Here is a 288,358-nt window from a genome sequence, read left to right as displayed (position 1 = left end):
AACTTCCATCTCCCAGGCTGATCGTCTTGTTGGAGAACTTATCGGCTCGGTTCTTCTCGAAGCTTAGAACTATGGAGGTGGTGAATATCTTCACTGGGGTCTCTCCCTCTACCAGAGTCTTCTGGAAGATCGTTCTCAGCTTCGAGTACACTGTGTCGGCTGTATGTTGCACTCCTTGTGTCTGCAGATAAAAAGATGTAAGTTTTTGAATTAAACTTTTCATATATTTTTCTTTTATACTCTGAATAATTGATATGATTTAGTAATGTTTACATTTTGATTGTATTTATCAAACAAGTGTACGTTCATATGGATGCTCAGAATTGTATTTTTTACTTGTACTTACAGTACTGGCTTGGAAATCTTCATTGGTAAAAGCTAACACTTTTTTATTCGCTCTATCACGATTAGTGATACTGGATGGAATAGCTTAAATAAACAAGTCAAAAATTTACCAATGCAAGAACACATTACAAAATATAGTTTGCGATCTTTTATTTATAATGTCTATTTTTCTTCCATAATACATTTATTCACCTTTTTCTACAGATTCTAAGTCTGTGTCGTAATGGGCGAATGGAACAACCGATTCCATATCACCGTTTGTAGGGTATTCAGTGTGAACGTTTCCAGCCTAGAAATAACGAAACGAGGAAAATTGTTACAGATGGTTCTTTGGAATACTTGCACGTCTATTGAAACCCGGTTTATTCCTAAATGTAGGTTAAGAGGTTTAATTCTGTTCTAAGTACAATCATCATCTTTATAGAAACAATTTGTTTCACGTTAACATATGAAAGAGAAGTACCTCAATGAGATTAGAGAGAGTGTTAATGATTCCTTTGGCTGCAAGTGTCAGCTCTTCTATAGGAATCTCGTCTGCTTGAGCTTCCAAAGTATTCATCATATTCAGTGTTACATTCTTAATACCTTCCTGTAAATATAGAAGACGATTTTTTGGATGATATTTGAACTGCGCAGGGAAAAAGCCTTTTTTTCAAAGATTGAAGGATTTCACTTTTTACCTGACAACTTCTTGCGCAGTTTTCAGTATATTTGGTCACCTCGGCGCATGTGCTGGCAGTCAGAGCGATAGATGAGGGAGTTGCTATTGTAACTCTTTGCAAAGCATCTGCTATCTGGTTTGTAATCTACGTGAATTTTTTATTTAAAAAATTAATCACTCTGACACTTTGTTATATTTTGTATTATCCTACGAGTTTTATGTGTAGATAAATACAATAATGAATTATAATCAAAAAACGAAATGTAAAAGAAAATAAAGATCAAAATTTTATTTATACTAAAGAAGAAGATCATGGACCACGATGATACGTTGAGTTATCTTTCTCAGCAGTACGTTTGGAAGGTGTTAACTAAAAAATTTGAAAATGTATGTGTCATTGTATTTATTTTTATTTTGTACCTGAGCATATACTTCTCTCTCAGCCTGATACTTTTCTTCTTTCTCATAAGTGGTTAATGACTAAAAATGAGAGAAATTCTCAAAAATTTTTATGTTGAAAAGAAAATATATTCTGAAATACTTATATTACAATAAACCTTTTTTAAAAAATTTCATAGAATTTATACATATCTCAAAGTCCGTATCGGATTCTATACTTTCAAAAGCTGATACCTTGTCAAATGCGTCTGTACGATTCATGTAATCCGGACCAAGTCCTGTCGCTGTCTGAGTTCCAGCAACTTCTACACCAGCATACTCTAAAATTACGGTAATTAGGGTTACAGAGTGCATTAAATTAGTAAATAATACTTTATTGTAATGTTTTTGAAAATTTGAACCCCGTTTGGTATATTTTGTTATTTCCTTAATTGAAACAAATGTTTCTCAACGTTCAGAATCCAATGCAAATAAAATATATTAAACATAAAGATAAAAGTCCATAGAATCTCTAAATGAAATCTATATAATGTGCATTCAACTAACAATATATATTTTTATTAATTACGGGGACATGCATGTGGTATTTTTGCACTTAGATAACTCTCCTATTTTGAAATGAGGGTGTTCGAATGATATTCTTAAATAACATATTAATGAACAATGCTCTATTTGTTGGTGAATACATTTTCATGCATTGGTCCACGATCAATTCATTTCGCAATCTGCACATGCAGTCAGTGTGAATATAATATCAATCCTTCTACTCATGCGTGAAGTCTAACGACCTTACCTTTGTTGAAACATCTGATAATATTCTTATTTGAAACACAATTTTATTTCGCACCTGAAATTCTTAGACACAAACATATTAAATAACATAAAGGTTTATATCGTTAAATGAATAGGATGCAAACTACTCATGCATATTAACCTGATGTTCCATTCTTACTCGCCATGTTGATTATACTGGCATACATTAATGCCACCTCATTAACTTGACTGAGATCCGCCCGTGCCAACGCAAGGTCGAGTTCATCTTTTAGTTGCACCTGCATTGTCCCAAGTTTTTCGACAACTTCATCTTTTGTCATTGGTGTAACCTAAATTATAGAAACACATGCATGTATAAAATAAGCTTTCTCTATTGCTATAATTTACATATATATGCTCAAGTAATTACATACATGGCAGGGACGTAGCAACCGGGGGGGCCGGGGGGGGGGGGGCTGCCCCCCCCCCCCCACTTTTTTTGCCAATAATACTTTTACTATTGAAAATGTTCATTGAAAGGCTGGTCGGCCCCCCCCCCCACCACTTTATATGAAAGTAAAATGAAGGAAATATAGTATTGTAAGCTTATATTGAAAGTAATTGGTAGTGAAAAAAGTTTGCCTCTACCCTCCCCCCCCCCACCCCCACGAAATAGGATTTTCGACTTTGGGAATTCAAAAAAAATTTCCCTTTTTTTTTTTTTTTTTGCTTGTCAACTTTTTCAGGTAAGTAAAAAAAAATTTCTGTGGCTGGCCCCCCCAATTTCAAAATCGATGCTACGTGCCTGCATGGTCCCTCTTACTTTAAAATGATTTTATTGCTTAAGTTGTTTTAAAGAAAACAATGAATTTTATTTCTCATTTGTTCTACAGCAGTAATGCAGAATTCTGTACCTGAACAATTCCTATGTTGTAGTCAACGGCTGCACCGTATACGTCAGCAATGCGGACAAAGACCTGCATTTTGTTTTCGTCATAATCTGGTCCTACCGGAAGTTGAACACTGTAGGAGGAGACGCTGCCGTATATGATCAGTCGCTCCTGGGGGTCGTCTTTGAAGCTAACTATTTGTAAAAAAATTCTTCAGTCATTAATTTAGCTTATTCTAACGTTAGACTAAAATAATTTGAAGAGCAATCGGAATTCTTGGTGTAAGGTAAAACTGTTGCAATTTTTGTAGAAAATTTGTTTATTGTTGAGAAACTCAGAAAGGGCCGTTTAATAAAATTTTACACGAAGAAAACAGGAATAAATTCTCAAGAACATAATTAATCACACATTATGCAAGTACAAGCTGCTTCTGTATTTTGCGAAACTAGCTAACATAAATATGCCATCATTAATTCAAAATGTTTATTTCAGATGATGAAAATTTACCGTAGATACGGTACGACTCTATGCCGTCCTCATCAATCCATCCGGAACACGTGACCTGGAAAGTGGCTACCGTCGCTACACCAGCGTTTGGCGAGATTGTACATGTTCCATTTCGCGGTGGGTCATTCAAGAATAGCTTCATGTACGCCTTGGCTTGCTGTCCATCCTCGGGCTTGGCGTAGAGTTCAACCAGATAAGTCTTTACAGTTTTGTCCAGTTCAAACATAGATGTTTTGATTGCAATGCTATTAGAGAACACCCCTATCAAGAGAGAAAATCACAGCAATTTAGTTTTTTTTATCGTTTATCAATTGTAATTCTTAACTTGCAAATAAAGAACATTTCGATTGCGAGGTTTGTGGAAGGGTAGATTTCAAATTTCCTTTAGATCAAATAAACACACAAAGAATTAAAATAATGCAAAGTTTAATGAAGGAACAAAAGTACTGTACATTACATTTAAAATATATATAAAGGTATAAAGACAAAATTCGATGTAATATTCTAAACACATGATGAATTCTAAGAGCTAATTTCGGTCCACACATAGAAAAATAATGAAAAGAAACTCTCAAGTGATGACAGCTACCTATATATTCAAAAATGAAATCACTTCTTGAGGAACAACAATGTAACACTGAAATATTAATGAAGTTTGTTGCTAGTCAATGTTTCTCTTTTTCATTCAGTGACTAGTGTATATTCGTTCGACATTATGAAACCAGCCGCAATACGGCGGTTATGAAACTACTGATATAGCACAAGACCATCTGTAAAGCCATTGCTTTTTTGCAAGCTATTTAATTCAATCAAAATAGAACATGACTGACTTTCTATAAATAATGAAAAGGGGCTTTATTCAAGTGTACATTGTTATGTTGATGTCTGCAGTTTCAGTTGAATTCAGAAATGTCTTTTCGTAGTTTTCACTCATTTTGTTTTTTTTATATAAAAAAAATAGAATACAATTTATATATCTTAAAAAGCTTCGACGTCAGATATACTAGTATTAATGATACAATAATAACACATTTCAGATAAATTTCAACTTGCAAATTTTTAAATCGTACTTCTGTCCTAAGTCAATTGCTTAAATTTGCTTGAATAATTTCACCAGTGAAGGATTATGTAGGGATCAAATAACTACATGGATCATTATAAAAAGTCAACAAGAATTCTCTAAATAACAACATATTACTCTGAGATAAGCTAATAATAGAAATTCAATGTGACTAAAAGTTGCTATAAAACGCATTTAAACATTAAAGAAAGTGATGTAAAGGACGAAAAATCTACAATCTTTCAAAATGTTTGGTAATGACAATTACAGTTGCTTACCAGTCACTCCTGAAAGTAGATTTTAAAGTGTTAATATTAGTAGCATAATGAAAGAAATATTTGGTTAGTAAATACAATATTGCATGCTGAAATAAGTTACATGAAAAAAATAAATTGCATCAAAAGAATGAAGAAATTATCACAATTTGTTTATAGTTAATCCATGCACAAAAAATATAAAAGTAAATCTGGCCATGATTGATAAATAAAAGAAAATATATAAAGACAGTGATTTGTGTTTGTGCAACAGGAAATGCAATTATATAAATTAAGATATTTCTTAGTTTTTTCTTGGTTCGTGTTTACAGGGATAAAAATTGTCTCCCTTACCCCCTTAAAAAGCCATTTTTCAACACAATGAACCATTCGTTTTTATGCTTTATCCTTAGGAAATATATTTTGTTCTTACTATTTTATGTTATATTAAAAGGCGCGTTTAACATTTTAGCAATATAAAAGTTATAAAAAATTAAGCCATAGCAAAGGTTGAGATCCTGAAAGTACGAAAAATTATGCTTCCATGTTTTTTTTTCAACAAAACGATAAAAAAATATCAATTTAATTATAATGCAGTGCATGACACTTCAAATGATGTTTGACATTTCATTTTGTACACGTGACATGCAACTAAAATTGCTCAGGAATACCCACCGTCAACATAAGTAGGAAGCTGTATAATTTCCTTCCAGGTCCACTGATAGTTACTTTGATAGACTTTCCACTCGAACTGGGCACCAGGCGTACATCCCGAACACTCACTAAGTAGACTTAATCGACTAGAAGGACGTACGAGTTGTCCTCCTGGTCGTGGGATACAGAGGGCGCTTCCACAACTTTAAAATACAAAATCCCTAATAAGATTTTGACTAATTATAATGTATTTATCAAACTGTAAAGGACTGTAAATATATGCTTCAGTGTTTCGATCAGTAAAAGCACATATTTTCGAGAGGTCAAATTTTCGTGGTTTGAGATATGATTCAAAAGGATTTGATTTCGTTGTTGAAGAATTGTTCAGTAGTAATATATGTGAAAATTTGCATTTCGTGGTCTAAATGAATTCGTGGCTTTCTTTATACCTTAAAACCATGAAAAAGTACCCCCCCCCCGCAAATAAGTGTTTTCACAGTATTTGGCTTTCAGATGGCATTAATATATTTAAAAAAAACTATTAAGCTGCCATAGAAAAATGTCTGTTTTATTATTATTTTAAACATTTGAAAACCATTGACATTGTCTTGATGTAAACAATTTCTGTCGCTTGTAATTTACAAGCAATGTATATATATTAGACATTAACCTTATAGTCAATTCTGGAGGATCCCCTGTCACTATTTCTAATTCTGCAGTCGTTTCAGCCATTCTATCGTCCTTTCGAACTTGAATTTTGAAAACATAGGTTTGGTTTATTTGCATGTTGGCAGTGTCAAAACTTAGTGTTCCGTTATTGGTATCGATTCTCCCTGGTCCTTGTTTGAAACAGCCGCCATTATCAGCAGGGTTACTCCCTAACTGTGTGGTAGTGTAAGGAACAACCAGAACATCTGGACTAGGAAAGGTCTCATCACTTCTTCTACACCACCAAGTGAAGTTTGAAAAAGTCTACAAGACAAAGTATTATTTTATCATTAAACTAGCGTACAGCTTTGCACCCATAGACGGTTCATTGTTCTTGGCTTATATAAATATAAGATGCATCAATGATAAGAAATAACCTAAGAATGACTTAAGTTGCTCAGATCAGTTGTAACTTCTCTGAATTTAAAAATATCTGTCGACTTCAATTGTAATTTTTGTAGAAGTGTTAATATTTCAGGTATTGCTATAGAAGAAAAGATGTCAATAAAAACATCCTCTGTAACCGTGGAAACATTTTTCAAGAAAAACATACCTGAGGCAACCCAGTAGCAACGTCTGGATCAAATGAATATGTCATGGGTTCAATTGTGATCATTTTAGAGAATCCTCTTTGAATTTTAGTCATACCACCAGGATACACTATAGCAACAAGATCGCTCTTGACAACTCTTATGTAATGATCGACATTTGCACTGAAGTTTTCGTTTTGGACAAAGTCCGTTGACACCATTTCCATCCTATAGTTTGCCCTGTATGAACCATACTCCAAGAAGCGAGGAGGTAACGCTAATTCTGCGGTCTGATGAGATGGCAAGTTTGTGATGTCTATTTCCTGTACATCTTCTCCTGTGTTTTCATCAATCATGTGGACCGTCCATGTTTTTACATTGTCTAGAGTTTGTGTACAATATATATCTGTGACACCGACGATCCGTACTTGAGCACTTCTCTTCACCTCTTCTGGGTTGTAAAATACCGGTCTCAAATCTTTGATACTAACCTTTGGCTGTGAACAATCTACATCTGATATCACGTGAGTAAAGTTAGCAGAGCAAGTGGAATACGCATTGAATCCTTTTACAAATACAATGAATGTGTCCATTGTCATATATTCGTGTTGTACTTCTGTTATATTTGATAAAGCGCCTATATAAGAGGCTGTTCCAGTTAAAGGACCGCACATCGTAGCATCTCCATACAGTTCGCCAGGAGTACCATCGCCAAAATCTACATGTATGCAGGTAGCAGTACCTTGCATTCCAAAGGTGATGTTAAACTTTTTCCACTGATAAGCAGAAGCCTGTTGGCCACCGTCATCTACTATTATATCTTTACATGGGTCTTGCATCTGGATGGTTTTAGTTATAGTAACCTGGTGTATCGGGTTAATTGGTTTTATAGAAAGTGTGTATGTCTCAGCCTGAAAAAGGAATGTATTAATGAGTAGTTTAAGCGTCAGTTGTAAAAAAAAAAGAAAATGTAATAAATCTCATTTTACTGACTGCTAGACTGGTGAAGTCCAACTCGAACAACGTCTTCTCCGTCTTGTTGCATGCCAAAAAGTTATTTATTCCTTGGGCAAACACATCATAGTAAACAAGAGTTCCTGTTGTGGGAATGTGAAATAAATATTTCAAGAAGCAAGTATCAGAGTGATTTTGTTTTTCTACTTATTATGGCCATAATTATTATAAGATCACAAATAATAAAATATATTTTAAAATAACATTTTTTATATTTTCTTTACACACAATTTATTCACGCGATAAATCTTCGGATTTGACATTACTAGAATTGGAGTTAAAGATAATGAATGTCACATAAAAGCAAGAAAATTAATGTACCTGCTGTGCATGTAATGTGTACCCTCAAAGGTCTGTCACGCGGAAAAATATTTTTGAGAGGTCCAAATCCATCCAAATCAGACCCATTTAATGGAACTATGGGCTTCCATTTTAGGACAGCATCACAACTGTCAAACTTTCTGTAGACGCCACTCTTAAAATAGGTAATGTGAAAAGATATTAAAAATACAAGCAAAGATCATTTAAAAAATCATGATTATCCAGGCTGAAAATGTCTCTTACCATAACTGTTTTTGTGACCGACGAGACTTTATTAAACACTGTGATTGTTGTGGAATAGTGACCAGCTGCACTGTACGTTTTGTCCCACTGGTTGCTGCCTCCCGGAGTAACAATAGGAAGAATTACATCACTCGTTGTTGTTCCGTCTCCATAATCAAAATTTATCTTGGCATTGGTTGGGATGGGATCGTTGTAGGTAAGCGTGTATGTTATCTTTGGCACTGTTAAATTTAACAGCATTTTTTTTTCAGTATAACAATATAATTTTTTTCAATATTTCTGATTTTTGTATTTAGCATAAAATATTCTTTGATTGAAACTTAATTTTTTTTAATTAATTATTGTGATCTTCGAACACATGTACATTAATGATTCATCTAATTATACTTTTAACTAACTTATAGCAAAATCCTGTGGAAAGGTTGATGTCAATTGAAAGTTGTCTGTGACTTTTTCCTCGCAAAAGATCGTGTAGGTGGCCGACTTAGTCTCCAAGACACTTTTGGCTTCCACTATGACTGTGGAAGAACCTAAGCTTGTATAGGTGTGTAGTTTTGAATCAAAGCCATCAGGACTATTTCCTGCAATGTTGATTTATAACAACTTGTTAATTCCTGATTATATACAAAGGAAGCATATTTAATAAACCACATACAACATAATAACCTGAATATAGTAGATGCAAAAAAATTTATGCTTCTAATTATGCCTTAAGTGGTACAAGGCATCAATAAAAAAATCTTCGGTTGCATCGCACATGAAGAGAGTCTTCTGCTTATCTTACCGATTCGATTTTGGTAGGTGGTCCAGGTTCCTTCAATTTGCCATCTTAGCTGCAGTTTAGAACCAGTTCCTCCTCTTTTCATTTTCACTCGTAGATCTACGGGATCATTAAGGGGTGCGTGAGGAGGTTCTGGTTCTATCACAAGATCAACGATCCTCTCCACTACTTCAACTGTTGTCGTAACAATCTGGTGACTTACGATGTTGGAAATATTGGCGGTAACTGTGAACGTTCCATCCTCTCTGTAGGAGTAAGGATAGCTATTTGTCAATAAAAATGGAAGAGTTGCCATCGGAGTTCCATCACCATAATCTATTTCTATTGTTGCTTCGTTTGGTGAGAGTCCAACTGGACTTTGGGAAAACGTGAAAACTACGTCAGCTGGTGGTAAAAACAAAACGGGGCTAATTGTATTGAACTGGATATCTTTGACTGGGGCGATTGCAAGGTAACTGAAAGTGGATATATTTGAAGAGTATGCATTGCTGACTGACACTTTCAATTCGTGATTTCCTAAAGTGGAGAGTGTGAACGATTTTGTTACAGTTCCGGTCCACGTTGGTATGTTTTGTGGCGTTACTGAGGGTGGAGAATTGCCAACTGTATGTTCCCATTGTATGTTGACATTAGTTCCTCCTGTTGCCATGATTGTAAGAGTCACAACATCATCCTTAGCAACTGTTCCAAATCCTAGTGTAGGATTGATAGTACTGTCGGACGTAATTGTCAAGTCAGTTATTTCCGATTCGATTCCAAAATTTGTCGTGATTTGTTCATTACTCACCAAGTTGTATGCTGTTAAATTTAGCGGAAAAGAGGTAACGGAGGCCTCCGCTGGAAAAACAGGAGATGTACCTTTTCTTGCAAATGTGTCAATAGAAAGGGTTTGTAAAACTCCATTAAATTCCAACAAAAACTGAGGATTAGATCCATCATCCCAGACGAAATCTACCGTGTACGGTGTGTTCAACAGGGCCCCTGTGCGAACAAGGGCGAGGCCTGTAATCTTCCTTTGGGCAGTCACAGTAACAGACCCTGATTGACTGTTAATGTTATTGCTGCATGTTACAGTTATTTCGTAAGTTCCATCTTCAGTGAAAATATGATCAAAGTTGCCGTTTGGTGGTGTAGTTACTGACGTTGTCGTCGCAAATGAGACACCATTCTTCTTCCACACACACGTGTAGTCAGATCCATTCGTCATTCCAAGAGTTATTGACGTCACTTCCGATGTAACTGCTGGAGAAGCTGATAAAGAAAGACCATTTATTCTTGTTTCTATCTTTATAGTAGAATAGTTCGATTTAGAACTAAGTGCATTTGAGCAGGTGACATTAACAGGGAACGTCCCAGGTGTCGAGTAGGTATAAGTGTGTTGTAAAGTTGTAACATTTGTTGTGGTAGAACTGTCGCCATAATCCCAAGTATAGATGATGCTAGTACCTGTAAAATAGAAAATATAGGTAATACATATGTAAAGCTTAGATAATAATGCAAAAATTTAACACTAATCACTTTAACTTTCCGGTCCTTACCTGTATGAGGTAACACTTGAAATTGAACAGGACTATATGTCTCTGCATACATTACTATGTCCAATGCACACATGTCAATGCCCTCTATTATATTCACCACCTCAGAAAGCGCCAGAGATGCTGCAAGATCATTATTTTTGACAAGTGCTCCAACAGTTTTTGAACCTGGCGTTGAAAATGTAAAGGGTAATTTTACGTCGATTCCAGCTGATACAACTGCTCTTAGTAGATGTCTTTTAGGAGATCCCAGAGAGGCTGCATTTGTTAGTAAAGTAAAGTCGACACTTTTCAAATCAGAGTCTGAAGAATTACTAGAAAAAGATTTTAAAACACCACCTAGGTTTTTATATGCTATTATATCGCCTGGCTTGACTTTTATTTTGTTTGCAGTTAGATCAATGGAAAAGTAGTCATATGAAGGGGACGCTAATAAAGTGTGAGGTATTGCTGCAACTTGTGCTAAATTTGTCCTTTGAGTTCCATTGTATCTTTGTGTTGGTGAAGCACATGTAGGAGAAACATAATTCCAGCAAGCACCAGAAGCAGGGCAGAACTGAAGACCAGACGAGCAGGTGCGCTGATAAAGATTTTCACAAGTTCCAGTACATTGGTTGCTATCAAAGCAATAATTTGCACAAGAAGGTCGTAAAATCTGTTAAAAACAAAGCATAAATTCATTTTATGATTACTGGCATTGCTGAAGTAAAACTCAAATAATATGTTTTCTATGTATTTGCGACATGAATATTTCATGAAAACGTTATGTTTGTTGAAGCTTACGTAGAATTCAACCGCTCCCACTGTATGTGTATAATACTCAAAACCAATCAGCGTTCCATCCTGCTGTATTTCTGATGCCGGCATAATTATATAATCACTTGTTGATTCCCCAGGCAATAAAGATGATGACATTGAAACAATTGCAGGTCCTGCAGTGTATATTGGTGGATCTGTTTTGCAAAGAATAAAATAAAAGCGATGCACAAGGGAAATGTTAAGAATCGAAGAAAAGTCCAAATGAGGGTAAATTTTTTTTTTTTACATTTTCATGCCTGATACCTCTTTTTTTCTACCATTTTTTTCTTTAACTACCTCTACTTCAGGAAGACACAAAACCCTAAGATGATTTTACACTTAACACCATATATTTAATTCTTTGAATTTATGGAAGACAATGTACGTTGATGTAAATACTCGAGATGCAATGAATATTTTCATTTTACCAGAAATGTAAAATTTAGAGTGCTGGACACCGTCTATATCTACTGTAAGTTCTAGGTTGCTTCCAGCCATCACCGTAAGAATACAAATAGTCTCCTCATGTGTGGCTGCATTGTCTGGACATGACAGTGATGCGTTGTGGGGACGAGCTTCCACCAGCACTGCAGTAGTCGCTTCCTTCTCCTACAATAGACTACGAAACTGTACAATGGCATATAAAAGGTATTTATTTTAAGTTTAAAATCAGAAACATCTCAATATGCAATCCTTGCTAAGAATCTTTCATTATGAAATGGTATACAAGTTTTATACAAACCACAATGGAGTTTTGGTTGTCATTTCCAAACAATGTTATCTGATACCGTCCTGGTGTGAAATATTTCGTCGTCCACATATCAGGCGCTGATTGGTTCTTGTCTGTTTTTCCTCCATCATCTCCATAATCTAACTGAAATGTCAAGTCTTCTCCTGCTGATTCGTAACTAGGAGTGAATGAAACGTCACTTCCGGTCTCAATGAGAGACACACTTGGTGTAACTTCCAGTCCAACGATAGGTGGAGATGTGCTGTATACATTAACATAGTCTGGTCCTCCACATTTTATAGAAGTATTACCGACACACATATCGGAACAGGATGCTTCTGAAACATCTTTTTCTGACAATGGAGGAAGCGAGTCGCCACAGAAACAAAACTGCCCTGAGTGTGAAAAGGAAATAGGATAAATATTTTTCGATCATTTGTTTAAATTGACGATTTTATTTACACTACCTCGGTCTTGAAGAAAAACATCCACAGCATTAAAGCAGCAATTTTCATTTTAAGATTTCAAAAATATGTATCTACAGTGTCTAAATGAAATTTAACAGTAACTTTGCTCATTGTCTATTTCTCAGTTGATACAAAGATTTCTTGCAGTTGTAAATTCCCCCGACATCAATGTTCATTTCCAGTCAGTAATTGGCACTTAACATACGATGTAACTTAAATTTTCATAGTTATCGGCGTCTCTCTCTTTTTCTGCTTTTAATTTAGTGTAAAAGCTTTAAAATGACAAATTTCATTTCACAGCATTCTTTTTTTTTTTTTTAGATATTGACATTTTCAATCCATTGGTGGGTAGGTTGTGGAGAGTAATAAGAATTTTTGTGGCAACACTCTGAGACAAAGGAACTGCAGTTCAAGAACAAATCGCAGTGAATAGTACTTTTTCTTAGATTTATTAATAATTAATGAAAAATTCCAAATTTATTTAAATATTTTCATATTAATATGATATATTTAATATAATTTCAATCATTGTGTTTACTGGGAACTATTCGTTACTGGTTCTTGTCCTTTAAGTACAAGTGCAGGTAGATTTAACATAGGTACAATACAAAAACGCCTGTTGTATTTTTGGCGGGAAAATTACCTTGGGTGACGGCAGCATAGTTAAAATTGAAGCTCCCACATTTTGTAGCACAGATGGCAGGGGTCATTAAAGACGGAACAAAGTCCCCGGGAGTGCTGCTAAAATATCGTTTTCTTTTGTTCTCCTTGTAGCACCCTTTTGGATCTGAAAATGACATTTATATTCAATCAATTCATTTTATATTAAACAAACATCCTAAAGTGATGTTTTTAATCTCCTTGTACAGAAAATAACTGATAATATATGATAAGCTTGAATTATAACATCTACTTATCAGTTTCAACTTTCAAGAAATGGCTAAAATAACATAAAGTGTTGAAGTAAGGAGTTGCTTACATAAATTTCATATATCTTTCGAAGAAAAGAAAGGATTAGGATCATTTATTTCTATTTTTACCAAATATTTTCTTTATATTTAGCATGCATATCAAACATTTGTTTATTATCCTCGAACTTTTAATGAATCCGATGCTTATTATGATCCTACGAATCGGTTTTACAAACATTTGGTTTTTCAGCAAATGAAAAAGTCTCAGTGGAATGAGAGGGGATGGTTTACAAGCTGAAGATACTAGTAGTTAATTTCTGAGTTTATTACTTGTGTAAAAAAAACATACAAAAGTAAGAGAGACGTTTTATCATAAAGATCATAAAGATACTTAGATATTTACAAACTTACTAGGATGGCATGCGTTATGACATTCTTAAACAAGAGGCCCATGGGCCACATCGCTCACCTGAGCATTGTGGCTGGGAAAAGAATAAATGGGTTCATTATTGAAAAGTTTAAATCCAAAAGCAGTCCCATGACCAATCATGGCTTTGCTATTCTTGAGAAGATGATTTTGTAAAGAATTTTCCTATATACTTGGATTGGCCATTTTGGTCCTGTCCTTCCCCCGGGGGTCATGATTTGAACAATCTTAAATCTACACTACCTGAAGAAGCTTCCATATAAATATGAGCAATTATGGCTTTGCTATTCTTGAGAAGAAGATTTTTAAAGAATTTTTCTATATATTTCAATGTAAAACTTGGATCGGCCATTTTGTCCCCGCCCTTCCATCGGGGGTCATGATTTGAACAAACTTGAATCTAGACTACCTGAGGATGCTTCCATATAAATATGAGCAATTATGGCTTTGCTATTCTTGAGAAGAAGATTTTTAAAAAATTTTCTTATATGTTTCTATGTAAAACTTGGATTGGCCATTTTGGCCCTGCTCTACCCCCTGGGGTCATGATTTGAACAAACTTGAATCTAGACTACCTGAGAATGCTTCCATATAAATATGAGCAATTATGGCTTTGTGATTCTTGAGAAGAAGATTTTTAAAGAATTTTTCTATATATTTCTATGTAAAACTTTGATCGGCCATTTTGGCCCCGCCCTAGCCCCAGGGGTCATGATTTGAACAAACTTGAACCTACACTACCTGAAAATGTTTCCACATAAGTTTCATCTTTCCTGGCACGGCGGTTCTTGAGAAGAAGATTTTTAAAACATGCCACCAAATTTTCACTAATTCCCAATTATCTCCCCTTGAATGAGGGCGTGGCCCTTCATTTGAACAATTTGAATCCCCTTCACCCAAGGATACTTTGCGGCAAGTTTGGTTGAAATTGGCCCAATGGTTCTTCAGAAGAAGTCGAAAATTTGAAAAGTTTACAGACAGACAGACAGACAGCTGGACAAACAGACGGACAGACAGACAGACAGCGGACGCCGGACAAAATGTGATCAGAAAAGCTCACTTGAGCCTTTGGCTCAGGTGAACTAAAAACGAGAAGTTGATGAACACTATCTTACATTCAAACCCGTGATATGAAATCATTCCACGGACCATCTTTATCAAGGAGTAAAGGTTAACAACAAGAGGAGTATGATCACGTTTATTATGATCACGTTTATTATTTCTACATTTTTTCTGATTTTCTACAGTAATTGGAACCTTGAAATGAGTAACAATAAACGCTCTTTAAATGATATTTTTGGCATTGTGAATAAAAATTATTACGCACAATTATATTTTCTTCACTCCTCCGAGGGCGATGTGCAAACATAGATTTTTCATTTCATATTTTAGTATCTCAAGTGGTGCTCAAAGTATAACAGGTGATCTTTTTTAGGGTTCAATTTTTGTCTTCAAAGAGGAAAGCCTCTAATTAATCAACAAGTCTTTGAAGCTGGATCAATGAACACAACCTTGAAAGGCCAGAGGAAATATAACACGGTTTAGGAACCATTTGTAATATAAAGAGGGAATCTGATATTTCAAATTGCCCAATTTAGAATGCTAATCAGTGAATAATTAGGATACTTTCACTGTGAATGTTTATTGACGATCCATCAAACATCAATAATCAATTAGGATTCTAAGAAAGAAATTGACAACAATGTCAGGCATTGGGCCCAATTTAGGTTCTTTAAAAAAATTTCAGAGGATAAAGACAAAATGGTGTCGTTCTTTTGCAATTCCCCTTCTCGTCAAAGATTTAACCGTTGTATTCTCCATTGAAATTGTCATCATGTTTTGTCATCAGTAAAATAGCAAAACTGTTTACACAAGATATTTCACCAAGAAAATTATGAATATGAATGCTTATTGCTTATCTGTTAATCAAAGGATCATTTTTAAAAAATAACGTTGCACTGATAGTTTGAGTTTACTGGTTTTGATGCAAATGAAATCAAAATGCAAAGAAAAATTTCAATCGTTTTGTAGTTATATAAACTCAAGATGAATTGCAACAAAACTGATAATGTTTGCAAGGCATTTGTCCTTGACCAGTTATGATTGTAAAATATTATGTTCACAATGATTTTCTAGCACCCGAGAGAGTTTTATCGTAAACTTTTGAATAATTGCTCTTCATGAAATGACACCAACCGCTAGATATTCTGTCTTCGCTCAGAAATGTAATTTTTTTTATCTCTCTATTGTTTGATCTGTGTAAAAAAGATATATTTTTGAAGAAAGAAGCCAATATGTCAGTGATAACAAAAACGTCACAACTGTGTATGGAAATGAGATTAGCTATCTCTCCCACGCGGCACTCTTATCTCAGACCGGAATAGTTCTGAATTCTAAATCATTTTCTGGGTGAATGGTTTGCTATTTATTAGCCACATTCGTAAGTGGTTTAAACGGTTTGTAGTTGATATATGACCTAGTTTGGCTTCCGAGTTCTTGACTGATGAAAATTGTACCAATAAATTATCGTTTGCTTGCCATAAATTTTGGATGAGTTAATGAATTGCAATTTAATTAAGAACTGATTTCTAACCATCAAAGAGACGACTGATGTTAAGAAAAACTAAGCAAAAGACTTGGAATTCAATACAGAATTTTTATTTATAATTTTGGACAATCAGCTAATTGCCAAACCATTTCATAACAATATTCCTAACAAATGAAATGAAACATTTCCTAATTACGAAATAGGAATACATGTTCCCGTGAGATTTCAACAGAAATAAAGTCTGAAAGCAAGATCCAAAAGCAAATACTTTATTAGGGATTTGTCTTTGTTTGTAAGATGATTCACTAAAATGTTTTTCTAATCATAGAAATAAATAAAAGGAAAACATAAAAAAAATGTGTATAGGTTAAACTAAAAATGGAATACATTATATCTTGGTGATGAACTGTACTGGGAATATGTTGTTTTACTGTAAAAGACGAGTGGTTTATCAGAAATTTAGAACTTCTTTACAATTAAGTTATTGCAACACTATTTTGTCCAATGGATATTGAAAATAGAAATAAAGCTTACCTGAAGCCTCTGTTAAGAAGATTTGCAATACCTGAAAATATATATTTAAAGTTCAGAATAAGAAAATGATAAAGATATGAATTTGTAATGGCGGCAGTCTTCTCCCGCCTGTGTCATATAGTAAACTTTCTCAAATGTTACTCCCCTCCCCTCCACACACACAGACAGACAGAAAAATTATTATACGGGGAAAGGTTTACAATGTAGCATTTCGTCCTTATGTTAAACTTCCAACCTAAAAAAAATGTTTCGGATTTTAGACAGTGCGGTCTTTAAGAGTTATTTTTCTTCTTTAAAATTCTTTCCCCCGGAAAACTAGATTACAAATCTCCAGGAAAATAGGCTATAGAGTAGGAAACGATTCCTACGGAAATTTTACATCAGACGCAGTTTCTCGGGGGAAATCCAGCTTTGTGTAATAGTTATAATTGCTTAGAATGCATTTTCCCCAGAGCCAATTCACCTAAATATTGAACTAATGTAGAGGGGGATGAGGCGACACACTGTAACAAGTGAACCTTCTTCCAACTGACAAGACCAGTTACACTGCAATGAGCGAACTGAAGCGAAGAATACAAATTATATAATTTAAATTTTATTTCTTTCATAAACTGTCAAACCGTCTCTTTTGAAGCATTAAAATCTTAATTTCTCATATCATTGAACTTATTTTTGAAAGAAATAGTACAAAGTTAAAGAATGGACAAATTTTACCGTATCCATAGAAACAAAAGAATGAATTTTATTTTAAATTTTTTCTCCAATTGCTTTTAAAACTACATGCAAATAAAACTTAAATGTGAGTGTCTGTCTTAGTCTTCTGTTTTTTTAAAGCTGCTGCCTAGGAATTAAAATAATTTATTTATTTCTAAAACTTTGAAAGAATTTATATATTCTTTCAAGCCCAATGTAAAACCACTGTGGTCGAGGTTTCGACCTGCAAAATCGTTGCCTCGTTTTGTTTGTTTTTAGTGTTGTCTTTTTTATATAGATCTTTTCTTTTGAGGAACTCAACTCACATATACTAACAAAATACCTTAGAACGTGAAACTTTTCAATAACATAAATTTTAAAACTTTCTTACACACCCACAAAGCAAAAAGGAGGATTTATAGACAAAATAGTGAGGTTTTTTTTTTATAGGTAAAGAAATTATCACTAAAAGTATACATATACATTTCAAAATTCTAGAACAAACAGATATACCGCTGCGTCGAAAGAGGATGTTGAATCATAGAATGTTATGATTTTTTGTGTTTTTTAGTTAAAATTTTGGGTTGTATATTTCTTTTTTATATAGATCTTTCAATTAAACCTATGTCCAAACTATTGTCTATATAATTTAGGAAATTATAAACTCAACTCACATATAATGTTGTCTTTAACAAAATACACAATTAACCAACAAATAGTGTACATTCCAAAAATGTGAATTTTGACTTTTCATATAAAAAATTTTAACATAAATTTTAAAACTTTCTCTACACACCCACAAAGCAAAAAGGAGGATTTATATGACAAAATAGTGAGGTTTTTTTTTAGATTCAGCATCTGAAGCAAAGAAATTAAGTTTGGTCAACATAAAAAATGTATACATATACATTTCAAAATTCTATCCATGCAAGTTTGGTCAACAAATAGTTACTTGGAAATGATATACCTGTTCTCAACCGGAAAATGTAGGTCAGATTCAGCATCCGAAGAGGATCTTGAATCATAGAATGTTATGATTTTTTGTGTGTGAGATTCAGCATCCGAAGCAAGCCCGGTTTTACAACTAGGGCTTATAGTTACCTTCAGTTAAAATTTCACATTCAGCATCCGGCAAGCCCGGTTGTATCCATCCTTAGATGTATCATCCATGCAAGTTTGGTCAACATAAGGCTTATAGTTACTTGCAAATGAAACATGCACCAAAAACTTTAACCTGTTCACTCAACCGGAAAATGTAGGTCAGATTCAGCATCCGAAGCAAGCCCGGTAGTATGCATCCTTAGATGTATCATCCATGCAAGTTTGGTCAACATAGGGCTTATAGTTACTTGGAAATGAAACCTGCACCAAAAACTTTAACCTGTTTACTCAACCGGAAAATGTAGGTCAGATTTAGCATCCGAAGCAAGCCCGGTTGTATCCATCCTTAGATGTATCATCCATGCAAGTTTGGTCAACATAGGGATTGTACTTACTTGGAAATGAAACCTACACCAAAAACTGCACCAAAAATGTTAACCTGCTCCAAAAACATTAACCTGGTCATTCCTCTGCTGAAATTGCAGCATCTGAAACTTTGACTGGTACAATATATAACCATCTTCCATGCATGTCTAATCAATATAGAAATTTAAAAAGAAAACTGCTCCAAAAAACTAAAAACTTCGGAATATCCTACTATAAGAAAGAAAAACGGAATTAAAAAGAGGGCCCTAATGTGAGATAATCCCTCGGAAAAATTTCATCTCTTACGTACAGAATCCAGAGGATATCTTACTATGGTGGAAACACCGATATTGTAAGTAAGATGTACCCCATATCCTGCTTTCCCCGGAGTCTGTAGAGATAAAATTCAACCAAGGGAAAAGCTCACACTAACCATCGACAACTGTTCCCCTTTTCTTCTTTTGGAGGAGGATAATCCCTATTTTATCAAATTATATATCGCCAGAACTTAGGTTAAAGTTTTTACGAAAGTCAACTGTTTCAAAAGGTAGATATCGCAGTGTTTTCTACTCAAAAAGTGTAAAAATAAAAGTATATAACATCTTAAAATATATAGTTGAAATCATTAAGTTTCAATTCAATATTTTAAATTGTTCAAAATTGTGAAAATAGTCAAAAATCTTAAGAACCGATGTCTAAACACTTCTTACGGCGCAATAGTTCCTGTCCATGAATTTAAAATGTATATCAGGCAAGAGAATTATTTGCTTTTGCCCTCCAGCGATAAAGCATTTTAACTATGGATTAATGCTTTACCAAAGAGGTTCCACATTGCATTTTTTGAGTATTTGAATCGAGTATTTCAGAGGAAAAAAAACAAAACTAAAAGAAAGAAAGAAAAATACTGGTTTAGCGAGCCAGCCGTTGCATAAGTATGATGCCTTGACAGCGGCAGATTTAAAAGCAGTGAACAAGTTTTTACAAAATTTCAAAAGGTTAGAAATTGACTAATTTGCAAATTTGCTATTATCTACAGTAAAAAATTCCCGATTTACGGTATATATTTTGAAAATTTTTGTTTCAGTGGCTCCAGTAAAAAAATTCAATCTGCCTTAAAAATTGTATCATAAAGATACTATTTTGCAAAAACCAGTGTGTCCAAACAGAAAGAATAAAACTCTATTGGTTAGGAAGTTGTTGAGAAAAACTGGATTTCAAATTTTAAAATTTTTAAATTGAACTAGTAACCATTCTGAAAATTATAAGAACTGAAAGTGCAACTACACTTTTTGTTTGTAAGTTTTTGTGAATTTTTCATAAAGATTGTCTACCGCAAGAGCACCTGCTGGCAAATTACAGAAGAGAACTTGAAGTGATTTAAAGTGTTGCACCCTTGCCCCTCATTGCTTAGTACAGACACGATACATGTATATACCCCCGGTATTTTAATGCCAGGAAATTGGTTTTTGAAAAATTCGCACTCGATAACTATTACACAGAGTAGCATTTTATGCACAAATATTTACAAAATATTTACAAAATATTTGCCAATTGTACTTGCCGAAAAAAAATGACAGCATTTCAAAACAACTTTTTGGTTAAAAAGTAATTCTAGTAGTTATTTAATTATTAAGAAAATGAAGCTGTTTTGTACCAAATCCTGGTATCGTTTTAAATATTCAAAATCAATAATGACTCAAACGTTGTAAGCTGCAAATCAATTGCTGAAACCTCGGAGACATCGGCGTTAGAACTTTGATTTCCGGCCATGTCTAAAGCCACCCTTCTTTATCTTGTATATATCAATATTCTGATCAATTAACAACAAACAACTAATGTACCCCGTGGCCTGTAATTGAAGTTTATTTACAAAGGTTTTATAGAAGAAAAATTTTAGTCTAAGACTTTCGCTACAATGAATTCTTTATTTCAATGAATATTTGTCTGACATATCTTAAAATGCAACACTATCGATTTTTGTTGCTTACTACGATATTCATGCAGCGCATAACCTTGATAAAATAATGTTAAATTTGGTATTTCTGAAATTTACAAAGATAATAGATGTACATGTATTAATTGCTCCGTCAACTTTTGGTTATTGTTACAATTAAAATATACACTGTACGTGGAAGCTTTGAAAAGAAAACCATATAGAACTTTACCTATAAGTAGAGTACTATAGAAGTTTATCATCGATTCAAGTAACAGGCTGATACGAAATAGGATTGATACGAGAGATAAATATAGGATCTCCCATGGTTTGTGGTTTGATATGATTTTTATCCAACGAGTTGTGTGTTTTCTATCCCCGAGCCTTGGCGAGGGGATAGAAAACACACGAGTTGGATAAAAATCATATTAAACCACAAACCATATGAGATTCTTTTTTCACATATTTTTGTTCACTATAAATGTGTATTTTGTCCTTATTTCTAATTCAAAGTTCCTTTTCGGTTACCTCGGACCAAATAACGTAATTAATAATATTACGCTGTATAAAATAGTTCGTACAAAAATAAAAGAAAGAAAATATTTCAGAGCTTATTTTTTTAAATTCATGAATGAAAACGTTAAAATATATCAAATAAAGTGAAATTTGACAAATTAAGTCATTATCTCCATCATACACATGTATTTGTTTATTCACATTACGTCACACGGCGTAGGTATACATAGTGTTGATACGAAAACGATATCACATGAGCTATATCAACGGGATAAAGGGGAAAATATGTGATAAACCATAATATCTAACGTTCTAACGTATCAGCCCTACGGTGAAACAAAACCTGTATAGATTTCATGGAGCATACCGTTACCATAAAACTATTGTCTAGAGCAATGAACTTTTACAGAAAAAAAAATCCAGAAAAAAAGAACGAAACCAAAATCACAATCGCATTTGTTTGTTTTGAGTCTTGTGGAATAAAAGTTAATATTTGTAAGGAGAATAGATTTTAGCTGTACGTTTTTGGTATATATCATTGGTTATATTCTAGAACTGGCATAATCTGAACCACACAGTCAATGAAAAAGAATAAGACTTCGAACAAAGAACCAGACAGAGTATCTGCAGTTAAGAAAGTCATATAGAAATTTGGTTTATCAGTAGTATCGGGGGGGGGGGGGGGGGGGCTTTTTCCATTATTTTATTAAAATTGAAATTGATCATTAAAGGCAGTTGTTGTTGTAGGATAGTTTAATCATGGAAACTTACCAAATTATAAAGAAATTGGGCTTTGAAAAGAATTTGACTCCCCAGATACTAGTAAGTTCTCATTTTTTCCCTCTGACCTCTTTCAAAAACGATACTACAGATACTAATTACTTTTTTCGTTTTAGCTTACTTTATATCTGTATTACATATTCATCAGGAAATTAAGCGCAGAGTGACATTATTGATATTTATATTGTTGACCTGCTTGAGTTTCTTGGGACGTAAATGTTCTCAGTTGTAAAGCAAATTTACTGCTGATCGATTCATTTGTATGTACATAATAGTAAGTATGTTAAAATTTTCAGGTAGACTTATCTATTGATTTATTAAAGGCCTCTTTTATTAGTTGATGATATAACGAAAAGTTAACCAGAATAAAAAAAAATCCTCATGACTGTATAGCAGAGAAGTTGTTTTTAAATATGAAAATTTATGTTTCTTTTAAAATTGGCCCTCGTGGCATTAAGCACAACCAGTAGACTTTTGAAAGCGATTTCTAGACGGGTGATAAGTAATCATAATTTTTACATGAACTAGAATACCAGTAAAAACTAGGAATGCTTAGCAGAATATTATTTATTAAACTGTCATATGCATTTTGATATTCATGGAATGTTCTTGTCTTAAGTTAATTTTCAAAAATTAAAAAAAGAGGAGTTTTATAAAGTTAAAACATATTTTATTGAAAACATTGGAACTAATGTAAGTCAGGTAAAAATCATTTTGATATGCTTCAAAAGGTGAATTGCTTTCGGGTCAGTGCAACATTTATGTAAGTGAACTATTGCAGTATTCATCAATTGTGTCCTTATGTTTGGAAAAGAGTTTGAATTCTCTACAAAGTTTTGCACCATCATTTTAAAACAACTTAAATGCATTTCTTGTTGCTTTTATTGCATTAGAAATTCAAAATCTTATTAGAGAAGTGACACTAGGAAAAATCTATCCAACTATTCATATATTGTCAATAAAGTAAACTGCAATTTACTTTCTTTAATTTGTTTCACGGAGATGTTGCTAACATGTCTACATAAGGAATTGTTAATATTTATTCTATTGAATTCAATACCAAGACACTTATTTACAAACGTTATATATCAAAGTTACAGAATCAATATTGATTGAAACAGTGCAATAGCTCACCACATTATTATCATCAAATTTCATGTCCTTGGGCCAATTCTATTCAGAACTTCTATTCTTTTTAGAGTAGAATAAATAGCAAACATGCACTATTTGTCTGCAGTAAACATATAAATTAACTGAAACATCTCGACCTGCGAAATAATTTTATTGTTCCAGTTCAAAGTTTTCACGCATAAAGATAATATTGCGTTTATATGATTTCCCTCATACTAGATTAATAGGTTGAGTCACGTTGTGAATCAATCATATACACATAACAGTAAATTAAGCTTAATTATAAAGGAAACCATTTCAAAAGGAAATGTTCAAAACGTTCGTTTTAAAGAAGATCTTTAATTAAAAATAAAAAAGGAACCCAAAAAAAATCTCATTTTTTGGGTCAATTCTGTTTGAAAAGTTGTTCATTACCGGCAGTTTGCTCCTTATCTATACCTGCTGCTTTGGTTCTATATTAAGTTAATTAATGGTTCTTTATTAAGTTTAAAATGTTCGAAGAAGATGTTTATTTTACAATTGCTGATACTGAACTAATCTGGTAAAGAAAATTGAAGATAACACACAGTGATCAAGCTCAAACTTCAGGTGAAACAATACAAATCGAGAATAGTGCAGACTTGGACCTTTAAATCATAAGAGGTGGGATCGGTTGTCGTTAAAGAGAAATATCCCCCGTCCATCCGCCATTTACTCCTTATCATGATCAGGCAAACAGGAAATAAATTGTAGACAATTTAGTAAGAAAAAATAGCTTAATAATTTGAATAAAAACCTCAGTCAACATTTGACGTAATGCTTAATTGAATTTGCTGATAAGGTCATTGTAAAAACTATATTACATGCGAAATTAACTTTCAACAGGAACGTTGATATACTGTTGCATCAACTTATTTGTCGATAACTTGCCTCGTCTTAGAAATTGATCGTATGTAGAGAATGTTTTTTATTTGCGTTTCAAATCAATCGGAGGAAATAAACACCTACATGTGAAGAGAATGTTTTTTTTTATTGCGTTTCATTTTGTAATCAATATATTGGCAGTATGCTTAGATTAAGGAATTTTGTCATTAAATATAAAAAATGGACACCAGTACATTGTAATAAATATATGTGTTGGTTACAGATGTCAGATGAAATAATGGTATTTTTATTGCATTGAAAATATTGCACATAAATACAGTTAAAAATATCGTGGACGATAGCAGATGATAATGGTATATTGCCACATAAATAAGAAAAGTGGACATCAAGTTGTATCAAGAAAGATTCGTTGTTAGGTTAACATAAACATCGCTTTCTAGCAAAATATCAAAATATGAAACGGAGATATCAGATTCTGAAGTATCTTTTATTTCGAGTTCAAAGGTATAAGGTAAAACGTATAATCAACGTAGGAATAAAAATGAATTTTGTTCATTGTTAATACGGCATCGATACATCTTAATATTGAGTTAAAGCCACAACATGAGACATTTTTTATGTCGAATTTTTAAAATAAACCCTGCTTCATATCAAAACAAATCAGGTCTGCTAATAACAGAGCACAATAAGTAGTCATTAGAATTGGAGTAATCCATATCCAAAAACTACACCGAAATATATTTTTATTCAGAAACTATACCGTCTTTTTAAAATATCAACTTAGGAGTATGTGTTCAATCAGAATGTTTCAAACAAGATATATTACAGATAACTAAAGACAAGGTATATAATTTAACTTGTGGAATTTAAAATTTGAGAATTTGATATAATTTGAATTCAAAAAATGAAAATACTTTGAATTACCTTGAAAACAGTTTTGAATCTTTAATTTAACTTTGCCATATTGAAAACATTGATACTGAGGTTGAGTATAGCAATGTACATTGCAAAAACGTGTATATTTTAATTTACTAAAGTAAACTATAGTCTACTTAAGCAAACAACATCTATATCATTTCGCTTATTTCAGTAAGACAAAGTTTGTTGTATTTTTATTGTTTGCTGAATGCTAAAATGGATTTTTAAAAAGAAAAGGATGAAGTATGTATTTATCTGTTTATACCTAAACAAGAGGCCCATGGGCCTTATAGGTCACCTGAGCATCATGCAACAACTTTACAACGATTGACTTTTAGGTTCATGTTTTAAACTAGACGCCATGGGATTCACAATTTTGAGAGAGGCACCATTGCTAATCATAACTATACACTTAGCATGTTTAGTTTGGTTACTTAATACCCATAGACAGAGTAAGGGAACAAAAAAATGCATTTCGACTAATCAGTAATATTCAGCAATAATCAGGCAGTATGTAGTGTCACTACAACACATGAACCCCTGACCCTTGGTCCATACATTTCACAATTTTAGAAAAGGCACCCTTGCTTATAAAAAAATGTTTGATTAATACAAAGGAGAAGATTTCAATCATTTAATTAATTTTCAGTATATAAGTAGAGCCCACCCCCCTCTATGGTACCCCTGACCCTGGTGCCTTGAAATTCACAATTTTTGCTCATCATAACTATATAGGTATAGTTCATCTGCTTAATACCCAGGAGCAGAGAGGAAGATTTTCAAACAATTTCTGCATTTTCTCTATATAACCAATAGAGCCCCGCCCTAAGAACAAAACCCCTGACCCTGGGGCCATAAAATTCACAAAGACATTCTTCCTCATCATAACTATGTACTAAGTTAGTTTATTAAATACCCAGGAACAGAGAAGAAGATTTTTAAAGAAATAATGTATTTTCACTACATACTAGTAATCAATAGAGCCCCACCCTAAGACCAGAACCCCTGACCCTGGGGCCATAAAATTCATAATTTTGGAAGAGGCATTCTTGCTCATCATAACTATATACTTAGTTAGTGTATTTATAATACTCAGGAGCAGAGAAGAAGATTTTCAAAGAATTAATGTATTTTCACTATATAATCAATAGAGCCCCACCCTAACACCAGAACCCTGACACTTGGGCCAAAAAATTCACAATTTTAGAAGAGGCATTCTTCCTTATCATAACTATATACTTAGTTAATTCGTTGAATACCCAGCAGCAGAGAAGATTTTCAAACAATTTCTGCATTTTCTCTATATAATCAAAAAAGCCCCACCCTAACACCAGAACCCCTGACCCTGGGGCCATAAAATTCACAATTTTGGTAGAGGCAGTCTTGCTTATCATAACTATGCACTTGGTTACTTTATTTAATACCTAGGAGCAGAAAAGAAGATTTTCAAAGAATTCATGTATTTTCACTATATAATCAACAGAGCCCCGCCCTCACACCAGAACCCCTGACCCTGGGGCCAAAAAATTTACAATTTTGCAAAAAGCATTCTTCCTCATCATAACTATGTACTTAGTTAGTTTATTTCATACCCAGGAGCAGAGAAGAAGATTTTCAAACAAATTCTGCATTTTCTCTATATAATCAATAGAGCCCCGCCCTAGCACTAGAACCCCTGACCCTGGGGCCATAAAATTCACAATTTTGCAAAAGGCATTCTTCCTCATCATATCTATGTACTTAATTAGTTTATTTAATACCCAGGAGCAGAGAAGAAGATTTTTAAAGAAATAATGCATTTTCACTATACAATCAATAGAGCCCCGCCCTAAGACTACAACCCCTGACCCTGGGGCCATGAATTTCACAATTTTGGTAGAGGACTCAATGGTCATTACATTCATGCTTACAGTTTGACTGCTTGATGTCCAGGAGTAAAGAAGAAGATTTTTAAAGATTGCACTAATTTTAGTGGTTTTGGCCCCACCCCTCAGGCCCCAGGGGGGCAGGGACCATGAAATTCAAAATTTTTGTTCAACTTCACCCATAGATGCTTTATGTAAAATTTGGTGGAAATTGGTTGAGAGGTTGCAGAGAAGAAGCTGAAAATGTTCAAATGTTAACACACGACGAACGACGACGGCCGAAAACGGATAGCAATAGGTCACCTGAGTTTACTCAGGTGACCTAAAAAGTACTTTATAGTTAACTTAAAAGTTTTTTCCCATGTCTACTTATTAATTATATTTAATTAAAAAAAATAATAAAAAAGACAGGATTTATCAAAACCTTCTTTGTCGAAAATTTTCAAAAAAATCTATGTAATATTATTTGTACGCAAGCAAACTATGTTGTAAATTAAACTCAAATTCGAGAAGATTTCTCAGATATTTATTGAAAATTAAGTATGTTTAATGTATTTTGAATCTTAATTATTTTGCAATATGTTTTGGTATATAAACACCATCCCTTTGCATACTTGGAATAATACTTGCGTTTTAACGAAATAATGACAAAAAATACATCTTTTTAAATTAATCTGTCCACATTTATTTGAATTGTATTCCAGGGGACCTCAGACTCAACTGTAAATATACGGTCAAGTAAGTGTCAACTTTTATCCTTCTTCCGACATAAAATTCGACATTTTGTCGTCAAATTCCGATAGTTTGTAATGCCTAGATTAAAAGCAGTGTTGCTTTTTAATCTAAGCATACACAAAGGTCACAAGAAGGTTAAACTTCTCCTCTTATTTCTTCACCTCTGATTAACTTTTATGAACATTTTACATACATATTCTTTTGTTTTAAAAAATATTCAGTGCACACAAGCTTATTACATTTTCATAATGAATTTAATGTATAAAGTATAAAAAGTTCGCAGGTAGGTAACACCGTTTTTTTTGTGTATTCGGAACACAAATATAACTCAAAATTGATTCAATATAACATTGAGAATGAGAAAATTCAAGAACCTTCGCTTGTAATCTTAATTGAGACATTTAAAAAAATTAAAAAGTACCATCTGTGTAGTTTATTCTTTCAGAAAAAGACAGTAAACAATATTTTTTCTGAAAATATATATTTTTGATTACCAAAATAATTAATTTTTCAATAAAAATTCAAAGATATCAAATTTTTCAAGCTTAACAATGGCGTACATTTGAAGGATTTCAAGAGATATGTAATGTAAAAAAATTATTGTCGGGAAATTATTACTAAATGATAAAAATGAGGCAAAAATCTTAAGTTAAAAATACACTACTTGCTGATTCAATTTTAATATGCATGGACTTAAAATCTTTTATTATATTTATGAAAGGGGATTTCATAAGCATTTTAGAATGCTTTGAAATTATAGTTAATTGGAAAATAAATATTTTAAATACACTTGACCCTTACCATATGTTATTTTCGAATTTCATTGTAACGTTACAATGAACTCTTAAAATAAAGATACTGATTTATTTTGCATAAAGGTTGAACATTTTTGTCCAAATGTAAATATATTCTGGACTGGAAAGAATTTTTATGTATACATGTAATTGTGTCTGTCTCGTTTTTCTCTTTTTCAAAAAAAATATATTCACTAATGTTAATAAGTTGTGAGTTATTAAAAACCATGACAAATAAAACTTGTATCAAGCATCAAGGTTTTCAAATCATCAAATGACCCGTTACGCAAGGCATCATAGATGTAGTGTCTAAAATAGCGTAAAGACAGGTTAGAAAACAATCCAGTATCATTATGATGCCAATTAATGAATCGTGATATATATACAAATCACGATGTAAAATTCCTTATAAATCAGTTAAGGATTGTAATCTACAGCATTTCTCTAATTTGATGGCTTGTTTATTCTTCACACTTTTGTTTTCAATGGTGGCGTTTTTCCAGTTGAAACGTTTACTATTTACATAGTTAAATCCTATAGTTCCCAAGTGTTAATGTCTTCTATATAGACGTGTGAGTTTCATTACGTTTATTCCTTCAGGGGGCCGATGGAATCGATGCTATTTATGATTACCTACAATTGCTTTAAAAGCTTGTAACATTTCTAAATGGGATATGGTAGATTTTTCAATGGCATTGATTTGAACTCATCCCACACAATACTGCAAAAGTATAACGGCTTGTATCTAACAGGTTAATCCTTGACAATCACATATTTTCAATTAGCCATGTTCCTTCGAACTTAGATGTCATCAAATTTGGGCATGCTTATTTCTTCTTTTTCAAAGACACATTAAAAGGCGTCTTTAATATTGGAACATTTGGTCTTGTATAATGATGAACAAATCACTGTTTTTTTTTAAATTAAATTGAACAAGAAAATTGCAATTGTCAAATCCCCTATATTGGGTAAAACAACTAATTTACTAAGAATATTCGTATTTATAAAAAAAAGGATACACTGTTTTCTTAATTATATTTAATCTAATCATTTTATTTTAATTTATCTAATTTCCATTCGATCAATTAAAAGATTTACCAAAGTCCTTTAATTGCGTAGATAGAATTTGGACACTGTTTAAAAATTATCCACACAAAAAGTTACAATTATATGTATTTATGTAAGTACACCAAAAAGCAAAACAATAAACCACTATATATAGTGAAAAATAGTTACTTACTAGTAAAAAATACGTAATACCAGATCGTACATCCATAACGAAAAAATAACAAATTTAAGACACACTATTCCATTTGTCTAGGTAGGTTCCAACACTTGACGCAGGTATTGCACGGTAGCCAATCAAAATGCTTTTGAAATCGATGTTTGGTTCATTTTGCACTGGAGTTGTCTGTTGTATACTCTACGAGAAGGTCTTCCTTCGCACACGTCCACAGTCGGTAAAATTACATTTACATTTCCTAATAAGCATGGATATCTGCCTTTATTTGCTCTAGAAATTGATATTTTCTAATTATATCGATTGTCAGTATTTGTTTCATATGCAAATTAACGTATTTCCATAATGCTTAGAGAAAAGTGTATTTTTTTCTAAAACATCGACAGAGAACTATACTGGCCGACCTTTTGAAAACAAATAAAGTTCTATATTTGCAGATATGTTTTTAAATTTACTTTATATAGATTCTATTTGGTTGATATTCAGATTCTACGAGCTGACTTTACATTTAAATAATGTCGTCATTATTTTTTTTCAACCAATGTTCAGAATAAATCAATTTTCAAGGTGATTGCTTTCAGGTTGAAAATATTACAGAATAATGTTTAGGATTCGGTGATCCATAGGCTCAAATGTTTATAAAGTCTTTTTCGGTGGTCGTTTTCCTTTAACTCGATGTTTCTTTTGGTATTGGCTAATGTACACCATAGCCCTTGAAAAATATTTTTTTGCCAAGACTTTCCTTTAACTCGATGTTTCTTTTGGTATTGGCTAATGTGCACCATAGCCCTTGAAAAATATTTTTTTTGCCAGGACTTTCCTCATATGTAAAACCAATATAAGATTTTATTAAGTATCTAAATATGTATACGTATAAAGTATAACATGAATTTTATTTTTTTATTTTTAATGACTAATCCGTCTACCTTCCATTCCATATAAATATATTTTCTAAGATAATTTAACAAATTTCAAAATTATTCCTTTTGTTAAGTTTGAATTTGTTGGGGAATAAAATAAAATCTTCATTTCTTAAAAAAAAAATAATTCTTTGTTTTGCTACAAATGACTGAAAGTTGCATTGTGGAAAATTCTTTCAAATGTGTTAATTTCATATTTTTACGCATTGTTTAATTTTGAGAAGATATTGTATAAATTGAGGAATTATAAACGTTTGCAAATAGAAAATTGACTTTCTTAAGGGCTTAAGCAATGAACGTTATTATATAAGGTTAGTTTCACATTACAAAAATTATATAATAAGATTAAATAAGAAATTGATTCTATTTGCCTGTACTGATATATTTCTTCCTTACATGTAAGATACCATGCAGACTGAATAATTCCATTGTATTTTATAACAACATCAATTATTTCACTATTGAATATCGCGTCGATCAAACATTTTAAGGACATTTCCATCTCTCTTTGGATTGAATTTTCCAATAATATTTGGTGTTAGGTAGACAGGACTGTAAGAGAAATATACTAATATTCAGGCTTATTTGGAATGGGCAATTAATTCTTTTCTTTGCTTTTTTTTTGGGGGGGGGGGTTATGAGGAAAGAGTCAAGCAAATATCTTCATCCCTCATTCTTCGACACCAATTATTTTACATACTGATTCTTTGTCAGATTGTCCTGTTTATCTGATCATAAAACAAACGTTGTGGGGAAGAAAGCTATCAAAGACATAATATTACGATACAAAGGAGCATGTTCTACGAACGAACAATTTCTAGAACGAGGAATGCTATTGACATTTAAGTTTATGAAACAAGAATTTGCACAGTTACGTTAAAAGTTAACATTTTTCAAGTTTATTGAACACAATGGCCTTGTAAACAAATACAATCTGTCGATAAGTCGAATGATGACTGCCGTTTTCATAAAACAAGAGGCCCACGGGCCTTATAGGTCACCTGAGTATTGTGTAACAACTTTCAAACAATTAAATTTGGTTCGTGATTTAAACCAGAGGCCATGAAATTCACAATTTACAATTTTGAAAGAGGCACCATTGCTTATCATAATTATTAACTTAGCATGCTTACTCAAATTACTTAATACCCAGAGGTAGATCAGAGTAACAAAGAGAAAATGCACTTCCACTTTATACCCAGTTGTGCACCTCACCCTAAAGGAACCACTGACCCATGGGCCACATACATGTTTTTCAAAATTTTGCAAATTTTATCATAAAATAGTTGATTAATACCAAAGAGCAGATTTCAAAGCATTAATTTATTTTCAGACTATGTAACCCCCCTCCCCCTCTGACCCTGGGGGCATAAAAAAACCAGTTTGCTAGATGCACCTTTCTTCATCATAAATATATATATACTTGGATCATTGGCATAAAACCCAGAAGCAAAGGAAAATATTTTAAAAGAATTAATGTATTTTTACTATATAATCAATAGAGCCCCGCAAACACACAAAATCAAAATACTAATAACACCAGAACCCCTAACCCTGGAACCATAGAATTCACAATTTTGTAGGAGGCACTCTTGCTTATCATAACTATGTACTTAGTTAGTTTATTTAATACACAGAAGCAGAGAAGAAGATTTTCAAGGAATAAATGCATTTTCACTATATAATCAATATAGCCCCGCCCTAACACCAGAACCCCTGACCCTGGGGCCATAAAATTCATAATTTTGTAGGAGGCACTCTTGCTCATCATAACTATGTACTTAGTTAGTTTATTTGATACCCAGGAGCAGAGAAGAAGATTTTCAAAGAAATAATGCATTTTCACTATATAATCTATAGAGCCCTGCCCTAACACCAGAACCCCTGACCCTGGGGCCATAAAATTCACAAATTTGGAAGAGGCACTTATGCTTATCATAACTATGTGCTTAGTTACTATATTTAATACCCAGGAGCAGTGTTGAAGTTTTTAAATTAATTAATGCATTTTCACTATATAATCTATAGAGCCCCGCCCTAGCACTAGAACCCCTGACCCTGGGGCCATGAATTTCACAATTTTGGTAGAGGACTCAATGCTCATTACATTCATGCCAACAGTTTGCCTGCTTGATGTCCATGAGTAAAGAAGAAGATTTTTAAAGATTGCAATAATTTTAGTGGTTTTGGCCCCACCCCTCAGGCCCCAGGGGGGCGGGGACCATGAAATTCATAATTTTTGTTCCCCTCCACCCATAGATGCTGTATACCAAATTTGGTTGAAATTGGTTCAGTGGTTTCAGAGAAGAAGCTGAAAATGTTCAAATGTTAACACACGACGCACGACACACAACGCACGACACACGACTGCACGACGACGGACGAAAACGGATAGCAATAGGTCACCTGAGTTACTCAGGTGACCTAAAAATGTTAAGGAATTACTTTCACGGTGAATTTTTAGCTGATTTTTCCATTTGCCCAATGATGCCAAGGAGTACACGGCAAGTATAACCGGTCGAGGGCTATGTTTACTTTCGCAAGTTGCATTTGATCCACCCTCTTGTTTTCTAGAGGTCTGTGTTTGCTCTGCACCAAACTTGTATTGTCCCAGACTTTTGAACTTGATTACTGTTAGTTATTTTCATTACTGTTATTTAGCAATCATTTCCAGAAGGAAGATTTGTAATATGTCACTCTTCCATTTCGGGAAGATTTGCTTTACAGCAAATATTATTTTTTTCATACATAGCAAATCTTCCCTTTGGAATTTCTGTAAAAAAAAAACAAAAAAAACCCAAAAAACAACACATTATTCAAATGATTTTATACTAAAACCGTCGCATTCTTCGGCTTTCTTAACTGGTGAGCCTTCCTATTAACAATTATTTTCCGTGGCTGCTTTGAATCATTATGTTTTTACAAGACTCCATCCAGTTGAAACCCTTTAGAAGCCTTTACGTTTTCTGTCTGCATGTCTATCTGTCAAGTTAGGCCTACTAGATTTTTCCCAAAGGCTTTACAGATATTAACTTTTTTGCTGTTGTTACACGTCAAATTTGCGCATCGTTCCACATTGATGATACTTTACGACTTTTTTCATTTGCAACCATTGTCTACTGATGTTAAATAACTTTTTGACGTAATTTTCAAAAGGACACACATTAAACATGCCGGTAGCAACTAGGATTACATTTGAAATGCTCTCTCAGAGTGCTCATTGAATTTGTTTTTACTCTCAGCTCGTGTCATCATGACAAAAGTTCATGAAATCATAAGTTGGATTTATAATTGGTTTAAAGTATATTTTCACATTTTTGCATAAATGACTAACAGAGCACAATCATGAAGCTAAGAACAAACATAGATTTTTGATTTCAGCTTTTGGCAATTGCAAAAATATAATAGTGTTTACAGGTCATTACTCTTTTTCTCTTGTATTGAGATGTGTCTTTAATGATGATGTATAGGGGAAAACAACATGATTTGACAATTAGGTGACAATTATCACCCCCGACAAACACACAAAATCAAAATACTACACCACAACAACCAATAGTGAGGGCTATTGAACATGTATTGCCTAGCTATAAAGTTAATGCAATAATTGGTGGCCAATTTTTTTCCTGGCTTAAATTGATTATTTTACGCCAAATGCATTTTGTTGAACCTTTGTTGGCATTTCATTTGGCAAGTTATCACCCAAAATCTGACGGAAGAATATCATCAAACATTCCTTTTCGGATTAACGGTGTACTTAGGTTGGGGTTTTGGGAATCGCAATCAGCTGAGATTTATTGATGAGTGTCCTTTGTCCTGTGATGATAATATGGGATGATTTGATTTTAATGTTCAGAAAACTACCTGGAAATCAATTATCCAGGTGATTTTGTGTCGTCTAGGAAAATTTTTATGACAGGATCGAACACATTCGGCATTCCGTAGCAATACACCCAGTGAATATAGAATATTCTATACCATAAACGCAAATTTCTAATTTATATTTCTACATAACAATAGTTAACGTTGTCAGAAGCTAATTTTACATCAAGGGAATTAATTGATTTTCGAACACTGTATCAAAGACCCCTTGAACTCTCGTGTAAAGGACGATGACAACGTGTTTCATTGAAAAAATAATTAAATTTCCCCATAAACTATATAAAAGTGAAGAGATTTTTTCTCCCATAAAGCTCACTGCAGGTCACAAAATTTGCAAAATCATTGTTAATTTGTCAATATTTAAATTGAAAAGTATAAGTATACTGGAAGAACTTATTCAAATTCCTCTCTATGTAAAATCAATTCAGATGTGACATCAAGTCTAATTTTAAGAATGCAACGACAGCCTGAAAATATGAACGAATTTGCAAAATCATCTAATAAAAATCAAGGTCAAAAACCATATAAGTGAAAATTTTTAGCGAGAGGCAGATTTAGCTAGAACTCCTTAAAAATTGGTATTTTATTCTTAGGAGAAGTAATTTTAGCGATATTCAAGAACTTTTGGACAATTTGAAATCACAAGATTTTACCAAAATCAACAGCTTAAAAACTAACGACTTTTCAACTTTATACATAACCATTCCCCACGATAAATTAAAATCCAGGCTTTTTGATTTCATTGACAGCTGCTTCTTCAATAAAAATGGAACTCGTTAATTTGCTTACCTGGTCATTGGGTCATTTGCAAAATTATTTTGTATAATAAGATTCTGATTGCACACACAAGTACTCTGAAGTTGACGTCAAGAAGATGCTTGAGATTCTGATTGACAATATCTATGTGGGTTTTGGAGACCAGGTCTACCAACAATCTACTGGAATTCCCATGGGAACCAATTGCGCTCCGTTATTAGCAGATCTATTTTTGTATTCATATGAAGCAAAATTTATGCAAAATCTTATGCGTGAATAGAAGAAAACACTTGCTGTGGCCTTCAACTCGAACTTCAGATATATCGACGACGTATTGTACATGACAAGGAACACACGGCGGGTGTGACCGGTCGGTGCTCACTCCTCCACGGCAGGGATGCTCACTCCTCCACGGCACCTGATCCCACCTCTGATGTTTCGGAGGTCCGCGTTTGCTCTGCTCCTATTTAGTATTGTTTTATGGACTTTGATATTGAATACTATTCGTTATCTCCATATCCTTTATCAAAGAAGCTATTATAAATAAAACGCGTCAGTTTCTACCGCAACACAGACCTCAGTCTATACGGATTCAGCCGAAGGACCAAATTGAATATCCACGTCCCACAGAGGGATTAGACAGTAGACTCTAGAGCAGACGTTCTATCACTGCGCCACGCAAGTGACTTCAAATTAATTATTATCTTGTAAACGGACATTCTGGTAATTTAAAACTGCAGTCATTGTTAGTCCCAAGCGATGAAAGGTAAAGGGGACTAAATAAATTGTATGGGTCCCCCCCCCCATCACCGCCTGTATCTGACTGCATGTCTGTCTGTGAATTTGATCTATACATAGTTTTCCTTTATGCTTGCAAAGCTAAATTTTGGATTTGGAGTCGTCTAACTTTATGAGGTGCAAATGAGGTACGTCAGCAAATACAGTTTGTCATTGAGTCTAATGCTGACTAACGTTTTTCATACTAACTGTTAGTCCATTATTTATACACTGGATTGACGACTGTTTTTTCCGTTGTTTCCCGATCGTGACAAGAAGCACACGGCGGATGTGGCCAGTCGGCGGGGGTGCTCGCTCCTCCGTGGCCCTGTTCCCGCCTCCGGTGTTTTGGGGGTCCGTGTTTGCTCTGCTCCTGTTTTGTATTGTTTTATGGACTTTTGATCTTAAATACCGTTCGTCATCTCTGTATGTTTCATAAAGCTCTATTTAAGCTCCACTTCGACAATCTTTAAGGGAATAATTGATTTTTTCAGTGGAACCCGACTACCCATGCCGTTTGGGAGTTTGGATTAAATTCTATTTTGATAAAATGGCTTAATCCATGTAGTACACCTTTTTAGTTAATTCTTGAACTTCTGTCTTGAAAACAAACCCTAGTTTTATCCCAAATATCATTAGACTACAAAGTATTATTTAACACTATTAACTGGAACCAAAATAAATGTGATGGACAAGTGCTTTTAAACTCCTCTTTCGATAAACACAGATCACATTCCCTTGGGCCTTTTTCAATGAACCGAGAAAACATAAACGCTTTGTTTTTCTATTTAGTCACAATTTATACCCCATTATTGTCAAGATAACTATTTTTTGTGATAGGCGATGCCTTTATCGGAAAACCATGAAAAATTGCACCTCAGGTCTTTAAAGACTTCTAAACTAATAAAGGGGTGGGTTCGTAGATAAATCATTAAGTACCGAAATCTGAAATGTACTGATCGAAAATAAAAATACCTTAATTGTGCCTAAAAATCGCTAAATTGCATTTATCATTGTCCGCTTGTTATGAGGTTTGATTATGACAAAAAGTTCCATGTACCAGTCTCGAGCATTTTCAAGGTAAATAAAGATTGATTTATTAGAAATCGAGATTTTTCATAAGAATTTATCGGTGTCGTGTAAAATCAGTCACAATAATTAAACAAAATCATTGTAAATGTCATTACTTTATCATTCTCTTTTATCTTCGCGATGTTATTCTTGAGAGATCCACTTCAAACTTCGATGCAAATGAAATTTAGGACCTGCTTCGAACCGTGCAATTTTAATTAATTATATTTCAAATATCAACAACACATTGTAGTTGCTATAATATTTTCGAAAGGTTACAATAGATAGGGTGTCTCTTGACTTACAAGAAGGAAATAGGTACAAATATTCATGCTGTTCATTAATCTAATTAGATTTTAATTTTTCATGAGTATAAAAGGAAAGAAATTGAAGGCAAAGAGATTGACCGATTGATTTTTCTATAATTAAGAAAGTTCTTTTGATTTGGCTTATATAGAATGTTCTGTTGTTGTTGGCTTTAGTAGAATGTTCTGTTAAATATCTTGCTTTAGTTGATTTATACCCTTTTCCCCCAGAAAACTGGCTCTATAGAGTAGGATCCCCCATCCTAGAAAATTAGCTGGAAAGCAGGATCTACTCCCTATACGTACGAAAAAATGGCTCTAAAGGAGGATTTCTCCTACGGATATCCCAAATTAGAATCAATTTTTCAAGGCAGATTCTACTCAACGCAATTAATTATATTTTGAGATTTTATTCCAATAAAATATTGTAGCTTTAAATACATATATGTATTAGTAGGAAGGAAGACAACACATTGTTACCAGTGTTCCGTCTTCAAAATGGCGCACAGTTACATTTATGAAGTATGAAATGGAATATTTTTTATTTTTTTTCTTCTATAACAATAAAATCTTATTCTTTTCATCTAGTCAAACTGGATCTGAAATGCTACAATGTAAATGGTTGGCATTTAAAAAAAATTGTATTTATTGGATTTTATTTGATATGGATATGGATCTTTTCTGTAATTATATTTCAAGCTACTTTTATATCATACTGATGTTATAGAGTCTTTCTGTTGCAATGAAACTAAAATTGGATAATTTATATCAAAAAATTGAATTTTGTAAAACATAAACAGAGTTTTTGCGCTCTCTTATTCAGTATTAAACTCCTGAAGTCGAGGTGACATACTAATGCTTCGGCTGGCAAATTATGCAGTGTTTATTGAATTTGGGGGGGGGGGGGGGGGGGGGGGGGGGCTTTTTTTTCTTTTGTCAGATTTTCGCTGGGAAAACCTACTACATCGTTCAGATTCTGGGGGTGGCTAGCTATGGGGGATCCTACTATTTGACTATTTTGAGAACTTTTTGACAGTTTTGTAAAGGAATATATAGAATAGAATCACCTCTGAACAATTATTTTCCCACTTCAATTTTGATCTATATAAAGGAAGAAGAGACGTGCAAAGTGCATATAGTTTCAAATGTGTAAGAGCCATATTCAGTTTGTGAGTTTCAATATTTCTCGGAAAATAGTAATGTTGAGTAGTTAAAGGGGTTTCTTGGTTTTGAGGGTCTTTGTGCCATGTTTTTGCAATTGAATTATGATCATTTTCCTCAACCTTTGAGCATACCAATATAATCTTGTTAAAAAAAAGGAACAAATACCCATTCATATGGCAAAACTGAAATATAAGACAAGTATTCAAAAAATGAATATTTTTTTTTCGTTTTGGTGTACATTTAATGGAAGATTCATTTCAATCTTTGAGAATATTGTGCGGAATTTTAAAGATTTTACCTAAAGTATACTTTAATGAAATATGTCACGAAAATTTGTCATAATTGAAATTTAATTTTTCACCGAATGTCACATGATTTTGCTCACCTTGAATTTGAGTTTTCACATCTAAATGTTATCACATTCAATTTCTTGATATTATGTTTTAAATACATCTTCACACTAAACGATTAAGGCAAGCAACAATGTTAAAAACTTTCTTATGATTTATTTCAAATATTTGCAGCATAATGTGTATACAGAAAATCTTATATCTATTATACATAGAGATTGACAAATATAACTGAAGCAATTCACACAATGCACAAAGTGAAAAACCCCATTTAACATTCATTCACTTCTAACAGATTTTCTGCTTTCAAGAAATGAGATCATCAAATGCCTATATCTATGAATAATAGGTTTATGTTTTCGCTACACATACAGGTTATAAATATTTAAAATATATCCACAAGATATAAAAGTAAAAACATGTCAAATATTATGTAAATACTACTGGAGAACTACATGACTAATTCAGAACTTCTGGTATTTCGTTCCTGATAATTTCATTATCAGATCTTGGTAGTAACGATGAAATGACGGAGGTGAGATTTAGTGGATTAACTTCCGGTGAGAAACGAACTACTGGTTTACCCTGTGGGTTGATGACGAACTGCTCGAAGTTCCATCTGATGTCACTGACACGGAGAGGTTTGTAAAACAGATCATCCTCAAATTCATCCGCTGTTGGACCGCAGTACTTCTGTAAATTTGAATGTCAAGCAATCGTATCAAAAAAAAAAAAAAAAAAAAGGAGAGGGCTACATTATTGCAGCTAGCAATCGTAATGTTATTGTGAAAACAAGCTTTTTCAATAGACCATTGTTTATTAGTTTTTATTTCACATGAACATATGGTGTATACAATTGCATATTTAATCTTGATAAACAATATGATGACATTGGTTTTGTTTTTGTTTAATAAAATATCGTTAAACTTTGTACATATACTTTTAATAAGTATACTTGCCTTTAAGTAAGTAAAAAGAGGGTGCTCATTCTCTCCGTTGACGTCCAGTTTGGCAAACATTTGAAAATTGGGAACGTATCCGTTTCCAGGGCGGACATACTTAATAGTATTTAAAATTTCTGTAGCAGTATCTCCCGGCTCTTGCTGAAAATAAACAAAATGGCTTCCCTGTTATATCATAACTGAATATTTCTACCCTTCTATCAGGCAAGATTCTATTTAACACATTGTATTATACATGCAAATGTCTTGTAAGGTAATAAAAAATCTATAAGACTTAAATCAACTTACCAAATTAAACTGATCGCATGGAAAGCCTAGAACTTCGAACTGTTTTCCTGCAAATGTCTTTTTAAGTGCATTGAAACCCATATAGTGCATGGGGGTTAAACCTCAGAAGGAGGCAAGATTTGTGATGACCAAAACTTTGCCACGGTACTCCGACAAAGAAATGTTCCTGCTCTGATAAATATCGGGAGCCATGAAATTGTAGACCGACTCGGGAGAAGATGCTGGCTGTAGACATTCTACCTCTTTTCCCTGGGCGTGGCAGACGACACCCAGCAATGCCAAAATGGCGAGGGAGTGTCGACACCCCGCCATCTTCAGCATTATTGAAGAAATTATCTTAAGTTAACGATTTATGATAACAGTGACTTTGCTCCCGACATACTAATCATATGAGGTATTGATATCACGAGACTCCATAATTATCTCAGTTTAGTGATATGGCCTTAATTTGGAACATTTCTGACATTTTATGATTATAGTTCATATATCTTTTAAATTTGACCTTCTCAAGAAAATCCCTACTCATATTAATACATGTTAAGACTCCATGTACTGGTATAAAACTATTACATGTTGATAAACAGATTTCAATGTTTATCTTTGAAGACTTTAACGTCAGATGACTATTGCTCGATATCTGTTTTAAATCCATTGTTAGTGAAGAACAATTTAATTTAAACTGTTTTCTAAATGAATAAAGACACCCAAAAAACTATTGTATTGTATTGGCATGCTATTGATTATTTGATAGGATTCTAATAAGATTGAATTTTTAAAAAAAAATTATAAATACTGCTTGCAGTTGAGGGTAACATCGAAAATTTTCACCCCATGAAAACCATTGTCAACCTTAGCGCATCCTCAACTATATGAGTTTTTATTATTGTATTAAACTGAATGTTTTATGCAGATAGATATTTACATAATACTTTCTTTACAATTTATTCTATACAATTTACTATTGTTGACGCTGCAGTTCTGCAGTGAGTGTCACGTGTTATCATTCTAAGGTAATTTGAACACAAATATTTAAGAAATCTTTCTTCAGAAACATACTTAACTAAATGTTATATATATTCGTTTACTAGCATCTCCATATTCTTATAAATTAGGTTTTTTCTTTAATTGTTAAGGTTTTTTTTTTTTTAAATCAAAAGACTTTACAAGTACTTTCCCTCAGACCCCTCATGAAAGATATGCAGTATTAGGGGCCACATTCTCAAGTTTTTTTTTTCTTTTCGAAAAATAGTCTTTTAAGTCTTTTTTAAGTAAAAACAAAAGAAATACGCATGACAGCTGCATAAACTCTTTTCCCCGTCGACAAGTAAAGTTAAAATTAACCGTCTTTAAATTTTTTTTATCTAAAAAAAAATTTGTTGTTACCTGACGTCACGGCGTCAGGCTGTATAAGGATTGATATTTTCATAATCCGAAACTATGCGATCATACCTAGATAGCTAGATTTTATGCAGGCTGACTTACATTGGAATTCTTTACCTGCATTTTAAAAGAAACAATTTTCAGAAAAGAGAATGATATTACTGATGCAAAATAATGCAGTGTTTACTTCCTTTACTCTTTTTGCATTGAACAGATTATTCCATGTGATTCACCGTTTCAACATGTCCGTGCATCCTTTTTTCTGCATTTCTATACTACTGAATCAGTCCATTTACATTCTACGAAAGGGGTGAATCGCTCTTTTCGCGCCAAATGTCACTGCTTTCCTCGCGCCTTTTCCTTGGATTGTTCTATTGTATGAATGGGTGTGCTAGCAACTTCCATGGACTTAAATAAAGTTTATTCTTTTAACCTCATTCTAATGCTTCAGAAATTCTCTCTAAAAGTTAATGTTTTATCTCATTCTTTTAAACAACATATCGTATAATACCGTATAAGTAGAAATTTTAGCGAGGATTTAATTTTGGCATTTTTAGCGAGGGCGCTGAGATCGCTAAAATTACATAGAGCTAAAAATTTATTGCGTTTTAATTGTAATAGGTTCTTAAATGAGCATTTTAAAATCGCTTAAATTACATCATTACCAGTTTTTAAGGACAAATCGCTTAATTTGCGTCTCGCTAAAATTTCCACTTATACGGTATATTAGTATGCGGACATGCAACACTAAAGAAATGATTTTTCCAATTTGTTTCCCGATCCCGCGGTTGGTTTATTCCATAAATGGACTAGTCCAATGATAATAAACAACGCAGTTCAACAAGTCATTGTCTCCAGATGCATCATCTATTACGCGTCTCTCTTCTGATGCACACAATATATAAGAAACAAGTGCAAATCTGGGATTTTTATTTCCACAAAGGCCTAAGTATTGAATTTACCTATTTCATTCTCAATATATGATAGTGGCTCTACCCCCCTCCTTTTTAAGAAAAAAATTAATGAACACACATTACTACTGTTTACTTCAGTGGAGAAAATACACTCCAACAAAATGTGTATTTCATTATATCCATCTTTTAAAATGTTGATAATGCATGATTTGGTAACAGATTTTACAACAGATGTTACAATGAAGCTCGAAATCAATTTAGATCGAAGGGCAGATCACTCTACTTTCAGAAAACCCCTACAGAATACCAACTCTTTAGTATGCAGTGTAGAGATGATTCTTCTAAAAGTTAAATAAAATCAAGATTCCATTTATATAAGGTTCTCAAAATATAAAGTAAGGAAATATTTTAAACCCACGGTATTTCTCAACAGGTTTATCACTCCTCATGCAGATATTGATTGATTAATTCAGGCAAGCTTCTTAAAAAGCTGTTACTTGTATTCAGTATTATTTTCTAAAATTCAAAATGATTACTTTGCATAACGAACAAACTAAATATATGACATAACATTATGTGCATTTGGCATTTTACTTTTGCACAACAATTAAATGGTAATCTAACAACCAAATTCTATTATAAACATGATATCTCGAACTTTTAAATCGTTAACTGCCTTACTTATACAACAATATACCTTCATTCCCTGCATACAGGGTTCATATACTGATATATGAAACAAGAATATAAACAGTCTCGTTTAAAGTAATCATTTTATATGTTTTCTGCTCGCTAAAATGACCAGGTACAATCTATTATTAAGTCAAATACTGACTAACGTTTTTCATACCAACTGTTCGCTCGTTATTTACACACTCAATTGTAGAAGGATTTTTCTTTACTTCCCGATCATGACAAGGAGCACACGGCGGGTGTAACAGGACGGCAGGGGATGCTCACTCCTCCACGGCACCTGATCCCACCTCTTATGGTTTAGAGTCCGCAGTTGTTCTGCTACAACATTTGTATTGTTAATGGACTTTTGAGCTTTAATATTTAAGGAATTTTTTTAAAAGTTTTGTGTGAGTTATTGGTGTGTAAATCACACAGACTTGTCACGTAGGCATATAAGCGCGCTAGACACAACATCGTCATTCAATAATTAAAACATATGGCATTTCTACCCTAACAATTAATAAAAGCACTTCTTGTGAAGTTCATAAATATATATTTTTGCAATTTTAATCTAACTTGAAGTGAAAGATCCAATTTTAAGTCAGAGGTTTTTGCACTAGGAATAGCATTCTGATTTTAAGTTACAATATATCCATTCGTTTAAAATAAAAAGACGATACTTTAGAATATCATGTATCAATAATGCTCCAATATTTTGATGAAAATGAAAAGAATCCAACCAATTGATTTGCAATTACTTTACTATCAAAACACAGAATATCAATTAAACTCTTTGCATATCAGAAATAAACGTGGCCTACATTTTTATTTATTGATAAAAAAAATTAAAATAGAATTTCTTTTTGAATTTTTCTTTGTCTTATTATCGAATGATCTTTAAATTGATTGATTCGTTCCACTGCTGAAATGTTTAGCCGTTTACTCGGGTAGGAAAACAAGAAGGGGAGAAAGAGGAGGCTTCATACAGAACTGGGAGAGCAAAGCGTGACAGACAACAGGACACCATAGCTTTAATTCCGAGATTGACTTCCCATCGTTTGTCTCCTTAATGTATCTGATAAAGGTAAATAATACAAGAGTGTCTATCCTTTAGGCTGATACTTTATACTGAGTCGCAAAATGACGCAAACGGTGTAAAATTCGATATTGAAAATCATTAGAGGTTGGCCTCTAAAATACCGAATGAATCTTGGGTACAAAAGCCAGCATGTTTGATTTGGAATCGCCTGTAACCTTTATTGGAGAAAATGACGATTTGATGATCAATAAAATACCCGCGGGGTTGTTCACAGTAGCTGGATCCAACAGGATCCAAGCATTGGTTACCATTAAAACAGAGAGTACCCGGATCAATAAACACAGAAATCGGCCATCAAACGAGAATTGGAAGCATCAAAGTTTTTATTCTGGCCTGATGCCGGATTCATTCCAAAGACACCAAAAGACATTCAATAAAACCAATGGACATAAAAAATGCTTTATTCTACAATCGACTGCGTAGAAGTATTCATCGCTCTCTCCTGATATTTTCCCTCAAGAAGAAAAAAAAAACTTAAATAATAAACACCCTTTATTTATGTCATGGAAATTATTATCTTGAATTCTATAACTTTTGGTATAACAAATTATGCCTCCTGTTTTTTCTATAGCAGTGCTTTGTGATTAGTACAATTAACATTAACATTGGTCATCAACCATTACATTTCATGATGCTCAACACGAATTTGCACAATAAAATTCGAATACAACTGCCTTAACCGTATTTTTGATGGTGATTTTTGAAAAATTGAGCCTGCGAACTACATAGTTTTTATTCTTAGTTCTTAACTTCACATTTGTATAAAAAAAAATTAATATACTTAAACATTCGTTACATAAGCAAACAGTTTGATCTTTAAAAGGGACTCCTTTAGATGGGCCACATGAAGAAACATTAATGGAAAAAATTAAATATCAAAATTATCTCTGGAATATTTGAGAACAAATAATTATATATTTAAGCACTAATGTTTCAGAAAAAACACAAACAACTATTATTTGTCAGCCCTTGCTACATGGCATCCTCAGGATGTAAAGGTTTTGTGATTTCAGAACTCCACAAAAACCCTTTACATAAGTCGCTACATGTATTTAACAGTTGAGCTAGAAAGCTACTATTTCATTTATTCCTGGTCTAGGATTGGAATCAATAAGAAAATAGCTTTCATTGTAAAAAAAAAATATAACTCGTCTTTAAAATGGAAAGTGTTTATAATATCGGATCTATGACTAGTTACTTTAAATAAGACGTCGAGAATTAATTTTTGGAAGATCAACCTCATTACAATCGTAAAATAATATGCTCTGTAACACAAAACTTTGACATTGTGAGGATGCATGGCCACATGGTATTTTCTTTTATAATTTTACATTTAAATATAAATACTAAGCACTACTGTAAGAGAAAAAAAAATAAACACAAACAACTTTTAATTGTCAGTCCTTGCCACATGGTTCTGGAAAAAAAAATTACAGTAGTATCAAATACCGGGGGTATGCATTGCTCTAGTTTCGCATCCCTAAAGGAAAAGATTTTGTTCCATCATTTCATAGAGGTATTTAACTATTTGTTCTCATTAACGGAAAGACAAATGGTTCTATCTTGGGAAAGTGAAAGGATGAAAATTAATTATCCAGATATATTTTTTAAAGAAAACTTAACTTGATGAAAAGAATTAAAATAAATTATCCAGATATATAGTTTTTTTTAAAGAAAATTTAACTTGTGGCCTACTTCTGATTAACTTACAAGCATTAAAACATTTCAATGGCACGGGAAACAAATAAAACCACTTTCAGATTTTTTTTCAATATACATGAATTTGAATTTAGTATATGTTACAATATGTCTTAGATTGAATACCGAGAAGCAAAGACGATAAAATTTTCAAAATTCAAGAATTTATTTGTATTTTCATGTGTTTTATCACAAATATGAAATACAATTGATTCTGACTCCTTGATACAGGTTCAAAGTACATGAAGGTCATTGAACTTGGACCATTATTCTGGTAAAAAGGGCTTTTACTTTAATCTTTGCAATGTCAATAGTAAACATTGATTAGGTGCCGTTTCTTTTCTCAAGTACAAGTTCAGAATATTTCATACAATACATATATAGAGAACATCTGACTTTTAAGAGGTTCAATAATACAAATATACATGTATCTGTTGGCACAGACTTGCTAAAAATCAATTCATAAACATGTCTTCTTTCTGACTTCTCTTCCGTGTGGTAGAGAGGTAAATATTTACACTTAACTCAATGACTAATGTGTTATATTGAGACTTTTTCAGTACATCATGCTAATGAAAGCCAGCTGCATTTGAATACAGAGTTAAAATGCAAAAAAAAAAAAAAAAAAAATTGAAGTACATTCTGCATATTTGGAAAACCAGAAGTGAAAAGAAAGCAAAACGGAAAAATGAGAAGACTCTGACCTACTTTTGCACTCTGTAGCACTCATTAAAGAAAAGCCTGATCAATTGTTTTTCTGAGTTTTTCATACTTAACTTAAATAAATTGGAACATTCATGAACACTCATAATTAATGTTCATTCAGTTTCAACTATTTTTCAAAGTCAACATAAGAGTGATATCTTCAAAATTATCAATTTCTGGTATGAATAATAATATATAGACAAATTTTACTTACTAATATTTATTGCAACTTTTTGTTCCCTCAGGTCACACTTTCAAAGAGTGAACATTTTGACAAATCTTCACAGATATTTTCACTTGACTCTTCAGATTGTGAATTTTCCTTTACCGAAAAAACTTTTTCCTTTTCATCACTTTGTCTGCTTTCCATTTTCTCACACTTCTTTCTTTTCTTTTTGATCATATTTGGTTTATTTACAACGTTTGCACTAATATGATCATGTTTTAATGTTTCTATCAGTGAAATGACATTCTGGTAGAATCTAAAAACCACAGAGAGGGAAAATAATTAAATAATTAAAAAAAAAAAAGAAAAGAAATAAAAGAACATTTTGGTTCACTTTTGTGTCATACTGATATTCTTACCTGTCTATTCTTAAGAAATTTTCTTGGATCTTTGTGTTGGCGATTTCAATGAGTTTTTCTATGTACTGTAATATAGTGTTAACATCGATAAAATACAAAGTCATTTCAGTCAGTATTCCAATTCCTTTTTTTTCTCAAATGTTTGAAACTTAGTTACCACTGACAAGGACACTGACAAAAAGAATTAAAATATTTTACCCTCTGTCAGTACAAATATTTTAAATTATATCTTTCTTTGCTTCTAACATGATTATTAAAATACCTATATGTTAAATTATTGATGTTGAATATAGTAAATCAAAGGCCTGAAAGGCCTGCGAGTTGACTCGCTCGAGTCAATTGAGCTTTTTCATACATCTGGGCACCATACCTTAATATATTCAGTTTATTTTGCATCTTAAGAGATTGAATATTATATGTCTGATCCATGTTCGGTTCATAAATAAAGTGTATATTGCTTTTCCTTTATATATACAGGTTGGCACTAATGGGCTTCCGTATTATTTTGGCTGGATTCTATAATGAATTTAAGCACACTAGCTGAAGTGGTCAGTGTTATGGAATAATTAGGTTAAAGATTCCCAATTTCCCACAGCAAATCTGGATTCTAAAAATAGATGTTCAACGACAACTAGTTGCAGCTAATGAGAGCAGCAGGTGTTTGTGTTAGGGAGTATTCTAGGTCAATTATAAATAAACTTCAGATGGGAAGATTAGATCCGCCTAACATGCTTGAACATATATTCATACGCAGTAATTGTACATCGTACAGGTATTTAATCAAAAATTTCTTTAAAAGCATGAAGGCATAAATAATGCTACAGCATGAAATTTTATACAGTTTTTACCTCTTAAGTTTATTCAATCACTCAAACCAAAGCATTTTTTGCTAGAACTATTACATTTGGCGTATGGATCACCTTGATGAATGCGTGAAAAAATTTACAGCTCTGAAACGGCTATGTCGACAGGGAGTAGCTCGCTACGCGAGCCAACTCAAAAAAATTATCAATATGACAGTTGTAACAAGCTAAAAATTTTCTGGGTAGGACTTGGTATTATATACTTAAAGTTGTTCTGTGGAAATTTAGCAATATCACCACAATTAATTTTAACATTCCCCATACTGTTTTAAAATAAATAATGATCTAAGTAACCTCTTTTCTTAACAATCATCAAAGAAAGCATAAAAAGAATATAGCTGAATAACCTTATTTGTAACGAGTAGTTCTCCATCTTGAGAGAGAGGAACTTCAAGTCCATGTGTACTTCTCACAGCCTGTAAAGATATCACCAAAATATTCAACAGACCATTGTCAATATAATACAATCTAAAATATCAAAATGAAGTCTTCAATTTCCACAAGCTGCTATTTGCAAATCTCAAATTGCCAATTATTAAAGTCTAAAATCTTAATTTCATATTATATCAGTAAATATGACATACCCATATAAATTCATATAAAATAATAAAATTACAAAAATTTTCATCTGCAAAACTAACCTTTCTCTCCATTTTTCAATTTACACAAGTTTTCCATTCAACACCCTTTTGTTGTCTGTACCTTGACTTACCACAATTATCTTTCCTTTGTTTCCAATACTTATACCAGAGTTCCTGAATCCCGATGCCACTGCACAACTTAGCTGTAACCAAGAAATTTATAGGTCAACATAAAAAATACTCTATAGGTGTCTCAAGTACGTTTTCACTTATTATGGGCTAATTAAAAGATTGAGGTAGAAATAAATTGCTGAAGACAAGATTGAATTGTCATACTTTTTTCACAAATTGGATACTTGCCATTGACTGAGCATTACTAAGAGATCTGCATTGGACATGTAACACAAATGGTTCAAACTTCAACACTGAATCGCCTGTCAAGTTCTGAAGGCTCTCCAACTGGAAATTGACAAATAATCAAATCCATAACAAAAAACAGAATTTGATGACTATAAACAAATATTTTGTATTTAATGTTTTTGATTAACAGTTGTAAAAAAAAAAAAAGAAAAGTTTTTCAACGTAAGGACAAATATTCAGTAAATGGGCCCTGTATGATAATGTGTACAACAAGTGATGAAAAATCAAAATTGTATTTTCTTTATATATACACATTTTGGTACATCTGTTTTGTTTTTTGATAAATTGTATGATTAACTGTCATATGTTTACATTTATGTATATTTATTATTTAACTTAAATAGAAAGTGCACTGTGTGAGTGTGTGTAATTGTGGTGGTGAGTGGGTGGAAATTGTTTGCTATGTGTTTTGTATATATAGATATGGAAAAAAGCTTCAAAATAAAGCAATAAAAAATCCAAAATATTATTACATTAATTTGATTTGATTTGAATATATTTTATTATGTAATGAAATGTAAACAGATTAAAATGTAGAGGCGGTCAATATGATACATTAATTAATTACAAAGTTTTTTTTCTTACAATGTTTAGAGAATGAAAATGTTCAGTTGCCAAGTTTGTAACAAACTTAATTTCTTTGTACAAGATGCCAATAAATACATGTAGTACTCACAGCTGCATTATATACTGCTTCATCATGTGTTGTGTACAACCACTGACAACCTTTCTTTTTCACAGACTTACTTCCTTCTTTATTCTAGAAGTAAAATACAAAATCTTGCATAATTGTGATGTTCTTTAAAATCCATATAAATGTAATATTAAGGAAGCTGGGGGGTCAACAAATTAACCACAAATTAACCACCAGATTTAACTTATTTTTTTTAGATACTATATCTTATGCTGTCAACTATCATTATTTTGGCAAAGAAAAAATTCATACATTGAAGTTTTAAAATTTGATCATTTTTGTATATATTTATATGGAGCTCTTCTTCTAAAGGAGGTCAAAATAGCCTGAAAATGGCCACAACCCCCCAGCCCCTTTAAACATGTTAAAGTAGCTTGCAGTGTTAAATTTTGTTTCCAAAATTACACGTGTTTGAACAAATACAGGAGAATTTTTCGAATTTAAAGTCATGTACCTAAATATTGGTATTTTTAGACTCTGTATCTCAAAACCTATTATGCAATCAAAAATCACAATAAACCGGTATTTCAATAAAATTGTACATCCCTAGTAAATACACATTAAATTCAGTTTCATAATTAACCCATACAGATGAGAGAGGGAGGAAAATATAAACAAAGTTAACCAACAAAAGGGTGGTGCTTATCCCTTTCAAAACTATTGAGAAAATATGTTGTTAAAAGGCAAACACAGCCTCAAAAAGGTTTGTTAAACATTAATTTGGTAGTTATTTCTAGTTGAAATCCTTTTGTGCTTTTCCAAATCTTGTTGGAGCGATTCTGTAATTTTTTGCTACATTGAGAGTATATATGGGAGGCACTCTAACTGTGGTGAGGCCTTGTCCCAAGACACATTTAAATCATTCTAAGTGGGGGGGGGGGGGGGTTGCTACTAGATAGAATGTTTTATCGTCAACTTCCCTTACTTATGCAGCAATATACCCTCATCACCTGATAAGGAGTTTATATTTCTCAGTATAACAATTTCTAAAATGAGATTTATTATTGACAAACAAGTAGATGAAACAAGAATATCAACAGTCTCTTTTAAAGTCATAATTTTTTAAGTTCTATTGGTCGATACAATGACTTTGTCAGCAAATACAATTTATCACTTAGTCAAATGCTGACCGATGTTTTTCATACTAATTGTTAGTCCATTATTTATGCACTGAATTGACGATGGATTTTTTCCGTTATTTCCAAATATTGACAAGGAGCACACGGCGGGTGTGACCGGTCGGCAGGGGATGCTCACTCCTCCATTACACCTGATCCCACCTCTGATATTTGCTCTGCTCCTATTTTTGTATTGTTTAATGGGCTTTGATATTGAATACTGTTCGTTAATTATCTCCATATCCTTCAACGTAAAAATGATATTGTCCTATGTACCCAGTTTAAAAATAGAATTTATTCTGTGTATTTGCAACGTACAAAATAAACATGAGTGATAACTTAGACTCAGTGCATTTACTACGAATAATCTAGAGAGGCCTGACTGTAAACATGGCAGGTAAATTTGAAGAGAGAAAAAAACGTAAAAAAAACAAGTTGAATTTTCTCTTTATATTGATTATTTTTTTAGATAAACATCTTAGCTAGCCAATGGTTTCTGATATGCTACTTTCCTCTTGAACCCTTGGCATACGGTGAAGTAAAAACACAGGATTGTTTTCTTCACGTGATCTTGAATCTATCAGGTACACACAGATTGCGTCATCGACAGAAATAATGTCGCGTGTTTTAAAAATTAAATCAAAGTTTTTTTCAAGAATAATTAAGAAGCAATGATTGAGTTATGTTTATTTATTATTTATACATGTAGTACAAATCTGAAGCTTCCATATAGATTCTTAATCATATATTTAGAAGATATTGGATGACACCATACCTATTCATAGAATTGCATGTTGTCTTACAGATCGTTGTTTACTTGCGTTTTTCATTTACGAGATTAAAAGAGTCAAGAAGTATCCCAAACTCAAATATCGTCATATACAAAAACAATTGCTGATTGGTCGACCGGGTGTACCAAATCCCAATCAGAACTCGAGAAAAAAAAAACAACTTCTATCAACACCGTATGCCAAGGGATTATGAGGAGAGTAGCATATCAGAAACCCTTGGCTAGCGAAGATGTGAGATAAAAGGCATATAAAATCTCCAAAAAGGTTTGTTTATGATTAATTTGGTGTATAGTTATTTTCGGCTTAATTTCTTTTGTTTTCTTCAAAGTCATTTTGGAGAGGATTCAAATCTGTATATAGGACGTATGGTATTCTAACTGTGGTGACACTGTTGAGGGCTTAATTGTCCAGAGACACAGATGATTCTAACTACTTCTAGGTTAAGCTATCTACAATTACCTGAATTAAGATTTATCTAGGAAAGAAAGTAAGAAGGAAAACAACTGCAGGCATGGCCGTGCCAAGAATTATGTAGTAGTTAGTAGCGAGCGCAGCGAGCGTCACAAAGCGATGCTCGCAAAGCGAGTTCAATAGACTAATGTGTATGAACAGAGGAAATTCGGATTTTTGTACATATGTCAGGCAAATTTCTCTGTGAAACATTCCCAGAATTCCTGCACTACCCAATGTCTTTAAATAATAACGTAAAGCATAAACGGCTTTCAGTTTGCAGAAATCTTTTAAAGAAACAATAAAGAACTCTGCAATGTTTTTCGACCAAAATTGCACTAGGTCTATCGTTGCAACCAGACGCTCGGCTATCTCTGTAAGCTCCGACGAGCTCTGTGACGTCGTGTGACGTCACAGCTAGTCGAGATGTCTCGTGCAGCTTGATGTTTGAAGTGGCTGATCTTTAGAGTGTTTTTCAACTGCGCTCGCCCCAACGGTCACACCGTAAAACATATTAGAACTAGTATTAGTACTCACTCACATCACCAAAAATAATTATTCTTCCAGAACATGAACTCGTTGTGAAGAAATCGGTTGATGCATTCAAGACTGAGACTAACGATTGGATTCTAGCGTCAATCGATCCTTTTCTGCTCAAATCTACACCTGTCAGTGCCCTTTCCTTGTCTCGATCAAAGTTACCAGCGATGTTCATTTTTTTGACATTCAATGTAGATTTCCAACTTCAGAAATACATTCAACACGGAATACAAGTAAAACGTCTTTGCGACGAAGACGAAACACAAAACTATCACTCTTATGTGTCACGAACAACTTATCGAAATCCGGAAAGATAAACGGGGCTTTTACATGTTTTCATAATATTTATACATTTAAAACGTAAATTAAATAAACAGGGTCAAAGGCACTAGATCAATATCACTCTCTTCTGGATTGTTAGAAATAAATCAAGTTTTATCTATATCACTTTAAAAAGTAGTTTAAGAAGGATGTTTACACCTAAAATCACAACACTCCTATATCATAAGCTCTTCGAAGAATTTAGAACATATAGGATTGGTGTATGTTTTAAATACGGTATCAATCACTTAATGAATGAAGCAACTTTCAACTATTATAGTATATAACTAATAATCATACAAATGGATAAACATTAAATAATGACGTTTGTGATGTTAACAATAAAACATTTTTTATTTACTTCATTAGAGAATTAAAAAAAAAAATTATTTGCCACCTTACGTATTCAAAACAACAACAACAACAACCAGTAACGAAACTATAATTACATGTAACTATCATTTACTTAAGGAATAACTGTCATGAAGTGATCAATCGATTGGCTTGCGTGATAATTTGCATAAACGCCGAAGGCGTTTATGCATAAAATTATCACGCAAGCCTATCGATTGATCATCTTCATGAAATTGAAAAATCTGACAGTTATTCCTTATATTTACATGCTTTGATTCCGCCAATCCACGTGCTCCAAGCCCTGCTTCTGTCTAGCTGTTTGTCCCACCCTGCACGTGGTTTTTTTTTTGGAACCGCGCCAATACATTGATGGAGAAATAAAGTACATTTACATTTGGTAATTTTATCTCGGACAAAGACATTGGAAATGTTAATATTATAGTATATAGGAAGTTATTAAATCAGAGCGTCGAAAAATTTTCACTAAAGTACATCTGTAGCGTTATGGTTTTATATCTAGTATATATAGTCTTTGATCATAACGCTACAGATCCCGTAATGCAAAAAAGGTGCAATTTAAGGCGCAATATTTCTTGCGCACTTTTGGGGAGAATTTCTCCACTTTCCAGCATCGGTCAATTAACTACCTTTCACTCCCTAGTTCTAGGCACATTATTTGACAAATCTGTATATTTTATCCATCTCCCAAGCCTTTATAGTAGTCTCTGCAAGTGATAAACTCGCTTGATAAAATATTATTTGTTAGATTGCTGAAAATTCACTTCAAGCGAGTTTATTGACTTTAGAGACAGCTATAAATGGTTGGGAGGTGGATAAAACATTCATATATTGCCTACAAAATGTGTCTAGAATTAGGGAGTGAGAGGTAGTTGATTGACAAATGCTAGAAAGTGGAGAAATTCTCCCCAAAATTGCGCAAAAAATATTGCGCCATAAATTGCACTTTTTTGCATTACGGGATCTGTAGCGTTATGGTCAAAGACAAAATTAATATATAAAACCATAACGCTACAGAACTGCAGCTACAGTACATGTAAATCAAAATTTCAAAATTATCACTTTAGTGAATCATTTTTTTGTTGTTGAAGTTATGAAATCAATTTGTCAAAGAGCAATGTTCTCTTATAAGGACCTATTTTAGGCTCTGTGAATGTCTGGAACGTACAATTGCTTCGCTTTATTTGAAAATACATTAAATTTCACTCAGACAATGCATAGGTGATAGATGGCATTTCTTTTAAAAATTATTTATTTTTCTCTCTAGTCCAAATGTATCATGACTTCATAATTTCATGATTATCATTAAATCCTAAGAATCTCTTTAAAATGACCCAGAATTTCAGGCTATATGTTCCCATTTCGCTTTAACTGTGAAATACAGGTAAGAAAAAGTTAAAAAGTACTAAGGCGAAATGGGAATTTTAGTATTTGTTAATATTATTACTGGGTTAATAAAAAAAATTAAAAGAGAGATTGAATTTAACAGTTAATGGGAATTTATGAAAACAGTGATTGAAATAATCCATGTAATTCCAAGTTTTGTTTTGTTTTTTTAATAAAAAAAAAATACCTCATGCTATATATATTGAATCTTCATCACCTTAATTCACATGAGAGCTTACTAAGGCGAAATAGGAATGCTAATTTTTACAGTTAAGGCGAGATGGAAACAAATCAATTTCAGCTGTTTTGTAAGAGCTAGTATTGCGGAAGCGCATTTAGGACATATCAAAAATATTTTTGAATTCGTTATAACGATTTTCAGAATTCGATATAACGAATTCAATTTGTTGTAACAGATTTTTAGAATTCGTTATAACAAATTTAATTTGTTATAACAGATTTTTAGAATTCGTTATAACGAATATTTAATTTGTTAAAACAGATTTATTGAATTCATTATAACGAATTTGATTTGTTATAACAGATTTATTGAATTCGTTATAACGAATCTAATTTGTTATTACAGATTTGTTGAATTCGTTATAACCAAATTCTTGAATTGGTTATAACGAATTCAACAAATCTGTAATAACAGAACGAATTCAATAAATCTGTAATAACAAATTAAATTCGTTATAACGAATTCAATGAATCTGTTATAACAAATTAAATTCATTATAACGAATTCAATAAATCTGTTTTAACAAATACCGAATTCTAAAAATCTGTTATAACGAATTCAAAAATATTTTTTGGTAGGTACTAATTAAATGGGCTTCCGTACTAGTATAGACCCCCAACCTCTGATCCAAAATATTTTATAAGATTATACACACTTCATGTCTTGTTTCTTGGATCATGGGGTTGAGTTGTATTTTAGTTAATTGCTGAAGGTACTTTAATATACACTCACATATATGCCATAGAATAATTTTATCACAAAACAGAACTGCATGGGCACTATGTAAAATCATATTTTAGTCCTGAAGTTACATTTGGTGGTGGTGGTGGTCTTAATCAAGTGTTAAAAGGCGGTGTTATAATGGACCATTTCTTCTGGTTGGCATTTGATTTGAATATATTTTATTGTCTAGATGGCATTTGGGGTAGGGGATGGTATATGACATTTTCATATCACACGAGAGGCGGGTTTCTCTTTATGACGGTCCAGTCTTTTATCTCCGAAATGTGTATATGTAAGCGGTTGAAACACAGTGGAATTTCTGAAATTAAGACATACATGTATTCACTGCTCAGACCACCAAGGAAGAATTACTAGACCTAAACAAAGCACCATGGGAGTCGGATCCTTTCATCATGTCTCAGTCGAACATTGTATGCATGTGAAGGATGTCACGTTATATACTGTACTGAAAGGTAGCAAGTTGTGATCCACTACCAAGAGAAACCATTTAGCTAAACTCTAAATATAGGGACCCAGAAGATATCAAACTAGGTATGGAGTCTTTGACAAACATGTTTACGAAAAATAATTTTACGTTAAATCAGTAAATCTTTTTGTCAAGAAGTTTGATATATTTACGAAAAATTTTTTAAAGTTGAATCAGTAAATCTTTTCTTCGAGGAGAAACTTCATATGTCAGGAAAATTAATGTTTGATTTAAATTTCTTAAAAATACAATTGGTTTGGTTTTTGTTACACGTTACAGATTTATTTTAATGTGTTTGACTGGAATATTATATATCATCATAATAATTTGAAGTTGCGAGAATTAATGCCAAAGATACAACGTATTATAATGGTAGAAGTGTTTTAATTTAGTTTTTTTTTTCAACAAAAACATAGTAAAGGAACAAATATACTCCACAAAATGCAAACATTTGCCAACGGAACACTACGCATATGGTTTGAAAGATTTATATTAAACTGCGAAGGAAACGCTCTTTTGAATGACATTTAATCCATACCCGCTTGTTTGATGTCAGTAACCTCAGACTAATTACAGGTCTAAAACGAAAATGATCTCAACGAACCAACGCGATTTTATTTAATCCTTAACAAGAAGTAACCATGTACATGACACAACGTACATAAAAATACTGCATAAAGTTTTTTGACTGTACATATTTCAAAGTTCTCTTGTCTCACTTAAATAGAAGTCCGAAACAAGCAAAGAGATCAAAGCTATGTACATTCATTAATGTATCCAGTTCCCCAAAACTTCTTGACTCCAGAACACGTATATTTTTACGTTGCATATGATAACACGTGTCGTGAAATAGTTATCACGCAGAAACAGGAAGTGGTTCATCTTTGGCACCATCAGGAACGGTTTCCGGGACTAGTTGATCGCTGGAGGGAGCAGATTGTGCCTCCTTCCGTTCATGTAAGGTTTTGGTTGTTCCAGTCAACATTTCATGGAACACCAATGTCTTCTCTGGGAACGTGACGTGCCTACCGAATGTAGACGTTTTTTTCGAACCGTCTGCCTCTAGAGAATCCCCAACAAAATGGCCGGCTACAGAAGTGCTTTTGAAACTGTAACTAAACAAAGGGTTTTGTCGGTCCTCCCGATCAAAGAGAGTCTTTCTTGTATGAAGTATTCTTGGATTCACAGAATTCGTAAAATTTCGACGGGATTGCCGACTCATCCCGTCCGAGGTACCCCGAGACAATCCTCTCCCTCTGCTAGAAACAAGACTTGTAGCTGACGTTTGTTCAATGCGTTCTCGGTCATTCTCGCGATCTTTTCCAACAATAAATTTCTGTTGTTCTTCAGTTAGGGCTGCTTTGGGAAAATATCTACCAGGGATTTGCTTACTTTGTTGTAAGGCGGGTCTAAGAATTAGCGAACCTTTTTTATCTTTGTCTCTCGTCAAATTTGCCCTGACGTCTGAGAAAACTGTAATGTTGACAGGAGTGCAAGACGCGGTGAGTGCAAAATCTCTTGCTTCTGGTCGTGGAGTAGGTCCCATGTTCTTTGTATAGGAGTCCACAAGTTTCGGAGGACCTTTGATTTTGACCAGTATAGACAATGGAAGTAATCTTTTGTCCTTATTATTGTTCTTTCGGAATTCACTATTCTGGGGTCTTTTTTGAAGAATATCCCAACTTCTCGGGGTTCGTAGCGGTAAACAATTACTAAGATCCAATACGGATGTCATATTTTTTTCACATGAAAATGTTCTTAAAAGTTCTTTGGCTTAGAGCAATACATTTTTGTTGACTTTAAAATCTGTCAAACGAAGTGCAATAGTGTAACAAAACTGGATTCTTCGACGAGGATTGTCGGAAAAAATCGCACCGTTTCCATGTTGTATAGGCTACTCTGCGCCAAGACGATCCGTTTGTATATGGCCTTCTAATCCTAATCCCCTGACCTCAAAAAGCGGTGAAACGATATTTCAACAGACGAAAATCACTAACAATTAATCCTATTGGAATAAAGAAAACCCAATTTGTACAATAAGTTGAGTTAAATAGAAAGTATCGATAGACATAATTATATGGCGATCTGCACCGAAAACTTTCATTAATCATCGATCGTAATAGCCTCTTCTAGTCGTATATATATCTTTATCTGTAAACTTGACAAAAATAAATTCAAAGTGACGTGTATTTCTTATATTTCATTTCCAGTCCGTCTATACATTTAATTATTACTGGAGATTTAAATTTACTTATTGCACGCGTGTCTCCATTGTTGCGCGCCCATTGAGCACCTTATTATCAAAAATTGCATTTAACATGTCATTAATGGTATTTCACGTTCGTCAATATTGTTCGACAGAAATCTTTTTCAAAAGGCGCTTTTCTCCTTACTTTTCTTTTGTCTGAATTGAACCTAGAATCAATGCTGCTATTTTTATTTTATTACAGTAAGGTTGCCGAATTAATGTTTCCTTAAAAAAATCTCATACGACGGTTATATCAGTTTCTCTGTTCAAAACTTCAAAATTAAGTTATGAATTTTACCTAGTTGTACGAATTTTATTTAAATCAAAGATATATAATTTTGTATTATCTAACCCATCCCCTACAAGAAATCGTATTATACCGGTATACATCCAAGTTCTCTAAGAAGGTTAATTTTTTGGTAGTCTCATGCAAAGGAAGCTCAAAGCTCTAAATGAAAGTGGTCTTTAGACATTCAGAAATCAAATCATATACAAATATACATGCTTCTGTTGCGTTTAACTTGTTAATTTTCCCCCTGCTTCGAATTCCTAAAGAAAAACGGTTTCAAACCTTGAAAATTACACTGGCGTTCCTTATTGAGAAATGATAATATCAAGATATTTTATGTGATCTTTGGATCAGAATGCAAACAATCTATCGCAATTCTGATGGACACTATTTTAAATGGTCTCACTTTATAAGCTGATCTATTTTTACATTTTGCCAGGCAAAATCCTAGGTGAGGGGTTGGGGGATTACTGCTTGTGGCATTTAATGCAAGATTTCGATTTTATTAAGTCTACTACATGCATGTACGCATCATATTTTGTTATTTCAAAGACTTTATATATGTAAATAGTTATTGGAATCATCTGGCTTTTTCCATCTTCACCTTCTAATATTTATGTACATGTAGTACTGTAATATCCCAATATATAACCTGAAACAGGGGTTTCTTGCAAGAACATTTTTTTTAAACAAGACAGGCTTTGAGAAATAAGTTGATGCTACTGGGCGTTCTGTCATCACTTTTAATGTCGATTTATCGCAAATTATGAGGATCGCTATTATGGTTTTGTTTGCAGCAACAACATATTTTGGGTCGCATTTTTATTGACATGTTTCATTCAAAATATGTCATTGTTTGATTTTCTTTTAATTCCAAATTTGATTGCGTATGGCATCATTTAATTTCAGAGGAATACCGTCAGAGCGCTCATAGCGGTTGTGACTAGCGGTTGACAGGGAATGTACAGTATTGTACTGTATATATTCGTCCTTCCAAGGCACTCTGTGGCATGACCTCAAGACCTGAAACTTAGAACAATTTACAGGTTTGTATATAATAATAATAATAAGGAAAAAACCCACTCGTAAACATGTTGACCATTTCATTGAACATTGAATTTCATACAAAATTATAAATTGATTTTCAAAACTTAAGGATGAATATTAAAGAAGTAAAACAGACTTATTTCCCCAGAAATCAGAAATATTTCTCATAGATTAATAATCTAATAGGTACCCTAAATTATATTTTCTAGGTAAAGTGGGAGAAGTTTGGAAGTACGTGTCACAATGTCAAAAATATCTGCAAACAATATGAATAGACCCTCCATTACAACTCTTTTTCAGTGCATCTTTGTTTTAATTACTCTAAATGCAATCATTTAAAAAATATTGCTTAAAAGTATAAAAGCTATCATGGAACATAGACTTTAATGGCTAGTTACATGTATTTGAAATGTTTTTGCATGAGATTAAGATTATGTTTTTCCGGATTTTTCATTTCATTTATATTGGTTTTTTAAATTGCCGCTCATGCAAGTTTTCCGGTTTGTGCTTGTAATGAATTTTATCGTGAAGCGGTTTTAAAAAAGTTATTTGGGGTTTATTAACGTTACCTGTCAGAAATCTATTTCTAAAATTATGTTTTTATCTCGTTTTAAAAATATTGCTAGCGAAAGAACAACACTGGAAGACAAATATAGCAGGCTCTTTAATCATGGAGCAGACGACATGATGAAATGTTACCGACAGTGACGTAAATCTCGAGGGAGTGTGCTTGTTATACATACAGGTATGATTTCCACGTGTATCAACGGGTAAAGATAGGAATTTTAATATAAACCTCTTTTTCTTTTTGTGGGTGAACTGATCCACCCAGCAATCTGGAGCCGCAGTAGTAGCTTTTCAATTTATATTTACAAGGTACCCAGTATTTACTACTTACTATTCAGAATTTTTAATTACTATTACGATAACGATATAAGATGTTGCTGTACAATATGGTATACAACTTAAAACAAAGCAAGGAACATATCCATGTAGATATGTGTACATGACTTCTGATCTCTTCTTTCAGAAAATGGACTCCTTACTGTTGCTTGGGATTTTTGTAGTAATTCTAGTCATAATATTCCTGCTGATGCAGATGTATAGACACTATAGACTACAGCATTATGAAGTACCAGCTAGGGACATAACAAAAGGGCACAAGTTCTACATGGTGGACGAGTTTCCCGAACAAACATACTGTAACATTGGTCACAATAAAATAAAGCATGGTGCTCGCTGTGATAGCTGCGGAATTTGTGTTGATGATCACAACATGAAAGAAGCCAATAAAAAAATTCCTTGTAAACCAGTGTCTGTGGAAGGTGATAGACTTGAACATTACTGGGTGCAGGGTAACCTGCCCTTATATAGTAAGTGCTCCACATGTAATGAGGATTGTGGAACTCTGCCACACATCTGTGATAGAAAATGTGCATGGTGTCAACAAACTGTGCATGAAGAGTGCTCTCCTAAGTCAGACTTTTGTGATTTAGGACCTAACAAAACTGCCATAATACCACCAACTAGTATTAAGTTGAAAAGTGTTGGAATGAAAGGTCGTAAACGTCTTGTAATTAAAGAAGCTTCTATTCCTGACATTAAGAATTGGAGTCCCTTACTTGTGATTGGAAATCGTAAAAGTGGCAATAATGATGGAGAGTATATTCTAAGATCTTTCAAAACATTGCTAAACCCCACACAGGTACTACAAATTATATTTTTTGTTATTTGAAAACAGTTTGCATGATATTTTTGCCAATCAGATGATGGTTATTTTAAAGTTTATAAAATTCTCCTAGCTCACTCCTACTTTGATAGATTATAGATTTGAATGATGATTCTCCAGAGCATGCGTTAGAATGGTGTCGATTACTGCCCACTGTCACATTCCGAGTATTAGTTTGTGGTGGGGATGGAACCATTGGCTGGGTACTGAATGCCATAGAATCCTTTAAACTACAGGTAATAATTCATTATTATTTTCAGTTTTGACTGTTCAGTTGAATAAAGATTATACTTTTTACATGGAAATTGAAAATGAAAGTAATTTGCTTTTATCTTCATTTTTGAAAGAGAACATACAGTATACAGTACATGCATGAAATCTTAATTTCTTTCTGTAATACTTGTACCTGTAACCAAAATTTGACAACTACTGTAAACAAAAATTGCTTCATATGGATGTGTATTCTATTTAGCATCTTTCTAAATCAAATACATGGCAAAATTTTTGTGCATGCATATACATTTGTATGTATTCATATAAAGTACATGTAGTACTAGATTCATAGAACACTAAATCAAATCTATGCTAACTTGTCGAAAAAACTCAAAATCAAATACATAAACACATTATTGAAGCAGAAGAACATGTAAAGTGTAGTTTATTTTGATTTCATTTTCAAAATGGAATTGTTGTCAAATACTTAAACCCTTTTATAAACTACTCATTTTATTTCTTTTTCAGAATCCCCCTCAAGTGGCTATTTTGCCCCTAGGAACAGGAAATGACTTATCTCGAGTCTTGGGCTGGGGGGAGGGATACACTCATGAAGATCTTGATGTTAATAGTTTTATGACACAACTTCAGGAGGCTAAGCCAGTAAAATTAGACAGGTAAACATATTTTGTACTCCTGTATTGCTTTTGTGTTACTTTCTCTTATTGTATACTGTAAAATCATTTAAAATTCTTGCCAGTTAGGGATTTTGCAGATTGTTTAAATTGAACAGGTTCATGTGGATATGATTTCTTGCATTCTCCCATACCCATGAAAGGAGAAATGGCTTTGAGACCCTAGTTATCAATTCATGGCAAATATTAATTTGTGGACAAAATAAATGTAGGGTTCTTGAGCCACCACAAAATGATTCCATAGTACATACATTAAAAGATATCCATAAACACTGAAATCTGGCAATTAATGGCAATTATCACTAATAAATTTTAAAGGTTAGTGAAAATTTAATACATTTATGTTTGTGTACAAAGGATGATTAAGGCACCTGATCCCACCTCTGATGTTTTAGAGGACTGTGTTTGCTCTGCTCCTATTTTGTATTATTTTATGGACTTTGATATTGAATACTGTTCGTTATCTCCTGGACTCCATATCCTTCATTTTACTTGAAGGTGGGCTGTTCGGATAATCAATACAAAGAAAGTGATTGGAAAAGTGAAGAAAGTGAGTAATGTTCTTTTTCATTTTATTCTTCTTTTTTAAATGCTCAATTTCAAATTTTAAGAAGTTGCTTATTTTTTTGTTGAGTTTTTGAAATAGAAACTATTACAAACTAGAATCCATATCACAGGTCATAATGGCTTGAGTGGACTCAATATTGGCTGACACTAACTTTGAAAGCAATATGTAGTCAGCAAGGATAACAATTTTGAATTCTTACAAGTCCTGTTCATGAATACTGAGTTAGTTGTTCAGCAGCCATTGGCTGCTGGCTGAGTTGCTAAACAACAAGGAGGGTAAGTGTGGGAAAGGGGTGTCTCTCTCCTCTGCTGGTAAGGGAAGGAGGAGGCTCTTCCAGAAATATTTTTTTTAAAAAATGCCACAAATGTATCCTACATTCTGACTATTTTGAGGCAAAATTATGTCATTATTTACATGTAAATAAAAGACATTCCCTATAATTTTCATTGTTGTTGTAGATAATCATGAACAACTACTGCTCTCTGGGTGTTGATGCACTAGTGACCTTGAATTTTCATCGTCAGAGGGAATCAAAACCTTGGTTGTTTGCCCACAGACTAATAAATAAGGTAAATGAGGCTTCCATATATTTTAAATGTAAGATCCCCACTTTTCATATGAAATATGTAAAAATGTTTTTATATAAGATAATGTAATAAAAAAAGTCTAAAATTTGTCAAAGTGTAGCTGACTTCATTTTTTTATACATTTTATCAAATGCTTTCTATAGCTGAATCGTTTCAATTTTTTTTTCATATTTTTGATGAATAACTGTTAAAATGAGGTGGCATATTATGTTGCAAAAAAGTTTAATCATATTAATTAGGCCATAATAAATAAATTGCTAGATTCTCATCCGAATTTTTTTAAAAATCGAGGCGGGCGGGCGGCTTTTATTTTATAATTTTTATTTTTTCAGTTTTGCAGATTTATTATTGACTGGTCAATCGGTGTAATTTTATCTACAATACCTGAATAAAAGTCATATAATAAAGGTTCTTTTATCTCTTACTTCACATCATCACCAATATTTTTCAACCAATGTCCCTTGTTTAAAATATATACGCATGTATTACAGCAATTACTATCTTTTAAACAGCTGTCAAAAGTCAAAATCATGTCAACTTTCGCGGGATTTAAAACGAAAGTAGAATGGTAGGTGAATGCCGATCCCGATCAGAATTAAGACGAAGAAAAACAGAAATAAAAAAAATCGAGGCGGGGGTATAAAATCGGGGCGGGCGGGGATGAGAATCTAGGAATATTTTTATTATGGCCTTATGATGTAATTTTTTTTCTTCTCTTTGTAGCTTTGTTATTTCTATTATGGGACCAAGGATGTTTTAGAAAATGAATGTAAAAATCTACATAAAAAAATTCAGGTACTTATTTTTTGGGTATGATAATTTTTGTATAACAAATGTCTATTATAGCTTCTCTGGCAAGATGTAGCATCTATATAAAGTATGTTTATTACCTAAATACGGTAATAAAAATTGTAAAATAACATCTGTATAAAGTATGTTTATTACCTACATGTAAATATGGTAATAAAAAATTATAAAATACAGTGGAACACAGTTACAACAATCATGTTCATAGTGAATTCCTAATAAATTCATGCTTATAATAAAGTAAATCGTTTTCTGCATTTTTAAGATATAATTTAGGTTTATAATGAATTTTAAACAAAATTGCAACCAACTTTCAGCTATAAACATGTTATATCATATATGCTCATTTAATTTACCATAAATTTGTAATGCCAACTATTTTAAATTTATTGAAGAACGTGTATATGATTGGTATGGTCTACATTGTAAATAAATAAATAAAAGAATGATTTTGGCCAGGTGGAATTGGATGGACAGTTGATAGACTTACCTGAGATAGAAGCCATTGTGATCTTGAATATCAGTAGCTGGGGAGGAGGATGTCAGCCCTGGGGAGCAGGACATGACGAGAGTAAACAGTTGAAAGCACCCAGGTGTGTAAATTTTAGAGCAGGGATTCTCTTAAGAAATTTTAAGGACAGAATTAAACTTGTATGTTGACATGGTGCAAATATGTTACGTACAAGAAATATTGTGATCTGTATTTAAGAAAAAATGTCATTTTCATTGCAGATACAATGATGGCATACTGGAGGTGATGGGAGTATATTCCTCCTTCCATATTGCCCAGCTTCAGGTGGGGATGGTTGATCCTATAAGGCTGGGCCAGGCAAAAGTTGTCAAGGTAAGAAGAGGTGATTCATAAAAATCAAGAAGTGTTATATAAAAATACAGACATAACGACAACAAAAAACCCTGTCATCAGAAATATTTTGTAAAAGTTAGATTTTGAAAATATTTTATGTCTTAATGTACATGCTAGACTTCTATTCAATAAAAACATATCTTCTCTTTTGGTGAATATATTTTTAAAAAATATATCTAAGCAAATAATCCACTTCATATGAGAGAATAAATTTTACCCTTTCCATAGAACTTAGTTTATGTGATCACATAATGTACAAGTAATGTTATACATTTTAACAGATAAGTTTGAGTGGAAGTAATGTACCGATGCAGGTGGATGGTGAACCGTGGGAGCAGTCTCATCCTGCTGAGATTATCATTACTCACCACAGCCAGGCCAACATGTTGTCTCTTTGATGAGGTTTTATTAGTCAAGCTTGGATGTTATTATTTATGCTTCATGCATCTCTTACTTGCATTTCTGAAATTAAGTCTCTCCACCTATATTCTTGTCATAAAAGTAAGGTCTAAAAATTACATTGAAAAAAAAGACACATTGCTTTTACCATTACAGTAAATGTAAAAAAATAATGAAATCCACATTGAAAATGTGTTTCATTTAAACATGTATGTTTTGTTCCTAAGGAATCAAATTTTTATGTTATTTATTTTGATAGCTGTAGACAATCAGTGATCATAAGCTATTTTTATGTTACCTGCATAGTATATCGGTACTAGAAACGGAGAGACCATTTGTCTGATGTTTGTCTGCATGTCTGTCTCTGGTAATCACACTTTCTTAGAAAACCCCAGAACTATCTCAGATCATGAAATTCCATAAAAAGATGTAACTTGATAAGATGAAAAAATCGCTAGGATATACTGTAGTCAGCTCAAAATAATGAAAAAAAAAATCAATGAATGTGTTTATATTAATTAGTGTCCTAATTATTTCATCGAACTGCTTTAGATCTATGCTTGTGTGTAGGTCAGACAAGTTTGGTTTTCACCAATGGTCAGAAAACTTTAGTCATTAAAGTTTTAGGAGGCCCAGAACTAAAACTTGGTGTACAAGGGTTGTCTGTATGAGGGTTGTCCCGAAATTCCATAGACAATAGTTTTGAAGAAACACGGTGTCAGAGGGTGTCATAAATTAATGAAACATCTTAAATTAGGTTCGTATGGAAATAAGTATGAGCATACATACATGTCAATGAGTCCAAAGAAATTATTTGGCAGAAAATTAGTTTGTATGCACAAATTAATTGAATATATGAAGCTTTTTTTAATCTCTTTATTGCAAACGTTCTTCTAAAGCCATTAAAAATATAGTTTCTGTTTAATATTTTTAAAAAAATCCTAAAAGATTGTGAGTTTAAAACTAAAATTAAATAATTTAAAAAGGCTTTTTGAATTACTGACCAGCAGGTAACACATGTTCTTTAAGGACTGATTTAATTGATGGCTTATTTAGGAAAAATCCAATATGGTTTTTCTTGTCACTGTTTTATGTTGTATTTCTAACACTATATTGATATAATGTTACTACAGTTTTGGAAGTTTGGATAAGTAAAGAATAGTCATGATGTCTGCTTATTCATACTTAGCATATTTAATGTATGCAGTATAAGAGATTTGAGAAAAAGGAAGACATTCTACTAACGAGAGTTTGTTGCATGTGATTAATAAAGTAAGCCCAAATGTAAGATATTTTGAATTTTAGCACCACATTTGTGTTTCTTATGATATCCATGCTTTTTATTGTTTTCAAATGGAAAACATTAATATTAGAATACTCTTATACATTTTACTGCAGTATATTGTATCTTGTTTGACTTGCACTGTTTTTTCAACCAAGATGTTGTAATTATGTATATTTTAAGTGAAGCAATTTTCCGCTATCTAGTGTTTATATATTTTGTTTTTAATTTATTTTCACACATTCCTATTTTATATTTTATTATATTATGATAGAGTTATGTTTCTTTAAGTACTTTTATTAATTTTTAGCTCACCTGAGCCGAAGGCTCAAGTGAGCTTTTCTGATCACATTGTGTCCGTCGTCCGTCCGTCCGTCTGTCCGTCCGTCTGTCCGTCCGTAAACTTTTCACATTTTCGACTTCTTCTCAAGAACCACTGGGCCAATTTTGACCAAACTTGGTACAAAGCATCCTTGGGTGAAGGGGAATTTAAATTATTAAAAGGAAGGGCCAAGTCCCTTCACAAGGGGAGATAATCAAGAAAAGACAAAAATAGGGTGGGGTCATTAAAAAATCTTCTTCTTAAGAACCACTGGGCCAGAAAAGCTGAAACTTATGTGGAAGCATCCTGGGGTAGTGTAGTTTCTAAATTGTTCAAATCATGACCCCCGGGGATTGGGCGGGGCCACAATGGGGAATCAAAGTTTTACATAGAAATATATAGGAAAAATCTTTGAAAATCTTCTTCTCAAGAACCACTGTGCCAGAAAAGCTGAAACTTATGTGGAAGCATCCTGGGATAGAGTAGATTTTAAATTGTACAAATCATGACCCCCGGGGGTTGGGCAGGGCCACAATGGGGAATCAAAGTTTTACATAGAAATATATAGGAAACATCTTTGAAAATCTTCTTCTCAAGAACCACTGTGCCAGAAAAGCTGAAACTCATGTGGAAGCATCCTGGGGTAGTGTAGATTCTAAATTGTTCAAATCATGACACCTGGGGATTGGGCGGGGCCACAATGGGGAATCAAAGTTTTACATAGAAATGTATAGGAAAAATCTTTGAAAATCTTCTTCTCAAGAACCACTGGGCCAGAAAAGCTGAAACTTATGTGGAAACATCCTGGGGTAGAGTAGATTCTGAATTGTTCAAATCATGACCCCCGGGGATTGGGCGGAGCCACAATGGGGAATCAAAGTTTTACATAGAAATATATAGGAAAAATCTTTGAAAATCTTCTTTTCAAGAACCACTGTGCCAGAAAAGCTGAAACTTATGTGGAAGCATCCTGGGATAGAGTAGATTGTAAATTATACAAATCATGACCCCCCGGGGTTGGGCGGGGCCACAATGGGGAATCAAAGTTTTACATAGAAATATATAGGAAACATCTTTGAAAATCTTCTTTTCAAGAACCACTGTGCCAGAAAAGCTGAAACTTATGTGGAAGCATCCTGGGGTAGTGTAGATTCTAAATTGTTCAAATCATGACACCTGGGGATTGGGCAGGGCCACAATGGGGAATCAAAGTTTTACATAGAAATATATAGGAAAAATCTTTGAAAATCTTCTTCTTAATAACAACTGGGCTAGAAAAGCTGAAACTTATATGGAAGCATCCTGGGGTAGTGTAGATTTCAAATTGTCTAAATTATGATCAGTGGGGTAGGGTGGGGTCACAATTTGTATTACAAGGGGGGAAATCTAGTAAAGGACAGAATTGTCAAAGCTTCTCAGGTGAGCGATGTGGCCCATGGGCCTCTTGTTCTGCCTTATTGGGATGATGCAAAACCTCTTAAATTTTACATGTACATAGGTATTTTAATGTAGAGTAAGTACTAGGGGGAAAGTGTGGTTGTGATTTCTATCTCAGTTGGTAGCAACATTACAAAAAATAATGGAATAAAAAAATACCCGAATATTAGCCCCCTTTTGTATCTTTCAATGTATGAAGTTCTACCAATTATTGAGGTACATTGTAATGATGACATATGATCTTGCTGTCCCATTCCTACTACAAAAAAGCATGGAGATTACATCAAAAGTCCTATTGATTCTAATGTCAAAGATAAGGCCAAGGTCAAAGACAGTAAAGGACAGAATCAATATAGATGACAGAAGATGGCTTAATCCTAATATTCCTATTTTAAAGGTGACTATTGCTAGAATCTGATATGAGTTTAAGTTCACAAACTTCAAGGCAAAGACAGTTATTTGGTTGTTCTACATGTATCAATAGATACTGGACAGTAGTTTTGAACTCCAAGACTATGTAATAACCTGATGAAATGCTATACAGTTTACAGTGCTTATCATTTTAGTTTCCTTGCTGTTATAAGAGTCCCTTTTACTTCTATAATAATAAAACTGGAAATCCACAACCTCCAGTACACTTATGTTTAATTATTAATTGCCTTAAATTATTTTTATAGCACAAGGAGCTTACAAGAAAGTTCTTTGTAAAAATAACTTGTAATGTTTACTATTCTAGTCATTATAAATGATCTCCTTTTAAGAGATTTGTGTTTAATTACATGAACATGATTGTATGAATGTATTGAAAGTAGCTGAAAGTGAAAAAATATCTTTATTTTTGAAATAAAAAATCTTTAACTTGAGGATAATTTATTTTTGTCTCTAAACGTCATAATTTACATGTAATTAATAATATTTAATTTTTTTTTACTATGATACTATTTGTCAATATTTAATATTTGATTGTAAATATGTGTCTTGGATAATTTAGATAATTTACATTTTCCAACAGCGTGATTATAATGCCCTGTTCACACGGAGAGTTTAATTCCAATTAAATGTAAGTTACTGCGAATTAGCTTCGCTTAGCGTTCACACGGAGAATTTCATGCGAATTAGTTTAATTCGAATTAATTGACTGCACATTAAATTACTCGCATTAGCTCCGTGTGAACGCGAAGCGAAGCTAATTCGAATTAAATTTTGACGCATGCATAATGGCAAAAATGTCATATATCACATGTCGGTGGCCAGCTATAGGTACTTGTGCTATTTTTGAGTGAAAAATGAAGGAAAATTGTGTTAATCACTAAAATGTGTGTACAGACACTTTAAATATTTCAAATGGATCAGCTTCTGCATAAGGCGACATGATTTGCAGATGATGTCATAATAGCCTTCTAAAGTCTGATGGTAGGAGTAAAAATTTTAATTCGCATTAGTTTACATGTACTTCGCTTTAGCTGTCGTGTGAACGCAATTTAATTTGCATTATTTTAATCCGCATTAGTTTACTTTGCATTAATTTATTACAAATTAAACTCTCCATGTGAACAGGGCCTAATTATTATATCTATCAAAATTATCCTTTTCCCCTTTTTATTATGGTTAAAGTGTTAATTTAAAAGTACTATTTTATGTTTTGTTTCCTAGTTAAAAAATTTGTTAGTATTTCTTTTTATTTTGTTCATATTTTTTTTTTATATCACTTCTGCAAATGCAATCTAATTATCAATTTGAGCAATACATTTATTTTACTTAGTTACCTAAATGTAAAATATTTTACAACTTTCCCCTTTTTCTTATAGCGATTAAAAGTGTTACAATTTTTAATAATTTATAATTATTGTGTAATAATTTTTAATCAATAAATATGAGAATTATTGTAAATTCTCTAATCACTTGAGTTTTACAGTGGTTATTAACCAGTACATTTTTTCCATAATTAAAATGATATTTAAGTTTATACATGTATTTAGAATTGTATATTAATATGGCAAAATTAAAAGTTGCTTTGGTGTTACAATATTGAGATAGATGATATAAAAGCTATCTAGATAGATTATATCCCACAGGGCTTGGACATAAATTTGAAGTTATCATTTTTGATATATTATGATACATGATATAGACGCTATTTAGAGATGTTTTATCTTAAAGGTTTGCAGTTAACATTTTCCAAAATTTTAAGAATAACGTAAAGAATTAAAAGCTGCTAGATTATTTCACACAGAAGTATTTTATATGAGTGCTCAGAAACTTCATTTATATGAAAATTATTATAACTACGAATTTCTGGACACATCTAATTGACACATATTCTTGCTATTTCGAGAAGTAAAATTTTCTATCCTTAACATTTTTAAAAAACTTAAGTCAGAAAATTTACTGTGTACATGTATAAACAATATGTACTTGAGAAAATTTAGAATAGAAATATGAAAAAGTAAAAGTGACCAACCATACCAGTAATATATATCTGCTCAGTGTTGTCCAATTATGCAGGTCTAGTAAACAAGTTGAACATACACGGGAAAATAAAAACATAGCTCTTGCCCATGTTTCAAATTTTGACTTGGTGTTATCTAAAGAATGTTGTTGAATTTTAAGAAGTTATATGTATATGTATAATGCTCAAATTTTGCAATCCTTGTCTCAAAATCCTGTAAAAAATGGGAAAAAAAATCAGAGGGTGTTCTATGGTAATAGAATTTATTTTTATCACTGTTTTTAAGGTTCTTCGTGTCCGCAACCATATACCTTTTCTTTATATACAGGAAATGGTTGTGTAACAACCGTCTAATCTAGTTTTCTTCCTCTTCAATTTTTGTCACTTTATACATAAGCTAATTTTTTATTAGCTTGTTCAATATAGTTTTTCAAAGAGCCTGGAACATCAATTGTTTCCTGTAAATAGCATAAATTAAACTTTACTAGACATTTTTATAGTCTGTTTCAAAGTGTGTTTGTTTATTAGAGAATGATGAAAATACGACGTTAAATTAAGGGAATTAATTGAAATGTAAGCATAAAAAAACCTTGATTTTTGACCTTGCTTTAGTATCAGCTTCATCACTTGTAACAACACTGTCTGATTCAGTATCACAAGTTCCCTTCATTGGCACATATTGATCAGATTCATATAGAAATTCATCTGTCTGATAAGGCTTTGGAACTAAAAAGAAAAAGAATACGCAATTTTGCCGAGTTTAATCCAAATTCTCACTCATATACTCATTTACCCTACCTCTGTCGATTTTTCCGTGAAATCCTCGCTTACGGTTGGTTGAAGTCTGTCACGTGAAGGCGGTGGATTACTTATACCCCGGTCAATTGTTAATCTATACCCGGTCGATGTATTACGTCACAAACACAAACGTGACGTCATAATAAGCACAGTATAAGCGTGATGAAGCATTTAGCAGAGAAAACCATTTATAAACTACAGATAAAACGTAAATGTTACATCGGTAGGGTAAATTCGTTACACAGTCTTTTAGTGACAGGGTATGGGATGATGCCTGGTTAGTAAATTTCATACCTGACTTAGCTCCGCCTCGCCAGGTATGAAATTTACTAACCAGGTATCATCCCATACCCTGTCACTAAAAGACTATGTAACTTATATTACCCCACCTCTGTCGATTTTTCCGTGAAATCCTGGCTTACGATTGGTTGAAGTCTGTCACGTGAAGGCGGTGGATTTCTTATACCCGGTCAGTTGTAAATCCATACCCGGTCAGTTGTAATCTATACCCGGTCGATGTATTACGTCACAAACACAAACGTGACGTCATAATGGGCACAGTATAAGCGTGATGAAGGATTTAGCAGAGAAAACCATTTAAAAACTACAGATAAAAGGTAAATGTTACATCGGTGGGGTAAATTCGTTACATAGTCTTTTAGTGACAGGGTACGGGATACCTGGTTAGTAAATGTCATACCTGACTCGGCTTTGCCTCGCCAGGTATGAAATTTACTAACCAGGTATCATCCCATACCCTGTCACTAAAAGACTATGTAACTAATAATACGAGGGTTGATCCAAAAGTAATGTCACAACCTCGATAAAGTCGCTACACGTAAAACAACAAAATTATTAATGATGAAAGCTACAGTTATTTCAAATCAGACCTGCTAATTTCAATTTAACATGATTTATACTCTTCAAAATATAGGATTATATATAACATGCGATTGTGGGTAGTCTCCGACCTAAATAACGTCATATAACGGATACGCGCCGTCATACATTAAAACGCTTCCCTTCGTTTCATTAAAAAAAATTTGAGATCAACGATTGCGTTCAAAAGTTTAAGAAAACTTGGTAACCATCGTACACCCACTTTTTCCATAATTAATTCGTCTGTCAAAATTCTTTGAGCGGTAGTAGACAAACTTAACATTTCACATATCGCTCTACCGACTGTCTTTTTTGAAAACGTCACACACCATTGAACGTTTCCGTCAGTCCTCTCATCTTTAAAATAATTCGGTCTTCTTGTCATCTGCTGAACATTCAATGACTCATCACCCACCCAAAATCACTGAAACCATCTAAACAAGTGTTTAATTTACATTCTTTTTTTCTGTCAGTCTGGTGAATTAATGTAATTGTCTCTACTGGCGATTTCTCAATTTTAAAGAAATGCACCGCAGTTTGTTTTGGCTTTTTTGTCCATTTCGACATTTCCTTTTTTCAATGCAGCGGAGTAAAACAACGATGTGTTTGATCAGAAATAGAAATTATGCCACATAATTTTCAACTTAAAACTAGGAAATAATGTAAATTTTTATCTTCTATCTAATATTTTGTGATTAGGCGCTTTTAAAAGATGCTTTGTGATGTGTTTGTCTATTTTATTCTAAAAAAAAGTACACTTAAATCTGTGATGTTCGGTTGTGACGCGGCGATACCCCTTATGTTCTATGTTTTAAACATCTATAAAATAAATTCATTTAAACATTATTGAATGAAAAATTCAAGTTTAATTAGATTTATATCTGTGCATCTTTTGGTATATTATATTTGATAATATGACGCCAATTATAAAAGATATGGACACTGTGACATTACTTTTGAATCGACCCTCGTAGTATTCTAATTTTGCTAGTTATGAGGATAGATCAGAAACTAAGGATAATTATTATTTCATATTTACTCATATTTTTCTTTCACGCCTTGTAAGCGAAAAATCCAATCTACAAATACAAAAGTAGGTATTTATCATGAAAAAGGTTAATAAAAATAATGCTAACTTGACTTGAATGTAAAGGCAGTATGTTTGAGTTTTATTAAGTACTTACAATGACCAAAATGGCTAGGCAGAGTAATAATGCAACTGCAATCACCACGGCTGTTACTATTGGATCCTCTGTTGAATTTTCTACCACTGTTTCATTGGTAGATTTTCTTGGAGTCACAATATCATGCAAAGTTTCGTTTTCTGAAACACTGGAATTCACAAACGGATGTTTAGAGCTGATATCAACTTCGACATCTGTTTCCGTTGGAGTCGCAGTGCTCAAACTGTTGAGACCAGTATCTTTGGTAGTTATTTCATCCCGAGTTTTGGTTTTTACAGTAAGTTGTGGATGTATACTGGTAGTTTCTTTATACCGAGTGTTGGTGTGGTCAGGAAGACGAGATGGAGCGTCAGTAGTAGTTTCATATTTTATTTCAGTGCTGACATCAAATCGACTAGAAACTTTTGATGTTACCTCAGATAGATTTTCAGAGCTGACAGTTATGTGCCTTGAAACATTGGTTGTTACTTCAAATGGAGGTTTTGAGCTGCCAGTAAAGTCAACCGAAACTTTATTAATCTCTGTTGTTGATATTTCAGAGCTTAAAACAAAGTTATCTGTTACATTGATAGCTTCAACAGAGCTTGAAGTTGTACGTTCAGCATTGCCTGTAGAATCTACTCCTAAATTAAAAAAAAAAACCGTTTATTATCGAAATTATTTTTAATATGCTTCTATATATCCTTTTTTAATTCAATATTTGTGCAAGAATGAAAAGACCCCTGATTTTAAGTTGTATATGTGTATTGGAACTAACGAGTATCTAATAAAAAAAAAACAACAATTATTATCATAATAATTGTATTTATGTATTTAATGCGATAATTTGTTTGGAGGTTTCCGGAAACATTTACGTTGGTACATTGTGAAAATTCTCAGATCCACGCCTTGCCTGATAGATTAATTGCAATAGAATGTGTAAGGTCACGTCATTCATACTTAACATGAGGCACGTCTATTTTGAAGACCCACCTCCACCCCAACATTCCTATCCCTTAATATGATGATTAATGTGTCTTGTAAAATTTATATTTTATTCTAGTTTTTACTCAATTGTTTTACTGCTTCTATGTATTTTGTTTTGATTACTATCTTTTTGCAAGCTTTTTCTTCTGAGGTTTTGATTGTCTTTTTGATGTACCATCCTTTTGCCAACTTTTTCTTGTGATGTTTGCCTATTTTGTTTTGATGTGCCATCTTTTTGCTAACTTTTTAATATGATGTTTTGATTGTCTTGTCTTACAGATACTTTTCTATAGTCATTTTTGGGGGATCAGACATTATCATATTTTACGTAACTGATAAGCAAAGCTTGTGAATCTGATCCCCTTCTTTTTTGTTAAATTGTTTACATTTATACCGTCATTTTAATAAATGACATTATTCATCAACATGAAAGTGTTTTATTTGACTTTTACAAAATTAGCAAAAACAAGCTGCGGTGATCTTGCCTACAAGCATTAGAAAACATCAAGGTTGATTATGGTGAGATTGAGTGCAATGTTGGTGTGTATTGGCTATTTATAAGACTTAATTAGTGTATTTTTTCAAAAAACAAATGTCGACAAACTTTACTTTACATACTATGACTGAACTTACTTTATTAAAAAGGCACGTTTTTACTAAATCATCCAACTGAACGTTTTCGTTAACTTTCTCTCGAATTCAGTGGGACTGCTTTTTCTTTTCTCATATTGTTAACGTTTTTTATTTGCTGAATTTAAGTAAAAGATCAAAAGCAGCGCGACAATGCGAATTTTCGTAGGTTCGTTTAATTGGTCATTCATATCAATCTGCAACGAAACATTGATCTCTCCCCTTCCACTTTCTTGCTTTTATAATTCGTAGAGCATAAATATAGAATGAGTGTTCAAAATGAAATATTTTTCCCTCTTTTTTATGATCACTTTTTTCATCAAAATATTTGGACTTGACTTTCTTATCCAAAACTCGCACAATTTGATTCTTGATTTCTCTTCTTCGTCTCTGAATTAAGCCAGGCCACTCTCCATCTATATCTTAGATCCACCTTTTCACATAGCAAAGACAAGTATATAGTATTTCAAAAACAAACAAAGCAAATTCGATAGTACGATATGCTATTTCTTACCCAAGGTTAGGAACTTCCTTTCAGAAATTGAAGGAATTGCAAGTTTCTGTTGTTGCATTTAAAAAATACAAAAATATAGTATGCAAATTTCTACACACCACTTTTACATTGTTTTCCAGATAGGATCATGTTGTTTGGACAAACACACGTGTACCCTTTAGTATTCAATGATACTGGGGCTGGTAGGCATAGATGGAACAGCCACCATTTGTTTTCCCACAGTTGTTAGAACCTGAATATGACAATATGATTTGAATCACAGTTATTTGTCTCAAGATATGTTATATTCTTTAATAATAAAACCATTCCTTTAAAAAAGAAACTTACTTCGCACCTGTCTTTGCTGATGATAGACCTTGATGTCCATAGGAGCCCTCAAACCTGCGACTAGTTGTGAATATCCCTGTCCAGTGTATTTGTTCACTTTTCGTATACCTTCAGCCCCCCAATCTGTCCAGTAAAGACTTTCCTACAAAACAAACCAAGGCTGTAATTTTGTTAGATTAGAAAGATGCATATTCAAACTAGTGACCCTTTACTGAGAAGACTTCATAAATTTCTTACCTCAAAAACAGTCAATGAAAATGGATGGCCGATTTGCTCGGCGTTGTGCAGAATTCTTCGAATATCACTACCATCTAGTTTGATTGTAAATATGCTTTTTAGTTTAGCATCAATCCAATATAATCTTTCATTAGCATAATCCAGTGTTAAACCATTTGGCCATACAATTTCTCTCTGCACCAGAACACTTCTGCTGGTGTGATTTCCATCCATTCCTATGCGCTCGATCTTGGGAATTGTTCCCCAGTCAGAGAAATACATCCACCTGATTTAGTATAAAATTTGTCCTTTTTTTAATAAATAGACCATTCAAAAGATCATGAGGTTTATGTTAAATTCTCAAATATTTATTGATATAAGAAATAAGACCCATTTTTTGGATCCAAAGCAATCGATCTTGGTTCATCCAGGTCTTCATCTACAAGCGTCTTTCTGATGAATCCATCAAGCGAGGCAACTTGTATAGTATCATAGCCAGTATCAGTCCAGTAAAGGTTATGATAGATCCAGTCCACAGCGATTCCATCAGGATTCTGGATACCACGGCTAATTACAGGTATGCTCGTCCTATTTGTTTCCCCTTTTTCAGTTATGTTTGTCCTGATGAAAATGACATACTATTCGTTTTAACCTAAAAAAATAAATTTGACAAATAAAAAAAAATTCATTTTCAGTATTTACTTTGAAATCATTTTACTTACTTCATAATTTTCTCTTGCACATTATCAGTCCAGTAAACAACTTTGCTGTAATAATCAAAATCAATAGCAACAGCACTATGAAGGCCACCGACAACAGGTCGTTGTTTTAGAGTGTCTATCTCCAATTTTCTGATGTCATTTCTGTTGGCAAAGAACAACCACGGTCTCTCACCTAATTGAAAGCAAGGTACTTTTAATAGCACATAGAGCTACAAGTTTTAATAAAAATGCCTACACGTGCAGACATCGGGGTCCGCGGAGAGGGACAGACATTTTGACGGGCAACCTGGACACTTATTGAAAAATAAAACAAAGAATAGCGTGTATATATTATCTGACAGCTCCCATGAGTACAGCATACACAAAATTAATGCCTTTTTCCTGTATAATCAAACAAATTCCATTTTGTGAAATGTGGTCATAGGGTATGGATTTTTAAAAAACGCAGCTAAGATGGTGAAGAGCAGAAATTATAAACAAACGTTGCCAATAAATTGCAGCTGTTCTGGTTTTAATTCATAGCCTAAGTTTATTCGGCATCATATTTTCTGAGTTATTATTTCTCTGTGTATTATTCGAAAGTAATTCTTGAAACCTGCAATGAAGTTTGCTTAACTGTGTGCAGTTTAAATAAAATAAGTTTATAATGTAAAAAAAAAAGCATATGAGTGTGTTTTTCTCAAATGCCTCGTAACTTCGTCAATGGCACACATATGATGAAAAATGAATAAAGGATCCTTGTTTACTCACCAGTAGCTTTACAAATATGTTGGCCATCCGAGAGTAATTCTGGGTAATATTCCGACATGCATTCACATTTATATGACCCTTTAAGCTCATGAACACATATCTGTGAGCAAACAGGGGGCCATTGGTCACATTCATTCACGTCTTCACAGGAAGTGTTGCCCACTAACCGGTAACCATCCAAACACTCACATCGCCGGTGTTGTGTGCCAATAGGAATGCATGTGTGCATACAACCACCATTGTTCAAGCTACATGGAATTGCTTTAGTTTTGAATAAGATTAAAAGTGATATATTAAATTTGTTATAATTGCATCAGTGGGATTCTTTTTACATGCACGAAGTCTATATGCATAAAGTCAGCTAACGACATAACAAATTGACCCTTCTCTTTGTGTCCTCTTCAACAATACTAGTATATGTATACTAAAATTTATGTCTGGAAAAAATCGGGGAATCAACCCCCTCCCCTCCCTCCCCGGGCCCATCTGATGCTATCCCAGGGATGTGCTTAATAAAACTGCTTTGTTTGTTAGCTCTTTAGCTCGGTGCACTGACGCCCGATAAGATCTCAACACTTATACTGTGAAGTAGGTGAAAAGTTTACAAGATGATGTATTAGTACCTACAAATTGCAGTGTCATCAGAAGTTTATGATAATACTTTACTTTCACAGAGTTTGTTATCCTCGTCTGCAGAGTTGACACAGTCCGTTGTGTTATCACAGAGTTTACTGGCCTCAATACATTGGGATCCATTTCCGTAGCAGTCAAAACTATCATTAGCACAAGGACCTTTCACTGTAGCTAAAAATATAAAGTATTCTATTAAGTATATAACTTTATCCTTGTATTTCTAGCACTTAGAACTGATATCCCCAACTCACGACAGTTATCTTCATCTGATCCGTCTACACAATCAACACGGCCATCACATTTCAGAGACTGAGAAATGCAGGCACTGGTATTGCATTGGAATTGATCTGGGCGACAATTGATTGTACCTATTTGAAAAAGAAATTTATTTTCTCATTAAATCTTTGATAATTCATAAAATCGAATGGGGATTTGGACCTGATTACAATCAGGCTACAGTGTCCTAAAACTTAAATGAGCTCACTTTGTACCTCAGCTCGGTTTTATATAAAGTGGAAAAGTGAGACTGACATAAAGTGAGCTCATTTAAGTTTTATAACCCTAAAGCCAGATCGTTTGTTCTCAAGTCTTATTTTTTAATAAAAATAAAAATTTTAAATACATCTTTTCTTCCGATGACCTATCTATTTTTCTTTTATTTTACACATAAACTATAATACTAAGCATTCTTTTTGAATTTACTCTTGCTTTTATTGCTAACTTTTATTTCGTGTAAAGGTGTAAAAGTATTTACAAACAGCAAGTAACAGTAAAATAACAAATCTTGCCCTTTATTTTTTTCTATTTTATGGAAGTTATGTAAGAAATTAAAATTTATTCTTTCTTAATTATTGAAATTTTATGCAGCAAGAACGTACAAATCATTTTTTCCAAAACGATCTCCTTAATTCTTGATGTGATGTCATGAACTTGTGCATTTCCCAGCAATTTATCAAAATGTTGCAGAAAACATCAACTTTAAAGGAATTTTCATTCACATAATACAGAACACATGCATCATCCACAAAGATTTTGAAAATATGATTTTTCAAAGGATTTTCTCAACATACCCCAGTATTTGAAATTAAAAAAGTGCCTCGGACGTTTTTTTTAACTTTAAATTGTATTAAATTCATGACGCCATATTTTTAGAATGGTCATACTTCATGGTACAATATTTCGTAATTTCTCGAAGACTTTTTATGTAAAAAGTTTTAGGGAACAAAAATGCACAAACCGTGACTTCTTCTTTATAGAAACAAAGCTATAAATCTTTTTCATACTGTATAATTATCATCAGCCAGCAATGTACAGTTTACTTTTTTTATGAGCTAAACTAAAAATCATAAATTATTTAGCAAAAAATGAAGAAAACTATATATGATCAGTACGTACTGGTCCCTGTCGACAATGCAGGTAACAACATTGTCTTCGTTTGTTACACTCATTATATAAATTGTATTTTAGAAGAACTTGGATTTAATTTTACAAGTGGTAATCCTACTTATGCTCATACTTTCCTTTCTAAGGAAGAAATTCTTTAAAGTCATCAGTTTCAAATATTTTTTATATCCCACAGAGCCAAAATGAATTTGAACTACCCTATATATATTGGATTCCTAAACTTCATAAAAATCCTTACAAACAAAGATACATTGCGGGTTCCAGTAAATGTTCAACCAAGCCTCTTTTGTTACTCACTAAGATATTAACAGTAGTGAAGGAAAAACTATATATTCAAGAAGTGGTGTGAATCAGATGTGGATACTCAAAAATTCCAAAGAACTTTTGGACAATTTGAAATCACATGATTTTACCAAAATCAACAGCTTAAAAACTTACCATTTTTCAACTTTATACACAACCATTCCCAACTATAAATTAAAATCCAGGCTTTTTGATATCATTGACAGCTGCTTTTTCAAAAAAAATTGGAACTCGTAAATTTACTTACTTGGTCATTGATGATTTGCAAAATTAATTTGTTAAAACACATTCTGATTGCACACACAAGTAATCTAAAGTTGATATCAAAGAGATGCTTGAGTTTCTGATTGACACTATCTATGTGGTATTTGGAGACCAAGTATTCCAACAATCTATTGGAATTCCCATGGGTACCAATTGCGCTCCGTTATTATCAGACCTATTTTTATATTCATATAAAGCAAAATTTGTGCAAAATCTTATGCCAGAAAAGTAGAAAACACTTGCTGTAGCCTTCAACTTGACATTTAGATATGTCCATGACGTATTGTCAATTAACAATGGTAATTTCCATTCCTACGTCGATACGATATATCCTGGTGAGCTTGAGAAAAAAGATACTACAGAGTCTTTCACATCTGTTTCAAACTTGGATATTTTACTTGAAAAAGACGTTAATGGTAATCTAACAACCAGGCTATATGATAAACGTGATTACTTTAACTTTTCTATCGTCAACTTCCCTTACTTATGCAGCAATATACTTTCATCAGCTGCATACGGAGTATATATATATATCTCAGTTGATTCGATGCGCAAGAGCATGCTCTACGTACGAACAATTTCTAAAACGAGGTAAATTATTGACAAGCAAGTTGGTGAAACAAGAATATCAACAGTCTCTTTGAAAGTCATCATTCCGTAAGTTCTATGGTCGATACAATGACCTTGTCAGCAAATACGCTTTATCATTGAGTCAAATGCTGACGGACGTTTTTCATACTAACTGTTAGTCCATTATTTATACACTGAATTGACGACAGATTTTTCCGTTATTTCCCGATCATAACAAGGAGCAAACGGCGGGTGTGACCGGTCAGCAGGGGATGCTAACTCCTCCATGACACCTGATACAACCTCTAATTTTTCGGAGGTCAGTGTTTGCCCTGCTCCTATTTTGTATTGCTTTATGGACTTTGATATTGAATACTGTTCGTTATCTCCTTATCCATCTCATTGTTCCTTCTCCTTTAAGACCAGAGACAATAGACACTAACAATTTAACTCATCTGATCCATCTGAACAGTCTTCAACCCCATCACATTTCCATGATTTGTGGATGCATTCACCGATGTGGCACTCCCATTCAGTTTCCAATGAACACTTTTTCACTTTTACAGGTGTGCAGTCTGCTTCATCACTTTGGTCTTTACAATCAGGATCGCCGTCACATTTCCAGGACAGTTCAATGCACTGCTTGTCCGAACACTGGAACTGAGCAGCAGTACACAGCGTTACATTTGCTGCAAAAGAATAAAATATGAAACATTAAAAATATACACAACCTATTAAATAAAAAAGAAAGGCTAAAACAAATTAACTCCTGTTTAAAAAGTGAAAAAAAGTACCTAAGCCATGTAAATGTATTAAATTGTATGGATTTAAAAGAATCCATTCAGTACATAAGATGTTATAATTTTACATGCACACGTAGATGTCAACACATAATACTGTATACAGGGGAATTTTCGCCCCCGTTTTATTTTCGCCCCTTTCGCCCTCTCCTTGTTTGGGCGAATTTTAAACGGGGCAAATTCAAATTACACCTAATAATTTCTTAAACAGAACTATGAATGGGCGAATTTAAAACGGCGCAAAATTGTTCACAGTTCAAGAGGGCGAAAATAACACGGGGCAAAAATAACCATGTTTATAGAAAACAAAGCAGTCCGTTGCTGGACATCTTAGATGGAATAAACTTTGATCGACCGATCACTCGCATACATACGACATTGTTTTTCATCACTGTTGTCACCGCAGTCATCGTCTCCATCACACTTCCATTTGTTTTTTACACACTTGGAGTTGTCACATCTGAATTCATCGCTAGCACAGGTAGGGGAATCACACGTCTCATCCTCACCATTCGAACAGTCGGGTGAACCATCACAACGCCAGCTAGCTGGAATACACTTTCCATTTCCACAACTGAACTGGTCGTTAGCACAGGTTTTATTTTCTGAAAAAAAAACATTATTGTAACTTTCCTTTTAAGTAAAAATAAAGTGTTTCGAAATCTTTTAGTAAGAACGGAATAAAACTTAAATACATACTACAGACATCTGTTTCGTCAGAACCATCAGGACAGTCGGGTTCTTTGTCACAGGTCCACCTTGTCGGAATACACTGACCCGAGGTACATGTGAACTCCTTATCTGAACATGCCTTCTTACTTGCTGAAAATTCAAATTAAGGGTATGTTCTAATTAAATTAGATAGACAAAATAATATCGTAGAAAGTACGAATCAGGGGAATTCAAGAGGTAAGAAAAATCATTCGTATTTGCAACTATAGTTCTGCTGATGACATCATTACTAGCAACGTAATAGTTAATAATGAGGACATTAAATAATTTACATATATCTAAGAGAAACAAAGTTTGGAAAAACCCGTTTTTTCAATACATATTATAATTTCATAAATAATTATATGGTGAATTTTAATGACGAATACTTTTAAAGATGCTTTTTTTTAAACGAAAACTTAACTCGTAAATTCATTTACCTAGTCATTGATCATTTGTAGATTTATTTTTTTAAAAAACATTCTGATCGGACATACAAGTAATCCTAAGTTGCTACACAAGATACCAGAAATTTTGATTGAAAACATTGTGTAATTTTTGCAGAAATTCTGTAAACCACATGTGTCGTGGACGTTCCATTAGTACTAAATGCTAGCAAACCTGTTTTTGTATTTACATGAAGAGAAATTATTCCAAAAAGGGTACATGAAAAAAAGAAAACACTTGTGACCTTGTTTGCAATTAAATATAGCGGCGGCGTATCATCAAGTACTTTTTTCAGACATTGTATTTCCATGCACTCGATATATCCCAGAGAACTTTAATATAAGATGCTACAGAAATTGACACACGCATATTCGAACATTTTACTATCAAAAAACGCTACTGGTAGCATAACAACAAAATCTAATGATATATGTGATCATTTCAACTTCCCTTATTTACGTAACAATATACCCTTACCAGCTGTATTTTATGACTCTCAGTTGATTCGATAAGGAAGAGCTTGCTCTACCTATGAACAATTTTGAAAACGAGGCAAACTATTGACAAACATGCTGATAACAGTAAGATATCAAGAGTCTAGTTAAACCCAAAATTTTGCATGTTCTAAGGTCTTTGGCTCAGGTTAGCTAAATAATATTATCTTAAAACACCCGATGTATAACAAACGTTCACGTCTCTTTTCTGCGAGACTAGGTTGAATACAAACAAGTTCTTTATATTGGATTAGTGAACTTACGGCAGTTTTCCTCGTCTGATTGATCACCGGGGCCTGGACAATCAGATTCTCCATCACATCTCCAGTTTACAGGAATACAACCTCTCATACATTTAAACTCATTCTCTTTACATGAAAGTTGCGTCTCAGGCTCAGCTGAAATAAATGATTATACCAGCTTTTTTAGTCCTTAAAAAAGTAATAACTTTAGATGATGTTTATTTTCTTGCATTTAGTATTCGCAAATGTTAGGTAAATGATGTAAATTATCTTACCTTCAGGTAACTGGCTTATAGTGATAAAGATAATTAGAATCAACAATTCTAACATATTCCCCATCGTAAAAAGTTAAAACCTAGAAAACTAGTGAGTAATAAAGTTATCAATTATATACAGTATTCTGAATGGTGAGTAGTGCACTTATGACACCATAATAATGGAGATTTTCATTAAGTGGGTCCCTTCTAACACCGATCCTTATATTCGTAAGAAGTTTCATGTGACATTCGTTTCTTCACTGAAAACTATTCGTAGTCATTGCAGAGGGTTTATTTATAACTCTTTACCTACTACATATGTCTGGTGATATCGCATGTAATTGCGAAATACAAATAAATCTAATAAAAACCGATGCATAATAAAAACATTTTTGCATGCTTGTATCCTTTAAAAAAGACGATGGCGTATTATTTCCTTTCTAGAAATTCTAAGAATGATAAATGCAAAATGTAACAGGAACATTTTGAAATCCAAAAAACCTTCACATGATATGAATCTGTACTTAAGTTGTTCTTCTGCAGAATATTATTTTATTATTTCATTATATTTTAATCATTGTAAGTCAACTTAGAATATATAACGAAATAGGTAAGATAATTAAGCAAAAATCCAAAATACATGTCTACATTAACAAAAACTAAAAGACCACAGTTACACTTTATTACACATAGAATGCAGAAATAATGAAGGCGTTATAATATTTTTCTCAATAAAAAGGGAAATGTTGTGCCACTCAACAAATGCCAAGAATTTGACTGATAAAGTTGAAAAACAAAACCAAGGTAACCAGTGGAAATAATCGCCATGGATCACACCGTTATATACAAAGCTTGTTAAAAACTGGGTGAAAATGATTAGCACTAGATATAGATAAATTTTCTCCTAAAAATTGAAATTAATGATTGTATAAATTATATGAGTGATTAATTGATATTAGGCCAATACACTACTTTAAATATTCATAACTTGGATCCGTTATTCTTAAGTGGATGAGTAAACGAGTAAACATTGGTTTCATCTGTAAGGAAATCATGGAATGACTTCCATGGACTGTTTTATCTGGGTATTCTTGAAGTATGCCGGACTTTGTTCCTCGTCACTTGATGCCAACTGTGACTTTCTGGTCGCGGGACAGGGTCCTCGTTGTCCTAAGGCTGAATCTTATCTGCTTAGCTAAATGCTGTATCATCACCTTCCTTTTTGGAATTCTCTGTTCTTGCATCGAAGATAAAGTGTCATGAAAAACCAATTAAAGAATTATGTAAGTACTATCGGAGGGTAGAGCATTACTTTAAATGTTGAGGAAGTTACATTACAATGTATATGAAACGACCATGATAATAAAATGATCAAATCTTACTTTTTAAATTTTACACACGTTGACTGCTGAAAATATCTTCATGGAGGCTGTGAGATCATAGCTTTCACGTAAGCTAGGACTGAAGGTTATATTCGGTGGAAAAAAAACGCTGATAGATTTTAGCTCAATTAACCGATTTAACTTCAATGGGAATAATACTTTTAATTATTCATTTTGAAGCTTTTGAAGTGCACATGCATATAAAATTTGCTGTTATATGGCACTCTCTATATTATCAGGAAGTGACTATACTATATATATATGCAGTATAGAAGAAGAAGAAGAAGAAGAGGTGAAATTGTTAAAAAGCACAGCTTAAAAAGAAACAAAACTCAAAATGAAGCAATTTCTATTCGAAATTTGAATAATTACTTTGACTTATGGTCCTTTTCACTTGTTCAAATAATTCTCTATCATTTGTTTATCACAAATCTCACCAAGAAAACTAAAAGAATTTCTGTTTGTACCGGTATTATTAGGGAAGCCTGTCTTAGATGGAGGAGTTGTTAATGTACTTGAGGTTGTTCTTTGTGCTGTGAATAGGAAATGGTTCATGCATAAATATTTAATATCTTGTTAAACTGTTACTGATACACGTAAAGACGAACTAGTCATATATTAGGTCTATAAATCTATTATCATGAAATATGGAGATAACGAATAGTGATTCAAAAGTCAAATTCTATAATACAAATTGGGAGCAGAGCAAACAAGGACTTCCAAAAAAATCTCTGCCAGAGGAGAAGCAACTTGATAGAAATGTCACCCGCTGTACTTTTGTCATGATCAGTGTGTGTTGATTCCACACACAACAACAAAAATATTTAAAAAGATCTTCTAAATCTATTCTTCTTAAAAATAAATGGAAGACTTCATTGTTTCTTGTGGCCTGTCATATTTTTATTGTGGTTTTTCACAAAGGCGCTGATAGAAATGTAACCTGGACTTTTGGATGTTACTACAGGTTTTTAAGTTATACCTTTAGGTTTGTAACTTGGCTGTGGTTAAATCATGATTTAAAAGTTATTCAAATCAATGAAATATTCATGTATTTCTCTTCAGATATCACAATATTCTGATTAAATAGCATCAAATATAAATTTCTGATTACGGACTATTTGTTATTAATCATATATTGTAGCGTTCTGTAAATATGCATATAAATTTTGCAAAAATGTGGCAGGGATTATCTTACATGTGCTTACTGTATACACATCAGAGAGAAGGAAAAAGTGGTCACTGTTAAAAGCATGGCGACATAGCACAAGATGAATCTTTTGTTTATAATAAATCTCACCATGAGAAGTAGAAAAAATTCTGTTTGTAAAACCTGTACTTACGAGAGAAAAACACTAAAGGTTGTTCTTTGTACTGTAAATAGGAAATCATAAAATTTACCAAAATCAATGACATCAAAAATTGACTTTTCAACACTTTATGAAACCATTCCTCACTTAAAATAAAGTAAAATGTCATAGAATGTAGCTGCTCATATTATAAAAATGAAACTCGTATATACTTACCTTGTCATTGGTCATTTGCAAAATTATTTTGCTAAAAAACTTCTGATTGCACAAAAAGTAACCCAAAATAATATTTAAAAGATGCTTGAGTTTCTAATTGAAATATCATTGTAATTTTTCATGATTAGGTCTTCCAACAATCTTTCAGAATTTCATTTCGCCCATTCCCAGTGTATCAATGTAAACCTGTTATTTGCAGACCTATTTTTGTAATCATATGAAGCAGAATTTATTCAAAAACTTGTACACGAGAAGAAAACACTTGCTGTAGCTTTAATTACATTTTATATAAACATTTGTCAGCTATATCTCAAAACGTTGAAATGAATAAAAAACCACAAACAGTATTGTCGTTGAATAGCTGTTTCATATTTGCAATTTTTCAAGTGACGTTAATGGTAATCTAACAACAAAACTTTGTGATAAATGTGATAACTTTTTTTTGGCATTATTCTCTTTGCTTGTGTAGCAAAATTTAACATGTCGTAAAAAATTAATTGCGTTTTATTTGTAATAGCTTCTTTAAATCATTTTAAAATCGCAGCTAAAAAACAAGTTGATAAAAATAACATTAACAGTTTTTAATTACATTTCGCAAGTTGTATGATCGATACATTGACCTAATCAGCAAGTACAATCTATAACATAATGAAGAAAGCTGACTGTTTTTCATTACAATTGTTAGACCAATATTTACACACTGAATTGTTTACGGATTTTCTTCTGTTTGCAAATCGTGACAAGGGGCATACAGAGGGTGTGAAACAAGGGATGCCATCTACTCCATGGCAGCTGATTCCCCTTTGATGTTAAGGAGGTCCGTGTTTGCTCTGCTCCCGATTTGTTTTGTTTCAATGGACTTTCATTCAGCAGATGTTCATTAGATCTTCCTTAGGTGTGAAGAATGTTTTGAAACAAATCAGCCTAAAATCACATTTCCTTTCAGCCGGAAATTTTTTGAAGTTATGTAAACTAAAACACAACTTTCGGCTTTATGTATATAAAGAACTTATAAAATAGTCTGATTATTCTCAGTAGTAATTCTATATGGATGCTTTAACAGATGATGAATGAAAGTATGGCGGAGACAGATAAGTAAAATTAATTGATACATGTAATATATGCTTACTTTCACAAAGTGTGCTGTCTTCGTCAGCAAAGTTTTCACAATCCTTTCTCTTGTCACAGAGCTTGCTGGCTTCAATACATAAAAACCCGTTTTTGTAGCAGTCAAATCTGTCAGCTGGACAGTGACTCACTGGTGGAGCTGAAAAAATTAAAATTTCTCATATACTTTTTGTTTTTGTTATGGAGGGGGTCTGTCCTTCATTCGTAATAAACTAAATTAAATTCGGCGCAAGCGCGGGAAATTTAATTCTTAACACTTCTGACAGAAAAATTCTGAAAACAAATATTGTAGTTTCGACTGACAGTTAATTAGAGCCTACAGGCTAATATCAGAGAGAAACAATTTGTTCAAAATCCTATCCTGCAATTCGTTTTTGAGCAGAAGTAGATCTACGAACCCCCCCCCCCCCCCCCCCCCTGTGAAAACTTGAAAAATATCTTTAAATTAAAATTTTTCCTTTGGTTGTTCGTAAGGGAGTAAACCTTGTAGCTGTCAAAGAAAAAATGCATAACTTGCGTAAGCCAGTAAATCATTTACTTGTATCAATTTATACACATTCTGTAATTGTAACAAGATTTGATGAAAAAATACATACGGCATTGTTTTTCATCGCTGTTGTCACCGCAGTCATCATCTCCATCACACTTCCATTTGTTGTTAACACACTTGGAGTTGTCACATCTGAATTCACCGCTAGCACAGGAAGGAGAGTCACATGTCTCATCCTCACCATTAGAACAGTCCGGGGAACCATCACAACGCCAGCTAGCTAGTATACACGCTCCATTTCCACAACTAAACTCGTCTAGATAACACGTTTTATTCTCTGAAAATAAGCATGACTTATCAAAATGGAACATTTTTCAATGGAAAAAACCATAGACTAAAACATTCTGATCAATGCACAGGTAAAATAATTCTAATTCAAAATAAAAAAAGGAATATACAAGATATTAACTTACTGCAAATGCCAGTTTCATCAGATCCATCAAGACAATCTCTTTCATTGTCACAAGCCCATCTTATTGGCACACATTGACCAGACCTACATGTAAATTCATCTTCTGGACACGTCTTAGGAGCTACATTTCAATTTTACAGACAATAAATTAAGAAAGCGTATCAAATATAATAAGTGCAGGGCTTTTAGGAATGAATTACAACCGGAAATATTTCAAAAATCAATAGCATCAAACGTAAAACTTTCCACTCTTTATAAAGCTTTCCTCACGATATTTCAAACATTTTGAATAACTGCTTTTGTGAGAAAAACATACCTAAAAAAAATCATATCTGAAAAAGTTACTTTATCAAAAATAATTCTGATGCTACACACAAGTACTCTGAAGTTGATTTTAATTAGATGCTAAAGTGACTCATGGTAAAGTGACCTAAGATGAAGTTATGTATAATGATAACGAACAGTGATTAAGCTAAAAAGTCTATTGAAGCAATACAAATAGAGCGTAGAGCAATTATGACGTCTAAGAGCAGATGGGGCCAGGTGCCATGGAGGAGTAAGAATTCTCTGTCGACCAGCCACAGCCGCCGTGTGCTCCTTATATATGATATATATATATATATATATATATATATATATATATATATATATATGAAATTATATATATATATATATTTTTTAAGGAAAACGTCAGTCTTAATGTTAATTTTATTTGCTGAGAAGGTCATTGTATTAACTATAAAATTTGCGCAATGTTCGAGACTGTTGGTGTCCATGTTCCTTGTTTTGACTTCTTTGTCAACAGCTTTCCTCCTTTCTAAAATTGTTCTTACGTAAAGTAAAGCATATTTCTACGTATCGAATCAAGTGGGAGACATATCTCTAACAGTTTTTCTTTTTTACGAAGAAAATTTTAAGCTTTTGGATTGCTCAGTCCGATGTATTTACAGCAGTATGCATTCACTGAAAGAATTTTTTAATCATATCATAAAAGTGACTAGATCATATAACTCATGTCTGATGATGTCTCAATTTTTTTTTATAAGATAAAACAAATTAAATTATCTTTCAAAGGATTTGAAATTCACGGGAAAAGATACAGGGAAAATATTCCAATAAGAAAACGGCTTACGGGTTTTACATTTTTGCTACAAACGCGTTGATTGGCTCTAATTAGATATTTTTTGTTTTCATTTTTAAATTACTTCAAGAAGCTGAACTTCCATTAAAGGGGAAAAAATAAAATTAAAGTATCGATGACATTTTACTTCCCCGTTCTTCCAATTTTGTGTCGAAAATATACCATTTGCACCTAAAAAAAGAAATCGCTTTGATCTTAATCTAATACTAGAGATTCTGATAGCACTGAGCTCACTAGGTGATACCCCGTGTCGCGGATAAGAGATAGGCACCCTTCGATAACATAGAAAGAATGGCAGTGTCCTTGTTTTGCTATGGGAAACCCAATATATGTGTCCTATCAAAAAGTAAAATCGAAGGTCACTACTAGTATGTAGGAAATATTCTGTGAATGTCTCATTAAATTTCTTTCAGTGGTATAAGAAAAGTTGCGGATAAGAGATGAGTACCCCAAAGCGTAACTGGCGGACGGACGTATTGACAGACGGGAAGAAGGATAAACGTAGAGACGAACATCTCGATCGTTATACCTTCCCCCTCCCCCGCTTTTAAAGCTGGGGTATAAAATTGCATCAAGTTGAATGAATTGATAAATCTGATTCGTGTACATATGTAAATGCATAGGCATTTGCCGTCAATATATCGCCAAAAGATTTGATTACTTATAAAGTTATAAAGATATCATCAATTCATTTGATGCGCGTAGTTACAACGAAAAAAAATCAGCAGAGCAGAGAAATGAAGTTTCACGTGCCAAGTACTGTGAGTAAATAAAAACATTAATGCAAATAGGGTTAATTAGTTCTGCAATAATAGGACCTACTACAAAATAATGGCAAAATTTACTAAATGGTCCGATTTCTTACACCAATCCTTATATTTTGAGCTCACCTGAGCCGAAGATCATTGTTCATATCAATTCAGTAGCATTCTAAGGTAGTATTGATTCAAATTTGTTCAAATCATGAATATTGGAGGTAGGATGGCCCAGAGCAGGGTAACAAAGTGTTACATTGAAATACACATGAATATATAGGAAATATCTGTAAAAGTGGATGAAAGTAATGGGTACGTCTTCATAGGTGCCACAACGACATTCATTGAACTCAAGGTAAAGGTGGAGGTGAAGGTTATCTTTTAAATAATTATCAATATTTTTATAGTTTTCAATAGAGGAACTTATTTACTACTCAGAAAAAAATCGGATGGAAAATTGTCAATGTTTGTAAGTTCAGACTGTAGGATTTGAATTTCATGCACAATTTTAATACCTCCTCCCCTATCTCCTTTCCCTTTATCGCTGTTCCACATCAAAAAGAGACAGAATACAACATTTCTACAATAGTTCACCCAAAAGCTAGACCGGAAAAATTTTATTGTCTTGTAGAAGAATAATCAAAACCACAAATTTTAATTTTTGTTTTATACTCCTCCAGAAGCAATATACTCACGACAATTTTCTTCGTCTGATTTATCATCTTCGTCTACACAATCATAGTCTCCATCACATCTCCAGCTTACATGGATACATCGTCTCATACATTTGAACTGCTTATCTTCACATACAACTTGTCCAGTCTGAGCTGTAAGGAACAAAATATCTTCTAAAACTTGCACTTGAATTGGATAAATTTACAATAAGCACTGCTTTATATAAAAAAAAATCTAAAATAAAAATGAAATAAATTAAATATATTTTTTAGTTATTTTCTTTTTTGTAAAAACCGAGGGTTTTTTGTCCAGTATGCTCCCCATAAAATGTTGCCGGTCTGCTTTCCATTAAAGGAGACTGGACTCAACTGCATTGCCGATTTTGATTATAATCGCTTATTTCTTCAAGCCCAATGACAACATTCTTCTGAACATTTGTTTAAAAAAAACACCTATGTTTATAAACATTGGCACGGGCGCTGTTATTACTCATGTTTACGATTTTTGGGTATGTTCAGTTTGCTAAATCAGCAAACTTCATTTACATAATGACAATGCCTATGTGTTTGTTTTCTTTTTAACATTTCTAGATTAGAGTTTTTTAAACCTTTTTTATACCCCCCGCTTGAAAAGCGGGAGGGTATATAGTAATCGTTATTTCCGTCCGTCCGTCCGTCTGTTACGCTTTAGGGTACCCATCTCTTATCCGCAACTCCTCTTATACCACTGAGTGAAATTTAATGAAACTTTCACAGAATCTTTATTACATAATGCCATTGTGCACCTCCTATTTTATTCTTTGATCCGACAGTATTTTAGGTTTGCATCTACATGATCAAGTTGAATAATTTGATAGCTGATCCGTACATGCATTTACGCATCAAATCAATTATACATAAATAAATAAATAAATAAACTAGAGGTACTGTGAGCAATGAGCTCACTAAATGATACCCCCCGCCTCCCATATGAATATAATGGCAGTGTCCATGTTTTGCTCTGGAAAATCAAAAATATATGTCAGATCAAGAAGTAAAATAAGAGGTGCACAATGGCAATATGTAATAAAGAATCTGTGAAAGTTTCATTAAATTTAATTTCCTTCAGTGGTATAAGAGTTGAGGATAAGAGATAGGTACCCCAAAGCGTAACAGACGGACGGACGTACAGACGGACGGACAGACGGACGGACGGACGGAAATACCGATTTCTATATACCCTCCCACTTTTCAAGCGGGGGGTATGATAAATAAATTAGCAATAAATGTAAAATTCCTTACCTCTTGGTACCAGGCAGATTGTCGTGTGGAATATGAAGATAAAATGTATAAAAACACTCCTCATCACGGGAAAATTGGTTTTAAAAAATTGACAAAATGACAATTTATTAATCAGGATTAGTGACACAGAGGGATAAACAGCAGTATAGAAAAATGAACTTTATACTTTATCAAAGAAGTACAAGTATTTATGCACATGGGTAAGAACTGCAATTCGGGGCACTTACACCACTATAATGGAGATTTTCACTAAAGTGGTCGACCTTTCTAACACCGATCCTTATATTTTTTTAAAAGAATATATTTGTGTCAAGTGGCATATTCCTCTTCTTCCATAAGAAGAAACCTGACCTAAATTTTAGAATTAAACTATCGAAGAGTTTATTTGTGTATCTTTTCAAAGTTCTTTTTTTTTACCAGTTATATGTACCTGATGTTATCATAGATAAAAAACTGAATAATAATGGAAAATACTTTTGTTTCTTTTTTAAACAATGAACTAATTTTGTTCCCTTTTCAAAACTTTTAAGTATGAAAACAACGGAAATTAGGCAATAAGACAGAAGGAAAATAATTTAAATACCTTAACATAAAGCCAGAAAAATAATTTAGAAGTGTCTATATACATTCAGTTCGGTAAAAATATCAAGGCCGTCGCGAGGTTTCTGGAGAAGGGGAGTGGCTGCGAGTCTGGAAGAGGTTACCTCTCCTCAGAACAATGATATTCATCAAGAGTTATCCCTCTTTCTCTAGAGGTGTAATCGGTACCAAGTTATGTTGTCCACAACCTTTTCTGATCACCGGTTGTCTTTCTCACAGGCACTTGTGATATGGACCCCCCCTTTCCATTTTTTTTCTTTTTAAATCTGTGTTCGAGACACCTTTTTCCTATTTTTCTTTTCTAATATGCACTATTATGTTATCAATAATGTAACTCTTTTGTCTCTATAAGCTGTTTTTAAATACATCGTTTTCCTCTGATACATAAAAAGAGATCTCTCTTAATTATTATGTATCAGTCGAAAATGATATATTTAAAAACAGCTTATAGAGATAAAAGAGTTACATTATTAATAACATAATAGTGCATATTAGAATAGAAAAATAGGAATAAGGTGACTCGAACCCAGATTTAAAAAGAAAAAAAATTGAAAAATGGGGGGTCCATTTCCCAAGTGCCTGTGGTCTTTCTGTCCATCTTTCTGTCTAGCTGTTTGTCCGTCTGCAAACGGTAAGAATCACTATGCAAAAAAGCATATAATTTAATGCGGTAGATTATAAATTGTTCAAATCTATTAGCCCTTGAGGATACGGTGACCCGACATGATATACTAGTATATCGATGTAGATTCTAAATTGTTGATATCGTGGCCTTCGGGATATCTTGTGGGGTCACGATATGCCAAAATAAAAAAAAATGACAAACATAATGTGTAGATTCTCAAGTTTAACTAATAGCCCCGCATGATAGGGTGGTACCACAACAAAGGTTCATAGTTTACCAGGGGAAATGTGTAGGGAAATACCTTCTCCTCAGCAGGGCCATGTTTTAGGGATTTTAAAAAGCATCCTCGGGTAGTGCAAGTTATAAATTGTTTACATTATGGACCCCTGATATAGGGGATCAAAGTATATAAGAAAATTCATGTATCTTTTAAAATCTTCTCCATATATAACCAATCGGTCCGAAAGATGACAATTAATCAAATTGTTCAAATCATGGCCCTTGAGGATGGGGTGCAATGGGTCACAATAGTGCATGGATAAAAGTTTGCCATTTGACCATACTAACTCATATTAATTGATATACAGTACATGCAATCCCAAGATATATAAAGTTTTTTTTATACCTCCCTTTCTTGTAAAGTGGGAGGGTATTTTATAGTGATCGGGATGCCCGTCTAGCTGTACATCCGTTCATCTGTCTTCGTCTGTCTGTCTGTCCGTCCGTCTGTCCATCTCTCACACATTGGTTATCCATCTCTTATTCGCAACTCCTCTTTTACCACTGATTGAAATTTAAAATGATTTTCACATAATCTTTGTTACATTGTGCCATTGTTTATCTCCTATTTTACTTTTCGATCAGACACATATTCCGGGTTCCCATTGCAAACATAAACACTACTATAATATTGAAGGGTTCTCATCTCTTATCCGCAACTCCTTCTATACCGCTGAATAAAATTTACTGATACTTTCACAGGTTCTTTATTGAAAGATATGGAGATAACGAACAGTATTCAATATCAAAGTCCATAAAACAATACAAAATAGGAGCAGAGCAAACACGGACCACTAAAACATCACAGGTGGGATCAGGTGCCATGGAGGAGTAAGGATCCCCTGCTGACCGGTCACATCCGCCGTGTGCTCCTTGTCATGGTAGGGAAATAACGGAAAAAATCCGTCGTCAATTCAGTGTATAAATAATGGACTAACAATTAGTATGAAAAACGTCAGTCAGCATTTAACTCAATGATAAATTGTATTTGCTGACAAGGTCATTGTATCGACCAAAAAACTTACGAAATGAAGATTTTAAACGAGACTGCTGATATTCTTGTTTCTTAAACTTATTTGTCAATAATTGACTTCGTTTTAGAAATTGTCCATACGTAAAGCATGCTCTTGCGTATCGAATCAACTGGATATATAAACGCCGTATGCAGGTGATGAAGGTATATTGCTGCATAAGTAAGGGAAGTTGACGAGGGAAAAGTTAAAGTCATCACGTTTATCAAAGAGCTTGGTTGTTCGATTACCATTAGTCTTTTTCAAGTAAAATATCCAAGTACGAAATAGATGTGTCAGACTCTGTGGTATCTTTTATCTCAAGCTCACAGGGTATATCATATCGACAAAGGAATGGAAAGCGCAAGGTATGGTTTCAATACAAACCTTGCCCTGTGGTTTTCGTAAAAATGAAACTTAAGTAAAAGATGAAAACTCATGCTTTCTAAATCATTGAAATTCCATGGAGAAATATCATACAAATAGCTTTTCTCACATGCATTTATAAATGCTAATTGTGACGTCATAAACATTTGCATTTTCGCGTATTTTCTTAAAAAGTAGCAGAAGACAACAATTTTCAATGGAATTTTCTTTCAGATGATATTGTCCACAGGCATCGCCTTCAAGATATGTGATATTTTATTGAATTTTACACATATATCCAAAATTGAAAGTAGGCGACGGCTGTGAACACTATTTTCTGAAGAAAAATTACCCTTGAAATGGATCATTTTGAGACTTTTTCTGAGTAAAACAGAGAAATGCTTCAAATTGATGACGTCATATTTTCAGAATGGTACTCTTTTATGTCATATTCTTTCCTGGTCTATCATAGTCATTAACTCGACTAATATTTAAGCCAGTTTCAAAACTTTATGAAAACTTTTAATTTTTAGGGCATGATAAAGCTAAAACCATACCGTCTTCTTACCAATGTTAATTGACAATACATGTACACGTCGTCGATATATTTAAATGTTGAGTTGAATTTAATAACATTTAGCACAAATTCTGCTTCCTTGTGCACCTTCTATTATACTTTTTGATCTGACACTTATTTGGGGTCTCTCGGAGCAAAAAAAGACTTTGTTATTATAATCATATGGGATGCCGGGGGTATCATTTAGTGAGCTTAGTGCTCACAGTACCTCTAGTTTTTAAATTATAGGTCAAGGGGGTAGGTTGTGCCTAAAATTGATTATCAAATTTTATATTTAATCCATGCGTACAGGGCAAAAAGTCTAATCGATTCAATTTTTATGTTCAGTGTTGGTTATGTTCAGGGCCTTTTGGGTTTTAGGGCTCTAATCTAGGGTGCAAGTTTTTAAGGCGACTAAGTGAGGAAAAGAAATCTTTTGAAATGTTTTTATAAACAATAACGTCAAATTTTATCACGTGAGCGTAGTGCCCAAATGGTCTCCTGTTCTGTTCAGGGTTATATAAACTTCTTGGAGGAAAAAAATTATTCACAAAGCATCAGCTACTTTTACTTTCTGATTCGTGTTAACACTTGATCAAACATTCAGTTCTTTTTTCCTTGTAAGAGAATCAATATATTGGAACACCAGATGCAAAAAAAGTGTGCAATCTAACTATTTAAAATTCATTTCTGCAGTCTCTATGCATTTTCTCCAAGCGTTTGTGTATACATATGGTTTATATAATAGTTTGCACAGACGTAAACATAGGCGCATGTTTTTGATGACACTGACAACCTTGACTGCAAATTCTCAAGAAAAAGATGATATGAAAATAGTTTTTTTTTTAAAGAAACTGTTCCCTAAGCGATTAGGTTGTCATCTATAAACCGTTCCCAGATCTGAGAATTCTTTGGAGTTGAACGACTTAAGGAACCGTTGACAGATGGGTTGTTTATGAAGGGTTCAGAAGTCATTAATAGTCAATCATATGCAGACAGTTAGTTAATAAGAAATCGACGGGGTTCCTCAATTTGATGCGAATAGCGGGCGACTATAATTTCTTTTTTCATCCCCTCTATATTTGTTCTTTTGTTTTAGAAACTCGGGACTTGATAGAAAGAATTTTTCTTTGGCGGGGTGGGGTGGAAGGGTTATGATTTATTCTATTGGGTTGAAGTTAAAAATAAAAATACAACACTTTAGTCTAGTCTAAAATTGTTAATTATAATTTTGAATTATTTGCACCTATAATCAATATTACGACAGAATCTCTTGTATTCGTGAACCCTCAATAACCAACATTGACCAGATGTATATTTTGAGTGCACACATGCATATTGACAATTATAGGAGTGTTTATTTTCTGTTCACAACAAAATTTGGAAATCTCTTTGATGTGACCCCGGTCTCGGAGATAGAGATCTCTACCCCCACGGAATCAAACAAAACCTCCCAGCTTCCCCCGATCCCGTTCCGAGGTCTACAAAATTCGTACTTTCTTCCCACAAGAAAATGTACCCTATTTTGGTTTACATAAACCATCAACGACAAAAACAGATTATACTGAAAGGAAAAAGAAACGCATAATAAACTTTTGAATAAAATTAAAACTTTTATTTCCAATATGTTTTCCAGTATTGTTATCAAACAATTTAATCCAACTTTAAACAACAAGTAACCGAAATCTTGTGTGACTTTGACTTATAATTCCTGAGTTATTGAAATTGATATGTCGATACCCCCAAAATTAAAATGAAAATTCTCATCATCTCCCTCGCGCATCAGTAACAGCCTTGATTTTCTTGTGCACTAAGTTCACCAGAGCATTTATCTTTCTCATAGGATTATCATTCAAGCCTTCCGACGATAGTCTTAATGGCTGAGAGTAGCTGTGTTATTCCAAAGCCAACAAATCCCCCCGCCCAATGAATCCCACGAATCGTACGTGCGCGTATGAGAGTAAAATCGACGTAAAGTTGCCAAGCTTGCGTACCAAATTAGAGCAGAGAGTTTCTGTCAGTATTAGGGTGAAAATATGAGTATGATTGTCTGCTGTAAAAATATCGGTTTCAGTGATAATGACTTGACAGTAACCGAGGTAGCATAATGAAAAGCCCTATCTTGATGTGACGTTGCTACGCGCCAACGTCACCGTCATGGTTGGTTGGAAACCTTTTAAGTTACTCTCTGATAACCGAAAAAACTTTTTTGGTTGAAAATTTAAAAACAAACTGCACAGCAACATGTTGTTGCCTTTTTATTCACTTATGAAACTCAATTACTAGACACAATGTAACTTCCGTCAGCCATACCATGATTGCAAGAAATTTATACTGACTGCAAATATCGGAAAACGATGTCTGCAACTCTAATGCATCTCTTGGCACTACAAATTGTGATCATAAAATTGTCATCATCAACATGCACGTGTATTTGGCTTTTTTTCACTTCCCCAACGTGATGCCATACATTTCATGGTTAAGTAATTTTGACCAGCGATTTTAGTGCACAGTAACCAAATTACACATCTGACCAATTTTCATAATTTTCGGCCACATAGTTAAATATTTTTCGCTATTATGCTATTATGCGTTTCTTTTTCCTTTCAGTATAGAACGAGAAAATATTTCGATCTTTAAATCAAAACAATCCTCCAGGTTCCCCAGACAGTTTAATCGAGACCTGTATATACTCTCGCCTTTAGAATGAGAAAAGCTGTACACTATAACACTGTCAATATAAAGCTACCGTTACTAACTGAAGCAAGAAAAACTTCTTCGTAAGTCATACAATTAATTTATTTAACATTGTTAATGAGTTAATTTTAGAAATGGAAATAAGTATTGTTAGAGTAGAAAGTGTCCCCCGCTTCTCACTCAATTTAATTTTTTTTTTTTAGAATTTAACAATGCAATCAATGAGTAGACGGCACACACCCTCACCCACCCAAATAATTGCAATGCATAAATGTACATGAATTTCTGCTATTGCGGTACCTCGATTTTGCTCTTTAACCACGAAGATGCATTTGCACACAACAGTGCGATTTCTAGATTTTTACTCTCTCTCTCTCTCTCTCTCTTGTGAGAAAGGTCTAGGATGTGAGGGTGTGTATGTGTGTGTGTGTGTGTGTGTGTGTGTGTGTGTGTGATATTTTCTTTTATTAATAGTTGCTATTAAAAGTTTCAAAATTTAATGAGACAAGAATCCTCAAAAATTACCATCGAGTATATGAACCAGTAAAGGCCATAATGCCTAAATCGGTATTTAATCATGTAAATGTATTAAATTGTATGCATTTAAAACAATCCATTCTGTACATAAAATGTTATAATTTTACATGCACACGTAGATGTCAACACAAAATACTGTATACAGGGGAATTTTCGCCCCTTTCGCCCTCTCCTTGATTGGGCGAATTTTAAACGGGGCAAATTCAAATTACACCTAATAATTTCTTACTATGAATTGGCGAACTTAAAACGGCACAAAAGTGTTCACAGTTCAAAAGGGTGAAAAGAACACGGGCGAAAATAACCCTGTTTATAGAAAACAAAGCAGTCCGTTGCTGGACATCTTAGATGGAATAAACTTTGATCGACCGATCACTCGCATTTTTCATCGCTGTTGTCACTGCAGTCATCGTCTCCATCACACTTCCATTTGTTGTTTACACACTTGGAGTTGTCACATCTGAATTCATCGCTAGCACAGGTAGGGGAGTCACAAGTCTCATCCTCACCATTAGAACAGTCCGGGGAACCATCACAACGCCAGCTAGCTGGAATACACTCTCCATTTCCACAACTGAACTGTTCGTTAGGACATGTTTTATTTTCTGAAAAATAAAAATACCATTATTGTAACTTTCCTTTTAAGTAAAAATAAAGTGTTTCGAAATCTTTTAGTAAGAACGGAATAAAACTTAAATACATACTACAGACATCTGTTTCGTCAGAACCATCAGGACAGTCGGGTTCTTTGTCACAAGTCCACCTTGTCGGAATATACTGACCAGAGGTACATGTGAACTCCTGATCTGAACATGCCTTCTTACCTGCTAAAATGTCAAATTAAGTATATGTTTTAATAGACAAAATGATAATAATTTTGTAGAAAGTACGAATCTAAAGAATTTAAGAGGTAAGAAAATTCATTCGTATTTGTAACTATAGTTCCGCTCATGACAACTTTACTAGGAACGTGAAAGTTAATAAGGAGGATTTTATATAACTTGCATGTATCTAAAAGGAACAAAGTTTGGAAAAACCCGATTTTTCAACACATAATAGTGTATTATAATTTCATAAATAACTATATGGTGAATTTTGATGACAAATACTAGTATCCCAGACCAGGGGTCAAACATAAAAAAGAAGATCTTTGCACTTCAAATGTCAGAAAAGATTAAAAGTATCAGCTGGATGTTAAAATCTCGCATTACGCGATAATGGGGCAATAAGAAAAGCATTTATACCATGCCTTCAACTGTTGAGAAATTCAAAAATTAGATAGATTGCACGAATAATATATACTAACCTCTTTCTTTACTCCTCTTTAAACAGGTCGAGACCATTACCTTATATGAAAGGCAATTTTCAACACGTGACGATGTCTTCGTCTCACCCGTTCTCCATTCAAGTGAATGAGTCACAAAGCATGACGGTCTATTACGTGTTTGCGATTCAATGGCGACACGTGGTTTTCGTCGGTTTACTGCACAATATTTACATCGTCACTGTAGAAACCATAGAGCTTCTTTATCACTTTATCCGTCTGAAATTGAAAGATTATATTCCAAAGACATTGCTCCATGCTCACATTTAATATTTGAATTGTTTTAGATGATTAATAGTTGCATCAAATACCGTACAAATGCTTTGACGTTTGCGTGTAGATAAAAAACCTTTTGATAAAATCAAGGGTTAAAATTATAATTGCGCACCTTGTATTGTAACAAGATCGTGAAAAAACCCTCGAAGCTTTATCGACACAATAGCACCTATGTCTCTTTGAACAATGTTGATATAGGCTTCATAAAGCAGAGAGATGAAAGATTATACATCATTCTGAATATCTCTTTCATAAATCTCCAAAAAAGGTTTGACAATAAGTTTCCAAGGGACAATTCAAGTTGCCCTTTATTTTCAACACAGCTGAGTACTTGTAGTAGCCCACAATGCATTGCGACTCATTCATCAGTAGGTAAAGTAAACAGATAGCTATATAATTTACATGCAAATTTATGCTGACGTCAGAAAATCTAGTGGCCTCGACCTTTTAACAGGTTGGGGGGAAACGTAAATTCCGCTATGATAGTGGTATCTCACTATTATAGTGAAATTACGCTATATTTCCTGCCGTAGATACCCTCAATTTCATCCGATACCATGCAAGGTGTTTGAACCGCAAGTCATGGTGGGTATTAAAATGATCAAAAACTGTCATGTTTGCATGTTTTGAATTTAATAAATTTTCTACCGTTGCGTTTAATAATGCGAGCACTCTTTTTTTAACGGAAGTTGCATTTTTAACATAGCAACCGATGATTACAGGGTATTTAAGCCTGTTTGAATCTCATTTATTCCTCATAAAAGTGCACAAATTGATGCTTGTTACAATTGTCAACTCGGACTGGAAAGGGTTTATGGAATTAAACAAGAAAAAGGCTACTTCTGTCTGCATGGTTACGGGTATGGAGGCCCGTTATAGTAAACGTAAACACCCAATATGGCAAACATAAAAAAGAGTATATTGATAAACTCGCTTATATCCTCTTAACAAAATCATTTTATAATAAACGATCCAAAGTTTACATATAAAAACGATCGTAGAAAACACATCTAATTCTTAATTTCGGCTGGTTAATTTTTTATTTCAGAAAAAAGACTCAATTTACTTTGGTGTTGGAAATTTTTTACAAGAGTGCCTGTAACATTATTTTAACACATGTTCAAATAATTATTAAGGTCAAGATCTAGTAAATGGAAGGTGCCTACAGATTTTTCAAATTTAAGAAAAGAATTCCTTTAATGATGCTCTATAATATTAGTTTGGTCAAATTAGATGTTTCGGGGCATAATTTGTAGAAAAACAAGATGAAAAACCATATTTAAAACTGTCATTTTCAATGAAAAATTAGGAAAACCAGTATATAAAATGGGAGTTTTTTTCCATATCAGGCAAAGAAAATGTATCAAGATTGCCTACAGTTTTTCAGAAAACGGTAATTTGTATCTTCTTAGTCTCTATTTTAAAATAATGTCAAATTTAAGATAGGTATCGGGACTACTTTTCGTGTGATTTCAAATTGAATCCCATGGAAATACTTTATTTTCTACATAATTCTATTAGAGCGGTAAAGTACGGGAAAAAGAAAGTTGAAAGTGATTATGACGTCATAATGGATTTAGCACTGAAAACTTATTCTAAAGTCATTTACTAGATCTTGACCTTAATTGACCATCATTTCAACTCCGCACAAACGTAACTTATTTATTGGCGCTTTATGTTTATGCACTTATGCAAGAATGATTTAACTTTAAAATCTGAGAGAAATAGCTTTAGATTTTTTCTTATTAATCGAAATAAATATAAATCTAATTATATTCATATGAAATGTAGTATATCGCAAAAAATCGCACTAAAAGTATCAATTTTACAGACTTCTAGATTTAAACCAAAGTGTTGTTGTTTAAACCACAAGGAAACATCAAATAACCAATAGCCACCGCTCAATATTCAGCAAAAAGTGTCTAAAATATCACTGACTTAATTCAAATTTTCAACAATTAAAAATTAATGCAAAGCATCAAAGCGGTCGCAAACAATGTAGCATTTGTTAAAAAAAGTACTTTCACAATTTTGAAAGCATATCCATGCAGTGGAAGCGCAAGATATTCAAAGCTGAACTAGAATCTTTAGAAGTGTATATTTTCATCTTCAATAAATTCTTAATATTATTCATCATTGACTTTATTACATCGATGAGTCCATCTGATGAGCAAATGCATTAAAATCTCAATTTACTTATTTTTTTTCAATTATATATTTATATTGCTTTGAAGACAGTCAAAAATTAAAAAGACTGAACAATGTGCATATACACTGGATCTTTATCACGTGATAATGCCCTTGGTTTCTGCAGAATAGGCTATGCTGCAAGGCGCTTTGCAAAATGTAGAAACAAAAGTATCTTTGTATCATTCGCAGCTGTAACATATTCAAAACAATTTTTACTAATTAAAGAGTTTTTCATTATTTTAACCATGCACTATGTACCACGCGTCATTACTATCCGGATAATCATAATTTTCTTTTATATCTATATAGTACCTTTTGTAATCTCTTTTTACATAGTCAAAATTATCAAATATCTTCATGAGAAATGACAATGAAATTGAAACATTATAACAACAATTAATATTTAGTTTAAAACAAATTTTACTTATGATTTTCTACATGTTATCAGTGAAGAATTATTTTACTGAACTATTACAAAAATAACTTCATTTCCCATGTGCACTATCTAACACAACCACAAGAAGACCGCCCGCAGCATCGGCGACCGATAATAATGGGTCTTTACGTTTACCATAACGGGCCTCCATACCCGTAACCATGCAAACAGAAATAGCCTTTTTCTTGTTTAATTCCATAAACCCTTTCCAGTCCGAGTTGACATTTGTAACAAGCATCAATTTGTGCACTTTAATGAAGAATAAATGAGATTCAAACAGGCTTAAATAACCTGTAATCATCGGTTGCTATGTTAAAAATGCAACTTCCGTTAAAAAAAGAGTGCTCGCATTTTCAAACGCAACGGTAGAAAATTTATTAAAATTCAAAACATGCAAACATGACAGTTTTTGATCATTTTAATACCCACCATGACTTGCGGTTCAAACACCTTGCATGGTATCGGATGAAATTGAGGGTATCTACGGCAGGAAATATAGCGTAATTTCACTATAATAGTGAGATACCACTATTATAGCGGAATTTCCGTTTCCACCCAACCTGTTTAATACTTAGAGGAACTCTGATCAAAATTTAAAAAATCACTTTATTCAACCATTCCCCACGATTAATTCTAGTCGACGCTTTTTGACACCATAGACAGGTGCTTTTTTTAAACGAAAAATTAACTCGTATAATTATTCATTTACCCAATCATTGGTCATTTGTAGAATTATTCTGTTAATGACATTCTGAATGAACATACAAGTAATCCAGAGTTGTTATATAAGATACCAGAAATTTGATTGAAAGTATCTATTTCCATTTGTACCAAATGCTAGCAAACCTGTATTTTGTATTCATATGAAGCAAAAATTATTCCAAAACATGTACCTGAAAAGAAGAAAAAACTTGTTGTGACCTTGTTTGTACTCGAATATAGCGACGTCGTATCATCAGTTACTTTTTTCAGACATTGTATTTCGACTCGATATATTCCGGAGAACTTTATAAGAAGATGCTACAGAGTCTGAAACATCTGTTGCATATTCGGACATTTTACTACCGAGAGACACTAATGGTTGCATAACAACAAAACTTAATAATAAACGCGATTATTTCAACTTTCCTTATATATGTAACAATATATCCTTTCCAACTGGATTTGAGTTTATGTCTCCCAGTTGATTCGATACGCAAGAACTTGCTCTACCTATGAACAATTTTGAAAACAAGGCAAACTATTGACAAACATGCTGTTAACACTAAGATATCAACAGTCTCGTTAAAGCCAACTAAGTTTTAAGTTCTTTGGCCCAGGTAAGCTAAATAAGATCATCTTAAAGCACCCGATGTATGACAAACGTTCACGTCTATTTTCGACGAGACTATCTTGAATATATATATGTCTTGTATATTGAATAAATGAACTTACGGCAGTTTTCCTCGTCTGATTGATCTCCTGAGCCTGGACAATCAGATTCTCCATCACATCTCCAGTTTACAGGAATGCAGCTCCTCATACATTTAAACTCATTCTCTTTACATGAAAGTGGCGTCTCAGGCTCAGCTAAAATATATGATTATAATAACTTTTTAAGTTGTTAAAAGGCATTAACATTAGATTTTTTTCTTGCATTTAGTATTAGAAAAATTTAATTGGTAAATGATGTAAACTATCTTACCTTCAGGTAACTGGCTTATAGTGATGAAGATAATTAGAATCAACAATTCTAAAACATTCCTCATCGTAAAAAAATGCAAACCTAGAAAACTAGTGAGTAATAATAAAAGTTATCAACAATATTATATACAGTGTTCTGAATGGTGAGTAGTGCACTTATGTCACCATTTAATGGAGATTTTCATGAAGTTGATCCCTTCTAACAATGATCCTTATATTCGAAAGAAGTATCAAGTGGCATTCGCTTCTTCACTGAAAACTATTTTTTGACTCTTAAGTTTAAAATGATAGAATCGTGGTCATTACAGAAGGTTTATTTATAACTCTTTTCCTGCTTCGCCTACAGTCTGGTGATATCGTATGTTAATTGCGAAATACACATGTATATAAAACAAATAAAAACTGGTGCATAATTTAGTATATTTTTGCATTTTTTAAACATTAAAAAATACGATGACGTATTATGTTTCCTTTTTTTGGATTATTTAATAATTATAAATGCAAAATGTGAAAAATTAGTATGAAAAAGAAAAAAAACATTGAAACCCACAAAAGCTACATATGATATAAAGCTGTACGTACGTTTTTCTTCTGTAGTTTCTTTTAATTTTTTTCATATTATAATGTAATAAAATAAAAAAGTTTAAAATTACGAACAAAGCTGGAAAATTAAACAACATAAAAATTTTATCATATACCAAACTTAAGTAATGCAAAAATGAGATGGGGCTATAATATTTTTTTTCCAAATAAAACAAAACAATGCTGTGCCACTCAAGCAATTGCAGGGGATTTGACTCAGTTGAAAAACAGAACCAAAGAAACCAATAGTAATAATCGCCATGGATCAAACCGTTATATGCAAGGCTTATTCTGGATTGGGTAAAAATATGTTTACCTGGAAATAAAAAGTTATGATAGCTAACATGTAAATTATTCATGCAGATACAATAATTTTAAATATGAAGAAATGACAACAATAAAATGAAATAATCAAACCTTACTTGTTGATTTTACCCATGCTGACTGCTGAAAATTCCGTCAGGGAGGCTATGACATCATAGCTTGAGCTATGACTGGCTTGTGCTCGAGGAAAAACCGCTGATAAATCTTAGCTTTATTAAACCGATTTTGACTTTATGTTTTATACTGTTAATCATTTATTTAGAAGCTTTGAGTTTATAGCCATATAAACTTTGCGTTTGTGTAACATTCGCTATATTAACCTGACTTGACTATATGCAATATAGAAGAAGAAGACGAAGAAGAAGAAGAAAGTAAAATTGTTTAAAATGCAAAGTTTAAAAACAAACAATATATAAACAAATTATTCATCATTTTATAATTGTTTGGAGTTAAAGTCCTTTTCATTTGTAGGTATAATTCTTAACCTTTTGTTTATAATAAATCTCACCATGAGAACTAGAAGAATTTCTGTTTGTATTATTGGGGGAGCCTGTCTTGTTTTCTTGAATTGATAAGGGACATGAAGTTGTTCTTTGTGCTGTGAATATGAATAATAAGTGCATAAATATTCAATAGCTTGTTTAACTGTTACTGATACACATAAAGTAAAGACAAATGTAAATATTTTTATTGTCAACTAAAATTCATTTTCTTTCGGGTCCATAATGTTTAAGAAGCGAAGTACTTATTAGTTTATAATTGTAATCTGAACCTTTAGATGTAACTACAGGTTTTGAAGTTGGATCCTTCGGTTTATCTATGGCCTCAATTGTTAAAGAAGGTGATGTAGCTTCTGAAATCAAAAGATTCATATGAATATTTCTCTTCCAAGTGTCGCCATATTCTGATTAGATAACAGCAATAAAATATACATTTTCGATTCGATTAATTTTGAAGCTTTCTTTAAATTTGCATACAAAGTTTTCCATTAAATACCCAGGAGCAAAGAAGAAGATTTTCAAAGAAATAATGCTTTTTCACTATATAATCTATATAGTCTTGCCCTAGCACCTAAGAACTCCTGACCCCGGGGTCATGAATTTCACAATTTTGGTAGAGGACTCAATGCTGATTACAATCATGCAAACAGTTTGACTGCTTGATGTCCAGTAGTAAAGAAAAAGATTTTTAAAGATTGCATTAAATTTAGTGGTTTTGGCCCCACCCCTCAGGCCCCAGGGGGGCAGAGACCATGAAATTCACAAATTTGAAAGAGGCACATTATTGTTTATCTAATGCCCAGGAGCAGAGAAGAAGATTTTCAAAGAAATAATGTATTTTCACTATATAATCTATATAGCCCCGCAGTAGTACTAGAACCCCTGACCCCAGGGCCATGAAATTCACAATTTTGGAAGAGGCTGCCTTATTCAACAAAACTATGTACTTGGTTTGTTTATCTAATGCCCAGGAGCAAAGAAGAAGATTTTCAAAGAAATAATGCTTTTTCGCTATATAATCTATATAGCCCCGCCCTAGCACCTATGAACCCCGGGGCCATGAATTTCACAATTTTGGTAGAGGACTCAATACTTATTACAATCATGCAAACAATTTGACTGCTTGATGTTCAGGAGTAAAGAAGAAGATTTTTAAAGATTGCATTAAATTTATTGGTTTTGGCCCCACCCCTCAGGCCCCAGGGGGTAGAGACCATGAAATTCACAAATTTGAAAGAGGCAGCATTATTCAACATTACTATGTATTTGGTTTGTTTATTAAATACCCAGAAGGAGAAAAGAAGATTTTCAAAGAAATAATGTATTTTCACTATATAATCTATATAGCCCCACCCTAGCGCCTAAGAACCCCTGACCCAAGGGCCATGAAATTCACAATTTTGGAAGAGGCTGTCTTATTCAACAAAACTATGTAATTGGTTTGTTTATCTAATGCCCAGGAGCAAAGAAGAAGATTTTCAAAGAAATAATGTTTTTTCACTATATAATCCATATGGCCCAGCCCTAGTACTAGAACCCCTGACTCCGGGGCCATGAAATTCACAATTTTGGTAGAGGACTCAATGCTCATTACAATCATGCAAACAGCTTGACTGCTTGATGTCCAGGAGTAAAGAAGAAGATTTTTAAAGATTGTATTAATTTTAGTGGTTTTGGCCCCACCCCTCAGGCCTCAGGGGGGCAGGGGCCATGAAATTCACAATTTTTGTTCCTCTTTACCCATAGATGCTTTTTGCCAAATTTAATTGAAATTGGTTGAGCGGTTGCAGAGAAGAAGCTTGTTCAAATGTTAACACACGGTGACCTAAAAAAACCTAAAAAAAAAGTGCTCATTGTTCAAAGCATGGCAACAAATCTCACCATGAGAACTAGAAGAATTTCTGTTTGAATTAATAGGGGAGTCTGTCTTAGATGGAGGAGTTGGTAAAGGACTTGAAGTTGTTCTTTGTGCTGTCAATAGGAAATGGTCCATGCATAATTATTCAGTAGCTTGTTAAACTGTCTACTTAAATCAAGCTCTAAATACCAGGTTATTATTTTATTATCATTAAATATGAATACAATGAACAATAATCAAGATAAAAGTCAATTTTTATCAAATAAATCAGGAGCAGAACACCACGGACTTCCAAAACATCAGAAGTGGAATCGAGTGCCCAGGGGAGTGAGTATCCCTTATCGATCGGTCACCCAACGCATGCTCCATGTCATTATTATGCAAATAATAAAACAAAGACAAGTCATTATGTAAAAAAGTGGCCTCACAATAAGTATGAAATCGTCAATCAGTTTTCGACTCAGAGGTAAATTATATGTGCTGTAATGGTATTTGTTAAAACACTAATGCATTTAATATCTGTTTGTTTTATTTGTTTGATTATTGTTTAGCGTCCCTTTCGAGAATTTTTCCACTAATATGGAGACCACAGCACTTCCCGGTGGATAGATGCAAATTTATACCTGTACTCGTCATTTAAGGCCATTGAACAGCGAGAGATCTTTTTCATGTCAACACCTACTGCGATACGGGACCTCATTTAATACGGTTTCATTCAAAGGACCGGTCTCCACATCCTACAAGGGATTCGAACCCGCGACATAAGGATGAACTTCTTACTTAGCGACACTAACCATTGTATTGGAATAGAATAAATTGTTCTTATTGCTTTGAATACGAAATTTCCCATGTACGAGGGTTGTCCGGTAAAATCGTGGACAAAGCGTTTTTCTCAAAAAATAATAAACGCACTAAGCTGAAATTTTCAGTGAATGTTTATTTACCATATTTCAGTGCCTCATAATTTTTGGGATGAAATACAGACAGAAATAAAAAATTTATTATGCTTGAATGTGCTCAGGGTATGGTCCTACGGCGCACGGTCAAAAAACGAAGGTTTTTTCACAGAATACAGGAGTATTGATTTGAAATAAAAGATTTAAATAGATCACAAAAGGGTAAAAATTATCCTTATTCGATTCCAAAATTTTTTTGTCGACTTATTAAAAATTTCAAGACATTTGGTCAATTTTTGGCAGTTCCCTGAGCATTCAAAATGGGAAAATGGTAAACACAACACACGAAAAATGGTGACGTTTAATGACGTTACGGCGCACCTGAGATAAGTTCGCTTTGATTTAGATGATGTAATAGCGCTGTAAGACACTTTAAATGAATACCTTAGAAAAAAAATCCCCAAAAATCACCAGATCTTTAATATAGAAATGGAATGGGAGTTTTCTTAGTGAAGTATTTCTTGATCGAGTCCCCAGGTAGTACAAAACATACGGACAAACTGCTGTTTTAATAGCAAAAGACGCCGTCACTTTTGACCGTCAAAATAAGATTGTCTATTTGTTGAATGATGGTGGAGTATTGTCTGTAACTTGACGCTGTTTTACACATTTTGACGTTATCATCATTGCGCCGTAAGGCAATACAATACATAACATAAAATCACATTATTTGTTTTTTTTATGCATATATCTATTTGAAATTTGCTATGTTCATTCAGAAAATACATCCAAAGGAGTAGTGAAAATTTCAGAATGCAGTGATGATTATTATTCACGCGAGACAACTTGTCCACGATTTTACCTGACAACCCTCGTACGAGGGTCATTCAAAAAATACGTAGACAATTCTTCTCATCGTCATATAATTATTACAAGATTATAGATTAACACATTTTCGTAAACATAAACATTTATTTTCTTGAAGTGTGAAGTTTCATTCCATCTGATTAAATAGAACTCATGTTAGACAAAATTTAAACCAACATGTTTTGTTACCATGGAGCACGGTTAACCAACATTGTAGCGTCAAAGACAACGTTGAGAAAGTTTGTCAAAATTATGGTAATTTTCTTAATTTCAAACACTGTTTGTAGCGTCTTCTCCATTCAAAAAACATATCCATAACACTTAACACCTAGTTTGCGAACAATTGTACAAATATAGCTTGAATAAGAATGTCATTGTTTTCAAATTCTTTAATTTACCATGTAACTCTATTAATTCTGCAACAGTGAAGCACAAATTACGTTCAGTGACGTTCCTAACTCTTTCGACAATATTTTTAACTTTAACCAGTTTCTTTGCAGACAATCCATCGTCAGATTCAAACTCGCCACCACTCAAAAATTGTATTTTCCATTTAATACAAATACACAGATTATTTTTCATACAGATTCTGGTTTATAAGGATTTTTTTTTAGCTTGTAGAAGAAGTTTCCCGAATGTACAGTGCAATTTTATTGATACTTGCTGCTCCGTGACGTCCTCTAACGTTATGGTTTTTGGCTTTTTTTTAATCAAGTCCATATGTATTTAGAAACTGATATCTTTAAAATGGAGCGACATATTTCATAACCTGATTTTATTTTAATCAATACAGGAAAACTTTATTCAAACATTTAAATTTTATTTCGTTTCAGCTCTATTTATTAGAGGTATTGCTATAAATACAATAAAGTGAAAATCAGTAAATTACTCAATTTTGACGGTGCTCCGTGACCCCTTTTTTGCTGTTATAAATCCTTGGTAATTTTAATAAATATGAAGATACGAGGGTCATTCAAAAAGTTCGTAGACTTTTGTCCTAACTTTTTTATTTAACGTCATATTATATCCAAATTTGGTACAAATATTTTAACAACAGATTCAAATAATTTGAGTAAAAAAATTGGAATGTATCTTCATATTTATTAAAATTACCAAGGATTTAGAACAGCAAAAATGGGGTCACGGAGCACCGTCAAAATTGAGTAATTTACTAATTTTCACTTTATAGTATTTACAGCCATACCTCTTATAAATGGAGCTGAAACGAAATAAAATTTATATGTTTAAATAAAGTATTGCTGTATTAATTAAAATGAAATCAGGTTAAGTAATATGTCGCTCCATTTAAAAGATATTAGTTTCTAAATACACATGGACTTGATTAAAATAAACAAAAAACCATGACGTTGAGGGACGTCACGGAGCAGCAAGTAGCAATAAAATTGTACGTTACATTCGGGAAACTTCTTCTACAAGGTCAAGAAATCCGTATAAACCAGGATCTGTATGAAAAATAATCTGTGTATTTGTATTAAATATAGAATACAATTTTTGAGTGGTAGGGAGTTTGAATCGGACGATGAATTGTCTGCAAAGACACAGGTTAAAGTTTAAAAAATTGTCGAAAGAGTTAGGAACGTCATTGAACGTGATGTGTGCTTCACTGTTGCAGAATTAATAGAGTTACATGGTAAATTAAAGAATTTGAAAACAATGACATTCTTATTCAAGCTATATTTGTACAATTGTTCGCAAACTAGGTGTTAAGTGTTATGGATATGATTTTTTGAATGGAGAAAACGCTACAAACCGTGTTTGAAATTAAGAAAATTTGAAAAACTTTCTCAACGTTGTCTTTGACGTTACAATGTTGGTTAACCGTGCTCCGTGGCATCAAAACATGTTGGTTTAAATTTTGGCTAATATGAGTTCTATTTAATCAAATGGAATGAAACTTCACACTTCCACAAAATAAATGTTTATGTTTACGAAAATGTGTTGATCTATAATCTTGTAATAATTATATGACGATGAGAAGCATTGTCTACGTAATTTTTGAATGACCCTCGTACATTCCAATTTTTTTACTCAAATTATTTGAATCTGTTGTTAAAAAATTTGTACCAAATTTGGATATAATATAACGTTAAATAAAAAAGTTAGGACAAAAGTCTACGAACTTTTTGAATGACCCTCGTATATATTGATTTTTATCGTCAACAAAAGTTGTATTTTCTTTCAGGGCTGTTATCTCTAAGAAGCGCTGATAAAATTTAACCCGAACCTTTGGATGTAACTACAGGTGTTGAAGTTTTATTCTCAGGATCATCTGTGGTCTCAGTTGTTAAAGAGGATGATGATATATTTAAGACTGATGTAGCTTCTGAAATAAAAAGATTCATTTCAATATTTCTCTTCCAGGAGTTGCCATATTATGATTTAATAGCAGCCAATATAAATTTTAGGTCACCTGAGTAACTCAGGTGACCTATTGCTATCCGTTTTCGTCCGTCGTCGTGTGTCGTGTGTCGTGCTCGTGTGTTAACATTTTAACAATTTCAGCTTCTTCTCTGAAACCACTTAACCAATTTCAACCAAATTTGGTATACAGCATCTATGGGTGAATGGGAACAAAAATTGTGAAATTTATGGTCCACGCCCCCTGGGGCCTGAGGGGTGGGGCAAAAGTCACTAAAATTATTGCAATCTTTAAAAATCTTCTTCTTTACTCTTGGACATCAAGCAAGCAAACTGTTGGCATGAATGTAATGAGCATTGAGTCCTCTACCGAAATTGTGAAATTCATGGCCCCAGGGTAAGGGGTTCTAGTGCTAGGGTGGGGCTATATAGATTATGTAATAAAAATGCATGATTTCTTTGAAAATCTTCTTCTCTGCTCCTGGATATTAAGTAAACTAACCAAGCACATAGTTATGATGAGCAAGAGTGCCTCTTCCAAAATTGTGAATTTTATGACCCCAAGGTCATGGGTTCTGTGGTTAGGGCGGGGCTCTATTGATCATATCGTGAAAATGCATTAATTCTTTGAAAATCTTCTTCTCTGCTCCTGGGTATTAAATAAACTAACCAAGCACATAGTTATGATGAACAAGAGAGCCTCTTCCAAAGTTGTGAATTTTATGGTGTTAGGGCGGGGCTCTAAGGGGTCATCAGATATAGCTAGTGAACAATCGAACATGGTGGAGAGATTCCTTTTTCGTTTTCAGCTTTAAGATCCAAACTTACCACATTCAGGACCCTCATCAGATCCATCCAAACAGTCTTCGTCCCCATCACATTTCCAGGATTCGTGGATGCACTGTTCACCGGTGTGACACTCCCATTCCGATTCGTCTGAACAAATAGATACATTTTTGGTTGCACAGTTTGTTTCATCGCTTTGGTCGTTACAATCAGCATCGCCATCACACTGCCACAACTTGTCGATACACTGCTTGTCTGAACACTGGAACTCATCAGCAGTACAAGTTACATCAGCTGTCATAAGAAAGGCAATAGAAATTATATAAAAATTATTTACTTGTATCAATCTATGCAAACTTTATAATTTTTACAAGATTTGAATAGAAATATACATACGACATTGTTTACTATAGATTTACTGATATCATGTGTAGATGTTTAATACTCAGTTTAACTAGAAATTCCAATTTATTATTTATTAGCTTGTACTTAAGGGATGTGTCCTAATAATTATATGACCTTGTATTATCTCCCTTTGTTTTTAATTAATAAAACAATATATTTTTTGAATAACTTATTTGATGAAAAAAAAAGACAGTTTTCAATTGTCATTCTATTTCTAATATTTTGATATATCGTTGGATACATACACAGTATTTATTGATTTTCTTATTATTTGATTTTTTTAAAATCGCTTGTTCCCATAGACTTCAATGCAATCTTTGTTAATAAATTACTGCTTAGATAATTATTTTTTTTAAATCTTTCTTTTGGTAAATCTTTTCTACGATGAAATGATGCACATGCAATGCTTGACATCCGTAAAACCTTCTCTAAAACAACTTAGCCAATACATGTATAAGTCATTTTCATAAAGTGTAACCTTATGTACTAGTATTGTATAATGAAGTTTATTCAAATTATGGGGAAACAACAGAGTAGAGTACTATGAAGTACACATGAATATAAAGAATCATCTTAGAAATAAATAGTTTGCTCAAGAACAGCGAAGCCATAATTAGTCATTATATTATAGAAACATTCCCAGGTAATGAAGATTCACTTATGTTTCAATTTAGGGTGGGTTAGTATTACAAAGAGAGATAAGAGTTTTACATAGGAAAGGATAAGATTGATTGTATGTTGTTTTACATCCTGTTCTAGAATTTTCACTCATGTAGAGAATTCACCATATAGTGAGGCTTAGTTATTAAAGGTCTCAACAGAAGGACTTCATAGTGTCTAGCGCTTGGTGAGGGAACTGTTGCTCCCTATTTCTAATAAGTCTTAGGTCAATCGCGGCCGAGTCTTGATCATGGAGCGAGAGGTCTACAGAATGAGCTACCGTGATGGAGAAAACAAAGATAAATCTTTAAAATTCTTCTGTTAAAGAACAGCAAAACAATGATTAGTAATATTGATATGGAAGCATCCTGATATGAAATACTGATTTTTTTTTCTTCTTCCTAGTCAATGAGCTCAGATGAGCGATGTGGCGCATGGGTCAAAGGGTGACGTCAAATTTTTGTCAAATGGTATTTTCTTCATTATTTATTATTCAAACAATCTACTAAATTCTTGACCTCACAAAATGATACAACCCCGCCTCCCATATGAATATAATGGCAAAGTTAATGTTTTTTCCTAAGAGTAAAATAGATTGTGCACAAGGGCATTACGTAACTGTAAAAGTATCATCAAATTTTATTCAGTGATGTAGTAGAAGTTGCGGATATTAGATGAGCACCGCTTGTTTTTATAGTCTAAGAAAGAGTGTTATGCTGTGGGAAACCCGAAATATGTGTCTGATCGGAGACTAAACAAAAAAGTTTGTTATTGCAAGCAATAGCGTGTGTCGCCTCAAACTGGAAAAGACTTTCATTTTTTGTATCACTAAAAGAATACCCATTAGCTAAGCTTGGACAACCATCAATTCGTATCAGTCCTTTCAGTACTTTGATTTAAAAATCAGTCTTCAAGAATTTTCATTTTTTCCCTGTTCCCATGGCAACTATTGACAATTTGCAATTTTTAAATGCAACACGCACAATTACAGATACCAGTCATTAAATCAATAAAGTTTCATGACGAATATCCAAAGGGATCAGAGAGAAAACTCTCGGACAAAATTCGTCGCTTTTTGCAGGTTTCCATGGCAACGGTAAACGAGAAACATCCCGGAGAAGAAAAACATGCGTACAATCGCAATAGGTAGCCATTTTGCATTGAATGACCACACAACACGACTACAACTAGTGATCGTCCTTTGAGGAAAGTTTCAGGAAGATTGTCCCAGCCATCCCCGAGAAACAGCCTGGAGAACAAAAACATGCGTACAATCGCAATGTCTTTTTGTTCGTTTCAAAATGGCTACCGCCGAAATTTTATATATGTAATGATTAGTATCTGTAATTGTGCTCATTGGATTTAAAAATTGCAAATTGTCAATAATTTCCACGCGAGTGTTCTCTCTGGTCCCGTCGACATTCTTCATGAAACTTTGTTGATGTAATGATTAGTATCTGTAATTGTGCTCATTGCATTTAAAAAATGTCTACCGTTGCCATGGAAACCTGCAAAAAGCGGCGAATTTTGTCCGCGAGTGTTCTCTCTGGTCCTGTCGACATTCTTCATGAAACTTTGTTGATGTAATGATTAGAATCTGTAATTGTGTTCATTGCATTTAAAAATTGCAAATTGTCAATAGTTGCCACTGAAACAGGGGAAAAGTGAAAATTCATTGTTTGAGTTTTAAATCAAAGTACTGAAAGGACTGATACGAGTTGATGGTTTTTCCAAGGTTAGCTAATAGGTATTGTTTTAGTGATGAAAAAATGAAAGTCTTGTCCAGTTCGGGGCGACATATGCTATTGCTTGCAATAGCCGACTTTATAGTTAGGTGTTATTTTCCAATTTTGGGCCCAAGAGGCATAAAGGATTTTACACTTTAACAAGATAGAAAGTTCTGAAAGAAAGGTAACATACGCAAACATAAATACACATATACGTACATGTATATACATCTAATTATATCTTATATATCCCATACAAGTAACTGTACATGCAGATGCAGCAGTCGGGGCTCTCAAATCACTAATAAATGTCTTACGCAGGGAAATAGCCAATCAAAATGAACTTAGTCAATTGAAGTTCCATATATATCTAGAGACAATTTTTTTTTCTTTTTTTCATTTTTGGCAATTTGTTTTAGGCCTACCGTATTAAAATTGGACTCATGAGTCATGTACTAGGAATATCATTTCTTTAGCAGAATTATCCCACTGAATTAAAAGGAACTCTTTTTTCAGGTGCGCATGATGCAACTTCCTGGATGGTGACTGTAGGCTGTTTGTCAACATGTGAATCCCACGTGCATTTTGGGGTAGGTAAAGTTTACTGTCGATTTTCTTTCTTAAAAGCCGCATAAGGCATATTTTTTCTGATCTCAAATTTTTGTTTAAGCATTAAACTTTATTTTCTCTTTCATGAATTTTCTGCTGAGGGTATAATAAATTAATTAATTTAATTCAAGCTATATAGTAATATATAGTGAAATTATTTCCTTGTGTGAGACCTAAAGAAGGACAGGTAACTCTCATTTTCACTAAAATTTCTCTGATTTCAGGAGTAGTCTCCCCTTGAAAAGATCAACAATGCGGCATGCAGTCTGGTCACCAACGGACATTTTTGACACCCGTATACCTGGATTTCTACCAATTACCTCTGTAACCTTTGTTGTGTTCATCACACAGGTAAGAAAAACAAGATTTTTAATTCAAAAAATTTTAATGAGCTAAATAATAAGTATAACATTTTTACATGTACAGACTCTCTCGTATAAGAAAATGTCACATTTTACACATACAATAATGCATATTATTCACATGTCCAAATTTTCCCCATTTACACAGTTGAAAATAATCAATGCATAATGAACCACAAAAAACACTTATTACATGTAAGATAGTTCACAAAATATATTTTAAGTACAAATTTTATACATTTGAAATGCATGTACATATCATCAATCCCCCCCCCTTTACAGTCTTACAACTTCCTTTTTAATTTTGGATCTGACAATGATTTACTGTAAGTGTCTTTAGATTTTTTTATCGTACAGCTGATATCTTTTAGATCAGTATACGTCGTATTTTCTTTGAGATTTATATTTTAACAGTTTTTGTTTCATTTTAAAGTAATTTTGTCTATTTTGTTGTTGTTTTAGATGATGGACCACTCTACTTCCTTTTACAACAGGTGCCCCTACAGATTCACAAAGTTCCAGTGTTGAGTTTCCATGACCCCTATTCAGTGAGTGCACAACTTTATGTATTCTACTTTCAAAATTTCTACTACTTGTAATACATTTTGGATTTGATTTTAAATATGCCCTATTTACAGATTCAGATTTTTGTGTACAAGTATGATATGATATTTGATTCTATCAAGATTACTTTGTCCTAAAGTCAAATTTATACAGTCTTTTAACAAACATTTGTCTTTTTCTGTCATATTTAATTCAAAGTCACTAGGCAGCACAGAAGATTTCCACTTATTGCTTTTCAGTGCACTACAGGAAAAGGAATAGAGTTGACAGGACTTCCCGCACTGTCCCTTGTAGCAGTTTATGAGGGAACCAACAGCAGTAGACATAGCACGCTTCATCAAAGGTAAGTCGCCGGAGTAGTGTTTATAGCAATTCTCGTACTCTGTCCTGCATCGAAGCTTCAGGTCCAAGGCAAATCTTCTCTGCATGGATTCTCTTATGGCCTTGGTTTTTCCCGGAAACATGTGACTGCTGAATAAAGCCTTAGCAGTCTGTTTTCTTTGAGAGTCAAAGAAGTGCCGCAAGTCCTTAAGGTTTTCAATCACATGTCCTTGTTTTTCAGATGCACCAGATGCAGCGGCACGTACTGTCTCCATCACTGGTGAAATGGGATATGACTAGTGGCCGGTCATCACTTTGTAACTCACCAACACAATTAGCGGCCCATCTCTTCTCGTCTCCAATGGTGGTCTCCGGAGGAATGGTTGCAGTGCAGTCTTTGTGTCCTGGGCAGGTAACTTCTTTTCCTTTGCTTCGTAGGTGAGCGCCTTTCTTACATAGTTTATTCCCACAGAAAACTGCTACCACATTCTTCCTCTGGGTTACATTTTCACTTACGGTATATGTCACTTGGGTGGCAGCCTGGAATGGGGTTTTCCCAATGGCACTGAAGGTGGCATTATTGTACCGAGCATCTCCTTCCGCTCTGATGGGGGTATCCGGAAGTCCACATTTTTCATTAAGTTCTTGAATATTCTGCCGAATTTTCTTCATACTGTTTTTATTTACATCGGTTATAATTTTCCCCACTTTGTTGCAGGTCTGTTGCATATTGGCGGCTGACGCTGGTTCAATATTTGCACCAAGAAGCATACCACGCATACCCTCTGTTGTAAGACTGGTACCCAGGTGACCGACAGCCATGGCCACATTCAGCTGTGCAGCTCTTCGTCCCCTGCCAGATCTTCTCACCTCTTCGTAAAGCTTTTCTCGGTGACTGGTATAGTTGCACTTCTTACATCGAATGGAAAGGATCCATGCCAGGCCTCGTTTTTCCTCCCCATGCTGATTCCAGTCCAGTGGACCATCACAGTCTGGAAACTTCTGTGAGTGTTCTTTAAATGCACTGTTCCACAATTTAGCAGTCTTTTCTCGGTGAAGTACTTTGTATAATTTTGAATTTGGGTCATCTGACACAGATTCCATGTAGGTGTCCACTGGCTGGACTTCACTTGGCGGGTCGTAAAAACTTCATCTCGCTGCTTCGGTTCTTGGCATATATAACTGTAAACACCCCATTTTTCTGTGGCCGTACAATGTCCTGAAACTCTTCTTTACTTAGTCTTCTTATGGGAACTAGAGATTGGACTGGGCTGGTGGTCCCTATTTTCTTCTGGCCTTTGTTGTGAGGAATACTTCCTTTTTTGTATTGATGTTGATGCAACCATTTTGGTCCTTTTTTTGGCATGGTAATTATTTAACTGTATACTTGTAGACTTTTTCTAAGAATATGCTATTGTATGAATGTATGTGGTGCACATTTTTAAGTATTGTAAACTTTTGAGTTACCTGGTCTTCTAAGAGAAACTCCATTCTTTGATGACTGATGGAAAAGCTTCATCATCCACCACTGTTTAAGGACCCCTTATCTTAATCACCAACCATTAATCAGTGATCACTGTTACCAAAGCTCCAAGGTACATTATTGAAGTCTCTTTTGACACCATTTTTTCCAGTCTCTGACTTTGTTTTAGAATTAAGATTTTCACTTTTTTGCTAATTAATTCCTTAAAAATCAGTTAACTTCCTGTTTCTTTGCTAATTAGAGCTCATTAATTAGAGTTGAAATTATTTTTTAGCAAATAGCCAAAAACTAGAATATTTCAGCTTTCATTTCATTCAAATTTTTTTTCTCAATAATTCACTCTTTAAATATTTTCCAAGTTTTGAAATTAATATGCTAAAGATGAATTTGTACAGAAATTTAGCCTAAAATTCAATAATCTGTTAGGAAGAGTTATCTCCTATTTTTCATCCCTTAAGGACAAAGATAATTTTTGATGCACTAGTATATGAAAGATAAATATCTCAGAGACATTTTGTGGAAATTTCATTTAATTTCATTAACTTTTAGTTGCCTTAAAGGTCTTACGCAAGGAAATAGCCAATCAAAATGAACTTAGGAAATAGAAGTTCCATATATATATTGAGACAATACTGTAAACGTATTACATTTGGCTGTGTATTCTTTTTAGCGCCTTTCGCGGAAAGCAGCCTCCGCTAAATCAAGTACATCGCTAAATGCTTTGTGTATAAAGGTTTATGTAAAGCACATTCAAAAAGCGCTAAATCAAATCTACGCCAACTTGTTGAAAACTCAATTTCCGCCAAATATCGTACACGCCAAATATAATACATTTACAGTATTTTTTCTTTTTTCATTTTTGGCAATTTGTTTTAGGCCTAGAGTATTAAAATTGGACTCATGTACTAGGAATATCATTTCTTTAGCAGAATTATCCCACTGAATTAAAAGGAACTCTTTTTTCAGGTGCGCACATATGCAACTTCCTGGATGGTGTGTAGGCTGTTTGTCAACATGTGAATCCCACGTGCATTTCGGGGTACGTATGTTTACTGTCGATTTTCTTTCTTAAAAGCCGCATAAGACATATTTTTTTCTGATCTCAAATTTTTGTTTAAGCATTAAACTTTATTTTCTCTTTCATGAATTTTCTGCTGAGAGTCTAATAAATTAAATAATTTAATTCAAGCTATATAGTAATATATAGTGAAATTATTTCCTTGTGTGAGACCTTTAACAGATGATACAAAAATATATATTATCAATATATACCAGTATACAAATAAATATGTGTCTAGAACATTTTATGTTAACGTTACATTTAAATTAATTAAGTAAAATAAATACAGTACAGCTTTACAAGTATTATTTATTTGTGTAAACTCATGGCATAATGCCTTATTTTGAAAGCTTTGACAAAATATTCACTTAGCTTTATAATGATTAGTATATTTTTATTAGACATTAAACAGATAAATTTGTCTCCTTTTGATAATAATCTGAAACTTTTGTTAAGTAATGAGATATCATGAAAAAATGTATTTCTCTCCTCAGTTTATAATTAGCATTCAGTAATAAATAATATTTATCTTCTATAAAGTATGGTTACACATTAAGCATATACTTTTGTTTCTCTCTAAAGGAATTCTTTGTGCACCAAAGCGTAATAGACGGACGAACGGAACCCCTCACTATATACCCCTCTTCTTTTCAAGTAGGCCTATCGATGTTTAATTTCCTAGATAGCCCATATTTATACTTCCCGCTTGAAAAGTGGGAGTGTGTACATACATTTATTACATACTTATTAATAAATGCAGGATTTTTGCATATGCGATATACCTGACGTCACAATAGCCGTATCAGCCCTGCAGGGATGGATTTGCGGGGCTGATACGGATCAATATCACACCCCTAGAAAATTAAACCACAAAAAACAGTACTTGTGATCATACACTTATTTTGGGGGTTACATATTCTCTTAATTTTAACTTTTTCAATGTAAGGATAATCTAACTGACAAATAAAATATTATTTTCAAATTACGGATCGCTACATTTGTACGGAAGCGTATTGCTGCCACTTGAAAAAAAATTATTGTAAGTCGTGCGTACGAGATACTAAGTCGTATGTACGACATAATAAGTCGTACGTACGACATACTACGTCATACATACGAGATAATAAGTCATACGTACGACATGATAAGTCGTATGAACAAAATACTAAGTCGTATGAACGAGATAATATGTCGTACGAACGAGATACTCAGAACATAGCTGAAAAACTGTAGCTTTATGGTTTTGTATATTAGTCTCTGATCCTATGTAAAATGCAAATAATTTGCAATCTACGGTGCAAGATTTGAACGCACTTTTCATTTGAAAAGAATTTTTACACTTTCCAGCATTGGCCTATCCCTAATTCTACGCACATTCTTTAACAGATCTGTATATTTTATCCACCTTCTATCCCTTTATATTCATTTCTACAGGTGATAAATTGATTTGAATTGTCCGTTGGATTGCAGAAAATTCAAATCAAGCGAGTTTAGCACCTCTGCCCGAGTGGAACTTAGGATTTTATATAGTTTATTTTATATTTATCTGTAAAAGTGTTAGTTTGTTACAATTCATAAATTATAGACTAGGATCTCGTTCGTACGACTTATTATCTCGTTCGTACGACTTATGATGTCGTACGTACGACTTAGTATCTCGTACGAACGACATAGTATCTAGTTCGTACGACTTAGTATCTCGTTAGTACGACTTATTGTGTCGCACGTACGACTTAGTAACTCGTTCGTACAACTTAGTACAGAGAAAACTGTCTAATCCGACATCTGAATAATCCGACACACTGTGAATTCCGACGTTTTATTCATTTACCATTTTACAGTAAAACTCGGTTATAACGAAGTCACGGGGACCAATAAAATTACTTCGCTATATCCGTGATTCGTTATATCCGTTTAAGGATTTATATAGCTGGGTATCTAAGATAACTTCGCTATATCCGTGAATTCGCTATATCCGTGTTCGTACTAAACGAGTTTTGCTGTACTATTTTGCATGTTTTTAACAATGTACAATCCGACACCCTTGTTTATTCCGATACAAAATTTGTCTCCCAGTGCACGTCGGATTAGACAGGTTTCACTGTATCTCGTTCGTACGACTTAGTATCTGGTTTGTACTACTTAGTATCTCGTTCGTACGACATAGTATCTCGTTCGTACGACTTAGTATCTCGTTTGTACGAAATAGTATACGTATGACTTAGTATCTCGTTCGTACGACTTATATACTACTTAGTATCTCGTACGAACGTTTCAGTATCTCGTTCGTACGACTTAGTATTTCGTTCGTATGACTTAGTATCTCGTTTGTTCGACTTAGTATTTCGTTCGTACGACTTATTATGTCGTAGGTACGACTTAGTATCTCGTACATACGACTTAGTATCTCGTACGTACGACTTATTATCTCGTACGTACGACTTAGTATCTCGTACGTACGACTTACAATATATTTTTCAAGTGGAAGCAATACGCTTCCGTACATTTGAAATAGAAGTACATGCAGAACAAAACCCAAACTCTAAGAGACAATAGACCGTATACATGTGAGAAGTCTGTGCATGATTATTTACTTATTTTCTTCTCAACCTAATGTGTACTGTATTAAATACATAATAAGTCGTACGTACGAGATTCTATGTCTCTTGGGATTGAACTTAAAAGGGTTAATCCACTAGCCCCAGGAAGCATGAAGCCGTACGTGTATTGTTTGTACTACCTCAATAGGACTTTTTTTTTCATCTTTATGTTGCTTAATTCCTCTTACTGTTGCACTGAAGTAGATTTCTGCCATTATTGCATTAAAAAAGCCATAAATTGAAAGATCTCCTAGAGAGGAAGAGAAAATTTTCGATCTTCATTTGAGTTGTGTTTTTTCCCGTCAATCATTTTGGTGCCAACCCCCTCCCACCTTTCGTTTTTCAAAGGTATAGTTTAGAATGTTTATTTTCTATTATTACGATGAAAAAAATCTCAATTGTTGATATTTTTAAGAGAATCAAATCAAATGTTTTTCATCAAATTATTATATAGCTTTACGCTATTTTTACGATTTTACGTTATGGAAATTCATGCAGATACGCACGCTTACACTGTACGTCAAAGTAAATATTCCATCTTTGTCATGCGATATTTTATACATTTATACACAGAAATATATGTTATGTTATACATCAAATGAAAAGAGAAAGAAAAACTCTACGAGAATCCATAAAAAAAAACTGAAAATGTCAAAATTCTTCGTTAAGGGAGGTTTTTGCTTGGCGCGTCACATTTTATTACTAAGTATGTAAAAAACATAATAAAACATACTCTTTTCCACATCACATCTTGTATCAGCCCTCGACCAATATCAGCCCCCGGGCCTTCGGCCCTCTGGCTGATATTGGTGTCTCGGGCTGATACAGGACGTGATATGGAAAAGGGTATGTATTATTCTCTATGTAGTGAGCGGGATGTACGTATGTCTCTTCGTCGGTCCTTCCCTCTGTAAGTTACGCTTTTGGAACCAATTTCTTATCCGCAAGTCTTATACCACTGAATGAAATTTAATGAGACTTTCATAGATTATCATAGACACATAATGTCATTATGCACCTCCTGTTTTACTTCTTGATTCGACACATATCTTGAGTTTCCCATAGCAAAACATGGACATTGTCATTCTTTCTTGATTCTTTCATGATTTTCAAGAACGTATTTCATTGTAATTTAATTACAAAGATACGAAAGGCTATTAGGATCAATCTAGAGAGAAACAAAATAAAGCCTTATAACGCCTTTCAAAAAGGCGTAATAACGCGAAAAAAATAACGCCTTTTAGAATTACCGGTATTACGCCTTACTATTCCAAAAGGTGTTATTACGCCTTTTTAAAGGGGTTATAACGCCTTCTAAAAGGCGTTATTACGACTTTTTAAAAGGCGTTATTACGCCTTTTATTTTCAATACACGACTAAACATATTTAGCCCAACCGAGGGGGAGGGGTGCAGAAATCTTACCTTTGGGACATGATTTTCACAATTAGATATAGCACTAATTTAATTCTCACAAAATGAGTTAAACAGATAGCAATTTAATAGATTTCCAGGAAAAAGATTTTTAAAAGCGTCATATATTTTCAATGTTGAACCTAGCTGCAATAATGCAGCCCTCTCCGAAATAATTGTGATGAATAGTAACACTAAACATCCATGAATAAAACCATTCCATGTGTTATTTTTTCGTAAACAGCGATATTTAGGCTCAAAATAAGGTAATTCCAAAGAAATCCGCTCCCTATTGATCCTTAATCTCATTGACTGTCCCAAAATAAAATCTGTCAAGGTCAGTAAACATGGCGGATAAATTTAAGTTGTGATGTTGACATACACGAAAAATACGGATATATGGATTGTTCTGTATATTTTTGGATCGATTTATGTCTGAGATAACTGCATTTTTGAAGTCCAGGTAAGACATATTTTAAATAAAATAGCCGTTTACTGACAATTTGAGTCGAAATCCGTGCGGGAGTGAATCGCTGCCGCATTGCACCATTACGGAGATCCTAAGGAGTTGTAGCCCTCTCCCAAAATAAAAAAAAGAAGAGGGCTACATTATTGCAGCTATGTTGAACCAAGTCAGTTCTTTCTTTAATACCAGACACACCTCTACCAAGGGTCATTGATTTCAATTTCTCATTATACCCATGCAAATAGTTTGCCTCCTCTTTGCAAAGAAGAGAGAAAAATATCTTCAAATAACATGAATTTTGATACATGGAAAGCAAAGCTCCAAGATACATCTGCCTATATCCTAGATGATCACAAGTAGAGTGTTGCCTCCTCTTAATACGAATTCAACGCAAACAGTTGTCAGTGAGATGTGTAGGAATGTAGAGAATTGCACAAATAAAGATGGTTTTAATATTAAATCTTTAATATGTATTTATTGATATAAAATAACGCCTTTCCATTTTCCTTTTCAAGTATGCCAGTAGTACGAGTGCGAATGGGGTACCCTCCACACATACACACTATTTTGGGGAAAAGACTTGCTACAATTTAAATATCATAATAAACTATTGCTTGCTTGGTCCCTGAACATTTTGTTGCAGTATGTAAAACTGTGGCAAATTATTGCATTTACCGAGAAGTCCCCCAACAAGTTTGGCCAGGAGAGTGGGGGTGGTGGTGGGAGGCTATTAAAAGCACAGGCCTTTTAAATGCGAAATAATGGTTATTCAAAAAGCGTAATGACCTTTTAGAAAGGCATAATAACGCCTCTTAGAAAGGCATAGTAACGCCTTTTAGAAAGGCGTAATAACGTCTTCGAGAAATGCGTTATTACGCCTTTTAGACGCCCTTTCCCTACATGTAAATTACACATTTAAATTGTCCAACTTAAATACGAATTTTAAACACATATTACGGGTTTCCAATAGCAAACATGGACAATATCATTCTCTCTGTAACATTGGAGGATGTCCATCTCTTAACCGCAACTCCACCTATATACCACTGAATAAAATTTAATGATACTTTCACGTTCTGTATTACACACTTGCAATTGTGCACTTCCTATTATATGGCACTTATTTCGGGTCTCACAGAGCAAAACATAAACATTGCCATTATAATCATATGGAAATCGGGGGAGAGGGGGGAGGGGTATCATTTAATGAGCTTATCAGTGCTCACAGTACAAAATATGCCATCGGCACTGGAAAGAAAGATCGAATTAATCTTTATCTGAAATTTGGGTTAAGTTGAATGATTTGATGTTTAATTGGTACAGGCATCCTGATACATATGTATTTACCGTCGATGAAGCACCAATAGATATTTAATGATTTATAATTAAAGGTATACCGTCAATTCATTTGATGCGCGCAACGATTTATTTCATGAAAAATCCTTTCGAACAAAATGCTACTATATAAATATTGCATGTAGTTGAGTGTAACATTGAACATTTTCACCCCAAGAAAACCATTGTCAACAGAGGCGCAGCCGAGGTTGACAATGGTTTTCGAGGGATGAGAATTTTCAATGTTACACTCAACTACTAGCAATACATGTATATAAATATTGCATGTAGTTGATTGTAACATTGAAAATTTATAAGAAAACCATTGTCAATGGTTTTCTGATGGGTAAAATTTTCAATGTTACACTCAGCTACACTCAATATTTATTATATTATACTGAATGTTTTATATAAATACATATAACAGTGAACCATGCGCGCATAAATTCTCCGCAGTCGCTATTTTTTGGAATACCACCCGTCGTCAAGCAATGTTGACTGTTGCTACGCTGGAGGGCGTGGCTTCATTATTCAGCGGGTAGTAGTGTTTTTTAACAAATGTTTCTCAACCAATCAGATTCAACTAATTTTACGTGAAGTATAATATTATTTATTATATTACACTGAATGTTTTATACAAATGCATATAACAGTGAACCGTGCGCGCATAAATTCTGCGCAGTCGCTATTTTTTAGCATATCACCCGTCGTCAAGCAGTGTTTACTGTTGCTACGCTGGAGGGCGTGACTTCATTATTCAGCGGGTAAAAGTGTTTTTAACAAATGTTTCTAGACCAATCAGATTCAACTAATTTACATGAAAGTATAATATATGCACATAACCATGCCATATCAACCCAAAGCTATATACCGACATTTTTACTTGTTCTTGATTTCTTTTTCTGTCATGTAGACAATTAAACAAAACCACAATTTTCAATTTTTGGCTGACTTATCTTAATATCCAGCATTTAATATAAATGGATAAACAAGGAAGTACTTAGTAATCCTCTTCAGTCAGTACTCACGACAATTCTCCTCGTCTGATTTATCGTCTCTGTCTACACAATCATAGTCTCCATCACATCTCCAGCTTTCCGGGATACACCGTCTTATACACTTGAACTGATTATCTTCACATACCAGTGGTGCAGTCTGAGCTATTTAAAAAAACAAAAAACAAAATCTAAATCTGGTGACGATACAAACTATTTATAAGTTATCGAAAATGTAACCCTTTTGTCTTTATAAGCTGTTTTATATGGCTTTCGTCATCGTTTTCGACTGATACTTGTTTATGATGCATATTAAAATACAAAAATAGGGAAAACAGTCACTTAAAATTGGCCCAGATTAAAAAAAAATGATAAAAATATAAATTCAAATAAAAAATATATGCATATAAATTTACGAGGTCAGTATTTCAAGTTTTCTCTTAAACATTTCCAGAATTTTATATCAACCTTTTTTTCCCATCAACATCTTCAAAATGTGTATATCTTAGATATTATACATTGAAATACTAAGTACTAGTATTATAAAATTTTTGAAAATATTTTTAAAATACATGTATTGTGTATGGAGAGCTAAACTAGTTCACTTGATTAGAATTAGCTTATTTACAAATTATAAAAAAAAGTTTTCTTTCATTAGGAATAATATTTTCAGCTTGATGATTGTTCAGTTTGGTGTAAAACAGCAGTATGTATTCACCGGTAGAATAGCATATTTTTTAGTGTATAGCTAGGTCATGACTTCTATTTTCAAAGGATGAAACAAAATTATCTTCAAAAGATTCCGATAAAACATTTAAATTCCTTGAGGAAGACACAGAGAATCAGATGACAATTCATGTCCTGTTTTGCTTCTTAAAAAACCTACAATGTATTTGTCGAAGCAAATTACAATTCTCCTCTTTAAGGTACATGATATCTTTGACATTTGGAATATTCAAAGTTTTGCTGATATGTTTATATATTTAGATGTAAGAGATTAAGAAGATATTTTTCTTTTCACACGATTATACAACTTTAAATAGAAATGGTAAACTGCGTTTGAAAACTAGTAGGGACTATATAATTGTGGAATGGTGACGTATGAAAATATCTTTTATCTGCAATCTATTATTATAGAACATTGCTTTAGTTACAATTTTTACGCAATCAAAGACTAGACTAAATTTTCACATGTAAGTTAAATCAATAATAAGGGACTAAAGTTTCAAAATATATCAAATAAATAAGATTTTTCACACACACTAGAACTATGTTGGCTTTTAAATGCTTCAAATCTAAGTACAATTTTGAGCCAAAAATCCATAAAAAGTGTTATTTCTCTCTAAGTAAACGATCAAAACTTTAAGTTTTTGTATCATTTTGTACTTTTATGTGACAACTTTACTATATGTAAAAATTAGAATAAATCCTAAAAAATTATGAAAAGTAGAGGAAATTCGGATTGGCAAATATCCATTTTATTTAAATTATCCATGTCAATTTGGTAATATCATCTTAGAGGCCCTATATGGTAGTACCTTTTTATGCAAAAAGAAAATCATTCAATCTTTTGAATTACAAGTTGGAATTGCATGATTGGAAACAGTATTTTTTTGTTCTTAATGTCCAGGGAAAAGGTAATGACCTTGACCTGACGTTGCCTCTAATATTAAACGGTCAAATTAAATTTCATTGATACTCACAGTGATATTGTCCTCTTGATTCTGTGAAAATTTCATTAACTTTTAAATACAAGAAATGTGAGAAGAATCCTACCTTAATTACGTCATGAGTCTAAACTTTTACCTCTTGTCCTGGACCAAAAGATGGTATTATCCTCGTCTCAATATTTGCATCAAGTTGCGTACACGTAAATTATGCGTACTCATTTACCTTCGACGGAGAGTTAAAAGATGACTTTAGTTATTATTTAATTCCTTAATGCGTGCAACAGTTCAAGTAAAGGTATCTTCAAAGATGAGAGCACAATTATTTAATGAATGCACACTGCATGAAAACAATTGCAAGTATTGCTCTCTTCATCCCAATTTAATTAGTAAATGTAAAATTCCATACCTATGATTTTTAGATATAAAGTCGAGTAAAATATAACGATTAGGTGTATGAAAACCTTCCTCATCATGGAAAAGTAAATTTTTGACAAAATGTCAATTTCTCAATCGGAACAAGAAAGCAACGCGGAAAATGAATTAAGGACTTCACCAATCAATCAGTTTACAAAGTATTTTGCTCAAACCATACAACATGGTACATGAGAACTTTACAGTTTATATCGAAATTTAAATCTAAAATTAAGAATAAAAAACATAGATCTCCTTTACTTTTACAATTTGTTTACGGTTACAGACGATCGACTAAATGATCTTCAAAGCAGACTACGACATATAATTGTGAATTAAAGAACTACTTTTATAAATGCAATTTAACATAAAGTCTTTTGTGCTCGTATGGTAAAGTTGGGGAAAGATGATATAATTTTTTTTGTATGTTTGTATATTTTGAAAGCTTCAGAGAATGAACGTCTCTTTTCTTATGTTCAAACATTTATCAATCAATCTGATAGAGTTTCTTCTTAATTAGTGTATCGAAAATGCATTGGTACAAAATTATTTGTGTGTGTGTATATATATATATATTTATATATATATATATATATATATACTGCATACTTTAAAAATTCACGGTTCATGTATAACTTGAACAATTAGAAATTGTGTAATTCACATGTAGGGAGAGGGCGTCATAAGTTTTCAGAACTTCAATAAAATCATGCACTCATGAGAATATTATCAAGTACAAGTATTTATCCACATGCACCGCAAGTAATTAAAATGGGGATTATCCACTATTTGATCCTCGTCAATCCTTATAACTTTGTCAAGCTGCATTCCCCTTCATCTGTAAGAAAGTAACCTCAGGCTGGCAGTTGAAGAAAACATGACCTATAAAAGATTGAAAGTCATTGAAGGATTTTCCAAATCTTATCAGTATGCAAACATTGACTGTAAAATTAAGTTATAAGCCAGAAGGAAATTAATTTCAACACCTTTATGTAATAATTTAAAAGTGCCTATATACATGCAGAGGTAAACATATTAAGGCCTTTGCAAGGTTTCTGCAGAGTGGTCTGACTGAGAGTAAAACTCCTCAAACAGAGTTATCCCTCTTTCTCTTGGAGGTTATTAATCAGTGTCAGGACAACGTTCAAGATCGTAACGGCTAACATAGCAGCTATGTGTTAGATAGAACGGACAGCTAGCTTAGCCACTTACTAGTAACTATCTGTAAAATTAGTTTGGAACAAAAACAGTTTATTTCAAGCGAAAATATATTATGTAAATTACATTCCTTATTGATGTAGTAAAATGGTACATTTTTGGTTATAAAAGGATCATATTATATGTTGCGAAGTTTTACTAAGGAGGTCATCTTGGATTTGGTACTTAGCATTAAATAGTGGCTAGGTTAGCTCTCCGTTCAAGAATGTAGCTTAAAGAAGCGGCTACGTAGCAGCTACGCTGTTGATACATCCCCCGGGGTTTCTAAAAAAAAAAGCGGGGCGGGGGTCCCCTGTCCACTCTACTCCTGAAGCAACGTGTCTGTAAATTTGTTCAAATCATTACTCTTAGGGATAGGGTGGGATCAAAATAGTGCATGGATAAAAGTTTTACATTTAACCATACTAGTTATTACAGATATTAAACAGTTCCCAAGATATATATAAAATTTCTTTTATCAAATGTTGGACAAGGGGGTAGGTTATGTCCACAGTTTTTATTCAATCCATGCGTAATGGGAAAACGTCTTCTCGATTCAAGCCGATTGGCTATGTTATTGTACTTTTGGGATTTAAGGCTCTAATATGGGGTAAAACATGTTCAGGCGACTAAAGGATTAAAATATTCTGTAAAGCAATAATGTGAAAGTTTTTCAGGTAAGCGAAGTGCCCTATGCGCCTCTTGTCTTTCTCCTTTTCAATCACAAAACTACTTTATTATAAATATTTATTAATATTTGAGATCACGGTCTGGTTGTCTTTTTTCATTTTTTTCCCTAAGCTGTTTGGTGGAATACATTCTTGTGTGGGAGAAAAAATATTCACAATGGCATCAGCTACTTTTACTTTAATATGATTCGTTTTAAACATTCGGTGAAACATCCATTTCTAAATCGTAAATAGGTTTCTGATCCTTTTCAAATTTAAAGTATATTATTTTCAATTTAAAAAAAAAAGACACCAGATGCAAAAAAAGAGTGCAAGCTAACTATTTAAAATTCATTTCTGCAGTCTCTTTGCATTTTCTCTTAGCGTTTGTGTATACATATGGTTTATATAATAGTTTACACAGACGTAAACATAGGCGCATGTTTTTGATGACACTGACAACCTTGACTGCAAATTCTCAAGAAAAAGATGACATGAAAATAGTTTTTTTTAAGAAGCTGTTCCCTAAGCGATTAGGTTGTCATCTGTAAACCGTTCCTTGATCTGAGAATTCTTTGGAGTTGAACGACTTTAAGGAACCGTTGACAGATGGATGGTTTTTGAAGGGTTCAGAAGTCATTAATGGTCAATCATATGCAGACAGTTAGTTAATAAGAAATCGACGGGGTTCCTCAATTTGATGCGAATAGCGGGCGACAATTTATTTTTTTACCATCAATTTTTGTTCTTTTGTTTCAGAAACTCTATATTTAATAGAAAGAGTTTTCAAAAATATAATTTATTCTATTAGGAGAAGTTAAAAATAAAAATACAACGGTCTTTCTTAACCTAGTTTAAAAAGTAAAAATAAATTAGTTATTTTGAATTATCTGCACCTATAATCAATATTATGAGAGAATTTTTCGTATTCGTGAATCGTCGATAACCAACATTGACCAGATGTATATTTTGAGTGCACACATGCATATTGACAATCATAGGAGCTGTTTATTTCCTGTTCACAACAAAATTTGGAAATCTCTTTGATGTGACCCCGGTCTCGGAGATAGAGATCTCTACCCCACGGAATCAAACAAAACCTCCCAGCTTCCCTCGATCCCGTTCCGCGGTGTCACTTCGACTTCATGTGAATGAGAGTGGTTTTACCAAGTGATAAGATTCCAATAATCTTGTATATATTTCGATCAAGAGGTCTACAAAATTCGTACTTTTTTCCCACAAGAAAATGTACCCTATCATTGATGAATACGTGCGGGAATATTGAAGCTCCAATTTACTTATCTAAACGATACAGAGGAAGGACAAATTACATCTGCTCATATTTTGGTTAACATAAACAATCAAAGACAAAAACAAATTAGAACGAAAAATATTTCGATCGTTAAATCAAAACAATCCCCCGGGTTCTTCCAGATAGTTTAAACTTGATCGAGACCTGTATACTCTCGCCTGCAGAATGAGAAATTGTCAATATAAAGCTACCGTCACTAACCAAATATATGACATTGTTAATGAGTTAATTTTAGAAATGGAGAAGAAGTGTTGCTAGAGTAGAAAGAGTTTCCCGCTTCTCACTCATTTTTTATTTTTTTTTTTTTAGAAATTTAACAATGCAATTGATAAGCAGAAGGCACCCACCCCCATCCCACCCAAATACTTGCAATGCATATATTACATGTACAGGAATTTCTGATATTGCAGTACCTCGATATTGCTCTTTTATCACGAAGATATTGCAACAGTGCGATTTCTAGATTTTAACTCTCTCTCTCTCTCGTGAGAAAGGTCTCGGATGTGAGGGTGTGTATGTGTGTGTGATATTTTCTTTTATTAATAGTTGCTAATAAAAGTTTCAAAATTTAATAAGACAAAGATCCTCAAAAATTACCATCGAGTATATGAACCAGTAAACGCCATAAATGCCTAAATCAGTATTTAATTTGTAAGCATGATTCCAAATACTCAAATTGTTTTGCACAAAGAACTTGGTATATTTTCTAATAAACAATTGCCACATTGATACAAAGTAAATAATGTCACGTGTTGAAGCACATAATTTATGTTTTGAGATGACATATCTACACCATATGTCCTGCCTGATAATTGGGGAATCCCCATCTCCGTCAATTCAGATTGTACGGTTCTCACTGGTATCAAATAATACAACTCATTCTATAAGATAAACAGATAAATGGCTTTATCTCCAAACCCCACTGTATCGCAGGCATCTTTGTCTTGTTTTTTATTTCATTCTTTCCCGCCAAATAATCCTTGATATCTTAACATGAGTAATGGCATTGGACATTTGAAAAGCTTAAAATGTACATGGCAGTTATCAAAATTGTTGGAAAGTGACATCACTGAAAATAAAAGAATAATGTGTTTTACTCACTGGATATCAAAACCAATGTGTCAAAAATACTTTTAAAAAAATTCTGCTCTGGGACTACAACACGCGAACTGCAATAATTTATACAAAACCACAAAACATCCCGAGTGTTAAATCATTGCGGGGGATGGTTTATAGTTCTACAACCCGGCAGTTTGTTGTGTAAATCGTCGGATATTGTGCAGAAGTGGCCATATTTTTACATCGTTAAAACTTCTGACTTCTTGAATGGCATTTCAAAAAGATTTTCCCAGGCCTAATGTATATATAAATCAGGTGGGAAAATTTTCTTGTCACAGTGACCGGCATACTCTAAAACCTGGCCTGGCCCCTTTGGCCTGGCCTGGCCTCTAAGTTGACCTGGCCTCTAAATTTGGCTTCACCAAAAGTTGGCCTGGCCTCAAATTTGGCCTCTGTAAAAATTTTTGGCCTCAATTTTGGCCTCACTCAAAAATATTTTCTTTTTCAGAATTTGATTTGATTTTATTGATTTTTTATTGGTTTCATTTTTTTTCACAGATTAAGCAGGTGATTAATATATTTTTGTTGATATATAAATGAACATTAAAAATAATCATGTACTACCACCAATAAGGATTATTTTATTGATTATCAATTGATCAGTGTACAGTTATTTCATTTTATTATTTACAGGTATTTCATACAGATACGCTACCGATACTCTTGCTTATAATTATTTAGAAAAAAAAAAGTATCAGAGTTTATTTTGTGTTTTCCAAATTGTGAACATTGAAAAAAATCTCTAGTTATAATTCATGTCAAATGTCATTAATAGCTTTGAAAAATCCCCACTTGTTAAGTAGATGAATCATCATCTTTCACACACTGTGGAGTGTTGTGTTACTGTTATGCCTGCATCATCTGTGTGATATATGAATACAGGCACCTAAGATTTTTTTTTCAAATAAATATACCAAGACAGATACCAAAATATTTATATTACACTTATTTGATTACTCTGTTAAAAATTCATGTTCACTTTAATCTAAGAACACTTGGTATTTAAAAAAAATTAAGATAAGTAACATTATCAGATAATTTATAACTTTCTGTTCCTGGTGTGCCGTAACACTGTAATTGGATATCAAATGACAAAAAATTCTGCAGCACGGTTCTTGACAGGGAGTTTAAAGGTTGAAGTTAATCAGTAATGACATGTATATGTGCATAGGCTGTTAAACCACCCATGATTTATAAAGAATTTCCTGCTACAACTTTCACTACCTACAATTATCAAAACAAAAGTTGAGTTTGATGATAGATTATTAACATTTGTGCTGTAAAACAATTGCATCCTATTCACCATTAGAACCTTATCATATAAAATGTGGTCAATTACTTGCATATCATAGTATTGACTTTTTTCTATCATTTGTAAAAGTAGTCAACATCATCAAACAGATTTTTTTAATTCTAAATAAAGACAGTTAAAAAAAACTTGTATTAAACAAGCAATACTTAAAACGGCAAATTTAAAATTCTTTTTAGTTCTTAGTTAATTACTACTCATCTGCATTTCTTTGTTGTCTTCATAATTTAATTGTGATGTTTCTAAATATTTTTTCTATTTAAACAATATTTTATTCACTGGTGTTATTGAATAGGATTGGGCAGCAGGCGCAGCCTATTTTAGCCCTCTCCCTGATTTTGTAAATGTTTTTTACTCTGTAAAAATTATCATTCCTACCATGGAAATTTAAAAAAATAAAGGCACATTTAATAGATCATTAAGAGAGTGTCTTTTTGAAAGTAAAATTATATGCTCTGTGTTATAGTCTTCAGAATTGCAACAGATAAATAGAAAATCAATAAGAATAAATCAGATTGGTAGTAGTGTATAATTATTTTAATGTTCACATTTACATATCAACAGAAATATATTAATCACCTGCTTAATCTGTGAAAAAAATGAAACCAATAAAAAAATCAATAAAATCAAATCAAATTCTGAAAAAGAAAATATTTTTGAGTGAGGCCAAAATTGAGGCCAAAATTTTTACAGAGGCCAAATTTGAGACCAGGCCAACTTTTGAGGCCAGGCCAAAATTTGGTTTGAAGCCAAATTAGAGGCCAAAATAGAGGCCAGGCCAACTTAGAGGCCAGGCCAGGCCAAAGGGGCCAGGCCAGGTTTTAGAGTATGCCACAGTGACCTGCTATACATTCTGAATCTTATTAATGCCGTGCCAATAACTTAGTAAGATTATAGATAGGAGAGGTCCCTGGGGCGGGCCATGACACCCAGTATCCAAAAAGTAAAATATATTTTATATTCAGAAATAAGGTTATAAAAACAAAAAATAAAAACATTACGTTTTGCTTTGCTCATATAACATTCATTCAAAAGAAATTTAGTATAAGTGTCAATCTGGTGCAGAACAATGTGAAACATTCTTTTTTATAATTAGAAACAGATTTTATGCACTGTATAGTGTTTTCTGGTGTTATAACAGTTTTATTGTTTTTTATAGTTTCTCTCGTATTTTATAGGGCATATAAAAAATTTGAAGTTATAAAATATTACCAAAATCAATAACATCAAACTTACGAATGTTCAACTCAATGTAGACAACCATTTCCCGCTATAAATTTAAGTCCAGGCTATTTGACAACATTGAGAGCTACTTTTTTCAATAAAAATGAAACTTGGAAATTTACTTACCTTGTCATTGGCCATTTGCAAAATTATTTTGTTAAAAAACAATTTGATTGTACACACAGGTACTCTCAATCTGAAGTTAATATTAAACATGTTAAAAAGATGCTTGAGTTTCTGATTGACAATATATAGAACAGTGCGACATTTAACTCCGGACACGACATTTGTCCGGACTTTCGCCAACCACTTTTCCAAAGATTTTGTTTTTGGAGACCAGGTCTTCCGTCAATCTATTGCAATTTCGATGAGAAACAATTGCATCCCATTTGTCTAGATGAGAAGAGGAAGACACTAGTTGTGGGCTTCAACTCGTCATTTAGGTATATCGCCGACGTACTTCCTTTGTCATTGGTCATTTGCAAAATTACTTTTTGAAAAAAATCTATTTGATTGTACACACAAGTACTATGAAGTTGATATTAAAAGGATATTCGAGTTTCTGAGTGGCAAACTCTATGTAGTTTATGGAGACCAGGTCTTCTCAGAATCTATTGGAATTCTCAAAGGAATACCAAATTGCGCCCCGGTATTAGCAGATCTACTTCTGTATTCATATTAAGCAGAATTTGTTCAAAATCTTTGATGTGAAAGAAGAAGACACTTGCTGTGGCATTCAACTCGACATTTAGATAACAATGGTTATTTCCATTCTTATGTCGACTCGATATATCCCGGTGAACTTGAAATAAAAGATACCACAGAGTCTGACACATCTGTACCATATTTGGAAGATGTTAATGGTTATCTTTTAACAAAGCTTTACTGATAAACGTGATTAACCTTTCAATCGTCAACTTCCCTTATTTATGCAGCAATTTTCCCTTGTCACCTGCATACGGAGTTTATATCTCTCAGTTAATTCGATACAGAAGAGCGTGTTTCTTAAACGAGGTAAAGTATTGACAAACAAGTTGATGAAGCAAGAATATCAGCAGTCTTGTTTTAAGTCATCAATTCGTAAGTTATGTGGTGGATACAAGGACCTTGTCAGCAAATACAATCTGTCATTACCCGTAAGTCAACTGCTGACTGACGTTTTTCCTACTAATTGTTAAGCCTTTATTTACACACTGAATTGTCTGTGCGTATTTTCCGTTATTTTACGGATTATGACAAGGAGCAAAAGGTTGGTGTGACCAAGGGATACTCACTCTTCCATGGCATCTGATCCCACCAGTGATGTTTAAGAGGTCCGTGTTTGCTCCATATAAATTTATATCATCGATGTGATACCTCGAAAAAGTCTTTTTTTTTTTTGGAGGGGATTGTCAAGTTGTAAATTTTGCCAGGTGGCAGTAAATACATTTTTGTCATGTTGTAAATTGTGTATTCAGTGCTATCCGGTAAATTCAAAATTTACAACATGACAGGATGGTAGTCATTAGTTGCATTAATGTACTATTAGTATGCCCTTTAAGCTTGTTCATAATCTCCTTTTGGAGTAGGATTTCTTAGAAAGTACACTTTCAAAGTATTCTTTAAAAATATAGATTTAAAATTTTAAAGAAAGATATTTTTAAATGTGAAGTAAAGACCATTTTAGAACAAAATATTCTTTCCTAGAAATAAATGAAGTCATACTGAAGTGTAATATCACAATGTCAATAGCTGTTATGAGTAGTTTGGTATAGTGGTTAAACATATCTGTCTTAGTGAATATGGTTCAACTTCACAGAAACCACAGACATTTATAAATATTTACCTTGAATCTTAATCTTTACTGAGATAAATATTTTGATTGTCAATCTGATTGACAAACCATTTTCATATCGGTATTTAATCTTCGAATTCAAAAGACACATAAATGCCAAGGGCTCATTTTACGGATTGTATCAATTTTGAATTTTCAGTTAAATTTAGCATTTTTTAAAAAAATTAGATCTACATTTCTGGAAAAATACTTTCCCGTTTCAAATATATGTACATGTATTTCCTTTTATTAATAATTTTCTAAAATTCAAGGATTCATTTGGAATGTGTGATATTCTTTGAAGTGGGAACAAAATCAAAAAATTCATTGTCCGCATATTTTTGCATTAACAACTGTATCCGTGTTTGAATTACATCTAGTTCTTTATTCATTTGCATAGATGATAATGCATCGACAATTTAAGATGAAATTGAATACCCAAAACATTTTAGATTTACATTTCCCCGATGCTTCATCAGTTTTTACGACTAATGTTTCTTTATGGAAAGACATCAGACGTGATTTATTCTGTTTTCTAGTACTTAGTTTCTCTTTCTTTTATTCAACAAGTTTCAGATAATGTGCATTACAGAATTTTAACTCTTGCAAAATAAGATCAATGCAATAAAATAACGATAAAAGAAATCGAACGAAAACCTTAACATAAGAGCCAAGGTTTGATCACTGTGAAAACAATTATTTCTTTAGAATCGTACAGGAATTTTCATGGATACTATAGCGAGAAGAAATAACAAAATGACAATTACCAAAATTTATGATGTTGGCATTATGTATTGTGGGGCTAGTCATGAGTAATGATCACACAAAAGGATTAGATCTTACCTTTAAAAAAAACTCTATGCTAGTGCTTTAATTTTCTTTTTTCTTAAATTCCTTTTATTTCTTTATTTCTCATAACGTTAATAGATGTTAGGTTAGTTGCTTTTTAATTGCTAAGTCGAGTAAATATATATGTATAAAAATGCAATCATACAATTTAACATGAACCTTTGAAATCACATACCCAGTCAGAGATTGGAGGGAAATTATCTGAGGATTTGAAGAAAGAGGACCAAAAAATCTATTATACTTTTATACAGATCTATCTCTTAGAAAAGAACAAGGAAGAAATAAATTAAATATAAATTATAAAATTATATCTACGATCAACCATCATCCAAAATATAGGATACTTATTAAAAATAAGTTTTTTCGTCATTTATCTGGAACCAAAGATGAAAATTTCGAAATCCTGTCGCACGTAATAACGAACGCCATGATAAAAAAAAGTTCTAAAAGATGTGGCTAATGCGTAAAATGTATGAGGAGTTTAAGAAAGGAAAACAGACATGGATAATTTTTACTGACAATGACTTTAATACAAAAAAGAATGAACGAAGAGAAATATAAACCAGCAAAAACAAAACAATTAAGCTCTATTAGGGCCATCTTGTAACAAGACTATGACTTTATGGAGCATACATGTATCTCGTTGGATAAGGTTTGGTTATATGGATTTTGGTACTCTATGTCCCAAATTGGATACCCTATGTCCCAAAAACTGACATAGGGTATCAAAAATCATGAACCCTTTCAGCAACTTTTCTCAACGTCGATTTTTTATTTTCAAACAATATTACACAAAATCATGGTCTGGTTACAAGATCTCATAAATATGGCTAACTAGTAGTTGTTTTGAGCTTTGTGTTAAAAATGATCATAGAATAAATTTTGGCTCAAATGCCTCTTCGTTCTTTTTCTCCTATTCAAGTCAGTTTTTAAAAAAATATACCGGGCTATTTGTTCTTCCGCTTGTCACACAATATTCTTTCTCAAAATTATCTAACATTTTACGCAGTACCAAAGTAATCTTTTGGAATATTGTTAGTATTGTGTTCATTAGTATGTGCATTTATGTGTATTTCCATCCTAGGTTCTAGTTTGAGATGTCGAAAAACCAGTTATTTTAACGAGTTCAGGGACCTTTTTTTCTTTTTACAAAAAACCTACCACTAAAACCAAAATTTAATTCTGCTTATTTCTTTTTACTTACGATTTACGATTTATATGGACATGGTTTTAATATTTCTAAAAAGAATTCAATAAGATATTTATAGATTCTTAAAGTTCTTAAAAGAATAATTTCTTTACAAAATTTTACAGTCAACTTTATGGTTTTTGATATTAGTTGGAAGTTCCCAAAACTCTTATATTTTAAACAGTAGGTAATTCATTTATTGGAAAATAGTTGTTGGTGCCCGTGTATGTGCAATAAGATTTGGAATCTTCATTCTTATCCAAGAAACCAATAGGGGACCAAAATAAAAATAATAATTGTCCACAAACAGTAGACAGATTTTTTTTCTCTCGAAATTTCGAAAGATTATTTGGCAACAGAGAAAAAAATACTCAGTATTAAGTTCTGAAAACGATTGGAAATTTGTTTATATAAAGCAAAGGAGGGTCAAAATAAAAGAATCAGGGTGTATTCTGTGGACACTGTTGTGATATACTGATCAAGTTGGACAGTTCCTTGAAAGACTATTCGTGTAGAAAAAATATTTACGCAGAAAGTATTTGTCTACAATTAACATTCCATAAATATCAACAAAAGTGCTTTAGGATTAGAAGAATGTCACAAAATGCTAAATTAGAGAATGTTTTCTTAATTATCTATACAAACCCAAAGAAAAAAAAGGAAATTTGATATTTGAAGTTCGATATGATTCAATGCACTAAGCAGGGACAAGGGCCGTGAGAAGGTGTTAGCGTGAGTTGATATTATCAACTTGTAAGTTCTAATTGGTGTGTAGTTGCTTGTAATTAATCAAGCAAACAGTAATTACTAAGATGACTAAGTCTCTCGTATAGTGTTAGATCGTAATTGCTGTTTTCTATATATCGTTACTCACAAATATGTGTAACTACATGTATTTGATTAACAGTGAATCAAGAATAAAGTTGTCACGTGAATAAACTTGAGATAACAGATCTAACTAGAGGTACTATATATTAGCACTGAACTTACTGAATGATACCCCCTGTCTCCCTTATGATTATAATTAGGTCCAGTCCAAAGACTATCTCTACCTACGTAGCTATTAATAGCTACGTAGATATTTAAACCTACCCAAAGTAGCTCTTTTTACCTACTTTCTGCTTTACTTGCATTTTGTGGCAACAAGACCAACGGCGCAACATGGTGAATACCCTATTTTTTGATACAGTCATACTGATTATGAACTCAGTAGAACTAAGATACATGTATGTAATTTGTACCTTGATCTCATATGGAAAGAACTAACTTTGGCCGTTGGCCTGCTGTTCAATCCATGTTCATTGTATACTTTTTTGTATATTGTAAATAAAATACATGTAATTCTTAAACTGATTATGAATACTACAAAATTTTTTTACCAAAAAATTATTACTTCCTGAATCGGCAATTGAACATTACTTTCTTTGCAAAATTGACAATATACGAAGTAATTTTTTTTTGCCAAATATATGTCATATCCATTATCATTATGAGTGTATCCAGAAATTTGCAGCTCACCATGTTGCCCCATTCCTGCGTTTGGCCACAAAATGCAAGTAAAACAGAAAGTAGGTAAAAATAGCTACTTTGGGTACGTTTAGATACCTACTAAGCTATTAATAGCTACGTAGGTAGAAATAGTCTTTGGACTGAACCTGATAATGGCAAAGTCCATGTATTGCTCTGGGAGACTCGAAATAATTGTCTGCTCAAAATATGAAACAGGAGCTTACGGTGCCATTATGTAATAAATAATCTAGGAAAGCTTCATTAAATTTTATATAGTGGTGTAGGAGGAGTTTCGAATGTGATGGGTACCCTTCAATATTATAGAAAGAATGGCATTGCCCATGCTTTTGCAATGGGGAACCAGAAATATTTCGGATAAAAAAAAGTCAAATAGGCGGCCGCAATAGCACTATGTAACAAAGATTCTATGAAAGTCTCTTTAAATTTCATTCTGTGGCAAAAGAGGAGCTGCGGATAAGAGATGGGATGTAACAGACGGACGGACATCCCTATCACTAAATACCCTCCTATTTTTCAAACGGGGGTATGAATGTTATTTTTCCAGTAATGATATCTCGATACATCGTGCTTTGTCTTAAAAGCAACACTTTCTTTTATTAATGGCATTCCCTTACATGTATATGCATCCATATACCATCGTCTACTGTATGTAGGGGTTTATTTCTCACAGTTGATTCGATACGCAAGGGCATGTTCTTCAACGAACAATTTTTAAAGCAAGGCAGCCTACTGCATGACCCTACTAACAAACTATATGATGAAACAAGGTTAGATTCAATCTCGTTTGAAAAAAAAAAAAACATTTCGCAAATTCTAAGGTCAAAGTAATATATGAACTTGTTAGCAAATACAACTCATAATAAAATACATCTTCGCTAGCCAAGGGTTTCTGATACGCTACTCTCCTCATAAACCCTGTTTATGAGGAGAGTAGCGTATCAGAAACCCTGGGCTAGCGAAGATGAATAAAATACTGTATGGAGATAACCAACAGCAACCAAGACCAAGTCTATTAAAACAAGGAGCGATCAGTCGACAGGGAATGCTTATTCCTCCATGACATCTGATCCAACTCCTGTTTTTAGAGTTCCAGACGTTGCTCTGCATCCAATTTGTATATTTATTCAATGGATTTTTTAGCATATTTAGCGTTTCATCTTCATATTTCATTAAGGAGACTAATGGGAAAATAAAACTTTTATCATGAAATATCTGGAGATATCGAACAGTGTTCAAGCTCAAAAGTCTATTAATAATACACATTTTGGGGAAGAGCAAACACGGACCTCTAGAATATCAGAAGTCAAGTGCCATGGAGGAGTGAGCATCCCCTGTCGACTGGTCACACCAGCCGCGTGCTCCTTATCATGATCGGAAAATAACGGTAAAAAAAACATTGTTAATTCAGTGTGTAAATAATGGACTAACAATGAGAAGAAAAAACGTAAGTCAGTATTTGACTCAATGTTACATTATATTTGCTGACAAGGTCATTGTATTGACCATATGACCATAGGACTTAAGAAATGATGACTTTAAACGAGACTGTTGATATTCTTGAATCATCAACTTGTTTCTCAATATCTTGCCTCGTTTAAGAAATTGTTTATACGTAAAGCATGGTCTTGTTTATCGCATCAACTGAGAAATATAAACCACGTACATGCATGCAGGTGAGAAGGTATATTGCTGCCTAAGTAAAGGGGAATTGATGATTGAAAACTTAAAGTCATCATCTTTATCATAACGCTTGGTTGTTAGATTACCATTATAACGTCTTTTTCAAATAAAATATTCAAAAATGATACAGATATTTCAGATTTTGTAACATCTTTTATTTCGAGCTCACCGGGGTACATTGTATCGACATAAGAATAGAAATGACCATTGTTAATTGAAGAATACATATCATTTATAAATACAACAATACAATGATCGTAAGTAGCACAAAAGCAGTGCCTTTATAAGAAGAAAATTGTAAAAGTCATCAACTGGCTATTAAAAACTACGTAAATATCCTAAATAAGTAAGCTACAAATTTATCACATTCAAGCAAATAGTATGTCACTAGAATTTATAAAAAAAAAAAAATTGTATGTCACTAGAATTTTTTTTTTTAAAATCTCACCATTTTTAATCGTGCATTTTTGTTTGTTGTTCATCTCACTGAAGTTGTCAAGTTGGGTTCTTGATTATTCAAGAGTAAAAAAATAATAATTCTAACCACTTATAGTTACATCTGAAGTATTAGGTGAAAATTAAGATTTATATCTTGAAACAATTTTTATTAACATTTTAACCCCTTATGCTTAAGAAAATGAAATGCAATAATATATGTTTAAGCTCTTTTAAACAGGGAGAAAATATCAATTTATGTTATTTTAAGTGGAAAATAATTTTATTAGTTCTAGGACTATCAGGAATTAGGGATCACTTAAATCACTTGATACAAAAAGATATATTTGACATTTGAAAAGTTCAAAGCTCTGCATGTTGCTCAATAAAATATCTCAAATATTTGAAGTACTGTTACACGGATATATGAAGTAAAGTAATAAAAATATATAATAACTTTAAGTTTAAAAAAAAATCAAGGCACTTTAATCTTTAACTAGTATTGTAAACAAAGTGAGAGACCCTCCACGCAGACTCGATGCAGAAAGCAAGCTGGAAAAATAAGGGGGAAAAAAAGGACGTGAACTTTTGACAAGTTTGTTTTACCAGCAAGACCAAATCAGAAAAACAATATTTGGTCAAGGTTTACCAAAAGAAAAACTTCATAATTAGTTTAGATAATACAGAGTCGTCCCGTGACTAGAGATACACATGTAAGTGTGTACAAACAGCGTATATCGCTCTTTTGCTATCTTGTTATCCTCATACAAAGATTGGCTGAGGAAGCGTCTTTTTTGCTAAAATCAAAGGTGAAGCGTTCACCTAATTACAACCTAACAAGTCAATTCATCAGACAGCCATGCTGTTGTCTGACAGGCCTCCGATAAGATAAAGTTGACCAAGGTGAGGTACCGTGTGCATCCCCCTTCACGTAATTGGTGAATCCCTCCGAAAAGTTCGGATCAGGTCAGATGAAAACCCTATCATCTTCTCGCGAGAGTAAGTCACTGGAACTATCTTTTCAGGGGATCGTTTTTCCCCCGGGCATTGTCGTGTGGCGCGTTAACTTTAACTTTCCTTCTTAATTTTATCTTTCTCAATAATTCATCGTGGTTGAGTTGTTTTGTTACATTGGTGTAGAAATGCTAGTCGTCTTGGTATTTTCATGAAGATAGACTTTCATTACCCGGCAAGAATTAGGTTTCCTTCGTCTGTTTTTGTGGCGTCAAACAAATGTGAATGTACGAAAGCTCTCCAGCTAATATTCAAGTTGCATGTTTATATTAAACTATCAATGCCTTTTTCACTTAGTCTTCCATCTAAAGCATTATACATGATTTTGTTGAAGACAGGAAAGACTCATTATACATGTGTATCAAAAAAATATTTCTATTTTGTACATTTCAGAATCACTGCAAGTGTATATATAACAAAAGCCCTGTCCCTGACTTCCTACTTTTTTAAGATTACTAATAAAGAAGAGTTTGTCAACTTTGTGTTGCATAAAATCACCATTATGCTTCATGCAAAATAATTTACAATGTTTGGAACAAAGTTAACTTTCCTTAATATATTTCCATTATTTACATGGGTCATTTGCAATTTCAGTGTTGTTTCTCATTTCATTGCATGTGTACTGTACTTTAATGATTTTTCGGGGTAAATGTCTATAATTTGCCAAAATGCTATAAATACTATACAGTTGTTTCTGTTTTTTGTCAAAACCTTTACACGTACATACTTAGGAGTACAGTACTCAAAGAGATCGAAGAGTGATATAAAAAAACATGGTTTATCGGTTGGTACAACAGGAATGTTTGGTTAATTATATTTTTCAACAATTTAAAACATTTAAAGAAATGTCGTTGCTCTTCTCGGGTGCAGGGAAAGCTTCATAAAATGCATAGAATGTTTGTTTTCATTGTGATATACAAAAATCATTCAAATATTAACATGCATACAATTGTGTAAACTTCAGTTCATAATAAATGGTAACTGAATTGACACAGGTAATATAAGTAATATTCTCATTACAAGGATCCACTTTTCATATTTCAAGTTTAAGTCCACACCTTGTATTTCTTTAAAAATATGCATCGTCTAATGTTTCCAAACATTATGAATATAAAAAAAAACCTCTGCAGTGCCTAAATATCCGACATCTGAAACATAATCCTTCAACCTGTCTATGTTATTCTTCATCACTTTAGCCTGCTGGGAACTTCAAAAATGGTTTCATAATTGGATGTTTTACAAGAAAAATAGATGTAATGGTAACATAACAACAAAACTTTACGAAAAACTTGATGACTTCTACTATTCTATATGCATGGTCATCTTCACTTACTTTAAATGTAGCAATATTCCATTATCATCTGCAAATGAGGTCTTTGTCTCTCCTTGATTCAGTATGCAAGAGCTTGCTCTACATAAGAACAATTTCTACAACAAGACAAGACAATATATTGAAAATCACGAGGACGGACCAAGATTATTATTAGTCTCGTGAATTTTCATCATTTTGCAAGTTCTGTTGCCCATGCAATGACCTTATCATTTAAATGCAATCCATGAATACAAATGTGAACTGGCATTTTCATAGTAATTGTAACGCCATTTTTACAAACTGAATTGCCCGATTTTTCATGAATGGGAGCACACCAGAGTGTGTGATCAGTCGAAAGGAAATGTTTAATCCTCTATGGTACCTGATCCCTCTTCTGATGTTTTAGAGGTCAATGTTTGCTCTGCTCCCGATCAGTATCATTTCAGTGGAGTTTTAAGCTTGACCACTGTTCGTTTTTAGCTACCCGAGGAGTAGAGTGTTCAACGATTTCAAAAAGTGGGTGAATATGTACTTGAAAGCTTTGCTAAGAACAGCTATATATGATTTTTTTATATTATTTGTTCAGAGAAATATTGCACCATACTTCTTCTTTGGTTGAAATCCCGTGAGAGACTAGGGATTTGCATCGCACAACAATCACATTTGAGGTTCTCGGTCTGTTTTTGGTCCAAACTAAATCAAGTTTTTTTTTCCTGGATGGTCAGGTGCCGGTGATATTACTTTTAAAAAGTTTGGAATTTTTTTTATATTCTGAGGTCTTGAAATTATTCAATCATAAACATGCATGTAATGATTTCCATTACATTTGGTTTTGTGCAGTTATTTAGCCGAAAGAAGAGTTAATTATCGCCTGTCTCTATTTTCTGGATTTTTTTCCTCTTTTGACTTTTATTTTCTTCAATCTATGTCTGATGATGCTCAGATTTTTAAAGTTTTTGACACTTTTCTAGATTTTTGCACTTCTTCTTGATGTTTTACCTAGCTATAAGACTTGTTGTCTTAGAATGGCATTGTATAATTATTATATATATTGTGTGCCATGCATATGTTAATATATTATTGGTGCTTTTAGCACCAATATGAGTATGAGTGCAGAGTTTATTTTGCAATTTCTTGTACCTTATTGCGGGCAGGGGAATGCATACAATTGTAAAAAACGGTCTATACATGTTTGAGTTTAAAAAAAACATTAAAATCACTAAATGTTTTGGTTGAACAAACAAGGTATCTAGTATTAAGCAAAAAGCTTTAAGTACCGAATGTCCTTGTGAACATTTCAAGGTCAAAGAACAGGGAATGTTTAAGAAATAACTATTTATTTAACATATTACATTATATTTTATGCTGCACCACAGGGTAAGGGACAATGAGGATGATTTAAAGACATACTAGGGGTACATAGAAAGGCATCAAATCTTGCTGTTTTGTGTGAGTTGGGTCGTTTTCCTTTATACTATACTGAAAGGAAAAAGAAACGCATAATAGCATAATAGCGAAAAATATTTAACTATGTGGCCGAAAATTATGAAAATTGGTCAGATGTGTAATTTGGTTACTGTGCACTAAAATCGCTGGTCAAAATTACTTAACCATGAAATGTATGGCATCACGTTGGGGAAGTGAAAAAAAGCCAAATACACGTGCATGTTGATGATGACAATTTTATGATCACAATTTGTAGTGCCAAGAGATGCATTAGAGTTGCAGACATCGTTTTCCGATATTTGCAGTCAGTATAAATTTCTTGCAATCATGGTATGGCTGACGGAAGTTACATTGTGTCTAGTAATTGAGTTTCATAAGTGAATAAAAAGGCAACAACATGTTGCTGTGCAGTTTGTTTTTAAATTTTCAACCAAAAAAGTTTTTTCGGTTATCAGAGAGTAACTTAAAAGGTTTCCAACCAACCATGACGGTGACGTTGGCGCGTAGCAACGTCACATCAAGATAGGGCTTTTCATCATGCTACCTCGGTTACTGTCAAGTCATTATCACTGAAACCGATATTTTTACAGCAGACAATCATACTCAAATTTTCACCCTTAAACTGACAGAAACTCTCTGCTCTAATTTGGTACGCAAGCTTGGCAACTTTACGTCGATTTTACTCTCATACGCGCACGTACGCGCCGTATGCGTAACGTTTTTAGCATGTTCACGCTGAGAAAATGTAGCCAGTGTTTGTCGAGACCTCCTTGCAAACATTCACGTGTACCAAATTAGCTAGATTCTGTAAATTCTATCCTAAATCGAAAATTCGTGGGATTCATTGGGCGGGGGGATTTGTTGGCTTTGGAATAACACAGCTACTCTCAGCCATTAAGACTATCGTCGGAAGGCTTGAATGATAATCCTATGAGAAAGATAAATGCTCTGGCGAACTCAGTGCGCAAGAAAATCAAGGCTGTTACTGATGCGCACGGGAGATGATGAGAATTTTCATTTTAATTTTGGGGGGTATCGACATATCAATTTCAATAACTCAGGAATTATAAGTCAAAGTCACACAAGATTTCAGTTACCTGTTGTTAAAAGTTGGATTAAATTGTTTGATAACAATACTGGAAAACATGTTGGAAATAAAAGTTTTAATTTTATTCAAAAGTTTATTATGCGTTTCTTTTTCCTTTCAGTATATTTATGTTATGAAGGTATCTTAAAATATAATACGAGACTGAAGGAAATGGAATGCAAACATGATTATAATAATTATTTAGTGGTTTCTGCATTTAAAGAAGACAAAAATCTTGTATCTAAAATATCTTGGCAAAAGAAACTGTCTTCATTACTTCAAAAATTAAATACAGTTCTTTGGATATATCTCACATAACTTTGAAAAAACAAAAAATTACAAGAGCATTACCAAAACAAGATATATGAACTACTGAAAAATGTTAGCAAATCAGACTCTGGAAAGTTAGCATTTTATAGCAAAATTGTGAATCAAGATGAATACAAACTGCAAAGTTATTTAAAACTACCTTTGAAAAAAAATTGTAGATCTTTATTAACAAAATTAAGGATCAGTGCCCATCCACTGTATATTGAAACGGGTAGATACTGTAAACCCCCTATTCCTAGAGAAAAACGTTTATGTTATTCATGTAAGTTGTTTGTTGAGGACGAAAAACATTTTGTTCTTTAATCTTTATTGTCCAAAATATGTCCAATTTAGATGCAATTATAATGATATATTTAATGTAAACACATATATTAGTGATAACCCCATTAGAAAAATTGTCAATCCTACAAATATTTCAACTGCTAGAAGGATATGTTGTTTTTTGAAAAAGTGCTCAGACACCAGAAAAGAAAGTCAAAGTTGAATATTAATATTGAGAAATACACAATTTTGTTCACCTCATATTTCTCACTTTGTATATGCATGTATTAATTGTGTTAATTTATGTTAGGTTATTAATGTTCATGACTGTATGCCGACATGGTAATTATCAATAAAGTGAATTGAATATTTCATCAACAATATGTATGGTCCTCAATCCAACTCAGACACACAGCTGCATCGAACTAAATTTTTTTTTGCAAAAACTCAAAATTGCAAAGTGGTTTTATCTAAAGTTTTGATGTTCTGATTTTCGAAATATGGTCCATTTCTTGGCCATTGCGGTGTGTTTATTTTTAATTTCAAGAAGAATGCTTCAAATAATGAGGTGCCAATTACCTAAATGATTAAAATTTCTATACAAATACTTCCAGTCTGTGTCCGTAAAATGAAAAAAAAATTCAAAATGAGTCACAGAAAATTTGAAGAGATACATAATTTTCAAGTACCCTTAATGAGCGTTACACGGCACAGAATACCCGGTATCTGGAAGATTTTCCTTTAAATTAACAAGTTTTAAAATGCTCTCTTATCTCAAATATGAATGTCATCATAGTGAATTGAAAATACATAGATTACAAGAAGTCGAGATCGACACAAGTGACAAGGATGAATAAAACCTGTGTTTGTACAAGTTTGATTAAAGGATATCTCTATAACATACACACAAAAAAGTCCTCTGTGCTTCTCTCGTCGGCGAGGCTTTCTCGAGATTTCAGAGATTTGACAGGTTTCTAGTATTTATTTTTCATGTTGAAATTTAATGTTTATCTTTTCCCTTCTGTTTTTGTTATTGACATAAATGATTTATGTCCTGCAGCATTTGTTTCTTATATTTTCACTGCCAAAATTATTTTTAGTGTATAGTTTAGTGTAATGTTGTCACTACTCATGTTCAGTAATTTAGTTTAAAAACCGTGCAGAAATTCCTTCGTTGGTGTCTACTTGCACACTGTTGCATCAATTTTAACTGAAATTTAACAGTAAAATAATTTGCAAATCTCGTCAAATTGTAACCATTTAAACAAATCAAACGTCTCTTCACCTCGGATTTTGCGTTCTGCCAGCACTAAAGCTGCAGCGAGAAGACGGGCTCAAGGGCCCACAAATTAAAAAAGATTGGCCAAAAAATACTATCAAATGACTTCTCCACATTTGAATAGCTTTGCACTTGAAAATAGAAAGAACAATAATAAAAACGCCATTTGCATGTGTTTCAAATAAAATCCGACGTCTAAACCCTCATTTTTGAAGTACTGAGATTGTGTATCTATGAAATATTTTTATTGTCAAATAAAGATCACTTTTCTATATAGAGAGCTCTACCTTGATAGGTTTTCGTTAGATGAGGAGGAATTCGTTATGAATCTTAAGCTTTCTGGCTGGACGCCTCCAATGTTATAAAAGACAAGATATGAAATTTTGACCTGTTTTATATATGCTCCATCAGGAGTACGGAGTAGGTATATGGCTCGTTTGACTTTCGTTCACCCCGAATTCATTTTACAGTTGGGTGAATATCAGTTTATCAGAATATCGACGGACCAGACTATGTGAGTTCCCAGATTGTCTTTAACTAAATATAAAGCACCCAGTAATCTCCACCATTCTTTTATTCTCTTTAAGAAATTCAAACTTTGTGTCACTTTTCAATTTGCAGAGCTGGGCAGTAAAATAAAATCCACTCGACGCCTTCGGTGACAAAATAATAATTTTATTTCTAGAATAAAATGTGTGTTCTACAGTTTATATACCTTTAGCGTTGCTCTCTTGAATACTACTGTGTGTGTGTGTCTTTAAGGTTTGAGTAAATGTTTCAGAAAAAAAAATCTTTTGAAATTTCATTTTAAATTCAGCCGCTCTAATATTATTCTTACAAACGTGGACAATTGCACTCAAGGTTATTTTCCTCGTGGCAATGCATGAGGATTAAATCTCATTTCAAAACAAACTAAAGAGTGCAAAAACTGATATATATATATTTTTTTACAACTGTATTTTGTTGATACTCGTGTTTTCTTTCGAGGACACTGCAGTTCATGTATAAACATGCATACAGAATTTCTTGTATTAATTTCTTTGATCTTCTTGCTATTAGCTGAAAGTAAACAAGCATGGCCGAACTGTTTGCTTGTTCGTCACAGATCATTCCAAGGGATAATGGATGTCTCTTGCAAACTCTTGTAGAGTTCATTGCAATGCTTGTATTTTGCTTCACCCAATACCTTATTTATTTGTTTTCTAGTGAATAAAACTTTAATCAAAGAATATTAACTTTCATTGTGTTCAAAGCAATGCCTGTGAAAAAGAATCTCCTAAAAGTATGTAAAATATATATAAATATGAATTAAACGAACAGTATTCAAGCTCAAAATTCCATAAACTATACAAAATAAGAGCAGAGCAAACGCGGATCTCCAAAACATCAGAGATGGGATCAGGTGCCATGTATGAGTGAGCATCCCCTGCCGACCGTTCACCGACATGTTGTGCCCGTAGTTATGATTGGAAAATAACAGAAAATAACGTGGACAATTGGTATGTAAATAATGGCCGAACAAATAATATGGAAAACATCAGTCTGTATTTTAATTAAGGTTAGATTGTATTTGATGATATCGACAATATGACTTACAAAATGGTGACTTTAAACAAGACTGCTGATATTCTTGTTTCATCAACTTGTTTGTCGATAACTTACCCCGTTTTAGAAATTGCTCATACGTGGAGTATGCGCTTGCGTATCGCATCGACTTAGGAGATATAAAACCAGTATGCAGATGAGGAAGGTATTGCTGCATAAATAAGAGAAATTGACGATTGAAAGGTTAAAATCATCACGTTTATCATAAAGCTTGCTTGTTAGATTACCATTAACGTATTTTTCTAGTAAAATATCCAAATATGGAACAGATGTGTCAGACTCTGTGGTATAAAAAATTTGTTTCAATATACTCGGGGTTGTTGATATTGCATTCATAATTCTTTCTATTCCAAGACAATAAGATTTAAAAGACAGTAAATTCATTTACATTTTTATTTCTTTACTATTCTTTTCTCTTTGTAAACAATCATAACAAACTTGTAACAACAATATATACATGTAAGTCAGTTCATGGAATGTAAACAACATTGTTCATGATACACGAATAATACTGCAATTATAAGAAGCATGCATTGGTATGATAAAGCATGCATTGGTATAATACGTCCACCGTCAAATGAATGATACCCCTACCAAATTTACGACAATGTCCCTGTCCTTAAGATGGATTCAATGATGCAGTATTAGATCCCAGTTTAAAATGTTTGAACACATTGAACAGTAAATGAGATCGGTATTTTCATGAAGCCCGAAGCAGCGATGGTTTGAATACAAATTATACTTTATTTGGATAGGTAAATTTTGCAATAAGAGATAAACGAATCCTCCTTGGTCCATTGCACCAACGAATAAGTATCACAGTCAGTAGCCATATTTGATAAACGGCAACGAGGTTCTCAAAAGCCTCAGTAATTTTCTTTGGCCCCTTGTAATTTTGCATTCACAAAGAATGTCTGTATCAATCATTGTATTTTCTCTTCTCTTCATCAGCATTGCACTTTTGCCATTTTCAATATTTGAGATCATATAAATGTTATTTTATTATATCCATAGGATTATGTCTATAATACGAGAGGACATTCCATTGTGCCCTCTCGGATGGCTGTGTTTGCGATATTTTCCCAGTCGGACAAATACGGAGAACAGGTTTTTGCGAGCTCTCCAAACCGGACTTTTCCGGTGATGAGGAAAGTCCCTCGTCCATTTCTCACTTGACATTTTTTATGAACAACTATTCTGCCATATTGTTGCTGAATGTCTGCTTTGGGCTCGAAATACAGTGTGCTTAACTTCCTGACAACGCGTGTCACGTGGAATTGCACTTCCGATTTGTCATCTTCTTCTCTGTGTCTGACTTGTCCCATTTCGCCGACAAAAACTAAATAATAGAAAATGAAATATGTAAGTGATAATTTTAACGTTTTATATAAAAATAGAAAATTACTATTAGATTTGTCTTTTTGAGTCAACGTGGAGTTTTGGAATAGAAAATTATTAGCATTTAGACTCTACCATCGGAATCATATCAAACTGTTTTTTGTTGCAAACTCAAATTAAAGGCAATGGATTTGTAATTGAAGATGGTGATCATTTAGTGTATTTGTATATTATAGTATTCTAGTATTTTCGTAATCTGTCTTACCGAAATCACTGGTGCAGTATGACCGAATTAATTCTTGGGTATCACATGGACGACAATCTGCAAAAGAAGACAAAATGCAGGTCAATGTCGAGCTACTTGACAGATAACATGAAAAAGTACAAGGTTTAAAGATGATCCCAAGATTGCTAAGCATTGTCTGTAATCAGTTTGTCTGCTCGCTAAGAAAACTTATTGATAGCTATGCATCCGGGTGTGTTTAACAAGTATAGAAACAAAACTCGTTTTTAAAGATCTTGTTAGAGATTAATTGGTACTTAAACAAACCAAGGCCATTTGCAACAAACTTTCTTATTGACTGTTATATTTGAAAGGCGTTTGAGATTAGTTGGATAAGAGGGTAAATGGACTTATCGGGAGGGACATCTATTTAAAATCTGGGTTTTGTTCTCGGTTCTTTCTTTCGTGTTCACTTTATTCCCGCTCAAGTGACAAAGGATTACGTGTAAGCAACGTCAAAAAGTCGTCAAATGTTGAGGGACAAAAAGAAACATAAAAAAACAAAGATTTGTCCAAGCCGATAAGGTATAGGTTTTGTTCTCGAGGACTTTCCACTACAAACTGTAGGACTCATGTCGAGTTCAAACAAACAAAAGCTTAAGAGAAAATCACTTTTTCTTCTGGACAATGTCATGTGTCATTTTTTGCTTTAATTATCAGGTGTGGACACCTAGTTTTTTTTTCTACACTGAGGTTGTTTTGTGTCCTTTGTTTACTTCTTACCTCAGTTGCTGTCAGTTTTTACTTTAATAAGTATCAGTTACAGAACAGACAACGAAATGATTCACCTAACGGGTTAAACCTCTATTTAGCCGCCATGTTTTGGACATCCAATTTAAAAATTCTTTGTTCACAAACACACTTTGTTTGTTGTCTGAGGAAAGATGTATCACTTAACATTCCAGCAAATTTTAATCAGGTTTTGTTCTTTAAAACAAAATTATTTTTGCAATTTTTCATTTTCTTTCAAGTGGTTATCACTTTGGCTGTGAGTTCAGGCGACCATATTGCTCTGCCAAGGTACATATCAATTATAAGCTATCTTTTGCTGGGCGCAACATATGCCTAAATTACAAGTGTTACCAGATAGGGGAAAATTACGTAATTAAAAGAGGTTTTACTCTTCTCATTAAAGCTGTTCAAGCGAAAAAATTGTGTGCTGTTGGTCTTTCTTACAAAGACGCCTTTACGATAAACCAATTCTCCCCATCATTAAGAGAGTATCAGATAGCCGATGGGTTGCACTGTTGATGTTACGAAGAAAAAAGAAGTTGTCGAGTCTTCAAAATGCACCATTGCATGTTTAATACTGCACTTCCCAAACTTCTGTTGTGGTTGTCAAAGACGAATAGCAACAAAAAATTATAATGTCAGAAACGCAATTTGATTTTTTTGGAAGAAGAAAACACCACGAGAAGGGCAAAACAAACAGTGGTAGTTTTGAATTTTCCCAAAGTGTTTCCTTTCTACTTAAAGACTATCGGTATCAGGAATTTCAATTTAACTCCACACAAATCTGCTTGGCTGTTTGATGACTTTTCTATTGCAGTCCCCCGTATACTGTTTTTGTTGTGTGTTTGATCGCCGTGTGACAATATTTACATTCTGCCTTGACAAAGTTCTAACGGTGTAACCCCCCAGAGCACAGATTCACAATCGCTGATTAAATACTCATGTAAGATTATCACAAGAGAAGACGAAACAAGATCTCTTTTATCCAAAAAGAATTATTCGCTAATTTATTGACTTTGTCGCTTGCTTATCCCATTAGCTTTTCAGGTTTTATCGCAATGTTTCCTCATTTCTTGACATTTTTCTTTTAGTTTATCAATTTTCAGAATTTCTCACAAAAATTCTCCAAAATACTAGTAAATAAGAATAAAGATACACAAGTAAAATCATGACATAACACCAGGAGGTAGCTTTTTTAAAGAAAGAGGAAGACGAAGAAAACGTTGGAAGTCAATATTTTGCTTTTGGAATTTTTGCACGTTAATGGCCTAAATTTGAGTCAAATGACCGATCTCATTACCGGCTTAAAATGGACATGATCGTCCTTCAAATGTGCCATACAAACAGTTCATTTAAGGAAGGGCTTGATACAAAAAAAAAAATCTCCCTGGACGCAGGTAGAAAGAGTCCATCTGAGGAAACGACTATTGTACTGTCATCCGTAAAAGGCTTATGGCAGGTAGCACCTTTCGCGCTGATAACTTCTTGATTTGTGTTTACTGCAGGGTTGCTTATACACCTGAGCGTATTGGAGTCGAACAATAAAGTTAACCATTAAGGTATCTACTCCCCTCCGTTCGTGTCAGGACCTGAAACACCTTTCTTATACAAGATATGACCGAGATTTCTATTTCTTTTCATCTTTTGTCAACAAATACTCAGTGGTAACGTTTGCCTTTACCTACAATTAAATTACTAGTCGGAGATCAAATTTTTCAATAAATAGAGTTTTTATCGGGTTGTAGCATTCTAGGTCTGACCTAGTGGTACTCTGCATAAACACTGCTGATTAAGGTAGCCTACTTTAATTCACTTATCAACAATTTATTGTATGGAATGCAAGGTTTATCTCTTTTTCTTTCTAATAAAAGCGACAGTGTCATCGTCAAGCTCGTAATTATGGGTTCTTGGTGTACTTTGAAAACTCAGGTCCTATTTTATTGCTCAATTTTGAATTCGACATCAGAAATGATAGTTGTTTTTTTTTTTATTTTTGGTGCAGAAACCCAGGATTTTCAGTTAAAAAAGTGTAATTCAAATAAGATCCTTACCCTCCAAATCATTTTCTAAATGTTTAGGAGTCTTTCTTTCTAACACATACTGTAGATTCATCCGGGGAAATCCAGACATATCATGAGTTCGTTCTGGTTCTAAATATAGCAGAACGGGAGTGTTCGAATATAAACAATATTCATTAGTCCTTCCGTTTACACTGAATAATGTTTTAAGCAATGATGACTGTGGTAAAACTTTTGCAAGATGTGATTTAGAGTTCTTCCAAGACTCTTGAGACACTTTGATTTTCACATTTTCTGTCTGTACTTTGAAACACGCTTCGTACAGCCCGCCAGTTGTGTAACTCAGTTCCACGCGTAACGCTCCATAAGGGCTGATCCACTCGATGTTACCAGAATTACATAATGTCTTGATATTCTGTACTCCTGGCACTTCTATGTTCAAATCACTGAAAAAGATAAAATCAGGTTTAAAATTGATTGAGATTAACTAAAGTTTAAAAGTTTATCGATGTGTAATGTTGTGAACTTAATGTGAACAATGACATTTAAGGATGATACAGCAATCGACCAATTGTGTGTGACGTGACAATTTTAGATTAAAGTATGTAAAATTATGCTGCAGTTTTTACTCGATAGACCAAATTATAATGATAACAGCCTGTTTTCAGACAGATTTTACATTAAAATTCAAACTTCAGAAATTTAGAAGATAATACATCAAGTCGGTTAAAAAGACATATATTTAGTGTCGTCTGTGCATCCTCCCTTTCATGTTCTTTGTACTTTTGCAATCTCCGCTTAAGTTGCGTCGAGATCATCAAACCATAAAAATACATCTGAAGTATACAATTATATACTTCTATTATTCGGCTTTCAGTTTTGAATATATATGATATCTTGTGGTTTTATCTTCCCTCTTCTATTCCTAGCCTAATTTGCATGTTCTTTGTATCGTTTCCACATCACCTTCATACCGAAGTTACGTATCTGTCGCCCGAAGATATGGCTAGCCTGGTAAAGATTCCTTTATTTCTTCGTCTCAAACTTTACCCTATACCCAGTAATACGTTAAAAAGAGATAAAACCCAATTATATGTGAAAGGTACATTCGTCTACTCCCTCATTATGACGGTATATTCAGTCTTTTCAAATTGCAGCGAACACTTAACTTGCCAGCCCTGATTGCCAGGCGCGGCGGGTCTCGAGATGTACCCGTATGTAAAAGGTCGACCACACAAATACTGCTGAAGATAAGTAGGTACACTTTAAACAGGGTTTCTTCCCGTGATAAGAGGATTTAATCACATCGCCCTGTCCCAGATTAATGACACTGAAATCAGCAACACCGAGAAATGCCGAGTACACTGCAAATCTCTCCTATTGACAAACCCAGTGCATTCCTGCGGCTCCCAAATCCGCTGATGTCGAACGCACTGTAAAGGGATCAGTCCTTAATTCCCAACTTTTATTTGAAATGTGAAAAATTGAATTTCTATAGTGTCTTTGGGTTTGAAATATTGAAGATATTCTGGTTGTTACATGAGAAAGATTTAGAAGGACAATTTGTTGCTTTTATCAAAAGCTTTCGGAGATGTCTGTCACTTCAGTAGTTTTTGTTGACACAGTGAATAGGTGCTATCAACCAGTGTAGAAAGACGTGGTTTAGTTAAAGTTGTCCGATTACTATTTGTGTTCCTATAGGCTACTTGTTTTTATCAAACAAGCTCATGATTTATCATGTTTGGTTGTCTTGTTTGCTTGAATGAGCTTATAAAATTTACAATAACGTTCGAAAGTTTCAATCTTGCATGATTCATTTTGTTGAAATTGATTTTCCTTTCTTTTGAGAGGAGAAATTTGTCCTGTTCATAGCTGGAAAAGAACGGTAGTGGAAATACCTGACACTATGATTTCAGTGGGCAGATTTTATCTCTAAACGCACTTGCTTTTCCCGCATAATTGCTCATGGTTATATCATTTGAACAATCCAAATTATTAAAGTGAAAATTTTAAATTCGACAACTTAATTTCGGGTCATAAAATTGCTATTCATTACACAAGGTTTTTTTCTTGACAGAAAGCAAAAACCATGCGTCGGTCTTGCACTTTGGCTAATTTAAATCTCGTAATTGTACAGAGTGAACATAAATAATCTCGTAAAGATCAAAGAGACTGGAAGTACTGGTGTAATATGCGTTATGTAAATCAGATCAAGATTTAAAACCGAAGTAAATATGTAATGCTCTAACGAACTTCAAGCATAAAAACATAACTGCGCGCACCTGAGCCGGTTTAATTAGAATAGCCTATACACCTTTTTTGAAGGTGAAATGGCAAGTAAGTATGTTACATACATCATAGTGTCGCTCACGCGAGTTATGGCCTGGCACCTTGCCTACGTTTTTGTTCAAATGTTCATAAAATTTTAGAAAAATAATAAAATATGAAAAATGATCACTTAACAAACAAAATTTGAATTCCTGGTGAATGCACTTTGAAAAAGATATTGGGTATGTAAACATGGCTGGTTTTATTAAACATTTGTTTTAGATTACATTAAATTGACATTTGGCATATTAGTACTTAATGTGAAAGTATCAAAATGTTCATAAATTCTTCGTAAAAAGTATTTTAAAAAGTTAATTTAAATAAAATTCATGTAGAAATTATACGAGAAAAATTACCTTATGGAGCAGTCACACAAGTCACACACTTTAGCCAGGTATCCATGCAGACATAAAATCACAATACACAACAAGCACTGTCCATGAAATGGGTATAGATTCATGATCCTAATGGCGCTCTCAGGACATTGTACAAAAAAAGCTACATAATTTGTAACTTTAATCCACAATTTTAAATAATCACAACTAATATACAGCTAAGCAATGCACACATACAGACTTATTTGTCAAGAATCCGACAAGTGGTTTTTCAATACTTACTACTATCGCCTTCACAGCCAATCATAGCGTTGCATGACACGCGCAATCGCGAAAGTGGGCGGGGTTTATTCGTATGACACGCCTGTTTCACCTGATGCGCGCTTACCTGAGTGACAATTTCTTGGCATCTGAGTGAATATTATTTTTCCCTGTCAAGAATACTTAAAAAAGTAATCAGTCATAATATTAAACTGGGCAATACACAACCAAATGAAAATAATTATACAGACCTACGTTGAATAAATATCATCAATCAATTTTAGATATATCATAATTATAAAGCTGTGAACAAAAAATTTAAACATTTAAAATTTGGGTTTTAGTAGTTTTTTTATTCATGATTTTTTTGCTCAATATATTTTAATATATTTTTCAAATATACATAATTACACGTCGGAGATTTTTTTTCTAGTAACTTTTTTTAGAAGTACTTCCTTGAATGAGTATCAATTTGCTATTTCTGCAATTATGCTTAAATTAATTTTGAGTAAAATCCATTTTCTGCAGAAGATTAAACAATGCTGTCATTTAGGTAAAATGATGCTATCATTTGTATTTCGTGAGGATGAATGTTTCCGTGCATTTGCGGTCTTTTAGTCGCCTTGCTCGCGTGTTTTCCTTGTGGCTGTACCGAATGTCTTCATCGGCGACATTTTTAAAAATAGGCGTCCTTGAAAAAGTTTTTCTAAATGGCAAAAACAATATACAGGTAACCGTATGTTCGATAGATATTTGTTATCTAAAGATTAATACATGTACCAACGTTGAATATTTCAAATTCAAAGGTGAGTTTTATTTCCTATTTTCAAAAATATTCAGACCCCCTTACAGCAATTTATTTAGATCACGAGGTGCAAACGGAATACTTTTTTTTCCCTTGAACGATAGATCATTTTGCACCTGTCGTTATATCAGCGAGACGTTATGTCCTTAATGCAATTATACGCCCAAAATCTGATACACACCAAATTTGTCTACGGTTTACCTTTACAAAAGAGTAACAAAATAGCATAAAATATAATTTTACCTGAAGGCATTTTATACCAAGGATAAAGATGTGTATAAAACATTGCACATTTATAGAATGTACATGCATGTGCAATGGACATCTAGTTCCACCTATATACATTGTAATGGGGTTTGTTTGAATAGTTGAAATGAAATGCAAAGGGATTTTAGCTTTGTTTTTCTAAATGTCTAAACTATGTTTTCCCCGTACTGTGTTATAATTTTCAGTTAAATGCCGCTGTTGGTGATTGATTTTGTATTAGATGCGAGTTTTATTCTTCTGTAAAATAATAGATTAACGTTTTACTACAGAGTTACAAGGCATTAGAAGAATGTCAATTTAAAAGTTTACAAATTTGACACCAATTAAGTATATCATACTTTAGATACATTTTTTCTTCATACACCATTTCTTATTTTATCCCCACCCACAAATATTTACTAAAACTGGTACGTAAAGTGGACGAAACAGTTGGCGGGAAAACTTTTTTTTTTACTATTGCATTTATTATTTCCCGCCAAATGTTATTCTGCGATAAACAAAGTAAAACCGTAAGAATTGCAAAAACGCTATAAAAGTAAGGAATGGCCCTGCTAGACAATAATTACTACCGACTAAAACCAGCGCAAAAAAGTTTGGACGTTTTTCTTATCCATTTTTCCCAGCCTTGTGGTTCACTGTGTTCCTTGTGCGGGTTTTATAGTGTTAAATCTTGTTAGGGGGGACAATATATGTCTTTCTGATCTGGTATATAAAACAAGACAAAACACACACTTGCAATAAAGAACCGATTCTTCTCACGGAGATTTTCGACATTACCTACATTCGATTCTGTCACACAGAAATGTGTCCTCTAATAGGGGCATGTGATTTTAACCCGAAGGCCATCTTCTTCTTTCACACCAACTGTCTTTATGGTCGGTTAGCGAAAGACGAATACAATTCATGTCAAATTTATGCATTTTTAATGATTTAGCGAATTGAAAAATCGGATTAACATCGATTAAATTGTCTCCAGACATATGGTACGAAATTCTAGGGACATTATGTAAATTTTGTACAGTATATAATTGAATAAGGAAATTGCCGAGACTCGAAAAAAAAATCATGTCAGTTGTTAACTAAAGGGTATTAAGAAAGTTCTTCCACATTTTTCTTTTATTTTCAAAAAAGAAATACGATTAGAAGATACATGTATTTACAATTTGTGACATTTTATGTTTACAGAGTCCATTCTTGCTACTGATGAGGTTTTAACGGTTTTTTGTTGAATCAATAATGGGAGGGCAGGTTTTAAAACAGATGATGTCTGTTCAGAAAAAATACGGATGATGCATATTTGTGACATAAATTAATCACGCAGGTCAAAATATCCTTTCAAATACTATGCAAAAATTATCAAATCTGTGAAATATTTCAAATGACAAACCTATTCTTTTGAAAAGTGATATATCGTTCTTGTACCTCCGCTCATCAGCTTGCCTGATGCAAGATAATCTTTAAAGAAAGAAAGGTAAATAATCCTTTATTTTCACTCAAAGTGACCAGCATTTCTATCATTCGGGTGTTTTAAAGATTTTAAATATTTTTTCCTGTGGAAGAAAAATCCTATTTAATTTCCTGATAGAAATGATTTGTTATAAATCTAAAGCACACTCTTGTGATTTTGTCAGGCTTGAAAATTCATCTCTTTAGTTAAGCACTACTTTGAAATTGAAAATATTTCATCCCGGAACGAACTTTCTTAACACCCCTTATATAATAAGGGCATGCAAAGCGGAGGATCCCATCGCATAGATTGTCTATTCGACATTGATCCCGATGCAAATAACGTTACTTCCGTTTCGCACAGGAAATAACACACAAACAAATACCCTCACACACACAATTAACTCTGTTGCGAGGGAATAATTATGCATATATACATGCATGTACACGGTGCTTTAACTTCTATAGAAAGGGTGGGGTTGGTTCAAGAGCTTTATTTCGTTGATTTTACTCGGGTTTAATTCTAAGCAATGCACAACTCAAATAAGACAAGTCAACAAAAGCGAATGATCATATGCTGCCTTTGGTTTATTAGATTGTTCTGGTCACAATTCTTTTATTGATATGAAGATTAACAGGGATCAGTTTATACACTGAGGCAGCACTAACGGTACACCGGCAGTGGTTATGTAAATATACATTACCCAAATGTCCAGGTTAATTTCCTTTCCCTTTTCATGAGGACACGACACCTTAAAAATATTTGGACAATTCTGTTGAAAACGAACAAAGCAGGTGATCGATATATATATTCATTGCTGTACGATGGGTCCTTAACGACATTTGAAATGACCAAATGTAAAGTGTCAATTCAGACGTAACAAAGAAAATTGTGCGGTCACGTCCAAGGTTGAAATTGTAATTGAACACGGACATTTAGAGCATTAATTTCTTGTTTTTGAAGAACACCTGTGTCCACAAGTAAAAGAAGCCTCTAATTCTAATTATATACTGATGCACCCCACCAGGCATTTAGAAGGTCTGATGAAGGTGCTTATTTTCATCTCTTGGTTATTATGATTGGGTCTGGTGGGGTGATTGTGTATTGTTCAACGTTATCCAAGACAGTGGTTGGTCAAAGAGCATAACGGATTAAAGTGCCTTGCCGTCAAAATGTATAGAAAAATGATACATGCCATATTGAAAAGTTTTAACAATAACACGGCGCAGAATTTCGGTTCTTTTAACCCCATAGTTGATAGGATTTTGCAGGTATGCAATTCGTCAGCCACTTCTGAAAAATGGAATTGTCACAAACTATCATTTTCTTAATTGTGCATGAATTTGCAGGCCATTGCCTAAACCTTTAATAAGATAGTAGCCTTCACATTTATGCAAAAATGACCATAATAATACCTGAATTTTATAGTCATAATGACCACCTTTCTGAAATATACACCCTGCTGTTCGCGGATTTTACGATGCAGGGGAGTACACAGATTTAGAGGGTCAAAAGACATCTTACATCTGTCCTAAGCTGTTAAACATGCCATCAGAATTCAGAATGACAGTTAATGTATCTGCAAAAATAAAGTGTAGGCCAATTAAGCCGTGACATTCCAAAAGAATCTGCAAAAACAAACATCTTTTATCGGGTTCCCAGCGGCGTGGTTTCGGCCCTCTGACATCAAGTTCCCAGAAATTAAGAGAAGACACATGTCTTGGTGATAGAATTACGGACTCTACATTATCCAGATGGGAATGTTTTCTGTTTGTTGGAGGGTCGAATAATGGGACTAACCCCCACGATACGGTGTTATATACAGTGCATTGCTGACCTTGCTCATGAGGGATATCGCACCTTATAGAAGTCTTTAAACGTATCAAAAACTATGCACTTTCATTGATGTTGAAAGTAAAACAAAATGGGTACATAAAACTGGGAAAAAAATCTTACAAAATATTATAGTCTCATTTTGAGAGAGATGGGGGGGGGGCACCGTGTAATTCATGGACTGGAGTCTTGGAGTGGAGTTATGGAGTGGAATTTCAGTGGAGTTTGGAGTCAATTTTGGAGTCAGATTTTCTTTAAACACAATTCAATTTTTTTTCAGAAATGGCATTTGTGCCTGTCTTTAATATTCTAAAATAATCTATTGGCAAGATAAACCTCTAATTTAATAAATATTTGGTACATTTGCATATACATTGTAAGTATGTTGAACCTCATTATTGAACTAATAACCACCTAAATCAAAATTAATTGATAACTTCCTACAACTATTAACCTAAAAAAACTGAATTTTTCAAAGACCTAATAATTCTAGCAAACGTTGTAATTTAAAATATCTAAGAAAATTAAGTTGCATTTGTCACTACATGTAAAAAATAAGTCAATTAAAGCAATGTAATTTTTTCAATTTAATATACCCCTCTTAGAAACCAGGAGTGAATATAGTAAGATGTTTGTGATCTGTCTGTACCTTTTCTGTTACACTTTGTTGTACCCTACGAGAATCTTTTTGTGCACTTTATTTTACTTTTTTCCGTTTCCTTGCAAAACATGGAACTGCCATAATATTCATATGTGACAATTTTTGAATATACAAAAAAAAATGAAAAGAGGGTGCAGTGTGTTCTGCTTAAATGATTTTTTTTGTAAGGCACTTGTATCCCTTATACAATACTCTCAGAATGTTTAGGGTATTATTTTATAAGAACTACATAAAAATGATAGAGGTTATTATGTATGTGTACAAATTTGCAAAAATCAAACAACCTTGTAACAGTTTACTAACCTACATATACAGCTGTGTGGTCCAAATCCTGTAAAAGTTTTAACAGACATAACAGAGATGTGACAGAAAGATATAATTTAGATTAGGGGTTTTAATCACCTTCCAATTATGCACTGAAAGCAATAGGTTTCATAATTGATATAACAGTTAAATTTAATTAAACAGGATATACTGTGTGTTTTAGGTAACATACTAAATAATTAATATTACATTCAAAGAATTTGTTACATAATTATGTTTGAAAATCTCAGACTCCAAAAATTGACTCCAAACTCCACTCCATAACTCCACATACTTACAATGTATATACAAATGTACCAAATATTTATTAAATTAGTTTATTTTGCCAATAGATTATTTTAGAATATTTAACACAATCATACAAAATTTCTGAAAAAAAAGTTCTGCATAATTATGTTTAAAGAAAATCTCAGACTCCAAAAATTGACTCCAAACTCCACTCCAAACTCCATTCCATAACTCCACTCCAAGACTCCAGTCCATGAATTACACGGTGCCGGGGGGGGGGGGGGAGTGAAATTGTTACCTTATTGGTAGGAAACAATTTCAGTTACGGGTGGGTACAATCAAACACATTCAATTTGGGTGTGCCTTCAACAAGAACTAGGACTAATTATTGAGCTAGGGGTTAACCCGGCCCCTTTCCGGGTTTCTACGGCATCGAGTACGTGAACATTCAAAAATGCATTTTTGGTGATCTCCAAACGTTTCAAGAAAATCAATTTGCATTTGCAAAGCTGACTTAGTTGATGCAAAAACTGACAGTTCAGGGAACGTAAAGATTTTTGTGAGGGGTTTTTTTACACTGTCTTGTAAGATATACGAGAACTTTTTGGGCGTTTTTCTGTTTTCCGTTTCCTTGAACTCTTAAAATAAATACAATTTTTGGAATATACCCTGGCAATTTATGACTGGTGTTTTTGTAGATGTTCAATCATATTTCCGTTTTTTATACTTGGAAGGAGGGTAGGGGGTAAGGGATGTCATGAAAAAAATTCTGCAGAGTCTGTTTCTCATGCAGAACTCTTCTAACATATTTAACAGTATTGCATTCAAATTTTGGAATGTGCCAGTGATCGGAGTGTCCTCTAGATGTGGCTGTGCAATAAGGTTTTGGAATTTCGATTTTCAACCTCAGGCTTGGGACAACTGAACTGGGGGTAAAAAAAAAATATTCTACAAAAAACTAGTTCCCTGAATTCCTCTTTCAATTTTTGCATCGATCAACTCACTTTTTGAAATTTGATTGGTAGTGTCCTGTCAATTTGCAATAAAGTTTCAATATTACGATTTTCATCTTGTAGGCGACTGAACCAAAAAAAAAAAAAAAAAAAACACACACACACACACATTCTCTCTCTCACACACACAAACTTTTTGCATCTATTAATTTTTGTTATTTGATTGTTTTTAATTTATGAAATGCTTGGCAATCATATTTTTGGTTGAATACATTTACAAATATTACACGTTATATTGGAGTCAAGGGTGCATTTCCTTCCTTTCTTTTTTACCCCTATCTTTTTTACGTGTATCTAGGTGCATGATTTTACAATCAAAAGAAATTATTTCCTGTTGCAAATACACTCTTTTATTATCATAAAGATGCGTTATCTTATTTTCCAAATTAAAAGAAAGTTTTCTTATTCAGAAATGAGATTTTGCGTCTCTTTTAAATATATTGTATAAACCACAAGCTAAAAGAGTTCGGGATCGACATCCAATAAATATCAGTTTTGTATTTCGAATTTCCTCACTGAAAAGAGTTTTAAAGCCATGAAAGTAGTTTTACTGCTATGATAGCTGTTAATTCTTTGCCTGCAAATCTTTTGACCGGAAATTCGAAAATAAATAATACAGCGCCGTATGACAGATGTGGTAAGTGTTTATAAATACAGATTGATGAAATTTATTTTATAAAACGGAAGGAATTTTCAAACTATTCACAGTGCAGCTCCGTCGCCTCGTCACAAAGTGTCACAACATGTACTTGGGTCTTGGTTTATAAATATCTATATACGTACTAATATATAAAAGAGATATCAACACTGATAAATTAGTAGGGACTGTGTAAATATCTATAAACCAGAAACAAGTACATGTACTTTTATATTATATTGTTTTTATTTTTTGACAATTTTAAAGTCATTTTAAATTTTGTATTCAGAATATACTGTGTGGACTTTGTAATTTCAGAGCATCATTATACCTGTATACAATGGAGAGAAATGGATTGATGAATGTTTAAGGGCTGTTAGGGATCAAAATTTTAGTGGTCACCTAGAAGTATCCATTTTCAATGATGGATCAACAGTGAGTCCTCTTCTTCGTCCATACGAGTTTAACTTTAGGTAGAGCATCATATTCGAGTCCTCCTGGTTATAATCCACTATTATGTTTCCCATAAATGTCAATGTAATTGTTTTCACAAATACTGTAAACATATTACATTTAGCTGTGTATTCTTTTAGGTGCCTTTCTCTGAAAGCTATTTCCGCTAAATCCGGTACAATACTAAATGTCTTGCACATATATTCATATGTAAGAACATTAAGAAATGTGCTAAATCAAGTCTATGCTAAGTCGCTAACTTGTTTAGAAATCAAATTCCGCCAATTTGGGTCCAAATTGCTTCAATTTATTCTCTCTCACTGGTTGAATCTCAAGGTCACTGATAGCACATGTCAGATTTGCTGCACAGCAAATTAATTTTGTTGCAATTTCATTTAAGATTTTCATTAAAAGATGACTGCATAAATGTAATTTCTATAAATTACAGTGATTTTTCTACAATTTTTAAAAGGGGCCTGGGCCTTTTCAGTTGGGAAAAATTGTCGACATTTGTGTCAAATTGGGAAAAACAATAAGATTGTAATTAGCCTTCATACTGACAAGTAAAATAAAATATATATGTAAATTTAATATCATTTAATAACTTTATTTGCTACAAAATTTTCAACAAAATGGACACAGTTCTATATTTTTAATTTCTTTCATTTTTGTTCTTTGATTGTCCTATATTCCATTTTTTGCCATAATGGTAGACATAATTGAGAAAAAATCATTCCCGATTTCTCGTTATTGCTCGCATTGGAGCTGGAATAATCTTGACACGATTTACAAGCATGTATTGCTGTATTTCTCTGCAATGCTCGTATCTACAGGATGAAGAAACACTTTAAATTTCGTGAAATCAAGGAAGCTTGTTGTAGAACTACTAATACTTGCAATTTACAAATAAAGCTACGTTTAACCGATTCACATGAATATTTAAATTTTTTACGATAGTTTGACATCCACATGATCGATGTGTTTTTCCAAGTCTTGCAAACACACAAATAAACTGCTGTTTTTCGCCATTATTTTAAGCATACTTGCCAACCTCCAGCATGTAAAAATCTGGTCATGACCAGATTTGGAAAGTAAAAAATCTGGTCATAACGCGTAACGACATTCACGGCATATTTACCATGATTAAATTTTATACATATATATATATATACAAAGTATTTGTGTATTAAGAATTCTTTTATTGAAAAAGGATTTAATTTACTATGACAAAACATTCATACATAATTTGATTTAATTTACATGTTAAAAAATGAGAATTGAAGGTTTCATATTTCAGTATTGACCTGAAGTTAACTGTGCATTTTTTTTTTTTTTAAAAAAAAAGCCTTTTCAGTTTCTGCTAAATTTGAAAGTATACCAATTTCAGTTTTGAAGTTCTTTTTTTCTCTCTGTTAATTAATTAACTACTACAATGTGTTTTAAATGTGAAGTTAGGCCCACACTGTCTTCGATCACTTTATTTTATCTAGAATGAAAGTTTTTTTTCTTCCCAAGATTCCTTGATATGTATACTCGATTCTCATTATATCGCGGGTTTCATTGTATCGCGGTATGTCGCAAAAAATTGGATACATAGTCTTTATTCTTTTTATTGATGGACAATATGTTTATGTTGTCTGAATGTTTACTTTTTTGATGATTAAGAAGTATGGAACATTCGTTTGAAAAAAATTATTTAAAAAAAACGTAATTTTTCAGATTTTCAGTCACGTTTTGATTATTTTTAAGCATTAAATCTATAACCTTGTAAAAATTATACTATAGCTCATCTCTTAAAGGTCTTAAGTTTGTATATTTATTTTCTTTTTCTGTAGAATTACACAGTAAATTCAAAAATAAAAATTGAGGTCCATGTAATCTACAAGTTTCCATGTTTTCCCATACCGCGATACAATGAGACTCTCCAATTTTGGAGGTAAATAAGACTTCCTGTTTTAAAAATAGACAATAACTTAAACGATGCAAGCTTGGGATATAATTTTACACTAAAAAGTTAGTCCATAGATTGGTTTATTAATATTTTTTATGAAAGTTAAAAGTAAAAAATTGGAATAGCACTTTTTATGCAAAAGGATTAAGTAACGCGATATAATGAGACACCAGTATACATAAATATCGTTTCTCTTTTTCTTGGTTCAATCAGAGACATGTGTTTGGTTCAATTTGTTCCTGTTGGCCCTGATAACGATCTAGTTCTATCGGAAGCCATTTTAATTGACTTCAAACATTGATTTGTCAAAACAACACCCAGTTAATTGTTTACACCTGCACTGATGGTTAATCCATCGACATTGTTTACGTAGATCTAAGCTTGGGTTGTAACTGGTAGTTAAAAGTGCAACCTAATTTACGAACCAAATCCAGAAATCGGGAGATTTTCGGGTTGTTCGGCAAAAATCGGGTGATAAGCATGACCCGCCGGGTCATAAAAAATAATCGGGTTATGGGTTGAAAAATCGGGTGTGACCCGACGAAATCGGGTGAGTTGGCAACTATGAATTTTTAAGCGTCCGAATGACCAAAAACAATAGCGTTCCATTTTAGATAAGTCGTACTTAAAAAAATCAATATAACCAAAACAATACGTTTTGATTTTGGGAAAAAAGCAGTTGAATATTGGGAAAAAATCGGTAATTTTTGAGAGGGGAAAGGGCCGATATTCGGACCTAAATTGAGTGTAGAAAAATCACTGAATTAAGAAGTAAGTTCCTACTGTACATATCTAGACTTCATGTAGAAATTAAGCTGGTACAGTGTATATATGCTATGAAAAAATCTTTTATTCCAATGAGGATAATTAACATGATTTTCTCATATCATTTTCACTTCATTACTGACTTGTTTATACATGTACCTTAATGTGCCATACATTGTCAACAATACTGACATTATATTTTTCATGTAATTATTTACGTAATTATATATTTTGATAATATTTACATATGAAAGGATGGGACTCTTAACAAACTGGAAGAGTGGAAGGAGGTTCTGAAGCAAAAGTCATTTTCTGTCATCATAGGAGGTCATAGTTCAAGTCCAAGAGGAGGCATGTCTATTTCATTTACTTTTATTTCTATTTCATTTACAAAACCTACTTCTAATCGAATCGTAAAAAAAAAACCAGTCAGAAAAAAAATATTGCAAAATGAATAAAACATATTACAGATTTTTTTTCAATGCTATTATTTCAGAAAAGCCCTTGTGTTTTGAGACAGATGACAAGTAACAAAATGATATCATGTCTTTTGTCTCTCTTTAAAGTTGGGTATGCAAAGAATCGAGCAGTGGAACAGAGTAATGGGGCCTACTTGTGTTTCCAGGACATTGTAAGTTTTCTAAGCAAATGTTCCACCTTTTTGCAGGTAAAACAATTCAATTCTGTATACAGGGAAATTTTCGCCCCTTTCGCCCTTGTCACAAGTGGGTGCATTTAAAATGGGGCGAATTCAAAGAACAGAATATAAATTCTTAAATAGAACTTTGACTGGACGAATTTAAAATGGGCCAAAATTGTTAACAAGTGTAAAAGGGTGATAACATGGGGCAAAAATAATCCTGTATACAGTATTTTGTTTTCTTTGATATTTTTAGGATGATGTGATGTCCCCTGACAGAGTGTCCAGACAGTATCAGGCCGCTAAATCTGAACCAAAGAGTGTAAGTCAAGGCATCTCTGTAACAGTGGAACCAATATTTCATTTTGTTGGCAATTTAATGAAGTCTTTAGTTGAAAATTGATATTTAAAAATTCCTCTAAAGTTATCGTGTGACAGTTATCTTCTATGTAGATTATAGGAAGCAGGTTCCACAGAGAACCGGAAGGGTCTACAGAAAGGTTTACCCACTGGGCCAATAATCTGACCAGTAGTCAACTTTATTCACAGGTAAATACATCTAGCTACACTTTGAATTAATTTTACATACATTTTAAGCTCACCTTAATGAACTCGAGATGAGCTTATGCTATAGTTATCTCCAACATCGGAGTCAGTTTCAGCGTCGATGCTCCAGTTGAAGTTTAATGAGCAGGTCCATTCCCAAGAAACTATAAGCCTTACCTGGACCAAACTTGCATGGATGATCGATGCATCCAGGGATGGACACTTACAGACTCACTTCTGATGCTGGGTCTGACCTATATTTTCCAGATGAGTGACAAGGTATAAGTTTTAGGGACAGGTCCATTACCTAGTAACTTGAAGCCCTACCTGGACCAAACTTGCATGGATGATGCATCTAGAGATGGACACTTACAGACTCACTTCGGATGCTGGATCTCAGTGATATTTTCTGGATAAGTGACCAGGTTAAAGTTTAGGAGCAGATCCATTCCCAAGTAACTAGAAGCTCTACCTATTTTCCTGATGAGTCAACAAGGTAAAGTTTTTGGACTACAGTAGTTCAAAATGTTATGACCTTTTATATAAAACTTGAATGGATGATGCTCCTAAGGATTGACTCTTCCAGAATTGCTCCAAATCTTTGGACTGACAGAAATTTTCCTTGATAAGTGAATAGGTAAAAGTTTATGAAGCAGGTCCATTCTCAAGTAAATATAAGACCTAATTAAACCAAATTTGCATGGATATTGATCCATTAGGGATGCACTCATTCATTAGAAAAAAAGAAGTGATGTGATATTTGCCCTACTAAAAGATTACATTTGTGGAAATGAGCTTTGTAATCTTTGATTACCTATGTTTATACATAATATTTAAAAGAATTATTTAAAACCTTTGGACTGTATTTTATAATTTTAATATTGATAAATTGGTCAAAACTTCATTTTAAAATTAAGGTTTTATGTTCATGTAGATTTTTAATAAATGATTGCTTATATAAATGTACTTAAATGTAAGTTACAGATGTAAATAGATACCGGTACACATTTATAAATATTTGCAGTATAAAAATTGTTTACATTTAATTGAGACTGTTGAAAGAAAGTTTATGCATTTGCCTGCTGATATTTTTAAACTAAACATTATTAAGGTGTGAAAAAGAAGCTGCAGGTGAAGCCTCATTTGTCACTTAGCCAGGCAGATTCTCCATTCTCAGTCAATACAAATGTCTGTATTTACAAACTTTTTGATAAATGGGTTTTAATAAACATGCTAGTTTTCTGGAAAAAATCAGTTAGCAAGTATTTCAATTTGGTTGGCATGTGTGACAAGGAACACAGCCAAGAATTGGCAGCAACACAAAACAGCAGAGCAAAACATAAGTTGGAGGTCAAAGTTGAAGTCATCTGCAGCATGTGACATGGTTTTGAATTTCCACTGGCTAACATGCTGTGCAGTTCAGTGTCACTTGCATGTTTGATAGTAATATCCACAACAAAAACTTCATCTGACAGCTTGACATAGAAAGATAAATGAAATTCTATACAGTTATTTTATTTATTTTTTATTTCATTTAAAAAACAGAAAATACGGTGCAGGATCAAGTTTTAGATTGTTATGTAATGTGAACAATTGCTTAATTTTTCAGTCTAAGACTTGGTATTGTGAGTGATGTATTTTTCTTTGAAAATTGACACCTTTTGTGAGAAGTGGGGCTTTTTCTTTTGAAGATTTACACCTCTCATGGCCCGACTCTCATCATGCCCACTTGGTTTTGTCATCGAGCTGTTTTCAACAAAGTTGGAGGCTTCAATGAGGGTGGAAAGGTATTCAGTTTTGATGAATGTTTAAAGTAACTTTAAAATTTCTTTCAAATTTAGTAAATAAATTGAAGTTTCTGTACATAAATACCATACTGCAATTTAAATAATATTTATAAAATTTGAATGCATTATCCAGTGCTAATCTTATCATTGAAATTGTAAAAGTAATTTATAGTATGACTAATACACAAAATTTAACCTCACTTCAAAGTTTATATTTCAAAAAAGTAATTGAAATGTTCCTCATCATCTGTGATGTTGATACAGGGGGTACCAGAGGATTTGATCTTCTTCCTGCAGCACTTGGAGTTGGGAGGGGGACTATATCGGGTGGATGCAGACCTCCTAATGTACCGGTACCACCCCGGGGCCACCACCTTCTCCATTTCTGAGTAAGATAATGCCATCAGCTGATGGAAACTCATTGTTACACAATTACAGTTTTAAATTCAAATATTGTAGAGAACACTAGGGATGCAGCAAAGATTTTAGACATCAATGTGAACCATTTTTAGCTCACCTGAGCCGAAGGCTCAAGTGAGCTTTTCTGATCACATTTTGTCCGTTGTCCGTCCGTCCGTTTGTAAACTTTTCACATTTTCGACTTCTTCTCAAGAACCAGTGAGCCAATTTTGACCAAACTTGGTACAAAACATTCATGGGTGAAGGGGAATTTAAATTTTTAAAATGAAGGGCCCAGTCCACTCACAAGGGGAGATAATCAAGAAAAGACAAAAATAGGGTGGGGTCATTAAAAAATCTTCTTCTCAAGAACCACTGGGCCAGAAAAGCTGAAACTTATGTGGAAGCATCCTGAGGTAATGTAGATTCTAAATTGTTCAAATCATGACCCCCGGGGGTTGGGCTGGGCCACAATGGGGAATCTAAATTTTACATAGAAATATATATGGAAAATCTTTAAAAATCTTCTTCTCAAGAACCACTGGGCCAGAAAAGCTGAAACTCATGTGGAAGCATCCTTAGGTAATGTAGATTCTAAATTATACAAATCATGACCCCTGGGGGTTGGGCAGGGCCACAATGGGGTATCAAAGTTTTACATAGAAATTAGGGATGTCAACGAATATTCGAATATTCGAATATTCATTCGATGAGTTGATATTCGAATATAAATTTATGATTCGAATATTCGTTTTTAAGTATACAAGCATTAAAAAGAGAGAAAAACCTGGCAAGTTTTATTAGAAATTGAATAAAGTTTGTACAAAATTAAAAAAAAAACCACTCCTCTTGGATTACCTTAAAGGTGTGAAGAGTGTATCTGTTAGAGTAATTTATTTATTTGTTCACTTAATTAGTAGTATATATAGTCTTTAAAAATCCAGTACTTACAGTCAGCTTGTATTGTTGTAAGGACATAGTTTTACAGTAAACACACAGACCCCTTGTTTATGTAAATATTAAAAATCATTATCAGGAAATCATAATTTGCAAAACCTAATTGTTTTTAATATTTCACCGTTATTATTGTTATGCTTGGTATAAATTTGTAGGAGTTATCAGTGTAGACTTTACAATTTTTATGATACGATCAATAATTAATCTTTAGAACATACTGTGACCTAGAATCTTTTTAATTTTCTAACAATCATTACATTTGGGATGTATACTATTCAATATTCAATAATCAATCTGGAACATACTAAAGAATCTTTTTAATTTTCTAACAATCATTACATTTGGGATGTATACTATTCAATATTTCTTTTAAACAATATAATTGCAGTATATTTACCGAACTCCACATTAGTTTTTATTCCAAATAATGGCATAAACTCAACACTACTTGACAGGAGAGTGAATATATATATTTAATAATGCAAGATGTATTTATTTTATCGGGGCTCTAATTATATAGTGAAAATATAATTCTTTGAAAATCTTCTTCTCTGCTCCTATGTTTTAAATAAACTATTCGAATATCAATTATTGACAATTTTGACATCCCTAATAGAAATATATAGGAAAAATCTTTAAAAATCTTCTTCTTAAGAACCACTAAGCCAGAAAAGCTGAAACTTATTGTGGAAGCATCCTGGGTAGGGTTTCTAGTGTTAGGGCGAATTGTTATATAGTGAAAATACATGAATTCTTTGAAAATCTTCACAATGTTTTAAATAAAGTTTTACATAGAAATATATAGGAAAAATCTTTAAAAATTGTTTTTAAAAACCACTGGGCGGGGCAGATTATATAGTGAAAATACATGAATTCTAAATTGTTCTCTGCTCCTAATTAAATAAACTACCCGGGGGTATGATGAGCAAGGGCCACCAAAATTATGGGAATGGCAAAGTTTTACATAGAAATATATAGGAAAAATCTTTAAAAATCTTCTTCTCTTCCTATGTTTTAAATAAACTAACTGGGCCAGAAAAGCTGAAACTTATTGTGGATTTTAGCATCCTGAGGTAGTGTAGATTACACATTATAGTGAAAAAACATTAATCTTTGAATTTTTCTTCTTGGGTGTATTAAGCATGGCCACATATAGGGGAATCAAAGTTTTACATAGAAATAAGAAAGCTGAAATATACGTAATGTTGTAAATCTGCATCCTGGGTATTAATCAAATATTTTTGAAAAGCAAAGATGTTTTTAAAAATTCTGATCAGTGGGTTATGTGTGGGGTCACAATTATTGTATATTACTGATTTGTTGAAATCTTTTTTGGCCTATGGGTATTAAATAACCAAACTAAGCAACTGCTAAGTGTATAGTTATGATGATCAAAATTGTAAATGCTATTATAATAGCATCTGGTTCACAATTTTTATGATACAGTATGAAATGGTACAATTACATTTTTACACAATGCTAGTATTTGTTCAGTGGATTTGATCTTTAGTTCTTGGTTCATATAAAAGTTGGGTGTTTGTCACAGATTAAAAAAATCAGCATTTGTTCTTTTCTGTATATACATCTATTTTTAGGTCACCTGAGTCACTCAGGTGACCTATTGTTATTCGTTTTTGTCCGTCGTTGTGCGTTGTGTGTCCTGTGTTTTGAACATTTTCAGCTTCTTCTCTGAAACCAAACCAATTTCAACCAAATTTGGTATACAGCATTTATGGGTGAAGGGGAACAAAAATTGTGAATTTCATGGTCCCCGTCCCCCTGGGGCCTGAGGGGTGGGGCCTAAACCACTAAAATTAATAAAATCTTTAAAAATCTTTTTCTTTACTCCTGGACATCAAGCAGTCAAACTGTTGGCATGAATGTAATGAGCATTGAGTCCTCTACCAAAATTGTGAAGTTCATGGCCCCAGAGGCAGGGGTTCTAGTGTTAGGGTGGGGCTCTATTGATTATATAGTGAAAATGCATTAATTCTTTGAAAATCTTCTTCTGTGCTTGTGGGTATTAAATAAACTAACTAAGTACATAGTTATGATGAGCAAGAGTGCCTCTTCCAAAATTGTGAATTTTATGGCCCCAGGGTCAGGGGTTCTGGTGTTGGGGCAGGGCTCTGTAATTTGATTATATAGTGAAAATACATTAAAATCTTTTCTTTAGCTCCTGGGTATTATGCCAATGATCCAAGTATATATATTTATGATGAAGAAAGGTGCATCTAGCAAAATTGTTAATTTCACGCCAGGGTCATGCCCCTGGCATGAAATCATTCATGAATTAATGCTTTGAAAACTGCTCATCGGTATTAATCAACCATTTATGATGAAATAAAATTCATGATAAAATTTTCAAAATTTTGAAATATGTGGCCCCAGGATCAGTGGTTCCTTTGGGATGGGGTGCACAACTGGTTGTAAAGTAGAAGTGCATTTTCTTTTTCTTACTCTGATTTACCTCAGTCTAGGTATTAAGTAACTAGGGTAAGCATGCTAAGTGTATGATTATAAGCAATGGTGCCTCTTTAAAAATTGTGAATTTCATGGCATCTGGTTTAAAACATGAACTAATTTCAATTGTTGGAAAGTTGTTGCATGATACTCAGGTGACCTCTTGTATCAATGTTGCAAAAATAGTGTATGTTCCAGAGATTCTATATGGAGGATAAGAATGGAGTATGTCCAGAAACAGGTGATAGAGAAGTGGGAGACATTTACAATCTGGAATGCTGGGAAACAAGGAAGGAAGTTTTACAGATCCTTGACAACAGCCAATCAAAAGAAGGTAAGTTTTAACTCTTTTCCCCCTGTTCTTTTCCCTAATATTCAAATAATGCAAATACAGTAAAACTCAGATTTCAAGATCTTGCTTATTAGGAAATCTTAGTTATTAAGAAGCATTCTTGAAGTCTGTAGAAGACTTTGAACTATGTTGTAAGGATATGAAGAATCTCAGTTATATAAGGAAGCAAAACCTGAAGTCCTTGTGACTTCTATGTAACAAAGTTTTTAACTTTAAAATATTCTCGTACTCTTTAGCTGGAGAACATTTCTCTTGATACAGATTTTCAATGTAATTATAACATTTTTAAAAAGAGCTAAATCACTTTCTGCCAAGATTTGTAGATTTTCTGACACCAAGTGTTAATGCTTGAAAAATGAAATGTACATCAAGTTTTAATTGCATTGTTCTAAAACTTGAGTGCATAGATGTAATTGTAAAAGGGGAAAAGAAAAAAAGAGGTTTGGTGCAGATTCATAATAGCATAATGCATGTAGAATATGAAAGTTAAAAAAATCAGATAGTGAGAAACATATACAGAGCAATTATAGATTCCAGTTATGAAGACATTTTCTGGTAGTGTATAATTTATTTCATATATAAAAGTCAAAGCAAATGTTCAGAACAAAATGTTTTATATTTGTTCAGTGTTTCATAGAATTTGACATTTAACAGTGAAATTAATTTTAAGTTCAAAGACATTATATAGACATTAAAGCACAAGGTAAAAATCTCTGGTTTGATTCCCAGTTTCCAGAAGTACCATTTAAAGTACAAATAATTCTGAAAGTTAAATCATAAAAAGTGTTGTTCTGAGGCTTTTCATCAATGGATCTTTTTCTTTGGGTTTAAAATTTTTGTTCCTATTGAGAGTGTAAAAGAGAAAGATGATCAATTTGATGTTAATGGGCTCCTCATTTAAACATCATTCAGGAACACATTTGAAATCCCTTAATATGATTATATTGATCCAAGGATTTACACTTACAGGCTTTAGATGACAAGTTAAATTGACTTCATTTTTTAACAAGTTTTACCTCTGTTTTAATGAGTTTATTTGACGTGAGAAGAAAATAACATATTAGTAAAAGTCCGTACTGCTCCTTTCTAAAATGGTTGGATAAAAAATGAAATGTGTTTAGAAAAGATGCCAGGTTCAAAAGTGATAAAAATAAAAAAGATTACTACATGTACAAGTTGTAAAAGTAAGAATTTTTTAACAAATCCCAATGAAAAGAGAAAAAAAAGAGCATGAAAACAGAAAGCATCTATACATTGTGTAAAAGAGGACAATGAATTTCATCAAAACTGTTTTTTTTTAAATTTTATCAGAACCATACTGTTTAATGTCAATTTGAGTATTATCATTTCAACTGAATTTATGTACACAGAAAAACAAGATTTTTTTTGTCAGTGGAAATTGTTGTGCAGTTCAAGGCCATGCATTCAGACTCCCATTCCATGAAAAATAGAAAATAATTTTAACATTTGTAAATGATTTTAATGGGTGAAAATATCATACAGATTCTACAAAAAAACTGAACAAATCAAAATTAGATCATTTGAAATGGGCTGTTTATTCTTTGGCTTGTTCATGTTTCTGTACGACAGTCATTGGAATTTGATGCAGATAGTGAATGATAAGAAATGTCAGAACTAATAGGTTAAAAAAGGTGATTAATGGGACCTTTAAGTGTCATCTTACAGGAAAATGCTTTAATAATTGTAGTCACAAATGTAGATGGACGAATTATATTTGGTGATATTTTCAGTAAATTGTGAAAAAAATTAATATTTATTTTATACACAGACAATTTACATGGATCGGTTATGATTTAATTACCAGTTATTTAGTACCAAAGGCCAGTGACAATGAATCATGCTATTAACTGTGCAGGAGATGAGATTTTTTTGCTGTTTATCAATATGCAAAATTTTATATACAAAATCTAGTTACAACTTCAAAATTATATGCAAATGGCTTATCACGATTGAAATCTCCAGCAGGTGCCTAAGAATTTACAAAGATAATGGAAGAAAACAAGATGAGAACAATTGTATGTAAATCTCCTCTAATTTCTAGCAGGGGATATTCAGGAGCATGTGTATTTAACAATTGACCATGGCTAATATCCCCCAACATGAAAGCTCCTCCTGCGGTAAGATCCAAAAATTAGATTTATCCCCCAGTTTTAAAATTGTTGGGGCGAAACAAATGAATTGGCTACAGCGTGGTCAAGTGAAAATGGAGAGTAGATAAGTAGGCTCTTGTCTGACACCGGCTGAACTTTACCTGCGCATACCTGAACTAATGAGGGTAAATAAGGTCGTAAATTTGGTCCGGTTTCTGTCATTTTCAGGTGAACTGGCAAATAGTGTCAAACATTACAGGATGAGATAATGAGCTCTTTATAGAATCTTGACATTTTTTAAGCTGAAACTTGATGGTTTTTTAAATGTTTTATATGATGCCATTTTTTGAGAGTTTAATGTGGACTGTACAAACTTGCTGGTTCTAAAGATGTTGAACTTTCATCTTCTCTCTTGTTGGCTATATTTGTAATCTTCACTTATACACTGTACTAAATTTTTTAAAAAGTCATTGTTTTCCCCAATTCATATTATATTTTTATCATGATATACAAAGTGTGTTTGTAGGAATTTAGGATAACAAAATCTGTTAGAAATGGTCCATTAAACAAATTCTTTTTTTTTAATTAAAAAATATCCTTTTGTATTCTACTTGATTAAATTTTGATTTCTTTCTTTAATTCAACAATTTGATCGGTTTGGCCAAAGTTTATGTGTACATTGTGTTTTGCATTTAGATTAGAATGACCCCAAACACATGTTGCCAAAGACCCCCCTGTATTCAAACAATAGCAGGTCCAAGCTTAGGAAACAAACTTTTTTATTAATACTTAAACATTCGTCCAAAAACTTTCTATTGCTTGTCTTTTTGACCGCCGCTGGCAAGCTAAAAGGACACAGGTTGATAACACAATGCATGTCCATCTGATTTCATTTTAATTTCACCCATATTAAATTCATAAGACTGTTTTTATACTGTCTCAAACCAGTATCAAATGTGGAGGTTTTATATTAGAGATGTTAATGGGATGCAAAGATTGAAATTTGACGATGCGTATCAATTAGGTATTCCAACTAACCTGTCGCCTCGTTAAATTCGTTGTCGGTGATGGAACACTTTTCAAAGACACCTTCGGGCCAGCCATTGTGAAATCGTTACAAAAGAGGGCTTCTTAAATTATTTATATTCCTTATATGAAATTTTTCAGACAAATTTTAAAAGAGGGATTATAAAACTTAATACTAGGTCTCTAATCTATTCATCACCTAGTGTCAAGATTGTATTTAGAATTCACAACTTTATACAAACTATCAAAATGATGAAAAAGCATAAAATATGATGCAGAGAGGCGTGAGATATAAGGCATAGGACTTTTTGAAATAAGTTCACTTTAAGACATAGTTGATTAGAACCATTCAGTGTTTTAGGAGATTTCAAAAGAAAAAAGACTTTATTCTGACAGATTATGAAGTTGAACAAGTTTATTCTCCACAGGATTTTTTTTAAAGGGGAAGGGGGGGTCAGAAAAAAATGTTTCTGACTTGGATCTTGCATTTTAGGCAAAGTAGCAATTACAATGAAATATAATACCGGTATATGTAAGAGCATTGAATTTGAGTACTGGAAAAACGTCATGCTGATAGACGTGCATGTATATAAATTGTGTACTGAATCATGGCTTCTTTACAGGCTTATAGTGAGAAATATAATTTGAAAGCAAATCATGAAAACATGAGCCGGAGATTGTATTTTGATGAATAATAAATTTGATAATAAAGGCACAGGTATTTTTTGCATCTTTTAACATACTAGTATATTTTTGTTATTGTGAAACATGTCCCTAAGTTCATGTAAATTGTAAAATGAACTTAAAGCTCCCAAAAAATTATTTTGATATCAGATGGATGAGTAACTGCCTATCAGATAATGGCTTTATATAGAGGTAATGTTACCATGATATTTTGTGCTTTTGAGTTTTAAAATTTTTTGACATGTTAAAGATGTTTGTTTCAATAACAGTATCATTTATAGCTCACCTGAGCCTAAGGCTGAAGTGAGCTTTTCTGATCAAAATTTGTCTGTTGTCTGTCATCATCGTTGTAAACTTTTCACATTTTCATCTTCTCAAGAACCACTGCGGCAATTTTAACCAAACTTGCTACAAAGCATCTTTGGGTGAAGGGGATTCAAGTTTATTCAAATGAAGGGCCACTCTCCCAAGGGAAGATAATTATGAATTAGTAAAAAATTAATAGCATTTTCCATAAATCTTCTCCTCAAGAACCATTGGGCCAGGAAAAATGAAATACATGTGGATTCATCCTCAGGTAGTGTATATTCAAGTTTGTCCAAATCATTACCCTCAGGGGTAGTGTGGGGCCACAATAGGCAATCAAAGTTTTACATAGGAATATATAGGAAAAAACCTTCTTCTCAAGAACCATAGGCACAGGAAAGATGAAACTCATGTGGAATCATCCTCAGGTAGCGTAGATTCAAGTTTGTTCAAAACATGACCCCCGGGGGGTAGGGTAAGACCAAAATGGCCGATCAAAGTTTTACATAGGAATACATGTATATAGGGAAATCTTTTAAAATCTTCTTCTCAAAGTACTGCAAAGCCATGATTAGTGATATTTATATGGAATCATCCTCAGGTAGTGTAGATTTTTAGTTTGTTCAAATCATAACCCCCAGGGGTAGGGTGGGGCCACAATGGGGGAGCCAAGTTTTACATTAAAATGTATTAAAAAAATCTTCTTCTCAAGAATAGCAAAGCCATGATTAGTGATATTTATATGGAAGCATCCTCAGGTAGCGTAGAATTAAATTTGTATAAATCATAACCCCAAGGGTACGGTGGGGACGCAATGGTGGATCAAAGTTTTACATAGGAAAATAAAGGGATAAATCCCAAGAACAGAAAAGCTATGTTTAGTCATATTGACATCCTTATGTATTGAAGATTTAAATTTGTTCAAATCATGACCCTTTGGGGTTAAGGGAGGGAAACAATGGGGAATCAAATTCAAATTATTACGAAGTAATATATAGGAAAAAAATGTTTTTAAAAAATCTTTAAAAATCTTTTTCTCAAGAACAGCAAAGTCATATATATGCTGTATTGATATGGAGGCATTCTCAAGTAGTATTAAAATTAAAGTCCCCCCCAGTAAATTTTTCAGTTCTGATCTGATTTCTGCTTTTTCCTAGCCTTTGTGCTCAGGTGAGCGATGTGGCCCCTGGGCCTCTTGTATATTAATTATTGACAACAGGTAATTTTACATAAAGATTTATTTTTAAATTAATTTTAGATTTATTCTTAAAGTAAAAAATTAATATCTGAAATCTAAATTCTAGTACTAAAAGCTGGCCAAGTCAAGATAAACTTTAAAATCCTGTTACCATTGATTTGAAAATGCATTAAAACTAATTTTTGGATAAATCATCCTGCCCATAAATGTCTTGTATCTTGAGGAATGAGAAATATTGATGCGCAGTAGATTGTCGCCAATTGGACAGGGGGTATCCAATTTCATTTACTTTTATTCTGATCACTTCACACTGGGCATGTCTGGTCAAAAATTACTGATTCACCCCTGACCTTAGCAGGGACAATTGGCTGACCCTTTGGTCAGTTCTTTTGAGGTCCGGTAACCCAAAATCACAACCTGTAAAGTAAACCAATTAACTTCTTAATATTGGGTTAGCTTTATAATGGAGCACTCTAATGACAGTGAAATTATTTGGGGATATCATGAATTTGAGAAAAGATTTACGATTTTCTCACAAATGAAAGGAAAACATAAGAGTACAAAGCCAAGCTTTGCCCAGTGCCTGGTTTCAGGAATGATTGAAGGAACGACCAAGATGTCCGACCATCTGCTGGTCAGTGAGAGAGGCTCATATTACAAGTCTCTCGTGATCTATGGTATCTTTTTATGGTCAGAAACCATTTAAATTCTCCCCCCATTCTGCAGTCTAGCTGTCCGTTCCAGTTTATCTCACTACAAGAGTCTTTGTGTCAGTCCTTTCTCCCGCTGGAGTTTTTTAGGTCCCCCTTAAAATTGTTTTTGTCCCCATATCTAAAGCCTCCTTTTGATCTATAAAGATACCTGTAAATTATTTTCCTTGATAAGGTATTTTGAATGTGATTAGATTCAATTATCTCATTTTAAATTGGGAAATTCCAAAACCACTAGGGACATTTACCAGCATACACACATATCAACTATAATAGAGCATTGAAAAAAATCTGAATTTTTAACATTTGTTGGAATTTTGTAAGTGTTTTCTATTTCAAAGAATGATTTAAAACAAAAGTGGAATGTCAGGACCTTCATAATTTATGGTAACTTCAAAGGCAATTTACAGCAGGTGGATTTAGGTTAAGTACTGTTAAAAATATCAATTTTCCCAGACGGATGCCAAAGAAGTTATAAATTCAACTGAAATCTATAAATGCAAATGATATTTTATTTTTATAAGTTTCAAAATAAAATAAATATCAATTATTGTGATGGATATGGCAATTTTAAATCAGACAAATTGAATTCCAAAGGCACTTGAAAACACACAACTGAAGAAAAATGTTTTTCAGCTATGACACATTAAATGGCAAATAAATTGATGAGCAATTTTTAAATGGACATTTATTCAGCAGATATCATATAATGTTCCATCATTTTTATGTTTGAATGGAGTTATTTGGTGGTCATTTTATTGATGTCTGATACACTGTTCAAAGGGAGATGTGTCTCACAAAGGTTAATGTATGATTCATAAGTCTAGAGTAAATGCAACGAGCCATTTTATTTCCAATTAAGTATTGCAGTTAAAAATGGACTTCAATAAAAGCAAGTTTCGAGAATGTTAACTTCTTTGTATTTGGGAAGTTTTTACACATGTAAATGACAAGTGAACAGGGTAGCAGGGTGATCTACTCAGTACGGCATTATTATCAGCATTCATGTAACTATTAAGGTTTTAATAAAGTTTTTAAAAGTCTGAGATTTTAATGATATTGAAATTGTTTGGATTGCTTTGTTGGACCTTTTATGATGGTTTTACATTAAGAAATGCATTAGTTTGGAGATTTGGCTTTGATTGAATGTATTGAAGTGGTTTAAATATAGGTGATTGGAAATGAATTTTATTGAAGTTTTATGAATTTGTGAAATTGAAAATTGGTTCAAAAATTCATGTAAATGGTATCATTTCTTTTTATTTTTAAAATTTTGTATGATGTCCCTTTAAAAAAAAAACATCTGCTTTTTGTACATACATGTTTATGATTTTTTTTAAAATGAAAAATCAACTTCTTTTTAAGTTCTTTATAAAATAGTGAATTTTTGTTATTGCTATATTTTTTAAAATTGAATTTCACTGATTTAAATATTATTAAATGAATTTAATTTTATTCACATTAATTGATGTTTTCTTTGTATCATGCATTTGTTCTTGGTCTATCTTTAAGTGAGGGTGGGATGAAATGCAGGAATTAGACAAATAAAGAAATTTATTAATGTTGTATATTAAATTGAATGTAGTGGGTGCTTTTTTATTCTGGATAAAAATTTAAAGAAACATTTTGTACATTAAAGGTATAGTTCATCAATGGTATAGTTAAACTTATGTGGTATAGCAATATATGACCCTAGACTGTAGTCATGACCTTGACCTCAAGTTAAGACTGTTGTTTTTACATTACTTATTTTGAAAAATTATGCATTAAAGTCTGCATACCAACTACAAATTAAGAATTCAAAGTTCTAAGTTCATGTAATATTGTCTTTAAAAACTGTCAAGATAAAATCTCTATGACCTTGACCTTAAAGATTCAAGACAATACGAAACGATTGGCATTTTGTCATGAGATTTTCACTAAATCTAGAGATTTTGAGATAGTATGTTAGATTTCAAAATCACTCAGCTGTTTTTATTCCCCTTTAGAAGTTCAAGAAGAAACTTGTAACCAATGAAAGCAGATCATTTTCAGTGTCAACTAAAGTAAAAGTGATTTTTGGTGAAAAGGTTGTTTTGAAATGTTATTCGTGTAATTGTAGTCATTAAAGTTGTTCCACATCTTTTCACCGATACATAAATATTTGACATCTATGTGAAACAATTTTAATCAAATTTCAAACTGTACTTTAGAACACAAAAGATTTTATTGAGCCATGATGAATGTCACAAACAGGGTTTAAGTTGCCTTTGTTAACCCTCATTTGCCAGAGTAGGTGGTCTGATTTGTTGGGTTTCTTGTACACCTATGCTAGGACATTGTCTGACTATGTTGTTGGGACAAGTCTTACAAGGTTTTTGCCTTCTTTAGACTGACCTTTGACAGGTACTTGTCCATCAAGTGCTAAATGTATTTTTGGAGATTTACAAAGAAATGACCAACCTTGTTATTGTTTTTTATAGGTGCAAAAAAAGCAAAACATGATAAACATTTTAGAATAATATCATAAGGTTGTAAAAGACAAATTGAGGTAGCTACCAATTAGATTCTTCATAAAAAAGTAATTTACTAGTAGTTTTTTTTAAGTTTGATACATTTATATTCTATACATAATTTTTCTAAATATTTTCAATTAATCCATAGAAATATACTTTTGGTGAAGTAAATTCTTAAAAATAATTGTCCTATTGAAGTACAAGATTATATATTAACTCAAATAAGTAATTGCCTGTATACAGTTCTATTTGGGACTAGCACTGTACTTAACATCCATTTTTCTTCACAGGTGGCAGCTTTCTGTGATGTGGATCCCAAGAAGATCAAATGTGGAGTCTATACATATCATGAATCTAAGGTACAGAATATTATATCATGGATATGTTGAAGTGATTTGGATGCCCAAACCACTAATTCTTTCAAGTATTTTTTACCCTATATACATTTCCAAAAAAGGGTTCTTGGATATATTTATATAGAAGTTTTTCCTCAGTCCCATCGAGTTTGAGTCAATGAGGTTTGACTGTATTTACATGTATAGTTATCACTCACAACAGAGTTGGAGGGGAAATAGAATGACCTGCCTGCGTGTGTTTGTTTGTGCTAGTAAGATAGTGATGTGCAAAACAAAAGTGCGCAATTAACATCGGAATTGATGTCAAAGCTGCGTTGATTTATAGGTATGCTATCTGTGAGGGGATGCTCTGCTTTGTGCATGGTGCCGATTGAACTCATTCTCGACTCTGAGTGCAACAATTGTCAAACCAAAAGTAACAGAAACAATCTTCACCTCACTAAAGTATTATCATACATTTATTTTTAAAATGTTTCAGTTATGAACAACTATTTCTGCAATTTTGATTACTTATCTGCAGAAATTCCTAATTCAGAACAGCATATTGATAAAATACAGTGTAAATTGCTACAATAATGCATTGTAACATTTTCAAGAATTCAGACAGATTCCCTTTCAAAAATTGCTTCAGCTATAATTAAATGACATGATTAACTTGAAAATATGAAAGATAAAGGTTAACTGAATGACTAGGGACTTAATGGGTGTAATTAGAGATCTTCAGCCAGGACAGTGCTGCTGGGAGGTGTCAACACAAACACATTTGATCAAATTAAAAACCTATGAATCCCTCTAAGCAACAGCTTCATATTTTGCAAGGAATAGATTTGAATAGATTTATTACAATAAAAATATTCATATTTCACTGAAAACTGCAGGGGGTTGTTAAAACTTGTGATCAAGAAATAATGGCAAGAATTTTGAATAAAGCACTGGACATGTTTGAAACAGGGTTCAGATGAAAAGTTGACTTCTGCTTGGGTGATTGACAATAGCTTGCCTGCAGACTCTGTTTCTACAAAACACAATGCAATGCATTGTCATGGTGTTCAATATCAAACAAATATTTGGAGGCTCATTTCAGGAGGCACCCGATGCTGTCTGATCTTGTCCAGGGACGGCCATTGTTCTTTTGTGGAAACTTAACATTAAGAGATCAAAACGAGCGACATTTATGTCAGGGAAAGAAAAAAAATGCCAACTGAATTTGGTTAAACGTTGTCAAAATGATTGTACTAGGTGCCCCACAGTGTTTGCTTAGATCTTTCCATTATCACATGAGTATTGACAATTCATTACAAATAAATCTTTGATTATTCTTCCATCTCTGTTTACAGATGAACATAAAACCCACAGTTCCAATTGTTCATTTCCAGTCTGCCAAGCCACCATTCATTATCTGCATGAAATTGGTAAGAAATGTGCATGTCCTTTAAAACTAATTACAATTTTTACACTTGTAATTTGTGTCTCAATTTTAAACCCAATAAGGGAACAAAAGTTCCAATCACTGTCAAAATGTTTGCTGTCCAATTTATTCTACTTTAGCGCAATTACAAATATGTGTATATAATGAAGATATATGTAGTAAATTGAAGTTCTCAACCATTCGGCCCATATTCTAGTAGGGTGATTTTAGTGTGCTTATTGAAAACGAAATAATTATTGATATACAGTTGCAAAGACATAAATACATCTCTGAAAGATCCCAAAACTCTAGCCGAGTTAAAGTTCCCAAACTAAAATTTCCCGAACTAAAATTTGAACTGGAGCACTGTGCCATTTTAAGTTTGATAGAGGACAATGCTATTTTATATAGTTTGTTTTATTTTCCTTGTTACTAATGAAAAGAATTATAAGGTGAATTGTTCTACAGGCATCAAATAATTTTAAATAAAACACCCAGAATAAGATATGCTATTGACAATTAATACAATTAAATGCCAAATTTTTTTTTCAAATCAATTTTGCAATGTTTTTAAGCATTTAACTCATCAATTTAGATAAACTCATTCCTGATTGTGAAATTTCACTCAAATTAATGACAAGCATTTCCACAACATTCCTTTCGTATTAAATTCTCTTTGCTATATTGTTTCATCTTTTAAAATTTATTGAATTAGATAATCAGTAATCAAGCTTATGTTATCCATTCTGAATTATTTGCAGGGCTTAACAGGAGGAGAATTTGAGAAGAATCTGGAATCCCTGAATCTCAAAGAAGGAGTTGATTTCTTCCATTTCAACTAGGAAATCAGAGAAACAGTTTATTAGGCTGTTTGGGCAGGGCTTTCGACTTCAGACTTTATAAAAAACAAGGAGGACTGTTTCACTAAAGGGTGATTCACATACATGTGAAATACATAATTTAGGAATTGAAAATGCAACAAAATCTTAAATGATTTCTGAGAGTAGATAAAGAGATTTCAATGTGCAAAAAAGGTTGACTTCAATGTTCAAAAATTGAAGAAATTTCAATACATATACTATAGGTCCATTTGCAATATACAAATATTATTACCGGTATTGTCCTAAAAGTTGATAGATATGTTATGAAGAAGACTGTTAGAAATCAAAAATTACATTTTGCCTGACAATCATGAGAGGTACATGTATAACCTGTACTCCATTATTGGAGGAGGAAATGATGTTGGTATCTGAAGCTTTTGTAAAGAATTCAAAATACTTTTCATAATAAACCTTGAAACAAAAAAATGTCGGTCTTGAGTATTTTGTCTTATATATTCCATTGCCAACCTTCACCTCATAACAATGAATTTTTCGGAGAAACAATGAATTGTTTGATCAAGTATGGTATATGGATTGCTGTATCAAGGGCAGTAACTCTCTTAATCAAACATAAAACAAACAAAACAGTGCATACATTTATTTCTAAATTTCATGTGAGAGTTGCTTTGAATTAAAAAAGCAGACAAATCATAGCATTTTAGGCATTTAACATTAAAAAAAATAAAGCATATATTTATATTTTGCCAGCTGATACAGGGTTTTCTTAGTATCATTTTTTCCATCATAACCTGAATTGTGCATACATAGTATTGTTGCCAACCTGTTACATTGCTACTAATGGAACATTAAACAATGTACATATCACATGTACTGATAATAAGCTCCAATTTATAGCATAAACTATACAGCAGATGTACTGCTCATGAAATTGATGTACTGCTGACAAAACTGCACTTTCTCTAATGCAAAACAATCCCTGTGCTACTATATATAGCAGATTCTCTCCATCATTTATAATGTACAAACTTCAATTACAATTGCACAAAACTGCATAAATGTCATTTCTCAGTCAAATAATTTGATCTTACATATGCTCTTTAAACAGAATATAGATGACAATTTATCAATTCATGAGGTCACAAAAACTGTAAGGTTTCGATAAACCTTCACTTTGACAATAATAATACTAATTGTTCTATTACAAACCAACAAGTCATCCCCTTAACCAGACTACAGGAGAATCGCCCTGTGTCAGCCTGGTCATATAAAAGTCATCAGGGAGAGAAAAATCAGTTTCAGTGATATGCCTATGAAATCATAAATTCCTTCAAACAGAATTCAGTTCATAAGTAAACATTAACATAGTGTATACTGGAATCAATTTTTCCCTCACCGAGCTTTGCCCCTATAATGTCTTAAGACCTACTAGAAATATATAAGAGGTCTTCTTATACAAACATGATCACATATTTAACTTGCTAACACTTCCATTTCAATCAAAAAACTAGGTGTTACAATACAGAAATTGTAATGATCATAATCTATTGGATTGGGTAACACACAGAATTAAATTTAACACTGTTCATCATAGAATATCATATCTTCAATTTCTCACATCAGTTGCTTAACTGAAAAAAATCATTTTTTAGAAAAATAAAACTGTAACAACTTCCATTTTTTGGATCACAAAACTAAGCAAACACAAAACATGCAAGCCAATTGCAACGAAAATATATCAGATGTGTACATGATACACAATACTAACAGTATCACTGACACCCCAGGTCCATAGGGACAGTGAACTTGGCTGCGATTCGGGGCTTGCGGGGGGATTTCTTTGGTGACTCTGACTTGTCACTCAGTGTGCTGGAATCTGATTTAATGGAGCTGGTTTCCAGAGGCAAGTCGTGTCGAAACATGTGGTCATATGACATCTCCTCTGAAGCAGCACAGGTATGCTCCAGCTTTCCCCTGCTGGGATTTTTGGGTGGCAGGTGGAGGGCTTGTAAGATCTGTTTAGCCGCCAGCTCTTGTAGAGGGGATGACTGGTACTTGGGTCCCTTAGCATTTCTCTCAGCATCCTCTCTCTGTGACTTATCTGCTGACACAGATGGACTAGATTTATCTGCACCTTTCGTTTCCTCTGACAGGTTCTTCTTAAATTGGTCGATCTCGTTCCCATTGATTTTCCACCATCCACTGCCCTTGATTAGGTCGAGTAACTCTTGACTGGCGGACTTTTTCTCCTCTTTAGATCCGGGCTCAGTGGAGGGAGGTCTTGAGATCAGACACTGTGCAGCCAGCTGAAGGAGCTCTGATGTTGGTGTCCTACAAAGGGGGGTCTTCTGTCCCTTCTTTTCTTCTTCACTTAGACTCCATATTCTCTCTGATATATCTGAGGTAAAAGGTATTTTTTAAGTTTTCTATTTTTTCAATTTTTTTTAATAACAAAGATCTACATTCAATGTACTAATCATACACCTTTTAACAGAAAAAAATTCAGAATAATCTTGAAATTGATATATATCAATCTGTCCTATTGTTTGCAAAATACTGTTTCATTGTCAATACCTGTGACACTTTCAAACTTCATGAGATCTAACTGTCTTGCAACAGGACGCAGGTCAGGGGAGGGGATGGCTGAAGGAACTGGGGCCCCCAGCAGATCTACAGCAGGTCCTGTTGAATGCTTCATAATGTCCTCCACTGAAAGATGCAGCACAAAACTGTTAAAGTATTGATTTTGTGATTATGAAATTAACTGTGTATCTACATGTAAATGGTTACATCGAGTTCATAATATCAGTAATTATATATTATTCCCAAACAGTAAGATTTTTAAAATGGGAATTTTACTAAACATACAGATGATCAAGAGAGAAAAGTAAACAGGGCAGTAGTAAATATTGTCGGAATCAAATGCTCATGACTTTAAAGTGAAAATAGCTATTTTGCAATTAATGGAGGACACTTCATTTAAACTCTTTGATATTTCTGCTTAACTTCAATGTTTCCGTGTAAGAAGTTGTTTACCTTCTGGGTGTGTATCTGTAACCCCTGAATCACTGGATTGAGTATCGGAATCTGCAGATGGTGACAATCTGACAAGGCCAGAGATAGGGGACCTACTCCCTGTTTGAAAAATTCAGCATAAGAGTCTTCATCAAAAAAATCTTTTGACATATGCATTTAGAAAAGACAAGGACATAAATCAATCAGGCATACCTGAAAATTCATCTGCCAGCTGTATAAATTTTCTTTGGCCTTTCCCTCCAAAAGTCACAATGTGTGGGATAGCCTGAAGTAGTGCCTCAATAGTGGGAAATCCATACAATGCCGGTTTGATCTCGATTCCAAAGTTCTCCCTGAAGGCCGAGTCAAAGTGAGACACAGCTATCTGTGTGTGATTGTGAAGCAGGATACGAGTGTCCCTGGCAAAGATCTGTAGGGCGGTCAGACTAATGACCTCCGACTCATCATCCCCTGTCACCTGTACACAGCAATAAATATGTGAAAGGGAGGTAACTCTTATTAAATAATCACCTTTTACAGCAGCAAATAGGCTTAAAGGGAGGTAGCTCTTAACAAAAGTAGTCTGAATGTAATAAGTAATAGATAAATCCTTGAAAATCTTTATGATTTTCCAGTGTAGATCTTAAGCTTTATTAAAGAAATTTTTATAAATAAATGTTTAATAGGATTTACCCACCTGCACATAGTCGAGTAATTCCTCTTTGATCTGCTTGATGTTACACTCTTTACCATGTGTAGATAGATAGCGACTACAGAGCTCCATCAGGGGAAGACTTCCACCACTCTGATCCATCAACAACTGAAGCACCTGCTTGGCCAGTGGAGGAATGGTATTACGATCTGTCAACATCACATACTTACAGCGATTCACCATCTCCACCTACAGTTTTTAAGGAATAACACTCATTTTAAAAAGTGTTGAACTAGATTTAGACAAACTGAATTTGGACACAGGTGCATGTAAAAACTCCAATTTCAATTTGATTTTAAAATGATTTTCATAATTCATATGAACAAAATACATGTACATGATCATCAAGCTTCTGAGACATAAAATTGTTGCATATCATAGGTTTTAAATTTAAAATGTCAACTGTTACTTCAAACACCAAATTGTACCAACAAGTACCTTGACAACATGTTTCAGCTTATTGAGGAGTTCTTCCTCACAGTCCACTCCAAAGTCATGTAGAGGGATGTTGAAGCCGTAGTGACAAGTAAAAGCAGACATGAGGTGATGGAGGGCTACACATTCCTTCTTCTGGGCTTTTAACAGACTGATAATCTGTTCAGCCAGGATCTTACGAAGCTCAGGTTCTGTCAGGTAGATCAACCTTTCCTCACCCTCCTCCTCAATCTGTAAACAGGTATTAGTTATAAACCCAAGTCATTATCAATAGTAACTTGCACTTTGTTAGAAATGGTGAAAAAAAAATCCAATATAAATCTTCAGACTTATTTCCTTTATCTAAATTACCACATGCAGTAACAGAAAAAAAATCATGAAGAAAAAATATTTGATTTGAGTTTTTCCATCCTTTGAATATTCATACTTGAACACCTATGCTTGGAATATAAGTCATTCATCAGTGAGGTTGTCTCCTGTACCCACTATAAATGATACTTACACTTACCTCAACAACATGGGGGATAGCCTCAAACAGATCCAGAAGTTTACTGAAGCCATAATCCGACACTCTGCATTGTCTTCCAAAGTGATGGTGATAGGCTGGGATGAACTTATTGAATGGCATCCTACACTGGGGGTTGTGCTTTAGAAGATCCACCACTTCCAAGGCAAACTGTTTAGTTCTCTCTATCTCTTCTGGACTCTGGTCTATAATAAATAAACATAAAAAATGAACATGAAACTTAATGTATCAACCCAATATGTAGTAAATGTACTCAATGCCCTATCTCAAATAATTACAACATTTTTATAGTCAAGATGTTGAAAATTTAATATTAAATATTTCATAGATATTTCATAACTTACAAGATTAGAAACACTTCGAATTCTGTGATCGACAAATTTTGATCGGCTTTATATTCACACCATTTTCATGATTGAAGTCAATGTAATTTGTTAGTGTAACTACCTTTTCTGGTCTTTCTTATAAATTTAAAAAACAAATAAATAAAATTTTGAACCTTTGGATTACAAAATTATTTGTTAATTTTGAACCAAAATTATTTTCGCTCAGTCAGATATAAAACTTCCTATTAAACCACATACCTTTTCTTGGGAGAGTGACAGTACATTCCTTTCCTTCGTTCGAGACCTGCAGCATACAGTTCACACAAATAAAAATAATCTTCATCAAGAACTTAATTTGGCGATTTCATGTAAAAGTAGATAGAAATTTGAAACTTCATGTAGTTAACCATTATGCTCTAGACCTACAGAGCTAACCTACCACAATAGAAGTGGCTGGCAGCTCAGACAACAGGTCATCCAGGTAAGCCATTCCATACTCTGCCACATCAAACCTCTTATTGAATGCCAGAGCTGGATAGGAAAGCAATGAGAAAATAAACTTTATCCAAAGTCGATAATAAGACATTGAAATGTTTTTTTTTTTTGTATGTTATTGCACTGAATACTTTTGAAAACTCCTTACAAAATGCCTCAGGAATGGCGGAGGCATACAGCTGTTTGCCTGGCTGTGACTTGAGTATTTTGGTGAGGTCCGATGTAAATCGACGTAACTGAGCCTTGTGACTCAATGTCAGCATCTTTCTGTCCCCTGTTCCCAGTACCTACAATATAAATTAATTGGTACCATCATTCAAAGACTACAGAATCTCAAGTATAATAAATGAAATGCTTCTTTAAAAATTGTTCATCCTTCATGATAAGTTGAGATACAGCCATGAGATCAGGAGAGTTACAATATGTCTCAGTTTCCATGTTCTGCACAATGTTTATTATTTGTGAATTCAAACTCAGAATTTGCAGATACACGTAATAGTACTACAAATGTATTGGACATGCAATCTTGAATAACTTTTTTTTTTTTAAATTTTAAACTGTTTTACATCTACATTATTTCAGCATAATATACAGATTTGACAAGAATTATTCATGATACAGGACTCAATCTTATGTCTGTTATAAAGTGTCTACATTTCTTGCAAAACTGAATGTTGTTACATATTCAACTAGTATATTGTACTTGTACAACATGAGGAATGGCCTCAAACAGATCCTTGAGTCTGTTGTAGCCATAGTCTGCCACACGACACTGCCTGCCAAAGTAGTGGTGATAGGAGGGGATGAACTTGCTGCATGGCATGCGACACTGGGGGGACTGCTTCAGAAGGTCCACCATCTCCCGGCTGATCTGACTGAACTGCTGGCTCAGAAGGGGGCTGCTGCAGCTACGGCTCTGTTCAGCTGCTATAAAATACACAAAATTCCAGAAAATATCAATCACAAATGATTGAAAATCAGATTTTCCTCAAATTATGAACTCTGTAGTAATACATCCAGTTTCACCATGTGGACACTAATGAGATGATTACTTGACATCAAAAGTAAATAGCAACTATGTAAGCGAAAGTTAATAGTTTTAACAAGCAAAGTTTTTTCAAAATGTATACTGATCTAAAGTTTCTCTGTTTAATATATACTCACCGTCAATAGAAACGCAACACCCTAATTTTAGGGGTGAAAATTATATACGGGATATAACTATGTACCAAAAAGTCTTGGCATCTATATTTGCCAAATCAGTTATTTAACGTCAATGTAATTTGTTATTCCATTTTCGGAAGTTGATTTTTAGCTCCCTGAACAGAAAAACAAAAAATAGCATTTTTAATAAAATTACAAAATATTTTGGGTTTTCAAGGTTTTGTACCTGTTAATTATAAGTCTTGTATTAAACCACATACCTTTTCTTGGGAAAAATATCCTTCCTTTCCTTCGTTGTGATGCCTGTATTTTACAAAGTACACACAAAGCAAAAATTTTCATTGCTAATGTTGGAAATTTTCAAAATAAAGAAATTTGAGAAATTGATGCAAATATACACTACATAACGACTTTTCCACATGTGTTTCAAAAGCATGAATGACAGTTCATTGACCGGAAGTCCAAGGGTTACTCAAACCTCTACGCCAAGTTAGAGAAAATTGAGAAAATAAAACTTTATCCAAAAACAGGCATTTAATAAAAGGACATTGAAATGTTTTTTTTTTTGTATGTTATTGCAGACATTGATAAACTTAATGCATGGTAGGCATACAGCTGTTTGCCTGGCTGTATATTGTGATGGCGGATGTGACTCTTCGTAGCACGTTTTAATTGAATGTCAGGGGGGATGTTTTAGAGTTATGTGTTACTTAATAAGGTTTAAAGATAAGATTAAGAATGAATACATAAATGTAAAAAGTAAATTTACAAAACAATGATACTTCATTTGAACTTTAAATGTTATCTTTAGACCTTAGAAAGTAACACATAACTTTTCCATCCCCACTGACCATTCAATTAAAACGTGCAGATACATGTAATGTACAACATAATTGCAGCCCTTGAATAACTTTTTTTTTTTAAGTTTATCAATGTCTTACATCTGAGCAAATTTCAGCATATTCTACAGATTTTTTAAATGCCTGTTTTTCATGATACTGACTCAATTTTCTCTAACTTGGCGTAGTGTAGTAACCCTTCTTGCAAAACTGAATGGAATATTCATTATATTGCTTTTGAAACATATGAATGGCCCAAACAGATTATGTAGTGTATATTTGCATCATAGCTCTCCCTTTTCTTTATTTTGAAAAATTCTTACATAAGCAATGAAAATGCGTGCTTTCATGTAACTTTGGGGGCATCACATGGAAGAGAAAGAAGGATATTTTTCCGGACTTTTAGTACAAGACTTATGATTAACAGGTACAAAACCTTGAAAACCCAAAATATTGACAATAATTTTATTAAAAATGCTAATATTTTATTTCTGTTGAGCTAAAAATCAACTTTCCGGTCATGGAATGAAATACATCCAGTTTCAACCGTTAAATAACCGATTTGGCAAAGTAAAAGATGTGTAACTTTTTTGTTAATACATAGTTATATCCCACGTATATAATTTTCACCCCTAAAATTAGGGTGTTGCGTTTCTATTGACGGTTTAATATATTTTCTGACAGCTTGAAGAGGTTGCACAAAGAAATTTTTCTTGACAAGAACTTCTCATTTTGCAATTGATCCTCAGAATTAATTTCAATTATCTACTTACTGATCTGAGACGGAGGTTTATTTTCGGCCCACTGTATCTTTTTGACACCTGAGCTGGACACTTGTATCTGGATCCCAGGAACACAGCTGATCAGGTGTTCTAGGGGTACCCCTCCATCTAACACCTCCGAGATGGCTGAAAACTCAGCCCCATAGCAGGCTGAAAAGCTACAACAACGAAAAGGAAGAATAACAAATAGGGTAACAGACCTTGGAGGTCAAAATCACACAATAAGACATTTTTCCTAGAAATTCTCTCCTTTATAGTGTTCTTCTGTCTTAAAATACCAAAATTAAAACTGGATTATTGTACAAGTATTTACAAACCCCATCAGGGGCATGTTTCCCTCATGACTAAGCAACAAGGTGTGAACATCAGCAGCAAATGTTTTTAGGCGTATTTTGACTAGAGGCAGCATGCATCTGTTGACAGCCTCGGCGTAAGCTACAGACCCCTCAGGACAATGTTTTAGGCAGACAGGCTGCTCAAGGATCTCAGTCATGTCCCCATCCCCAGGGTCAGAGGAGGGGGTCGAGGACAAAGGAGGGGAGGAGTTTGCCAGGTAGACCATCCTTCCGGCCCCTCCCTGCTCCCTGATTTCAATGGTGTCTCTCATCTTATACAGCTCTGATACACTGATGGTCCTGTGGTATCTGAATAAAATTATGGTTATGTCATCTATTGCATCTCTAAGCATTGTGATTTAGTTTGTATTTATGAACAATCTTTGTTGTTAAATAATTAATGTTATCAAAATCTTTACCTCTTATCAAATAGTTCTATGAATTTGAACAAGGGCAAAACATTTCCTTTTGCTTCTGAGAGAAGAGCTACTGCTTCCATTCTGCAATCAAGAGAACAAAATGTTCAAAAATATTTTTCATAAAGAAGGATAAAATTTTCATTTTCAAAAACACAATAAAAATGATAAACCACGTAAATTCCAAACCTGGTAGTGGAAGCTGGGCGCTGTGTATCTTCATTCTTTAGGGTCACATGGATTCGTTTGTATCCAATTTTTTTTCGGTGGAACTGTGAAATAGCAAACCTAGCCTCCTCTATACTAGGAACCTTAACCATTCCTAGACTAGTGTTATCTGGCTGTGTCTTCACATGAACATTCAGAACCTGTTTAAAAAGAAAATTTCATTTCTAATTTGAAATTTAAAAAAATTGGTTTGTATAATTTGATATTATGTAAACTTTAGACTGTATCTTAAAAAGTACATTATAATATTATTTTGCCATTTTAGGAAAATACATCGATCAATAAATCAAACTCATATCTTTAATTAAATACACATTTTAAAAATAAAGCAGATTTTGTAAGAGTAATTAGATGTATTTTAACTATATTTATTTAGACTTTACATACCCTAACATGAGGATGAAAAGTTGTAAACAAGATTTTCCTCCACTCCTTAGCGCTGATGTTATAGTCAAGGTTAGACACCATCAGCTCTACCGGTCCGGTCAGGGAATCCCAGTCCCCCTGGTCAATCTCCATCGAGGAACCGCTAGAAGAACTGGGACAAGGTGAGGGGCTGGTGATTGGTTGAAATGTGTACGCATTCCTGTCATTGTAATCTCGATCTGATTCATAGTTTCCATAATTTTCTCTGTTTCTGTGATCATACATTGGTTGCATGGATTCATTGGGATATCCATTTTGCTGATTTCTGCGAAAACTTTGTGGGTTTCCTTCATATAAGCTTCGGTAAGAACTATATGAAGTAAAACTACGATTGTTTTGTGAACCATAGTGATAGAAACTATTAGAGACATTGTAACCATGGTAATTATTGTAATCTGGGGGATGATGGGAGTAGTTTTGTCTATTTTGGTAGCCATGGTAATAATTATAGTGGGAGTAGAATGGTTGAGGGGGCGTGTGGTGTTCCTCCGACTGCCACTGTCCCTCCTGATACAGCTGCTGTTGTAACATCAGAACGTGGCGACTCCCTCTGTTGTCCTTTGAAAATTTATCCACAACATTTTGTATTCTTGTTGATGTTACATCTTTGTCAGTTGAAGTGGTAGCCATTTCCCTTGGCTGAGATTTTATTTTATTTTCCTTTTCTGATTTAGGAGATTTCTTTTCCTCTGATTTTTGTCTTTGAGTATTCTTAGACTTTGTATTTTTTGATCCTGTTTGTGAAGTCGGAGATGGTACTTTCTGTGACTGATATTCATTGGAATCTGAAATTCAATTTGTTAGAGGAACATCTCAACACAAAATATTGGGTATATGATGGGTTTTTTTCTTTCTCAAATTTTCATTATAAGAAGAATCGCTTCTCTTGTTGTATAGTGTAACTTTTCTTCTACCAGTTTATATCACACTTCAAATCGTCCTCCATTGAGTATACACTTTCCAATTAAGAAAAAAACAACCCTTCCTCAAAACATAAAAAAGATGAAATTTTAAACAATAACTTTGCTATTATACTGGTAAAATGTCAAAAAAGACTTACCATTACTATTGTTGGAGTTACTTTTGGAGGTTTGAGGGAAGTTCACTTTTATCTTATTCCCATACACATCCTCTCCCTCCATTCTAATCCTTGCTCTGAAAGAAAGGTAATGCTCCAAGAACTGATCAGGGCTTACAGTGAGTTTAATTCTGATTGGTTAAAACTGTTCATGTTTACACATTTAGACAAGTTGTCTCTCTTGTTAGAGAGTGTTTGATTAGTACTCTGGTGTGGTGGATCCAGGAATATGGGTAAATTGTATTGACTACAGAAATTGGTCAGTTTTTATTTGTAGTTTGCTGCAAACACTTTTATCACATTTACCACGTTCATTTATTTTCATTATCTTCAACACTTTGATATTATTTTATATGATTTCAAGGTTTTTTTTTTTTTATAAAATTCACCAGTATAAATATTTATCCATTCAGAAATTTATGATTGTAAAATTAGAACCTTTTTATTCTTGTGTGGTATTTCTTTAATTTGACCAAGCTTGGTATGTTTTAAATAATACAAAAAATATACACATATCCTGAATTATATGCTTAGTTTGTTAGAAAAAAGAGGGAGGTCTTTACAATAAAAGTATTATAATTTCTGAAATCTTAGAGATATATTCAAAAGAAATCCATCTTATAGTTCATATCTCAGGACAATATTAGCATTGTAGGGTAGTGACAATGACACATACAATAACTTAAAAAACACAACAATTACCAGCAAATTCACTTTCACTGCACAACTGGATATGTAAAATTCATTTATATTTAAATCATTGAAGTTAGGGTCAAGATCTATTTAAATAGTTAAGACAAAGTTTTTGGGCCTGATCAATAATGATGTCACAATTAGGTCAAACTTAAATCATACTGACTTTAACACATAAAATTCTTTACAGATGTATATCAAAATGAAGCGTGAGTGGACTTAACATAATAAGAGTTCTGGGGGAAAAGTGTCTAAAAAACACATCACATGTGTTTAGTTGTGTTTACCAAAAAAAATATGCCATGATACATGTATACCTTTTTTAATTAACCAAGATATCAAAATTTTTCTTTCATTTCTCAAGCTGAGAAATATGTAGGCTCCTTTTATTTATTAAATCGTGACCTTAAGTAATTAACTTATTATTTCTTGAAACACCATGTCCTTAAGGTCAGATGACACGTTCCTCAAATATATGTTTTGTATTTCTTGGTATTATATAAAAATAATTCATATTTGTCCTTTTCCTCTGATTTCTACATTGTTTTCGAAATGATTTTAAATATAAATACACCAAAAATTGTGATATAGGCCACTTAAAAGATTACCCATAAAGGTTATATAAGAAATATGACCCTGTGGTATCTTGTCCAAATGCCTGGTAAGGTACCCTAATTTTTTGTGTGAAAACTTATTTAAGTACATATACTTCAAAGAAAAATTCTTTTATTGTGTGAACCTTAACCATTATAAAAATATTCCTAGATTCTCAATTTTATACCCCCGCCTCAATCTTTTTTATTTCTGTTTTTTATATACTTCGAAGAAAATGATTTTGACAGCAAAAATACATATATATATTTTAAACAAGGGTCATTGGTTGAAAAAGTGATGTGAAGTAAGAGATAATTGAACCTTTACTATGACTTTTATTCGATGTACCAGGTCAATAAAAAATCTGCAAAATTGAAAAAATAAAATATATCAAAAAAAATTCATAATTTATTTATTATGGCCTAAGTGATGTATTAGTTCATCAATTCATAATTCAAGAATCAATAGATGAGTGGTAACTTACTTGACTGCATCGTTGTGACAGGAGAATCGTAAGACAGCTGTTTCCTTGGAGACACAGACAACCCTTCCTCCACAGTTTACGGACAAGGTCTTTAAGCGATTCTTGATTTTCTTTTCGCTGACATTACGAGGCAGTCCTGTCACTTCTAATTCTAATCCTCCATCCTCAACCTAAAAAATAAGGAGCATCAAATAAGGAATATTTCAAGTATCTCTTTTTTTCTTTGAATTTCTAGAATATTTATTTGAATAACATACATGTATCTACATCCACATATGTTAAATTTCTTTATACTGGAAAATCACTCATTTTTTGTTTAGGCTTTATTTTTTGTTGTTTTGTGGTATGTCAAGACCAACAAATTCAAAACCCTGAGAAATGTTAATTTTTTTCCTTATACATGTTCCATGAAATCTAATCTTCTTGAATCAATAATTTGACCCCCCCCCCCCCCCCCCCCCTGAAAAAGAAAAACAACTAAGTCTAAGTAAAATACTCAATTTTAATAATAATGGTATTTTTACACCTTATACAAGTAAAACAAAAATATTTTTATAATAAAAAATAAACAACGTATCGAAGAAAATTGTAAATCAAAATATACTTACAACTTCTGCTTGGCGTTTTGGAATATCTTTAACAAGTTCTTCATAAACAATGTTTTTAGTGGCACATATTTTCAGGGCCTCTGAAACTTTCCGGCTATGTATCAAAACAACATCAAATTTTTTTCTGTGTCTCAAATCAGATAAATCAGCAGCGAAATTTACATCAGCTGAAAAGAACATGCAACAGTTGTACATGTATATTATTATATATATAATCCTTCACTAATTAAGAACAATTCATATCTTCACCTACAGAACAATAAAAAGTAGGTTAGGGCTTATTATCAATAGGGCTGGGACGATATATCGAGATATCGTGATATATGTGAGGATGATACACATATCGATACATTTGAAAAAATATCGAAATATCAATATATGTTTTTCTTTGTTTATTTAAGGACCCTCTCTACACCAGTTCAAAATATTTTTTGGACATTGAGAAAATTTTATTGCATAAAGGAGCTAATATTGTGTTTATATATTTTCAATGTATGGAGCATGGCATTTACGATACACACAGTATTAGTAAATAGATATCACTGTTAATTACTTCAATAGAGAAAATACATGTAAATAACATGTTCAGTTAATTTATCCTGGCCTTTTAAAATGTTGAGAATACTTGAATTGATTACAAATTGAGTAATATTGTGTAAATATATATTTTTAGAATATAGTTCTGGGCACTTCTGTTTTCAGAACTCTTTGGTGTGCAGTGTAGAGAGGTTTCTTAACATTTGGGGTTTAATATATAAAATAAATAAATATAGATATGAAATAAATAATAATTAACACCACTTGAGTAAAATAATTTTGTTTTACAACATAAACAACTATTTTGAACAAGTTATTCTCATTTGCAAAGAAATACTTTTGTTATTTCAATGCCAAAAAAAAAAAAAAAGATTTTATGAGCATTTAAACATATCGTGATACAAATCATATCGTGGCTCAAATATCATGATACGTATCGATATAGAAAAAGTTGTATCGTCCCAACCCTAATTATCAACTAGAACATTCCAACTTGCCATAATACTGCAGTACATGTGTATTTTTAACTGCATTGCAATTTGAAATACAATATTTTAATTAACAGTTGAGACAAATGTTTCCTTATTTTATCAAGCTTCTTTTATGTTTGAAGTCCAACTTTACAATATCAACCTTACTGTCTGGCACCTTAAAGCTAATATTTTACATTAGAAATCCCATGCCCTTGCATTTTGCTATACACAGATTGCAATACAATATTTTTTGAAAACGAAATGCAACACATAGCAATATTAATATTTTTGTTCAGCCCAAAACTAGGTAGCATATAGTTCTATTTATCTTTCAGTAAATTATCAGGGTTTTTAACAAGGTTCCCGATATCTTATTTTGTAACTTAAAAGCATTTTTCTTACGGTCTTACCGGATAAATGTATTTCAAAGAATTTACTATTAAAGTACAAATTCTAATTTCATATCATTTTTCGAACAATGTTAATTTTTGATCTAATATTAGACGATGAAACATAATCTGAAGAGAGTAAAATTTACTTGTAAGATGTAAAGCCAAGCCTACTTACTGGATATCAGCACCACAGTAGCAGGTGGAGAGTGTGTGTCTGCGAACCGTCTCAGACTCTGTCGGATCTTATCATCAGCTGCATTCTTACTGGTGGCATTGATGTGAACAACATTAATCTGGCAAAAATAGTTATATTATAAATACCAATATCAGTTTTATGTCTATTATGACACAAACACCATAAAAAGGATTCATGTGCATGTATTAAACTTTATTTTACTTTGTATATAATGTAAAGTGAAATTTTTGCCTTATTTTATTTTTGCCCTTTTGCTCTACTCAAAAATGGGCAAATGTAAAACATTACAAACTCAATGAATAGTTATACAGCAAAATATTTCGTAGACAAAACTGCCTGGGCAAATTTAAAACAAGACAAAATTGTTTCCAAGTATGAAAGAGCAAAAATAACACTTAGGGACAATATTAAACCCTGTTTACAATTTCTAAATTTTGTGTACCTGAGCAAAATTGAGTTCCTGGATGACATCCTTACTTTCCTTGCCGGTGTCACAGACACACATAAACTCCACCTCCCTGTGGTCAGTAAACAGAGATTCTCGGATGACCTGGACAACAGATAGAGCAGATTTCCATCTGGGAACGGAGCAGTTTTCAATGTCCCAGAAGACTCCTATTGGTGGCAGACTGCCAGACATAATGTAGTGAGGAACTATTAAAAGAAAATTACAAAGAATTAATTTATAAAAGTTAGAAATATTAAAACTTCTAGTGAATGTGAATAAAATTTCAAGTATTAATTAGAGATAGATGTATAAAGTGTATTATATGGAGGACTAAAATTTCTATTGTGTTTAAAGTAAGAATATTTCAAAAGTGTATAAAATTTGTTTTTTAGCTATGTAGTTACTTACTTTATACGAAAATAAAGCAGTGGAAAGCATATGAGATGGACTGTGGTGAATAATTTCATTATAGAGCTTCAGGTGATGATGGGATTAAGAAATGAAGTCTCACTCCTACACCATCACCGGCCATCCTACAGACTCCAAACAACCTGAAAATATCATAAATCAGGAAAGTTAGTCACTGTTCATAGGCATACTTTGCTAAAAAATATATATGTACTCTGTAAATATGCATCCCATATTCAATTTCCTATTATTTGAGTATGATAAATCTAAGTAAGTCAAATCACAATAAAATTTCATGATATTCTTAGATCAACATCTTCAGCAGGTATATCTAAAGATAGAGAAAAGTGGGATACTTTTTTTATTTAAACATGAGCATTACTGTCTGTAGACTTTAATTTTTAATTACACAAATAATTAAATTTGATAATATAAAAATGGATATATTTGAAAAAATTTCTCAGAGGGGGAAAGTCATATACTTAAATCAATAAATTACGAAATAGGGATATATACAACTAAACATACATGTAAGTCAATATCAACATAAATTCAAATAAAATGTTAGAAAAATAAAATATGTACATACTAGATATCTCATGATAAGCGCTTATGCTACCCTGTCTGACAAATACATCAAACGTATTTCGGGGCACTCGGGACGCCTATTTGTGCCGCTCGTAATTTATAATATTTGGGGTCCTCGTAAAATTAAATTTGGGGCGCTCATTATGAACTTGGGTGCTGGCACAAGCACTGGAAGTTAATGTTAAAATTGAGTATGTGCATACATGCACAGCTACTATTTACATAATTAACTTTCAGTGCCTGTGGTTTACTGTGTACTCAGGGTTGCAAATAACCACTCGCCCACTCGCAAATGCGAGTAAATTTTCCTGTGGGCGACCAGCTCTTGGGAATATTGTCGCCCACATGGCGAGTAAGAATTTTATCGGACCTTTTCCAGAATCAGATCGTAGTTTGATTCAACTATTCTATGTACTTTCGTTTTCACATACTAGTTTTACTGTGTTTGATCATTCAGCTGATTCCATTTTTAAAATATTAATTGTAGCTTTATTTGAGATACAAAATATGTCAATCTAGTCAACGTTTACCTTAAATTTAAAGAGTAATCATTATTGTAACATTTTTTCTGCTGCTTTAGGCAGCCATGTTTGGTGTCCACTGTAAATATAACACCTGGTTAATTCAGTCCAGGTATGTTTGGCTCCTTTATTTATAAAAAGAAAAACGACATACCGACCCTTGGTTAATTAGTAATGTTACAAGAATCAGATATTTTTTCAGCTTAATTCAAAATGCATGCCCCCTGAAACAACTGAAATCAAAAGAAGCAAATTTAAATTGAATGATAACATGGAATTTCATACATTTAGCAGTGTAAAAGTCTGCAGGAAAAATTTGAAAAGAAATAATGAAATACTATGGCCATAAAGTATTTTTCTCTTTTGTTTTCATATGAAAAGCATTTTTAAAAAGTGAAAAAAAAAATTGTGGGCCCCATAAAATCAATGTGGGCTAGTAGAATTTGTGAAGTTGGGGGCCCACATGGCCCCTAAGGTTTAAATGTTATTTGCAACCCTGGTACTTACTTAAAATAAAAAGGTTGAAGTTTTTCCTTTAAATATTGAATCTCAATCAGTTATGTTTTTAAAAAAAAATCATAATAAAAAGAACATTTAGTAACATGCACAAAACATAAATATAAGGAAATTGCGTTGGTACATGAATATTGCATGCTGTTTATGCAACCTACTGGTCAGATATTTCGCCTTGTTACTCAGCTAAAATAAATAAGGTAGGTATGTTATTTTGCAGAATTGAGACATTTCTCAACTTAAATAAAAAAAAATGTGCAGAAAACATATATCAATTCCTTACCTTTGAAACTACATTTTCCAATTCATTGAGTTCTGCTTTTTAAAAACAAACGACAACAAAAACCGGAAGTTCTGCGAAAATTGAGGATATGAGTTAAGTTGTACTTTAAAAGATTCGTTTTAAATAATGATTTCAATACATACCTTCGAGATTACAACATATAACGTAACATGTATATTGAACGTTCTTACATTCAAGGTTACTATAAATATACATGGTATATATTGATATTTTTTGTTTACATTACATGCAAAAATGTCTTTTTTGTCTTTTTCCATGAAGTTGAAGTGTCCCAATACTTGAAGGAACCGTATGCTCTTTTTTAAACATTTTTTTAAAGTGACATGGACACAACTTCAATAGAATTTTTTAAACCAACCTTAATGATTACAATTCTAACCAAGGCAAATTTCATGATCAGCAAAAATTTGAACATCATTTGTTGATTTACAAAGGAGATACCAAACTTAATGTGAACAAGGCTTACAAGTGCCTTGCTTTTGATTTCATATAGAAAATACCATATTTATAACAAAAGGAGATTCAGCAAATCACTAGAATCTGTCTAAATGTATTTAGAATACATTGGCGTCGGAAGCAAATAATGAAAGGGTGGCTGAGTTAGAGAAAAAAAAATCAAACCTACAAAAAAAAAAAAAACTTGACAACCAAAAAAAAGTCCATTGCCCAAACACGAAAATCGGGGAGGGGGGGGGGGGGCTCGATCTTCATTTAGTACAAATATTTTTTTTCTCCAAAAACAACCATTTTATGACTTAAAATGTAAAGTGTCTGCTGAAAGTAGGGGGAACGGGGCTAAACTTACGTCCAAATGTTCAATGCCTATATATATTATGTCCACAACCACAGTATTTTTTATTTGGTAGGGGTATATTTTTTTATTAAAAGAAAAATAGGTAACGTCAGGTGCCTGTGATTATCATTAATTATGTCTATCTTTGCAAAAAAAGTGGGGGGGGGGGGGGTTAAGCCCCCACACACACACACACCCCCCCCCCGGTTCCGACGCCTCTGAAATAAAACTTCTTAACTGAAAAAAAAATCTGCTTTGAAAAAAAACATATAAAGTATTCTTGACCTGTAAACAAAAACATGACATAGGCTTTGTCTACATAACAAAGGTTTGCAGCTTTTATAATCTCTCATGTATCTTAACAACCGACATTCAAATTTTGATGATCATTAGAAATACCTTAGTTAAGTATTTGTAAATAAGAAAAATGGGGAATTTTTTTTTTTTTGAAAATCTGTAGCTAAAAATGTGTCTATGTTCCTGTAATATCTATACACTTCTTCTAAGACAATTTTGGATAAAAGAAACATCTAGAATATATCTTTAGTATTTTTTTAAAAAATTATTTCTCTTTAATCATCCAATCATCATTATCTTTTAAAAAAATTATCAGTAGCAGGGACATATATATAAGTATATATATTTTTTTATAGGTCCTGTCAGTACAGGTAAGGGTCGTCGCGTACGTATGTACTTTTAACGTGAATAAAAAATATCGGTAGATGTTATTGATTCGAGTCATAATGGAGTCATAATGGATTTTTACTTAACAATGCAAATACATGCTATGCTATAATACATACCATATATGTATAATCAAATGGCCTCTGCATGAAGTCTTTCTCCATCTCTAGGGCTGACCCGCCCCCCTCCATCCTCTCTCCTTTGATTCCACAGTCTCTGATGGATATACGAGATTACGTCTTCAAATCCCCACCCCACTTAATTATCTTAATTTTTGTTTTCTAAACACTAGGACTTAAAAAAAAGTTATCTCTTATTTCAAACAACAAAATTGGGTAAAAGTTCAGTTCCGTAGAATGAGTACAGTTTTGATATACAAAATGTACATGTAGTTTTAATAAGCAAGTTTTCGTTTATATATGCTGGCTGAAAGGCTAGTCCCCCCTTCTCCCCCATTTTGTTGCTTTAAAGTCAAACACTGACAAATTCTAGAATCAAAATAAAAGTACCCAGAAGTTGGTTTATAGTTGATCATTTTGATGGTCAGAACGATCTCCGGAAGAGGTACTATAACTATTCAAGATCACAGGCCTTTGAATCATTTAAATCTATATGATACACAATGCAGACAACTAAGTGTCAAATGCAATGAAAACCAAGTATCCAATCCCAGGTTTAATTTCAGCTGATTGACAGGGGTTAACATACCAGGTTAATTTGAGGGCGATGCTTATTTCCCCCCTTTAATCATTGTTCCTCCCATACACATACACACACACACACATGCACACACACCCTTTAAAATTATTATTATTTTGTTGTTGTTGTTGCTGTTGTTGTTTGTCAGTTTTTTAAGGACACACACAATAGAATTTTCGAATTTGGACAATTTATCATCATTTTTGCATGTCAAATTTTAGGACTCTCTCCATCCAGTTTATTTAAAAAAATGAAAGAATCTTTTTTTTAACACTTTGTTCTTCCGAGGCTTTATCTCAGCCGTGAACGGCGTCATAAACATATTATAAGAAAAGATTATCTGTTTAAAGTTAAAATAAGTTCTTGGTCATAAACTAAACAAATCATGTTTATTTAAAGAGAAATTTCTTAAGAAGAATAATAATTCCCCAAAATGTCAGTTTTAAATTGAGTAATGATATTTTTTCGTTGATTTAGTTAAAAAAGAAATGGGAAACTTGAGGTCCTTGACTTGCGACCTGATTATATGTAACTCTACACTTAACAAGTGAAAATTTACATAAAATTAACCCTTTTAATCTTTTATAACTTTCCCCTTTCCAAGGACGTTTTCTATGATAAGGAGTCTAGAATGGTTACTTTTTTGCACGTGTCTTTGTTTCGCCTATATTTATTAACTACACACATATTTTACCTGGTATATTTTATACTCTTCAGAAGTAGATATAAATGCTTTAGGGCCCCTTATAAAGTAGAATATTGACCTTCTACATAATATAATTATTGTTTAATGTTGTCATTTATAGTAAACTTAGAGGCGGTTTGTCAAGAAATGCAAAAATTCTAAATATTATAGTATATTAATATTTAAAAGTATCAACAAAATTTTACAGATCAGTTTGGCTTTAACTATCAATAGAGCAGATGCATTTATTTTCTTTCTTTTCTTTTCTTTTTAATAGAAAATTTTTCGTAATAGCTTGTATTTAAAATATAAATACTCAGTATAAGGCTATATTGCAAGTTCCGACAAACTCTTGAATAACGAATCATAATGGATTTTTACTTATTTACAATGCACATACATGAACATGTATCTACATATGAGTACCACATGTTTATCCTCATTCAAGGTCTGATCCAGTCTTAATACGTTTCCGAATCTTCATCCTACACAACGACTTGAAAATTAGTTTTAAAAAATATAAGCATGTATACGTAGCTTCTTGATCTTAAACAAAAATGTAATCTCCCATCCTAGACAACCATGCATTTTGTGTAAATAGTTCAACCCCGTAGAATTTCAACCATTTGCTGTAGGTTTTTTTTAAATACGTACATTTTTATTTATAGATCCTGCCCCCCCCCCCCCACCTCCAGCACCCAATTATTTTGGTGCTCTAAAGCCGAACATTGTCAAAATCCCTGAAGTATAATTATTTGAAAAAAGTTCCCAAAAGGTTACATGTATGTGGAGGAAAGTCAATTCAGCCCCCCCCCCCCCCCCCCCCCCCCCCCCTGCACACACATGTACATGAAATTGGATTCTCCAGGTTGAACATTTTCTTTTTTTTTTTTACTTGAGATTTTTTTTGGAGGTTTTCCATCCTATAAAAAGGTAGAAAGTTGCCACAAGCCAGAAGTTGGATAAAAAATATAGAAATAATTTAAAACAAATATTTAAAGCGCAGTTCATAAATTGTTTGACGTCATTTAAAAGAAAAATAAATAAAAAAAAAAACGTTTTAACACTTTGTTCTTCCAAGGTTTTATCTCAACCGTGAACGGCATCATAAATATATAATAACAAAAACAGTCTACCTGTTTAAAGGTAAAAAAAAAAAGAAGTATCGATCTTGGTCATTAACCGCAAAGTGGCTCATATTGACCCCGATCCCTTTTGCAATAAATAAACCCGGACCTATTGACTAATATCACGTATATATACAAATCTCTGAAAACACCGCGTCATCGAAATCAGGGTAGCGTAATGACTTTGGGATATAAATATAAACGACTTCAGATTCATTATTAATTGATTAGAAATCTTCAACATGAGGACGATTTTTCTTGCTGCCCTTCTTTGCTGTGGGGGTCGGGCTCTAGGGTCATGTCCAGATGACGCCAGTGATTTAGTGAAATGGTCTTCAAGTATAGTGAGTATTTATTAATTTTTCATCTCTTTATTTCTTATGATAGAAAATATAATATATAGAAGTTCTGTGCGCATAACAGATTGTTACATTTTACTTGTTGAAATGAGAGAGAGAGAGAGAGAGAGAGAGAGAGAGAGAGAGAGAGAGGTCATGCATTACTTATGATTAATGTCCGCACATATTCATGTTAGCCACTACAAGCTAATTTGGTGCAAGAAAGGCTTTATTCTTTTCAAGATAAAACAAATAATGTAAAAAATCTCCGGGATCCTGCATTGTTTTCTTTTTGAATATAATCTTAATCTTTGAAAAAAGAAAAAAAAGCATGCAAAATGTCTTACTTTCAAATGTTAAATAAGGTTATAATTTAACTTCAATTCATTTAATTTCTTTTACACTTTATATACCTGGTAAACATATTTCCAACAAATGCAGTTAATACAGACTTTGCATTAAGTATGGTATATAAATATTAATTTCATAATTTGGACTTTAAAATTTTTTTGATTTTGATTGTATCGCATAAAGTGTATTCTGTTACACACTGTAATGGAAATCTGTAATGTTACGCACGTCAGTAAAATTTTTAGAGAGAGAGAGAGAGAGAGAGGAATTTGAAAACGTCCATGCATGCTCACCTCTTTTCCAAATGATAATATCATATTGATTTGAATAGAAAAAATCCATTTATTTTATTCTAATTTATTAATCAAAGTATTATAAACTTTGGCATATTTAAATAATCTCACATGGCAAGTAAAATCGAGACCGTAAAATTCATTGCTTACTATATTTCTTACTCTAGATATACACGAAATTACGTCCTAACAAACAGTAAAATTTAAGTAATCCGCAAAAATGGCCCCCACAAATTTTGATGATACCACAGTTTCCACAGATAGTTTTCTGCAAATGCATTATATACCAAGTGCAATGTGTACGTATCAAAATAAAATTATCGCTCAGATATTTGGATTTTAATTCAATTTTGAATTTGTAATTTTTCTCTATTCTTTAAAATTCAATATTAAAATACAATGTATATGCAGATAAAATATGTATATTATTTTTTAAAATTAAAAAAAGGACATATACTTTAAGCTAGCATAAAAAAACTGTTGTTTACTTGGAAATTTTCAAGGATTGAATGGTTGTCTTTCATCCTAAAGAAGAAGAAAAAATATTTATCAGTGACACGCTTTCTTACCTCAGCGGAAGTCACGAAATTTGAATGTCTGATGTAGATATTGCTTTGTTATTGTTTTGGTCAGACATACAGGTGTAGAAATAATACGAAAGAGATCAAAACAATTCGAGCGTGAAAATGCGTAGGAGGACGTCACTGAGAGTTGATTCAGGTCACCGAATCGTGTACATAAAAAATAAAATCCCATGACATGGACAGGCAAATCGATTCCGTTCATGACGGCATTTTACTCATTCAGTGGATATTAACTTTCATTGACTCTGAATGACGTCCCATACATGTACATGCAAAACTACAACAAACATTCCCAGATTCCAAATATATTCTTAAATGCATTATTCTTAAGTTCAGGAATATATTTTTATAGTTCAAGTACAAAACACATTTGTGGAGTTAATTAATAATATAAATGAAAAATATAGCCATCATTTTAATTTTACGAAAAACCTTTTTATTAGAAATCCAATAATTTGAGTGTTTACCCTTTTACTAGTATGCGGTATACCATTTGTTTATGAAATAAATTAAATTTGTATTATCTTAAAACTAAGCACCGTATAATCAATTGAAGAATAGATTCTTGCGAAATTTATTGTAATTGTTATATAATATTTTTTTTTACTTCAGACTGCAAGCAAAAATGACAACATTACAATATCTCAACCCACTCTCTTAGACGTGTCTCCCCCAGAATTATTTGGAATCACCATAGCCTCCGGGGGTAGGTTAGTGTGGAGCAGAAAAGGGGATTTCAGTATCCGGACCCAATACATCTGGATACAGGGCGGGGGAGAGCTTCACATCGGAAGCGAGGAGTGTCAGTTTGATAGAAAAGCAAGGATTACTTTATTAGGTAAAATTTGATTTAGAATAACAAAATCGTCGACTTCACATTATGCAATAAAATAAAATTATTAAAGAAGGAAAAGTCAACCGAGAAATATCTTTACCTTAAAAAGATTGAAATAAAAAATACACTGAACTGCTAAAACAAAATAAAAACAATTTAATTACAAAGACAAAAACAAACCAAAACAGCATGCAGTTTAATTAAGGCTGTTTGTTTCAGGCGAGCCTGGAGAGCTGAATATACCGTCTTTCGGGGAGAAGTTTATTGGCGTGGATCAAGGGGGAGTACTAGAACTGCACGGTAAAGATAAACTTTCCTGGACCAAGCTGTCAGGTCACGCTCAAAAGGCACAGGAAGAAATCTACAACCATAGGGTAAATAATAAAACCAATATTGATAAGGAGCTTCATTTGTCCAAAGAATATCAACGTTCTTAACAAGGTCAAAAATAGATTTAGAAAGTTTGCATTTAATTTTATAGCCAAAAACATATTACAGAGCTATAATGATGGTCAATCACTTCATCACCCCCTCCTTACTTGAATACTTACAAGTACATGTGTACTAAGTTGATTAAGATTTCTTTGTATTTAATATTGCAGGAAACCGAAATAAGCTTCCAACCAGGATTGTATGTGTATCACTTTAGGGAAGCTTTCCCCAGCGACTTTAACGTCAATACCGACTCAGGGTTCGAATATGTAGGAAAAATTCACAGAAGACTGAATTTCCGCAGTCAAAGAAAAACTAATGCTGCAATTGTCGAATTGAAAGACTTTATTGAAGGTAAGCAGACAAAATTTTGTCGGGATGAATATACAGTGCATCTTTTGCAAGTCTTTCTGTTAACTTGAGAATGAGTAAATTGAAAAACTTGCGTGTTTTAAATTGGGGTTCATTTTCTACCATGTTCTACAAAGGTTATCCCTATATGTATGCTTACGGATTATCCGAGATGGAGTTCCAATTTCTTTTAGTCATGACCACATAGTAATATTTCTTTATTTGGTTTGCAGGAATCCCAAATGGAGACATTTTTGCAATTGCCACACAAAAGAACTTCTTCCGTAGGGACCTGTCGGCTCTCTATGACGTCATTGACGCACTGGGAAATACAAACTCCTTCCGAAGAGTCCAAAAAGACGACGCCTACGTTGCTGTAGGAAAGAAAGGTATATGAGAATAATGTATTGTAAAAACTTGATTATCCGAATTAAATATTTGATTTAGATAAACTACCTCTTGAGTATAGTATTTTTCTGATACCATATTTGAAAATAAGATTGAGGAACTCAAAAATGTTCTTGTTTTCTTAAGTCTTATATTTTTTTGTTGACTAGGATCCAGCTTTTTTGAAGACCACAATTCAGACATCTCAGAGGCCCAGTCTACTGAGGCTAAGGTTACATATACAGCTCCAGAAAGAGAACGAGAAATTATGGTAATGTCAAAGAACCATTTAAGGGATGGCAAGAGTCGTACAGAATTCATGGTTCTAAACACACTGCAGACGAAACCCATCATCCATGTTGTTGATGACGTCAGCAGCTGGAATGCTGGTAAGCTATAAAGAATAATTATATCTAAAAAACTTTACCATATACTTGAAAATATAGTGCACTGGAATTAAAAAAAACATCAAAAAAAGTTTGTTTCAAAATAATCAAAGATCCAGAAATAATCACATTTTTCGTTTTAAAGAAATAAAGCCCTCATTAATTCCCACTTCTTGTATATATAAAATGAAATAAAAGATATCCAAATTAAGGATTTTTATGAATACAGGAGACAAGATCTTTATAACCTCCACTGATTACGACTGGAGACAAGTTGAGGAGTTCACTATCGTCCCCTGTACTTCTGTTGAATGTTCAACTAACACCATTCGTCTCGACCGTAAGTATACTGATATAGAACATGCTATCAAGTTATCATTTTCCCTAACAAACACATGAACACGTCTATGATCAGACGGTCTCAGGGACCAGGCAAAATTTATCACAATGATAGGACCGGTACAAATAGGCATGGGGCAATGAGTTTTTTCATCGAAGAAAACCATGGGGCTAAAACATACTTTAGCATTAAATACCCATGGGACACAAACTTTTTTGCAATAATTTACAGTATTTTACCCAAGAGAAATATTCATTAAATTGAAAAATATTATGTTTCCTATTCTTTTTTAAAAAAGTGATATTTTTTTAAAACTCAAACGAAGGCTAAAAGCAACATGAATCTTCATGCAATTGATGAAAAATATTACAAAGTGACAAGCATTGCTAACAAGTATTATGAAAATAAACAGAAAACAATATCGATGTTTAAGATATCTGTAATATAAAAAAAATACTTAGTTTTGTTGCAATAATCTCATTATTATCATGATGTTCCCGGGGTATTCATGGGACAGTAACTTTTTTTTAAGTCTAAAGGCATGGGACAGATATTTTATTTATATAATACGAGTGTCATGGGACACGTACTTTTTGGAAATGAGAATTTTATTTTGTACTCGTCCCATCATTGTGATAAATTTTGCCTGGTCCCTCAGTATGCAGAGTAAAGAGCTCGAGTGGGTCAAAAATAATTTTTATATTCAAAAATTTATATACCAGGGTACGTATTTCATTACAGTGCCTTGTAAATTGCAAGTGATTACCATGCAGTATAATCCGTGTTACATGGACTGCTAATTCAGCAAATTGAAAGCAGATAATACAGGAAACAGCAAGAGTTAATAATGTACCTTATACAATAATCTAAGTGCATTTATACAATGATTTAAGTGTGTTTAACATAATCAAGACTCAACTAACTTTCGACAATTGCTTCCGGTTGGTTAACATTTAATGTTTCAAATATATACAATCATTTGTAATCACATGCAAACAAATAACTTTCTATAATATACACATGTCATTTAGTTTATTATTCCGTTTGTTGGTTTGTATTTTTCCAGATAAATTGTTTTCGTAAAAAAAATTATGAAAACGTTTTCCAGATGAAATTCAAAATGCTTAATCAAAATATCCTCAGACTGATACTTTCACAAACTAGCCTTCTTTTTGACTAATTATGCATAACACAAACTCTATACCTTTATTCTAGAAACACGTAATTCTAAGTAGGCATAATAATTTTATAATGAGATACATGGCTTTGAAAAGATGGCGGGAAACCAGACTTCTTTGGGTTTTTCTCAGACAATAAATGGACAATTTCTTTCTGTTAAAACCTTTGATCTTGCATTGAACATTTCTTAATATCTTTCACGACTACCAAATTACAATTAAAAAAAAATGCAAATAGATAAAAAGGGGCTAGTAGGCTAAAAATTTGTGCATCTTAAATTGAAAAAAAGCAGACGAGTTCAGTAAAAATGGTTGACACAACAGCATAATCAGCAAAAACATCATAAATGATATGTCTAACACGTTCTCTTGAATTATTCTTTTTCCCTTGAAGAAATCTAGTTTTTCACATTATTATTTTTTTAATTGAAGGTCCATTTAAAAACGATCACTATGGTGAAATTTACAAGCGGGTGGACATGCGAGCTGAGGTCGGCTTGATGACAAGACACATCCTAATAGACTCCGAGGTGTCAAAGGGCAACAGTAATGGGGGTCACGTCAAGGTTAATATATGTTTATATTCTGCAGTATCATAAATCATTGATGTATAATTGTTATAAATGTGATCAGAATTCATTAAAATTGCCCTACATTCATTTTAGTTCATAAAAGGATTTGGGAGTGTTCGAGTAGAAGGTGTTGAACTAACAAATCTAGGCCAACCTTTGATTACAGGTACGATCTTCAACTTAGGTTGAAGAAATTTTGATAATTTGACTGCTATCTTCAACTCTTAAAAAAATTCTTCAATTTAGAAAAAAAAAATCAGAGGCATTTCGTTTTGGACGTTTTTATGAGACTTGTGACATTGAAATTAAAAAAAAAAATACTTATAGGTCGCTACCCTCTCCACTATCATATGTGTGAGGACCTTGCCGACACCTCCCTCTATCCAGTCCGCTCTTACCTCAGAATGAACTCCATTCACCATAGCCAGTTCAGATGTGTCACAATCCACGGAACTCATAACTCAACGGTAAATAATAAATGCTGTTCACTAACTTTTTCGCGAGCGAGAAATATCCGCGAGTTGAATTTGAAACTTCTTCAACTAGCAAATAGTTCTCACCATAAATCATATTTTTATGCAGAGTTTTTTTCTGAGTCGCGAAATAAATAATCACGGATCGATTTTAAACATATATCAAGTATTTCAATTAAAAGTTGAAAATGAATTGCTTACAATAGATAAAAATAATGTTAAAATACTTATGCGTTTAAACATTACCCGTATCGACAAAATGTTTCAGTATATGTTTTAAAAGCTCATTGCGACGCTATTTAGCTTTCTCATGCTCTGTCGTATTCTACTGTTTCTTGCAAAGTGTTTCAATTGTATTTATATAAACTATATTAGGTAACTGACAATGTTTGCTATGACACGGTGGGTCACGGATTCTTTATCGAGGACGGAGGAGAAAAAGACACGTACCTCCGGGGTAACCTTGGTCTGGGTCAACGTCGGTTTAGAGGAGACACCGTATTAGACGTCACCGGAGCTATTCCTACTGACACGTGAGTAGAACTTGAACGTGTTCGAATAAGCATTTGCAAAGTGAAAAGGCCTTTTGTCATATATATGTAAAGAGATCTTCTGTATGACATTTGAAATAATTTTCTTTTTTAGGAAGAAAGGTCCCGTTACATTTTGGGTGACAAGCCCTAAAACGACTCTGATCAACAATGTGGCCGCGGGAGGAGAGGTATGCAATTACTCTGGGGAACAAATAGGGGACAGATTAACGTATTTGTAACAGAGAATACTAATAGCAACGTGTAGAGTAAGAAATCGCGGTTCTTGCAATTTATCGAGGATGAAATATAGTGTTACCTGCAAGACTTATTTTTCGATACCTTTTACTTCTCGCTCAATTGAAAAAATTACAATATGGATAAGGCGATAATTATATACAATCAGCTACTTCTTGCATTACAGGGAATCGGAATGTGGTTTGTTTACCCCGATATTCCCACAGGTCCATCTCATGACAAAAACTTTATGGCGGAGAAAGAAGCACGCCGCACAAAGATCACCAAATATCTCAACAATGTGCATCATTCGTATGTTGTGGTAAGTGAATTTCACTATCTAAAACTTTTTTGATTCACATATAGACTAATCACTATAGTCTATCAATTTGGCCAATTGATGCAAAATTTCGATATCGCCTCCAGTTTCTTGATATAGGTGATTATTAAAATTAGCACAAAATCGATGAACTACTAGTATATACGTATTTATGTTGAAAATTATGTATCTAGGCAGGACTGTTTGTGGACAATATTGAGCAACAGGACCTGACCGTAAAAGGCTACAACAAATATAACCCCCGACTGGTCCCCACGGACCCCTCCTCCCCCAGGGTACCGGCTGTCTTTGAAGGAATAACAGGTGACTTGATTGATCTTCATTTTGATTTTTTGCCAAATTTTAGTATATGCACGGAGTTGTAATACCTTTTTACCTTTTCTATTTTTGGTTCAAGTATTTTTTCACTATCATAACCAAAAGATTAATGATTTGGAGCAAAAGACCTTAATAAACTGGAAAATTTTTAATTTTTATATCGCAGATTAATCAAAAAAGTAATTAACTAAATTCATTTTCATTTTTATATTTTACAGCCTATAAAAACCGAATGCAAAATGTTTGGATTCGAGGAACACCAATAATTGTCAAAAAATCATCGTAAGTAGAAAATTGATTTCATAAATTTATTAGAAAATTCAGCTAAAGATTGATTGAAAACATTCTCTTTTCTAAATATAAATTTTATTTAATAATTTTTTTTTTCATTTAATAGATTTTCGGACAGTTTATTTGGAGCTACTTTGATCAAGTAAGTATGAAAGAAATATATGCTCATATGCAAAATGATTATTTTAAAAGATTATTTTCATTGGATAACGTTATTTTTTTTTTTATTGAATAGGGAAAGCAATGTATGGATGGAATTTACAGACAATGTTGTGATTGGTTACTCTGACAATATGGGTAATCCAATGAATAGCGCCGCAAGATCATTCCCATCAAGGCCGTAAGTTTTCCAATTTTTTTTTCTTTTTGTCAACAAGTTCTAATATAACAACTAATGGTATAAATTTAATAATTATAAAAGTGGTGTGAGATAGCTATTAAAAATGTCGAATGATCACCTCAAAGAAATGTAATGTCCATTGACTGTAGCCTGAACATAATTTTTTCCTTCAGTTCTAGACCAATAGCTGGGTACAGGGTACACAAGGGTCCTGTCTACGTCAGAAACACGTGGTTTGGAGGGTTCGAGTCTACAGATGTATACAATGCCTCAGCCATTACCAACAGACAATGTCCCCCAAATGTTGATCCACAAAACCAAGTCGAAAATGTTCTCTTCGGTTTTGATGATGTAAGAAATTACAAGATTAAGCGACTTTGGAATGATTTTTGTTTTGTGTATGTAATTTGAGCGGGTGAATAATCAGAATGTATTTCACGTGTATTCTTTTCATCTATTTGTTTTGCAATTTTTAATGAATTATACATACATGAAATTATTAAGCAAAAAGGAAAAGATGGTGATATTTATTTTGTCAAAATTCGTCATCATATATAGCAAAGATTCAGCACAAATTCCAATGAATTAAGAAAATAAAAAAAATATTTGGAATACACAGACTCCAGGAAGCCGTTTCCACTTCACGGATGGACGCAACTGTGACGAAAGAGAGGCGATGTTCACCCTAAAAGATGTGGGAAATAGTCTTACCCAAGAACAAGGGACTTCAGACATGACCCTTGTCACAAATCACCCCTTCCACACCACTGGAGAATGTAAACTGAGGAACTCGTGGGACATGGCTTATTGTCCGTACAACTACGGAGGGGTTCGTATTTCTTACTTGTGGACCCGTTTGAATTTCCTCGATTCTGTAAATTTTTATTAACTATGAAATTTTTATTTCATCAGAGTGAATCACATATTTTTTTTTATAAATGATCCCTAAAATTGTTGATTTACAGATCAAATTCATGTATCCTTCGGATAATGATCTGAATGTGTACAGAACTGATGGCGGATCAACATTTCCAATGAGAGACATCACCAGCAAGACTTTTATCACAATCCTTGGCGATGCAACTAGAACTTTCCAGTATCTAGCCCTCATTGAAGATGGAATGCCTGCCACTGTTGGAATTCGTGGCGAGTCCATCACAAAGTAAGACAGATAATTTTATGCACCCTTTTGATATACAAAATTGATTTCTCTCCGAATAATGATTTCCTAAATAAAAATTGGCCATCGGTGTCATATTTTAATGTATATGTTCTTTGTTTCAGATCAAATTCATTCGTAATGGCGTTGTGTGTTCCAAGAGATGCGAAATTCACGTTCCGTTATTCTATCTCTAAAGTGGGCAGAATTGGGACTGAGAAGGTGAACTCAAGAGATGAGGTTTTAGCTGATACCACGGGAGGAAAATACTTCTTCGATTCCAATGTTGGGTGAGCACATGGATTTTCTAGTAATGAAATTGAAACCACCGTCTTCAGCCCAAATTCGTCAAATCACTGAAGAATTTTTTTAAAAATATTGCATAATAACAATTTTCAGAGTGATCTTCTTCAAAATGGTGAACGATGTAGATTTCGCTGAAGGGGAGATGTCCTCTTGCCCCTCCAAACACTGTCCCTTCGCTTTCATCAGGATAGACAGTGGGAGTATGACGGATAGCGATTGTTCCAGTAGATTCTTCAGTCAGACATCCGGGTCCTATGTACAAGCCGATCAGGTAACCTCATCTCCCATATTGAATTTCTTTTATTGAAAGGTGCTGAAAGATATGAAAATACTTAGGTTAGGTTTCAAAATACAATATATATCAGCTGTTGCAAGGTTCATGATGGGTGCTTTAATTTTGTTACCTTTCCAAACACGGTTAGCTTAAGGTCATACGCAACATACCGCGGTAGTTTGAACTTTATTGGGTTCTTCCCTGGAGTTGAAGAGTTCCACTATATGAAGGACCCGTGTGCAATATTTTTATTGTCTATATATGGATTTGTACACCTTTTTAAAACAATTTTTGATGAAAAAAAATCTGGAATTTATCTTTTGTAATATTTGTACATTTTTCTTTGAATAATGCCAAAATTTTCAAAATTTGATATGTTTTCAAAACCCCTGGTAACACATGCTGATTTTTTGTCTAAGAACATGTAATGGTATTATAAGTTTAAATTTAGAATATCTTGAAAAATTATCAGAAGGTAAGGTACATTGCGTATGTCCTTAATCCTCTGACGTCTTAAATTTCCATACGGCAACAAGTGGTTCAATATCTGGCAACAAAAGCAATATAATTATCGATTTACTTAAAGCAGTTGTTTTCTTTACAAAAATATTGATTTTTTTTAACTACATGTAGATAAATTATAGGAGTATTTTACTCCACTAATAAACTTTTTCTATATTTTCTTCAGGGAAATCCAAGTGTAGAAACCAACGTAATCCCAGCTGATTCTGAATCCCCACCACAGGTAAATTTTTTAAGCACTAGCCATGTTTTGAAGATTTCCTAGTTTATACTTGAGTTTTAAATGTAGGATATGCACATCTTATTTATCCATAAGAGATAGGTACTACGGTTGATGAAAAAAATGTTTGCCATTGAAATTAAGTTATATTTTATGCCAACATCATGTTCAGCTTTCTTTTATCCTGTTTTGTAGACGATGGGAGCAGGATCAACTTATCCAGGAACAGCTCAATAAGAAATCCAGATTCAAATTTTATCCTAGTCTCCGTAGGCCAAACCTACATTTTATGTGTTCAGGGTAGAAGGATTTTTGTATTAATACACTTTGTATGTGTCTTCCAGATGAATTCCATTTTTATATATATTGTTTTTACATGCTTATATACATGCATATGTTTTATGGTTTCATTTATCATTATGTGTCGAAAACATCAATGGATTTTTTTTTCAGAAAAAATGGTGAATGAAATACTAGATTATATTAGTAGATAAAGATAAATATAGTTTTCATGGTTTGCTCATTGAAATGTAATCTAAAAATTTTAATCCTGCCATATATGCTCTTTGATCCTTTTACTTTTTATATCATATATATTTTCTGATTTTTTTTTTGTCAGTTCATTATGTCATTACATGTATTTGAATATTAAAGATATTCTTAAAATACATATTATTGCTGTATTTCATTAATTACTTTAATACACAAATTGAATAAGTGTACAGCGCACGAAAAAACAAATGATACACATTAGCCACCTGAATCCGAAAACCCAACCTAAATTCTTCCAATATATATCATTTGGCTACTTGGTAGGGACAGGATTATCTATTAAAAAAGAAACGAGAATAAACCATCGTTTTTCGACCTTCATTTATGTGAAAATGAAAAATTCCAAAACCTTATTGCACAATTCCACAGGACACCACTAAGCATACATATCTCATAAAATGAATTTGTCACATACATTGTAAGAGTAGTTTGAGGAAGAAGAAAGTGTGATGGCTGGACGGAGTAGCGTAACACCTGCAGGACACGACTTATCACCTTACAAAAGATGACGTGGGTACTGCCTAAAATTTAATTGAGTTCTGGGAGCCAGGTTTTCTGTGAAAATAAAAAAAAAGTTTTTAGATTTCAACTTCCCAAAGTGATGAAATGACTCTGAAACCTTATTGCATATTTACAGGGCACAAAATATTATACTCCAAAAGATGAATTATGTGTTGCTGTTTGCGAGTGGATTTTGAGGAAATGTAACGGCAAAGATAATAAAAATATACCCGAATATTTGTTAAAATATACAGATAAAAGCATGGTTGAGATTACAATCCTTTAATAAATAATCTTGCTAACGTAATGCACTAAGTACAAGTTTTAATTCCAAAGTGAGCTGAAAATGAAAATTTCCTAACCTTATTGCACATCTTAAGGACATCTTTAATCATCTTGCATGGGGTCAATTACTTTAAAAAGTAATTAATTAAATTACAATTTCTTTGACCTTTTCTTCAATTAAATTACCATTAAATTTCAGGCTTTTTAAGACATGTAATTAATTAAATTACAATTACTTTACAAAAGTAATTAATTGATTTACAAATTACTAGTACATTTTTTTTTTTGGATTTTTTTTATAATCATATGAAAATACAGAACAGGGATCATTCACTTGTATATTAGCGCAGCCTCTGCACAAACAATATAAGAAATAATATGTTATTAGGCATAGTGTATCTTTGTGGTTTAAATCACAACTTTTATTTATAAAACAGTTAAGAACTGTTCAAGATCAGTTTGATGCAATTGCCTCCACACAAAACCTACATGTACACTAATTGCATGGGATATGATATTTGATTAAAAGGGGATATTTCAATAAAGTAAAAATAAGTCACAACTGTAACCCCTCAAATTAAATATTTCTTTTAAATAAAGGTAATCTTTTAAAGGTAAAATCTTAAATTGCTATATATGTTGAACATTTTTACTTCATAAATAAAACTTGTACAAACAAATCTTTTTGAGATACAAAATACATTCATAAAATTCTGTTTAAATGTTAAAATAATTATCAAATTGAAAGTTTTTCTTTTCTCAAATTAGCAGAGCATTTTAATTGAAATAATTATCCCCATGCAGTGGCTATGTCATCTAAATCAAGGAATGAATACCTCTGTAGAGGGGTTGATTTGTTTTGATTGTAATTTACAGGTGTGATCTGGAGGGCAATTATCTCTTAATACCAACAAGAGAGAACTTCATTAAACACATACATTCCTTTTTTTTTTGACACACATATTCTTATTATCGTCATTGAACAAACAAAAGAGATTGAAATATAATAAATTATTTGTGTTTCATAGCTGAATAGACCTAGAAATCGTGGTGCAAAATTCATGTAAACATAAAACAAAGAAATCAAATTTTATATAATGATTAGTAAGAAACTACATTATTATTATAAAAAAAACTGTCTTCTGTATAATTGAAGGACTGGGGATATGTTTTGCAATAAAATATAGTATTATGGGGAGGTCGTGGTGACAATATATCAACTCATATCAAGCATGTGTATTATATAAAGTAATAATGTAATTGAAAAAGTAATTGAAATTACATGGTATTTTTTCAGTGTAATTAATTAAATTACAATTACAAGTAATTGAAAAAATGTTCAATTACAAATTACTTCCAATTACTTCAAAAAATGTAATTAATTACAGTCAATTACAATTACTTTTTTCAATTACCCCATCCCTGCTTTAATCATCTTGCAAAAGATGTTTGGCTCCCCGTAAAATGTAAGTAAAGACCGAGGAAGTAAGGTTTTTTTTTTACCATTGTTTGGACCCAGGGTACGAAAATCATGAAACCTCATCGCACATCTATTTATATTTCAAAAAATTGCTTAAAATGAGAAAATTCTTTGAGGAATAAGAAAGTGTGTCAGACGGATGGACCAAGATAACAAAAATAAAATAAAATATTTTCTTTGTAAAGTTCGGGTACATGTATGAATATTACCGGGGGTTATCCAAGAAAATTGAAAAGATTTTCGACATGTATATTCATTGATATTATGAGTTTAAATTTTTAAAAATATCGAGAAAAAAATCGTTTTTTTTCCCTGAAGCAGCCCTCTTATCATTGTATATTAGTAAAATGATTTATCCAATGATGGACAAATATACAGAAAATTTTGTTTACAGTCAATTATGAAATTAAGCATTTCTTATACACCCAAAGGCAAACACATTTGAGCATAACGATGTACTAAATATACTGTATGATTAATAAATTATTATCAGTAGTATTAATACCTTATCTCCTAATGGAAAGGTTAATAAGTACTTTGGATTTCAAATAATAATAATAATAATAATGGCTTTTCAATGAGTAATATTGAAAAATGTAAATGAAGTTTACGAATTGAGGTCATTACGTTTATCATAATTTTTGTTGTTTCATATAAGTTGTTTATCATATAACTTGGTTGTTAGGTTACCATTAACGTCATTTCAAGTAAAATATCCAAGTATGAAACAGATGTGTCAGACTCTGTGGTATCTTTATCCCAAGCTCTCCTGGATATATCGTATCGATGTAGGAATGGAAATTACCATTGTTAATTGACAATACGTCGTCGATATATCTGAAGGTCGAGTTGAAGGCCACAGCAAGTGTTTTCTTCTTTTCATACATAAGATTTTGCATAAATTCTGCTTCATATGAGTACAAAAAGGTTTGCTAATAGCGATATGCTCTGATGCTTCACCATATGTAGTACTTTTCTACTAGTAAATAAATATAGAAAACAACATTACGAAAACAATTTTTAAAAAATAATTTATATTATCTTATGGACAGATGATACAAATAAAAAAAGGATGTCTGGATTGGTATATACATGTATTTCTGGGCCTATTTTTGTTGCAAATGATGCAACTAATAAAAATCCAAATTAATCTATACAAATATTTTTCTCTTAAAATTCCCTTTTTGTGAAACTTTGAATAAAAAATTAAAAACTACGCGTTGAAATTTGTTTATTTTACTCATTGAAACATGACCCATTTTGTTATTTTCAATTTTTATGACAAGAGTTTGTTAGCATCCTCTGTCCTTAGAGTTTTATTAAATCAGTTCAACGGAATAGTTAAATGTAAATACATATATCTAAGAGCCAAAAAGACTTCAGCGTCATAGGAATGAAGCCATTTGCCTAGCAACTGAATCTGCATGTTTATGTGTTGCATCAATCTGCTTCATTTGGATGCGATTGTGTTCAGAAATACATTATTGAAATTAATTTGTTTGCAGTAATGTTTCCAAATTCCTTTTAATCCTTTTTATCAAACTTAAGCAAATTAATTAACTTAACAAAACCCAGAAAATAAAGTTCAATTCTTCTCTCCCACAATGGAATTCGTTATTCATGATTTCCAGCTATTTATGATGTAATACAAATTGACAGCTTTTGCATTGTCATTCAACCATTTCTCCATTAATGCTGTCATTTTCCAGGAACCTACTCAAATTTATTAATCACAGGACATTTATATGTAAACAGTATACATAATTTATTGTTGATACGGACAGTCTGCATCAATTATCTACACTCTCTGAGTAGTATTCCAATGGTCCATCTTTCACTAGTGGGAATGGTTCCTTTCCTACAAATTAAACATATGTTGTGATATATATATATATAGAAAATAACAGTTAAAGAAGGTAAGGACAGGAATTTATTGTACTGTTGAGCGATTTTCGACATTATTTTCTTAACAAGTATATATAATTTCGTTTTGAAGTATTGTCCCTGTTTTATAAGGAAATTTATTTACGAATCTGGAAAGCTCTTTAAATGATCTACATTCCTGTAAAAATAAAATGTTTAAAACTACTTTGCTAATCTTTAAGGAAACTCTATGGGGAAAGGTAGAAGAAAATCAAAAATCAATACTGAAAAGAAAAATTAAAAGAAATATGGAGTAAAACACATGAAAGAACTTACACATGTATAATATAAATGGTATTCATTTAAAGTTAGTGACAATTCAAAACGGACTGAGCTAGTTAAAATCTTTTTTGTTGTTTTTCTTTTTAGTGTAAGAGATTTTCTTAAAACACACATTTAATTTGTCTAGAATCACTGCATATAATTTCACCATCAATATATACCGTGGTATTTTGACTATCCATAGATTGTATAATCATTTCAAATTAGATACATGTACAAAAGAACAACGCATTCTCGTCAAATAGAAAATGATAATTTTACTCACTGCTTCCTTTAATTTTTCAAAGTAATAGAATCTCTGGTTTTGAAATAAGACTTTTATTGCACTCCGTTATCTCATCCAAGATCGAAGTCCTGTTTTATTTGCTATTAATGTTGATTGATCATGAGAATTATAACAAAAATGTCGTTTACATCTACTTTTATTGGCAGTCTTTGGGGACAATTGCAAGTTTCGTGTATCATGGCATGTGGGGATACTTAAAAGACTTTATGAAATCTGTTTTGTTATTTTCTAAATATTTAGTCTCTTGCGTCATTTACAATCGTTCTGTAAATTAGTTAATTAAAGAATGCTTTCCGAGCCAAATACTTTAAAGTACAATATGAGAAATAGTTCCGCAAGGAAAAGAAGTCATCGCGAATAAAATGATACGATCATGATAAAATGTGAAATCATTTTATCAGTATCATTGGGGTGCCTCCCAACGATTCCTTAATGATGGTCATGACACTCATGCAGTTCATATCCGTTTAAATTGTATTGTGCCGGAATTTTTGCAATGATTGGATAAAGTTTAAGTAAAACTGAAATTAAATATTTTCTAAATGTGTGTTCCATTTGGCTTTTTTTTGTAGTTTGGCTTCTATACCGCTTTCCCAAATTTAAGAGAGATATACAATTTGTGATAAAGGAAAAAAAAGAGCTCTTTGAACCATGACATACACACGTTCAAGTCGCTATGTATTAAGTAAATAAATTTTATTTCAATTTAAATATCACATCATAATTATAATGAAGATGGTCATTGAGAATAGCATGAACACCAAAGCTTCCATTAAAGAGGTTCTAAAGTCTATGGCGGAGAACTCGTCTATCCATGGAGTTTCTAGATGGGTGACGTCTCGGCATTGGTATCAACGTCTTCTCTGGATTTTAGTCTTTCTTGCAGCCGCTGGGGTATTGAGTTACCAGTTATCGCGTTTATTTGGAGCGTATAAATCCTACCCTGTGAAGACTTCAGTGGAATTAAAGTTTTCTAGTTTACCGTTTCCAGCAGTATCTATCTGTAATATGAACCCGATCAAAATGACCAAACTTTATATTACAAGCACAGATACACAGAAAACAATAAATGTAAGTTTTTGTTTGTTTTTTAATGGATTCGCTTAATGAAAAAAAAATGATGTTTTGTCGGACCATTCTTATTGTTGATGCATGTGAGTTGCTTTCATTTTGATTCTAAAATCTGAACAATCTTACCCGAATACGAAATAATTCTAGCCAAAATTTTCAATTCAAGAAAAGATGGAAAAACAGGTGCGTAACAACGATACGTCTAGAATGGATTTATGTTTACCATTTGAACTATTTTAACATGCTATTACGTGTGCATAATCCTCTTTGGGAAACTATTGAGCAATTCATATGTTCAAAATAATGAATTTTAATCTAGATGTTTCTCATAATGGTAAAAATAATGCTAAAATAATTTAGATCAGGTCGTCTTAATTTGTTTTGCCCTCCCCCGAATTAGGACGAAAAAATGTAGGATAAGCAGTGTTTTGAATTTTTTTTTTTTTTTTGGGGGGGTAATTATTTTACATAAGTGCTCATTTTCTTTTAAAAATTGCCTGAAATTGAGTTTAATATTAAAATTATATTAGTTGATTACTGGATGAGAAAGGAATTGAAAAATAAACTTTTCCTGATGGTTAAAAATTTTTGAGTCGGGCCATTTTTAGTGAGTCAGTCTGACAGACAATTTTCAAAATAGCAATATTTTTTTTAAGTCTTTCTGATAACTGTTGACATACATTTAAGTTCAGTAGCAGATTTATATATTAGAAATTTGAAATCTTGCTGGAATGAAAACTGAACAAAAATTTGGTTAATATATACTTTATATTATGAAATAGGGCACATATACCAGAAAGAAAAGGAGTGTAAACCGTAGGTCTAACAAAGAAACCAAAGTATCCTTTTCCTCCTATTTGTCACCAGGGAACGGTGATAAAATCACCAACTTTTTTCCTTTAAAAGAAATGGGGATAGGACAAGGAGGCCCCGCGCTTCCAGCACCTTTAATGGAGAGAGAACCCTACCACTCAGTTGAACTCAATAAAAACAAAAGAAAATACAAAAACAACAACAAACACTCCCCGAAAAGTTGGTTGTCAATGTTACTGGCAAAAGAAAACATTAATATTGAGACAAGCAAAACTGAGCCATGGTTTCTGAAGTCCAATCAAAGAGTAAGAAAAAGAAGTACTGGGTCTGATGGGACTACAAGTTCAGGGAATTCTGGGAGTACTTTCCCTTCCGCCACAGATTCGCCGTCGTCTACTACTTCTGGTTCCTACACAACTACGAACAGTTACTACCACACTTCAACCTACGGGTGGATTGGCTCTGACGGTACCTGGTCTAGTTTTCAGGATTATATGAATGATCTTGATCAACATGTTCAGGATGAGTGGAGCCTGAGAGTTGCTAAATTCCAGTCAGAATTTCAAAAAAATACAAGGTAAAATTTGATTTTCCGAAAAGGGGACAAAGTGAAATTTCACACACGAGGAGATCTAATTTAAAAACAATTTCCCTAATAAATATGCTTGGAAAATTGCACAAAATGTACTGATAATACTTAGCCACTGGTAAAAATTCAGTAATTTTCAGTAATCAGAACCTCCCTTTCCTCGCAAGACAACACTGCGATTGGTTAAACTGCCAAAGGCAAAAATGTGAACACCATTTTATGAAAGAACAAACAAACAAAACAACAACAGAACAAAACAACAACAAAACAAAACGAAACAACTAAAACACTTTCTTTATAATGTTTTATTCCCTTTCACTTAAACTTACATTGTTGTATCATAAGTTGCATATTTTTTTAGCAATTTCTTTTATCAACTCATCGATAAATGGACGGAATACGATGATACCTAGAGCCATTGGAGTTTATTTTGATTTGCATGTCCTATCATTTTAGAGAAATAAGGGAAAACGTAGGTCACGCCATCTCTGATATGTTGGTATCCTGTGCATTCAACGGAAACGAGTGTTACCATAGGTATGAATTTTCTCAAGCATTTTAACTGTTTATTCACTTTTTAAATTTCCTACTTAAAGGATTTTCATCATACATTTATATTTCTTAAAAATTAAACACTATTATATTTTTGAGACATAAAGTTATCGTTTAATTATGAAATATTGTTTAAAACTGCCGTATTTAGGCCATAAAACGTCCGTAATGTAGGGTCGTCGAATTGAAAATCTCCACTAATTAGATAGGGGTCACGTGGTACTCACGTGGTTTCCCATATTGTTATCATCTTTATTTTTCCTTTTTTTCAAAAAGTAATTTTAGTCTGTTCCAGTCTTTGGAGTATGGGAACTGCTACACGTTTCAGGATACTTCGTACATTACCAAGCGATCAGGACCTCTCCTGGGTAAATTCAATCTGAATCATTTATGGTGAACATATATGTTGTTCTTTTTTATACTTACTTGTATAATTCTAAATGCAGTTTATAATTTTCAATCCTTGTGATTTTTATTAAAAATAAAAAAATCTAAATGAACCTAAATACACATATATCATGAAAAAGTGAATATTCTGTGATAAATATATGTATATACATGTGCATAACATTGTAAAGAAATGATTATGATCTGTAATTATACAAATTATGATTAAATGTGCAATTTAATTTTTTCTTTAAATGCTTAAAGTCTAAGCATAATAAACCTATCATTCTGTACAAAAATGCAAACTATTCGTGTTTTAGTCGTAAATCGATATAAGTCCTTGGGAAATCCTAAATTTCATATATAACAATGAATAAATTGCCGGTAATTCATTTAAGATTATTTTTGATTAAGATAATTGTAAGAATATTTTGTTACTGTTTATAGCTCCTTGGACCCAGTTACCATATTTCTAAGCAAAATAGAAAGACATGTATTAATAGTTTATTTTTAATTTTCTTTTAGGTCTACGCCTTACACTTAATATTGAAACTTTTGAGTATGTTAAGGACTATATGGATGCATTTGGTATGCGTTTGGTAATTCATGAACCCGGTACGTTTCCTTTTCCAGAAGAAGAGGGATTTACCTTAAACCCTAATTTCGAAACAACCATAGGGATGAAATTGGTGAGACTTATTGAGCCATTGCGATGAGAATACATTGAAACTTTGTTTTATTATTATTTTTTTTACATTTCAAATTAGGACATAGAATCAGTACAGCCTAGAATCAAGTGAGATATATGGAGATAACAAACAGTATAAAAGCTCAAAAGTCAAGCAGATCAACATGCAACAGATATCTAAAATATCAGAGGTGGGATCAGGTGCCATTGATGAATGAGCATCCCCTTTCGATTGCTCACACTCATTGTGTACTCCTTATCATAATCTAGAAAAACCGGAAAAATCCATCGACAATTCTTGTGTGTAAATAATGGCCTTTAAATTATTACGAAAGACGATAGTCAGCATTTGACTCAATGATAGATTGCATTTGCTGACAAAGTCTATGTATCAATCATAGAACTTACGAAATGATGACTTTAAACGAGACTGGTAGATATTCTTGTTTCATCAACTTTTATGTCAGTTACTTAAATCGTTTAAGAAATTGTTCATGAATACGTAGAGCAAGCTCTTTCTAAGATAAAATAAAGATGACATAGTTTGGTTAAATCTATTCTGAAACCTAAATGGACATTTTAATGCATATTTCTTATTCTAAACAATAGGTAACAATCCAGCGAGCATCTGAACCGCATGGAAATTGTGAATCGGGTGAAGACTTTACACGAATGTTTGGAATACGCTACACTATCCCGGTATGAATTAAGTATGAAAATATTAGGTTATTTCCTTCATCCCCGGAAAGTTCTTTAATTAACCCCTCGAGAGGAAATTCACACAGTACATTACAAAAGGAATTATTTTTATTTAAAGATATTGAGATTCTGCCAAACTAAAAAAAACCTGTATATATCACAATTCATTGGCAAGAACTTTATTTTTGAGTATAACACGAAACAAAAGGGTCTGTTCGCCAAAATTTTATTTTTCGCGTATATTTTTATTTGTATGAAAACAACAATCGAAAAATGCAATATACCTATCTTGCATAAATTTTTTGTGAATCTACAGTACTGAGGACATATATACTTAAATTTCTTATTGAATCACATGTAGGCCTGTCTGAAACTTTGTCGTCAGAGAGAAATAATTAGCCAGTGTCAATGCATTCCTTCTACTTCATACATAAAGATTGGGAACACCGATTCCCTACCACTCTGTTCAAATTCAACCGGTGAGTATGTGATTGTGTTTCGAACATTAATCTAGGAAAGTAAGTGATGAATCATCCGTATACTTAACTTTAAAAAATATAAACTTTTAAAAAACATCATATTTGATATCTTAAAAAAAAAAAGATATCAAATATAATATTCTGTTTGCATCTAAATTGCGTATTTCATATCCGTTATTTCTTATCAAAGTTTTGGCGTTATTCTTATAATCCTGATAGGTTTAATTTGTCGATCTGTACGTCTTCCACAAACGTTTCCTAAAGTTATTTTTAAATATGTCTTTATGAATGGGGAGTAAAACACCATACAATAGATCTATAACAGTGATTTAAAACGAAGAAATAAAAAAACAAACTTCAACATTTTATTGTTGGTATATATGGTCAATAAGGTGTTGGTAGTTCTCATTTTTATCCAGGAGATCAATTGAGGATCGTAAATTTAAAACGCATTTTTCACATAAGTAATGTTTTCTGAAATCTTTAAAGCAAAAGCCGTACTTTATTTCATTTTTGAAGTTCATTTTAGTATTGGTTCTTTATTGCTTAATTCGAAAGATGTATATTTTGTTTATCGTCGGAAACCCACGGGTGATCTCGTCTTTACTTTCCGACGATGATTTTGTTTTGCAATTTACAGATTAACTTAGGTAATGTTGCTTGTACAGCGCTAGTTACACATGTAAAAAGAAAATACATTTTTAAAAAAGAGTTACGTGGAGGTGTTTCAAATGTTTGATGACAGCAAATAGTTAATGAATTCAATTTATGTTTCTTCTATTTTAATTTCTAAGATGCAAGCAGATGTGAGGAATTTCTTGTCTTCAAGCTAGAAAATAATTTACTTGACTGTAACTGCCGAAGCCCGTGTAGGTAGGTTTTCTACAGAGACTGGTCAGACAAATGCTATGGAACTGTGAATTATTATTGCCAAAATTTAAAAATTAAAGTCGAATAAATTATTTAAATTAGTAAAATGTGGTTCTCTCTTCCGAATTACAAAATTTATTAAAAACATTTATTGATTTGATGCGAGTTGTCTGACATATTTAATTAAATTCATGATTTCTTAAAAAGATATTTTCCTTGTAGACAAATAATATATGACACTAGCTTATCTGGGAGAGCCTGGCCAAGTCAGAAATTTTTGGTAAGGACAAAGTCAACGATTTTGTTACAAAATGAACTATTTTGACTGTGATTGATTTTCATAAATTGTAAGAGAATTAACCACATCTCTAAAACTAAAACATATGAAGTATTATTATCCTTGGTATAATTTGGTATTCTTATTGATAAGGTAGACGAATTGTTCCTTATTCCTTCATCAAATGATGTATTAAAACAAAGAGGCTTAGTAATTTGTATGAAAAATGTCAATCATTTTTTTTATTAATGGAAAAGGTGAAGACATCGAAAAGTGGTCGATTTAAAAAAAATCTATCAACAATACAAATGTGTGAAGAGGGCTTAAGAAACCTATGATGAGCTATATTGCTTATAAGATTAAGTCCATGTGCACGTAATAGAAGAATATAACTACATAAATAAGGAAAGTTGATGATTAAAATCTGAAGGGAACTCCATTGTCGTACAATTTAGTTGTTAGTTGGTCATATAGAGTCCTTATTTAGTAAAACATCCAAAAAAGATGTGGTAAACTCCCTTGTATCTTTTTTGCATATTTTTTTCGAGTTCAATGGAATATTTTGACTCGACTTATACATTTGTAAGTAGTTTTTCTTAATTGATGAAACGCCTTTGATATATCTTATTGTCGATAGAGATCAAAATATATGTCAGAAGGATAAAAGATATATACATTCGACAGTAAGAAAACTTCATGAAAATTCCATGAAACAAATTATATTTTTATTCTTTTGCGTTTATAAAGTATAGTAAAGTTCGTTAAATATTGAGTTGAAATTGAAAAGCCACTGTGCAAGAAATCCACACATGTGCGGCGTTAAAATAATCATAAATGACATTTTTTTTCAAAGTTAATAAAAGCGATAGTATTCACTGGAACTTTTATAAGATGATTTAGACTACTAGCACATGAATAATGTAATCAATTAAGAATTTAAATTATACCGAAACTTTATTTTTGTGCAAATATTAAGTTTGCAAAAATGGATCAGTTAAAATTAAAATCTTCCAACCTTTCTAGATTTTATTGTTGCATGGTCCCTGTACAGCTACATTGGAAAAAGTTTTCCTTGAAGTATTTCGCAAATGCACATTTAACAGATATGTATTTGGCGTTTTGTAGAAAGAGAATATAATGGCTGACATTTGTGATGGATCCCGCAATTGGTTTTTCGCCCAGGAATGCAATAAAGTATTACAGAATTACGCTACAGAGAGTGAAATCGAGAGGTATTTACACACACATTTTTTCTACTTTTTTGATTAACGTGTGATTAGATCTCAAAGGGATGTTTACTTGAAGTTTTCTTATTGTCTGCCATTTTAATTGTTGTCTAACACCTCATATACATTGATAATTAGATAATTTTTTTTTTTAAAAATAGAGACCCAGAAATACCCATTTACATGTACCACTTAAAATGCTAATTTAAAAAGAAATAATGTCAGAGTTTCGTTATCTGTTTACAGATATGAGTATAAGGTGGTGTTTTTAATCGCATAAAAGTTATAATTCGAAAATTTTATTTTTATTGAGGAAAGGGCTCTGTAAATTGCCTTAGTGAAGTTCAATGGTACAAGTATACAAAATTTTGGAATAATATTGTCACAATTCGAAGATTCGAAAGACAAAAAAAATCCATGTTTTCTACAAATTAAGTGACTCCTAATAATTGAAATCAGACACCAGGACAAATTGTTATAGCGTTATGCCATCTAAATTCAAAATGGTTTACATGGAATTCAATTAATTTTATTATAACGAATTAAAAAGGTGCTTGCATATGATATTAATTCAATTTTGTCGAAGCTATTTATATGTAAATTGTATTTTGTCAGTGAAAACAATATATATTTGTAATTTTTGCAGCTTATCAGGAAACTTTCTAAAAGCCGTAATTTATTACGAGGATTTGAACTACGAGGAAATTAGAGAAGAGCCAATGTATGACGTAAGTTATAAATCTGAGATCTAATTACATATCTGAGTTATTAATCTGAGAATCTGAGAACCAATGTACAATGTACATGACTGATTTAATTATCAATCTTAAGGCGAATTTCTTCTTTTCTTATTCCATTCTTAGAGATTTTTAATAGATTCTTTACTTTTATTTTCTTCAGATATTAAGTTTTTATAGATTCTTTACTTTTATTTTCTTCAGATAATGAGTTTAAGTGCATTGTTTCCATTTTTTTAACAGGGCTTTCAGTTAATTTCGGATGTCGGTGGTGCACTTGGTCTTTTCATGGGGGCCTCCATCATGAGTTTTGTAGAGATTTTTCAATTTTTCATCGAACTACTAAATTTTTTGCGCTCGAAAGTGTTCCGGAGACCTACGAGTTCATTAACACCAGTCACAGACATTTATTTCAAAGAACCAATAGAGAAAGAGGATCAAACCTGGTCGAAAGAATGAATGCCAAAAAATTAATGTTTTTTAAAAAAAAACAATTAAAATGTACAGTCATATGCATTATGTATATAACATATAAATTTAAGTTAATGTGATTGAAATGTTCTCTTAATCAATTCATTGAAATGTAATCGATCTCATTGTTATGATAGTAGAAATCAAAAATATTATTAAACTGTTTTAGTCTTAAGTTTTGTGGAATTTCATATCTAATTTCTGTTTTATATTTAACAAAAGATAGTAAATAGCACACGCATACAAATATATGCCATTATTTTTTTTCTAAAGCTGATGTCTAATATAAACATCTAAAGAATACTGACAGATTCAATACTCCCAAACACAACGATTTTGTATCACAATGATGGATTTACTGTTAACATATAATGTCTATAGGTTGCAAGTTGTATTATTCTAATTGGTCAATATCTTCACAAAATCAATTGTAGTTATTATTCACTGCATGTTCATTAAGCACACAATTGATGTCCACAAAGAATTGAGCATCATTGGTTTATCTTGGACAAAAAAATGGTAAGAAAAAAAGATTTTTTATAGATTCTTGTATTACACTGAATTTAACTAAAACTAGTTATAAATTTGATAAAAAAAACTTATAAAATATACAGAAAATACCTGAAGATACGAGCATGTTATTCAAGGTCTTTCCACCCTCACAATTCTAATGGTTCAAAGTACAAAAACTGCATTTATTTTCATTTAATATACTTTAATTTTTTCAAATATTGCAAAAAAATGTATAGGTCATCATATTATTTAAGATTGGAGACATAAATAAACAGAAGGATATGTCAACAAAAAATATCGTACATTTTTTGTAAACAGTATTATTATGAAAAATATGCAAGAACTGGTTAAAATGCATAATTCTGATACTGAATGTTCCTAAATACTTCCTAAGATACTTTGAATTGTGAATATCAGGGAAACTTAAGATTTAACATTAGAAGTACAATAAAACAAATGCCTGAAGAGACTTGAGAAGGAGTTACTGCCTTATCAATTATTGATAATTATACTATTAATACAATGCACAATTGTTGCCCTTGTCAACATTTTTTAAAGATTGAATAATTGATGAAATAAATAAAATGCATTTTTAAAATTCTTTTACTTTACAATATTTTTCAGTACACCTATTGAAAAGCATTCCTTCAAAAGATATTGTTCTATCGGGTATTAATTTAAACTAAAACAGTTTTTGCAAAAACCTTTGACATCATAGGAGGGTGGAATTACCTTATTTGAATAAATAAAAATATACTAAATCGTGTTAATTTTCCAAAATCGATAGGCAAGTGATATAAAAAGTTTTCCTAATGTCCAAATCGTATTATTAAATATTAAAAGACTATTTAGCATAAAAAGCATACTAAATTTCTTGCAACAGATTTTGTGTAATTTTTAAAAGAAAAATATATATTATAATGCATTTTTTTTACTTTATCTTGATATGAAAAAAGCGACCTTAAAAGAAATTTCATTATGATATTGAATGATTATTGTTTGATGATGCCTTATCGAATAAATATACATAATTTTTTTATAACAGCCAGGATCATTCTCGTTAACGCTAAGACAACTTATTTCCATTTCATCATTTTAGTATACAAGATAAAAATAAAATCACATAAAGCAAATAATAAAACATTGGAGACCCTTTCCCCTTCGGCTTTTCTAAGGATGTAGAACTTCTTCATATCTTATTTTCCCACTTATTTTAAAGGTCTCTATTAAAAAGTGCATCTTGTAATTATAAAAAAACTACATCTAGCCTAATTAGACATTTATGATGTAAAAAGGAAAATAAAAACTGATCATAAATTGCTTTTTAAAAGTATTTTTATAAAAATCATAAAAAGACAGAATCTTTGAATTCACGTAAAAGATTTAAAGGTGTATGGACACAGATTTGAAGTTAATAATTTCTGTATAATATTACAACTTATATATTTTTAATAACATTTCACACAAAAATATAATAAAAATCTTATTTCATATTAAACTTTTAAATTTTTTGACGGGTTTGATTGACACATCCTTGCACTTCCACAAATTTTAATTTTATTCTTAATACTTAGAAAAAGTGGCAATTCTGTTGTATACAAATGAAAAATATTAAAACTATAATCCAGAAAATTCAGAGTAGAAATGTTCGAAAGCAAAACATACACACAGTATATTGTCAGTCCGTGCAGTTGTGGTGAGCAGACTTAAACGATTGAACGCACCCGGTGAATTGTAAACATCAACAATAACAGAGGTCATGCCCTGTTTACAAAAACTGTGTACGTTTCACGGGTGCGATAAATTTGCGAAGCTCTGTACACAAGACTTAGCGCGGAATGACGATACTTTTGAAGAGTTTTTGCTTTCTAACATTTTTACTCTGAATATAATTATTTTTCTGGATTAAAGTTTTAATATTTTTCATTTACACAAGATTGTCATATATATTAAAATATATAAGTCGTGATATTATACAGAAAATACTAACTTCAAATCTGTGTCCATGCACCTTTAATAATGATTAAGTAGAAAATTTAAATATAAAATAAAAAAAATTGTGATAACGAGCAGTATTCAAGCTCAAATTCCAATTAAACAAACCAAATTGGGAGCAAAGCAAACTACCTTCAAAAACACCAGAGACGTGATCAGGAGCCGTAGAGGAATACGCATCCCCTGTTGACCTGTCACACCCGCCCTGCACTCCTTATTTTCATCTGGTACACGGAGAAATCCTTAGAAATTTCAGTGTGTTAATAAAATTATACGAGACTATCTCAAGCATCTTTTTATATCAACTTCAGAGTGCTTGTACGTACAATCAGAAATTTTTTTTTAACAAAATAATTTTGCAAATTTCCAATATCAAGGTAAGTAAATTTACGAGTTTAATTTTCATTGAAAAAGAAGCTGTCTTTGATGTTTAACAATCTGGTTTTTAGTTTTTTCGTGAAGATGGTTGATAAAACAGGGATATCAAGATCATTTCGTCAATTATCTGGTCGATACAATTACCTTGTCAGTAAATACAATCTATCATTAAGTCAACTGCTGACTGATGTTTTTCATACTAATTGTTAGGCAATTATTTATGTCGACGGGTTTTCTCCGTTATTTTCCGATCATGACAATGAGGTCACGGTCCTCCATAGCACCGCTGTTGTTTTTTGGAGGCCCGTGTTTGCTCTGCTCATGATCTGTTTTTGTAATAGACTTTTGAGCTATTTTGTTGTATAAAGTGTTGAAAAGTGCAATCTTTAATGTTATTGACTTTAATCAAATTTTGTAATTCAAATTTTCTAAAAATTACTTAGAGTTCTTTCACATATGATTTACAGCACTTCTCGAATATACATGTACGTCTTACAGTGTTCCTGAAATTTCCCCTTCATTGCTGTAAATAGTTAAGTGAAAAGCAGGATTTGTAGAACATTTACTGGAACCCGCTATGTACTTTTGCTTTTATGGATTTTCACATAGTATGGGATAAAGTAATTTTGATTGTTGGGAATTAAAAAAAATATTTTTAACACTAGCTTGTGGTTTCGGAGAATTTTCTTCTTAGAAAGAGATATGTGGGTATAATATGGATTCCAACTTGCAGAATTAAACCTTTAGTTAGTTTATCCAGTTCAAACAATTTTTAAAAATGACCCGTACAGACAATGGCATAATTTGTTACCGGCTTTGTCAGTTGGGACCAATAACAAAATCACTTTCAAAATATACGGAAATACTTTGTTTGCATACAGAAAAAAATTACACTGTTCCTTTAATCTTAATCATAATATGCATCTACAAAACCTAGATTTACTGAATAGAAACGGAAATACTTCAATGCATATAAAATATATTTTAAAATAACAATCCCTTTCAAGAATAAATATCATTGGTAAATACACATGTCCATTCTTATACAATAATATTATTATTTTTTAGTTTAGGGGCGTATTCTGTTTTAGCTTACTATAAATTATTCCATTTGTTAACACAACTATTGTTGCAGAGGTATTCAAGAGTACAAGGTATTGAAGCATATAATGCAAGCCTTCAGCATAAATGATTCAGGTCCGAGAGATATTAATTACGTTATTTTTTCAATAATATAAATCAGGGTAATCTATCTATAGGACTACAAATACTGGTGCAGAATACAGGAATTCCTTAAACTGTTTTGGCTTAAGATACAAAGATCAAATTCTAAAATGTTCTTAATCCAAATAAAAGACTCATTTGCCTTTACATGTACATTATTTACTTTAAAAAAGGATAGAAAATTAAGCTCTGCACCATGTCAAATCTGAGTAAAGTAACAATGCGAGTGAATGTTCACTGAATACTGTAAACCAAATACATGTATTATTCGCGTCATCTTTTATTCGCGATTTGTCCGTTTGAAATCAATCCGTGACGATTAATTTTCACGACAGAGGAAATATTCCTTACAAAGACGAAGAAAAATTATTGGTTCGCGGCGATTGATTTTCGCGAGTTTAAGTCGGTCGCTAAAAATATTATTTTACCTTTGAAAATAAATCCACTTGGTTTTCATATTGATCTGTTTTAGGAACCAAAGGCTAATGACGATCACTCTATAAAGGATGTGATTGTAACAATGGCAGAATCCTCTTCTCTACACGGCATCTCCCGCGGAGTGGCCTCTAAGCACTGGTACCAGAGAGTTCTTTGGTTTCTTGTCTTCTTCGCAGCTACAGGTGGAGCTATCTACCAACTTTCTCGTCTGTTCTCGTCGTATAGCTCATACCCAGTAAAAACTTCGGTGGAATTAAAATTCTCAAGTCTTTCGTTTCCTGCCGTGTCCTTCTGCAATATGAACCCCATCAAAATGTCAAAACTGGGACTGGCAAGCAAAGAAACTATAAAAATAATAAACGTAAGAATTTTATAGTTGAAAATACTATGAATTAATAACATTCAAATCTCATTGTTTGTTGATTTATTTACATTGTCTTCACCGCGACACCTAAGAAACTGAACTGGAGACAAATAGTCTTTTTGTTCTAAGATTGCATTGTCTGTTCTTGATTAGTAGATATTTAAAGAGATTAATCCTTTTTATGTTCCCAATTCCTTTGTGTATCCCTATTGTGGCCCCACCCCCAACAGGTTTTATGGTTCGGACAAACTTGAGTTTGCACTTTCTAAATATAGTTGCATATTCTTAAAAAAAAAGAATTTCAAAAGATTTTTTCCTATTTATTTCACTATAAAACATTGATTCATTTTTGTGGCTAAGTCTACTTTAATATGATTGGCTTTCATGTCCTTGAAAAGAAGAGTTTTTAAGATCCCTCCATGTATTCTAAGTAAAATTGTTTCTAAATTGTGGTCCACACTCATCCCTGGACCATGAAACGATCAAATTTGAATCTACACTGTATAAAGGAGCACTCATGTAAGTTGTGTCTTTTCTAGCAAAGTGGTTCTTGAGAACATTTTTGAATGTAGCCATCAAATTTTCAAGATTTCTTAATTTTAAAAGAGGGAGTGACCCTCATATTCAAATCTGAATTCCCTTTACCCAAGAATATTTTGCGGAAAGTTTAGACGAAACTTGTCAAGTAGTTAATATATAATTTTAAAAATGTAAAAAAAGTGCACCGACAACAACATAAACATACAACATCCTACATAGGACAGATATATGGACAAACGCTAGACACTGTTTGGTCATAAAAGCTCACTTGAGCTTTTAACTAAGGATCCCTAATGACTTTGAAGAAATAGTATAAAGGTGGAGATATTAGGTTGATCTATTTTATGTAGCAAGCAGTACCTGTCATTCTATTCATATAAAAATGCTCAAATGCAACAAAGTATGCAAAAGTAATGAATTGAAAAATTGAATACAAACTGTGTATTACAGCACATTGTAAATTTCTGTTTAGGCAATTTAAAAATGGCAGATAATTCTTACTTTATATTAATACTACAGAATGGAATTTTTCAAAGTGTAGTGCGTAGGGGGAGCTTAACAAACTAGAGGTACTGTGAGCAATAAGCTAACTAATGATAGATACCCCCGCCTCCCATATGAATATAATGGCAGTCTCCCTGTTTTGCTACGGGAAACCCAAAATATGTGTAGGATCAATAAGTAAAATAGGAGGTCACAATAGCAATATGACTTGTAATAAAGATTCTGTGAAAGTCTCATCAAATTTCAGTCAATGGTATGATAGGAGTCGCGGATAAGAGATGAGTACCCCAAAGCGTAACAGACAGACGTACAGACGGACGGACATCCCGATTACTATATACCCTCCCACTTTTCAAGCGGAGGGGGGGGGTTTATAAAAATGACATTTTCACTCAAAGACGAGTCTTGTATGCAAAAAATGAGTATGAATTCATGTACATGTTTTATTTATGATAGTAAGAACATATTTGATGAGGAATTATCTTTTTTTGCCCACTTAAAATGTTTATATTCATAAATAAGCGTAATGAAAAGGATATTCTTATACTGAATATCAAATTCTGTCTAACAGGGCACTGGACAACTAGCGGGTAAGAGAAAGAAAAGAGACACCTCTAGCGATGTTCTTTTGGCCAAGATTCGCTATTTTGCCTCAAAGAAAACGCAACAGAGACCACATTTGGTAAAAGGACATGATCGCAATAAAAAAGAACCCAAATCGTCGTTAAAAAATATACTTCATAGGGTCAAAAGAAGCAGCTCATGTGGAAATGGATCCATGTTGTGCACTGGATATTTTGAAAATTCAGATCACTATGATAGATACATGCAGAGTATGCTATCAGAAGACGCTTTTGTTCAGGATGAGTGGAACAAACGAGTGTCGAGTTTTCGATCCGCATTTCAAAAGAACGCCAGGTAATACTTTAAAAATTAGTAGGATGACTCAAGATAGTCTCAAAATAAAATACTGGTCTAATACCTCACAAAAAAGCGGAATCCACGGTGCATATACATATTTCAGATATACAATAATAAACTACATGTACATGGCCCATTAACCTCTTGTTATCTATAAAAATATTCCCAATTTTTTTTAAACATTTTTCCTTTTTAGAGACATCAGAGAGGACATTGGTCACAATATTTCGGACATGTTGTTATCATGTGCATTCGATGGAAAAGAATGTTACGCTGAGTAAGTTTCAATCATCAAATATATCAGAATCGAATGATTAAGTTACTGTTATATGAATATATGTACTTCTATCAAAGGATCCTTTCCTTGATATGATATCATCTGTAAGATTTTTTAAATGTACATTTCAGAAACTTTACCCTTTTCCAGTCTTTGGAATATGGCAACTGTTACACCATTGAAAGCAGTTCCTTCGTCACGAAGCAATCTGGACCGCTTCTTGGTTTGTAAAAATAAAAAAAAAATGAAACAATAAAAAAGCCATAAAAAAGTGAAGGTTATAAGTGTTAAATTGTTATTATTATATGAGTTTTATGTTGATAGGATTAAGACTGACATTAAATATTGAGACTTCAGAGTATATTGACAACTACATGGACGCTCATGGCGTAAGGCTGGTAATTCACGAACCTGGAACTCTTCCATTTCCAGAGGATGAAGGCTTCACCCTCAACCCTTCATATGAAACAACAATAGGAATGAGAATGGTATTCATGTAATGATTCAAGATTTAATGGTTAATTTCCTTGCACAATGTATTAATCTGAAGACATGCACTGTAGTTTTATCCATTTTGTAGGTAAATAAAATTGCCTCAAACAAACAAAAAATGTTGTTTAATTAATTACTGTATTATCACTTTCATTTTTTCCCATGACATATAAGTAAATGGTATAATTCACCTGTAAAGAAATTTATTTCATTAAAACAGTAGAAAAAATATTATCGCAACAAGATGACACAAGTACATAAAATACACCGTGTTTAGAGAAACCATGCTTACCTTTTTCTAGCTATCGATCCATCGGGCATCACAGCCACATGGTAATTGTGACAATGGTGAAGACTTTATGAGGCTGTTTGGAATTCGATATACAATTCCGGTATGTGTGTGACGTCATAACTTACCAATCTGAAAATCTGCACTTTTTAAAATGCATGTCCGTCTCCTTCTAGTGAAACACTTTGCCAAGCCTTACCAAACTTGTCACAAAACAGGTCGAACAAGGGTAAGTTGCATTTGTGAGTGCAATGGGCAACATGTTTTTTTTTTTAAGTTGAGGGATGAGTGGCTAGTGGGGAAAGCCAACTGTTTATATCGATATTATTCTGTATAGCCGCTGACTAAAAGTCTGTAAATGCTTCTGCAGACAGTGTACAGTGAAATATATTTACATTTCCAACTATTTTCCCTTAAGATTCTTTACAAATTAGAAAAGGTTCATGTTCTCATGAACTATCATGGGTTGAGTAAGAATATTACTATTGTAATGTGATTGAAGTCAAAAAATAGTGCAACTTTTTTCTAAAAAAAAAAGAAAGATCGTTGAATGACAAAAAATGTTACAAGTCATCAGAAAATGGTTTTAGTATAAGATATGAATTTCATTTTTGAAATTCATGAGGTACATCATCGTCGCAAACCACGGCCAAAATGTACGCTCCTCTCCCATCTGGCCGTGGTTGAACGAGGAGAGATTTCTTCGTAGCTCATTAAAATATTGACCAATGCGAGTAAAGCATAGTCGGATGATGAACTTTATCGCGACCTTTCAATATCCAATCGCAGTATAGGAAATATTTCTTGTATACTGTTGACGTCTGTTGCTGATTTCGATTGCGATGGAAACAAAACTTGCCACTGACTGAATATGACGTCACAATAGAGGGGCGTAAATATTCAAGATTACGACACTTTTTGTGATCAAGCAGCCACGGGTAGGAGAGAGCTATATGCGGACTCCGGACCGTGGCTAGAGACGATGGAGGTACATGAACTACAACGCTTCACACCTGCATATTTTTCAAAAAGCACTAACGCGCATCATGAAAAATACAGGCGTAAGGCGTCGTAGTTCATGTCCTCATGTATTTCTCAAAAATTAAATTTATCTCTTAAACAAACCAGTTACTGTAGTATTTCAGGTATAAATTGGAGAGCACAAAGGGGCTCAATACAACAAAGAAAAAAATTCCTATCCAGAAGATTTATACTGAGCTTTTCGATTAGAATGTTTAACGAGGCCCGATCTAGTTGAAAATTACGAAAACGGAATGATGAAAAATTTTAATTTTTGGAAATATTTTTGTATGTATTATGCTAAGAAAAATTAGAATGAAATTTTATTACCTTGCCTTTATTGTAGTCAAATGGGGGCACTGTCAAGATATGGACCATTTTTTGTGTTTTTGTACACAATTACATAAGAAAACTCCCCAATAAACAAAGAAATTGAAAATAAAAAAAAAAAATACATGATGAAATGTTTCGTTTTTCACATATATCATGCACTTTTCATTCATCTTATGAAAAATGAAAAGAAAATTGAAGGTAGCCTTTATTGCAGTGAAAAGGGGGCATATCAAAACACAAAATTAGCACTTATTTTATCCATCTAGATATCAAATAAGTCGCCATGGGTGTATAAAACATCAACAAACGATTACAATACTGTATTAGTTTCTAAAAAATAAATATTTATTACATTTTGAAATAATTTTCTCTTCGTGCTTTCTTTTTTTAAACGCGACGTAATTATACGTGGAAAAAAGGGAGGGGGGGGGTAAATGCGACAAATGACGAATTTTACTTATATCATGTAAAATATAGAAAAAATGAAATATATCGGGGTGTTGCATTTAAATGATTCATAGACTGAGTTTTTTTAATCAAGCTAATTCATGCATATTTAAGTCCTCAATAAAAAAGAGTGTGTATAAAGACCTTAACATATTCAAGGAGAAAGACTAAAATCGTTTACTTTTGGTTGCAGTGTTTGTTTTTTAACTCACAAATTGAAATAAAACAAGGTAAAATTGATGAATATGTACCAAAAAATTGATACCTCAAAAAAAAATCATGTTCCAAAGTTGTTTATTAATTAAAAAATATTTTTAAAAAACATGTAAATAATAGAAATACCAGCTTTCAACATGTACAGTCTATAGAATTACCAAGTATGCAAGATCAGCGAAACATTTTAGCGCAATTTGACGTCATTTTAATTGTGACGTTATTGTATTCAATTGTGACGGCAGTCAAAGGTACTGTGACGTGCCTGAGTCGACGCTGCGTTAAAACGTATGCGCAGTTCAACTAGATCGGGCCTCGTTAAAAGAAAAATAATCTAAAGAAAGTTGATCCATTATTCGAAAATGATATTATAGAGACATAAAATAAATCAGTACTCTAGAGCTTGTAATTCATTAACATACATCTTTTTTACAAACTATTATTAATTATAGTTTTATTGATTTTATTTACTCAGTCCTGTTTGAAACTCTGCAAGCAAAGGGAGATAATGGAGAGGTGTTCTTGTTTACCGTCTACGTCCTATGTGAATGTCGGGAACTATGATGGTTACAAGCCCTGTTCACTACACCATGGTAATTTTAAAAGTTGTTTACTTAATATCCCCTTGCAAAGAAGTTGGAGGGACTTAGGTTGATGCGCGGATTGATGAGTGAGTGCGCGAGTGAAAGTTTTGACATTAATCTTGTTGTCCTATTTTTTCAATTTGTTATTAGCTTAATTTTTGTTGCTGAAATTATGAAGGATTCCTTTACTATTTATCCTAGCTGATGTAGGATTTTGAATCTAAGCATTTTTTTAAAGAACATTTCATTATACATGTATATCCTCTTAATTGATAAACGTGACTGAGAAATGCATGCATAGGAAGGGCATTTGTATCTTACGAATATATTTCTTTCTAAGCGTATTTCCTTTGTATTTTTTCTCCATATTTATAGTGGATGTTGACTGTGAAAAATTTGTCAACTACCAGATTGAAAACCAGCTTATTACCTGCAACTGTCTCAGTCCATGCAAGCAAGTTCTAAATCAATCATCTTACTTTAAACAAATAAAGAATTTTCAATTACGGCATTCAAATCATATTGCTAATACTTTTTAAAAAGTTGTTTATTATCTTATGTATCAATGACATATATGAATTAATCCCTTCTCAGATATACTGCAATAGGGGATTATTATAATCTCTGTAACATTTCTTTCCTCAGACAATTTGTTTACAAAACAAGTTTATCTGGAAGGAAATGGCCAAGTGAAACGTATATGGTAAGCTGTTTTCAATAGTGCAATCATTATGTTTGTTTGAATTTCAAGAATTTATATCATAACGTTCCTAGTCGTTTATCAAAGTAAGTTGCGTATAAAACTATAATTGGTGAAAAACATTATGGTGGACTGTAATAAGTGATATTTAATTTTAAAATGTTATCATTTAGACTAAAGGTGTCATATTTTCACATGTGCTTTATACAGAATTAAGTCCAATATTCACTCAGTTACAGAAAGAGGTTTCTCCTCTTCAGAATCCAAACATCACATTTCTCTCACATGATATAACAATAGAATTAATTGCAATTTTTTCCCTATTTTTTCACTCACTGTACACAATTCATGGTGTTAAATTATGTATACATGTACTTCTTAAACATTCAGAGAAACAGAAATGTATATTCCTTGTATATATCTTTCGTTATCCTATTGTTATTCTATGTACTACAATTAAATATGTAGACATTTTCATGATTTAAGAAATCTGATTAAATAAATCGTTCATTTTAGTCGGACAATCTGATGAAAGATCTCTGCCATAATAGGAATATTTGGTATTTTAAAGGAATGTGCGAAAATCTTAAATTGAAAGCAGTAACAAAGACGGAATCAGAAAGGTTCATTTTCGTACTCTCTCTCTCTCTCTCTCATATGAAATATATTATTTTAGAACAACGCCCAGTTTAGCTTGGACTTTCAGTAAGGCGTGGTATTCTCGACGTTACATAATTAGCTTCTGAAATTAACACAGCTTTCCTTCTCTTTTGAAATATACATTTAAACAATATTTATTCAGTAAACTGAATAGATTGGGCAACAGGCTTAAGCCTATAAATACCCTCTCTATACAACAGGTCAAGGTTACAATACAATGAACAGAGTATATATTTACAATGTATATTTAGATATGAGTGCTCACATACGCATTCACACACACCCTCACACACGCAACCACACCCTGACTCGCACAGATCCAGATCAAAATAAGCATAACAAATATAAACATGTATAAAGTGGCAAGAATGCATATAAAAAAAGAAGAAGAATGAGCTTAAAAACGTTTTGTTAACTTGATATATTCATGTACATTTTTTAATTTTTTTATAATATTGAGGTTCGTTTGGAACGAATATTCCGAACTCCCTTGTAAAAGAATTTTTAGATCATAAGGTACATCAAGCTCATTCAAGTTTTTTCTTAGTTTGTTTCTTTGAATGCTATATGCTGGACAATCCATAAAAAAGTGTTCATTATCTGGTGTATGGTAATTACACTTCGGGCAAGATGCATCGGCTATTATATAATGATTTTTTTAGGTGTGCATCAAGATTACTAGCTTTATTACGTAGTTGACAGTGAAGTACACTCTCATTCCTGCTAACTATTTTTAGTTTTGACTTGAAAATTGATAAAGAAGGTGACATTTTCACATCAGAACTAAGATTATTCCACAGTTTTATAGTTGAAGGAATAAAACTTTCATAGTATGTTACAGTTCTACATAACGGTAAAGAAAGATTATTACCATCTGATCTCAAACTATAAGAGTGTTGCACTGGTTGGAAGGGCTGTAATAATTCGTTAAGATAATTATGGCCAATACCCTGGAAAATTTTATAAAATAAAATTAGTTTTTGATTTGTTCTTCTCTGATATAATGGCTCCCAGCCGAGTTCGTCGTATAGATTAGATCTTGAGGAATTTACTCTCAGACCAGTAATAATTCTTGCGGCTTCTACTTGGACCTTTTCTAACAATTCTGCATTTTCTTGTGAGCAATTATCCCATATATACATGAAATATACATGGGAAAGAAACTCGGGCAAATGCCAATAAGTGTATCGAATAACCATGCAATAGCGTTGTCTCCTCCGGCAAAAAAGGTGGAGCTTAAGTCGTCTCATCGTTGTCAACAACAATTTCAAATCCCTGATGTTATTAACCAATGATAATCTATTCGCCATTTGACAGACGCTAATTACGCAGCGCCGAGAATGCCACGCCTTACTGAAAGTCCAAGCTTACCTGGGAGTGGTTCTAAAAGTTTTTTATTCTTTTTTTCAGTGCCGTAAGAAATTTTTTGAAAACGGAAATATACTACGAAGATCTGAATTATGAAATAATTACCGAGGAACCTCTTTATGATGTAAGTATTTCAGGTTTATTTTAAGACAATGTTGGAAAACAAAGTCTCTTTAAGACCTAAGAAATGTCTATTGATTGATTGATTGTATGTTGTTTAACTTTACTCTCGAGAATTTTTTACTCATACGGAGACGTTACCACTTGCCGATGGAGAGCTACAAATTTTGTCTTGTACTCGGCACTTCGGGCCATTGAGCATTGAGGGATCTTTTTCGTGCCAGCACCTACTGCAACACGGGACCTCGGTTTATACGGTCTAGTAATGTCTATTATATGGGAATGTTTAAAGGGCATACTTTTTGTCTCAGACTAGACTGATGCTCTCTCATTTGGTAATCGACAGCAAGTGTCTTTCTTCAGTATTTGGAAGACAAGTTTCAAAATTTGAAAACGTCATATAAAATTTTTGCACTGATGCGACTAACTCCTTTTCAGTGATGAAATACCGGTAAGTAAACAAACAAACCAATAAAGAATGAATTGAATAAGACAAATGAGGGAGCTTTAAAACATAGGCGCTTGGTTTTAGGATGGTGTCTTTGGTGTTTTATGTGTTTTTCTAGGTGTGTCGGAATACCCTCATTAAAAGTGTTTGTTTGTTTTTGTTTTTTTTTTTTAATTTTTTTAAGGCTTTCTTAAATCTTCATTTTTCTCTCAAGATCATGTAATAAATGTGTAATATTTTTGTTGACAGTGTGCTGCAAACGTATAAATAAGTAATATTTCGATCGATCACAGGAAACTCATCTCAAGACATTCGTAATTGTTAAAATAAAAATTATCATTACATGTCTTCATTGAAAGTGGAGCTTTCACCTAGTAACTGAAATTTTCGGGGATAAAGAATTATTTTTTTTATTGTTACTTGTTAAGATAGGCAACTACTTCTCTGATTGTGACTTATTTGTTAATTGCCCAGCTAAGGACGAATTTCTTTTACACCTCTCTGTCACTGGGCATCCTGAACGATCGTCATTTATAACCATCTGCTTACTTCTCTAAAACAATCAATCCAATTACTTACTGAACTTTTGGCAAGTCCTTCATAGCCATATGTCATGCATGGATTTATACATATATTACAGTGTTGCAAAAGACTGACTAGGATAGTTAGTATAACTAACAAACCTTCACAATTGCTTCCTTGTAATATTGGTCATTATGTGTTTTTTTTCTTTTATTTCTAGGGATTTCAGCTAATCTCAGACATAGGTGGCGCCCTAGGACTCTTTATGGGAGCTTCCATCATAAGCTTTGTAGAGGTTTTGGCTTTCATTATAGAAGTGATAAATTTTCTTTGGAAAAAAATTTCCATCCAAAGAATATTCACCAAAAGCACCCAAGTTCTTGATTTTAAAGAAGAAAAGGAACACAAAAAAGATTCAAACGCATAGTCTGGAAGGACTTTTGATTTTTTTTGCATTTGTGAAGATTCATCATGAGGATTGTAAAAGCTAACCATGAGAACATCGATAGCATTTTTTTTTCTTGGCAACGATGGCCAGTTTGAAAAATTTGAGTATTTAATAAGCATCTACTTTTGTTGAAGGTTATTTTGAAATGATAATAAAAAACACATACATGATGTTGTTAAATGATTTTTTAATTGTGGAATTATAGAGGGAAAGGTAGATGATTTACCAATGTTGGAAATTGGATAAATTCTCCCAAACAGTGCGCAAAAAATCTGGCGCTGTAAATTGCACATTTTTTGCATTACGGGATCTACAGCGTTATCTGGTTATGGTCAAGACTAATACTGTATATAAAACCATAACACTACAGTTCTGCAGCTAAGTGTGCGAGGTACGAGCCACCCGAGGAGATCCGGGTGACAGTAGGTGCTAGCACGAAGGTATCCTTGATTGCCGAATAAAGGAATAGATGCAGCCCTCTACGGGCAAGTGGTAGGTGGTCTCAATACTGATCTGGTCGCACTTCTTGAAAACTCTTTGCAATGGTTCTGCTCCTCCGCGTGGCGCATGCAGTGGTTAGAGCGTTATCCTAAGCCTAAGGTCGTGGGGTCGAATGCCACTGAGTCGGGTCGTGGCTCAGACCGGTCCCTCCGATGAGACAAAACTAGAGAATAAATGACAGGTACCCTAGCTATGTTGACAACAAATAATTTCCATGTTTGTATAATGCCCCAGATTTCATTTTTTTTTTCATTGATGTTTCCCATTTACCTCTGGACTGTATATTTACCTTTTGGTTGAAGGAATTCTCTTTCTCATCATTTGCCACATTTCGGGTGTTGCTAAAACGCGGAACGGAAAACGGAACGGAACGGAAAACGGAAAATATTTCTCAAGCAAATAACAAAGATTCGATATAAATCAGATAAAGAGCAATCTTCTTGTTGTAAAAGTCACTTCTAATAAAAATTTATTGTAAACTATTATATATTTATGAGTCATACACACATACAAAATGGTACTGAAATTCGAACCCCCCCCCCCCCCACTTACACACACAAACCATTGGCGTCGGAAGAAAATTTAAAGTGGGGGGGGGGGGGGGGGCTAAGTGCAAAAAAAATATACCTTCAAAAAAATCCTTGCAAGCAAAAAAATCCTATTTTCTAGGGGGGGGGGGGTTTGAACTTCAATACCATTTTTTTTTTCCAAATACAACCACTTTCACCATTCTTAACCTATACTGCAGTGTGTCTGTGGAAAGTGTGTGTGTGTGTGGGGGGGGGGGGGGGGGGGCTAAACCTACGAAACAATGTTCAATGTCTATACTAAGTATATGTTTGGAAAAAAGAGGGGGCAAAGACCCCCCCCCCCGGTTCCGAGGCCTATGCAAACACACACACAAAATTGGATTTTCGTGTTTGGGCAAAGGACATTTCCTCCATTTTTGCTCGTCAAATTTGTTGTATGTTTGTAATTTTTTCTGACCCCCACCCCCTCTTTCAATTTGTTTCCAATGTCAATGTCTGTAAAGACAAAAATAACTAGTTATGATATTCAGATTATGCACGCAGTGTCGAATTCGCGAATGATGAAAGAGGGAGTGGCAGTTTCGGGTCTGTGTAGGGACCCACAGCCACATTAAAAATTGATTTATTAAATCTTATGTTTATTTTGGCTTAAAAAAAGAGGGGGGGGGTTCAGACCTATCACAGCTTATAAGACTTTTCTGATGAGTGGGAATATTTACGGGGTCATTCATAAACAACCCCCCCCCCCCCCCCCCCCGCACAACATACAAACATATGTACCTCAAACAAAAAACAAACAAAATTTAAGTTTAAATTGAAAGATTCTGCATTATATCTTCCACATGAAAGATTTCCTACTTTGTCTATCCAGAAAACGACTCTATTTTGGATAAAATTTAACAACCAGTGAGTATGAGAGATGTTTATTCGAGCTTGCCGTTAAGATTTGCACTAAACGTGATCTTAATATTTCTTTTACATTTTATTTCTCTTTCCGTGGTTCAATAAGATATCAAATATTGCCCCCCCCCCCCCCTAGTCATAACCTTTTTACTACGGAAATGTTCATTCAAGTTCACATCCTCACTTTTTGTGAATGTAATTAATTTAGTAAGTTAGTGTAAAAAAATAGTACTGAAAGATGTTGAAGTTGAAACTTATCCCCCCGCCTGAATCAAACAATTGTTTTCTTTTTGTGTTTTATGCCCCTCCTGCATGAATCAAACAATTGTCTTCTTTTTTGTGTTTTTGCTTGTCAAATACTTTTCAAGTTCGTTTACCCCTAGCTGCAATAATGTAGCCCTCTCCGATTTTTTTTATCTGATATTTTCTGGAGAGGGCTACAATTCCATCGCATCTCCGTAATGGTGCAAATATATTTTTTTGATACGGGTGATTGGAGGCAAAATAAATTATTTTTACATTAAACTTACTTCTTATAAGACGGAATTTTTATTCACTGTCAACAACATAGCCTGTTAAACTCGAAAACCATGTTAAATAAATCTGTGTCTTTCCCAGCTGCAATATTCAGCAGCCATGACAGTTCACGCGTGACGTAGTGAGACTTTCGCTTGAAATTTGGAACAACCAAATAAAGCAAATGTCGATGTTTATAAACGATTGTGCAATAATATATTACAAAAACATCGATAAATAAAACCATTTCAAGTGTTATTTTTGCGCAAACAGCGATACGTAAGCTTAAAATAAGGGAATTCCTAGTAGATCCGCTCCTATAGAACCTAAATTCTCATTGGCTGTCCCAAAATACAATCCATCAAGGTCAGTAAACATGGCGGATAAATTCAAGTTAAGCTGTTGACACACACGAAAAATAACCGATATATGGGTCGTTGTGAATATTTTTGGATCGATTTATGTTTTGCATAATTACATATTTGGATTCCAGGTAAGAGATAATAATAAAATAGCCGTTTACTGATAATTTGAGCCGAAATCCGTGCGGGAGTGATCCACTGCCGCATCTGCGCCATTATAGAGATCCTAAGGAGTTGTAGCCCTCTCCCAAAAAAAAATTTAAAAAAAAAAAAAATCGGAGAGGGCTACATTATTGCAGCTAGTTTACCCCCTTCCCCCTTTTCAAATTCGATTCTAGGTGACTGTTATGCTAGCGATTTTCGTAAATAAGAGATGAGCATGACAAATTCAACTTTTATTTAATAGTGGGGGATTGATAGATAGAATGTTCTATCGTTAAAATGATATTGTCCTACGGACCCGGTTTAACGATAGAATTCGTTCCGTGTATTCGTAATGTAGCAGAAAGAATCACGGGCGATAACTCGCATAGTGCATTTACTTGGAACAATCTAGAGAGTTCCGAATGTAAACATGGCCGGTAATTTGAATCGAGAGAAAAACGTTGAGAAAATTAATTGGATTTTCGTATTTATATGGATTATTTTTTGGGATAAAAGGCATAAGCAATCTCAAGAAGGTTTGTTTTGATTATTTTGGTAGTTATTCCCAGTGCAAATCATTTTATATTCTTCAAAATCGTTTCGGAGCGGATCCGCTCCGATCTGCTACATTACAAGTATATGGGACGTATTCTAACTGTGGTGAGGGCATGTACCGAGACACAGTTAGATTATTCTAACTAGGGGATTGAATGTGTACAAGATATATCGTTTATGATAAAATTTGTACATTTTAAATGATTTAATCCAAAATAATATATTCCGTTTTCCGTTCCGTTCCGTTGTCCGTTCCGCGTTTTAGCAACACCCTCACATTTCAATGCATATGATAAAATTAAACGATTTGTATGAAAACCTCACTTGATAAAAAGAAACTGAATTATACATTCAACATTTTTTAAAAATAAAGTTCACGTTCACTGAAAGAGGAAACGAATAATTTCATGTACAATTTGTCAGAATGAAAATTGTAAAAGAGAGAACCAAATATAGACTTGATTTCGGATTCTGCAAATAGTAGAATATTCTTATGATTATTAGCCTGAAAGATAGATTGTAAAAGGTTTGCATCTAAATTTTCTTTATTTAACTTAACTGATAATGCAGTTTAGTTTTTGACTAAGTTGACAAGAACCTTGTGTCGTTGATATTTCGATTTAGTTTGAATTTCCTCAGTTTCATTGTTATTTTTGTCATATTTTATTGTTTATTATATATGTTTAATAGAGCACAGGCGCCTGAATTTTTATAAATCAGACGCTCAAATGGCAAAATATCGAGAAATTCTTTTAATTTTTTTTTATTCGGCTAACAAAACGTTAGCCGAATGTTAGTAACATTTAACAGATTTTTTTAGTATTTTTTTTTATTTGCACTACAGTACAACAATGCAGTTAATGCTTAGGAGATGGATTTGTAATGTTTTGTTTCCAATCTCTTGTGTAATTAAAATTAAAAAATGCATTTAAACACTACAGATAAATTATGAAATATTTTCAGACAATCTATTTATAATGATCGAGACCAGACAGGAAAGAATATTGAACGTGTTTTTCTGTTAATCAGAATATGGAATCCTCAAACTCTAAAGGTAAGTTTTTTAAACACCTTCTGATGAAGTTAAAATATCAGTTATTAATATTAGATAGATAGTAATTAACAGTGACATTTAACTATTAGTAATTCTTATACATTGTTAGGCTTATAATAATATATTTCCTAAGATATACATTGACACATGTAATTAATTTTTGTGGATCCCGATTTCTAACTCATTTGAGGGAAAGACTCAAAAGAGCTTTTCTGATCACTTTTTATCCAGTCTCAAGTAGTACCAATCTCCCATGCAGAGTTGTCGTTCGTTCCTCTCTTAGACACCTCTGCAATGGGCTCACGTCAAGATTTTTGACATAACGTATAAAACGTGATATTTGAATGATTATTTGAATTCAAATTGATAGTTCTGGATTGATTTAGTAAATATCTACTTTAAGCATAGAAATTGAATTATAACAAATTAAAACAAACGCACTATTTCTCGTGTTTAACACTGTGTATACGCGAGCCAACGACAGAGGTGAATGTATGAGCCGATGGTAGAGAGTGAAGTAGTACATGTATGTCTGTCTGTAACCTTTCATATTTTGGATTTTCTCAAAAACTACTGTATGAGTTTCAACCAAACTTGCAAAAAATATTCTGAGGAACAGGGGATTCAAACATGGGCCTCATTTTCTTCTAGGAGGAGATAATTCTGGGTTAGAGAAAAATTATTTATCTTTTATGATCTTTTTATCAGAAACTACTGGCCGGGCTAAAAAGTATGAAACTTATGTAGAAGCATCCTTATAGGTAGCTTTTAGGTAATGCAAATTCAAACCATGACCCTCAGTGAACAGACAAGGCCACAGTGAGGGAACAAATTTGACATTATTAAGAATACAAAGCAAATTAAAACTGAAGACCAACACCTAGAGGTTATAATTGCAGATGATTCTTACATGTGGATACAGAAAGGTACTTGATAGGGTCAGAGTGTAACTAAAGTTGTAAACTTAGAAATATATTTATTATTAAAACAGATCACCAACACTTCATGAGAATGCAGCAGTAAATTTATTATGTTGACCAGTTTGACCTGAGAAGGTTGTCATCAGAATAATCAAGCATATAAATTTATCTATTAATCTATCTATTATTAGGAATACATAGAAAATTTGTTTTAAAAAATCTTCTCCTAAAAATGTCTAGTCATATCGTTTAAATTAAAATTTATTAAAATAACTTAAAATCATGATCTCTTTAGAAAGGTAGAACCACAATCTGTGATCAAAATTTTACAATGCAAGGCACATTTTACACACTGGAAAAATGTTCATTTGTTCAGATTTACACAGACCTTTAATTTCATGGTATGTATTAGCAACACAGCTGCTAAGTTGATCACTATACTTGGTATGGTAAACAAGCAAAAATTAAGTACGGTTTTAGACTAGTGTTTAACACACCAAGAGAAACATTGGGGGTGGGGGCTTTATTTTTGATTTCTCTTGTATTTGTATGTTATGTATGGCAAAATAATTGAGGGGCACACTGTCAGAAGTTTATTAGTTGTTTTTCAAAACCTTTTTTCCTATAAATTTGGTCAGTAGAAAAAAAATTAATTAAAATGAAAAAAAAATTATAGAATTAAAATAATTTTCTTTCTCTCATGTTTAAATGGTTATAGCTCTTTTTATTCTTTACTTCATTAGAAAATTAAAATTTTTCAAATGAAATACACCATGGTTGAATTACTAATATATTTTCAGGTTTTTGTAAAAAGAAAACCGAACTGACCATGATTAAAACCAAACTGACCATGATCAAAACTGAATTAAAAAACAAGTATGTGGTGGAAGCATATGAAAGATTAAAGGAAAAAAATGATTTGAAAAGTTTGAAGCAGCTTCTCTTCTCATGCCTTTGTCGAATGGAAATGTTTACATCATACTTTGTAAATGAAGACAATGTATTCGAAGGAGTAATGAATGTGATGGAGATTGTTCAAAATTTTCGGAATCAAGAAAAGAGATTTCATGGAAATGTTAGTGTGCCAGGACTTGACAGGTTTATGAATTCATACTTTCATTTTTGGATACAAGCAGAGACTAGAAGCAAGTGCAAGTTTAAAATTTCCAAATTTTCAACTGTCAGTGAAAACTCTGAAAGAAAGGAAATAAAACAGAGTTCAGACAAAGATAATATTTCTAAATCTACAACTGTCAGTGAAAACTTTGAGGGAATGGATGCAGAAAAGCATACAGACTTACAACCAAATGAGAGACAAAATGAAAGAATTAAAAAAGAACTATTGCTTCCTCAGGTTTTGTATAAAAAATTTGATGTTAATGAAAAACTATTTGGAAAACTTTACCCACCACAAAGGACTGGACCAAAAATTTCTTCAGTTTCTCATTGCAGGGAAAAAAGCTTTGATGAAACATCAGAGGATGAACAGAATAAAATTCTTGGACTTGACTTCCTAGAATTGCAATCAACAAAAATAAGAAATAGATATGTGTTGGAGACATTTAACTTTAAAAAGGGAGATTTTATAAAAATCTATGACTGTCTTTGTGAATGGGAAGGCATAGCTCAAGAGAGGGTTCATTTACAAAACTTTGCTGCTGCAGTAAGGAATACAGTAAGAGAGGCAGACAGATTGAAAAAATCTGGGAATAATCTGTATGATTCTTTCTTGAGGGAGTTTTTCAAATTTCCTCTTAATGAAAAAAGGAAAGGAAGTATCAAGGAGATGGGGGGAAAAGAGAGGGAGAAAAAGAAAAGAAAAAGAGAGGAGAGAAATAAAAGTGCATCAACTGAAACACAAACACCACTTTATGATGAAGTGAAAGAAATAAAGAAAGAAGTAAATGTCGTTGACACAACAGTGGTGAAGAAACCAAAAAAGAGCAATGAAGAAACCATGAAACAAAAAGTTATGAAAGTAAAAATTGGAAAGGTTGATGGAAAAAAATCTGCAGTGAGAAGAGACCAAAAATGCAGGACAAAACCAAAGAACTCTAACATGGCTAAGAAAAGGAAGAGCACAGGAAAGAGGAAAAGGAGATTAGATGTGCTGGAATTGCAAATGAGAATGAAATTACAGCAGCAAAGAAAACTTTATCAGAAAATTAAAAGACAGAATAATCTGCTTGTCAGACAAAGGAAACATATTCGAGTGCTCAAACGGAAATTGGCAGGTGTTTGCTCAACAAGTATATGTAAAGGAGTTCAGTGTTCCTTACTTGAAGCAACTCCAAAGACTCTCTTAGTTAGAGTACTGAAACCATGATGAGAGAACAATATTTTCAGGAAGACTTTTACAAAAAGAAAATCATTGTCAAAATTTAAGAGAGAGATGGGGGGGGGGGGGGATGAGGAAAGGTGATTGGGTTCAAAATAAATTGAGATAGAAAATGTTTCTCACATGTAAAAAATACATGATTTCACACTTTTTAATATGCATTGTACATGCAGTTATGTACTTTTTAAGTTGCAATAATAAAAGATGTTTAACTTTACCATGTCATCCTTTTGAATTGAAAAATACTCTAATGTATGTCATACATCAATGAAATATATTTTAGGGTTAACAAATAGTATTCCAGCTCAAAGGTCCATTAAACAAATTGTACTGATCGGAATCAGAGGAAGCACGGACTTCTAAAACATCAGGGGTGGGATCAGGTGCCATGGAGAAGTGAGCATCCCCTGCCGATCAGTCACACCAGCAGTGTGCTCCTTGTAATGATAGGGAAATATTAGGGAAATAATTCAATGTGTAAATAATCAGTGGTCTAACAATAACATATAGTAGGAAAACGTCAGCCAGCATTTGACTCAATGATAGATGGCATTTGCTGACAAGGTCATTGTATCGATCAATGAACGTATAAAATGATGACTTTGAAGAAGACTGTTAATGTTCTTGATTTATCAATTTATCTGACTTACCTCGTTTTAGAAATTGTTCTTAGAGCATGCTCTTGCGTATCGAATCAACTGATAGTTATAAGTCCCGTGCATATGCATGTGATAATGGTGACTGAATGTACATTGCTGCATAAGTAAGTGAATTTGACGATTGCAATGTTAAAGTCTCCACATTTATAATATATTTTATTTGCTAGATTACTATCATCGTGTTTTTGTAATAAAATATCAAAACATTAAACAGAAGCAGGCCTTCTAAAATTAAATTTCTTACCTTACTAACCTTAGCATCTAATCCTTTGACTTCCTTCTGACTAATCTAGCATGCTAGAGATTCACGTCAACATATTTTTGACTTCCCGTAACCTCTAGCATCCATTATAAAAATCATCACCGCTGAAACCACAAGTGGAAAAATGTCGTTTGCAATTTGAATGTTTGTACATGTTTGGTTGTTTTTTTAAATCAATATTTGTTCAATTTTTACTTTAAAATTCACATAGGACAGATTTTCTCCATTTTTGAAAAATGATATTTGCACATTTCATTAATGTTATCATTCTAACATTGTATTAAAACAATGAGTTGGAGCATACCTGCAGTGCGCTCGGTGACTTTTACCCATGAAGCATTTTATATATCATGGAAATTTTTAATTAATGTAATTTTCCTGACGTCATATATCAATTAACGTATTGCGTCATGGTTGATGAAAATGTCTTTGCTTTAATATCTCGAGCTTCTCTGTTTAGGACATAATAATTTATTCCTCTGCCAAAGTTTGATTTTAAGGGCAAATATTGCCTTGAATAATTTAATTTATCAGGAACAAAACTTACAACTTATAGTTAAGAAAAATACAAAACTTGACTAATAGCAAATTGTCCCTATATAATTATAATTATATACTGAGTACTCTAAAAAATCATGGACTTCATGCTGTGTCATGTAGCTTGATGACAAATTGGAGAGAAATACTTTCATTTTGTTTAATTTATTTGGTTACTAGGATACCATTTTGGATGAAGTATCATTCTACCTTTCCATACCATGTTCTATAACAGCCACTGTAAAGATCCTGTGTATGTCACAAGTAGAGTTCAATGAATCTTATCAGAAGAATAGGAAGCAGCTAAAGCCATAAAATACCTTTTACCTCACCTCTGCCAATCGGCACCTTTTGACTCGCTCCATTCAACATGTGCGAGGTACGATTTTTCTGCCGATTTTTCCGTGAAATCCTGGCTTACGATTGGTTGAAGACTGTCACGTGAAGGCAGTGTTAATCTATCTGGTCGATGTATTACATCACAAACACAAACGTGACGTCATAATAGGCACAGTATAAGCGGAACGAAGCATGAAGCAGAGAAACACATAAATAAACTCGGCTCCGCCTTGCCAGGTATGAAATTTACTAACCAGGTATCATCCCGTACCCTGTCACTAACAGACTATGTAACTAATAGTACTTGCTTTAAAATAATGTTTGTTTGTCCTCTCAGCCGGATACCCCCCCCCCATTTACGAAACAAGTATCTGTGCTCCGAGAAGGTAGGTAGATGGAAAACTAAATTACAACATCAACACTAAATTTACAAAATCTATTAAAAGCATACATGTAAGTAATATGTAGATCTAGTTCAATTTCAAACAAATTAAAACAGTTGGTGATAAAGAAAATAATTAAATTATTACTGTAGAACCCTTTTTCTGGCGATTCAAAACGTTCTAGTCGGGTCATTTCAGTCTGTCGCCAGTGTCGGTCGGCAAGATGACCTGAGCTGTGCTAAAAAAAAAATATACGTAGCTTTCCGTCGAATACGTTGATGTACACTTTATTTAATCGAAAGGTACTTCCGGTGTAAACATTCTCCGCGATGGACAAGTTCGTTGTAAGGAAAAAAAGAGATAACACAGTCGATAGACCTTCAGGACAAGAGAAAAAGGGTCTAAAACAAACAACAATTGATTCTTTAAAGGTGAATATTGATAAAAACTAAATTATGAGACTCAGTATGATATACAATGTGTAATCAAATGCATCATTAAAATCAAAACTGAAGAGAGATTTTAATTTCAAGAGGAAGTATGTATTATGTTGAATCTGTAATGAATGAAAATGAAAGAAATAAATTTTACTTTCAGGGAGTAGTAGTTGTCGAAGAGATCAAGAGAGCTAAGGCTATTTTAAAGCAGCCAACCACAACAGTTAATCAGATGATAGAATGCTTATCAGGTCTCGAGAAAAAGATACCATCTAGAAAGGTCTTACTGGAGACCAAAATAGGTGAGATTAAAAAGATGGAACTAGGTAAATCATACAAGAAACAGAGATTATTTGAAAGTCACACTGTTTAGTATTTGAAAGTAGTGCTGGGTATCGCGACGGAAAAATCGTATCGCGATATATTGCAATATTATATTTTGTATTGCAATATATCACAATATAAATATTTAATAATTTTTTGCTTTTTGTGAAGGTTAAATGAAAACACAAACTCATATTACATGTATTCTCGAGTTGATATTCCAATTGCCTGATTGCGTTATGTCGGCGCAAGCGGCAAGATAAGTTTTTTTGTTGGCACAACTTGGTGAATTCAATTAATTGTAATACTCAGATTCAGCTTTAACGTGAAGGGGTTTCATATAACAGTTGTCGTTGTTTGGTTTTTGAAAGAGACAAGTCTCTGGTTTCTGATCACACTTCACGTAGCTTGCCGCCATATTTTACCTTGAAAAAGGCAAATAACTCTTTTTGGGGATTTTTTACCCAAAAGGACCCAAAAGGAACCCAAAAGGACCCAAAAGGAACCCAAAAGGACCCAAAAGGAACCCAAAAGGACCCAAAAGGAACCCAAAAGGACTTTAATTAATATATAATAAAACATTGAAAATTAATAATTTGAAGTAAATTACGAATATTATATTATATTTTTACATAAAAGTTGGCAAAAACATACTTATATTGTTGCAACTGTAACAATAACATAAACTTTTATAGCACACCAAACACTAAATCTGGTCAGGTATGCTTTGATTTCTTTATCTGAAATTAACAAAGTATTAATTTACTTCTCCTTCTGTTTAACCATATCTTACTATATGATATTTCATAAATGAAAAAAAAAATTTTTATCTTATTCATGTTTTAGGCATATGATCGGGATGGGTGGGGGTTATGGGTGGTAGGGACCTCCCACCTCCACCCTTACCACACACTTTACCCACAAAAAAAATAGTTTTAGATTTAATAAAATATGAAAATGTTCATTATATATCCATTTATTGTCTTTATTTCAAGTCCTTTTGGGTTGTTCTTAATTTCCTTTTGGGTTCCTTTTGGGTCCTTTTGGGTCCTTTTCAATATATAACTTAGCAAAAAGACGCACCGCTCTTTTTGTAACAATTTATAGCATATCGAACCCGAACCGGTATTCACAAAAAAATACCGCGATACGTATTGTGAAGAAAAAAATCGGGATACACCGGTTAACCGGTAATATCGCACAGCACTATTTGAAAGGCATCTTGATTATTGTAAGTAAAAAAAAAATCATTATCAGGTCCGGTACAATCTCTTAATTTAGCTATATAGCTTTAAATAGCTATATAGCTTTATTAAGCTATTCAAAACAGCTTTATTTAGCTATTTATATACAGTTTTTCACAAAAATGTTTTTTGCTAAAAATAAACAATAAGTTGCATGTATTTGACTCTTCATATATTTACTTTGGGCTATCAAAACAACAACCAAAATCAAAGATAGTTCTAACATTGCAGCTTTGAATACTTTTAAGCAAAAAAAAGAATTTCTATTGTTAGAGTAACTGTCAATGGTTTATGTGTGTGTTGAGGCATGGATAAGTATGATTGCTTCCTATTGTGCTAAACTGTAACTAATCAATTATCTTGTTGACCATAATTGGTTTCCTTTATAATTTAATTACAGTGGTAACTGTATCAATTGCTTTATATAGCCCAAAAACTTGTAGAACTTTGAGTACAAAGTCTCTCAAGGAGACGTAATTTGATGAGTGATTTTTATATGCATTTCTTTTAGAAGAGTTCAAGGTTGTATATCATCACTGCACCAAGGTGCGCTTTTTTTGTGCATACTGAGAAAATTACACCTTAAAGAAAAAAGTGTAGTAAAATAGCTAAATTAAGCTATTCTGAATAGCTTCATAAAGCTACCGGTATTTAAAGCTATATAGATAAATCCAGAGATTGTACTGGACCTGATTATTACATTTTACATACTGTAAAATGAGAAAATTTGGCGCAGACGTATATTAGTGCAAACGCAAGTGGAAATGCATTGCTGCAAATAAAATTTAGCACTTGCACTTGTCATTGAAATATATAAAAGTGATATTGTTTTCTTTTATCCAAGCCTGTATTTGACTTGTTGGTTAGCCAAGCAGAGTACACAACAGCACTCCCGTATATAAGTACTCATTCGTCAACTTTACCATGGTGTTGCAATCACATGGACGTGGCACAATTTTTAAATTTAATTTAATTTTTTTAAATAAAAGAAATAGAGAACTTACGCATTTCATTCATATTAAAATAATGCGTGCATCGAAAGAAAGTTACTTGGAAAAATGGTAATCATAATCAGGTATTGTCTGCAAGCTCAATCCCTATGCTTCATTGCATTGTTTACTTCGAGGCAATAGATGATTGGCACGTCGAGAAGCCAAACTTTGAAGGTGCTTATGATAAGTATCGGGTAACAACTACCAATGATTTAATTGAATTATAATTTGGCAGAACTTTATCGATCGATCCTACCATGTGCAGTGCAAGCTAGTGTGTACAGGTATATAAAATCCATCGACCCTTCGACATAACATAATAGCGTGTTCCTGTTAACATGTACTTATGTGAAAGTTTTGAACATGCACAAAACTAATATTTAGAAATCCTTTAGCGCACCATGAATTTTAGCGCTCAGGAGCTTTTGCACCAAAGGCGCTAAAATTAGTAGTGCGCCTAATATTCTCGTTTTACAGTATGAGTCCTTTAGTGGTCTTTGCTTTTTACATAACTTTTCTAATGCAATCTGTGTGATGCTTTTTGATTAATAAAATAATGGTTATATAGCAAACAGGCTATAAATGACATAATGTTCTTTCATAAGGACCTTTAAGTTTGCATGTACGTGACATGTGCATTTTGCTTAATTTTAATTTATAACAAACAGTGTATGTCATAAGTCATGATTGATTTGATTTCCTTTCCACCATTTTTCAGGAAATGTGATAAATAAGTTGAGGAAACATGAAAATGAAGAAGTACGCCAACATGCCAGGCAAGTGTATGTCAAGTGGAAGACTCACTTTGTTGAGCACCGAGACAGACCCCAGATAGAGGTTCAATGTGATCTCAGGACAGAGAAAACTCGGAAGGCTGGAAGAAAGTTCATATCAGAAGCATTAGAGGTACTTGCAATATTATATAAATGGTGCCTGTTTTGGAGGGTAACAGTTGAAATTGACACCCCAAGGAAAACCATTGTCAACCGACGCGACAGCGGAGGTTGACAATGGTTTTCCGTGGGGTGCCAATTTCAACTGTTACCCTCCAAAACAGGCACCATTTATTTTATTATACTGAATGTCTTCTTAAATTAAGTCAGCAAAAAAAATCGTCAATCACCTTTACGTTCATGTTTAGATAGCCTTCAAACTCCTTGCTACTTCTAAAAAGATTTACTGACCTTTTTATTGTTTGTTTGATACTCTAAGAGTCTTTTATCATATAAAGTTTCGTTATTTCTGCACTCGCAAGCATGTTTCATCTGTTGTTTGTTGTTTTCAAGTAAACTACATCGGACGCAAGCTTTTATTGACGTCAACTTTTTTCCAGTTCTTTCAAATGCGCAACTGACGTTTTAAGAATTCTACGGTGAACCGTACGCGCATAATATCCACGCATGTGGCATTACCGTTGTGTTACCCGTTGTCACATGCGTTGCTAAGGCTGAGGGTAATAGAACGGATTGTTAACTGCATCTAACCCAATCAGATTTTAGTATTTAACATGAAAGTATAATAAACACTGTTGTTGACATGCCTGAGTCAAAAATTTTTTAGCTATTTTAGATGGAAATATTTAATAGACCTTGTGTCTAATTCAGATGCTTCAGGATACCATGGTTATAGTCAAGACAATGTTTTTCCTTTTCATCATTATTTGTTGCATATCTGTATGAGTGAATATGAGCTTTTTTTCTTAATTTAGCTGCAAACTGATGGAGGATTGCCAGAGATCATTGAAAGAGAGGTTTTTTTCATGAACAACAGATTTCTAAGCAGTCAGTACAAAAAGACTATGAGGAATATTTGGTTCAAACTTAAAAATGACCAAGCAATTAAGGATCAAGTATTAGATTCATCACTGACTGTAAAGGAACTTATAGAAATTTGCACACCAGGAGGAATGCCATCTTGACGGAATGACCCCAAAACGAAAAGTTCAGAATTGATTGATCTTTTTTAACATGTTTAGACTATTGTTGACATATTTTAAATGTCAATGCACAAATGCACAATTTTCTTGTATTATTTCTTATTAAACCAAGTGTCAGTTTGACTAAACAGGTATAATGTGTGGTTGATTTTGATAGGGAATTAAATTATTTATTCATTTCAGCCCGATTGTGTAATTATATCGTTGGCCTATTTCTAAAAACACTGTTTATATTAAACGATTTTTTTTAACATTGTGCAATTATATCCTTGGCCTATTTCTAAAAACACTGTTTATATTAAACGATTTTTTTTAACATCGAATGACTGCATACTGTACTGATTTTACTATTTAGTCAAAAATAATAATAAGGGAATTTTCTTATTTGGTTTTAGGAAACTCTAAACACTGCACAATGATGAGTTCTAATGTCTAGGTACATGTAGTTTAAGCATTTAAATTTGAGTAATCTGCCTTTTGATGTACAATCACATCTGTTTCTTTGTTTTGTTTTGAACATATTTAATTGACAACATGTCAAAAACTTACATAGTCCTCTCCAATTTCATTATTCCATTATCATTCCATTACAATGGCGTTAACAGAGGATACATTTTTGAAATACCAGTACATGTAGATAAAAGTATTCTTAACAGTATATTAAGCTAAGATAAAGTGAGTGAAACATATTTGTACATCATACTTTCCCATAAAAGTGAATCTATTGTGGACTACATCATTGTTTGAAAAATGTTCAAGGTGGGAATGTATGTTGAAATTGAACTAGATAGATTCATTTCTATATGTCTCATATTGAATGGAGTTTTCATACTTTGATATAATTTTATCTTTTATATAAGTGCTTGAGCTTCCTTGATACTAACAACTCATATTTCCAAACAGTACTTGATGAAACTTTATCCAGACTAACATCAGATCAAGTATTTAATCATTATTAAAATATTAGTAGTCTTAACATAATTTTTTCTTTTTTTGACCCTGCAATTAGCTATCACATGAATAGATGTTGTAATCAAATGCATGTTGTGAAGTGCATCTGATTTTTGATAGTACTGCAGAGAATTTTAAATTCTTTGGTTATATTTTAGATTGTAATATGTTTTTTTTAAACATGAAATACATATTAACAATTATTTGTAGTTGTTAATATAAAAAATAATAAAGAAATTTTAATTTTCAGCATGTCTTCTTTATTTTAAATTTTAAACATTTTGAGGCACTTACATCCTCCTTTGATGTTGTAGGATTTTCAAAAAAAAAAACTGCTATTAAGGTGCATCGATACTCTTACTAGAGAGATAACTCTTTCAAAGTTGGGATCAGGTGCCATGGAGGACGGGTCACACCCGCCGTGTGCTCCTTGGCACGATCGGGAAATAACGGAAAAATCCGTTGGCAGTTCAGTGTAAAATAAGGAACTAACAATTTGTATGAAAAACGTCAGTCAGCATTTGATTCAATGATAAATTATAATTGCTGAAAAAGTCATTGTATCGACCACAGAACTTGCAATATGATGATTTTAACGATACTGATGATATTCTTGTTTCATCAACTTGTATGTCAAAAATTTACCTCATTTAGAGTATGCTCTTGCTTATTGAATCAACTGAGAGATATTAACTTCGTATGCAGTAGTGCAGGTGATGAAGGATACCAGTATTGCTGCATAAGTAATGGATGTTGACGATTGAAAAGTTAAAATCATCACATTAATCATAGAGCTTGGTTGTTATATTACCATTAACGTCTTTTTTGAGTAAAATATCCAAATATGAATCAGATGCGTCAGACTCTGTGGTGTCTTTATTTCAAGCTGACCGGGATATATCGTATCGACTTAAGAATGCTTGGAAATAACCATTGTTATTGTTAATATTGACAATACGTCGTCGATATATCTAAATGTCAAGTTGAAGGCCACAGCAAGTGTTTTCTTCTTTTCGCGTACAAGATTTGACAAATTCTGCTTCATATGATTCATCCTTGATCTGCTGTGTTTTTGTCATTGTTAGACGTGTGAGAATGATCCTCTTTCTGCAACTGAAAGATAACTTAAAGCTAATAACAAGATCAGTATCAAAAATTTGTTCGCCCTATTCGACCGGTCTCTCGCTATATCTGAGGGTTCCTATATGGAGAGCCGCTTACTTATTATCGTTTTACTAACAGCGTGACAGTTTGCTTGATAGGGCGTGCTAAAATTTTGTATGCTGATCATCATTTTACTCATCGATTGGATGCTTGATTTCAATGGAATCAATAATATTTAGCATATGAAAGACAGAACCCAGCAATACCAATAACAATACCGACCAATCGCATTGAATAAACAATTACATATGAACGGATAAAAAGTTTTACTTCCTATAATGATGATATTGATAGCTACATAGTATAACAGTAGCAGAGTAGTCTTACTAATTCCATTCTTTAAATTCTTATACGTATTTTTAACCCACCCGGTCAAATCAAAACGAAATATAATACATGCTTTTTGAAGACAGAAAACGGGCTTTGACTGACCACGTGTTGTTGCTGAATACAAATATCATACAGGTAAACAATCATTCAATGTGAATGGCCAGTATTATCGGGGTATTGTTGTATTCCGAGTTTCATATGTAAATCAGTATTGATTTTATTGATTCAATCGATGAGTAAAATGATAACCAGCACACAAAATTTTAGCACGCCCTATCAAGCAAACTGTCACGCTGTTTGTAAAATGATAATAGTCACTGTTCAGTTTAATCAATCGTCACCGGTGTAGACGGACGTATGCTATACCATCAATGTATACAGCACTCAGTTGCGAGAAAAAAAATACTGTGTAAGTATTTACTAATGCAGAACAGAAGAGTAAGATACCAAAGAGATGCAACAGTTGCACAGAACTGTGCATTATACAAACATACATAAATACACGTAACTGCAATCAAATGTCAACAAGGTAAGTAAGATAACCAGCACGAATGCAGGTTGCCATTCCATGCCGATACCCATGACAATAAAGCACTCAGGTGTAACATATGCGAAGAGTATACCATGGTGTTTATATCGTAAATAGTACAGAATAATATCGAAAATGGTGTATACTAAAGGCCGGTATACACGGTAAGATTTGTATTATAAGATTTGTATTAAAATACAAAATCTTACTGTGTATACACTCTTAATACAGTGTATCATAAGATTTTTCGAATCTTATAAAACTGTGTTAAGAATAGAGCAATGCTCTATAATTCCTAATACAAGTCTTAACATACCTATTACTTTCAACCGATGAAATGTTATGTCACTAGGGGTCATCCTATTTTTATCATTACTAAAAAAAAAAGCACACGGTAACTAATAATGGTTGACTTTACAAGTAAAGACATCGAAAAACTCGTGTCTTAATGGGAAGGAGAAAAATACTTGTGGAATATATCAAGCAGTGCATAGTAAGATGATAAACACTGCTATCAGAACCTCATCCTCCAATTTTATTACTTTGACAGAGAGAGATATATGGCGGGGAAAAATACGTTGGAATACGTAATTTATTTAGAATCTTATAAGATATGTATTAGCGTGAGTACAAGAAAGTATTATAATAAAAAAGTATTATAATACTTGTATTATACTACAAATCTCATCGTGTATACCGGCCTTAAGTATATGTTGGTAAACTTTTCCCGAGTACCATGAGATTTGGTGCCGAGCGAAGCGAGGGACCAAATCGAATGGCGAGGGAAAAGTTTAACAACATACTTCCCAGCAGGCACAGAACGTTGTTTAAACGTTGAATATTAGTTGAAGTTGGGTTTAGACGTTGATAAATCTAGATACAATATTGATTCAACGTTGACTTTTCAACGTTGAAAATTTAACGTTGAATCAACATTGAATTCAAATTGAGTTGAATTGCCAACATTGATTCAACGTTGGATCTTCGATGAGCGGGCCAATCCTATCTTTCGCTGATAGATAATATGGACTATGATATTGTCGGATTATAACACTGTCGGGCCATAACGAGGTCGGACTTGACAAAGTCGCACTACCGTATATCATTACTAACTATTATAACTAACAAGGATGGTAAATATAGACATTTTACACATTCAATGATAAATATGAATTCAGTAACAAATTTGCAAAAGTACGGATTAAGAGGATACGCAGTAGGACATCCGGAAAATATTCAAAAAGACAGCATAACACAACCCTCAGGACTCAACACCAAGATTTAATTTTAAAAATTCTCTTTAAAGAAAACATTTCGGCATGTCAGAGTACTAGTATCATTGAAGAAACATAATTTGTCGAAATGCATATCTGGTGCATCAAAAGTTGTACCGTATAAGATTTGCATCTTACCTGGGAATGGTTTCATGTTCTGGACTATTTCATGACCACATGTAAAAATACAAAACGTTTGTAAATGCTCGGGTTTTGTAACATGATTAATTTATAAAATGTATTTTGGTGAAAATTATTGTATCACAATTAACTATTGATAGGAAATTAAACACTTACTGTTTACAATATACCATTATGTTTTTTTTTCATATAGTGATAAACCGTATATATGTTTTCATTTAAGGGGTACGGACTATCTGCTATAAATTTCACCTTAGAAAGTTTTAAATTTGTAATATTGATTTTCATAAACAACAATAACATTAGAGCCACATGGAAAATATTTGAAGTATAAAGCGCTGCTTATTTTTTCAGAAATGATTTTTATGTGCAGATCATGAAATGAAGAAATGGAACACAAAGAATAGAAAGAGTACCAATTTATTACCACAACATTAAATATAATATATGAGGTGCATATGAAAATATTACTTACTATTATACCTATTTAAATCATGTTAGAAAACATCATGTAGCGATGTTTCCTAAGTCAGAAAATCACAATGTTATATGTGGTTGTAAGAAAAAAATATATCTGTGATGAGGAATTATCTTTCTTCTAAATATTTCTTCATGTGTAAAAAAAAGTGATTCTAATTAAAATACTGCATTAAGTCCTTGTAATATTAAACCATTTTTAAAATGGTACTTAAGAAGATACAACCTATTCAATTTATAAGGCATTTGATGTTGGATTAAAATGTTTTATTGTTAAATACAATAAAACAATTACAAAGAAATTTGCAAAAGAAATAGAAAGTAATGTTTCCATCAGATGATTGAACCCACCAAATTGACTACTCAGAGGTCTGAGGAAACGGACTGCGAGTAGTATTACTATTTTGTACTTTGAAAGTTATATGTCTTTTCAAACGGTCGCTATCCCTTCAATAATTCTGAAGGCATCTTAGCAACCGTGCAATAAAACGGTTGAAATTTTTAAGTAAGTATATATATTATTACTGTATGACAACCCCCTTTCCAAAATAAATAATTGAATAAATGTTGAATCAACCGTTTTTCAACATATAATCAACGCTGATTATCAATGTTGATTCAATGTTAAGACTTCAACGTTGATACAAATTTTCAGAATCTAACATAAAATCAATGTTGAATCAACATAGAAAAACAACGTTGATTCAAAGTTTATTCAATGTTGTGTGCCTGCTGGGTTAGTACATGCTTCACACGAGAAATTAAACCCTTTGTGTCTCTATCTATGTAATTAAAACTCTTTATGGGTTTCTTATTATTCAATCAAGATAAGGATAGTTTGACCCTGACTGTTGCAATTTTGTACAGGCCCTGATGTGATAATTACACCCTCGGGGAAATATCCACCTGTCAGGTGATGGTCTACAGTGAGTAGTTTTCAAACACAATACAGGTTCATTTCTATAGATTCAAAAATCTCTGTATGAAGATAGTCATGTCATTTTGATGGATTTAAGTCAGGAGCATTTTATTTTTGTGGACATTATTAAACGTTTGTTTTTGTTGGTAAAATTGATCAATTTCTCCTGAAAGCAAAGAATTCCACTGAAAATGAAAAGCAGGAAAAGAAAGGTTTATGATTGGATATACATGTACACTACCTGAGCAATATAGGACGGTTCCAACGTATTTGAACTTCTTAAAAAAGATCATATTTAGACTTTTTGCTGTTTCCCAATCAGTCTATAACTGTTTAATTGGAATCAAAGAATAAATTAGATAGTAAGTAAAATTTTATTGTTCTCACTTCTATAAATGCGATAATTCTGATTAAAATAACAATGTAAATGGTAAATCCTAAATATTCAATCAAAATTACCAGACATTTCTTAAATTTCTCTTTTACTTTTGATTTTGATTAAATTTTTTCATGTTTTTTTTTTATTTCGGCTAAAGTTGATCTTTCTTCTTCCTGTACTAATTTATGTAACTATGTAGATGTTTTGGACTATGTATCACATCAGGTCCATTATTCATTGTCTGGTGACCTTGCCATGTGTCCATGATTGAAATTACCTATCACTGGTAATGATTTGCTCAATAATTATGCACACAATGGCAGAGTCGCCCAACCATGAAGCTTGGGCTTGGGGTGTACCAAGTGATTTGGTAGCAGCAAAAATCCTTTGTTCGAGGTGTGAAACATGTACTAAGGCCTATTTATGAGTCATGTTCAGCTAAAAAGCCATCACCTCAAGCCACGGTTTGGAGTCCACTCATAGCCCTATCCTGTTCGTTTCTCTGAATTGGAGAAGATCATGCATTTTGACCATGTTTTGCGACGATGGCTTTTAATGGACTATCAGGATACTAAACGAGCAATGAATGATACGATACGAATAATTTATACCTGAAGCCTGTTTAGAAGAGCGAACGTTCGCGAGCGCTCGCTAAAATTCCTTAAATCTCCAAATAGTTAATTTTGGCGGGCTCTCGCGAACGTTTGCTCAGTTGAACATGCAGGCCTCTGATGTGTATCGGACTAATGGAATAGTCCGAGATCCTGTTTGCCCTTGTTTGAATAGGTGTAGCCCTTGAGTTTATAAGGACTGCAGGTGTTCAGTATAGACTTGGCATAAGAAGAATTGAAGGTAAGTAGAACAGATAGAGAAGGTGGAAGAGCTTGGTTGAAATCATAGCATGAGTGAAAAGTAAACCAAGGGATTGCGAGACACGAGGTGCAGTAATTCTAAACAAGGGTGAGACACCGAGTACTTCTAGATCTTGGTTTTGGAACACAGTGCAAAATGCCCAACCAGCTTTACATCATCTTAAAACTTTGTAGAAATATCTCTGGTTTGTTTCAGTTCAGATTAGATTTGTTTCAGAAAGTATCCCTGTAAATTTACCTTAGTCATTGTATTTAATATTGGTTCAAAGTACTTATCAGTAAGCTCAAGTGGAGCAAGAGAAAAATTAAAGTATGCCTAAATCAAGACCCTTTGTACCCAGTGAAAAAGAATATTTAGGATATTTATTTCATAAATATAAAAAGATGAATGAAAATATTTTTGTTGCTTTCAAAAAGAAAAAAAAGCAAACTTAACTTATGGACTTCCCAATGAATTTGGCGTGACTTTACGAGCACCTTCCTGAACAAGAATTAGTTGGTGTTCGTATATCTAAAATACACGAAAAATACCATATTCAAGAATTCATGTCCGTCATCGAGTTATTTTGCAATACATTTGTTAAGTACTGACCTAAAATAACTAATTTATGTAGAATGTAAATCATACCAGCGCTACTTGAGTTAACTTGGGCATTTAATTCGAAGAAAACTAGCTTGTATCTTGTAGTAAATTAAAAAAGAAAAAAGGCTAGTTTTAAAAAAAATATTCCAGTCAGAATTTTCTTGAAGTCTAGTTGAAAGCATTCTGTTACGGCGTCATGGGTCGAGCGCAGCGAGTGATCGGGTGTGACAAGAAATTCGATTTAAAGTTCAAAATAAATACCTAAAGGTTTGCTAAGTCACTTATTCAGTCAAAGAATATCAATGTATCATGTTCTGCTTATTTTAAAGTAGAAAAGATAATTGTAAGGTGATAAATAGACAAACTTGCTGTTCAGTATAAAACTTGTTCAATATAAAACCGAATCCAACAATGTTGTATCATTTTGTATCATTTTATTAATATCTATATTTTGACCTTCTTGAACCCTCCCCCCCTTAAAATGTGTCTGTAATATATCATCATTACCATTAGTTTTAAAATAAATTTGTTTGAAGACACTGTGGTGATCAAGGGCACTTGAGGTATGGACCCCCTCCCCCTTTTCCATTTTTTTTCTTTTTAAATTTTGGGTCAATTCACTTTTCCCCTATTTTGCTTTCTAACATCCAAGTTATATTTTGATGGATAATGTAAGTCTTTTGTATCTATCAACTGATACATAAATCAATCGAAAACGATATATTTTTTTTAAAAAATTGGAAAGGGGGTGGGTGTCCATACCCCAAGTACCTGTGGTGGTAATTTGAAACATCAAAAGTCATTTTACAGCATAAATTTTTAAACAAATTATGTAGAATTAAGATATTTTGATTTTTCGTTACCAGGTATAACAACTATAGAATTTACAAAAAACTGACTGTAAACGAGGTTGTTGAAACCCCTGTAGCATCATTTTATCTGTTAGTAGCCTGCATAAAATTTGACCTGAAATTTCATAGTTTGTCTTAAAATACAATATATAGTGAAAATGAAAAATTCCTCGAGCTCACTTTTTATCATAGACGCTATCGTTTCTGTTGAAGTTGAAAGTACTAAGTACTTGTATATTAATATACAAATGTATGCCAGCATTATCTCAAAGTCTGAGTCAATTATCAGGTTTAGATTCAATAGTTATAAGCATAAAAATGTACATTCTTATGCTTATATCAGGTTTAGATTCAATAGTTTCCATTCAACAGTCAAGATACCTTGCTGTATAAACTTACCCATCTACGCAGGAACTCTTCTTACTTCATAAGATTTAAGTACAGCCAAACATAAATCATGTTGAAATTATACTTTATTCGTGATAAACATGTACATGGTACAACTATATGTATTGAAATATTCTTATGCTGAGACAACATGAGTTGAAGTTGAAAGTACTAAGTACTTGTATATTAATATAGACATGAACCAGCATGATGTAGAACCTCTCAAAGTCTGAGTCAATTAATGAAGTTTTTAAAAATTCTTCTACTACACTTTTATACTACACTCTCTGCTGTTAAACTGTTCGGGGCTGAATTGGACTGGCTGTTTACAGAAGCGTTTTTACCGCGATAGAGTTTTGATCTGCATCTTACGTACATCACACGAATTGTTTGCTTGAACTTTTGATTCATGAATCCGTACATAATAGGATTCACCGCTGAATTCGTGAATCCGATGACTTGGACAATGAGACTAACCATACGGAAGTCTTCATACTCCACATGATTGTACATACGGTATAGCCAAACAGCGAAAAACGGAAGCCAACAAATGAGGAAAACAAGAACTATGACGATCAGCATTTTGATGATCCTTTTCTTCTGCTGCATTGACTTTTCCAGATCTTGGGAGTCCCCTATCGGTTTTCTTATCCACAATTGATGAGCAATGTTTCCATAAGCGAAGAACATGACACCAATAGGAACACAGAAGAAGACAACGAACTGAATCAGAGTATGAACCTCTTCCATATCTGGATTTTCGTAGTGCTCCACACAGACTTCCACAATTTCCAGGAACGGAGGCTCGTCAATATGGTGCAGACGTTCTCCGATCTTCTGGACGACGAGGAATGGTGAGGATACCGCCAGTGCCAATATCCAGACGACAAACATCACCACCATCACGCGGGTGTTCGACTTCAGGTATCTGATCTTCAGTGGATGACAAATGGCGTAGTACCTGCAGAAAACAAAAATGTTCAGTCAAAAGAGAATTTATGCAAAATTTTGTATTCCAAATAATTTTATGAGTTACGGTTATTTATAACTCCTAAAAATGAATTTCAAAGAAAATATACAAGAGCGTGACCCTTTTGTGTCGCGTATTGAGCAAAGGATATGATAGTCCAATATTTTAAATATACCTAGAAAATGATTGCATATACTTTTTATGTAAAAAAAATTAAGTGTTCTTAATATTTCCAGGGAATAAAAATGTTAACAATTATGGAGTTCTGGAACTGATAGATGTCTTTGTTTAATTTAGAAGGATTACATTTATGATATTCTTTTCTGCATGAGATTCCATGTATACATTTTATATCGACTCGGCGACATGATTATCATTAATTTAGAATTTAAAGCAATCTGTGAATTCTTTAAATTTCACGTTTTCTTTCAGGCTCCACCAATCTTTCACTATTATTGTGAATTTTGCCTACCTGATCAATACACATTTGGTCAACGGCGTTATGACCTCCAGTAGGCACCTGATCCCACCTCTGGAATTTTTAGGGTACGTTTTTTTGGCCTCTTTACTGATTTGTAAAAAAGTATTTTTTCTTAAGATCGATACTGTTTCATTGTCAAGTAGTTCTTCCATTATATTTGTCAAAGTGTATGATATTCAAGAAGACATGTAGCAACTGCTAGTGATATAACGCCGCTTAAGGTCAGACGACACGTTCTCAAATATATATTTTGTATCTCCTGGTATTATATACAAAATATTCATATTTTTCATTCTCTTCTGATTTCTACATTGTTATCAAAATGTTTTTTTAATATGTAGGTACACCAAAAATTGAGTTATAAGCCATTTAGAAGATTATCCAAAAGGGTTATATAAGAAATATGCCCTTTGGTATCTTGGCCAAATGCCTGGCAAGGTACGTACCCTAATTTTTTGTGAGGAAACATGTTTAAGTACCTATACTTCAATGACAAATTCTTAGGAAAAATTATATATTTTTGAGGAATGTGTCGTCTGACCTTAAAGATACAAATATCATTAAGCGTTGCAACTGTATTTCTTAATGTCATAAGTTATTGCATTAATGGTTGACCTTTTCAACCGCTAATGCTAAATCGACGCTTACTGAAAGAATTAAGCGGATGACAATGTCAACTATTAATGCAATGATTTATGACATTAAGCGTTGCATTTCAACGCTTAATGATACTTGTATCATTAAGCGGCGTTATATCATTAGCGGTCGCTACAAAGACATTTTTGAATTTTTCCAATATATTTCAAGTGAAAAAAAATTTGGCAACTTTTTAAACACTAGGGCATATTCTCTCTATGACTAACTATTACCTTCATCAAAATGGCGAAGATCGATGAATACTAATAATGCCCATCTCAACTTAAAACGACAGTTTTAAGAGCTGGGTAAATTGCAACTTAAAACGACAGTTTTAAGAGCTGGGTAAATTGACTATAATTTCTTTAAAAATTTAACTTTAGGAAAATGGACATTTGTTTTGCCTCATTGGTCATATACAGTATTTAAATTGAAATTAATTTTGCGCAGGACTATTTAAGTCATTTTACACAAATTGCAATTTGTTATTTTTTCTGCCCCCCCCCCCCCTCATAACAAGTATCACAGAGATTTTATGATTTTTAGAATTTTTTCCTAATTATTACCCTTTTAAGAAAAGGGCTGTTGTCCAATACAAATGATTAAATCTATCGTATATACGTTTTTGCCAAAATTTGGTAGAAATATGGGCGACCATGTTCTCAGTAATATATCAAACTTCTTTCCGACTTTTTTTTATTTTTATTACAAAGATTTTTTTTTTAAAATGCAAATTATGTGTTAAATAAGGAATTTTTTGACCATCTTTCCATGGTAAATTAAACACAGTTATTGTATCTGTGCATATTTGATTATTATTCATTGGTTATTTAAATACTATCATTGTTTCTGGGCTTATTCGGTTATCATTCAGTGATAATCTAAATAAAGTTACGGTATCTGTATCTACTTAATATAATATTCAAAAGCATTATTTGCAATTTGCTTTGGTGGCAAAAGAAACAATATCTTTTAAAACCAGTTTACGTGCGTTTGTAACAGTAATCCACATTCTGTGCATTGTCGATAACCGGCATTCAACAGGTGAAATGTTTCTTCCCATCCCAATGTTTAGATTAAGGTAATTATGCATGGACAGACCGGAAACCCAATTGTTTACCACCTTAAGGCCAAGTCTGAAGAGTATTTGTTGAACAGGATTTGGATTTAGATATTTTTTTAGGATCAGAGCCAATTAATTTACGAAAAGAACGTTTCAATGCAACATAAGATTTGGGAAATTAGTTTTCATTCACTTGTTTTAGAAAATGTAATATTTTTGATACAATTTCTAAATATAATTTTCAATAAAAAATCAATTTTCCTTACAAGTGGCTTGTCTTTTGTAAGAAGGATATGGAAATAACGAACAGTATTCAATCTCAACGTCCATTAAACAAATATACAAAATAAGAGCAGAGCAAACACGGACCTCCGAAACATCAGAGGTGGGATCAGGTGCCATGGAGGAGTGAGCATCCCCTGCCGACCGGTCACACCCGCCGTGTGCTCGTTGTCATAATCAGGAAATAACGGAAAAAATCCGTGGTCAATTTAAATAATGGACTAACAATTGGTATGAAAAACGTCAGTCAGCATTTCATTCAATGATAAATTGTATTTGCTGACAAGGTCATTGTATCGACCATAGAATTTAAAATGATGACTTTAAACGAGACTGTTGATATTCTTGTTTCATCAACTTGCTTGTCAATAGTTTACCTCGTTTAAGAAATTGTTCATACGTAGAGCATGCTCTTGCGTATCGAATCAACTGAGATATAAATACTCCGTATGCAGGTGATGAAGGTATATTGCTGCATAAGTAAGGGAAGTTGACGATAGAAAAGTTAAAGTCATCACGTTTATCATATAGCTTGGTTGTTAGATTACCATTAGTTTTTTCAAGTAAAATATCCAAGTATGAAGCAGAAGTGTCGGATTCTGTGGTATCTTTTATCTTTTTTGGAAATTATCATTATTAATTGACAATACGTCGTCGATATATCTAAATGTCGAAAGGCCACAGCAAGTGTTTTCTTCTTTTCACGCAAAAGATTTTGCATAAATTCTGCTTCATATGAATATAAAAATAAGTCTGCTAATAACGGAGCGCAATTTGTACCCATGGGAATTCCATTTACCTGGTTTCCAAAAACCACATAGATATTGTCAATCAGAAACTCAAGCATCTTTTTGATGTCAACTTCAAGTACTTATGTGTGCAATCAGAATCTGTTTTAACAAAATAATTTTTCAAATGACCAATGACGAGGTATGTAAACTTACGAGTTCCATTTTTGTTGAAGAAGCAGCTGTCAATGATATCAAAAAGCCTGGATTTTAATTTGTCGTGGGGAATTGTTGTGTATAAAGTTGAAAAGTCGTAAGTTTTTATGCTGTTATTGTAAATAATTAAATAAAATCAACAAGTGTTAGTTATTTATTCTGAAAACGCCCTTTTTTCAATCATTAAGAATATCAGCGAAAATCAAACAAGCTCAGTCCAGCTGCGGCAAACTCCATTTTTGTTTTCCTATCAAGATGTGAGTACTGTTTTCAAGTTCATTGACGGCAAGAGATAACAATAAAGAAGCCCAGACTCGCCTAATCACCCTACTCCAAGACTTAATGCAACATCTTTGACGTTAATTTGAGTCTACTTCTGAGAGCACCCCGAAGGCGGGGGGACATAAAATATAAAATCAGTACAGATATTAAAACTGATGCAACCAATGTGTGTATAATAAAATTGAAATCGTATTCTTTACGTTAAACAGGACACATTATGTTTTACCCGCTCGCAGTGTGATAAGCGGTAATTAAATTGTAGAATTCTGGCGTTTTACACATCTTATAAGAGTTATAAACATATGCGTTTGATATCATGTTGGTGACATGTAATGCCTTTGAACATTTTAATAGATCAACTGTACTTAGGGCGAGATAAGGAAAGTTGTAAACGTTGGTTCTTGTATTTCATTCGTATTAAAATGACGAATAAAAATTGCGAAGATTGTGAAAAATGCAGTAGTCTTTGACAAAATATGAACTTTCAGTTGGTATACACGTATGTGCAATTATCTATACTCGTGCTGAAGGAAACTTGCATGATTAATAAACATGATAAAATACATTGTGTATATGGTATTTTTCTTTGTGAAAGGTTTATATTCATATTAAATGATATCTTATACATGTAATTTAATTAAAGTAGAATTCGAATATTCACGAAAAGCAAAGGTCACCTGATAGCTCAATTTTTAATATCTTTTAGCATTTTATTAGTAAGCAATGACAAATTTATTTTTTAATTCTTCACTTGAATTACTTTTAAACAAACCTTCTAATTTTTGACTGTATACAAATATAAATAATCTCTAATATAACAATAACTTATAGTGTTTAATACAGAAGATAGGGCGATTTTAAGTCCGAAATCCGTTTTTTTTCTTGTAAGAAAATCAAGGATATGAAGATTGATAGATTGATTAATCACTTAAATTATGTTGTTTAACAGAATATTTCACTCCAATAGAGACTTCATCATATACCAGTGAAGGGCTTCAAATTTTGACCTTTACTCTGCACTTTCGGCCATTGAGCAGTGAGGGATCGTACCAACGTACATGTAAGGATAAATAGACAAACGTTTTTATTGCTAATGCTATAGTGTAGGTATCGTCTAGAAAACACATGGCATACTGCATTTGCATCTTTTTGAACAAAGCTCATTAGCCATATGATGAATTTTCATACATTTTACGGATGAATTCATTCAATTCAATCTGCACAACACATACTTATTCTTACAATCTAAAGCACGTGAATTGAATTCTTCAAACTACCGCTTATCACCGTATGATTTAGTGTATTAACCTATTCGAGATCAGGAAACCCCGCTCAAAGATTTCGTCTTATCATAAACCACACACCGATTTGACGACTTTTCAATTTCAACCAATTACACTGGCATTTACGTATTATTAAGGAGGCTTTTTTGTAGATTATATTTGATTTAACAGCCTCAAAGACACGGCAATATTCTATTTTGATATCTTAATCAATCGAAAACTTAAATATGCAGAGGGAAGTAAAAGATAATGGAAGATGCTGAAGAAATATATATAAAATGGTTCGATATAGTTCAAACTAATACAAAATCCACAAGTAGAAAAATACAAGCGAGTCCATAACAAGCTTTAATCTAACTTTTCTAAGAATTGCTATGGCTGTCTGTTAAAATACTGATGTATGAATGATTTATCCACAAAACAGTTACTATTAGAGCCAAATTATGTGGTTGTTAGACTTAAAATTTTGTTTCTAAACCTTCTTAGAAAAAAGTTCTTCCCTTTAAAATCTTTTAAATCTATGAATCAATTGTTTAAAAAACGGATATAAACAGTAAAATCAAAAATAAAGGTTTCTGATCAAGACCTACTCGTAATACAGTCTTTACAACATCAGCTAGTGATGGGTTTATTTGTACTAATAGTTAGTTGTAAAACTGGCATTGAGTGGTCTCTTAAATAACATTTCACAAGAGAGGAGAGGATTAATATTTTATAGTGCTAGTTGTTCAAGTGATATTTTTTTTATTACAAAATCATTTCGAGCATTATAAATACCATGATCTATTTTTGTATGAGCTGTACAAAGCTCATTTGACAAGCTTCATGAATATCATCTTAATTTGTTTTGTTTTATTTGACACTGGTGTACACTTCTCTAAATAGCAGTTTTTTAAACTTCCAGTGAATGAAAATAAAGCTAGAGTGAAATAGCAAAAGATTGTCATTTTATGAAAAAGGAAAATAGTATGGAATATTTGAATTGACTGATCCTTAAATGTGTTTTGAATCACATTCAATATGTTATTTCATTACAAAATGTGATATACTCAAAATTTACAAAATTTTCATCCTGAAAAGTGATGTTTCCCTTATACCAGTAAATTGAGTTTTATTACATGTTAGTTCTAAATCTTCGAATCATTCAAGGTGGTTAAGTGCGAAACTGAATTTCGAATTCCAACGATCTGACTATATTATTATCAATATCTTACATTTATAGATCCTGACACATCAAACTCTATTAAAATCTTATTTATAGCTGTTTGTTCCAGATATTGTGGTTACCTTTGCTACCATCCTTACAAAAATAATACAGATTTTATCAGTCTAGATTTTACAGTTTTAAAAATATAGAAAGGAAGATTTTTATAATAACATCAAGAGAATGGAAGCTTATCGGTTTTCAAAGATCTTTAAATTGCTGAATTGATTTTTGGCTATTAGTTCAAGCCTGTGTTGTGCTTTACAACCAAAAAAATATTTATATCGCTATGCATTTTGTTTATTATTATAATGGAAACAAAAATGCAATTTGATATTTTTGTTGAATTAAAAAAAACATTGATTGGGGACATATACAGTAAACCTCGTTTAGTACGAACACGGATATTGCTAATTCACGGATATAGCGAATTCATCTTGGATCCCCAGATATATAAATTGAATGAATTTCTTTTACGGTTATAACGAATTACGGTTATAGCGAAGTAATTTCATAGGTCCCAGCGACTTCGTCATAACCGAGTTTTACTGTACCCGCCTTTTTTGGAATTTCGAAATCTGTAAATAAGCATTCCTTGAGTGTTATTGCGAACTTATCCATTCAATGTGTAATATTTTTGTTTGGTAATATAAGATAAGTCTATGTCAATATTTCAATATATATGTACAAAACTGCTAATATTCTGGTAGAATTTTACATTCTCTACCCCAGCATTTAATCAAAATATTATGACCTCTTGTACTTTTTCAATGTCACTAAATCCACAATACGACAATTAAGAATTGATACTTTAACTGATATTTTAGTGATTAGAAATATAAATGGTAAATTTGTTTTCCTAAAAAGTATATCATTATATTACATGCTATATTCTGATAATATTAAAGATTAAAATGAACAATGGCATACAAATTGACCTGCAATTTTGTTCATAATTACATATGAAAATGTATTACTTGTATTTTTATTTCTGAATCATATATATGCATATTTATTTAAACAGGTACTTGTTCTTTAATGTTTGCAGCTTTAGAACATAAAGATAAGTAAAGATACGCACTTTTCAAACAATGTGACTGTCGTAAAAATATAATAGTACTCACCTTTCTAGCGCCACGACTGTTAGTGTCATTATGCTGGCTACCACATTCATACTGGTGGCGAAGGATATCGTTTTACATAGAACTTCTCCAAATGTCCATATCGAATTAAAATTATACAGTAAATTAACTGGTATGTTAAACCCAGCAATAAGAATGTCACTAATGGCAAGACTGATGAAAAACATGTTTGTAACGTTCCGAAGCGACTTGTTTCCAAGAATGACGACAATGACCAAAGTGTTTCCGGACAATGCAAAAACCATAATTGTGGCATACAATACTGTGAAGATGGTTTGGAGATGATATGGTAAAGGCATAGGTACAAAGTGGTCGGGATTTGGAGTGATGAAATCATAGTAAGGTGGAAACGGGTAGTTGCTGTAGTAGTCCGTTGTGTTATTCATCTTTGCGAATCCAAAGAATTTTTCCAAACAGAACCGGAAGATGTCTGGTGTAGAGGGTTCGCTCTTCAAGAGTCGTCTGGCAAAATTATGCGATTTTTATAGAAAAAATAATACAGCAGATGTATATTATCTGGTCTCATCTAAATTATTGGTAGAGGAGTAACCGAGCTGTTTATATATGAAACTTACTCACAGACTCTATCTTGGGTTACTTGCCAGTCCGATAACCACTGATATCACCAGTCGTTAAAATCCTCCTATCACACAGGCTAAAAAACTCAAGCAGTGTCGTGCAAGAATTCCTTATTAAAGATACTAGTCATTTTCAAATTTGAAAAGAAAAAGATGAGGCTCTCAATGAGTTTTGACATGAGATTAACACAAATCACGCGACAAAAACAGAACGGTGCGAGATAACGGTTGGGTAAATACCGTTAATAAGCTGCTTTCCGCAAACTATCTCATAGTGATGTCAGATTAAAGGGGTCGTGCGGATTGTTTAAACTTAATTAGGAAAGCTGTTTGGTTTAAATATCGGACCGTTTTTCGAAACAAAAAAGATATTGTACAAATGTGAACAAGATTTATTTAACAAACTATTGATATAAAGTAAAAGGATTTTATTTTATTATTTGAAATTTAAACATCTATGTTACTGAGGGATTTTTAAAACGCTCGCAAAATTTTATCATTTATATATTATTTTCTTCATTAAATGTTTAGCTGCATCAAAAAAGTTTTACAAAGTACTGGAAGAGGTATACTCGGACTAGATCCTATATGACCGCAAAACAAGTGTAGCGTTATGTTTTTAAAATATGTCTTTGGTTATGGTCAGTTCTGCAGCTAGCAATTTTAATACTCACAATAAAGAAAAAAAAGAACAAAATACAATCATTATCTTCGTGACTTTTTTTTTTTTTTTTTTACATTTTATAATTCTCCTAGAATATGTAGAAAAATGCAAATGAAAATAAAAAGAATTCATAAATAAAATTGAAGATAAAAGTTTATGAATAAAATTTGAGTGAAAATAAGTGCTCCTAAAAATCTTTCTACAAAGAAAAAACTATATATGACTTATTTACTTTAAACGAGGAAATGGAAAACAAGCTCTTTTTAGGTGAAGTTATTATTGATGTGAATTTATGAGAAGGTACATGACATTACAGAATCAATTAGAAAAAGGAAATGAAGGGTGGGATTATAAACAATAAACACAACAGAGAAGTTCATCGATATTTTAACATTTTGTTGATTAAAATAACGTGATTAAGAATTTATCAGACATTCTCAGGACATTGGGAGGGATCTTTGAGGAAGTAATTTCTTTGCAGATGTTTCTGTGTTAACACCCTTGACTACTGTACAATGGCCCGCTTCGATCATAGTTACAAATCGTCTGTCCACACTTAATTATTAGCAATGAAACAAATTGTTTTGCGAAGGGCAGATGCAAGTGGAGAGGCAAACACACAGGTGTTTGCTTCTTATTATCAAAATCTTAAAAAGTTTATAACGCACCAGAAAAAAAAGTGCTTTAATATTCTAGGGTTTGAATTAAGTCGTCTATGTTTTCAGTATATATATGTTTTTGCTTGTGACTTAGTGATAAAAAAGCTTAAATATGATTATATTTTTTTTATATGGATAATTAAAAATCATATATTACAAAGCATTCTAGGATCTGTTGATGAATAATGGTCTAAATCCTATAACATTATTTAAATTTTTTCTACTGTAAGACTACTTCGCTATTCTCAATACTGAAGAGTAAAGTTGCATCATCCAAAAAGAAACTATTGCATCATATATGTTTTCTCCCTATCAGCATAACCTCATTAACGTCTTTGGATCCCTGCTCACATTCTTCTTTGGAATGAATTCAACATGCGGAGATCAACAACGAGCGGATTACAACCAAATGGTTTAATGGAGCAATGATTTGGATTGTGATTAAACCAAACCCAACAATTTATAAAAATTCAGATTTAAAAAGAAACCGCAGTAACGAAAAACCTTATCTTTCATCATATTTTATGGATTACACTATGAATACTCTTATTGTAAAGATTCTGGGCTAATAAGTTTAAGTTAAAGAAAATTTTATGTTACTAAATAATTTCTTTCCTTTAGATTTTTCTCTTTGAAAAGAAGGAATTTGCTGCATCAAAATTAATACATGAAGTAATTTCTCATTATAGTATCGCACTTAGCTTAATTCTCAATGAGATTTTTACCTATTTCGAATTTAAAAAATATATAAATTCTTTATTTTATGAATTACTATCAAACCTACATGTAGTCGCCAAGTTTTTATATTGAATTATTTGTTATCAAGAATTATAAATCAAACAAGAAATTGTAAATACCAAACTTTGTTAATTATTATTTGTACCTTTATGATATCAAATTATAAATATATGAATCTATTTTGGTTAATATACTTTTGAGAAAAAATCATGAAAATATGAGCATCTTGTTTGAAAAAAAGACGAACATTTGTCAAAAAACCTTCCTTTACAGAAGAGTAATAAGAGAATTATCCTTATTAATTAAAATACATGAACGGATTGACAGAAATCAGTTCTCTTTACCACTGTTAATTGACCGATAGGTGAATTCCTTTCTTGTTGCGAAACGATTGGATCTTATCAAAAACATCTCCACATTATTAGCTTTATCTTGCGCTCGAACCCGATCGTAAAATTGTTCACAGTTATATTGTCTTAAATGATTGATGCCTATTCTGTGATTTGTATCATAACCATTAAGATCCTCCTTAAAGTTGCGAATTCAAATGTTTTGTTGATTCTGTTTTGTTGTAAATCAAAAAACATAAGGGAATTAAATTTCTAGAATTAGAATTTTCTCTTAACTGTTATGATAAGATGATGAAAAAGCAACAAGCTTGCACAAAAATTCGACAGCATACTTTTATTCTTTATGTTCGACTTGAGGCATTGTTACTTAAAGCACATGGCCGTATAGCATGTGGATGATCAACTCTGAATAAAATAAGACAATCACATGGTAACCTTTATTTATCAACTCCTCTTTTTTTCTTTCGCTCTTCAAACTTTTAACTTTGTTTTTAACATTCTTGAAAGCAGTAGCCGGACTAACAAAAGAGATTCAACAATAATCTCAGAAGTAAAACTACGTTAATTGGTGCTCTTCATACCGAAGAAAGAATTTATTTCTGCGGTTGTTAGAAGTGCACTAGATATTTTCTTGATGATTGTTTATATGTTAGACACATGTTTTCTTTTCTCTCAAAGAATATTTACATGTACATGAATTGAGATTTGTGAATGAAATTGTATATATCGATTCAAGGAATGCTCGTAAGACATTGTTATTCCAAGGCCGTATAGTATCTTATTACAAATTGCGCTCCGTTATTAGCAGACTTATTTTTATATTCATATGAAGCAGAATTTACGCAAAATCTTATGCGTGAAAAGAAGAAAACACTTGCTGTGGCCTTCAACTCGACATTTAGATATATCGACGACGTATTGTCAATTAATAATGATAATTTCCATTCCTACGTCGACAGCTCCTGGTGAGCTTGAGATAAAAGATACCACAGAGTCCGACACTTCTGCTTCATACTTGGATATTTTACTTGAAAAAGACACTAATGGTAATCTAACAACCAAGCTATATGATAAACGTGATGACTTTAATTTTTCAAACTTCCCTTACTTATGCAGCAATATACCTTCATCACCTGCATACGGAGTATATATACAGTATATATCTCAGTTGATTCGATACGCAAGAGCATGCTCTACGTATGAACAATTTCTTAAACGAGGTAAATTATTGACAAGCAAGTTGATGAAACAAGAATATCAACAGTCTCGTTTAAAGTCATCATTTCGTAAATTCTATGGTCGATACAATTTATCATTGAGTCAAATGCTGACTGATGTTTTTCATACCAATTGTTAGTCCATTATTTATACACTGAATTGACGACGGATTTTTTCCGTTATTTCATGATCATGACAACGAGCACACGGCGGGTGTGACCGGTCGGCAGGGGATGCTCACTCCTCCATGACACCTGATCCCACCGCTGATGTTTCGGAGTCCGTGTTTGCTCTGCTCTTATTTTGTATATTGTTTAATGGACGTTGAGATTGAATACTGTTCGTTATTTCCATATCCTTCTTTCAGGATGTGATGATAATCTCTTTAATGCTGACTCCAAAGCTAGAACGTGAATAACACTGTACAGTATACATGAAAAGGAAGAAATTAAACCACTTTAATCTTTTTTTTCAAATCACATGTAAGCTCACACTTTTTTGAGTCACTTTAAAGTACTCAGTGTAGATGGCTTAAATAGGCTATGCCTGATGTCCAGTCCACTTATGTATTTATTACATAATAAAATATGTTCTAGTAAAAAAATACTCAACAAAATGTACACATTTTTCAAAATGAATGTTTGTGAAAAAGCAAATCATTAAATATATATTTGTATCAAGAAAAAAAACGTTCAGGGTATGGTTTTATGCAAATAAAATCTTGACATTAATTGCAACAATTATTTTTTCAATTTTGTATTTTGAGTTTCTACAACTTTTTTTTTTTTTTTTCAAATCATTTATTCAATAATGTACAACTTAACAGTGAGGCAAAACTTCCGCAGAAGCCCTCTGGTAATACTTCACCAGGGATGCCAGGAGCTCCCTGGATCGATATAATATTATATAATATATTTCCAATATTTGAACACAGAATTTTTCACATTATACTTATATATAATTATTGACGCTTCATTTTCATACATATACATAAATATCTCAAAGGAATTTTTTACCATTTTTATGTATAAAAACAAAGTATTCGTTTAACACCAATAGAAGCATGACCTTTGTTGCAGTGGAGATTGTGTGAAAAAAAAAGAATAAAGTCTATATCAATCTCACTGTAACTAGTATTTAGGGCCAGGTCACCCTAAAATACTGGTCTTTTTTATGTTTTACATCTTAAAAACCGGATCAATATGCAGAGTTTTGTGATAATAAAATTAGACTATAAAAAACACATCAGAATGAATGAATTTTACAAAGACATGAATATTTTTCCCTCACATACATAGTTTGAATCATATTTTAAACATAAAGTTTCCAGTTACATGAAAAATAACATAGCAAAAAAACTAGTGTGTCTTATAGTGGATTTAAAATGTGAATACATGTATATATAGTTTATCACGGCAGCATATACTACCAATACTATAACTAATATTAGAATCACAAGGAATTTTGAAATACATGATTTATTTTCTCTTTGAAATTTGTCAAATCATTTGATTGTAATAGTGAAAAATTCGATTTCATTTCATTTTTGAATGCATTTTTAATATTGAAGTCAGTTATTTTTAAATTCTCATATTTAATTTTATTTCTTGTTTTCCATATGACCCATTTATAAATACATAT

General features: G+C 32.9%; 16 protein-coding genes and 1 long non-coding RNA gene across 21 annotated transcripts in view; 7 read left to right on the top strand and 10 right to left on the bottom strand.

Annotated features, from left to right (window-relative positions):
- LOC134273900 (uncharacterized) overlaps nucleotides 1-17,095 on the bottom strand; it is a 23,572-nt gene extending 6,477 nt beyond the window's left edge. The window contains exons 1-24 of the mRNA XM_062756121.1: nucleotides 17,071-17,095; nucleotides 13,294-13,437; nucleotides 12,196-12,578; nucleotides 11,882-12,062; nucleotides 11,439-11,608; nucleotides 10,659-11,310; nucleotides 9,124-10,566; nucleotides 8,738-8,920; nucleotides 8,340-8,560; nucleotides 8,097-8,250; nucleotides 7,755-7,858; nucleotides 6,785-7,672; nucleotides 6,194-6,495; nucleotides 5,545-5,726; nucleotides 3,556-3,816; nucleotides 3,073-3,242; nucleotides 2,340-2,508; nucleotides 1,640-1,725; nucleotides 1,427-1,486; nucleotides 1,026-1,151; nucleotides 809-934; nucleotides 538-634; nucleotides 347-429; nucleotides 1-181 (exon numbers count right to left, since the gene is read on the bottom strand). The exon at nucleotides 1-181 is cut by the window's left edge and continues 65 nt beyond it. Of these exons, the coding sequence (XP_062612105.1) occupies nucleotides 1-181; nucleotides 347-429; nucleotides 538-634; nucleotides 809-934; nucleotides 1,026-1,151; nucleotides 1,427-1,486; nucleotides 1,640-1,725; nucleotides 2,340-2,508; nucleotides 3,073-3,242; nucleotides 3,556-3,816; nucleotides 5,545-5,726; nucleotides 6,194-6,495; nucleotides 6,785-7,672; nucleotides 7,755-7,858; nucleotides 8,097-8,250; nucleotides 8,340-8,560; nucleotides 8,738-8,920; nucleotides 9,124-10,566; nucleotides 10,659-11,310; nucleotides 11,439-11,608; nucleotides 11,882-12,062; nucleotides 12,196-12,578; nucleotides 13,294-13,360 (6,289 nt within the window). The 5' untranslated portion in view covers nucleotides 13,361-13,437; nucleotides 17,071-17,095. The remainder of the gene's footprint in view (nucleotides 182-346; nucleotides 430-537; nucleotides 635-808; nucleotides 935-1,025; nucleotides 1,152-1,426; nucleotides 1,487-1,639; nucleotides 1,726-2,339; nucleotides 2,509-3,072; nucleotides 3,243-3,555; nucleotides 3,817-5,544; nucleotides 5,727-6,193; nucleotides 6,496-6,784; nucleotides 7,673-7,754; nucleotides 7,859-8,096; nucleotides 8,251-8,339; nucleotides 8,561-8,737; nucleotides 8,921-9,123; nucleotides 10,567-10,658; nucleotides 11,311-11,438; nucleotides 11,609-11,881; nucleotides 12,063-12,195; nucleotides 12,579-13,293; nucleotides 13,438-17,070) is intronic.
- On the bottom strand, nucleotides 17,071-53,298 carry LOC134273909 (tRNA wybutosine-synthesizing protein 3 homolog). The gene is made up of 8 exons (XM_062756129.1): nucleotides 52,996-53,298; nucleotides 50,078-50,161; nucleotides 49,342-49,440; nucleotides 49,113-49,184; nucleotides 48,748-48,816; nucleotides 47,538-47,602; nucleotides 47,163-47,434; nucleotides 17,071-17,101 (listed from the first exon to the last, which is right to left on the bottom strand). Exons 1-7 carry the CDS (start codon nucleotides 53,167-53,169, stop codon nucleotides 47,194-47,196), a joined length of 804 nt encoding a protein of 267 aa, XP_062612113.1. The 5' UTR covers nucleotides 53,170-53,298; the 3' UTR covers nucleotides 17,071-17,101; nucleotides 47,163-47,193.
- LOC134273220 (glutathione peroxidase-like) lies at nucleotides 39,426-41,047 on the bottom strand. The gene is made up of 3 exons (XM_062755414.1): nucleotides 40,482-41,047; nucleotides 40,191-40,334; nucleotides 39,426-39,924 (listed from the first exon to the last, which is right to left on the bottom strand). The coding sequence occupies exons 1-3, from the start codon at nucleotides 40,800-40,802 to the stop codon at nucleotides 39,691-39,693; spliced, it is 699 nt and encodes a 232-aa protein (XP_062611398.1). The 5' UTR covers nucleotides 40,803-41,047; the 3' UTR covers nucleotides 39,426-39,690.
- Nucleotides 53,299-56,998: 3,700 nt separating the features above from the next.
- LOC134273210 (uncharacterized) lies at nucleotides 56,999-58,641 on the bottom strand. The gene has a single exon (XM_062755403.1). It carries the CDS (start codon nucleotides 58,257-58,259, stop codon nucleotides 57,381-57,383), a length of 879 nt encoding a protein of 292 aa, XP_062611387.1. The 5' UTR covers nucleotides 58,260-58,641; the 3' UTR covers nucleotides 56,999-57,380.
- Nucleotides 58,642-60,671: 2,030 nt separating this feature from the next.
- On the top strand, nucleotides 60,672-68,143 carry LOC134273799 (diacylglycerol kinase epsilon-like). Its single transcript, XM_062756011.1, has 10 exons — nucleotides 60,672-60,853; nucleotides 61,139-61,813; nucleotides 61,930-62,073; nucleotides 62,579-62,727; nucleotides 63,244-63,295; nucleotides 63,772-63,882; nucleotides 64,624-64,695; nucleotides 65,167-65,300; nucleotides 65,440-65,551; nucleotides 65,854-68,143. Exons 2-10 carry the CDS (start codon nucleotides 61,142-61,144, stop codon nucleotides 65,968-65,970), a joined length of 1,563 nt encoding a protein of 520 aa, XP_062611995.1. The 5' UTR covers nucleotides 60,672-60,853; nucleotides 61,139-61,141; the 3' UTR covers nucleotides 65,971-68,143.
- A 3,564-nt stretch (nucleotides 68,144-71,707) lies between these two features.
- Nucleotides 71,708-106,131, bottom strand: LOC134273422 (very low-density lipoprotein receptor-like). Its single transcript, XM_062755617.1, is given in 24 exon segments — nucleotides 71,708-71,919; nucleotides 72,064-72,187; nucleotides 74,178-74,217; nucleotides 74,323-74,945; nucleotides 76,531-76,629; nucleotides 76,632-76,664; nucleotides 76,760-76,901; nucleotides 76,997-77,261; nucleotides 77,366-77,596; nucleotides 77,698-77,869; nucleotides 78,448-78,708; nucleotides 79,114-79,251; nucleotides 79,332-79,448; nucleotides 82,065-82,310; nucleotides 82,796-83,026; nucleotides 83,121-83,243; nucleotides 84,337-84,471; nucleotides 86,392-86,487; nucleotides 88,607-88,744; nucleotides 89,202-89,432; nucleotides 89,569-89,688; nucleotides 92,159-92,290; nucleotides 105,749-105,883; nucleotides 105,999-106,131. Coding segments are annotated over 22 exon segments (3,759 nt in total). The 5' UTR covers nucleotides 106,063-106,131; the 3' UTR covers nucleotides 71,708-71,919; nucleotides 72,064-72,187; nucleotides 74,178-74,190.
- A 352-nt stretch (nucleotides 106,132-106,483) lies between these two features.
- On the bottom strand, nucleotides 106,484-113,369 carry LOC134273894 (uncharacterized). Its single transcript, XR_009993505.1, has 4 exons — nucleotides 113,270-113,369; nucleotides 109,285-109,374; nucleotides 107,676-107,756; nucleotides 106,484-107,501 (listed from the first exon to the last, which is right to left on the bottom strand). It is a non-coding gene; the product is annotated as an uncharacterized LOC134273894 (long non-coding RNA).
- A 5,705-nt stretch (nucleotides 113,370-119,074) lies between these two features.
- Nucleotides 119,075-119,941, bottom strand: LOC134273410 (uncharacterized). Its single transcript, XM_062755607.1, has one exon. It carries the CDS (start codon nucleotides 119,939-119,941, stop codon nucleotides 119,075-119,077), a length of 867 nt encoding a protein of 288 aa, XP_062611591.1.
- Nucleotides 119,942-153,624: 33,683 nt separating this feature from the next.
- On the bottom strand, nucleotides 153,625-160,226 carry LOC134273733 (meteorin-like protein). Its single transcript, XM_062755946.1, has 4 exons — nucleotides 159,983-160,226; nucleotides 157,332-157,744; nucleotides 154,531-154,587; nucleotides 153,625-154,266 (listed from the first exon to the last, which is right to left on the bottom strand). The coding sequence occupies exons 1-4, from the start codon at nucleotides 160,084-160,086 to the stop codon at nucleotides 153,950-153,952; spliced, it is 891 nt and encodes a 296-aa protein (XP_062611930.1). The 5' UTR covers nucleotides 160,087-160,226; the 3' UTR covers nucleotides 153,625-153,949.
- Nucleotides 160,227-167,292: 7,066 nt separating this feature from the next.
- Nucleotides 167,293-189,332, top strand: LOC134273852 (UDP-GlcNAc:betaGal beta-1,3-N-acetylglucosaminyltransferase-like protein 1). The gene is made up of 12 exons (XM_062756076.1): nucleotides 167,293-167,437; nucleotides 167,756-167,872; nucleotides 170,861-170,957; nucleotides 171,173-171,237; nucleotides 171,503-171,568; nucleotides 171,700-171,795; nucleotides 173,484-173,579; nucleotides 173,844-173,968; nucleotides 177,597-177,732; nucleotides 186,571-186,639; nucleotides 187,974-188,048; nucleotides 188,806-189,332. Exons 1-12 carry the CDS (start codon nucleotides 167,426-167,428, stop codon nucleotides 188,884-188,886), a joined length of 1,035 nt encoding a protein of 344 aa, XP_062612060.1. The 5' UTR covers nucleotides 167,293-167,425; the 3' UTR covers nucleotides 188,887-189,332.
- Nucleotides 189,333-189,508: 176 nt separating this feature from the next.
- LOC134273744 (meiosis regulator and mRNA stability factor 1-like) lies at nucleotides 189,509-206,472 on the bottom strand. 4 transcript variants are annotated; one of them, XM_062755956.1, is made up of 23 exons: nucleotides 206,399-206,472; nucleotides 204,494-204,636; nucleotides 204,080-204,291; nucleotides 203,617-203,734; nucleotides 202,040-202,206; nucleotides 201,432-201,601; nucleotides 199,643-199,737; nucleotides 198,544-199,367; nucleotides 198,118-198,296; nucleotides 197,932-198,012; nucleotides 197,495-197,821; nucleotides 197,169-197,335; nucleotides 195,096-195,319; nucleotides 194,541-194,679; nucleotides 194,337-194,428; nucleotides 194,156-194,201; nucleotides 193,548-193,756; nucleotides 193,049-193,276; nucleotides 192,596-192,799; nucleotides 192,112-192,376; nucleotides 191,920-192,018; nucleotides 191,458-191,592; nucleotides 189,509-191,281 (listed from the first exon to the last, which is right to left on the bottom strand). In XM_062755956.1, the coding sequence occupies exons 3-23, from the start codon at nucleotides 204,275-204,277 to the stop codon at nucleotides 190,656-190,658; spliced, it is 4,593 nt and encodes a 1,530-aa protein (XP_062611940.1). In that variant the 5' UTR covers nucleotides 204,278-204,291; nucleotides 204,494-204,636; nucleotides 206,399-206,472; the 3' UTR covers nucleotides 189,509-190,655. The 4 variants fall into 4 exon arrangements, with proteins under 4 accessions (XP_062611940.1, XP_062611957.1, XP_062611950.1 ...); XM_062755973.1 differs by having other exon boundaries at nucleotides 193,554-193,756; XM_062755966.1 differs by having other exon boundaries at nucleotides 195,096-195,316.
- A 4,177-nt stretch (nucleotides 206,473-210,649) lies between these two features.
- Nucleotides 210,650-222,012, top strand: LOC134273400 (protein DDB_G0287365-like). Its single transcript, XM_062755600.1, has 24 exons — nucleotides 210,650-210,751; nucleotides 212,586-212,811; nucleotides 213,028-213,182; nucleotides 213,411-213,594; nucleotides 213,825-213,980; nucleotides 214,149-214,367; nucleotides 214,594-214,704; nucleotides 216,315-216,448; nucleotides 216,548-216,620; nucleotides 216,782-216,921; nucleotides 217,303-217,460; nucleotides 217,573-217,648; nucleotides 217,882-218,016; nucleotides 218,208-218,337; nucleotides 218,571-218,634; nucleotides 218,750-218,785; nucleotides 218,879-218,983; nucleotides 219,157-219,334; nucleotides 219,603-219,812; nucleotides 219,949-220,145; nucleotides 220,268-220,432; nucleotides 220,542-220,719; nucleotides 221,411-221,467; nucleotides 221,660-222,012. The coding sequence occupies exons 1-24, from the start codon at nucleotides 210,650-210,652 to the stop codon at nucleotides 221,699-221,701; spliced, it is 3,231 nt and encodes a 1,076-aa protein (XP_062611584.1). The 3' UTR covers nucleotides 221,702-222,012.
- Nucleotides 222,013-227,508: 5,496 nt separating this feature from the next.
- LOC134273388 (amiloride-sensitive sodium channel subunit alpha-like) lies at nucleotides 227,509-235,628 on the top strand. Its single transcript, XM_062755592.1, has 12 exons — nucleotides 227,509-227,844; nucleotides 228,627-229,234; nucleotides 229,703-229,783; nucleotides 230,075-230,166; nucleotides 230,711-230,874; nucleotides 231,483-231,572; nucleotides 231,934-232,051; nucleotides 232,846-232,924; nucleotides 233,144-233,201; nucleotides 234,324-234,430; nucleotides 235,071-235,152; nucleotides 235,405-235,628. Exons 1-12 carry the CDS (start codon nucleotides 227,509-227,511, stop codon nucleotides 235,618-235,620), a joined length of 2,031 nt encoding a protein of 676 aa, XP_062611576.1. The 3' UTR covers nucleotides 235,621-235,628.
- Nucleotides 235,629-240,213: 4,585 nt separating this feature from the next.
- Nucleotides 240,214-250,409, top strand: LOC134273381 (degenerin deg-1-like). The gene is made up of 12 exons (XM_062755580.1): nucleotides 240,214-240,541; nucleotides 242,160-242,506; nucleotides 242,706-242,786; nucleotides 242,918-243,009; nucleotides 243,111-243,274; nucleotides 243,581-243,670; nucleotides 246,056-246,173; nucleotides 246,540-246,618; nucleotides 246,759-246,867; nucleotides 247,381-247,487; nucleotides 248,935-249,016; nucleotides 250,203-250,409. Exons 1-12 carry the CDS (start codon nucleotides 240,263-240,265, stop codon nucleotides 250,407-250,409), a joined length of 1,755 nt encoding a protein of 584 aa, XP_062611564.1. The 5' UTR covers nucleotides 240,214-240,262.
- A 4,512-nt stretch (nucleotides 250,410-254,921) lies between these two features.
- LOC134273727 (DNA ligase 1-like) lies at nucleotides 254,922-258,347 on the top strand. Its single transcript, XM_062755934.1, has 2 exons — nucleotides 254,922-254,995; nucleotides 256,716-258,347. The coding sequence occupies exons 1-2, from the start codon at nucleotides 254,974-254,976 to the stop codon at nucleotides 258,239-258,241; spliced, it is 1,548 nt and encodes a 515-aa protein (XP_062611918.1). The 5' UTR covers nucleotides 254,922-254,973; the 3' UTR covers nucleotides 258,242-258,347.
- Nucleotides 258,348-260,739: 2,392 nt separating this feature from the next.
- LOC134273203 (transcription elongation factor A N-terminal and central domain-containing protein 2-like) lies at nucleotides 260,740-265,615 on the top strand. Its single transcript, XM_062755394.1, has 4 exons — nucleotides 260,740-260,864; nucleotides 261,031-261,172; nucleotides 264,149-264,336; nucleotides 265,139-265,615. The coding sequence occupies exons 1-4, from the start codon at nucleotides 260,763-260,765 to the stop codon at nucleotides 265,346-265,348; spliced, it is 642 nt and encodes a 213-aa protein (XP_062611378.1). The 5' UTR covers nucleotides 260,740-260,762; the 3' UTR covers nucleotides 265,349-265,615.
- An 8,676-nt stretch (nucleotides 265,616-274,291) lies between these two features.
- On the bottom strand, nucleotides 274,292-283,171 carry LOC134273841 (QRFP-like peptide receptor). Of its 2 annotated transcripts, none has more exons than XM_062756063.1 (3): nucleotides 283,090-283,171; nucleotides 282,493-282,972; nucleotides 274,292-275,184 (listed from the first exon to the last, which is right to left on the bottom strand). In XM_062756063.1, the coding sequence occupies exons 2-3, from the start codon at nucleotides 282,894-282,896 to the stop codon at nucleotides 274,497-274,499; spliced, it is 1,092 nt and encodes a 363-aa protein (XP_062612047.1). In that variant the 5' UTR covers nucleotides 282,897-282,972; nucleotides 283,090-283,171; the 3' UTR covers nucleotides 274,292-274,496. The 2 variants fall into 2 exon arrangements, with proteins under 2 accessions (XP_062612047.1, XP_062612037.1); XM_062756053.1 differs by having other exon boundaries at nucleotides 283,086-283,163.
- Between the last annotated feature and the right edge of the window lie 5,187 nt (nucleotides 283,172-288,358).

Source organism: Saccostrea cucullata, unplaced genomic scaffold (assembly GCF_032062105.1).
Source record: "Saccostrea cucullata isolate Sc308-1 unplaced genomic scaffold, CSIRO_AGI_Scuc_v1 ctg31, whole genome shotgun sequence".
In the NCBI taxonomy this organism is placed as follows: Eukaryota; Metazoa; Mollusca; class Bivalvia; order Ostreida; family Ostreidae; genus Saccostrea; species Saccostrea cuccullata.
This window is presented reverse-complemented; position numbering and strand designations above follow the sequence as displayed.

What these genes read in the sequence shown, in the direction of transcription:
- LOC134273909 (XM_062756129.1), bottom strand. Translation starts at nt 53,169, where the DNA reads ATGAACATCGCTGGTAACTTTGATCGAGACAAGGAAAGGGCACTGACA. An exon ending in AAGCAGTATATAATGCAGCT is followed by an intron (nt 49,441 to 50,077) that starts GTGAGTACTACA and finishes GTCAATTTCCAG; the next exon opens with TTGGAGAGCCTTCAGAACTT. An exon ending in ACAAAGGAAAGATAATTGTG is followed by an intron (nt 48,817 to 49,112) that starts GTAAGTCAAGGT and finishes ATATCTTTACAG; the next exon opens with GCTGTGAGAAGTACACATGG.
- LOC134273210 (XM_062755403.1), bottom strand. Translation starts at nt 58,259, where the DNA reads ATGACATCCGTATTGGATCTTAGTAATTGTTTACCGCTACGAACCCCG.
- LOC134273799 (XM_062756011.1), top strand. Translation starts at nt 61,142, where the DNA reads ATGGACTCCTTACTGTTGCTTGGGATTTTTGTAGTAATTCTAGTCATA. An exon ending in TGATTGGAAAAGTGAAGAAA is followed by an intron (nt 63,296 to 63,771) that starts GTGAGTAATGTT and finishes TTGTTGTTGTAG; the next exon opens with ATAATCATGAACAACTACTG. An exon ending in CCCACAGACTAATAAATAAG is followed by an intron (nt 63,883 to 64,623) that starts GTAAATGAGGCT and finishes TTCTCTTTGTAG; the next exon opens with CTTTGTTATTTCTATTATGG.
- LOC134273410 (XM_062755607.1), bottom strand. Translation starts at nt 119,941, where the DNA reads ATGGAATCTGTGTCAGATGACCCAAATTCAAAATTATACAAAGTACTT.
- LOC134273733 (XM_062755946.1), bottom strand. Translation starts at nt 160,086, where the DNA reads ATGAATCTATACCCATTTCATGGACAGTGCTTGTTGTGTATTGTGATT. An exon ending in TTGTGTGACTGCTCCATAAG is followed by an intron (nt 157,745 to 159,982) that starts GTAATTTTTCTC and finishes TATCTTTTTCAG; the next exon opens with TGATTTGAACATAGAAGTGC. An exon ending in TTTAGAAAATGATTTGGAGG is followed by an intron (nt 154,588 to 157,331) that starts GTAAGGATCTTA and finishes CTTCTTTTGCAG; the next exon opens with ATTGTCGTCCATGTGATACC.
- LOC134273852 (XM_062756076.1), top strand. An exon ending in GTAGTCAACTTTATTCACAG is followed by an intron (nt 171,796 to 173,483) that starts GTAAATACATCT and finishes TTTCTTTTGAAG; the next exon opens with ATTTACACCTCTCATGGCCC. An exon ending in GCTTCAATGAGGGTGGAAAG is followed by an intron (nt 173,580 to 173,843) that starts GTATTCAGTTTT and finishes ATGTTGATACAG; the next exon opens with GGGGTACCAGAGGATTTGAT.
- LOC134273744 (XM_062755956.1), bottom strand. Translation starts at nt 204,277, where the DNA reads ATGTCTGGCAGTCTGCCACCAATAGGAGTCTTCTGGGACATTGAAAAC. An exon ending in AGGAACTCAATTTTGCTCAG is followed by an intron (nt 203,735 to 204,079) that starts GTACACAAAATT and finishes TATTTTTGCCAG; the next exon opens with ATTAATGTTGTTCACATCAA. An exon ending in TACTGTGGTGCTGATATCCA is followed by an intron (nt 202,207 to 203,616) that starts GTAAGTAGGCTT and finishes TGTTCTTTTCAG; the next exon opens with CTGATGTAAATTTCGCTGCT.
- LOC134273400 (XM_062755600.1), top strand. Translation starts at nt 210,650, where the DNA reads ATGAGGACGATTTTTCTTGCTGCCCTTCTTTGCTGTGGGGGTCGGGCT. An exon ending in TAACACCATTCGTCTCGACC is followed by an intron (nt 214,705 to 216,314) that starts GTAAGTATACTG and finishes TTTTAATTGAAG; the next exon opens with GTCCATTTAAAAACGATCAC. An exon ending in TGTCTTTGAAGGAATAACAG is followed by an intron (nt 218,338 to 218,570) that starts GTGACTTGATTG and finishes TATATTTTACAG; the next exon opens with CCTATAAAAACCGAATGCAA.
- LOC134273388 (XM_062755592.1), top strand. Translation starts at nt 227,509, where the DNA reads ATGGTCATTGAGAATAGCATGAACACCAAAGCTTCCATTAAAGAGGTT. An exon ending in GAATTTCAAAAAAATACAAG is followed by an intron (nt 229,235 to 229,702) that starts GTAAAATTTGAT and finishes CTATCATTTTAG; the next exon opens with AGAAATAAGGGAAAACGTAG. An exon ending in GCGATCAGGACCTCTCCTGG is followed by an intron (nt 230,167 to 230,710) that starts GTAAATTCAATC and finishes ATTTTCTTTTAG; the next exon opens with GTCTACGCCTTACACTTAAT.
- LOC134273381 (XM_062755580.1), top strand. Translation starts at nt 240,263, where the DNA reads ATGGCAGAATCCTCTTCTCTACACGGCATCTCCCGCGGAGTGGCCTCT. An exon ending in AAACTATAAAAATAATAAAC is followed by an intron (nt 240,542 to 242,159) that starts GTAAGAATTTTA and finishes TCTGTCTAACAG; the next exon opens with GGCACTGGACAACTAGCGGG. An exon ending in AACTGTCTCAGTCCATGCAA is followed by an intron (nt 246,619 to 246,758) that starts GCAAGTTCTAAA and finishes ATCCCTTCTCAG; the next exon opens with ATATACTGCAATAGGGGATT.
- LOC134273727 (XM_062755934.1), top strand. Translation starts at nt 254,974, where the DNA reads ATGGAATCCTCAAACTCTAAAG. An exon ending in GGAATCCTCAAACTCTAAAG is followed by an intron (nt 254,996 to 256,715) that starts GTAAGTTTTTTA and finishes ATATATTTTCAG; the next exon opens with GTTTTTGTAAAAAGAAAACC.
- LOC134273203 (XM_062755394.1), top strand. Translation starts at nt 260,763, where the DNA reads ATGGACAAGTTCGTTGTAAGGAAAAAAAGAGATAACACAGTCGATAGA. An exon ending in CTTACTGGAGACCAAAATAG is followed by an intron (nt 261,173 to 264,148) that starts GTGAGATTAAAA and finishes ACCATTTTTCAG; the next exon opens with GAAATGTGATAAATAAGTTG. An exon ending in TCATATCAGAAGCATTAGAG is followed by an intron (nt 264,337 to 265,138) that starts GTACTTGCAATA and finishes TTCTTAATTTAG; the next exon opens with CTGCAAACTGATGGAGGATT.
- LOC134273841 (XM_062756063.1), bottom strand. Translation starts at nt 282,896, where the DNA reads ATGAATAACACAACGGACTACTACAGCAACTACCCGTTTCCACCTTAC. An exon ending in ACAGTCGTGGCGCTAGAAAG is followed by an intron (nt 275,185 to 282,492) that starts GTGAGTACTATT and finishes TGTTTTCTGCAG; the next exon opens with GTACTACGCCATTTGTCATC.